Consider the following 288,358-nt stretch of genomic DNA (forward strand, 5'->3'; position numbering starts at 1 on the left):
TCAAACAAAAGTGTATGCTTACGTTTATTTAAATGCTAGTAGCTTACAATGCATTTTGGGCGCATGCTTAGTTTAGCACTGCGTTTCTTTCGAGTCAAACGCACGACTTTGCTGTTGGAATCCCTTGCTCCAGTAAAAGTATTTCAATTTCTTTCTTTTTTTTACTATATAAGTGTAGAATGTCAATATATTGACCGATGAAACTCTTTGTCCTTCAGCCTCTCGTGTCATCAGTATAGACTAATACTATATGAATAAACCGACTCAATGTTGAAGTAAAATTAGTTTTATTTTATTTTTTTGCTTGTACAAGGCACTCCTTTAGAAAAAAGAGGAAGCAAAAGCTAAAAAGGAATTCTTACTAAGTTACGTAGTTATTGTATATTAATTCTAATTACTGTAACAAGTCTTCTCATGATCCTATGACTCTGTGCTGACGCGTTCAGTTCTTGCGCAGGGCACGGGCGGTTTCCTCCAGAGCTTCGCGGGGTTCGCTGGGTGGGGGAATCTTCAGGTCGGTGGGCTCCACTCCCCAGATCTCAGTGGCATATTCTTTAATGGTACGGTCACTAGAGAACTTTCCAGACGCTGCGATGTTTTTTATCACCACCTGAGTCCACTCTCTCTGATCCTGTCCAAAACAGAGCAACACTGATTACATTAATTGCACTTTTAGGGTCTCTTGTTATTGTTTGGGACTTGACAGCCATACTTTGAACTGTTGCTAAAGTAAATGGAAAGTAACTGCAATCATTCTTACGTCTTCTTAAATCATAAGATTCTTATATTAACGGATTGTAGTTGGAAATGAACAAACCGAGTCAGTGAATGAGCAATGCTGATGTTACTGAATTAAAAAAGAAAAGTGAATGAGCAATGCTGATCAACTGAATGAATTTCAAAAAAAGAAAAAAGCATACACATTTTACAAACCAATTACAAATGTTATTATGAAAGTGTAACCTATTAAATATAATCTACTAATCATTAAATAAGTATTAACATGAGTTTTTGGGTAGGACTTGGCTAATTAGACCATTTAGAAGAATAAACGGTCACTAGTAGTTTATTTTACATGCATGTTTATTACATTACATTAAATTAATCAGAACTGAAACTACATTATGAAACCATTTTTCATTAAGGCTGAAATCACGTTTGATATATCATAGCAAAGTTTGAACAAGTTTCACAAAGGTTTTAATTCTACATGAAGCTGGATGAAGGGCAACTTTGAACAATAACCTGAATCTCAGATCCGTGTGTCTTTAGGCAAAATGTGTTTGTTTGATAATGTTCACCTTATACAGAGCGCTGACTCTGTCTTGACACTCGACGTAAGACTCATAGTCTGCGAAAACTTTAAACCTGGAGGACAGTTTTAGACAGTGTTTGTAGGGTAAAAAGTTGTAAAAAATAAATGAATGAAACGAAAGAAACATCTGGTGAGTGTTTTACCGATCGTGATGGAAAAGCATGTTGATAATGTCACTGAACATCTCAGGCTGTTTCGGTGAAAAATAACCACTTTTGATCTGATTTATGGCTTGTTTCAGCTCCGGAAGACTCTCGTAATACTGCATTGCATCATAGCTGCACACACACACACACACACACACACACACACAAAAAGGAATGGTTAATAACTTCAAAGATATCCATTTCCACATCCATTTCCATGAAGTCTCACTCCCTACCCTTCTGTATCCATCTTAGCCACATCTTCCACTCTCATGCCAAAGATAAAGAGGTTTTCTTCTCCGGCTTCTTCTGCCATCTCCACGTTGGCACCATCCATAGTGCCGATGGTCAGTGCCCCGTTCAGCATGAACTTCATGTTTCCCGTTCCGGAGGCTTCTGTACCTGCGGTGGAGATCTGCTCTGACAGGTCTGTAGCTGGAATCACTGCACATAAAATGATAAATATGACAATCATACATTTATCCATCAATACGCAAACAATCTCATGCTGATAATAATTGCGAGTGTATATGTCACCTTTCTCTGCAAGTGACACTCTGTAGTTCTCCAGGTAAATGACCTTGAGTTTACGGCCAATCACAGGATCGTTATTCACAACGTCAGCAACGGAGGTGATCAACTTAATGATCATCTTTGCCATGTGATATCCAGGCGCAGCCTGTACAAACATACGTAGTAAAACATACACTATATATTCAAAGTTCAAGTTAGAAATATTTTTTTTTATTATGAAATAAATAAATACATTTGTTCAGTAGGAAGTATAAGCATTTAAATAGCAGAAAAATATTTCTATTGCAAGTAAATGCTGTTGTTTTGGACGCTGAAAGCAGAATTTCCACAAATATTTACCAGCAAAATACTGATAATAATGAGAAAGGCAACAAATCAGTGTATTAGAATAATGCTTAAAGAATTTTTTTTAGCTCGGATTAGAAAGATAAATGAGATTTTACCAATATTTCAACAGAAAATGTCTATTTAACTGTTAAATGTAAACATAATTCACAATACAATCATTTTTAAATGTAAATAAAAACAATAATGTTGTGAAATATGTTTACAATCACATAAACATTTTCAGTTTAAAATGTAAAAAAAAATAATAAAATAAAATAAAATAATAAAATAAAATAAAATAAAAATAAAAAATATTATCACAATATTATCACTTTTAAATATATAAATATTTAAAATGTTTATGTTAAAATTGTAAACATATTTCACAATATTACAGTTTTTGGATCAAATAATGCAGCCTTGGTGAATATAAGAGACTTTAAAACATTAAAACATCTCACTGACTCCAAACCTTTTGAACATGTGTATATGTGTGCAAATCAGTGCATATGAGAGTGCTGTTTGTTTTACCTTTCCACCGATGATCACAGTCCGTGGTACGAACGGTTTAATGGGGCTCCTTTTGATGCCTGTGTGCGAAACAGATGAAACACTCTTTAGCATTTTATATTGTGTCGCAAAGAAGAAAAAAACTCAAACTCAAAGTCAGCGATGACAGAATTATCATTGTTTAAGTATTTTGAAAAAGACATAAAATCACAGCTCAATCAAAATGAGCGAGTGTGTGTTTGTTTTCTGCACGTACGGTTGTACATGGTGATGACGTGGAGGCAGTTGAGCAGCTGCCGTTTGTATTCATGGATTCTTTTCACATGGACATCAAACATGGATGCGGGATTTATGTCCACCTTGTACACCTTCTCTAAATAGTGCGCAAACTTCAGCTTGTTATCCTACACACACAAAAATAAACATGCCAAAAAATGAATTAAAATCAACAAATTGAATTAAAATCAACAAATCTTTAAGTAATTGAGATATGCCCACAGAAAACATCAAAAGTAGTAGACATCTATATGTGACCATGGGCTACAAAACCAATTTTTTTAAATTGAGATCAATACAATATTTTGGAGATACACCCGTTTGAAAATCTGGAATGTAAGGGTGCAAAAAAATCAAAATATTTAGAAATTCGCCTTTAAAATTCTTAATGTTGCATATTACTCCTCAAAAATCAAGTTTTGATCAATTTACGATGGCTATTGATACAAATATACCGTGCTTCTTCTGACTGGTTTTGTGGTCCAGGGTCACACATAAAGAAGAGAACAAAAGGAACGAACTCCTAGATTACCAAGATCTACAAATTTAATATGAAACCTGTTTGACTTTGGCTACATCTCGGATGAAAGCATCGTCATCAACCAGATCATTCAGCTTCTGCAGCTGAGTCAGATCTTTCACATATTCTTCACCGATAGCCTACAAACAAACACAAATGAAACATGTTAAAAACATCAACTTGCAAAATGTGTTATAAACTGAGAGAAGAACGTGTGTTGGACCTCTGCGATCAGGTCAGCCAGCCCTGGGTTGCAGAGGAGCAGCCAGCGTCGTGGTGTGATGCCGTTGGTTTTATTCTGAAACTTCTCTGGTTCCAGCTCACTGAAGTCTCGGAACCTAAATGATCAAATTTAAATTCAGTTAACAAAATAATTGCAAATGGGACTGTATGCATGTGAGATAGACAAGCCTTACACGTCTCTTTTGATGATGTCGGAGTGAATCTCTGCAACTCCATTGACTTTGTGTGAGCCCACAATGCAGAGATGAGCCATGTTTACTCTCTTTCCCCCTTCCTCCTCGATCAGAGACATCCTGCGGATGCGATCCATGTCATCTGGAAACAGAGATGCTATATGCTACACAGGCACACACACACACACGCACGCACATACACACATTTACATACAAAAACATTAATTTGGTGTCTGCACTCGATCTAAGTGTGCATGTGGGCTTATTTAGAGGACAAATTTAAACCCACAAATACACTATTTGGAATATTAGAGCTGTCTAGAAAATAATAAAGCAAATGCAGTTTTTCTGAGTCTGGGTGTAAGTGTACTCACATCCAGATGTATTTGGTTGATCCTGTATATGATCTGCAGATGTCGGGGTAAAAGTTTCTCCATCAGTTCGACTGGCCAGCGCTCCAGAGCTTCAGGCAGAACCGTGTGGTTGGTGTATGCAAAGGTTTGTTTAGTGATATTCCAAGCCTATATACTCAAGCAGAAGAGCTCATTTTCAGTAATCATATTGCAAATGAGACTGTTGTTGTTTTTAACTAACACTAAAACTAAAACATCATGAATTATTCTTGAATCTTACTGTGTCCCAGTCTAGTTGTTCAATGTCCACAAATATCCTCATCAGTTCAGGGATGGCCATAGCAGGGTGAGTATCATTCAGCTGAATGGCAACCTGATAAACACACATGCAGAATCACACAAGTGCTTAACCTTAAAAGTTCATAACGTAACACAAAGCACTAATGTAGTGACTAGCGTGGGTGGTAAGTGCCTGCAGGATTACAGTGTGGAATGCTTGTTTCGGGTCAAAGGATATATTGTTAGGAGTAAATGTGTATAGCGAAAACATACCTTATCAGGGAAGCTATCAAATGACAACGGTCCAGAGCAGTTCCTCTTCGAGGTCTTAAAGCGCCGAATCACATCTTGTAAAGTCGCTGCCACCACAAAATATTCCTGCTTCAACCGCAGCTCCCTCCCTTCAAAGAACTACAACACCCACAAATCGCTGTGTCAGAAAACTACAAATGAGTGGGTTTGGATAAAATCTGAAATCAGCTATCTAAGGCACTTACATTGGATTATTGAAACCTAAATTATCTGCACACAATAATTAAAGCAGGTTAATGCAGTTTAAATGCAGAAAAGCTTTTTAAAACTTACATTGTCATTTGGATAGAGTACACGGGAAATGTTTTCTGCTAAGTTACGGTCCAAAACTGCCTGAATATAATCACCAACATTAACTGTGAAAAAGAAAAGAAAACATCCATCACTGAATCATTACATACATTGTTACATATGATTTCAGGTGTTTGACAAAATTGTAAATGTCACGGCTACTAAAAATATATTACTCAGAATATTTATTTAATTTGATATTTAATGGTCATTTTAAATTAAATTAAACTGAATTACATTCAATTGTTAAATACTGGGTAAATTGATTAGTAATTAAATGTAGTAATTTAAATTAGTTACAATTAATAAGAGTGATTATTAAAAATTATTATTATTAATAATTATTAGTTGTTAGTAGTAATTAGATTCCGTTTAGATTTTTTGTTTGAAAATCGATTAAAATAAACCAAGAAATGGGGTACATTTCATTTTTGGAGTTACTGTTGGTACAAGGATATTTTAATATGTTTGTCTTGTATAAAATCACAGATAATTGTATGTAGTTAATATGCACAGGTATTCTCTGTTGTGTGAATGACTCACAGTCTCGCAGGTTAAAGTCATTGGGTGCACGTGCAGACCACAAGCGCATTGTGTTCACTGTGTTGTTCATGTATCCAGGGATTGGCGTGTCGTACGGCATGGCAAGGACCACCTATACCATTAAGATGCATTACAAACCTGTCCAGCGCACCTCTATCCTTTAAGTATGTATCTATTTGTGTAACTGTGTTGATACCTGCGTGTCGACCCATTTTGGCTCCTTCCCATCCTCTTCCTCCACACGGCCGTAGAAATGCACAGGCAGCATGAACTCAGGACGGGCTTTCTCCCAGGGGTTACCGTACCTCAGCCAATCATCCGCCTCCTCAACCTAACAGACAATGGTACAGAGATGATGAAAGAGGACACCAGTGACGGTCTGCACTGGAGGACATAGGACTCAAATCTAGGGCAGGTTAAAGTTCAAGTGTGTGTATTTTTTAAAATGACCATTTTCACTGGACAAACACACCACTATCACTGTCCTTCTGCAAATAAATCGAGCCGCTGTTTCTTATCAACCTACTACTGCTGGCATGAGATCCCTATTGGTGCTGTATTATCAGTTCTGTGACAAGCTCACATGCACCAGGCCAGTGACCACAAACGCAGTGGACTCCTGGCCCATTTACATTGATTTTTATGCAGACACTGTCCAACAAACTGCAAAGTACCCAGCAATTTGTGGATATATATATATATATATATATATATATATATATATATATATATATATATATATATATATATATATATATATATATATATATATATATATATATATATATATATATATATATATATATATATACATATACATACACACACACATATTAAGATGAATTTAGCATAAGTAGATCGAAAATACACTATAACTTTATTTTTGCTATATGGGTCAGGTAATACAGTTGATTTTAGGTAACTACTAAAATCAACTGTATTATGACATCAAAAGTTTGCATACGAGAACAATTAATAAATTAAGTAAATCTTTTTGGAATGTACCTGCCAGCCATCTTTAATTTTTTGGTTGAAGATTCCATACTCGTATCGGATCCCATATCCATAAGCAGCCAGACCCTGAGTCGCCATAGAGTCGAGAAAACAAGCTGTGGATTGCGTACACACAGTAAATATTGCTAATTTATATTAAAACTGTAAATTATTTGCATAGTGTATGCGCGTGAGAGAGGAAGAGAGACCTGCTAATCTTCCCAGCCCTCCGTTTCCTAATCCGGCATCTTCTTCCATCTCTTCCAGATCCTCCATGTCCAACCCGAGCTAAAAGGAAAAAGAGAGAGATTTAAAGGAAGCCAGACGCATAGATGGATGGACGAGTGTGTATTCCTCTCTCACCTGGTAGATAGCCTCATCACAGGCGTTCTGCAGACCCAGATTAATCATGGTGTTCTGGAGTGCTCTACCCATGTAGAACTCCAGGGACAGGTAATATACACGCTGAACACAGAAATATAAACAGTTCGAAAAATCAAACAGCATTCTTGAAGTGTACACTGGGTGCAAATTATGCCAATTTATTTTCCATCACAAAAAAAATGATAGTGATTTTACTTAAGCCACGCACATCTCAGAAAAACAAATGAAAGTATGAATATTCATAACTTTTCCAGGATTGGAAATCCAAAATATGAATTATCTTATATATCTAGATTTACAATTACAGCCTGAACTAAGCAACAATCACAAACAACATGCCTTATTTGAATCCATCAAAGTACTTCACGCATTATGTTTTGAAAATGTAAGGAAATGACTTTATTTATTTATTTAATTAACCTGATCGACAGCTTCACTACAACCTATTAATCCCATAATAACTTAAAGTGATCAAGCCAATTAACAATAAAGACCATTACCAATACGTTACCGTGAAACATATTTCTTACATTCCAGTAATTTTATGCACAGTTTACATAATACAATTCAGATTTTATTTCAGTAATTAATTTGACCAAATGACTTCTTTTTCCCGAACTCACCTTGGGGTCGGCCTCGTAGTAGAACTGCTGCGTTCGGATCCAGCGGCCCACCAGGTGATCACGCACCGTGTGCGCGAGCGCGAAATAATAATCGCGCGGCGTCGCGACGTTCCTGTCTTTGACCAGCGTGAAGTGCAGGTGCCTGTTGAAGCCTTTCTTCAGCTCTGTCACATTCTCCACGCCGGCGATCCCTCTTATGCTGATCTGCTTGCGCTTCTCCTGGTCCGTTAGAGGAGTCGCCATCCTGAAGATCACCGGTTACACCGAGCACCGGGGTTCACGAGACCCATATTTTTATAGGAAGCACCGAGGGAGGAGCAGAAAGTCTCTCTCTCTCTCTCTCTCTCTCTCTCTCTCTCATTGGACTTAGTGAACTTTTTTTTTAACAATGGTAAACATACAATCAATGATTTAACATTAAAAATAATAATGCAGCTAACAGTCACTTGAATTATAATACAAATGTTTTCAGTTTATTATTTAAATTAATTTAGGAATATTTTTAAAAAATGCAATGTAATTGCTTCTTAATAATTGTTATTTAAATTATGCAAATATTGCAAAGATTTTAAACAAACAATAATTAAACGATTTGTCATTGCAAATCTGCACAAACTATGCGGGAAGGGAAATGACAGAAGGCCGTTCTATATTGCACCTAATCCAGTTTATTGAGCATAGAACTTTACAGATAACAACAATTCAGACACAATAGTAATAATAATAATACATTTCTTATACTGGGATTAATTTATGAAAAAATACAATTTACAATGGGTGAAATTTGCACTCACTGCACCCAAACATTCAATTGTTTGTTGAGCAAAAACCATCTGCTCAACAAACAGATAAAGTACAGCACCTGCCCGCCCCATATTTCAACCCCACCAGTGGGATTTTAAATATTTTTCTTAATGCAAAAGTACATCCTTTATGGTAAACTAATAGCCAATGCTTCAAGCAGCTACAATGTATGCTGTCTTGTTTAAAGTTCTCTCTTTTGGATTTGCAGCTCTACTCTTTAATATTGCAATATTTTCTCACATTGAACATAAGCAGCACCAGTTATTTGTTTAGCATTTGCGTTAGCTTGTGCGGATTTGAGGCAACAAAGGAGAAATAAAACGGAGAGAGAGATAAACAAAAACTTTATTCATTCTCATCTCTCCATAATACGTTACGCAAGGCTGTGAAAATGCCTGTGTGTGTATGTGTGCGTGTTTTTGCCCCAATTAGTGTTTTCTATTCTGTTTCGACAAACAGAAAGCCATTACCTCCTCACTGACACACATTCGGCTCATTCTGGCATTGTCTAATACGTCCCAACTGTGTGTTTGCTCATCCACTGTGAATGCAGAAGAATGGAAATATCGGGTTTGGGTCAGTTCAAGATAGGGTTTAGGATATGACATTAACTAAGGTGCAATATGCATGAGGAGGTTGTAATATTAGATATTTTACTCTAGTTTCTGTCCCCGTCTGCAGTTAAAAATCACCTTTATATGCAACAGAACATTTCTATGTAATGTAAAATGCATCCTCTAAGGTCTAACACATCAGTAACTTATGTCTAAGCTTAACTTCACACAGAGGATTTTATCATGAAACAACAGACAGACATCTGTTAATATCCAGTAATCTGGGAGTTCACATCCATGAGCACCTTTTCCATAAAAACAATGACAACATCAATAATAATAATCATATATAGAAAAAGTGTAAGAAAGAGAGAAGAAAATGATTCAAGAATTTTCAATATCAATTTACCTCACATACATCAGGGTCAGAGTTAAGGTTAGGGTTAAGTTAGCGTTTAGTTAACCCTAACCCTCGCACATATCGGGTCAGTTTACATTTCAGAACTCAGACCTTGTTAAAATGTATTAATGACTGTCAGCAGCAATTCCCCCGCCAAGTACTCACAGCTGAATCCACGTGCACTTCTCTGTGCGTGTGTGTACGTATGTATAGAAGTGTAATGTAATGCCTCTTCAGCAGACGGAGCCTGCAGCTTCAGATTCTCCGGGTGTATAAAAATCAGGAATAGGCAGCCCAGAATGAAGAGTCACCTATGAAAAGAAATATTGCTCATATAAGCCTTTTGTGAAAGTTAGTGTTTCAGTACAAAAAGGTTTTTAACAATTCTCGGAAATCATGCTTTTCACTGCATTTCAATTAATCACAATCAACATGCAGTTGGGTCATTCTGATTGGGTGAAAAAAACCAACACAGTAAGGGCCGACTTATCTGTTTTTGCAAATAAACTCTTCATATATACTTTACATATAGCGTTAAAGGATATGATACACCAGAATTCTTGCAGTGAATTAATACACATTGAAAAGTGTCCTTGAGCACTGGAAAGGTGTTATATAAATGAAATGTATTATGGTTGAAATGATTGTAATACCTGAACGTTGCGGTTGAGGCTGATGGCCGGGTAGTACATGCCCTCCAGTGTGTTGAAGGCTACTGGTCCCTGTTGCTCATCATTTATCAAAAACAACAGAATCCCACGAGAGAAATCCAGCAGCACACCCACAGTCGCTCCTTTACTTATTCCTCCATCCGTACTGAGAGAGCGAGAAAAGAAAGAGAGAATAAATCAAAGATGATGCAAATAGAGTGCAATGTTTGACTCAGTGAACACATATCAAACACGAAACTATCATTTTTTATTTAACATTTGTGTGCCGTGTGAGCATTTCCTTTAAATATATTATAGCCTGTTAGCCTGCTGTTAGCTTTGACCTTTCCTCTGCATGTGAATAATAAAAGCCAGCAGCAGGTGGCAGTAATGCATCACATTTTTAAATTGACTAGTACTTGACTAGTTTTGCTAATTTCCGCCACAAATGAACTACCAGCCCTATCTTTTCATCGTATGGATTCAAGCATTGAAAGTCAAGCATATGTCAGCAGACGTGAACATGCGCCTTAATTAACAAGCAGAGAGTGTTTCAGATATGTTTGGAGCCTTAGGGCTGTCGCTCAGACAGGTGAGATTTCTCAGAACACCCATTTCAGTGATATCCCTCAAATATTATGGAAATATTTTGCGTGCTGATTCACACCCATGGCACCTTAGAAATAATGTTCAGATTCTACCACACCATCCAAGCAAAGGTGAATAAGACAGTGAAGGTGGGAGAGTATGAAAGACAAAACGAATGAAAACAATAAAGCATATTGTTCACTGTGACTATGTGGGTGAAGGTGTTATATCTATATTGCCAGCTGATGGTGTGATTTATGAAACTGTAACAACAGTGTTGTATTTGCAATCTCCAGAGAAATGCTTGACTTTTGAAATGTCAGTGGGTGTATTTTCTGTTTTGACAGAAAATCACGTTTGCTGGATTCTTCTATGTCCGCATCTTGTCACAACATTGCCAATAAATATTTGTTGAAATTTCACAAATATGTATTTTAAACAGAGTTTATGAGTCATTATGTGACTAAGATTTAATGACACATTTATTTATTAAAATTTGCTTTATTCATTGTTTCATCTAACATATGAATAGCAATAGTAAATGTCTGATAAGGTGCTTCATCTGGATTTTTTCCCAAATTATTTCTATAATTTTATAATATAATATAATATAATATAATATAATATAATATAATATAATATAATATAATATAATATAATTTAATATAATATATTTGAATATATTATATTATATTACAATATAATATAATATACAGAGCTATAGGCTCTGCTGTAAACATTTTGTAATATATAATAAAATATAATACGTTTGAAAAAGCAATCTATATCTACACTCATTTTTACACAAAGTTGTAAATATAGAATTACTGGAGTATGATTTATTATAAAATAAATAAATGCTATTACAGTTTTTATATTTCAAAATGTCACATTTAATTACTTGTTAATTACATGTTACTTGCTGCTTCTTTGTAACTGTTTGTGAAATTTATTAGCAGTTTCTGAGTGAAAATTGTTTCTACAGCATGTTTTTCAATGTATGAGCTGAATCATACACTCATTGTTAACTAAATTTAGATTATGTTTAATTGGCAGTGCTCTTGCATAAGCAATATCATGAGTAATACCATGATATATAGAAATGTAATTGTTTGAGATTCTCATGTTTCTCATATTCTCATACTCATCATTTAATCGAGAAGTTGCAAAACAAACATGAACACAGAGACAAATGTATTCATACCGGTTGGTGTGTGAGTTGTTATGCATGAACCAGGAGCGGTTGTTGTCCACATACATGGCCCAGGCTTTATCGTCCTTCCCCAGCATCACGTCCTTCAGGACATCGGCGCGGGCGACTCCAAACGCAGGGTCAGGGTGGTTGTCATAGCGATCGATGGTCATCTCCCAGTAGTGCACGCCACGAGAGAAGCCTGTGTTGCCCATCACAACGCGGTCGTCGTAACTGTTACACGTCACCGTGAGGTTGTCATTGGACAAGATGATGTCAGGGTGGGCCGACGCAGGGTCAAAGGTAAACCAGGCAACTGCAGAAACAGCACACACATACACACACGTACAGTCATGAAGGCTGCTTGAGCTTGATTTAGAGTAAGAATTAAAGTCCAGATGAGTTTAAGAACACAGAGACACTGCAAATCAAACTTGCAAACACGCACTGAATCTTTCACTCACATACACACGCACTCTCACACACACAAACAAACAAACATATTCAAGCAGACAAGAAAGAGTCTATGAGGTTAACTTAATGATGATGTTCAGACATTCATACCTGCTGCCAGAGTTTTACTACCATATGAAGGCAGACTCACTGAAATCAAGAGAAAGAGGGGAAAAGAGCGAGAGAAGGTTGGAGAGATAAAGAAAAGTGGATAAGGCAGAGAAATGCAGAGGACAGAAAATGCAGAGGGGTGGAAGGAGAGAAAAAAAAGAAAGTAACAGAATTGGGTACTGAAAGAGAGGAAGGAAAGCAGCAGATCAGGGAAGCTGGACTTATTCAGCGCTTACAAGTGATAAAATACTATAGAGCGTTAGTACAGTTAACAGCACAATGATGTTCAGTTATATTAGTAACATACAATTAGACACACAATGGTGTTAAACCTCCACAGCAGACTTTCAGTGTGACGTCACTGGCACTTTCCATTAATAGGGTACAAAAAAGAGGGTGATTTTTTTTTCATTAAATGTTTAATGCTCAAATTTCAGGAGGTCAAACTAAATATTATAATATTGATTTTCTATTTATTTTAAACGATGACTTTGCAACAATGTGTGCAATTTGCATTAAGTTGTAAAGTCTAACATGTTAAAATAGTCAGAAAAATGCAATGTAAGAATATAATAAAAATATAATACTATAATATAATATAAAATTAAATTGATTCTTTTTAGAAATCCTATACATGTAGGTGATGATATTTATATGGAAAAATGTTAGATTTTTTTGTGACACTATTTTGACATTACTAAAAAAAGTCTGCTGTATTATTTTGCACTGACATGCTCAAGCTTCCCTGTGGATTAAGAGTGACAGCAGTCAAAAGTAAGTTGTGTGTGTGTGTGTGTGTGTGTGTGTGTGTGTGCAACAGTGAGGTGGCATCTCTTACTCTCTGATGTCTGCATGACAAGCGTTTTGCTGTACTGGCCGACTCCACTGGAGTTAAACGCTTTAACACGTGATTTGTAAGTGCTGTTGAAGTGCAGACCATCCACTGTGCAGATCATCTCTATGCCAACATACACCTCCTGCAAAATACACACTTCAGTTAGTAAGCACACAAGGTTATCAATCTGTGTTTTTAATGGACATTTATGATACTGCCTACTTTATATTGCACATTATATGCTGCAAACTACATTCTTAAACAAAATACATGACACAGTATACGTTTTATGTTTGAAATTTGTTCAGCTGGCAAACATTACTGTTGTAAATAGCATTATGACAAACAAACTCTATGAAAGTCTAAAGTCTATGGCTAGAATCTGAATAAAGTACTACCATACTATTCTTACTATTACTGTAGTGAAAATAGCGTGCTACATCAAATTCACGTACTTTTCAAAACACACTTATTTACATCAAAATGTGGACAAACTGTATGCAGAAATAGTAGAATGTATATACTATGTTTACTGTATTTCTGCATGTAGCAGACATATTTTACATAGTATGTACATTTTCTATATGCTGATGAATATCTTGGGAAAAACACAATGATACCGTTGCTAAAAATCTACCCGAAAATGGAGCAAATATGAGAACACATGAACCTGGCTTTCTAAAATAAGAGCTTGGCCTGTTTAGAGGATAGTTAAGTGTGTGTGTGTAGGTTACAATGTGTGTGTCTGAGTGTATTTCAATGGTAATGTGTAAATGTGAGTGTGTATGTGTGGCTATATATGGTATAAGTGTATTAGTTTAATCTCATGGGGTTGATTTCAGATCATAACACTCAAGTCAAATCATTACTCAAGGGGGTTGTTCTAATTCTTATTTGAACATTAAATTGATCAAAAGTGATAGTATAGACTTTCACTGTATGATGTTAGAATAGGTCTGTTTCAAATACAGCATGTTCTATTCTTCTGAACTGTCTTATTACTAAAAAGTGCTTCACACAAAAATATTAAACAGCATAACATACAATTTTTTTAATATATTTAAATAAGAAAAGTTATTTGAAATTGTAATAAAATCAAATAAATATTTTTAATCAAATAAATGCAGCCTTGATGAGTACAATAAACCTCCTGTAAAACACTTTATATGCTAGTCACATGAAATGTAATTACAAGCGACCATTTGTGATGTAAAGAGTAAACAGTGAGTGACAGAGGTTGTGTGTGTGTGCATGCATGCATTTGTGATCGTATAAGTGTGAGTTTGTGAGCGCAGTGGTCCTCTAATATATAAATAGACTCCTGCAGTGAAAGGCATGAATCATCTTAAGACTCAGGCATTTTGCGGCAAATGTGAGATGAGACACCATGTTTGTGGTCTTGACTTGAGCTAATAAAAAAATACATGCATGTACCTCGTAACTCACTCACTGAACGTCACTCATTCTGACTACTCACAGCCAAATTAACAATACAATGCACACTGACATCAGATCAGTGTGTGCTTCCATGCGTATATATATAGTCAGCTGAGCAGAATCCTCATGCAGTGTTTTCTGCTTCGAGGAAGAAAAAAATGATAATGTATGGTCTCTGCAGGATTCCATTCGCTTGAAATAGTGATTATTATCAAGATTTTGCGAAAAGTTAAAATGTGTGTACTAGTCTAAGATGCAGTACGTTCTACCATAAATTTAATCAGTGCTGTGTAATTCCACACATGTTTTTTCACAGCTTTAGTTTCATACTCACAATTAATGCGTGGAGTTCAAATGCTGGTCGTTTAATGCAGCTTCAATTTATGAAATATTAAGCTTTTCAAGCCCAACACTTTTCTGCATTCAGATCAGAAATGTTTTTGATGTGTATCCAGAAGCAACATGCCCACTCAAGCTCAGAACTGTCTGATATCAGGACAATCTGATCAATAAGAATCAAATAATTCCCATTCATCTTAATTGCAATACAGCAACTTCAGAATGAGAGTTGCTTTTATAATTTTTTTCATTTAGATTAATAATTTTTGAAAGAAGTATGTAAAGCTCACCAAGGAGAACCATTTATTTACATTTATTTTAAAATATATTCAAACAGGATACTATATTTTTTTAATATTTTAAATTTTTCATAAAATAAATGCAGTCTTGGTGAGCATGAGACACTTTTCGTGCTTTTTGAACATTAAAAAAATATATTAATGCATATATAATCATGAGAATGCAATAGAACAAAAGGCTTCACAGTTTATGTGACACTCACTCGGAACTGGCCTCCATTCCCATCATCCAGTTCTAAAATGTAGCCATCCACAGCTATGGTAGAGAGAGGTGGCTGTTTCCATGACAGAGTAGCACTGTTGGTTTGAGTACAGCACTCCTCTAACTGAAGAATAGGAGCAGCTGGAACTAAACATACACGCAAAGCCACAAACAAAGACAGACGGGGTTATTTTGGGTCCAGTGTTCGGTCTTACTTTGTCATTAAGGAAAGCCATACAAAAAAGAAGAAACGCCCACTCACACACACACACACACACACACACAGACTCACCCTTCATCTGGACGAAGTCTAACTGGTGTATGGTCTGCAGCAGGGGTCCACTGTCCAGCGTCAGGTCAAAGTCACTGCTCATGCGAGGGGTCAGAGAGCCCTTCCCCCATTGATTCTCTGTCATATGGACCCGTCTGATCAGAGCATCTGAGATCTAGACACACACACACACACAAACTGTGATTCTGAATATATTACACGGCATTAAGTCAAATTAATGAAGTGTTGCCATTATGTAAATGCATGACCTTCTGTTAATTTAATAAGAATCCTCGGAGCAAGAAACATTTTGTAATCGGAAAAGTTTTGGAAGGCAAAGTGTCATTAAGCAAGAGTTTTACAGGATCACCCACACTTTTTACCCAATATATTTCTATGACCTTTCCATGCCCTTTCCACATTTGTATATCAGCTTTTTAAATCTTAGTGAATTACAAAAATCTTCACTATGGTCCACAACAGACCAACACTCACAAAGATCAATATAATATCACCTAGTATAGATTTGGCAGTCAATTATTTTTTATGTTATGTTTGATACATGGTTAAACATAAAAAACTAATTAAAAATTAAAAAGTGAATTATATAATACAATTAAATTCTTATAACTATAGAGTATAAAATAAATTAAATTCAAAATACTTTTAAAAATATGCAAGTGATTTTTAAACTAGATATGAAATATCTAGTTTAAAACTAGACATTTTTTAAAACTAGATATGAAATAATGGCTGATGACTATTATTTTAATAATTTTAAAATTTAATTATCTATCATATTATTATTCCATTATTTTTTATAATAGTTTGTTTTTCGATTATAAAACACTATTTACATTTTAAAAATGCTTTTAAAATATCACAGGTTAAGTTTGGCATCACAAAATTAGAATTTTAGTAATTATTAGCGTTTTTAATAATTAACTTAAATAAGTGCTATCTAAATAAAAGGTAATACAAATAAAATAAAAACTGATGAAATGAGCATGCAAACTGGTCAACACAGAAAAAGATGGCACCAATCTGTTTCACCCTTAACATCTAACAAATGCAATATGTTAGAGCAGAGTAAAGGTTGAGAAAAGCATGTTGATGAAGAACTGATAAGAATTTCTGAGAAGCGGTTCAGTCTTTGGAAATCCAATTTGCTTTACATCAAACTGATTTTGATCTTGGTACACCCTTAAAACAGATCTCATGCATTCCCATCCATCCCATCCAAGTTTGATCTTTCTCTGGTGGATAAACATCCTAACTTTCCAGCCCATGTCAGCAAATGAGGTTCATTAGTGCGATATTAAAAGGGTCAAGGACCTGCAGAAAGCCACTGGGATCATTTTCTTTGATAACTTCCAGACAGTATTCCATTAGTCCTGTGGTTTGCCTCAACTTCACCGTGCAGTGGGATATCTGATCACGAACCACCTGAGACAAAAAGGAGATAAAGAAGCAGAAAGAAAGAGAAAGAGAATGAATTAACGATAACTGTGCTGTGTCTGGGTTGCTAGGCAACAGCAGGACCAATAGTCTGCATCCTCTCTGAGCGCAAAACACATCACTGACCTTATACAAAAAACATTTTAAAATCCATTTGCACTTCATGACTGCATATTTCAATGGATGAATGTGTCAGTGTATGCTTTTACAAATTCTACTTAAACCCAGTGGCTACATCTCTTTTATTTTGACACGCAAGTACCCGCTAATACACACACATGTGGAGGTAGACCGTCTCAGAGAGCATACAACCGCATTGAATGATTCAAACACAAAACACTTCACATGAGAGCAATTCAAATAGAAACAGTATGAGACAGAACCAGACAGAACTGAAGAAATGCAGTCTCATTTCGCAGAGCCACTGGTCAAAACTAGAACCCCAACATCTTTGTAACCATGGGAACAGGCCTGTGGCACCATGGAGACAAGAAGGGAGAATAGGCCGATATAAGATGCCAGCAAAAAAAAAAAAAATCTTACATACTACTAAAAGCAGGGGAAACCAGGACAATTTTAACAGTATTATATTTCCCTTCATGACTCACAGACAAATATATGTGTCATCTTTCAATGTAAGAAAAATTTATATGCGCCAAAGTAACAGTATGCCTTAAAATGCATTAATGATGCATTTATTTCTTACACACAGTATTAATGTATAATATCAAGCATAGTATTAGTTCTGGCAAGTCACATTCGTCAAGCTTGCATCAGCAGACTCTCAGCCTGACCACCACCTACCTATAGGAATACAACACCTATCAAAGCATCCATATATTAGGCCCGTCAGTATTATCAACAGTTTTCGCTAAGCTTAATAGCTAATTACCTCCTCCATCCCCAACTCCTTCTCTGTAATTCAAGATCCAACCTTCTGATTCTCCTTTGAATCAGACCAATTCTAAAATACTTTAACGATATCTGCAATACTTCTGTTGGTTCTGTTCTGTTTACTCTGGGGTGTTATCACTATTCTCCCTGCTGTCCTTAATGGATGCACAAGGAGTTTCTGCCCAGAACAGAACCATACCGCCAATCCAAACTGTATGCTAAGTGTCAATCATCTCAGACAAAAGTGGTCCTGACAGAACTGGAGTTTTGTGGATTATTTTGATGTTTTTATCAGCTGTTTGGGCTTCATTTTAACGGCACCCATTCATAACAGACGATCCATATGATGAGCATGAAGTAATTTAATGTGGTGATGCAATAATTGGTGATCCAAGATAAATTTAGATAGATAAACTGATCGTACTAGTCATGGACCCTAAGGAACGTCGTTGTGAATCGACATTTTCTTCCCCATTAATTTCAAAGGTCAAAGCAAGAGCCAACTTTTAACGCTTTGTTGCTGCAGCTGTTGCTATCGCAAACAAAAGGCGCTCTCTGCTGCTTTTTTTGTAAATGCAAGCATTTTATTTTTCTAAAAAAGCACTCTTGTCAACTTTTTCTTGTCAGAAAAGACACCAAGTATGAACACGGCCTAAGGGTACATACATTTGAGCATTTTTTTTTTTTTTTGGTGAACTTGAAATGGTAAGCAATAAAATCACCTCAAAAATACAACTGAACTTTTACATTTGGATGCATTTTAATCTGGAAATATCATTTATCATTTTCTCAGGGCTGTTTAAAATCACACTGATTTTATGTTTCTTTACTTGCCATTTCACAGCTGCATTTCAACTAAAGAGAACTGCGGCACACTAACTATAGATGCAGTCTTACTGGAGCAGCCTGGATTCAGTCTTATTCAAGGACACAATGACTTGAGGTTAAACCTAATATCTCTGTGTTAATAGCTCAGATTTTTAACCATTAAGCTGCGTTCCCCACGTGATAGAAAATCTTTTCATAAGGCATAGAAGCTTGGGCTACAAACAGGCTGCTTTGACACACCGACAATGGCTGCTGATTAGCCCTGCTGCCTGAAGCATGAAACTATTCTGAATCCAACTTTGGCAGAAAAGACATTTAATGCATTTTTAATGGGGAAATAGAAAACATCCTCAGTGCCCAGTCATCTGTTGCCCTAATACAGAAATGTGTGGAGATTTCCATGAATATTAGTTAACAAACTAAACAATACGTTAAATTCCGTCATTTACCCTCGTGTTATTCTATAGTCTATCTCTAAGACGTTTTACTGATATGAAACACATATGAAGGTATTTTTGAGGAATTCAAAACATTTTATCTCTATTGAATTTGTTTACTTACATTCTTCAAAATATATTATTTTGTGTTCTGCAGAAGAAACTAAGTCTTAATGGTATTAAATAACATTTTAGGGGGACTGTATGTGCTTTCAATGCATTTTATTATAGCTTTACTCCTACAAAGCTACTGAAAAATGCAACTCGCAAAGGCTGCAATAAAAACTAAGTGTGTTAATCTAAGCTTTCACACCTGTAGTTCGGTTTATTTGGTCAGACCAAAGTAAAAAAGATTATACACTGTAGCTTTTTTTCAGCCTTCTCTGGTGTTGATCACGTGACAACATCCAAGACCACCTCTTCAAGAGGTCTTGGTGCTCTTGTTTAGTCCGCTTTTGGTGCGCACCCAACTGAACTAAATAAGGCAGGTGTGAAAGTACCATCACTTCTGTTAACACATACTAAAAAGCCTTAAAGTGATAGTCGCTAAACCTCCAATTAAGAAATCAAAAGGACTAGCGTGATTTGGGTAATTAGCACCAGATCCATTTTTTCCATCCTTTCCTTTATCTCCAAAAGAATACAGAGAGCTGTCATTTTGCTTTTGTTTTTTTACATTTTTTTAATGAGCTCCTAAAAACGGAATGGGCCCAATAAATGAGGTGTGAATGGTTGTGTCCGAAAGCCTAGGCAGCTAGACACTGAAGGCCAGCATGTTTGCAGAAAGGCACATTATGAAACTGATTTCAGACAAGGCTTTTAAGGCAGCGTAATGATCTACGACAAAATACAACAACTAAACGAATGTTTGATTACTATTCAGAGGTCAACTTTCAACTTTCAGAGGTCATTTTTTCTGTCACGGAATGGAACGCACAGAATTGTGGGATATCAAAGGACAGCGAAGGATACATCTATGCTGCCTTCAAAATTCAGGCCGAAGAAAGTGAAATGAAGCAGAATTTGAATTCAAATGAGCCTTGATGTCTTCCTGTCTTGGAATGCTTCCTCAGAAAGCAGCGTTTTAGAGCTTTTGTACGCAGCCAATGTTAGACATGCATGTAGAGGAACATTTAATTTCTTAAATGACTCACATGTATCTAGAAACAGCAGGCTGGATAATTGGTTTATGCTTTTAAACATCTTGTTGCATTATAGACCTAATGATATTGCATACATGTCCCTGCTGCCCAACAGTTTTCCACTTCACTCTAAAATATGGCTCAATAATGTATAGGAATTACCTGTATTGATATTTCACATGCATTTTAGCTGTATTCTGAGTTACATATTGTGATTTAGGATTAAACAAAATTTCTATAAACTATCCTGAGAGAATATTGATAGTTTCTTGTCATATGTATATAAATCAAATGCCATACTGTATTTATCTTAGAGACAAACTTCCACTGGATTGGGGATGGTTGGTGTGGTGGTGCTTACTGAGAGTTTGTGTTCATGTTCTTTGGTTACTCTGCTGAGAAGCTGAGCTTTCCTGCGGTTGAGAGCTTCAATCAGAGCATCACATTGGGCGACCAAACATGCCTCGAATTCAACTCCATTCTCCTGAAACACAGGCAGAGGAAAGAATTAGATCATTAAAGTTGATCGAGCACTGCACAGCTGTGTGTATGATTGCAGTGTGTGTCACTGTTGTACCTGTATGTGTTGGACCATATTTCTGAGCTGCACCAGGAACTCTTTGGCCTCTGTGGCCCGATCAGACAGAACATTCAGTGCTTGAGAGAGCTGTCCCTGGAAAGAACAAGACAGGAGCAGAGAGTGAAGTGAGAAGATATAGGAACTATATATAAAGAGCAATTGAACTTTGCTAATCTAATTTTACTAAAGCTTTAGTAATGCATGGGTTTAGGTTATGTGTGGACCTTTTTGGATAAACCAATTCCATAATTCTAACAACAGCCTTAATATTTAGAAAATAAAAAAATCCAGTTTCTGTCTGAAATATCAAATTCATTTTGTGAGTAATCTTTCTCTAAATAAATAAAATAATATTAATTAAAAAGGTTGCATTTTATGTTTTGGTAAAATACACTACTAAAATTATTATTATTTGATCATTTAAATTATACTTAATATATTTTAAAGTGTAATTTATTCCTATGATGATAAATATGAATTTTCAATAGCAATTACTCCAGCATTCAGTATCATGATTCCGATGTCGATTTGGTACTTTTTGTGGAAACCATGCAAATTTTCTATTATTTTATTTATACTTTTTTTGCCATTTTTTGTAACAGTCTTTACTGCTAGATGCTGATCATCTGAATGCATTTTAGCTGAATAAGTAATTGCTGAGTTTCTTACTGTCTCTAAACTTTTGAACAGTACTATCTATATACACTATGTAAATCTTGACATTTTTCTAGCATTTTATTAATAAACGGGGTTTTATTAGATTTAAGACATTAAGTAGAGATGCAATATTTCATTAAAATGACATTTAATAATTTTTTATCTTTACTATAATGTTTTTTTCATGTACACTTTGTATAACGCAGTTTAGCATTCTGTTGAATCTGCTGCAACAGGGAATCGGGGATGTACATGAAATGTGTTTATGCAAAAAAGTTGAGTTGAGCGAGGAAGTGACATAATTTGTGAGAGGTTAGTCATTAAATCTGTCATTTAAAGAGTGGGTGAGAAAATAGAAAGAGGAACGTGCGTACGTGTGCACGTCAGGCATAGTGAAAGGATGTTGCTTTAGAGTAGGAAAAATATCCCATTATAAATGTTCTCACATTGCTATGACAACCATCCGCCAAGAGACCTCCACTTTCATTTGTGGTCTGTTCTCAAACGAGGAACAAAAATGAGAGAACAAGGAATGAAACAAAGTGCTCCAAATCTCCAATTCTGTGTCCTACTTAGTATATCACAGTCATACACACTACAGCATTTCGCTCTAGAACCATATGAGAGCCTAACACACTAAATGCCAGCACATTGCACACGATACACATACTAACATACTAGACATACTAAGAACTCAGCAGGTGCAGTGTTACAGAAACATCTTATCTTAAGTGTTTGCCCTATAAGTAAGAGCTGAAATCACTGTTAAACAGTTAAGACAGGATTCTGGAGTTCAGTTGGTTCTGTAATAAGGGCCCGGTTGCTACAGATTTAGTTAAATAGTTAAGGAAAGACACCACAGACTTGTGTTTTCTTTAACTGGTCAATTTTGAGATTTTGAGTTTCCACAGCATTTATCATTTCAGACTGGTTGAAAGAAAATATTCAAAACACACAGTTAAGAGTTTGCAAAATTCATTATTTTTAAGACCATTTGCTCAAAATTAGCTTTTCCTTACATACATCAAATTCTAAAGTTTTAATTCCATCTTTATTGTGGAGGTTTTCATAGAGGGGTTGTTCATATATCATTACATAAAATTCTAATTAAAAATAAAATTGAGAGAATGTAAAAACCCTTAATTTCAGTGTTATCAATAAAATGACATAACAATTGTGAACCTAGCTTCATCCAGTGCTCAGATTTTTTAATTCTGAAAACTATATGAAAAGGTACTACCTAAAGTACTTTCAAAAGTGGTGAAATCTATTCATCAATCTATCAATTTAACGCATTCCCCTGTGCTCTCTTTCCTTAGTCTTGCCAATAAATAAAGGTTTTATCACCGTAAAAGAGTTATTTTCTTATATCACAATGTTACACACTAGAATACCACAAAGAGCCCACCATTACACACTACGCACTACTACTAGTTTGGTCATGCAATAGAATATCTGTTGTTTACTATTTAATGAATAAAAATATTAAAAATGGAATATTCTGCACAGTTGCAAAAAGCAGTAATAAACTCCCTTCAAGTAAAAAGACTTTCAGAGCATCACAACATCACAGGCCCCATTTTCTGTTTGCTGTGTATGTAGCACGAAAAGATAGATGGAGAAATGGAGAAAAAGAGAAGCATATGGTGCCCTGAGGCTAGCAAAACTACAATCTGTTTAGTGAATGACGAGCAAGTGTCTGCAGTGCGGAAAGAGGCCATTTTCCTCTGATATGAGGCCAGCTCGCCAGTGTTTAGTGAAACAGCTACATATGGGACCGTAGTAGAGGACACTGATCCAAGATCTGATCTCTGTGTGTGTGTGTGTGTCCCAGGTGCTAAAAGGGGGAAGCCATATTTGGGTCTGCCGTGATGCTGCTGCTGTCCCAGTTCAAACTAATATTATGCAGCCACAACATCAGACATGGAGCACTGAACAGAGAATAATGTAACTGAACACACAAAATGACGCAGCTCAACACATGGAGTAAAGCAGTGCGGGGGTGGACACTGAATAGGAATGGTTTCTTTGTTGCCAGGTAACTTTTTCTGGCTGCACATGAAAATGTGGGTGAAAGAGGGGTGAATGTTAGTATACCACATATCAGAGGTCAAGCCAAAATGCTAAATAAAATGCAATCAAATGCCTGAAATGCATACTATTTTAATCATTTTCTTTGGTTTTTAATTAACAGACTTAAATCAAAGTAAGTTATTAGTCAATAATTGATATGCACAACTGTTCAAAAGTAAGATTTTTTTATGTTTTTGAACAAAGTCTCTTATGCTTACAAAGGCTGCATTTATTTTAATTTAAAAAATACAGTAAAAAAACTGTAATACTGAGAAATATTATTGCGATTCACAATAGCTGTTTCTATTTTAATACATCTTAAAAAGCCATTCATCCATTTTGAGCATCATTACTACAGTTTTCCGTGTCACACGATCCTTCAGAAAGGTTCTAAAGAAACATTTCTTATTATTATGTCAACAATTGTTGAGCAGCGTAATATTAAAATAAATAGCAGTACTGCTTTACGCATTGGTAATTTAAGGTTTCTTTTAAGAAGATAAAGCTCAGGAACAGCATCACAAAAAAATAATGTTTTAAAATACCTATAATTCAATAACACAAGCAAACCTCAAAATTAATGTCCATTTTCATATTATAGTCGTGGTGTATTAATTCACTTGTAGTATTTAAAATGTCTGCCTTTGGTTTTTATGTGTACATTTGAAAAAGTTGCCTATTTATCACTTATCAGCCATAATTATTATCCTATGACGTCACCCAAAATATTTAATATGGAAGCATCAGTAATGGTCTCACGCATAACTAATGCGTGAGCTGCGTTAAACCATGTACTTACTGATCCACCATCTCCTTCCCTGTTGATTGCTTGTGTTTAAAGTTTCTGAATAAATAAAACTGTCTCACTTTATTTACTTCTAAATTAAATCACAATTTATTAACTCACATAATGCATGCATGTTAGTACTAGGAGAGAGGGGGGGGGGCTCTTTCTTCATTCTTCACCTCTCCTATGGATACCGTCTTTTTCACAGACAGACATAGTAAATCAGCTCACTGCCTCACTGTATCATGTTGCTACAACAACAGGCCACAGCCAATGCAGTTTTACATGTTCCCTGAGGAATGCAGACACACACAGTTAACACGAGCAACCTGTACGGTCGAGTTCCCATCAACAGATATCTAGAAAGTAACCTAACCTCACAGGAACATTTATCGTCTATCAATACGTCAACAGCAAATGCGCACTGCATTTATGATTGTAGATGCTTGAAAACCCACACAAACATATTATCCGTCAGAAGGTCTGTCTTGAACACCTGGATTTAAATGACTTTGGTTGTTTTTTTTTGTTGAATCTAAGCTGGGCAGCTGGAGCGCAAGTGTTTTTCATTCGGCCTGAATCATGGCTGGTTGTGTCGTGCATTGTGTATTAATTAGACTGGTGGTGTCTCGGCCGTCACAGAGACAAGTCTTACCGCGCTACACATTTTATACCAAAAGCAAGAGGGCTCGGCTCACTGAAAAGGCAGATTTGAGCTGGTTTTAAAATGGATCAGGGCACTTTTGAGCTGGTCAGGCTGCGCACACCTAAAAACAAAGGTTCTTTATTGGCACCAATAAGGTGTAACAGAATCTTTCCACACCAAAGTTTCTATAGAGTGGGAAAGGATTCTTTACAAGATAAGAAAATAATGATTCTTTAAAGAACTGTTCACTCAAAGACACTTTGGGAAACCAAAAAATAATTATTCTATAAAATCACAACTTCTGATGGAACCTTTATTTTGTAGCAGGCCAGCTTGATGACCAGCTAAACCAACTGAAGACCAGTTTACCCAGACTGTGAGACATCCAGCACGGGTTGTCCATCTGTTAGCCCAGCTTAAACCAGGCTGTTTTCAAAATGCTTTTTTTTTTAAGTCATTGCAGTAGTAAACAACAATCTTAAGCAGTTTCCCCACCTTGTGGAGCTTCCACATGGCCCCCAGCGCTTTGACCTCATGAGTGGAGTGTTTGCCGTCCTCCAGACACTGGTAGCACACGGGGGTCTTACACTGGACGCAGTACATACTCAGGTTCTCCAGCTCATGCTCGGTGCAGGTGGAGATCTTCCGGGGGCTCGCGCGGCGGCTGATCCTGCCTTGCGCGGGAGGCACGAGCCGGTGTTTGGCCAGCGGACCCCGGGGCGGATGGCACCGCAGGCGGCACGGATCGCAGTAGAACACGTCGCACTGTTCGCACATGACTGTCGCCTCGCGGGGGCTCTTCTCGCACAGCTGACACTTGAGCGCGGCCGCTTTGCTCTGCTGATACCGGTCCACAACCCCCTCCAGGACACGGTTCTTGGGGAAGCCCCGGAGCCCCCGGTCGTCCAGTGTCAGGCTGCGGTGGCACTGCGGGCAGGTGAGGCAGGAGTTCCGGGGGACCGGCGGCAGGACGCCGGTGTGAGGCAGCAGGTGGTGTTGCGCCTGTGGCGGAGGAGGCACGGTAGGGGGGAAAACACGTACCCCGTTGGGGGACTTCTGGCACGGGGTTGTCGGTGCGCTCACGAACCCGCCGTAAGAGCCGTATCCGCTGTCCGCCTCGCTGTACAGACTCATCTTATCCAGGTCTAAGTAATCATAATCGGAGACGCCGGAGCCCGACGCGCGGCTGCTCTGCGGGGATTCGGCGTCGGGCGTCTGCACCAGGATGTTTCTCGCGCAGGCCAGGCAGATATTATGCGAGCACGGCAGGATGATCGGCTCGCGGAAAAACGAGCCGCACACCGGGCACTTTAACTCCTCTTCCATTTCGTCCATCTTGTCGTTCGATCCGGGTTCGGAGGCTCCCTGTAAACGAAAACGAAATATTCCCTCCGTATCGCAGCTCTGTACGTACGCGTCTCCTTCGCGTTCTCCGTCCTATGCACCGGAGGATAGAGGAGGGGGCGGTTTAAATTCGGTGGGCGTAGGCCAAACCCAACACTGATGCACGAGCGACAACAGCTACTGCATAAAATCGCTGTCAGTTTACGCGAAGAGCTCCAGGAGTCCAATCAAACTGGTGAAGCAAAGTATAGCAGAAGTGCTTGATGGATTTGAGACCCGGCCAATGTTTGTGGTAGTGCACCTGCTCTAACAGCGCGACTGATTTTCCTATCCAACAACCGCTTAAGGTGTGTTTGTGCAGGCTGCATCACAAGTCATTCAGCTCTAGTGTTTGACAGCAAAAAAACGTCGTAGCTGAAGGTGAAATGTTCTCTACTAATTGCTAACCGGTGATAATTTATCTAGGCAGAATTTCCATGGTAACCAAAAAGAGAGCAAATGGATATAAAAGGAATTTTTTGTCGATTCCGTCCGATATGGACTATGAGCCATTATTTGTTGCTATGGTTACCTCTCAACAAAAACGATATCTGTTCAGAAGAACTTGTTTGAAAACGCTGTATCGAAAAGGTGTAGATAATTTATGTACAATGTTTTTTTTTTAGAGTGACTTGATGAGCAGTTGCTATTTTCACCTTCCAACGCAGAAGCAATTCATTCTTAGACAAAATGTAATGGCAACTAAAAGACTTTCAGTTTTCAAATAGGTATTGAGTTTTCCAAAAGCCATTAGATTATGTTTGATTATTTTTGTTTAGTTTTTTGTTCTCTGTGCCTTAAGTTGACCAACTCATAGTAGAATTGTCACAGTTTTATAGCTGTATATAATAATGATGTTGATGTTTAAGACAGTAAGGTAATACTGTGTTTTAGAATAATCCGGATGATGTTTGTCGGCTGCTATTGATTTGACCAAATTTTTGACCTCTGTGTTGTATTGTGTCATGTGTTTTTAGACACGTGTGAGCATCTGAAACGTGAGTGCTAGTAGAGGAGTGCAGGAGAGTGTGTGTGGGTGTATTGAGGTTGTTGTAGAGAGTGTGTGTGTGTGTGTGTGTGTGTGTGTTAGAAGGCCTGTGATTGAGTGCCATGTGAATTTTGTCCATGTGCCACTCTCGTGAGTATCTGTGTGAGAGAGACTTGGTGGGGGGGAAATTAATTGCTTAATCATTTTTATTCTTACTGCAGTAATTGGGTCACAGAGCAGGCTCTAAACTGGGGCCAGTAGTTATTGAGGATCTCAGAGCAGAGAGTCAGCCATATTTGCGTGACATTATTTGCGCGTCTTCAAGGAGATGCTTAGAACTTGACCTTCTTAACGCAAATGATTTCAACTGATGCATATGACACAATGCAACCAACATGCCTGCACTGCACACACATGTATAATTCCCTTTAATATTTAGAAAGTTAAATTTTATTTTTTATTATTATTTTTTTAAGTAATTTTGTTGTGTGTTTTGTCATTTTTAAATTAAGAAGAATAAGAAGTTTTTAATTGATTGTTATTTATTTATTTTACTTTAGTTAGTGTTAGTTATTTAGTATACTAAGTTAAACTAAATGAAAATAAAAAATGTTACCTTGGTAACAAGCTGAAAAAAAAAAGACTCTATTCTTCTTTCTTTTGGTATTTGTTATATGAATTATTTGTTGATAAAATGCTTAGATATTGTCTTCTTCAATCTTCAGAGCAAATAGGAGAAACATGTACGATGTTAATAAAAACAAAAACAAAAAACCCTCTTTTGACCTCTGACCAAACTGCGCTTTTCCTCAAGCTGCTGATCTCTAAATACCTGCAGGGACCGTGATTGTACTCGCAGCTGCACAGTAAACCTTCAACAGCTCTGCAACTGCTCTCTCTGGCTCTCGGCTTCAGCCTGTCCATCTGGAGCTGCTCTCGCTGAAGGAGGTAACGCCAAATCTTTTGAAAGATTTTAGAAACCTAAAATCTCCAGGCAGAAGGAGAAGGCGTCCAGAATTTGGACTATAAATTGGCTTGGTTTCAGTCCCTAGAGTACTCGTTCGACATCCTGGCTGCAGAGATTTTGCATCAAGTAGGAATCAATCAGACTGCTCTGTGTGTGGATTTAGTGTTAAGTTAATTTTTTTCTTCTGTCTTTGTGCACAAGCTGTTCATCATCCACAGTTATATAAAAGCTGTAATGCAATCTAATGAAGACAACCCGCATCCATAATAGCGTTTTTATGAGTGTGCCTGTCCATTAGCATATGTGTGTGGCAGTAGTTCACACAGAATGGAATTTATTTTTGGTAGGACTGAAAATGAACCCGCTCCTTCCATGATGCTGAGAGTAGGCAGCCCCTTGCATAACAGGTAAAAGCCAGTTTCAGATTGAGGATGAGAGGGAGAGGATGAAAAATAGAGGGGAAAGTAGATTTCTCTATCCACCTACTCCTATTCATGCTGTCTCCGGCGTTTTCTCTCCTCCCACGTGCATCCTGTCGTGTGTGTGTGTGTGTGTGTGTGTGCACAGACGTCAGTGAGAACTGTCACTGCGTAACACACCGTACATGGTGATAACCGGATGGAATGTGAGGATATTAGGAGAGGTGGACAGAGACTCTTTTAATTACATAAAAGTGAATTCATTTGAGATTTTTTTTATGCCAGGCTAAATGGGTTTAAGAACATTTTGCTAACTAGGTTTGGGGGTAATGCATTATGACATGGGTTACGTAATCAGATTACTTTTTCAAGTAGGCCTAGTTAACCCTCTGGGGTCTGAGGTGATTTTGGGGCCCTTGAGGTGTTTTTAAATGCCCTGACATTTGTGTTTCTTCTACTTATAACATAGTATTGGTGTAATTATTTTGTATTCAGCACAAACTGTGCTACAATATGTGAAAAAGATGGATGTACCTGTCCGCATTTTTTAGAAATGTTATGCATGGTTTGTACGTTTTGGGGAAAACGTAGCTGAAATAAGGCTATAAAACTCATACTCATAATAGTTCTGCATAAGATTGAACTAATCTAGTCTTGTAAGCTAGAATATTTATCCAAGATTATGTGAAAATAATTCTGCTTATTCATTCACAGAAAACAATACATTGAAAACACACACAGGAAACATTTACATTTAAATTGTTAAAGAAATATTTTGCAATTGAAGGCAGTGTATGCAGGGGAGTTATTAATATTCAGTGATTCTCACCTGAGGGACAAAGGGCCCTTCTCCTAACAATAGCCCACCAGTGACTGTGACTTAGAGACAGGTAAGAAAGAATGTGAGCAGACTGAAAAATGGCTTTTTAAAATGAGTTGTATTTTATTTACAACACAGTATAATTAAAACATACATACTGAAGGTCCAAGACACATTATTGAGCAGTCTGATCTAACCCCAGCGATGTGAACAGAATTTGAGTCCTTCCTAAAAACTGTGAAACATGTAAACCATGCCTTTGTTGCTTCTTTCCATGGATTCAAGAAAAAAATAACCATCATCGGTAGGTTGTACCAGTGGGCCCTGTTTGAAATTGTTTATATTGTAAATTCATTCTATTTATTTATTTGATCTGTGAATACTAATATAAAATAATACTTCACTGTAAAAATGAAATATACAGTTTAACCAAAATTTATTAAGACACCTTCAGATGTTCTCAAATTATCAGTTATTGGCTATAATTTAGAAAATGGTAATAAAACATGGCAAGAACTCAGAGCTAAACTGTATCAGAACAAATATATCTTGTATGTAAAACCAAAAATACAGACAACGGTTGATGAAAATATAAATAACTTTCAATACTTTGTTGAACAATTACCAAGCAATGCTTAATTTTGTTCGGTCTGTAAAAAGGTTGCATTAGAAATGAAAGAAAAACTATGTGGATTAATTCTTGTTAAAACTACAAAGTAATTCAGTCAAGAGCAGTAAGTGATTTTCTTTCGTTTATATTCTTGGATTAACATTAAGGACACCGGATAATTCTGTATTTGAGCGCTTTAAGGTGAAAAAAGTGGCAAGCCTTAAAACGTGCAAAATTATAAGCTTTTGTGACAAAGCAGTGGCCCGTCAACTGTCCTGAGCGTCTTTTAAGGTTGGCCTCAGTCAGTCGGTTGAGATCGCCAGGGCCCCCCCTCGGCTGTGGGCCCCTATAATCAACACCACCGTCCAAAAACTACATTTTACATCACAAACATCTGTCTGTCCAGAATTTATTCTCACTTACTATTCTTCATGCAATCCAGACTGGCAGCACAACTGAAATGTGTTTGAGATGCTCCCTCTACTGTACAGATGTGTATTTGGACTTCCTTAGGTCTGAGGCTTATTCGTTTTACTTTTGGTGTGAAAAATTACCTTTTTATTTTAAAACTCAAACAAGCAAGCCCAGCCCAAATTTAAAAACCAACACAAAGATAACCTAACTTTCCACAGAAATATCTAAAAAAAAATGTGTTACTGTGCTGGAAGCAATTATTGTTTTTGCTGTATCAAGCTCAGATACAGATTTGTTTTTAAATAATAAAATTCACCATTAAATAATAATTAATGGATTTTTAGAAATGCATAGTTTAGGCTAAAAATTATTTATATTTTTTTTACAGTTTTTTTTTTTTTTTTTTTTTTTTTTGTGTCCTTGGTTACCAAGGAAACAAAATTATCAGTGAAGAGCATGCTTGAGGTGAAATATGAGACATGATGTGTGAGGACACTTGACAATGTGTGAATGGAATATTTTTATTGCACGTCATTTCCAATGAGCTGTAATTTTGACAAATTATGCAAGTGTGAAAATTCAGGATGCATAAAACGCTAGCAAGAAGAATAAGTCCAAAATGTTTCAATATAATTTTAGTTCAGTATAATCACCGCTGGATGTTGTCAAACATATCTCATTACACAGGTGAAGGTTAATTATAAAACATTCACAGAGCAGACATAGACCTACTGATTTTTGATTAAATACGTGCAAAACACGTATTAGATGAAAAGAGCCATTTAAAAGCATATTATATTTAACTTTACTTACTCATCAAACATAATACTCTTCTTATTTTTTTTCATTGCTTTCATATTTTTGTGCTATTTTTAGCAACGTTAAAGTCCAGATGAACAACAACATGAGTTTAAACATTTCACCATAAATATTCATAACGCTTTCCTCAATAAATCAGTCTAAACAATCGCATCACAGCACATTTGCATTAACATGCTCACTGTGGCACAGCAATTATCACATCAGTGCTGTCATTAGCACTCATTTAGTGTCGGCAGAGAGTGAGTAATAACATCCTCTGAGGGTGTGTGTGCATTTCTGCCTCATTGTGTTTCTGTAGCAAACTTCCAAGCATTCTCTTTCTTATTGTTCTGTGCAAGCATGCACACACACACACACACACACACACACACACACACACACACACACAAGATCTCAGAGTTAAATAGTAAAAATCTATTAGTATAATGCTTAAAAACCTTGGCTTGTAAAAAGATAATTAACACAATAATGACTTCCGGGTTGCTTCAGGAAATGAGCAAACGAACCGAGTAAATGTATCAGCTAAATATAGGAAAATATATGGGGCTATAGACTATTAAAAATATGTTATAAGCACATTTTTTACTTTTTTAACCATAAAATGTCATTTCTAAATGTCTTAATTTATTTGTGATTTTTGTATTCTCCTAATGGATTCACAAATCATCGACTCAATTCAAAACTCAAGTTTCAATAACATCAATAAAATCATTGTATTTGCTTTGAGCAATAAAGAGCTCATAGCGCCCCCTTGTGGTCTCCTTACTTCATCTCTTAAAAATAAATATCTGTGTCAATAAATATATGTCAGTGCCATCAATAATGACAAGTCCTTGTGTCACTGTGTACGGACAAGACAGTCAAATTAGTCATGTTGTCAATAAAACAGTGTACTCTGATGTAAACTACTGCAGCTTTGATGACAGTTACTTTACTGAAATGGAGAAGGCTGCATTTCTTTTGTGTCATATATCCATCTAAAAAAAGTACACATTACTGTATGTGGGATATTGATTTCAAAATGAGCTATTTCAGGAAACTGGTTTATAAGTAGTTGATCTATATTCTTATATTCTTATTATATTCTTATTCTTATCTATAGATAGATAGATAGATAGATAGATAGATAGATAGATCAAAAATAATTACCATCTGCTAATAAATGTGAAGTTTTCTTTTAAACTCTGTCAACCGTTATACGCCATGACGTCAACGAAGCGGCTCCGCCCATCAGCGGCACGTCAGAGTCGAGGCGGAAGCGGAAGGCAAGCAGTGGGCGCTGAAACATGGCGTGCGCAAACACACACACGGTCAGGATGACAGCCGGCGCGTGTGTGTTTTCTGCGTTTATCGCAACATGTGTGGTGCTGCAGCCCGCGTCGGCCAAGTCGGCCAATCTAAGAGTAATCACAGATGGAAACTGGGAGGAAATCCTGACGGGAGAATGGATGATCGAATTGTGAGTTAAATTGTGCAAAAAAGTCTGAGTTTACTGGTGTTCATCAGTGCATGTTGGTTAATTCGGCACGTAGATCTAACTTAAATATCTAAAATATCCATCTTCGGATTATTACATTACTTTTTATTGCAGTGTTTTTGTGCTGGGCTCATGATAGAAGAAGTTCAGTGGTCTGAGGGTAAAGGCATAGTTCACTTAAAACGACAATGATTTCTTCAGTAGCTCCCCCAAATATTGATTCAAAACCTCATGACATTCTTTCTTCCTTGGAACACAAAGGTACATTATAGGAAGAATAACGGCATCATTCACAACTGATGTTAATTGCATCTGATTTGTGACTGTCATTCTGCCTAACATCACTAACAACACCATAGAGATGTCAGAATCTCCACTGTCCCTCTATTCAGAAGCGTCTAAGCGTTGTTTGCCCTGCGCATGTCCTCCAGCTGTAGCAGCCGAACAAGAGGATTGCAGTTAAATGGATCCAATGGAAAACAAATGAGCCTCAGTGTCTTTGTGTCTCCTCTGGCTGGGATTGTGTTATTGGATTAAAAGGTTTGCCTGTCTGCTTCAGCTTTGCTCCGTGGTGTCCAGCCTGCCAGCAGCTCCAGCCTGTGTGGAATGAGTTTGCAGAATGGGGAGAAGATTTGGGAGTGAATATTGCCAAAGTGGACGTCACTGAGCAGCCAGGTAGGACTATCTCAGCACACGTCTGGATTCTCTTCTCTCCTGATGGCCTGTATTTATGATTCTTTTTCTGTGTGCTGCAGGTTTGAGTGGGAGGTTCATCATCACGGCTCTCCCAACTATATACCAGTGGGTTTCCTTCCATTTAACCCTTTCTTTAGATGTTAGTGAGCTGGTGATAGATTTGCTAAAATCCAAAAAGTAAACACGGTTGCTAACTACTGAAGTCAATAATCTCATTTTCGATTCGTTTAATGCACTTTTGCTAAATGTTTGTTTTCTTTCTTTGATGGATAGACACCGGCAGTTGTCTTTTTTACATCTTTGTGGTGTAAAAGGAGTTATAAATTGTTAAACATAGGTGTGTGTGTGTGTGTGTGTGTGGCAGCTGTAAAGATGGTGTCTTTAGGCGGTATCAAGGAGCCCGCTCTAAAAATGACTTCCTGAGCTTCATTGATGAGAAGAAGTGGCAGAGCATAGAGCCGGTCTCTTCCTGGTTCGGCCCCTCATCCTTCCTGTGAGTACATGCTGTGTGTGTGGGTGTGTGTGCTGGGGTGGTTTCAAATTGTATAATAATGCAATAGCTCTGAGCAATATCTTCAGAAAAAGGAGCTCGGAGAATCCACAGCGTGTGGTTAATGCTGTTTCTGAAGTTGGCTCACTTTTAATGTAATACTGGCAGACTATTTTTATATTTGATTTGATACAATTTCTGTGACAGACTGACTGGTTTTTGTTATTTTATTTCAGGATGAACGCAATGTCAGCCCTCTTCAAGTTGTCCATGTTCATCAGGGTGTGTGTGCATGACTATTAGTATTTACCTTTATAATTAATTTTTTGTTAAAAAAGTTTTGTTAATTCAGTTCTGAAAGTATAAACACTCTTTTCCTATCGATTCTTTGAATAATTTAGAGTTATGGCTTACAGGCACAAATAATTTATACCGTAAGCTAATGTTGAAGGAACCAGCAGCAGACACAGATATATAGTCAGCTGGTCAGTAATGCAAAATAAACCTGACCTAAAGCAGGGTTGATGGTATCATTATTCTGCATATGACATAGCATAATGTAAGCATAATTTAAAGCCAGAAGATATGTTTACTGAATCAATGCAAAGAAATATATTTAATTGTTATACACCTGACCTAATAGTATTATAATGTGCTCTTAGATATTTTCATGCAGTAATTAAAATTGAGTTGTTTTTTGTTTTTTTTGAAACTTTGTGTTTCAGCATTGCCATAATTACTTAACAGAGCAGCTGGGCGTCCCGGTTTGGGGCTCGTATGGGATATTTGCTTTAGCAACGCTCATCTCAGGATTGGTCCTTGGATTGGTAAGAATACACACAAAACATACTAATATTCAAAGGTTTAATGTTGTATGATTTGTGATCACCATAACTGGACTTAGTTGATGAAACAATGCAGTAAATAAGCAATTTCTTGGTCCATCAGAAAAAAGTTTTAAAATGGTGATTTGGTGCATTTCCTGTTTTTATCAAGATGCTGCTGGATCATTTTTTGAAAGTGATACAAGTGCTGTCAAATGATTAATCGTGATTAATCGCATACAATGTGTGTGTCTGTATGTATGTATGTGTATGTGTATGTATATGTATGTATATATGTGTGTGTGTGTGTGTATATATATATAATATATATATGTAATATATATTAGTATTTATATTATATATATATATATATATATTATATATATATATATATATATATATATATATATATATATATATATATATATATATATATAAAGTATTTATATTATATAAAAGTATATACATGTACGTATATTGAAAATAGACCAATAGCTGTTTATTTTAAGCATTAGTCGACTGATCGCATGTTTATTAATAAACCATTAAAATTATTATAATGAGCCTTTAATTGCCTATAGCCTAATAAGCACTCAAGTGCACTCATAAAGCTCGCCACAGCACACCGGCAGGAGGGATGATTATGAATGTGTCAGAGAAGAAACTGCATTAACATTTTGATGAAGTAATGTTTTCTTTGAAGTCGGCGATACTGACTCGTCTTCGGTAGTGATGCGCCTGTATGTTTCATATGGATTACACAATCTGAGGATTTTTGTTTTCCATGTGAACTGATTAATTTGAAAGTGTCCATTTCACTTTCTATAGAGAGATTTTTAATTTCTGAGAAGCAAATATATAGGCGATGTTTTGCTCTTTCGTTTACAGTCAAGCACATCCTGTTTGCTTTTAATATTTCACAAAAGTTCTGCGTTGAGTGCATACAAATAGACATAGCCTTTACATATTAGAAAGATGCATTACTCTTATCTTTTTGACCAAAAATTTGCGGTATTTTAAAAACAAGTGAGTGCCCCGCGCCTCCATCTGTCCTGCAGTAAGTAAATTCTGGAGTGGGTAATCCCAGAATGCATTGCAGTGAACACATCTTTCCAAAATTGTGGATTTAAAAATCTAAATAAGTATGAAGTATCTGTAACATGATTCTATAATCAGGTTAATTTAGTGTGCTTTTACATCATTACAACTGTTTTCAATTGTGTCCTTGGTTTCTTTTTCTCAGATACTGGTTTTCATCGCAGATTTCGTGTTCCCATCACGGCGGTTTGCGCCAGATTATCACTACAGTAAGTGTGAATGTTTAACCAGTCTCCTCGACTACAAGAACATTTAACTGATATTTAATAAGCGTGATGATTAAAGTAAAAATTATATGACAGCAACAAAACCGTGATGAGATGACGCATAAATGTCTTTGTAGGGAAGCTGCCTGCTGGGCAGGTACGTCTCCTGCAGCAGTTGGAAGATGAACAGGAGGCAGACGGAGAGGAAGAGGATGACGACGATGATTACGGTGGAAAAACGGAAGAGTGGCGGCGAACGGATGGAGCCGATGTGCTCAGGAGAAGAGGTGTGGGTGTGCCGGAGGAGGACACCTAGTGGACTGGAGAGGAACTGTCTCTCGCTCACTGTGCACAAAACCACCACACAAACCACAGCGCTACGGCACGCTCTGGCAGCGCTCTTTGAGCTCGATGATGTCACGTGTGATGTCATAGCTCCCTCCGAAAGATTGATGTGGTTGTGCTTTTCTGTCTTTCTTGCCGCTGGTTTGTGTGTTTTCTCTTTTCCACCTGTCCTGTTTTAATTATTACACTCCTTGCTATGCAGTATCTCTAGAGTGTGTGTGAGTGTGTGTGAGTGTGTGTGAGTGTGTGTGTGAGGAATATTAGGACTTTAAGGAATTTCATGACTCACAGTTGCAGTATTCAACAAATAAATACTGAGCAAAATAATCACGATCGAACAACGACATCACTGTGAATCTGTTGTAAATGAGGCTTTTGGGAATATAAAAGATATTTGTGCTTTACTTTGTAAATATTTTATTATTTGAGCTTTTTGGATGCCTGTCATATAAAGCCAGAATGTTCAATTTGCTTTTGTTTTAAACGGTTTTTCTTCCAAGTAGAGTTCAGCTTCCTTTTTTTGCTTTGTTTTTTTTGTGTTACTGAAGTTTGAGAACTTAGAAAACGCCTGAATTAGCACTTGTTTATTAATGTGTGTATGTGTGATGATTATTATTTGACACCGAAAGACAGTTTCACATAGGACGTGACTTCTGTTCTTGTAATTTGCTTTAAATGAGTTTCATTTTCCACACCCTGTTTCTTTACATTTTGTTAGTTTAATGACGCATAGGCAACTATGACTAAGTAGAGCTGCCGTGTTTTCTTGTTCCGGTGGATTTTTGGGATGTATCTTGGTCTTCCAACTCTTTTGGGTGCAGTTTATTTGTTCTTGTAGTTTTCTTATCATCCTTGCTATATAGTTTGACCCCTGACATTAGACTGATCCACTAAAATTAAAGTGCTTCTCAATGTATTCTGCTCATTTGTCCGCAGCAGAAAAATTCTAATGTGTGAATGTCTGTATTTACAACTCTATTGCTTAAAGTGTGTGTGTATGGATGTGAGAGACTGGTTTTGGAATGTATCTGTATTTGAGATGGTTTTGAATCTGGACTGTTAAAATAAACAGTTTAAAGCTGCAGTGTTGAGTATTTTCAGTCTTGATTGCAAATATGTTAGCTTTTATTTGACATTTTCTGTTCATTAAAATGTTTTTTTTAAATGCTCACCAGGTCAGCATTTATTTTATGTAGGGTACAATAAAACGGTAACATTGTGAAAAATCATTAAAAGAACTGGATTCTGTTGTAATAGATTTGAAATGTACTTTGCTCCTGTGATGGCAAAGCTGATTTATTTTTTCATTTTTGGCAGCCATTAATCCAGTCTTTAGTTTGACATGATCCTTCAGAAATCATTCTAATATGCTGACTAAAAACCATGGTACTTTTTTGTTATTTAATAAATAGGAACCTCAAAAGAACAGCATTTATTTTAAATAGAATAATTTAGTGTAAGAATGAGAAAGTATTGATTCAATGGATTTTTGAAGATTATTATACATTTTTCTCGTTTTATTGCAGTAGGATGGGCAAAGGCTTGTCTTGGAATCAGAATGGTTGAGAATTGGTGCTCTAAGGTGCATGTAATATTCACAGCATCCATGCACTTTAGAAAATATTTAAAATACTTTTGCATCTGTAGAGGGCAGTATTTTTTAAGTTTTCACTACTAGACGTGTGGCCTTAGATAAGACAGCCTGTCATGGACTCTTCAATGAGCTGGGCTTCACTGCACAAATTAGTTGAAAGTTTATTTGTTTGTTGAGCGGGCTGAAATCCACAGAATGAATTTAAGAATCTATGTCAGAAATATGTGTGAGGGAGTTTGAAGTGCTGTGGATGTTCAAGGATTCTCCAAGCAACGGTGTACGTTCTTCAGGGCTGGGTGGTGCACGCTTGGTGCTCCAGGACTAACATCTGGAAACTTCTTTCTCTTTTCTTGTCTCATACACACGCTTGCACTCTTCCAGAAAACACAGCTGCTACTGCTGGAAACTTCACACACTCTGAACGGTTTTCACATCTTCTATACATGCATCTGGTACTTGTTTGAGCTAGAATACACATGGATCCTAATTCCAAATTCCAAATTCAAATTTTATTTGTCACATACACATACATACATGGTACGACATGCAGTGAAATTCTGTTGGTAGATTGATCAGTACCATTTAAGTAATACGCAATCCGTAATTTCTTAAACTTTTTTGGATGATCATTGCATATTTTTACCATAAAGCTATACAAACTCTTCACTATAAATACCCTATCAATGCATCACATGCTCTAATTATTGTTTTTTATCATTGCATGATTTACGTTGTTGCACTAGCTGCATGCATTTTTTCAAAATTTGTAATTTTTACATTTAGAACTTAGTATTTGGCTGAGAGACAACTAATTGAAAATCTGGAATCTGAGGGTGCAAAAAAAATCTTAATACTGAGAAAATTACTTTTAAAGTAGTCCAAATGAAGTTCTTAGAATGCATATTACTAATAAAAAGTTCATATTTTAATATATATCAAGTTTAATATACTGTATGTCTTAATGGAAATGATCTTTACTTAATATACTTAATATAATTTTGACAAATACAATGTATTTTTGGCTATTGCTACCAATATATCCGTGCTCCTTAGGCCTATGACTTTGTGGTCCAGGCCAGGGTTACACATATAGCCCGTATAATGACAAAGAAACTGAAATAGTGTTTTCTTGTAAAACAATGGTTAAATGTTCATAAGATTGATAATCCTTCTCTAGTTTTGGGCATATATGTGAATTCACTAACATGTAACATTACATGGAAATATCTTGTTTGTTTACCCTGTCAGTTTGTATTGTGAATGTTGTTCAATGATGATGAAATTCAAAAGAAGTATTCATTGTCATACGCATGTACACACATTGCTGGAGGCTGCCTTTGCCATTAACTTGTGCCTATAGTTGCATAACCAATGACATTGTCTGATATTGAAACTCTCTCTCAAACACAAAAGAAGAGCTCTCCGTGTCTGATACCCTTCCCTCTTGTCCTCAGGGATACGCTAACCTCATTTTCAGATGCTCTACTTTGATAATGTTGCTCCACACTTTTTAAGCATTCACACGCACAATGCTCACGATCGTAAAAATCGCTCGCGCAACCTTGAAATCCCAGGAGACCAGAGATAACGTGCAAAATGTGAAAGAGTTTTTTTTTCTTATTGGAAGGCGCAAGACGTATAAAGTTTCTTTCAATGTGGACGTGAAACCAAACACTTTCCTGCACGGTCAGTGACGGCCTCGGATAATGTTACTACGTCTACAAAATATAAAGTGCTCATGTTGACACAACATACTGCTGTTTTTCGCTTATACAAATGGTGCATGTAATGTACCACAGTCGAGACACTGATCTCAATATTGTGAAAATAAAATGGCAGTTCAGCTGGATCAAGCTAACAGTGGTTTTGAATTACAACATAGTGTGCTAATTTAGCAGTGAGAGGTGAGAATGTGCCGTTAGCAAAGAATAAAATTATTCAATAATTCTTTTTATTATTCAAATGTTTGGCATCAGTATTTTTTGAAAGAAATCATTTCTTTTATAGCAAGGATGCTGTAAAAGGAATTCAATTGGTTAAAAGTGACAGTTAAGACATTTTTAAAGTTTGTTCTACGCTATGGGTTGGATATAAATTTTTGGGTTAGATGTGCATAAAAAACTGTGCACATTATGCAAGCTAAACACCTGCTTGCCATATATACGCCAAAGTATATATGACAAGTCAAAGTATATATTTTGCGTATCAGTTGCACTATTTTTCTTTTTCATTTACTGTACCATCTATACGCATTTTCAGGAGACCTGGCTGAAAAAAATTACAGTTCGACTGCAGCGCACAGCTGTTTTCGGCATTGAAAAAACTTTTCTTGTTTCTTGAGCATCAAATTCAGCAAATTAGAATGGTTTCTAAAGGATCATGTGTCACTGGACTAGTCTAACGACGGCTGAAAATTCAACTCTCTGAAAAATTACATTTTAAAATACATTTTATTTTTACGTGATCAGATTTTTTTTTAGGCTATTGAATTTAAATAGAAAAAATTAGCAGCTTTTTCAGTGTGTGAAACCATTATACCAAGATTATACCCCTTTATCACAAGGATAAAAACTAATGTAGATCTCAGGCTAAACCTAAGGCATCGGAGAGAATCATGTGTGTTGTTTACAGGGAAGGTTTTCGTTCTGAGCCGACTGTCATTAAAGGTAATTACTGTAATTCTCAGCATGCATCGCTGCCGCACAGAGCCACACGGGGCGGACTAAAGACATCACTCTGAAGGAAAGGAAATAAGTATTATCTTAGTCGCTGCATCCGAGTCCATGTTCCTTTATTCAAAACTATACCTGCTCTGCAATTCTGCGTGTGAAACTAGAGATTTGCAGAAGGACAGTGATTCGAGCAGCAGGTGCAGGAGTCACAACGTTCCTGGTTGGAATGTGCTTGTCTGATTTATTTTCCCATGAGCCTGTGCCTCCTAAAAACACATTTTCAGATGCCAGAGCATGACCGAAACATGGGCCCGCTCAAACTCTCACACTACACAACCTATTTAATGACAGTCAAAAATTGTTCACTTCACTCTAATACTCTAATATATAATTAGGAATTTCAATCTTTTTTTAATGGATGCTTATTACCGGCAATAAAGTAAAAAAAAAAATTATAAAATAAAAAAAAGGAAAAAAAGGATAAATAATAAAATAAATAATAGAACTGTTAGACATAAGTATATGAATTTGAAATTCAGAATAGATAGTCTGAATTGTGAGATTTAGCAATTGAAAGATTTAGAAAATGGAGGTTGCTATTACCTTTTTCATTTTTTACTTCATTGTAGAAAAATAACTGTATAAACTAACTCAGAATTGTGAGAAAAAATTAATTTTGTTTATGGATATAAACTCAGAAGTGCTTTTTGAGAAGCAAGCTATTCTTTGTGAATGGACCCCAACCATATCTAAGGACTAGATTATGTCATAGAGACTTTCAAGTGCACCTTATATATTATATAATACTTCTGTATTTGACTTTATATAATTTCATATCTTAAAATAAACAGCAGCCGTTGCTCTCTAGACTGTTTACTACTATAGAGCTGTAGAGACATTGTGCTTTTCACTGCCCAATTTAGAACTTTTTCTGTCTCTCCAACCCCATATTACCACCCCACCCAAACCCATTTCCTGAGGAGGCCTCACAATACACACACACACACAGGCGCGCGCGCGCTCACACATAAATATACAAACACACTCTCATAATTTTCACTTTGAAAAGAAAGCTTGAATTGAAAGAACCACTAAAATGCAGTGATTTTCTTCTGACCGTGACATTGCATATGATACTAGGGAACATATGATTACAGAAAAAAATACAATGGACAAACAAACATATTGTTTTGAATCTTCTGTACTACATGAAGGGCACATTTGCATTTTTGCAAGTCACATGTGATTTTTCGTATTATAAGAAGTATGCATTGCTACTGGCATTGATGCTTACATGAAGAATCTGTAACGCTCATGGAATTTTTCCACTGCACAAAAGGTTCTTTAAAGTGGACAAAAAAGTTCTATAGATTATTAATATGCTCTTTGCGCTAAGAGAATGGTCCTTTCAAGACATGCACATGCACTGAAAGAATCTTTGGGGGAATAAAAAGTGTTCTTCTAGGGCATCACTCCTCAAAACTTCTTTTGGAACTTTTATTTTTAACAGTATGCTAAAAAAGACGGCAAAACGAATGCATCCAGTAAAGACAAAGCTGTGAAGGTTATCCTATAAAGTTTGAGTTTTGTCCCTGCATGTTAAGGGTCTGAGTGATCTGTTTAGGTCCAGTGGTCTCCAGTTACAAACGGCAAAAACATCTGGATGTATTTAGCTGTTTGCTCTGCCCGGCTAGAGTGCAGTCTGAGCTCAGAGGCATTGAAAGTTGCGTTATTCTCTTTCTGAAATATAATTCTCGGCAAGATGATTTATCTGTTAAATAAAATCTTTTTGCTTGGGTTGTTTACACCAGTGTTTTTGCACTTAAGCAGCTGTGATTTCATCTAAAAGCGCTGTGGAACAGAAAGGGAGGAAATGCTGGGAAAGGAAGTGGTCTCCTTAGAGCTTCCTGTGCCTAGGCTTGATTCTTTACCCCACTGGGATTTTGTCCTGGTCTTGTTTTGCAAAATCAGCGGTGTCACGGTGGCGGTAAGGACATGGCTTTGCTTTCACATAGCTGTGGGCCGCTGGGATACTAGAAGGTCAAGCACGGACCAACACTAAACATGAGAAGTGTTCTGCACCGATCTTGTTTGTGAATGACTAAACTGTTGTGGACCCTAAAAGTCTTGATTGTTCGAGAGAAAACAATGCTGCTTTCCCCTCTGAGCTTTCACTGTTCTTCTCGAGAATCGAACCACTGGAGGAGAGAGCAGCACCAGTTTGTATCAGCATGCTGTGTCATCTCATACACATTTGTGAATACAGGATTGTAGCAGAACGAACTGATCTGGTGACAGTTTGGAGAAAGTTTCAAACAGAAGCATAAACAGCTCTATAACATGACACTGGAGTATTTGTCCAAGACAAGAATATTATAATATATATAGCTCCAGTGTGATTTCAAACCTTTTCTGACTGGGTTCGATGCATTGCCAGCCTATTACTTTAATGTCTCTCTTATAACTTACTGTCTTGTATGATGTCTTATGATGAAATATGATGAAAATAATTTATATATTTGCTGAGATCACTTATTTTGTAGTGATGTTGCATGCCTTTTCCAGATAAAATCTTTCAGATGATTTTTTCAGTGCACTTCTAAAAATGATGTCTGTGAGATAGATCACACAGTGGTCATGAACAATATATCTTTTCAACAGGAAACTCTCTTTGATGATGATGCCCACCACATCCAATATGGAATTCGTATGCTGCTGACCTTTCTGACTGACTGCGTATGTATTCAGATTAGCATTTGAAATATTCAGCAAATTTAAAAGTGTGCAAACTGCCACACAGCAAATACTTTCTGCATTAAAAGTGCTTTAAAAGGATTGCTGACAGAATTAGAGTTTTTGAAAAAAAAAAAAAGAAAGAGAAAGAACATCATAGCTTCTAAAGGTGTATTCAGGACAACAGGCACTGTCTTACTTTCTATTCTGAACACAGCAGAGGATTTAAGAAAGAGGTTTTGGCTTCTTTTATCATTTTAAAAAGTGCGTAAAAAGAATTGTAGGATAAACTTAGTTTTGTTGTTAATTCTAAAACCAAAAAAGCAGCTAATATGCTAAAACAAGCACTATATCAAATGCATAACAATAATTCACAACACATAGGATTTGCACAGGCTAGTGCAATTTTATTCAGAAAACGAGTTTACATTACTGACAAAAAAAAACAAAACTTGAAACCCAAGCCTGAAAAGACATTTCTGTTCACACATTATCATTCCTGACAAAATCATTAATCATCATGATAAATATATGACTTCAGTTTATTTAATAATCTGAAAACAAATCAATCAATAATCTGGACCAGAGAATTCTGATTAAAGCCATTTCTGTCCACACAAACAGGTACAAATATGAGTCAGAATCCCTAAAGAACAGAAGCCTGCTTTTATCCAGCTCATCAGGGATGATACAAACGCACAGGAATTCAGGTCACACATACACATAGCGTTTAATCTTTTATGGTAGACGGACGATGGGCGTCTTTAAGCAGTTTAACATAAAAAATAAAAAGCTGTTTTGTGTATTACAGAAAAGCTGATCTGCTTGATCTTTACCAACAACAGCGTGACTTAAAGGATTATGGATATTACAGGGGGGAAATGATAAAAAGAGCATTACACCTGCACAGTCAGAGGTAGTGGAAATTACAGATGTAAATTATTAATGATGACACTAAATTAAAAGATTTTAACAGAAGCAAATATGTTTATTTTAAAAATATTAATACACAAAACATGTGTGGACCACGTGACCAAAACCAGACACATGTCTTAACACACTTAAGTTCAAATATGTACACTTTAAGTACTAATCTGTTCCTTTAAGGTACCAAAATGGACCCTTTAGGTACAAGCATGTACCTTTTGAAACAGCTTTTGTACCTTTATTTCTGAAAGTGCAGGTTTTTGACCTTCATGTACGACTACGCTTTGTCTTCAGTGAAACTAAATAAGAAGCATGTAATGTCTCTGGACTCTGGACTCTCCACAGAAACCCAAACAGGACCAAATATTTACTTAAATCTTCTCTATTTCCCCCTGCAACATAAACTACAAAATCAACCCACTTTTTCCATTATACCTGATTTTGTGTTACCCAGGCCAAGCTCTTCATTCTTTAAAAATTAGACTGAGACACATCAAAAGAGACAGTGTGATATAAAACAGAAGCTCCTTGATATCAGATCTCTTTAACATCAGAACATGACGATGATAAACAGTAACTATATGTTGCCGAAAATCAACATGCAGTCAGCTGCCTCATCCTGCTTGTCTTAGAGATCCTAATATGCAAAAACAAAGAATGTCATGGATTATGTTAGCTAAAGACAAATATTAATGTAAAATCAAACAAACAAAATAATCCTGTTTTTTGCAATCCACTTACAATGGAAGTCTATGGAGAAAAGCACTGGACAGAGGATAAAATTCACTCTGTTTAAGGTTACATGTTTACCTTAGACTAAAATGATTACATCATTTTTAATCTTGTCTGTGCAAAGTTAAGTCAAACTCCTTTGAACTCCTGTCTTGACCTTGTAAAGGCAGCTCTTTCATATGTACAAAGATACTATAAAGTGACTGTTTATGCTAAGGAAAACCACAGGAGCTATATCTGTAACTCATATTCAGACATTAATCCACCCAAAACAGTAGACACACTGTTAAAAGATATTCAAAGCCAACTTACGCACATTTTTCCATGGATAATTTAATGCACTTTAACAAAAACCTCTGCTTAAAGCGCTTCGGAATGGCCTGCCCCACATAGACTTCATTTATAAAAATTCTGTCAGTTGTTCACTTTTTACTTGCATGACAGTTTCTATATTTGCATATAATATATTTGTTTAGATTTAGTTTTATTAAGTACAACTTTAACTTTTGTGATTTCAAATAATATTTCTCTTCAGTTTTTTAAGTGATAATTAATTTTATTTTGCCCGTATTTAAATGAACAAAAAATATTTTTTTGACTTTACTTGGCTCTTCTTGTTCTTTTCTGTTACTAAAGTGCAGTGCCCTGGGTGATTGTGTTAACATCAAGGACTCATCATGAGGAATCTCATAACAACACGTTTGGGCCTCGCGTTCACACAGCTAGAATGAGGACAAACACTCACTCCATCAATGAGTCTGTGTGTTCTCACACTCCTGAGAATCTCACACAGGGTCATGACCCGAAACCGTCTCAATTTGTTCTCCTCAATTTGTTTCCCCTTCGCACCTTCTCACTTAGCAAAAGTGTATATTAACACAAGGGTAAACAATGAACCTGTGCAATCCCAGACCAAACAGTTTAGAAAAAGAAACCGTAATTCCTCCACCCTAAACTCTGCTCGCGGCCTTTATGTCATGATTCTAATCCTCCTAAGCTAAACGTTGACAAATTCACTTTTTGTAGGCGAGCATAAATATATATATATTTTTCTCTTCTAGAAAACAAACCAAAGTATTGATGACTCATCCTGCTCTGGGCAGGTTTTTGACCAATCAAATGCTCTGAGGAGATCTCCCCTCCTCCAGTCCTCAAGCAAATTCATAAGTGTTTCATAAGTATGTCTGCACAATTTAGGCATTTTAAAGCTTAAAAAAATCAAAAGAGTGATAACAAAGTTAACAAATATGGCGCTTAGTTTGATGTGTATATCGATGATTTGGCAATATGCTCGGTGATTCAATTCCACTCCCGCCTCATTTGCAGTTTTCCGAATTTCTAGTAGGCTACATGCGCAAAACAGCTCTGGTTCTCAGCAGGCTACTAGGGCGAGGGCTCGGCTAATGAATATTAATCACGTAACGTTGCGTTTTTCTAATACGCGTACGTGATTGGCTGCAACGCAAAGGGCGCTAGAACGACGGCGAATCAGGGAATCCTGCGGTGGACAAGGCTTGGTTCATGAATATTAAGTTAGCTACGTGACTCGACGCTGCAGGAGGGTTACTAGGCAACGTCTGCAGGACTTCGTTAATATTCATAACGCAATCCCTCGCTTTAGTATCGGGATTCGTCGGTTCTCCTGCAGGCTGAGGGAAAGGTATGCTGAGCAGCCGTGGACACTACCAACGTCAGCTGCAGAGGGGTGGTCTTTTGTCCACGCTTGGTTAAATGTAAACACCTCGACCGCACAAAGATAGCACAGCCGCTGCGTTGCTGCTAGAAATTGAGGGAAAGAGGCGCCGTGAAGCAGACGCGTTTCCGGTCGATTCCTTTGGAGTTCGTCACCCCTCCTACAGACGTTTGGGAAATTCCCTCCACATGTATAGTGATTTGTGAGAGTTGGGGAGCCCGATGGGGTTGAGTTCGCAGCTCGGGATTATGTGCTAGGCTGGCGAGCGCGGTAGAGGAATCAAAGCGAGAGTTACATGGAAGAAGGTGTGTTTGGGGATACTTTGGGAATACGCGGCATTACCGTCACCGAGAAGGTGAGTTTTGGTGTTTTACCTTTAGTATTTCGTTTGTAAAGGTTGCCAGGGTTTAGAGAGGGTTTAGTCTCCTTGATTTTCCCAAATAACTTATTCTACGTGGCAGCGCTTGGCCCGCAGAATCACGCATACGCGCGCGCGCGCACGCTATCCGATGGAGCTTGACCAAAACACAGCAGTGTGTTTGCTTTCTGCCTTGCAAATTTACCATGGTAACGATAGTTTCCATTAAGGAGCCAGTTGCTACAGTTAATTTTACTGTAGTAAAACTTTGGTCACTTGTCGTTAGTCACCACGTTACGAGACGTTTCGCAACGAAGAGGAAAAATTCTGAGAGCTTCTAACATCGTTTCATCGTGGTAAGTTTTATATTACGACGATTTTGGCGGAAACTTTCTTTGCCATGGTGAGTTTGTACTGCTTAAATCCATGTTTAGGTCGTAAAACTACTTCTAGACCATAATGTGGCATTGCCTGGCTATTTTTGGAGTAACGTTAATGTGTTGGTACTTTGGTTGGTTTATAGCACCCAGTCAGCTCAATGGCCTACATAACCCTGAGGGTTATGTGGGGTTTGTCCAAGTTAAGGTCTGCTGTAATAAGACCCATTGGATGTGTCTCAAAACCTGATGTGCTGCCCATCTGGATATGTTAGAGCATCGTAGGCATGTTTACTTCTTTAAGAGGCTTTTTTAACATCTCATAAACATTCATAATATTAAAATATTGGGTACTGATAAAGAGTTTTGTGAGAACTACTATAAACAAAATTTTATGTTTAGTGAAACATTCTTCGCAAAACTGCTATGACAATATTATGCCAGTTTGATATTTGGGAGATATATTTTAAACATGATTACTACATTTGTGTGGTTGGTGTACACAGTTTGTGTAAATTTATTTGTATTCGGAGAATGTGTTAAAATTGACTCCAATATAAATAGTATGTTTACTGTGCTGGATAACTGACATTAATTTATTCACGAATTTTTAGATGGACAGCATAAGGGAGCCCAAACCCTCAGGAAATGTCAATCTCAACAGAACATGCAGATTAATTGCATCACAACATGACATGAATCGGAAAAGATTCATTCTTATTGTCTCTCTCTCTCTCTCTTTTGGTCTCTTTAGGATTCAGGAATGTTCACAATTTCCTCTTTGCGGTCAGGGCGGGTTTAATATTAGCCCAGTGCAACTCTACACCGACCGGTGTTTAAGCCTCTCACGTTTATCCTCTCTTGTGTTACAGTGATTTTCTCTAAGCACTGAAAATCTTTAATGTGTAAGGTTGAAGTGTAGGTCTCTGGTGCAGTTAATACCGTCTTTCTGTTTGTTACCAGTAGGGGGATAGTTTCATCGGCCCCTCAATAATAACATGTTAAGAGATAAAATAAATGTAGAGTTTATTAGTAACAGTTTTTAGTCATTTGTATTTTCTAACCTTTAGTTTAGTTTTGCTCTTTTGACAACCTCAAATTTGGACTGGAATAATTAATATATTCAACAATCTCGTTATAAGTTGTTTTTTTAATTTTATCATTTGAATCTTAAAAGTGTTTGTGATTTCTACCCAGAGTAGAATTCCATCCCTCCAGTCATACGTGTCAAATCGACTTTGTCATTGAAGATTTGTCAGTGTGTTTGCTTTGATGCAGGTTTGCCTGAGTCGATCTGTAGTCACATCCTGTGTGTGTTCTCATGTCATGCCTGAAGTATAATGAGGTCTAGTTTTGCTGGGCATAGTGTTAAATTTGCTTTGTGTGTTTGTTTGTGGTGATTTGGTGCCAGGAAGCATTTTCTACTCTCCTTTTGTTTCCTTTCCTTTCCTTTTCTTTTTTTTTTAACCTCAGGATGTTTTCTTTGCTGAGCTGCTCTTCGTGTTTGTGTTTGTGTGTGTGTGTGTGTGTGCGCATGTTTGTGGGTGTGTTCGTGAAGTCTTATTTGCCTGAAGGCAGCTAGAATAGATGTTCAAAAAAAGATTTCTCCAGAGAGAGTAAAGATTCCTCCGCCGTCTCTGGCCTAACCCATCTACGTGATCCTGGGGTAAATGGCTCATCTGATTATGCTAACTTGGAAATGTCCCTTTAAAGAATGTTTCATGATTACGAATCTGGACTGATAACCCAGGCCTAGTCAATGCTGTTGAGAAAGACATTGAAATTCATGTATTGCTAGATTTTTAGTGTTGTGTGTGTGTGTGTGTCCTTCTCTGATCGTCATTTTTCCAAACTGGCTGTTGTCACCACAATAACAATCAGTGATGCAAACTTTATCAGTTATGAACTTCCTTGTGCACCTGCTTGAGCATGTTCATGATCCCTCTCTTCGTAAACATGCTGCGTCTTTAAAGAAACCGTATCTCTCGCATGACATGTGCTTTTGGTCACTCTTTAACATTTTAAAAGAAAGCTTGAGTTCTGATTGGCCATCTCGGTGGCAGTGTAGGAGTGGTAGAGATGGATTAGTTTACCGGCTCGCTCGGGTAAGTTAAGCTGAGGCGGCTATTGTTTGTAGATTTGTTGTTATTGCGTGTGCAGCGCCCTAGTCCTTTTAATGTGGTTTGTATGTAGTTCTTTGTGTTGCCTTTATTATTTGCCTCTCCAACAGCTGTGTTACAATGACCCTTGTGCATTAGTATGTCAGAGTTTGTTGCCAAACAATTACATATCAAATGGATGGAAGTACTGTAAAATATTTTAGTTAGTACAAAGTTGACTTGATTGAGCTTGGGTTACTCAGAATAACAGTAAAGATGCTGTATGAATAATGAATAATGATTAATTGTAAATTAAAGACGTTACTTTGTGTTCAGTGTCTTGAACAGTGGTACAGATTTAGCCAGCAGCCCTTTTGTTAAACCATCTTAATCCTTTGAAATATGTTTATAAATCAAGGTAATCTTATGATGCATATACTCAGAAACGGTTCATCACACAGTGTTACGTGCTCATGGCATGGACCACAGTTGAACTTTTTTTTTTTTTTTTTTTTTTAATAAAATAAAATCAATGTTAACCATATTGTGTTAATTTGTGGAATAATTGAGAATAATTCCAAAACTTGTGGAATTAAAATTTTTAAATAACTTACAGAAATAATTATTTGAGTTTTTTTCCCCCCATGATTTAATGAATAAAGGTCAGAATAATATAATAAAAAAATTACATATATTTTTAAACATTATACATTTCTTTGTTACTGTTTATCATAATGCATCATTTCTGAATAAAAGTATTAATGTTCTTTAGAATCTTATCTCAGACTTTTGTAGTGTACATGTCGATATAGATTTGCCATCTGCTATTGTATCTGACAGAATAATTATGTCCCCTAGAATAATAATAATGTAATCATATATTGTCTCTTTTATTGTCTTTTTAATTTAAACTTTAACACTTCAAAGCAAACGTTCAAAGACAAAAATTACTCTATGATCTTTTTAGTAATTATTCATACAGGTGTGGTCAAAAAATGGTTTAACGTGAAATTAGGTCATGATATTAAAATTCATCTATGTGTTTACTCCATCCTGACCACAGCTGAATTAGCCCAAACTCACTGACATTTTGAGCACATCACGTCCTTCTGATGTCCTCTGTGTATAAGTTTGTGTGTGTGTGTGTTTTCCTATGAATAGTTAACATTTAAACAATATTTTGACTCCCTCTGGTTCATTTAACCTTCTTATTTTCCTTTAATGTAATAAAAAAAAACCTATTATTATTTTTCCTGATGTTTGCTTAAAATACTACTATGCTAATATTATTGTTACTGATAAGCTGTATTATAGCTGGCAAGAAATGTAAGTGTATCAAATGACCTCTAGCTGAACTGTTTACACCTGTTTTATATGCTCCAGATTCTTTTCTTTTCATCCTTCGTTACGTTCTTTTATTTTGGACTTCAAACCCTCCTTTGCCAAAGGCTCTTCCGTATCTTTTGTGTAAGGAGAACATATCTGCTTTCTTCAATGAGCTAAGAAATTAATACAATGGATTTAATAACAGGTGTACAGATATGTTCAGATAATCTACTCCCATAGTTGTGTCTTCAACTGCGGAATAAAGAAACAGTTCAGTGCGTGTGAAATGGGGAATGTGTCTGGGATAACAATCACACTAAATAACTGTGGACCAGCAGTGTCTGAGCAGGTCTGGACATGCAGATTCCACCTATCAGTGGCATTTCCTTACCTCTCGTACTTCCATGTTTGCTTACTAGTTTTTTTAGTTTTTTTTTTTTTACTGGAACATTCTTAGCACTTTTTCCTCAACTTTGCTGGAAGGCTTTTCTGCCTGCGTGGATTTTAGATGTTTTCATTCTGAGAAGTGAACGCGCATGTGGATGATGTAAGATGGCTCGTAAAAACTAAACCCCAGCACTTTCGGCAGTCGTCTTTTCAGATAAGGTAAGATTTGATCCCTGAAGGCAAAACGAGGCGGTAGCAGGATGACATGGATGACAGGCATAGCATACTGTAGCAGATGATAACTGTCTGAGACTAGGACTTTATATTCGTGTGGGTTGTTTTCATCTCTAAAATTATCCGGGAAGTTTCACCATGTTTTCAGCAAAGAAATGCCACGTATAACGTCACACATAACGTCACACATCCTGACAAATGCAGATTCATGCAATCCTCTCTTCCGTTCTGTTTCATCCTGCTCAGTACAAGCTTAAAATGACTTTTTAAGTAATTAAAAAAAAATTGCGTCATAGATTATATGATTTTAGAGCTGTTATTGAGCCTCTTTGGGATGTTTGCCTTTTAACTAATGTAGGCAAGGCCAGTTTCTAGAATCCTTAAAGTCAATCCCTTATGAACTCCTAACCATAACATGAAAAGCCAAAATCCACGTCATTGTCATCTGATGTATGCATCTGAACGTCACACATCTGTAATACGTGTAGCAGAGTGTGTATGTGTGTATGTGTGAGAATCAAAGGCCTCTATTGTTGGAATGAGAAGCAGATGTTGGGTGGAATTCTCCTGACTGCTGCACATTTTCCTCTTGTTTCTGTGTCTCGATCATGCAAAGGTTTCTTACTACTCCATTTTGCATTTGCCTGACATTTTTTTTTGTATACTTGCGCAAATAATTTATTTTAACGTTACAATAGAACAAGCTTTAATAATGACCAACCAAGCGAGCTGAGAAAATAACATAGCAGTGGTCCAAAAAACCACAAGGAATATTTTATTATCAATTAATGTCAGTAGGGAAAATAGGTTTTGAAGAAAATAGTTTAAATACTGTGGTTAACTATGCTTTGCTTTGCTAAAACTAAAATCAATTTTGATATACACTGAGGAAATTGTCTGGCAAGATTAATCGTTTGCATGGTACACACTTGTGGTGCATTAGGTTAGGTTGGTAACCTGGAATATTCCTTTAAATTTGAGAGAGTGTTTGTTTATGTGTGTATTAGATATGCCATATTTGTTGTCATTTAAGATATTAAGTTGTGATAAGAGATCAAAGACATAAATCATGGTAATATTTCACCGTTATTTTCTTTCTCGCTTTGTTTCTGTCCTCTGCTCATATTACAAATACTGATAGAAGCAGAGAGCGGTCTGTTAGTGTTTCATGTCTGTGCAAGCAGATGTTGTGTCCCAAAAATATCTAGAATCACAGAGATAATGTTTAACCCTGACATTAGTTTTTGTACTTTTGCAGTTGGATGAGAGCATGTTAAACATGCTATTCAGTCATCAGCAGAAAGTAACGTAGCTTGCAGATGAATAATATTCAAATTAATTTTGTTGTATTGCTTGTCATGTTATGCAGAGTGTTTTCTGTATTGCTATGTACTGCTTTTATTTGTATGTGCTTAACATTAATCAAACAAATTCATTAATTACATTTAAAAACGAATAGAAATTGATTTCAGCTTACATTAAGTTTTCAAGACATTTGTTGTTTATTTGAAAACCAGCCTTGTAGTAAGTAGGATAGTGTACTGTTTTTGTGGATAAAGTGTACACAATAATTATAATGTTTATATAAGCTGTATTTTGCAGTAACAACTGACTGAAGGTACATTATCCTTTATGTAAGGATGCAGCAAATGACAAAACAAATTTCAGAAATAAGTGATAAATTTGTAGTGCACCATATTTTCAACCTAAATATAAATGCAGTGCAAGGAATGTGTGTTTGTACAGCTTTTCTTGTTTGACTTTCAAATTCAGTGCTGCTGTTCTCGTGTTCCCTACAAAATCCAATGTATTATACTTGTGCAACAGGATTGTTTTCTAGTTTTTTTTTTGTCTTTTCTCTCTTTTTCAGAATCGGGCGCTGGGGCTGCAGTGTGTTTGTGTGGTGTGATTGTGTGTTGGTCCAAGAGAAACTGCTGGTTTGAAACAGTTAGGTTAAATTTCTCATATCATAGGGGCCTGAAAGTGTGTGTATGAGTTATCTGATCCCATCGTGACTGGGAGGTACTCGGGGGTGGAGCTCCAGTGAGGGGCACAAATCTACAGGCTGCAGCCTCTCAAACATGAGCAAACTGACCTTCCACAATAACAAGACGATGCAGGACCGCCGGTGTGTGTGCGTGTTTCTCCCGAATGATGAAACTCTCAACGTTATAGTCAGTGTGAGTAAATTTTTGGGTCCTGCTTGGATGTTGTGGGCTTGCATTGGAAAGATAATATATAAAAAAATTTTTTTACAGTTTGGTAAGAGTTTGAGAAGCAAATGTTTCAGAGTGCAAAATGATACAAAACATTCCCACTGATAAGTGAAAATAGTTTCCCATTCCCCACTGCTGAAAATTGTGCAGTATGTACTTTCTCTCACTAATGCATCTGTTCTTTTCTTTCAGGTTAAGACTGTGTGTCAGGAGTTGTTGGTGCAGGTCTGTGATCTGCTCAGGTTGAAGGACTGTCACCTGTTCGGTCTCAGTGTTATTCAGAGTAAGGCACAAAAACACTGGCACACATACAAATGGGCTAAAACGACTTTTTTTTTTTTACACTGACTTGTTTATTGAAAAACAACATAACATAGTTTACATTGCTCTCTGTACTTGATTCTGATTCGTCAGCTCTGTGTTCACATATTGCGCACACTATTGATTATCCCAGGCATCGGAAGTCTCAAGATTTTAATTCAAATATCAGTCTTGTGTCCATATCTTAACCAAACTATTAAATAACCATGCTTTTATTGGGATAATATACAGCCTGCTCTGAATATATTTTTGAATATAATATACACACACAAACATGAATTGTGCTGTTTTTCCTAGACAATGAACACATATACATGGAACTGGGACAGAAACTGTCTAAATATTGTCCAAAAGAGTGGAAACGGGAAGCCAGCAAGGTATTATACACACAGAGTTCATTTCGTCTTAAAAAAAACAAAACAAAACTTTTTTTGCACATTTTCACTGTATTTTTGGCTACTGCAGGGAATTGACCAGTTTGGACCTCCTATGATTGTTCACTTCCGAGCACAGTATTATGTTGAAAATGGCAGACTTATCAGGTGAGACGCACACACATCCACACTATCACTGAGATGTTTTGGGGTTTCAGTAAGATTAAATTCATTTAAAATCATTGATCAAAAGTGATATACACACATCTTTTTCCTGAAAATATTCTTTTTTTTCATTCATTAATTCAGTATTTAAGCAAGTATCACTGTTTCCATAAAAATATAAAGCAGCATAACAGTTTTCTACATAGAGAATTGGGGTGTCAAAATTAATCGGTGCATCGCGTAATAAACCATAATCTATTATAACCTATGACCATATTTGCATATGTGTTTGTCACACAAGCATTAAAATTGCACTCTCTATTTCAAAAACTGAGCTTGGCTTTTTTCTTTGCTTTTTCACTTGTAATTGTCTTTTCCCCCTGTATGTTTTGTAACAATGAATAATGAATTATATATTAATATAATAATATAACACAAATTATTTTAGAAGGTGGCCTGCTCATATAAAATTGAATAAAAATGCTCAAAAGAACTTTGATATAGTCGTGATGCATATTTAATTGAATTGAATCATTGACATGCTAATCGCAATAAAATAGAATTGTGAATCTAGTGCCAATTCACACCAGTGATTGAGAATAATTAAATGTTCCTTGAGCACCAAATCACCATCTTAAAATGATTTCTGAAAGATCATGTAACTGAAGTAATGACTGCTGAAAATTCTGATTTGCCAACACAAAAAAATGATTCTGTTGAAAATGTTTTTTAATTGTATTATTATTTATTTTTACATATTACTTGTTTTTACTGTCTTTAATCATTTTCAGGAATGAATATGTTCTTTGTCTGTCTTTTAGCGATCGCATGGCACGGTATTATTACTATTGGCATTTGCGGAAGCAGGTACTGCAGTCTCAGTGCATCCAGAGAGAAGAGGCTTATTTCCTTATGGCTGCATTTGCGCTGCAGGCTGACCTGGGAAACTTCAAACGGAACAAACACTTTGGTGCCTATTTCCATCCGGAAGCGTATTTTCCCTCCTGGGTAAGTCTGCTCAGCACCCCATTAAACAGCTTCCTGGCAAATCATTATGCTGATCAAACCTGTTAAAAGTGCATTTTCTTCAACCGCGCTCTGTGTGTGGTTTATAGGCCACACTGTGCCGTCCTTGAATTTAACAGAACCCATTGTAAAAAAGATGCTTTGTTCATCAGTGTATGTAGGGGATTGGGGTTAAAAATAGTCGAAAGCTTTTAAAGGAATCTTGGGTGCATTAGCTTTATGCCTGCTGAGCTGTGCTCTCATCTGGATTCACATGGTGTGAGACACTGCTTTACTGCAGGATGCTGCAGTCAGAGATAGACCACACTGTTGAACTCTGAGAGATTACAGTCCTGACAGCACTCTGATGAGGATTTTTGTGTTTTTATTAATGTTAAGCATTCAGGGACATCACAAGACAAGGCTGACGACTAGGATTATAACGGCTGTATATCTGTATTATTGCTTTTCCAGTTTTTAGTTGCTTGATCAGCAGCGGTTTAACATTAGCATTTTTTCCACACCTGTCAATGAGTGCACTGGGAAAATGTATCTCACAAATGTAAAACATTTTAATTGTAAAATATTTGTACAATTGAAAATAATATTTTTTGGAACTTTTTTCTTTGATGAATGAAATGTTAAAAAGAACAGCATTTATTCCAAATATAATTCCTTTTTTTCTAACAGTACAAATTTACCATTACATTTTATCAATTGAACATATCCTTGCTTAATAAATTAATTAAATAAAATAATAAAATAAAATAAATTCTTAAAAAAATGGTGCTGTAACTTTTGTGTACCTGGTTACAAAATAGTTAATAAATACTGTTCTTTAACTTTTTATTCATTTTAATTAATAAGAATAACTGGTAAATTTATTAGTAAAGAGGTGTTTTATTATTGTTCTGGTTCTATCTTTTCTAGGTAATAGCGAAGAGAGGATGTGACTATATTCTCCGTCATATCCCAAACATGCACAAAGAGCAGTTTGCTCTTACAGCATCAGAGGCCCAGCTGAAATATATAAAGGAAGCAGCACTGTTGGATGACGTGACTGTCCATTATTACCGCCTCTACAAGGTCAGAGAAGAACTATTGAATGTATGTGTGTGCATGTGTCAGACAGATTTCTTTTTATGTGATTTTTCAATGTTAATTTTTTTTGTGGGTGGTTCAGGATAAGAAAGAGCTGGATGCTTCTTTAACTCTGGGACTGACCTTACGTGGGATTCAGATTTTTCAGGTATGTTTTTTGAACACTTAAAGAGGTTACACAGCTCTTATACAGTGTATCTTTATGTAGAGATAGTAACATTTTATTATTTATTTATTTATTTTTTTAGAATGTGGGAACTGTCAGGCAACTCTTGTATGATTTTCCCTGGACCAATGTGGGGAAACTGGTGTTTGTGGTCAGTATTACAGTGTTTTATTAGTTTGATTTAAAGGTGTAGTACATAATTCTGTCTCATTAGGGTCACAGTGTTTACACTTTTCAGAGGAATCAACCACTGACTCATTTTCTGCCCACAGGGGAAGAGGTTTGAGATTCTTCCTGATGGTTTACCTTCAGCCAGGAAGCTCATCTACTACACAGGCTGTCCCCTGCGCTCACGACACCTCCTGCAGCTGCTCAGCAACAGCCACAGATTGTATATGAACCTACAGCCAGTGCTAAAACAGGTTCGACGACTGGAGGAAAATGAAGGTATCTTGAGAATACGCATAATAAATTAGCTGAAATGGGAAAATATCTTAAGCTAGTAATTGAAATTTAAATACAATTTGTAATTTATAGACAGACAAGTCGACCTTTTAAATCAAGCAAGGTAAAAAAAAAAAAAAAAGTTTAATGGTATATACACACAAAAAAAATTTAAACACTGTAATGATTATTCATTTTGCAAGAAAATCCTCATTACCTCAACATTTCACATTTAATTCAATGTTATTTGACATTTATTTTGTAATTATTTGTGAAATTACTAGTAATTCCGACCGAAAATAGTTTCTACAGTGTTTTTTTAAAGTGTGTAATTCATTAGATGAAATATTAACAATTTAAATGACTTGACAAACGTGCACATACTCGGCAGAATACCTTTTTTTTTTTTTTCTCTCTCTTTTTTCTTTAGCTGTGTTGTCATGGAAGTGTTATTGTTTTGTTTTACAAAGGACCCAGAACATATGGTTGACATTTATGAAACTGTGTGTGTTCTCAGAAAAGAAGCAGTATAGGGAGTCATATATCAGCGATGCTCTGGAGGCAGACGTGGATCATTTAGAGCAGCGTTCACGTGCCAGCGGCAGCAGTGCAGGCAGCACGTCACGACCCAATCCCTTTTCACGACACTCCACCACGAGTCATGGCAGCTCCCGCACATCCGGCGTCGATACTGACAGTTTCCGAACACCTACCAACACACCCCACCGACCACTGAGAACACACTCGTCTTCCAACACCAGCCATGCCAGCACACACACGTCTGGCATCGAGAGCAGCAGCAAGGAGCACTGCCTGGATGAGGATGGTATGAATAGATGACTCTTTTCTCACAGCGAGTATTTGTAACTCACAGGCTCATTACATTAGTGATAACACTATCAATAATAAATGCTGTATGATAAAATGGGTGCACTGAGCAAATGTCATTTGCACTAATCTTAGTACTGAAGCAGTAGCAGTTTCAGCACTTAGAGTCTCTGTGTGTTTGTGTTTCTTCAGAGATTGAGATGTTGGTTGATGATCCGAAAAGTTGTGAAGATCTTCACGATTTAGATCTCAACCAGGAACTGTGTATTCACATCACAGAGGACATGCTGTCAGCACAGAACAACGGATGCTCCGGTATGTACAATCATATTACATTACATTGCATTACATTACAACTACCATTCTTAAGAATTTTAGGATGCATTAAATTGATCAGCGGTGACGGGTAAGACATTTATAATGTTGCTTAAAAGTTCTGATCTGTTTGAATGCAGGTTTTTTTTTTTACTTCCTATTTTATTTTGTAAAAAAATGTATCATGGTTTCCATACAATATATTAGGTAGCACAGTTGTTTTCTCCCCCAAAACTAATAAGAATAAATGTTTTTTTGAGCTCCAAATCAGCATATTATAATGATTTCTAAAAGTCTTAGGTGTATCAAATGCACCTGTTGCTGACGGGTGGATAAATTCAAGCTGTGTCATCACTAGAGGCAGGCAGTAGTAGTTTGACCTTTTAGTGCATCTTTTTAAGTCGCTTTGCCAGTCAAATTTTGAAGATTTTCAGGCCTGGAAAAGTCATTGGAGATTGATAATTTCCAGAAAGCCATGGCATTTTATTGACTTTTTGGGTGCTTTATAAAATCATGAATGGATGGAAATGTCATGAAAGAGTCATAGAAATAATCATTGGAAAAACTAAAGAAAGTATGAGAATCCATTTGTCTTAAGTGTGATTGAGTTTGAATTGTTGACCCTAGTGAACTTCAAATTTCTGACAAGAGAAAATGATTGCTAATGATGCATGTGTTGTCCGTGTTTGTGCATTTCAGGGTTAGTGGTGAAGGAAGTGAGTTCGTCCACATCCAGCTCATCAGAAACGATTGTGAGAATGAGGGGCCAGAGCATTGAATGTCTTCCCCAGGTGCACCTAAATGCACACACACACACACACACACACACACACACACACACACACACACACACACGTTTATACACAACAGGTTAAAGGTGTTAAATGACACTGTCTCAACTACTGAAGTCCAAGGACATCCACTTTGCATTTTGAGCTGCATCGTTCTGTTGAGTAATCCTGTAATCTCTTTTTAACAGTGCTGGTAACCCCACTTCCTCTTAACAGTATTTGTTTAGGGCAGCCTTACCCTACACCCAACAGCACTGTCGTTTCTCATCTGTGAATTCATGTGAGTGTACAGCTAAACGCTCTCTGAGATTTTAGGGTTAGTTGAGAGTTAGTGTAGTCTGTGATTTCTGTGTTTTTATGTGGCTCTTTCGTTACCTAAATGCTGATGTGCATTTTATTGTCTTCGTTTTATTAGACGGCGATGGGCAGGAAGGGCCAGAGCTCCACAGACCGCCACAGCCAATCACTGGATGATGTTCGACTTTTCCAGAGGAACTGTCAAGAGTGGGCGGAACTGTGCCAGGACACCGCACATAGCTATACATTTGGCTGCGAGCCAGACCTCGGGGACACGGTCGGCTGTGGGTACCAGGGACTTGCAGATCAGTGCACTGGCATCCTGAAAAACCAGCATGCGTTTCCCATCAAGAGAACCAGCAAGTATTTTTCTCTGGATCTGGACAGGGAAGATCTGACCACAGAACATTTGACCACCGAAGCTGAACCAGAGTTTGTGGTTTAAGGCAGAGAGTATTGAAATGAGCCCCAGAACAAATTAAAAGGATAGTAAACGAAAAACAGAAATTCTGTTATTTACAAAAAATAATTCTGATAACCCTGCTGGTTGCACTTTTCTATGCTGTTACAATAAATGAAAAGAAGGGTCATAAAAGTAATAAATGATCTGTGCTATAGACCTTAGTCAGGGTAGAGACATTTTTTTTTCTTTTGGCAGGAATGAAAACGAGGTTGCAACGGATAAAAGTACAGAGTGTTCAATGTACTGTACTTGTTTAATAACATCCAAAAACACTTTACGAAGACAGACACTTGAAAGTTGTGAGTTATAATTCTAAATGATCTAGGAACTTTAAACTTTAAAAGTGTGCCATTTTATGAAGAATGTAAGTCTCACTTACGTCTACTCAAAAAAAGAAAATGCTGTCATGTATTTACACTAATGTTGTTTTTAAACTTGTATGCATTTTTCTTCTGCTGAATATATCGTGAAGAATACTGACAATCAAACAGTTTTGGTTTCAATTTATTTCCATTGTATTTTTGCCCATATAATGGAAGACAATGGTAACCAGAACTGTTTAGTTGCCAACATTCTTTAAAATATCTTTTGTGATTCAGTCATACAGGTTTTAAATTTACATGAGACTGATTTAATGACACAATTTTCATGTTTTGGGTGAATCTATTTAATTATATGAAATGTATGGCATCATATCCCGGCTAAGGTCTATATTTAAAATCATCTTAAGGCATATAATAGCTTTTATGACTGGATGGTGCTGCTTTTATGTTGCTCTTTGTCATTTTATAGAAGTTTGACAGACCTGGTTACCATTTATTTTTGTTATACAGAGAAAAAACAGCAGCCTGAAGTAAATGACAGAATTTTTCATTTTTATGTGAACTATCCCTTTAAGGTCATTTAGTACGTGTATGCATGTGTATCCAAAATAAGCAAGAAAATCTGCAATATCCTAATGCCAAAATACTAAAATCTAGAAAAAAATCTGCCTTACCAAAGTTTCCTAAAGTGTGTGTGTGTGTGTGTTTGTGTGCTCGCTACCCTTAGTAAACCCTCAGTGCCTTGAATTCACTATGCAGGTTCTCAGAACATAAAACTGAAGTTTCTGCACCCCTGTTTACTTCCACTCTCATCTCCAAGGAAGCGCCCCAGTCTTGACTCCAAGAATAACACTAAACCTAATGAGCTTTTTGGGATTGTGGTAACTGAATCATGTGAGCATCATAATCAGAGGGCTCAGTGCCGGGTGTGCCGCCCCGCAGGATGAACGGCTGATGGGATTTCAGGCCACCGAGGCTCTTGATTTAAAGACTTTTGCACACAGCAAATACTGTTGCTGATCAAGGGGGGAAAAAATCTGTCTTCCATAGACCTTCCTTTTTAGAGTTTCCCATTTTCTTCATACATCTGATGATTTTGTTTATTTGTCAAACTGGAAGTTTATTTCTTTATGTAGTTTTGTAAAGAAAGACAGCTATGTGTGTGTGTGTGTTTTAATGGTGTGTTGCCTGTCAGTATTAAGCTGTTAATGGGAGACAGTATTAGAAACCTTATGTAAAGGTTACAACATGCAATTCTTCCATTTAAACAAAAAAAGAGTTTAAAGGAAGGCCGACACTAAAGATGAAGAATCAGTTCAGATAAACACACTTCTAATTAATGGCTCCCTTTTTTTTTTTTTTTTTTTTTTTTTTTTTTTTGCATGGGCAGTTTGGATGAACAGCACTTAAGAGCTCATGTGCATGTGGATCTCCGTGTCATGACTTTGTGCGTTCTGCTGAACATTAGTGTAGTACCTATCGAGTCCTTCCTGTCATCACATTCACCTTTCTGCCCCTTTGAAAAGCAGCAATGAATTTGAAATGGCCAAGTCGTCTTATAATAATTTTGGTTTCTGTTGGAGTTCATGATGACTGAACACTTGCATTGGTTCTGCGTGCAACCAATCATAAATGGGCTCGATGTACTGTTAACCCTTTGTGTCTGCAGCTAGACTTTGTCCTTTCTGTGAAAGGAATTTCCTATGTGACAATTTTTCCCCAGTTCTTTTGCAGACCCATTCGACTCATTTGCTCACTCATTACAGTGTATTCTGTGCCTTGCAGGTGCCAAAGTCCTCAAAATGTTTGCAATAAAAGGTACCTTCATTTGTAATTAAAGCTGTCTCATGTTATTTTTTCTGCTGTACTTTAAAATGAAATGTAACTATATAAGTGCTCCAGATAATCCCATGAGTCATTCTTTCCTGGTGTTCATGAGTAACACAATAATTAATATGGATTACAACAGTTTTTTTTTTTTTTTTTTTTTTTTTTTTTCTTTCTCCAAAGTGTTTTTGACCTGGAGTTTACATTACTTTTTTCCTCCACAGTATTTTTTTTATTAAAATGGAAGTAATAGAACTATAAAAAAAAACCTTAGTTCAATACGTTATATTTCATGTGTGTGTGTATATATATATATATATATATATATATATATATATATATATATATATATATATATATATATATATATATATATATATACACACACACACACACACAATACAAATTGTATAACATTTTTTTAATATGTATATTACAATTGTAGCTCAAAATGTTGGCTCATACAGCCTTGATAGAAAAAAAAAACGCAATAAAATCTGGAAAAATTATAAAGCAATAATATATAATATTTTGTAAGATGGAGTTTGCGTAATAGAAATTCAAGCCAATGAGTATGTGTCTTCTATAATAAATCTGATATGCGAATTAAATGTTAAGTAAATGTTTTTTAGACAGGCTTGTAGCAGCAGAGAAAACATGTTGTTGTGATGTTATTTAATTTATAATTTATTACCACTACTGCTACTCTCATTATTAAAGATTAGTTGTTTGTAGTAATTTGCTACTCAAACTGAAGAGTCCTGTTGATGTCCAGGTTGTGCTGCTCTCATCTGTGGTGTCTCTTTGGAGCCGTCATATCTCCCTGGTTGTAAACTATGATAAAGAGAGACATTAATCTTCACTTTGTCAAGGTTGTGAATGGTTTATCAAGGCCCTTCTGTTTTGGACACACAAAACACTTGGGCAGATTATCACGAACCTTGAGAAGGAGGCAGAGAAACAATATATTTTAAACAAGGTAAGAATGATAGATTTCAAACTGCTAATAAAATGGACATAAGAATATACTGTCTATAAATAATTTTCATAGGGAATCTAATTCACCATTTTTTTTCGTGTCACACAGCAGAGGGCGACATAACTACATCATGCATTTATAACTACGTTCAACTTCATATAGCAGTTAAAGCTACATTAACCGCTGATTAATTTATAAAAATGCGTAAAAAACACGCCAAAAAAATCATATAACAGTGTGTAACACAGCCCTAAATGATTGAAAACACCCAGCAATGTTTTAAATCCGAAAGCGCATCGTGAATAAAAGTATTGTCTCTCAAAATAAAGAGTCGACTCTGAGTCATTGAAACGAGTCGTTTTCATGTTGACATCAACATGAAATGTTAGCATATAGCATATAACCCGGGAAAACGTGAGTTGGTGGTCTGAATAAAAATGAGCGTTGATCTGAATGAAAATGTAAATTTAGGAGCATTTCTGGAGCCTTAAAAGCACACAAACATTGCTTTAAATGAAATGACCAAACGCCGCAGATTAGCGTCGCGTCAAGCAGACACATTCAAAGGAGGGGTTTGGAAAAAAATAATCGTTCAAGTTTCAATGCATCGTTTGGGAGTCGTTGAGCAAATAAGGTAAAAATAAAGAATATTATGTTAAGTAAATGAAAGTGTTTTTTTTTTTTGTTTTTTTTTTACCTTGCAGGCATCTCAACCTGTTGTTGGGTTTCATAACCCATAAGAGGTGCACTTTAATGTTACTCAGACAGAAATTAGATAGTTTCACAAGGTCGTGCGTACTTATTAGATAAATAGTTCTAGGTGTTCACTGTTGCTGTGGTTGTTTGTTACTGTGCATAGTTGTTTACCTGGTTGTTTTGTGTTTATTTTCCAGCTCAGGTCCGCTCATGGACAGACAGCAGACTGGCATTCACTATAGTAGGACAGGTATAGGCTACTTTATTTACTATTAAATTACATAGTAATTGACAAACATCTCTAGCTATGTTTTTGCAGTAAGTCTCTTATTTATACACATTGGCTACAGTAAAAACTGTCATTATGGTTCGAAACGACTGTTTTCTAATATATTTTAAAATGTGAATTGTTCTTATAACAGTAAAGCTGAATTTTCAGCAGCCATTACTCCAGTTTTCAGTCTCTCACGATCCATTATAATGATTTGGTGCTCAAGAAGCATTTCTTATAATCAATGTTAAAAAATGCTGTGCTAATTTTTTTCAAGAATATTTAATTAAAAAAACAAAGAAAAACAAAAAAATCCCAACCAGAATTAATTTGAAATGAAATGATATTAATTTGTCCTTAAAATTATAAAAAAATGTATATATAAATACATTTAAAAAAAAAAAAAATGCAATGACCCCAAACTTTTGAACAGAATGGCAGCTTGTTATTTTTAACTACAAGTTGAAACAAGTTAAAAATGTAATGAAATAAAAAAGGTTAAATATCAGCATAGCATTTTTATGTCTTTTCTTTGTTTTGGGAATGCAAACATATTTCTGATAATGAGTTTTTATTTTGGCAGATTCTGGGGCTTAAATACTATTTGCTTATGCATTATTAAATCTGAATAATATCAAACCATGTAATTAGCAGTAGGAATATGAATATGAATATTTTATTTAACAAAGAATTCTCTCTCATATTGTCTCAAGTATTCTCGTGTTATGACAGAGTTATTGAAACCGAAGGTTTCAATAGTCACCTTTTCCAAAGTTCATTTAAAGTTTCAAAAGATTTTTTTTTTCTTTGCAAACATATTGAATAATTTCCAGATTATTTTTATATAATAATGTTATAATAATATTTTTCCAGGTTGATATTTGATAATTAAAGGGCACCCGTGTGTGTGTGTGTGTTCTGTCTGCACATGCTTTCCCTGTTTTCTGTTAATCTGTTTGTGAGTGTTAATGTACAAGTGGTTCCTGGAAGCTACGTGCGCTTTGATTTTTCAGAAAACTCAGCCGTGATGTTCAATGTTTTTTTTCTAGCTGTTGATTTGGTGTCCTACTTGCTATGGTCCAGTATGTGGCAGTGGTGTTCCGTTCTGATACTGACACACACACACACACACACACACACACACACACACACACACACACACACACACACACACACACACACACACACACACAGAGACACTAAACTAAAGTTCTGTCTTTGTCTTAGTGGGTCTCTTTCTTAAAATAATAAAAACTCTAAAGAAAACTTTCATTGCAGCAGTCACATGGAATTTGCTCAATGAACTGAAAACGAGACTCATTTGTTAATAAACTGTGGCTTAGAACAGAAAGTAGTCTTTGAGAAGAAGCTCCGGCATTCAACGCCCTTTCCCCCCTCCAGTGTTCAAGAAAATTTATGATTTTGTCCCAGATTTCAATTTCAACAACATCTGGACTCAGAAAAGCTCAGCAAGTCCAGCGAAGCAGCATTGAACGAGAGTTTAAAAACCTAACAGAGAGTTGAAACATCTTGCAAAAACTATAGAAGCTCATCCCAGTATCTCAAACGTCTGAATGGCTTTACCTGCATTTTGTGACGCTGAATCCAAACACAGCTGCGCTGAATGAAGTATAAGAGAAGAAAAAGAGCCAGTTTTTGTGCATTACAGTGTCAGACCTATTCCAATAAAGGAAAAAGAGAAGAAAAAGATCCTTCTCTCACTGCTTTCTCTCATTCTTTTTTTTCACAAGTAAATCTTCAGAGGTATCTTTATGGGGTTTTGATTATGAATTCATCAATTCTTCACATGTGGATGTATTTACTTTTATAATGTTACTAAAAAATATTTTAAATAAATATAAATCTATTTAAACTGTCTATTCATCTACTGACTGCTGAATATATCACAGGAATAAATAACATTCTAAATACATACTAAAACAGAAAAAGGTTATTTTAAATTGAAATAATATGACCGTTTTACTGTTCTTTTAGAAACACAGACCACAAAATCTAATCTGTTTTTACTTTATTTAGTAGCCATGCGATATGTTTGATCTCCATGATTTCTCTTGGGTTGAGAATACCTCTTCTCAATAAGCTGCATGATTCAAGGTATCACTCATGTCACTTGTGCAAAAAAAGATTGAGTTATGTGGCAAATGTTAATTTGTAGAGTAAAGGGTTTGTTCCCATCACTATGGAGGACAAAAAAATACTCAAGCATAAATAAATACATAAATGAAGAAATGAATTCACAAATAAATGTAGAAATAAATAAATACATGTAGAAATGCGTGAACGAATAAATGAAGAAATACATTTATAAATAAATAAATGAAGAAATACTTACGCATTTTGAAAATATACGGTCAAACCAGTTGGGGTTTTTTTGTTTTGTTTTGTTTATTCATTTATTTTAGCATTTCTATATTTATTCATTCATTTATGTATTTCTGCATATGTCTTAATTTATTTCTTTCTTTATTTATTTATGTATTTCTACATTTATTTGTGAATTTATTTGTGAAGTCATTTTTTTTTGCAATAATAATACAGAAGCAATAGTAACAGAGAAGCAATAGTAATAGAGAAGCTATATAGGTAAAATTTCATTTAAACTGAGAGTTACTTTTAAGCAGAACTTTGCAATAATTTGAAATTTGATAACTTTAATAAATGTATTAATTATTGCGAACTTACAAGAACTTACAACAATTCTACTGCAACCTACTGCATTAAGTAATGATAATATTAAATCCTGAACTACTTTTTCTTTATTATCTTTATATTTAATGTGCTTTAGATTCACTCAGACTAAGTTTAACTGCATGCTCCAGCATCTTTTTATTGCTATATAATGACTTTTTTTTCCAAACAGCATCTTGCATGGTTCTAACTCTTTTAGTCACGTGACCTCAGCAGCCAAGGTTTGGGAAATTAGCTGCATGTTGCCATGGCAGCACAGTCTGTCCTTCTTCAGAGGGTTGATGGAAAAATCTTCCTTGTGTTCAGCACATACATGGTTTAAAGTGGAAGTATCTCTTTTGCCAAGTTTTTGCTGCTAAGGTCACTTACGAATAACGCCAGATCAGCCAGAGACTTCTCACAACATTCTACTCCATCATACTGGATTTTAAAGCACGAACACCTCAATTCATTTTTACCAAAGTGAATTTGGTTCTGGCGATGAAAACCGTGTTATTTATTATATTGTGAACAGTGCACAGCCTACTGTTTAATAAAAATAAATATTTTGACCTCGTAATCTTTCACTCAAATATCATAACTCAATCTTTTGCTAGTACAACAGACCGTTTGAAAAAAAAAGACAAATGAGAGTATCTATTGCTACTACTGTTATACTGTAACTTTTGTCTTTATTGTGACATACCTAAAATGAGAAAAAAATGCAAGGTGGAGCAGGATTTTGATTTTGTTGATTGGGAATTCATTGGATCATTGATGTTTGTTAATTGCTGCAATCAATTTTGATTTCATGGTGATTTTAGCTTGCTGACTTTGAACCAGGAAACAATATCATCAAACGCCAGGGAGTGCGGGACAACACAAAACAACTCAAAACTAGATTGCTTCTATTACAATCAACAAACTACACATTGCAATCAGTTTGACTTGATAAGTTTCTTGATAAGCCAATAAAATTGTAAACATAGAAAGTGATTTGCATGTTGCTCGTTCTTTCTTGGAGACCAGTGTCTCCAGTGTTCCTCTCTCTAACCATCTTGTAACCCTTTAAACATCTTCAACATGTGCTTTCTCCAGCATGAATCAACTCATGTCTTCCTACGAGTATCTTTATTTAAGTGGGCTCAGATAACAGCTCTGTTCAAGAAACTTAAACCTACTTGTGCAGTAAAAACAATAGAACTGTCCCACACAGGCTCACTCACTCTCTCCGTTTCTCTTTGATGATGGAGTTTCTCCACCTCCACCTCCATCTGCTGAGATCTCACGAGCTTCAAGACTCAAGACACACCGCTTCTCTGAGCATTTAACCCTTGCGCGGCCTTCGTCCTTTTCAGTGTTATCGCCGGATCTATACATTTTTATTATTTCACTTCCAATTCGCTTAATTAATCGGCTTTGCGCTACACAAAATTGTTCCACTCTGAACCTTTTGGACAGAAATGCCCCCCATTGAAACTCATTAAACTCATTGGAGTGCCATTTAACTGTAAAATGTTATTTTTCATTTATTTCAAATTTGATTTAATTAGGTGGCCTTGGATAAAAAAAACATAAATGATTAAATCTAAATGGATAGATAAAGTGAGAACATTAGCATTACACAGAAACAGAAAAGAGAAGATTGACTTCTGGCCTTGGTAAAGGCTGCTTTACTCCAAAAAAAGAGTGTGCGTTGCTCTTTTATAGAGACAGATAGGTTGAGTGCAGTCTATTATTCAGACAGGAGAAGGTCTTTAACCAGCTGGTTCACGGACACGGCAACCTTAAAACAAGTCCTTTTTTTTAACGGCTGACTTGATGGATTCAACTCTTTGAACTGAAAAATTACATTAAAATGTATTCAGGCAAACACTTTACTCTCCTGGAAAGTCTGATTGAGATCAGTGTCTGACAATCAAGAATCTGATTCTGGATCACTACTTGTGTGCAAATGCACATAAATCTAAGCCTGAAATAATTTGCAACAGACTTTGGCAAATCTTTTATAGGCGGACGATTCAATTCTTCATTTGTGCAGAATTAGGCATTAGGGCATCATAAAAAGTCCATTAGGACGTGGAACCAAATCCCAGAGCCAGTTTGACGGCTCCCCGTTGCTGGTAGTCATTTGTCAGTGTCACATTTTTCAATTTCCTTTTCTATTTTTTCTTTTCTATACTTCTGTACTCCTCACATATGATGTTAAGATCAGACCTAAACTGGCTTAAATGAAGAGCCAGGATGTAATACTGGGGTACCCAGTTATCTATTGAAATATCTGCCCTGAGCCATTAACTGAACCAACCAATAGTTCCATTTTGGAAAGTGAATGCCAGCTCATTTTTCCACCGTCAGTCTATTACAGGAGATAATGGACTCTCCTAAAACCCAGCTCTGCCTACTCCACCTGGCATTTGCCATTACTGCTACCGTATGGAAAGCAGTTGGAGAAATAACTGTAATTCAGAAATAATTACGAATAGCATTCTGCAAAATTAAGCCTCGCCTGCCGAGAAGCGGTACAAGCAGCATATGACGGAACGAAAGATTCAACTCATTGCCCTGTCTTTCTCTTACTCGCTCTCTCTCCACTCAGTTCCCCAGCCTGCAAGAGTGTGGAGAGGTCTTGAAAAGGAACACATGGTTCTTTAATTTGTCTCCTGTTTCAGCTTGTGTTTCACTGTTGCCTTGAATTGGAGCTGACCAACCCTATTGGACTATAAAGAAATGCCAAGATTTGCAGATTGTATATAGGGTGCTTCAATATTTTGTTGCGTAAAATCTAATCTAATCACAACAAAACGAAACAAAAAAAACATGAATTAGTTTGCATTTTTTAAAAGTCAGCGGGGTGAGTTAAAGGAAGTTGAGAAAGTTGCATTATGTAGCATAAAAATGCATTCGGAGCAAGGTTAGTTCAAAAAAGTTGGTAGGACCAATTGCACCTGTTGGGTCAACATTCATTAGACCTTTGCATATGCCATAATTTATATTTCACAGATGAAAATGAGGTTATGAGGGATAGGCCGCCTTCACACGCAATTTTCAGCATTCCCAAATGTTTACGTTTTCCTGACCACGGATCTATTTATTTTATTTATTTATTAAAAAAACTGCACGTGCGCTCCTGACAAACTGTACTTCTGTTTCTCGTGGCCCGTTTTCATTCTAGACAGAATATAAAAATGCATGAAATAATAACAAGAAGTTCCCACAGCTTGGCAACGGAAAACTTTTAAATGCTGCATGCATTCACGTGTGATAACAAAAGCACTGTATTCAGTAAGAGTTTGAAGTCTGTTTGTCATAACTTGTAAATCTCAGCTTCAGCTTTAATCTGGGGGCGGCTCCGGGAGGGCGCGGCTGCCGGTGACGCGCGTTTCTAATCTTTATATCCAAAGACAGATTTTTGCCAAAGTACAATAAGACATAGCGCTCTAGGACACTACCAGGTGTTCGCATGTCTCTCACTTTTTCTCTCTTGCGTCTGTTGCTAACTTCAGTGCTCTTTTTTTTTCTCTTTGCGAGCGCAGTTGCCTAAATCCGGTCGATAGGCTGCGCAGCGCGTTCACGGCTGATCAAACAGGTCTCTGCTCTCCGGCTCACATCACCTGCTGCCTGCCTGCTATCGGTAAGTGCTATTTCTAACTACCGTCAAACCGTACCAAAACGTTAACCATATTTCCCTTTCTTTAAAAATGCGCAAAATTAGTGCTAGTTGCCACTGACTTAAAAATACAAACCGAGCCAAAGGAAAAAGACACCGAATTGTGATTTTACGCGAGTGACAGTAACTATAGTAACTCGCGTATTTTCCCGGAAGCTACTGTTGTCTTTGCAATTTTTGTAAAAAAAAAAAGAGCGTTAACGGATAATGTTTATGCGAGAGAAAAGGTTTTAAAAACTTTAAAGACCTTTGAAATGGCCAACGAGGGCGCTTGTGATGCCAAAGATGTTGTTTCGGTATTTTGAGGGGAAAACACTTCATGAAACGTGTTGCGTGGATGAATGAATTATGAATTTATTGATTCGATGTTTAGGTGATGAATACCCAAGTGTTCTTCAGTATAATCTTGCCCAGGGACCCCAAAAAAGCCACAAGGGGGTGCTATAAAAAAATTACATATTAAAAGTATTTTTAAGTAAAATAATAATTATATAAAATAAAAAAATATATAATATATAATATAATATAAAATAATAATAATAATATATATATATATATATATATATATATATATATATATATATATATATATATATATATATATATATAATCCTGCTTTATATATGTTAAAAATGGTTTATATTTTAGGAAGGGAGTTCCTCTCAAGGTACGTTAAAACTTATTTAGTTCAGTGATAAAAGTTAATAACTTATAATATAAGTTTAACACAAAAGTCTGGGAATAACTATTGCATTTAATTTGTAGCTTAGTTTATAGTGATTATTATGTGTCTGCTGGTGTCATGTTCTAGACTTTTTGCAGACAGTGTTTATTGGCTCTGCACAAACACTTCTATTACTCAATGTTGATCGTGATAAGATTATAATGACATTAGTGATGAGGCATGAGTTCAGTGACAGAAGGAAATCATAAAATCGGGTGTTCAAACCTTTTAAATGAGAAAGGACAACACATCGAACGGCGTAATTTATAACAAAAAGAGAGCGTTTTAGATAACATATTCATTAAGTGTGGTGTTAACATGACCATCTGTTGTGGTTTTGTATTCCTGTTTTGCTTTTTGCATCACAGAGGCCAAGCTCAAAACTTCCAAAATTTCTGTTCTGCAGGCACTTCATCCAAAACCACAACCCCATGTAACTAAAATAAAGAACTGCTACAACATTCAGTTGTAGTTGTTTAGAAGTAGCATATAAAGTAATGTATAATTAAAACCCTTTTAGAATCCATTTTTTTAGCAACAGTTGCTTGTCATCTGTTTTTTTTTTTTTTTTAACTTTTTTTTGTTCATATTATGTTACAAGTGCATGTATTTTTCATAATCTTTTAAACTTTCTAAAGGCTTATTCTTAAATTAAATTAAATTATTAATGAAGTTAGGTAATTTAGCAGATAAATACAAAATGTTTCTATTTATGAATGTCTTTTCACAGATAATATTCTAATTAATTACGTATTTTGTAAAGCATACAGGAGTTGTCTTGACAAAAATGTCACGGTGAAAAGTGCAAAGTGCAACTCAGTCAAGTTGATTCAGTCTTATGTAGTGTTTTTGACATGAATAAAACCAGCGATTAATTGCATCCATATTGTATATATATATATATATATATATATATATATATATATATATATATATATATATATATATATATATATATATATATATATATACATATAATAAATAAACACATACATATACATATATTATGTAAAAAATAGATTTTGTATGTGATTAATTTTGATTAATTGTTTGAGAGCACTATTTTTTACAGCAAGGACCACCTGTACCCCTCGTATTATTCAAGTTCATATTTTAATTATAGCTTCATCTGTTATCTTACTTTTTTTAATCCAAGTTATTTACCTTTTTAAAAATCCTTTTAAAAAAGTGACATATAGAACAGAAAATTTAGTTCAGTTCATTTGTCTCATGAAGACACCCAAGAGAATGTGAAGGAGGGGAAGAAACTGTTTATCAGTTTAGACAGAGGTCCTTGTCCTCTTGAGCAATGAATGACAGTTCACACTGAACATAATGTAATGGCCTGTTATCATTAAAATCAGTGGTATTTCTGCTGATGCCATCATTAAAAAAAAAAAACACTAGACAAGTATTAAACGTATGCACAAATAAACCATGTGCGTTTACTTATAGCTCCTGTATATTGTACATAAATGTTGTTTTTATGAAAAGAACTACCTGAGCTGTAATGACCTTTTTAGCATTTAGCATAAAATGAGACATTGCTGGGTTTTAGGTCAGGCTTTAGCCGTGGACACAACCAAAACACACACACACACACACACACACACACATATACACATATACATATACACTTTATAGACGGTGTGTCATTTAGTAATTTCAGAAATCACGCTTTCTAACTTTCTCTCTTAATGTTTGCGCCAGAGAACTCTCGGCCTCAGATTTTCAGAAGGCCAGTTTTTCTTATCATCCCTCACTCCCTGAAAAAGAAGCAAGCCTCAATTAGGAAAGCATGAATAGTGTCAGCGGTCGGAGTGGTTACAAGTGTGAAGAATGTGCGTACATATACACAGAAGAGTGTGCATAATTATTTGCGTGAAGGTTCACTACAAGTGCAGATACGAGGCTCAGTTACTTGGGGGGATGTGGGCCGTCGAATGCCCGATATGATATAAATGGAAACTTAATTCTTGTGTAAGTTCAAAGAAATCTCAAGTTGGCAGGAGGACCATATTAGGATGGAGAAAAGTTCTCCCAGGGACTGTGTGTGTGTGTGTGCTATGTGTAGGGGTTTCTTTGTCCTGTCCTTGGCCTTTTGTTCGGTGGTATGTGTGTCTGGATCGCAGCCAATCAGAGCTTTACAAGAGTGGCAAGAAGAAAGTGCTTTCTCCGTCTTCCAGTGAAATGTTCATTCAAAAGTTGCTTTAGTAACATGGCCTAAAAATATGCTTAAAAATGGCTTAAAAATTCATGCTTACATTTAAATGCGTAAAATTGTTATTATAAATATTATAATGATAAACCTGTGATATGATTGCACGTGAGATTTTTATATGGTGAAATATAAGCCGTTTATTTTAATTGTTTTTTTAATTGTACTTAGACTCCTTGGAAAACACTCCTCTAATGGTCTGTGTTAGACAATAATCAACAATACAGACATGAAACAAAACAAATATTTAGAATTATGAAGCCAAATAGCTTATGAACTGCATTTTCCAAATATTATATTTAAATAAATAAACTAAAATCCCCTTTTCAGTAGAGACAGTGGCAGATAAACATAAAGAGTGAGGCAGTGTCTTTTTCCTCCTTTGAACTCATTTTATTCTCAGAGAGGTATTAAATGTTTGAATCAATTGGATGGCAAAATTGCAATAATACAGAGACATCATTTTTAGAGTGCCTCGAACAATAGTGCACCTTCTCCAGACTGGGGCTTGTGCAGGATGTTCAAGTTCAGTTCCAAGGCCTGGAAAGATTATAGTCATTTTTAAAACCCGTAGAACAAGAACAAGCATTGCTGTAGTGAATTTAACTTCTAGTTGCTTAGCTGTAACAGGTTTCATCAGCCAGATTTGTTTCTTTTGAGTGAATTCTTTGTGAAATTATTTTTAATAGCAAAAATTCTCCTTTAATAACAGATGAAAATGTCATAGAAAATCATTGGCTATAGTGTGGAAACCCGGTGTTGTGAAGTACAATCAAACACCCCTCTTTCCCAATCTAGATGCTGTACTTCTGGATTGTTAAAAATTAACAATATCGTTAAAAAGCATAATATAATATTAAACTTTATTATACGTTTACATTTTTAAAAAAAAAAAAATTTTTTCGCAAGGATGCATTAAAGTAGTCAAAAGTTAAGGTATTTATACAAATTTGTCACAAATGATTTCTATGTCAAATAGGCTAAATGCTGTTTTTTTTAAATTTTCTATTTATCACAGTTTTCAAAAATATATAATAAATAATAACTATTCATTGAGCTGATGTTTTCTGACTGTTGTAATGACTGCTGAAAATTAAGCTTTGCCATCACTGAAAGAAATTATCATTATTATTATTATTATTATTATTTAAAAATTTTATTTAATTTTTTTTAAATTATATTATTTCATAAGCATAAGTGATTTCTTACTATTATGAAATGTGTTTAATTTATGATAAACCTCTTGCATTTGTTGTCAACACTCAAATGATATAAATCTAAAAAAGCCTAAACCCAGACAGTGGACTTTGCCTCCTCTTTGCTGTCTGTCACATGCTGCTGGTGTATTTATTAGTGCTGGTTTACAGCATGTGTTCTGTTTCCACAGTGTGCTTTATCATGTCATGTTTTTACAGAGAATGTTCAGCATAATGTTTCCGGGTATATTCTTTATGGACATGTGTTCTTCTCTCAGATAGAACACAATGTTTCAGGAGTTGTCTCAGTAATAATGTTGGCACAGCGACGTCTCACCTTTATTCTTTGTGTTTACCGAGGCAGCGGGCCAGATCTCTGACCCAAGACCCATAGATGCCCTTTAGCCCAGAGAACGGGGAACTCTGGGTATTAAAGTAAAGCCTGTAGTTTTGAGTGTTTGTAGATTTAAAAATAAATGTACATCATTTCAAATATAATTCATAGTAATGATCATAAAAGCCTGAGCTTAATGAACAGTTTTTGAGTGATTTCACCGTCATATAATTAATAGAAAACAATTATTATAAAAAATTATAAAAAAATATTTTTTTTAGTCATAAGACACAGTAAATTCAAGAGTGTCCTGTGATTCTGATTTAATATAGAGACAGATTATGGACACAGAAAGATGGTTTTGGAGTTGGGAAGGTTTTTTTATTATTTTTTTACCACAGGGAGGTTTTAGGTGGATGTCTTCATGTGTGCTTGCAGCGCAAAGAGAAGAAGCCATCATTTACTGCTTTTTTTTTACCTCAACCCTAAAACACTACACAATGAATTCAAAATACTAGTAAAAAAATTTATTATTACTAACAATTAATTCTGATACTTTCCTCTTTGCTCTTTCTAACTCCTGTCATTTGTTTTTTTTAATATAAAAAATAACACTTGGAATGCACTATTTGACACACACACACACACACACACACACACACACACACACACACACACACACACACACACACACACACACACACACACATATTTAATTGTTCTGTGTTTCTTTTATTATTCAGTGACACTTCATTTTTTTGTATGCTGACTTGCATTATTTTAATGATCCTGGATTGTGGTCACATACTAACAGCTTTCTCTCCCACACACACACACACACACACACACAGCCTGCTGTTGATTTTGGCTCTTTTGACAATTCTCATAGTCTGTTTGTTCATCTCTGGTTTCAGTGTTACATGAAGCACAGTGGACTCTGGACCTTCATGACAAACTGTTTAAAAGAACTTTCTCCTCTACATCTCTTACTAAATAAACATTTGAATTAAAACCAATGCTGACCTGATGTGCCTCTACTGTATGCTCCAAAACTGGCTTCTACAAGTTACTATTCTAAATGTTCTACAATATTAGGAACGTGACAGATCCTTCTTATAGTTACTACTGTTATCCAAACCAAAGGAAATCTTTCAAAATGACTTGACAGCAGTTTTGGACAGTTACCAGTAGATTATTATAACCTCAATCACAAGTAAATTATTCACAGGCTACCTCATTTCCTGGAGTAGAACCTTTCAATATGTCATCTGCAAAACACTCCCCCATGAAAAAAAGCAGTTATCTGTCTAGTTTGAAGTGATGCATCTCCCAGAAGAGAGCAGTGTAACCTACTGCAAAAGCTATTTACCTCCCTCTCCAAGTCTCACTTTGCATCATGTGTTTTGGACAGATTTAGAAATAATTATATTAAAATATGCATCATGTTCCTCTGTGACAGGCACGTTTTCAAAGAAATTTTGTAAAGGTAAGTGCATCTGCTAATAAAAATAGAAAAAACAGGCCTACTGGTCTTTTTGAGAAAGCTGTCTTTACGTAGTCTGCAAAGATTTGTTTCTGGAAAAAACATGAAAATCCTTAAAAACATAAAGATTCCCCCATTATGAGTTTTCATATTTTATGAGGTTCATATTTTGGTTCAGGTTGACATGCATGCAAAGTCAAAAACTCTTAAATTTTCTTCTAATATGTTTTTTTTCCTCTTACCTTTTTTGTTCAACAACTCCCAAACAATTAATTCAATTAATGATTTTTTTCCAAACCACTTCGTTGTTTGGTATATTTCATTCAAAGCACTGTTTGTGAACTCTTAAAAGTCCAAAAGCAGCACCCAGTGGCAAATGATTAATTGCCATTTTCATTCAGACCAACGAGAAAAGACCAATAAGTGGACAGGAAATATGCTAATGTTTTGTTTTAATGTCAGAGTGTTTTAAAGAACGACTCGCTTCAGTGATTCAGAGTCAACTCATTTTTTTGAGAGACTTTAACTTTATACACGGTTCACTTTCAGATATAAAACTTTGATTTCGCTCACTTAGAGCTGTGTTACACACTGCATGAAACTTCTTAAAGTTAAAAAAAAAATAAAAAGAAAAGATTGACTCCAAACTTTTGAACAGTACTGTATGTTTAACATGAAAGGGATATCCGACTTCTTTTTTTTATGTCCTTCAGCAAGCACTTCCTCTGACACTGTTGGGCCTACAATGCAGTAGTCTGTCAAGCCAGGACCTCGCTTGAATTCTCCAGAATGAGCTCCTCCCCTGGTCCGGCCCCTGCTTCAGCCACCCCTGCCCTGGACTCCGGGAAGGCCAGTCGAGGGGACTCGCCTAACACCTTACCCCATCTGTACACGTCCCAGCTCGGCATGGACAGCCAAACCATCTGCATTCCATCTCCGTATGTGGAAGCCTGTCAGGATTATTCACCACCGCATGGGGGAGAGATCAGCCACGGAGCCTTAACGCTCTACAGCCCCGTGTCCTCCACAGTGCTGGGGTACACTCATCCCCCCGTGTCCGAAAGCCTGGTCCCTTTAAGTTCGACAATCTTCTGGCCTCCCCACACCGCACTGGTCTACAGCGAAACACACGCACACACCACCTGGGAGGACGCCAAAACACACACCATTAACCAGGGCAGGTGAGAAAACAGCAGATCACAAATGTAAGCATATAAAAAATCTTCATATAGGCACTTTGAACTCATGTATATATACATATTTTACAGATGTTATATATGTTTTATATATATGTTATAAGTTCATATCTTTATCTAACCATAAAATTATATAAGTTACATATGTAGCAATAGCAGTCTCGATAAAGAATATTACATGGATAATGTATGTCAAACTATGAAACTATTGTTTTAAATGCAATAGAGAAAATTTACCTAGAACTCTGCATATAGCTTGGCAATAATAAATAGACTATTAAAGTAAAGACTGTAATGTAAATTATTAAATAATTTGTGTTAAATAACCATGATGTTTTTGATGTTCCTGCCACAAATTCACCTGTCACTTTGTAAAATCTAGCTAGATTAGACAGATCTGAAAGGGACAAAAAAAAAGTAAATACATATTTATATTGGATATTTTCATGGTTTAAAAAGCAAATGAGATAATACGATTATCAAATTAAACAGTAATAATCATTTCCAGGATTTTGGAATCTGTGTGTTTTTTTAACTTGATGTACTAAAATTCTTGAATAAAAAAAAAATAATAATAATAATAACACTGATAAAATTATACAAACCACAAAAGTACTTACACTGAATTTAAACTAATAATGAAATATACAACAATAAAAGCTAATTCAAAATGTTATTTAGCAAGAATCCCTCACTTTTTTTTTAGAAAATACATGCAAAAAAAATTCTTTATCTGTACCTTTATCTTTTATAGTCCTGTCCTTACTCATGCAAAGCTGGTAGGGCAGCAACCGGATGGTGATGAAGGCTTGAATCCTTCACCAGGCATTTTGAGTAAAGGAGACACACACTTCTGTGCAGTGTGTCATGACTACGCCTCTGGGTATCACTATGGTGTCTGGTCTTGTGAGGGGTGCAAGGCTTTTTTCAAACGCAGCATTCAAGGTAACACTGGTCAATGTAACCATTTAACATAATAAATACATGATCCTCAGATGTGTTCTGAAATGCCATGTTAATAAATGGAGGGTTTTGCCATTTTCTAAGGAGATGTATAGCACTATTTTAACCTTTCAATTAAAAAGCAAGATATATGTGTTTTTTTTTGGTTTGTTTTTTTTATTTATTTTTTTTTTTACAAATACTAAATCTCTATAAAAACCACAGAGTATTTTATTCTTTAAAGGACACAAATAATGAAAAAACATTACATTAATTTCATGCAAAAAAAAAATTCTTAGTCAGTTTGCAGTCTTCCTACTAATATCTCCAAGATTACTTTATTGAAAAAAAAAAGATTATACAGGAATATTTATTTAGATTTTTCAAATGTCAGATAAGATAACAAATGAATATGATAAAGTCAATGTGTGTGATTTAAAAATTTGTTTTTATTATTACTTTTAACAAGACTTTTTTGTTGACTTTTAACAAGATTTTTAGGTTGTGAGTTTAATTTAAATAAATTTTTCCCAATCTTCTTTAGGGCATAATGACTATATTTGTCCAGCTACCAATCAGTGCACCATTGACAAAAGCCGACGCAAGAGCTGCCAGGCCTGTCGACTCCGCAAGTGCTATGAAGTGGGCATGATGAAGTGTGGTAGGCAGCCGCCTCTTCCTTTTCTGTGTGTAGCCACTTACTATTTACTGGGGGTCACCAGTTTTCACTATGCATCACTGTTAGCTACAACTTTTGCATTAATCAACCCCTAATTTTCTGCTTAGTAATAGTAAGGTAGCTTTTTAGGTATGGAGTCGGTTTAATACAGGGAATACAGGATAAAGTATTAAAGGGTTACTCCACCCCATAATGAAAATTTTGTCATTAATCACTTACCCCTATGTTTTTCCAAATGCATAAAAGCTTTGTTGTTCTTCACAAAACAATTTAAGACATTTTGGATGAAAACCAGGAGGCTTGTGGCTGTCCCATTGACTGCCAAGTAATGAACTTTCAAGGTCCAAAAAAGTATGAAACACAGCATCAAAATACTCCATCTTCCATCAGTTGTTTAATATAAGTGCTATGAAATGCCGAGAATACTTTTTAGGCAAAGAAAATAAGAATAAGCACTTTATTCAATAATTTGTCTCTCTGCATCAACATAGCACCAGTTTAGAGAATACTGACAGGACGCAAAGGACAGGGTGCTTTTCTGTCAGCTGCAGTATTTTTTTTTTCAGTACATTCTTTTTAGGGTTGAGTAACCCCCTTAATAACTGTGTGTGCTTTATAAGTACTAATAAACAGCCAATAATAAGCAACTAGTCAATAGTGAGAACTGGTCCCTAAACTAAGGTGTTATCATATTGGACAGTGTGTGCTGTGCTGAGTATGCACTTTTGATGCGTGTGTGTGATTGTGTGTGTAAACAGGTGTGAGGCGGGAACGCTGTAGTTACCGAGGTGCCCGTCATCGACGTAACTCCCAGAGCCGAGACATCTCAGGCGGGGCTTTAGGGGTCAGAGTTCGTTCCCGGCCTCATTTAGAATTTCCCCTCAGTCCCACTCATCCACTCTTCCCTTCAGGGGACAGAGCTGAGGGATGTGGCCGGAGCCTCTCTCCAGAGCAGTTGGTCAATTGTATTTTGGAGGCGGAGCCTCCTCAGATTTACCTGAGAGAGCCAATAAAGAAGCCATACACGGAGGCCAGCATGATGATGTCACTAACCAACCTCGCTGACAAGGAACTGGTGCTCATGATCAGCTGGGCGAAGAAGATACCAGGTGTGTGCTTATATAAATACCTGAAATACTATAATTCATAATTTGCCACACATTGCACTTTTGAACGTAATATATGACTAGCATCATTCTTTATCGAGTGTTATATTTTATATATGTTACCTATGTAAATTTTTATATACATATGGTTAGATGAAGATATGAATTTATAACATATATAAAATCTGTATAATAAAACATCTATATGAAGATTTTTTTATATGGTTACATTTGTTGCAACCATATATGTCAAATTTATAAAACAAATATACTAAAGATTTATCTGCTGTATGTAAAGCTTATTCATGTTTTAGAAGTATATATATTTTTTACATTATACAATATTCATATGTATTGTTGTGTTTTAGAATGGATATACATGTACGTGTGTGTGTCCAACATGTACTATACATACATATTTGTACGGGATAGATGATAATATATGAAACTGCTCAAGTTTCTGTTTTGTTTCATATATGGAAACCTAAATATACATTTATTTTTTTTTATTTTTTTTGGAAGTGATTTTATAAAATTCTTAATGCAATGATTTGTTACAAATAAATACTTTATTGCAATTTCTAAAAGGTTAATGGGATTCAGTCATCATTTAATCACCCTCATGTTGTTCCAAAACAGAAGGATTTTCAGTCTCTTTCAGAATGTTGCTTCTCCATTAAGTAGCAGTGAAATAGCGAGCAGGGGCTGTGATGCTCCTGAAATGACAAAATGCATTAAAAAGCATGATTTTGTGTGAGTGCATGCGCACGCCCTTTCTGGCATTTGAAGGGCAAGCAACTGTGTAAGAGTGTGCTCCAGAAGACATTTATGTGTTTGTAACTCCTCTGGCAGGTTTTGTGGAGCTGACTTTGTCTGATCAGGTGCATCTGTTGGAATGCTGCTGGCTGGATATATTGATGTTGGGACTGATGTGGAGATCCGTGGATCATCCCGGGAAGCTCATCTTCTCACCTGACCTCAAACTCAACAGGTAAAAATTCCCACTGACGCTGGAAAATGGCTCCTTTCACAGCACAGATGACACACTGAAGAGGAACATACTGAATGTTTTGATCAGAATGTGTTGCAGACAGACCTTCATGGTACTGATATGCTTACAACAAATTCATTTTCAGGAAGTTTAAATCCCTTTGCCATTGGGAGAACATGTGGATGTTAATTGTGCTTTTACAACAGATTTTTAAAGCAGGAGCTCTCAACTACTTATGCTCCACTTTTCTGTAGATTGTAGCCCTAACCCTATTGAAACTTACCTCCCTGTAACCTAGCGATCTTGAAGACATTGAATAGCTTGTTCAGTTGTGCATGATTAGGGTTGGAGCAAAACTCTTTGATGAGTGATGAGAAACCTGGCTTTAAAAGCAAGCTTTTTTTAAAGTATGACAAAACATGACAGTGCTGTGTTGAATTATAACTATGCATTAACTTGTGCCTAACCTTGTTTAACTGAACATAAGAAATTAACTGAAGGAGGTTAAAGAAACATTAAAGAAGGTGGAACTGCAGAGCACACTTACTGATTTTATTTTGAACCATTATTATTCATTTATCCATATTTAATGACCGTCTGCTGGCTTTGCAGCATTCAGCTCTATGCCAAGTTACTTTTTTTTTTTTTTTTTTTTTTAAAAACTGTAAAAACTGAAAATGAGGTATAAGTCAAACGTCACCTGACCAAACTTGGAAAGCATGTGTTTTTTCTACAAAAAAATGTTTTTTGTAGAAATCAGTATGAACTGATTAACATGTTTATGTGCCTTTTAAGTTAATTAGCTAACCTAGCTAGTAGTCGTTATTGTTGGAGCTTATTGTTATTGTTAATATCCTAATTTTAAAGAAAACAATAAAAATAAAAAAAGTATAGATATCAGTCTGCATATGTGGTGCTTAACTTTGGTATCTCGAACAATTAATTGAACTGGATTTGAAGTGTGGTTTGGACTGAATTTGTTCAAATCAGGTCAGTGTTTTATTCTGTTCTGGAGACAAAATATAAAATAATAAAACAGCTTTTACCAGATATGCCAAAAATGCATTTGTGCTGTCAATATGTAGAATTCTTTAGATTAGAGCTGAAAAATTAAAAACACTGATGTTTAATGGATTTATTCATTGACCTTTAGATAATCTTCTACTTTTTGTGTCCAGCATACTCACATTGTGAGATGCAAAAACAAAGTATTTGTATAAAAATGCTATGTTTTTGCTCTCTTTTGTGTATGCATGGCATGTGCGTGTGTGTGTGTGTGTACACCTGTTTATTCATTTGTGGGGAATTAAATATTCCTCTTCCTTGGTGATTATCTCTAGGGTCTTAACAAACCTTGATGTGTTCTCATAACACAAGCTTAGTTTGCACTACTGATTTCTCACACAGGATTGAGTTTATGTGTGTGTGTGTGTGTGTGTGTGTATGAGAGAGCATGTACTTCCTTTGTCTTACACCTGACACTTTAAGGCCATCAGTATTCATTCAAAATGAGCCGTGTATGTTAGCAAGTGTTATCTTTACCTAGTTTTTCTATGAATTGATTATATATTTATTTTAACTGATACTTAGATCATCTTTTTCAGTACAGTTGAGTCATGCCACAAGATGCCATGCTTTTATTATTGTTATTGGTATACTGTGTATATAATGAAATAATAAAATCAATTTATGGCTTTATTTATTATTTATGGCTGAAGTGAAGCCTTTTCCCTTTTATATCTGTTTCGTACTTATCTTTCTTTCTTCCTCTCTCTCTAATTCTTTCAGGGAAGAAGGCAACTGTGTTGAAGGCTTCATGGAGATCCTTGACATGCTGCTGGCCACCACCTCCAGATTCAGAGAGCTGAAGCTTCAGAGAGAGGAATACGTCTGTCTCAAAGCCATGATCCTTCTCAACTCCAGTATGACACTACTCTGTGTTTGTGTGTGTGTGTGCATGTGCATGTGTGTATGTTATTGTGCGGGATTAAATTTCAGTTTGTATGTTGTTTTTTTCCTCTACATAACTGTAGGGCATGCTAATTATAACATGTAAACTATATTTACATGACTAGTCAGCGCTCTCCTGCCAATGCCGCCCTCTTGTGTTTTAACCCTATAAAGCTTATCATCTTTGATACGTGAATAACTTATACATGATCAAAACTTTACTAAAAACATGCCATTTGAACTTTGATTGGATTAAAATGTACAATTAATAGTTTGAGCCCTTTAAATAAAATATTTTTTGCCTTAAATATAAGCTCTGTATTCTCACTGTATCACACTATATGAGCCATAAAAGCCTGTGCATCAAATCTGACACAAAAACACAATTTAAATAATTTAAAGAATATTTTAGCAGGCTATTATTTTATATATCAGACTTTACAGTTTTATTGCTGACTCTGTGAAATAAGTTGTGACTATATGGTAACCTTTTTTCAGTCACACTATCACAAAATGAACCATTTTCTCTTTAACCACATCAGATGTTGCACTGTACCCCGCTGACTTAAATTTTTTTTAGTTTAGTCAACTTGAAATTTTAAGTTACTTAAAGTGACAACTGGAACATTTTAGTTGACTAAACTAAAAATCTTATGCACCGTAACAAATTATTTCAAGTTGAAACAACTTTTTTTTTTTTTTTTTTTAACAGCGTGTGAATGACCTCTGTTGTGTGTTCATTAACAGATAACTGTTCAAGCTTGTCACAGACTCCTGAAGATGTAGAGAGCCGTGGGAAGGTTCTGAGGCTGCTGGACTCTGTGACTGACGCTCTAGTTTGGACCATCTCAAGAACAAGCTTGTCTTCGCAGCAGCAATCCATCCGTCTCGCTCATCTGCTAATGCTGCTCTCACATATTCGACACCTCAGGTACCACAGTAGACCCTGTTTTTAGACTCTCACAGCATTTCATGTTTTTAATTTTCACTGGCTCACTGCTCCTTTCTTCTGTCGTCCATAGCAACAAAGGCATTGAGCATCTGTCAACCATGAAGAGAAAAAACGTGGTGCTGCTGTATGATCTTCTGCTAGAGATGCTGGATGCCAACACATCCCAGAGCAGCCGGATGCTGGCGGCTCACACGGAAGCCTCTCTCCGGTCGGACACACAGACCACAGACCACCCATCCAGACAGTCTGCACTGAAAGAGAGCAACCTGGAGACCTGGGACAGTACACAGTGAGTGTATATAGTAAGAAATCCACCCTCAAGTTTATCACAAGATAAGCGAATGATAATTAAGCTTATGGGTAACACTTTACAATGCGATGTTTGCTAGCATTATGTATTAACTAACATGAATAAACAATGAACAATACATTTATTATAGTATTCATCTTTATTAACGTTAATAAAAATACAATCATTCATTGTTAGTCCATGTTAGCTCACTGTGCATTAACTAATGTTAACAAACGCAACTTGTTAACAAATCATGCTAAAATTCTAAAGATTCATTTGAGTCTGAAAATTTCAGATTTTGGATTTTTGCCTTCCATTCTTTGCGTTTAAACATTTAGCATTAAGGCATTATAGCCTTTTCTCTAAATGTTCCACTCCTTGAAAAACAATAATTATTGAATCATCATATATTTCTTTAAATGTATCATTTTCATACAAGGCTTTTTTTCTCTAAGCAAACATGTATTGTGTCTGTCTCTTTAGAGCTGAAGAGACAGTTGATAAGACATTACATTGTAGCATGCATCGAGTGGGGATGGACACAGACTGACAGTATCCCTTCTGTGGTGTAAAAATCTCCCTGGATGCAGCAATGGATATGAATCCAATATCTGAGCCACTTATCGTCCAATGTTGGGTCGAGGGGGTTCAAACCAGAGCTGGAAAAAAACTTGACCAACGACAACCTGAACCAAACAGGGCTTTCAACTGGCTCTCAGTCTTGCTCTAACACAATGCAGTTTGAACTGTTGCTTTCCTATTATGCCGTAATGTCAACCTGAAGAGGAATACATCTTATTCAAACCAATCGCATTTTCAGCATTCACAAATGGAATCCTTTTAATGGCTGGTTCCATTAAATATAAAGCGTGTAATTTCTGTGCTAAACACAGTAGCAAGAAACTGTTTAAACACTCCCCCATCTGTCATTATTCAGCAACCAGCTAGCACCACCCCTAAATCATGCCATTGGTTGATCAAGAGCTATGTTGTGTTCTTTTGAGCCATTCAAACAGATTGGCGAAATTACACACTGCACATTTAAATATTTGGTTTGCCATCCAAGATGACAGAGAACCTCTGACTTGAACCTGACTGTTTCTCTGAAGACCGGCCAATATAAATGAAACGCACACTTTTAATAGTTTATGCATTTTGTACTCTGCGTCTGTGCATTTGTAAGACATTGGAGTGCTGTTGTTTGCGGCTCTGTGTTGCTTCTCGTGGTTCATAAAGTACTTGTCACTGGCAGTAAATATAACGCTTTTAAAAATATCTGGGAGTGTTGAGGCCTCGTTCAGATGTTTTCTTAAAGCCTGGCTTTGAAGCACAATCAACACATGAAACGTCTATATCAAATTATATTATAAGATGTAATTACGAATGCAGTTTTCTGGTGCTACGAGCTAATAACCGTACATCCTTGTGTAAACACTTCAAGTGTCCAAACAAGCAGCAATCATTTTAAAGCTGCAGTGTATAAATTTTGCATGTCACAAAGTAGTATCGCAAGTTCCAGAGCCAGTGCTTCAAAGGGATGGTGTAGGGGACCAAAAAAAAAAAAAACCTTGGGAATTAACCTACTGTAGTTATCTGGTTAAAAGAAATTACACCAACTTTAAACAGGAAAAGCTGTACCGACACACTGACCCAACGTTAGGTTTGTACAGGTAGCAAAACTTAATCCGTTTTATTGTATGCGGCTGCAAAATAAATATGTGGGAATTAAATAAGTGAACGCGTGCGTATTTGTACATGATGTTTATTTGTAAGAAAATTTACTTCAAACTCAAAAAACGTACATCTTTATATTAACTTCAACCAGTGTTTGACATTGGCAGTGCAAGGTTTGCTGCAAAATAAATTTACAATAAAGTAAATGTGTTCTGTTATTAATTGACACTTCATATCTATTTTAGTCGACCCATAATGTAATCCATACTTTAACAGTTCAATTAAAAACATCAAACAATAGGACGAACAGCATTCTTTTAGTAAATGTGATGAATTATAAAACTGTCTCTGACACTTTGGCAGTTAGTGAAAGAGTGAAAGAGTGACTAATGGCCTTTCACCAGACTTTCTGTAGGATAAAAATAAAATAAAAGCCACACGCAGTCATGTGGACACCTTTGAAATGTGTTTCTAAGAGACACCTTAACCATTTAGCAAAAAAAAAGCACCAGACACAAACACATCTGGGGCCTCATTTCTAAAATATTGTGCAGAAACCAATTTCATAGAATGAACGTATGAACTGAAAACGTGCGTATGCCTCACTTTCAGATGTGAAATGTATGAATAGCAAATGATCTTGAACTTGCACGCAAATAAATGGTTTAAGTTTTTCTTAACGACTCCCAATTAATGTCATTAACATATAAAATATCATCAGTATTCTCATAATTTAGAGCAGCGAGCTGCAAGAACAGAAAAAAACTACAATACTTTGACAATAAAAAGTGCGTACGTCTGTTCAGAACCTGGCGTGATGCTAAGCACTTTTTTAAAATTTGCGAATGCACACTTCATAAATGAGGCCCCTGGGGAAAATTCTGGAAAATCGGAGGTAATGATATTGTACATACTGTATAAAGTATGATCAGATATAATTTATATCTCCAATGAGATGATTTACCAATTATAATAAAGTTATTTCATGTAGTTTTACAATATACACAAGCATACACGCACAAAAACAGCACAGCCGTCAAACTTTAGGCTGAATAAATTAAACAACATTTGCACACACCCTGACGCCTCTCTGTGTCTCTCCTCCATGGCTTTGACCAAGAAAATGTCAGCTACGAGAGCTACAAATAAAATATATTCACCATTGCAAGTCATTTTACACTGACTCCTAAAAACAAGATGGTACAAACATAACTGATCTGTCATTTATATATATAAACGGCTTCTAGTTAAAAAATACAGGCTGACTCAAAGCCTACGAATGAGATTTAGGGTTCAATTATGTGTTTTATATTTCAAAAATAAATACATTTGTGTGAAGGTCTATTTCAATGTTTCAATGCTGCTAAATACTATACAGTTCATAAATGAGTGCACCTTTGATGAGGAATCCTTGCCCGCTCTCTAAAAATATAAAATTTACATCATGTGGAAAGGTTCTTAAAGAGAAGTTTCGGATTGCTTCAGGAAAAAAAAAATCCCTCTCCGTGTGCAGCAGTCCTCGGATCCAGAAACAGGATTGTACTGTTGCAGCAAAATCTACTCAATCCGAAACACAAGGGCTTTCACCCAGATTAATCTCTGGATCTGCTACAGGAGAGTAAACCGGGAGGCTTGGACTATGTCCCATTTCCTCTATTGATTGAGCTGTGTAAGTGCAGGCTATGTGTAGTTGTTCTCATGTGGGTGGGGGTCCATTGGTGTAGAGGAGCATGGGATAAAAGGATCGGGCAAAATTGTTGGAGAGAGTGCAGCTGTAGTCGTCCTCTGAGAGAGGCACCAGACACGCCACAACCAGCAGCAGCAGGAAGAGGATGTGGAGAGGAAACGCCGCTCGTAAGACACGATACAGGAACGGCCTCGATGGGGACGAATCAGACTTAACCCTGCTTAAAAGACAGTTAAAGGTTTTTAACCTACTGCTAAAAGGTTTGAGTTTAGTAATAGTTTTTAATTAAACATAAAGATGCTTTAAACTGATAAAAAATTATTGTAAATATGATTAGTTTTTGTTTATGTTGCATAATATACAGGTGTGTACTGTGTATATTTATATTGTATACATAAAGACACACACATACAGCATATATTTTGAAAATATTCATGTATATATTTTTATAAATTATATCACATATAAATACGCTTAATATATAAACGTAACATTTTCCTTAAATATATGCACGCATGTCTGTGTATTTATATATATCTAATAGATCTACACAGTACAATTTATTGTAAATAATTTATTAAATACAATAAATGTTCCTTTACCACTAATTTATATAAAATAATTTTGGAAAGGATCATGGGACACTGAAATGAACTGCTGAAAATTCAACTTTGCCATCACAGAAATGAAGTGTTTTCAAATATTTCACAATAGTAAAAACAATGTTAAATTTGCAATAATATTTAACGTCATTGCTTTTTACTGTACCTTTGATTAAATACATGTAGCTTAGGTAAACTTAAAATTTTTTTTGTGGAAACAAATGTTCTTTGGTGAATATAAAGCAACTTTTTATTTTAACAAAAAAAATATTTTGTAACATTAATAACGTGTTTACTATAACTTTTGATCAATTTAATGCATCCTGGGTTCTTAAAAGTTTTAATTAAAAAAAAAAAAAAAAATCTCGCTGATCCCAAAATTTTTTACTTTTAACCCAAAATTAGGATGTTACTAACATGCTATTTATCAATTATGCATAATTCAATGCAAATTCTTTTCTAACTTTGTGGTTTGTGAAGGTCAACAAAGTACATGTTGAATCTTTTGAGAGGTGATAGTGCAGCAGATGTGTGAAAGTGAGAAAAACTAGAGAGAGTGTGAAGAGAGCAATATACGGCAGCAACTTCAGCAAGATCATACAAGGTCACAAACTCACACAGATGCACAGTAATACTATGAGTGTGTACCTGGCACTTGAGGGAGATCCCCGTGTAACAGCCTGAATTCCTGTGGCTTCCTACAGAGAGAAAAATAACACTCAGTATTTGTTGCCACCTAGCAATCATGATAAACACAATCTAGAGATTCTCAGAAAACTGCTACTCCTCAAGAGCAGCATTAGAGGCAAAATCTACATCATGAGGCCCACAGTGGCAATCACAATAAAAATTTCGTATACCAAAAATAAGAAAATGAAATACACTACACATAATAGTAAATAGCACCAATGTATTTCACCAGAAGCTAAATCTCAGCTTTGTAATACTTTGTGTACCTGGTGTTGCGTTGATGCCGCTCTGCCCACATTTGGACCAGTTGAGTCCTGCAACACAACATAAAGCATCAAGACATCAGTGTTTGAGAGTGAAACCCGTCTGGTGTGTGTGTGAGACCGAATGAAACGTACCAGTCTGTTTTGCAGCGTGTGCAGATCGTGTGCGATCTGTCTGATAAGCAGTCGTAACTTGTTACTGATGACGTGAACCTTCTCTTTGGCCTCCAGAGTGTCTTCTCCTTGGTCCTGTAGCAGGATCTGTGAGGAGATCTCCTGCAGGCAGTGCACCTCTCTCTCACGAGACTGTAAGTCCTGCTGAACAGCCTTTTATGCACAGACAACATGTCATATATTAGATATGAAGCAATCACTCGTTCTTTCCATTACATTTATTAGATATTGTACAATTACAGCACACAAGCATACTATTCTACCTTGAGCGTGTCACGATGCTCTTGCAGGATGTTGAGGTCTGTGTTTCGGTCATGAATGTTGACCATGTAGCGCTGGCTTTCAGCTTTAGCTAACCACAGCAGCAGAGAGTGAAGAGTCTCGTGAAACTCCTGTGAAAAAGAAAACGTTTCTTTGTTACTTAATGCTTGTGTGTTTGGTTTAGGCTTCACTATATCACCTTTACATAAGCCCAAAAATGGCATATAATTTGCACTCCACCCCCGCCCATGGTCTTAAAAAAAAAAGATTGTTACATTTAATTTCATTTGATAGAACTTGGTCACAGGATGCAGTAGCTTTAAGAACAACATGTATCCAGCATTTCTGAAACCTTTTTCAGCCAACAACTAAACTTGTGGTTCAATGGTTTTGTATCCTGAGATAAAATCTCACCAAAACGAAATGTGTGAAGGTGCACGCACTGCTGATATTGCATGAGCTCATGTGTTCCTGGAACAACATTTTAATCCAAAATCTTTTTTTTGACCATATCTCTACACCTAAACTTATCCATGAGTAATGGCTAAAATCAGAGGAAATGATAGATGAATGACACTGATGTACAAGCAACAAACACTGATTGTAAGCCTAAGCGTCACAAAAACTATGAAATGGCTCTTCAAATCTGATTGGTTAAACACAATGTTGTTCCAGGGTCAACAAAAATGTTGATCCAAGAACACGTGAAACTCAGCAAAATCAGGTTCTGTGAAGGTGCACAGACATGAGCTTACTGTTGCAGATGCAAAACAAAAGTAGTTTGTTGTAGCGTCTGAACTCTGGGATCAGAGTCTCTTTTCAAGCCTGTATTTCTCTCACCTGACACTCCATGAGAGCTTGATGCAGTCGGTGTTCCCAGCTGTCGAGGGCTGCGCAGGCCTGTGCCCATTTCTGATTGGCTGACTGCAGATTCTCACGCAGTTCACGTAGTTCGGCACTGTCGCCATGCTGGAAGCCCCGCCCACTGAGATTAACACCAATCATCACCGATTTGTAGCCGTTAAAGGTCCTCTGCATGTCCTTATGAAAGAACAAAAACAAGAAAATGAGCAAATTGACCAAAAATACAGTAAAAACTATAATATTGTGAAAAACTATTACAATAAAAAAACAATTTTTTTTGTTTTAATATATTTTACAATGTAATTTATTTAGGTGATGTCAAAGCCATCAGCCATCACTCCAGTTTTCTAGAAATCATTCTAATATGCTGATTTGATGCTTGAAAAAAACCATTCAATTACATTCATATTATTACAAATATCAAAAACAGTCATTACAGAAGTATATAAACAGTCATTACAGAAGTATATACAGTGCTGTTAAAATTTATGATAAAAACACAGAAAAAAACTGTGTAATGAACTGCTTTAATATAGTTTAAAAATATATCCATTCCAGTGATGCAAAGTTGAATTTTCATCATTATTACTAGTCTTCAGTGTCACATGATCCTTCAGAAATCATTCTAATCTAATATGTTGATTTATTATTGATGGTATGTTGCCTAGAATTTTTTGTACTTTTTATTCCTGTGATCAGGTTTGCATCTTTTTTATACTTTATTTTATATTTTACAATTTACAATATATTATATTTTACAATATTATTATATTTTGCAATATATTCACACAGAAAACAGAAAATTTATATCACAATAATATTACAATATTACAATATTTCTGTGTATTATTACTAAAAATAAACGCAACCTCAATGAGCAGAAGGAACATTCAAAATAGCGCTGATCCCAAACTTTAGTATGGCAGTGTATATCTAAAATTCAGAATAAAAATGCACTCTCTAAAGTGCATTGTTTTACTAACTTATAGTGTTTGATTCTCCAATTCTTTAAATGTCTCTGTAAGTAAGTACCTTTAGTTTGTGGATATTGCTCTCCATGTCTCTGATGGTGATTTTTGGCTCTAGATTTTGAAGCTTCTCTAGCTCAGGCATCACAGCGTCCAGCCATGCCATGACATCAGTGAGGTCAGAGTTGAGTTTGTGCCACTGCTGAAGATCCTGTGGCACGCTGCACGACTGCACCTGCAAGAGCTCCCATCGCTCGATCACACCTGAGGCCACGGGTCAAAGGTCAGATATCAACTCACGTATGAACATTTCTGTAAAAGTGTTACAAATAGCGTTACCTGTCTTATCTGCTGCAGAAAGCAGCGTCAAACCGTGATCGTCCAGTTGCTCTTCCTCATTCAGAATCAGTTTCACTCGCTTTATGCTGTCTATACTGCCAGCACACTCAGACATGAGTTTATCCTGGGGTGAAACAGGAAAAACAACATATGATGTGTGTGTTTAACAATGTGTGTTTATCGAGTTTGATGCATGTGTGGGCACTCACATAGGCCTGTGGGTGGTACTGAGCGCTGGTGTCAGTGGGTGAAGATGTCAGACTGTGTATGATCTCTCTGTTCGCTCGCTTCCTGTCTGGCGCATCAGGAGAATGCCACGGCTCCACCAGTGATCTTCCTCCTAAGCCAGAGAAAGAGAGAAATATTTACTCACTTAAAACAAGCATGCAGGAAGTCATCACTCAGCCGCACAACATACTACAGAATCAGAAAAAAAGAATAAAGATGCAATTGGCTGCAAAACCGACGTGCATTATGAAAAACATTTGATTGAACAGTCAGGCAGTGAGCACAAGGCATACAATTACTGTTATATTTAGAGATGAGTAAAGGAAGCATATGCTAAAGCACGCATTTATGTGCAGTGACAGTACTGACAGCATGCAGCAGGCTGATGCCTACCGGACACAGCCTTCTGAGCTTTAGCTGTAGCTTTAATAAATGACTGAGAGCTCGCAGTGACTTCTACATCTGCAACAGAAGAGCAGCAGACAGACAATGATCTAGAGACAGATAACAGACTGAAGAATCTAGACTAATAGATATAGAGATCTAGATATATAACAGATCTAGATACAGTATAACAGAGAGGCAGACACGAAGAAGTTGAAAAGCATATACTTTACTAGAGCACTGAATTTATTGGTTATTTATTTACTGTTACTGTCCATTTATTTGTAATTGTTTGTCAAATTTACTGAGAATTGTTTCAACAGCATTTGTTTCTCTGGGTGCATGGTTTTGTGCTTATAGTTGCATGTGGCTGTACAGGTACTAACTTAGCAGACAGAAAGTTCCAGAAATAAATATTTTTGATATGATAATATTGACCTCAACATTTAAAAAAAAACAAAAAAAAACTTTAAACTCAAGACCCAGTGAAACAAAACAAGGACACTGCAAAAACTGTAATTTAAGGGACACCAAGATAATTCCAAGTAATATATTTTTATGTCAAGAAATTTGATTCAATTGTCATGAAATGTACCTTAAATTGTAGAATGACTCAAATAATTGACGGAGAGATCTAGATACAGCATTACAGATTATTAGTGCATGTATATACACTAATACAGCACTGTATAGTAGTAGACAAGTTGAAATCTAAAACACTCAAATAGAGAATCCAATAACAGACAGAGATCTAGATTCTCTTTAAACAAGCAGCAAAAAGACCTTGACATTTACCTGAAAGTGCAGTAGATAATAGATAAAGCAATGAAAAGAGCCGCAGATTACAGTGCCCAGATAGTTAGAAATCTAAACATAGCCTGATAGTGCAACATATACCAAAAACAGAAAACAGACAGTCAGATCCAGAAACAATTTACTAAAGGTGCAGAGAGCAGTCTGTAAGGGGGTTACCTGACAGGGCACTGTAGAACGTCAACTCCTCATCATCCTCTGGAGAAGAAGAGCCACCCACATCTACGGTGTGGTCCCACTCCAGTGGGATTGAATCCACACTGACGGGGGTCTCACGCCCTGAGCGCTCAAGAGCAGGTGGTATCAGCTGGGACATGGCCTGGCGCACTGTCCGAGCAACATCAGAACTCATTGCAGCCTCCTCTTCCTCATCCTCCTCCTCCTCCCTTTCTCTCTCCCAGACCCCACTGAAATCAGCCGAGTCCTCTGGATCTGTGTCTCTGTCTGAGAACTCTTGGTCCTCCTCTCGCACCTACAAGAAGAAAAAAGTGGGAAGGGTTAAAGTCAGTACTCAGTCATGAGAGCATTGTTCAGTGTTTGTGAGATGAGTGTTTTGAAACTGACCGGGCGTCTGCTGATAAGACGGTGGTGGAAACGGGCGACTCTGCCAAACACTTCCTGGCAGTATGAGTGCAGCTCCTCTAGTTCATCTTCGATGAGTACGGCGTCCAGCGGAGCACTCTTCTGGATCAGGTTCTCTCCAAATACAATCAGAGCATCAATCTTATTTGTGTTTAGAGTGATCTCCTGCTGAAACGCCTACAGGAAGTCAAATCGCAAATTATTTTCCATTCTGATTGTGTAACCAGACTTTTATACGTAAAATCAGAGTGTACTGACGTTTAGTTGACGCATCTTTTCGTGGATATCGCTCTCTGAAAAATGCTCCACATTGGTGAGCTGAAGGTCCATTTCAGTCAGCCAGACCAGAATCCCCTCCCGTGTACCTTCAAAGTCTTCTCGCTGAGATGTGAAGTGCTGCACAGAGGAAAAGCATTTAGAATTCAGTAACATTTGAGAAAATTGAGCTTTGACCAAAAAAAAGTACACTTTGTTATCATGGAAACGAAGAATTGAAGGTCAGAAATGCAATTAATTTTAACATTTTCACAGGTTTTTAGGTTTATTATGTGCCATTTCCAAACCAGTCAGTATTTGAAAATTTAATATATAATAAAAAGTAATGTTCACTGTAATGTGTTTTAAAAGTCTCTCCAAGGCTCACCAAGACTGCATGTATTTGATTAAAAACACAGTAAAAGTTTAACAATTTAAAATCACTATTTTAAATAGTAAAACTATTTTCTATTTTAATATATTTAGATTTATTTACGTGATGGCAAAGCTAAACGTTCAGGCTTTAATGCCACATGATTCTTCAAATGTTTTTGTAATGTGCTGAATTGCTGCTCAAGAAACATTTCGTATAGCTATAAACAGTTGTGCTGCTAGATATTTAAATGTAAACTTTCATTCATATTTTCAGGGTTGATAAATGAATGTAAAGTGTTGCAGAATGTTGTATTGTCAAATTTAATCAATTTATTGTCTCTTTACTGACTAAAAGAAAAATGTTACACACACACATACTGTATATATGAATTACATTTTTAAAATATTATTTAATTTAACAAAAATGTATGACTGAAATCTGACCTTTAACCTGCGGAGCACTGCGGCAACTCTCTTCTGTAATGTATCCCAGCGCTGGTTTCCCTCGTGCACCATCAGCTTCAGCTTACTGGCACCGTCTGTCCGGTTTTCACGTGCCAGACGTCGGTATTGTTTATTCACCAGCTCCAGCTGTGTCAGGCGCTCATGGACCTGGCGCTGGAACGCCTGTATGCACATGTTTAGAAACAGTGTTAATAGCCCAATAAATTATGTCTAGACAATCAAAATGTTTAAATCCACCAAAAAGAACTCAATTCAACATCCACAGAACATTTTCATTGCACAGAACATTTCATTTTAGGTTCTTTATACTTAAACAATGTTCGTTAGATCAATAAAATATTCTTTGCAACAAGAACAAAAATGTTCCTTCCTTTTTCTTTGGCATCACAGCAAAAAAAAAACCTTAATAGTGTATTTCACTATTCATTTTAATCTCTATGAGCATTCTGGTGCTATTACTCAGATGATGAACACTTCAAAAACTTAAACAGATTCAGACCTCAAACTTTTTGAGTTCCTCTTTAGCACAGGTGTAGAGTACATCTTTGGTGGCAGGATTAGCTGCTGTACGTTCTGCTGTGTTCAGCCACTCTTCAAAGCGTGAATAGTCATCCAGGAACTTGCACCACAGACGCCATGTCTCCTCGATCCTGCAGGGGACAGTAAAGAGCACAGTGGTAAGTGAAAAAAAACCCAATTCAGTATAATTATGCAACCAAAACATGCTGATTTGGGTGTTTGTATTGACCTCATTCTCCTCTCCATAGACATGGCGCATATGTTCCTCCAGCGGCGGTCCAGGCTGAGCGTGGTCTGCTGAATGGAGTCGTTCTCTCCATCACTACCACAAGCGTCCGCATCATGCAGCAAAACATCACACAGGGTCAAAACAGACGCTACACCCTCTGTGTGCTGTTCGATGTCTCGCTGCAAGTCCTAGTGGAGAATAGCAAATCACACTCTAAAGGCCTGCTCACACCAAGAACAGGAACTTAATGATAACTATAATGTTTTATCAAATGTCCTTATTAAATGAGACGAGGGGAGTCCATAACTCACTGTGCACTTTAATGTATATATTAGTTATTGTGTTTTTCTTAATGAATGCACCAGTTACCTGATGCTCTGCTAGTTTGCGCTGTATCTCATCACTGTGGCATGCGCTGTAAATGATGGGTTTGGCCAGTTCACCCTCAACACGGGAAAGCCAGGAACGGAGATTGCTCATGTTCTTATCAAGCTGCTGCACTGTCACCAGCGTCTCCTTCAGCTTCCTCACCCTGAAATACAACCAGTCTTTCAATACATATTTTTTTTTTTGCCGGTATTCAATCTCTTTCGTGTATCGCAACTTTTGTGTATCACGTTGTGTGTATCACTTAAGCAGTTAGGTTTGATTGGTTGGACACTGATTTGGTTTCAGTCAGAGTCACTAGTTCTGCAACAGTGCCCTTTTTTTCCATTTTTCAATATCTGTAGTTTAAAAAATATAAAAAAAATTGCTGAAATGTTAAATACAGTTTGTCTTTAGAGATTCATAAGTTAACACTAATAAATCTTATGGAGACAATTAATTGGATATTTAAGATATGGTAATACTTAATATTACGGTCTCTTAACTAGTTGCCTATCAGCATGCATAGTACTATAATATTAGTCATTTATTAGTAGTAATTAAGCATATTTAGTTCTTATTCTACAGCCCTAATCCTACCTAAATACCTTGAAACTGTTATTAAGCTGCAAATGTTTAATTTATTGGGGGAAATGTCATAGTTAATAGCAAATAAGTGTTCTCTATTTTAAGCATATAGATATAGAAATTGATACTTTCAATGAGTTTTGTTCTGTGTGGTGCATGAGGAACAGTTCACATAAAAAGCAAACATTCCTTGACATAGTGTCATTCCTATAACTAGCCTGCCAGTTGAGCTTGACAAAAGACACAATGCAGGACAAAGGGCTTTTTATTAGGTTTGAGTGTGCAATGACCCACATCTGGTCCTTCTGTCGCAATCTATTCAACCCAGACCAGAACACTCAGTGTTAGGACTATCTGAGCATGCAGACTGCTTTCACAACACTCTAAGAGTGACGTCATGTGACTAAGAGAATGGGGGCATTCCTTCACAGTCATGTGACATTTCCAATGGAGGTCCGACCAAAACAAACCAGAGTGCTGATGTGGAAGAAGTGACATCACACAACAACTGCACGTGACTACAATGTATTAACGCATTTGCTGCACCAAACATAAGCATTATTTGCATTTATCACATGCAAAATGAAGGGTAAACACAAATTAAACAAAATAACAGATGCATGAAGTCATATTTGGTGCAATAAAATAATGCAATAAGATGTCCTTTCTATCAATATAATCAATTTAGAGATAAAAATAATCAATTTAAAAAGATGTAATCTATAAATAAAGCATTAGCAAATGCACGATTGCATAATTCCAAATGCACGCATCTGGCATGTTCTTCAAAGCCTGATTTTGGTGCATATCTTTTTAGAATGTAGAACATGCACCATCTGCACATCACCAGCGTGCACGTCCTCCCTAGAAACAAGTGTGTTTCCATGCAAAGAGGAATCTGATCAGTCCTGCACTGAAGCTAGTGTTAGCCACAGAACACACTGACAAAAGCACTGCCCATCCCCCTCACACAAAACATGCATGCTTACACGAAAGCCCTGTGTGTGTGTGTGTGTGTGTGTGTGTGTGTGTGTGCAATTAGCAAACACTTACTCGCAGACTGGTGAGGCTCCATGGCTCTCTCGTGTTAGCGTTAGCATGTCTGTCTTAACGGCTGTGGCTGATCTCACACAAGCTCCTCTCACAGACCGTGTACTGCTGTATACATTACTCCCACCCTCCTGTCCCTCTCTCATATTCAACCCCCCTCTCTCTCACTCTCACTGAATGGCCAGGAAATGCATCATTTACAGTGGAGATGGGGACGATACTCCATGTTCCCATCACTTTCTTCAAAAGCATTACAATTAGGCTACAGCCAGTAGTTTTAAATATTTAGGAACATTTATAGATTGTCATATCACAGACATAATGAAGAAGTAGTCTATATTTTAGAGATGTGTTATAGGAATCTTGTGGAGAATGTTATGTATTTTAAAATACAAATCTGATACAGATATCAAAATCTGCATATTAAATGTAAAGCAAAATTATCTTGAGTTGTGTACACAGTAGGTAATGTACAAAGGCATCCAAATTATATTTATGTATCAAACGTTCAACAAAAAGAATTCATCTTATCCCTTTCATTCTCAATATCAATAGTTACCTTTAATGTCTAGCTGTAGTAATTAACCAAATAAAAAACAAACACACGTATAGGACTAGAAATATTAAGCTATTTTTGAGAAAAACTCCAGCATTGTTTGTTGTACAGGTGTACAGTGTGAGCCTGTATGTGCAAAACTGATGCGCTGTAAACAGGTAGTAATTACCCGCAGGTTAGACAGCATCATGTACTTTTGAAAGACATTTTCTTTCAAATAGGAAATTCTTGCCTAACCACAGTTAAGAAAACAGTGTACAAATAGGTCTACATGAAAAGAATACGTGTATGTTTGACTTTTTGTGAGAACATAAGAGTTCAAACAGGGACTTCTACTGTACATACAGTCCTATGTGGTCTGAGATTATGTTTCAAGGGCCAAAGCTAATTAAATCAAAACCTATCCTGAACAGATTATTAGTTCCAGAAGAACACTGTGCCATTTCTCTAAGCAGCAGATGGGGGACTTTACTACTGATCAAGACAACTTAAAAGAACACACAGAAACAACACCAAGAAGGTCTTCAACATCCTAGCTACACTAGCAACCACCTAGCAACATGCTAAAATCCACTCAGAAAAACAGCACAGTAACAATTCCAAGGAGTAAAAGTGCACTTCAAATACGATGCACTTCACTGAAGAAAAAAAATGTGTGGAATGCTGGACACTTCACAAACACCTTATATATTAGAAAGCCAGAGGCTGTCAGAATCTGATGCTGGATGACAACATAAATACAGAAGACATAGACAATGTAGCACAATTTGGTGCACGTTGGGTCTTGTATCTTCAAACGTTTTGGCGCAGAAAAGTACCACTCATATTAAAATAAAACTAATTAGTAATTGCTTCAGGTTCAAACTTCTCTTGCATGCTTATTTCAAGCACTTCAGCTAAATGAGTTAAATTAAAATAAATCTGGGCCACAGAGAACCACGTCGGTGGGCCCCACATAGGCTGAGCTGCTTGCCAAAATTATTCAGTCTTTAGAAGAGAGTAATTCACGGGTGTTGGAAAGATTTAGAGCACACTTCAGCTATCTGAAGGGTTTAATTCAATTGTCCCACTTCACGGTTAGTCAGTATATGATATCCGTTCAGGATTATAGGCACGGTGAATCTTATTTGTGAGGAGACACAAAAAAAGCACACACACAAACAGGCAATGCTGCCATACACCCTAAAATGTGCCTAAGGCCATAGAAACACTTCCAGCTACAGGTGTCTAAACTTGGAAACTGGAAAACAATTTTCCTCAAACACTTTCCCATAAAAGAGTTCGTAAAACAGGGAGTAGAAAGTTTTAATAAAGTGGCAATCTTCAAGATCATTTATGAGTGTGTTCAGCGGGGGTGTTTCAAAATAACATCTGTCCCCTGTTGGTCCTTTGTCCAGCAATAGTGAGCAGAGTTTTGTAAGACACCAAGGGTTCAATAATACAATGGCTGCCATCACTCAGCAAATAGCAGAAGAGCAGAAGGATAGAGCTTTGATGCTGATTGGTCGAGAGACACAATAAGTGTAGACAGAAGACTTATGGGATGGCGAGTGGACACAAAGGCCCGTGCTAGCAGACAGCAGCTGCCGCGTGTGCAGATGATGTGAGGGTGAACTCTGCTGTGATTTTAGCTGACAAAAGAGTCGGACGTGTCTGTGTCAACTTCTGTAATCCTGCTTAGAGTCTTGTCTCAATCGCACACTCACATTTGCAAGTTTGTGTGAGTGAAGCACACAAATATATACACATAAAGGTTTTTTAATTAAAACATTCAACTTTTTTAGAACTTTTTTTATGGTTTTGAAAGAAGTCTGTAATGTGCTGCAATGCTAAGTTAAAGTTAAAACAGTTATATTGTAAAATGTTATTACAATAACATTTTTCTAATTAAAACATTTAAAATTTTATATATTCAAACTTTTATTTATTCTTGTGATGACAACGCCAAATTTTCCTTCAGAAATAAATCTAAGATCTAAATCTAAAATGAATATGAAATTCAAAATAACAGCATTTTTAGATGTTTTAGACCCCAAACTTTGTAAATATTACAAATAATAAAATAGTAAAAAATAATCTCTAAACACTTGATAGCAACAATGAAAACAAAGTAACCAGGTCAGACATGTCCAGGGATGCCAGAGTCATGCTTGCGAACTTTGACCTCATACACAGAGGAAACAAATAACTTTAACAGCATGATTGACACACACTCAACCCTTTACTAAAACACTCTCAAAATATACACATAATTGGACAAATCATTATATCTGACATGGTTATCGTGCATCATCCCGAAGGTGGATAACAACCTTGTTGACTGTATGCAATTTGGTTAAACTTGTGCTCGTCTCAGTAGTTGATGGGAAGGAATATTGACAGGCGTAAAGCTCCGGCTCAAGGTGAGAGCCGACAAACAGGCAGATCTCGTGCCTGGTTACCTACTGATCCACAAAGCTACTTTTAGTGTCTACATGCACCTGCACAGCCAGTGTTAGCTCTAAAACCTTGACATTAGTGGCACGGAGCCAGAGTTAACATTTAAAACATTTATAGACATTCAGGAACCTGCTCAGCTGGGAGCTACGATACAAATGTTTGTATCAAGGCATAGTTTGTCTGCCGCCTGCAAACCAGATAAACCTAAACAAATATACCACTAATACAATAACGCTGACAGTTTTTCAGACCCGGCTACTTACAGAATTTTAATTAGTATCAGAGCAAATGCTGAGATGTTTGCTCAGTGGCAGATCTCCATGTGAATTTATCTGCTGCTATGAGGCAAGAGGAAGCCGCAGGTAAAGAGTGCAACAGGCTACTTGCTTCTTCCCCTTATAACCCTCTCCTAAGAGGCCTGACAATTTCATTAAACAACATTCCACCAGCTGATCTGCTTATTTTGTATTTTGAATGTTGAAGTTCTTTATTGATATTGGATAAGTTCTTTAGAATCTTTAGTCTGCGGTACTGTATTTTCCCTTAATATGAGAAAAAGTAAATATAGATGCATTGAATGTAGTTTATGATGATCCCAGAGATCCAGAATCCGAAGACCAAAGAAAAGCAGACTTGGAAACAAGAAGCCAACAAGCTGTATCATGAAGCTACAGCCACCATCTGTCTAATCAAAGAGCTGTCAATCAAACAAAGTACAAGGCAAACCACCCCCCATACGCCACATCCACCCTGATACTGCCTATCTAGACCGACACCAAGTGCAAATCTACATTTAAATCTCTCCCTTGCAGTTTCTGACTCGGCGGAGCTAAAGTTTACGCTGCACTGAATGTGACAAACTGTCTGTTAAATAAAGTGTGACTGAGATGAATTGGATCAATGTCAGATTAACATCACTATGACTTACCAAGTACTCAAGCAGATCATATACCATGACTTAAACGCTTTTAGAAATCCAGTTATCCAGTCACTGTGCATGTGTTTTATGGTCACATTTTAGCTGTATTCCTAATTAAGGAGTGTTATGTACTGCATCTGATTTAGGGTTACTCTAAGGTCTCACCTGGCTTCAATGTGATCAAACAGATGCTGCCAGCGATCATTGATGTCCTTGATCTTGTCATTGATTTCTGTCTCTTTGGTCTTGTTGCTGGCAGTGATGAGTTGTTCTCCTAGCTGTTTCAGATGTGTCTTATTCTCACTAAAGAGGTTGATCTCCTCCATACAATCCTGTAGAGGATCAATATTTGAGTATAAGGGGGCGAGGAAAGTAGCGATGATTAATATCTGTTATTTGCTTGCTTAGAACATTAGGCAGAATAGAGAAATGTGGAAAGCAAATGAAAGCAAATAAATGTGGAATAAATATTAATTTGCTATTCAGGTTTATCAAAATACAATGAAATGCTGGATTAGACGGTACAGTCTATCTGAGGTGGTTTATGCTTTGTCTCACCTTCTTGAGTTTCTCCACCATTTCCTCAATGCTCAGCTCAGCACTGTGTGCCACCTTGTTTTCCATCTGTGTCAGCCATTCACACAGCTCCCGATTTTTCTCATTGAAAATGATCCAGGCATTCAGTCGATCAGCAATCTCCTGCTTACGAAGTGACACCTACAAAGAGAGAGAAAGAGACAGAAAATACAAAAGAGATATGACAGCATGACTGCAGCTCACACAGACAGGGAATCACAAAATCTGTACATTTTTGCAGACCATATTTCTCACAAAAAATACAATACATTTTTTTAATAATAAAAAAATAATAAGAAAAATTTATAATATACACAACTCTAAGTACCATCATTTTGTAAATTAAAAAAATAATAATAAATGATTAAGAAACGATAATAAATAAATCGTATTAATTATGGAAATACTGTATGTATGTCCATACAGTATACTGTATACTGTACTGTATACAATACAATATGTATTGTAATTCCATGTATATGTTTTTTTTTCAAATGTGTTCTTACAGTATGATATAGTTATGTTTTTGTAACAACCCAAACACAATCAGTTATTAAAATTAAACTCAAATTATGTAAACTCAGAATTTAACTTAAAACATTTAATTTAAAGAGACTTTAACATGCACACAGGTTCTTAATGGGAATAATAAAAGCATTAATTTTCTTCTCTTTTCAAGTTTATGGCAAAGTAGGGTAATCCAGTTTCGTTACAAAGGACCCATATTTGCTTAAAGGTCTCTAGCCAAAACACCTTTATGAACCTTGTCACTAGAAAGTTTTAAAATCCAGAAAACTCAACAGCTGCCACATGTGGACTTCATTGTTACCAGGCAACACCTTCACACACCCCCACAGACACACACACACACACACACACACACACTCCGGCGTGTGACAGACACACACTGGGAGTGATTTCCAAAACAAAGAGCTAAAGACTCCTGCTTCTATTCACTTCTGTGTGTCTTTTCTCTATGTCCTTCACTCTCTACCATCTGCTCTGTCGTTCCAGTGTTAAAGACCCCCACCCACCCCAAAACTCACACCAGACCCCCAAAACATGACCCCAGGAGACTCCGGCTGATTGATCCAGCATCACATTCATTAAAAAAGCAGCAAGACCCTAATATGAGTCATGCACAGGTTCTGAAAGTAAATCAATACATGGTCACTAGAACGACATACATCAAGGAACTTCACGGGAACAATGACTTCAGCTGAATCAATGAGCACTGAGGAGAAAACATCAAACAAATCCTCACATCTGTTTTCTGGGTAGTGATAGTGTGCTAACATTGTATTTAAAATAAATGGAATTCCTTTGAGCATGTAGTCTGTGTATGTACATTTATTTAGCAGTAGCTGGAGACAAAATGGTTAAATATAACATAACACCCCTTAGTAACACTTTAGCATGAGGACCAATTCTCACTATTAACTAGTTGCTTATTAGCGTGCCTATTATTAACATATAATACTTAAACTTAACAACTACCTTACTATCTATTCATTGTCAAAAGCAACATGTTTAATAAATTAATGAATAAATTATTAAAAAATACATATTTATTAATGTTTAATCATTTAAATAAATACATTGTTTTAAAGCAAATAAATATATATGTAATTATAATTTGCTTTATAAAAAAACTTTAATGTCTTCAATGTCTTCATTTAGATATATGTAGTTAAACGCATGTTTTCAAATAAGCAACGTGTTTTATTAAAAAAGATGCTAAATATCTACACCACATACAGATGATACAAATTCTTTTCTTATCTTTTACTGTTGAATATTTCCTTCAACTTCTCACACACAAAGGTTTATCAGTCAGCTAAATAATTTAGAGCTGTAAATGTTAAGACACATGATTCCTGTATATATTTGCTCCGTTTTCCACTTTTTAAACATCTAAAGAAAATACTAAAGTCTTTGCTATGTCTGCTAGGTAAACATATCTATGTGTGTCTTACTTTAAGGCAGAGCTCTTCCCACTGGCAGTGCAGATGGTCCACTTGCTCCTGCAGGAGTAGGACGTCATCGGTGAGGATGTACTGGGACAGGTCCGTCTTCATGGTGCTGAGCTCAGAAAGACTGACGGCCCAGTCCTCTAAACAATCCTGAACCTCCTGCATAACATAACACACCACCGTCACACACTCACAAAAAACACTACCACACGTCCCAGCTCTGACTCACGCAATCTCTCTCTCTTTTACCCTCTGGCCCAACGAGATTAAAGCCCATGGGACAAAGAGGGAGGGCAGGAGAGAGAGAGAGAGAGAGAGAGAGAGAGAGAGAGAGAGAGAGAGGGAGGAGGATCACAGCTGAATAAGCCTATAGCGGGAGGATGGGAAATCCAAAGTGTCATGCAACACAAACAAAAGCTGTTATGTGTGGTTTTAGCACAAGTTTCACCATAGATGCTTTTAACTTTACCAAACACCATAACTGTTGAGTAGAGTATTTATCAATGTTTTATTTTGGGTATGTAGTAACTCTTTACCCCAGTCATATTTCAGGTGTATTGTTCCAGCATGTGAAGTAGTTAATGTACCTTCACAAGGAGGCGTTCCTCTTCCATCTCTTCCTGCTGGTCTGGGATCGAATGCTTCAGTCTGGCTCGTACCTCCTCCAGGAGCTGGGCCTGATCAGCTAGTCTGGTCTCACAGGTCCCCCATTTCTGCAAAATAATTTTAAAAGCATGCAAATAAAGCTAATGTAATGCCCTAGCTTAATTTGGATATAATATCTTATATAAGCCTCTTTGTATGGGGACGGAGTTAGTCAGGAAAGGCAAAAATAATGCAGAGAAAACATAGACAGTATATATGTAAGGGTAGATCTGCGCACACAAACTTATGGACAGGTGTCCAGGCATCCAGTGTGGAAGGTCAGTGTGCACTACATTAAACCAATGTCTCGGCTCAGAGACAAATGAAAAGTTAAGACGTGACTGGGGCAATGAAAACACATCCATGCACAAACACACAACAGTGTGGGGTTATCACAACAACACACATGCATCTACAAGCTAATACTCTACACACATATACAAGTAATATATAACACATAAATAATAATATAATACAGTAAAATCACATTATAATAACACATACTGCACTGATGAAACTCTCAAGAATATTGCAAAATGTTGCAATGCAGTGGCATTCATTTTATAAGGAGCTGCATGAGAAGACAGACAAAGTGCTGTGAGAGAGAGACAGAAAGGCTGAGACAGACAGAGAGAGCTGTAAATCCCCAGACAGGCTTTACTATAAACCCTTTAGCTCATGACGAGTGCATACACTCATGAACACACACACTCACACACACACATACTTGTGTGTTTCCATGTTTTATGGGGACATTCCATAGGCGCAATCCAACCCTACACCTAAACCTACCTCTTAAGAACAGGAAACTACTGGCATTTTTAGATCTTCAAAAAATGTAATCCTGCATGTATTTATAAGCTTGTTTCCTCATGGGGACCTAAAAAATTTACTGATCTTTCTTATCCTTGTGGGGACATTTGGTCCCCATAACGTGATAAATACCAGGTGCACACACACTTACTCTCACACACACACACACACACACACACACACACACACACACACACACACAGTGTCCATTTTTTATGGAGACATTCCATAGACCATGGTTTCTCTATTGTACAAACTGTATGTTTTATATTCTCAAAACACTTTATTTTGTTTGATTTAAAACCTTTAAAGACCCAAAAAATGTGACCACAAGGTCAAAATATACTGGTATTACTGTACTTGTAGGGTCTTGTTGGAGACTTTTCAGGTCAGTAACATTGATATTAAAATGATTGTGCTTCTATGTTTGAGAATTAGTGTGTGCAAAGGTCTGATCTGGATTAGTCCAGCTGTGGAATCAGAGGGAATGTAGGTCAAACTCCTGCAGAAAACCCCCATAATACAGAATCTCCTTATTTTAGACACACAATCCAACACTTAGTATTGTCCTGCATCATTTTAGTATGTGAGTATATAATGGCCTAGTTTATAATAAACCTTTCAGAGTTCATTCCTGGTGAAGTTTTAGACAGGTCTATACTCGGACAGACAGTTAATAGTGTTTGTTCTCTGAAGAATCTCTGAACAGGTGTTCATAAGATTGACAGTCTATAACCTGCTGTTTCCTAGCTAAGCTCATATTTCTTATCTAATCATAAAATCATATCAAATTATAAAACCCCAAGGGCGAATTTCACTTTGCAGTAGTCTGTTTTGTTAAATAAACTTTACCCTCATAAACGCTGATATGCAGATATACAGATCTGAAATTAATTTTCTATTTGTTCATAAATACACATACACATACAAAAAAAGAAATCTCACTCAGAATTGGAAAAATTCTAGATGATAAAACATTTTACAGCTGAGCATCAAAAAATTGCACATGTATTTACTGTCTATCAGGGGTTTTTTTCTGGATATTTCCCTCACGTTTTAACAATACATTTCCTAGTTTTAGAGGTCACGATTTTAAAAGTGCCTAATGTTTCCATGCTTCTGTTATCAGGAGAATCCTGTTTTAGAAAAAAGCCTAACACACTCGCATAGCTTTATGGATTTCCCATGTGACCTTTAACCTAAGGATAAATGCTGTAAAATTATCATCATTATCATAAGTTGTAAATGCAACAGAGCTAAGCAATAAAACATAAGAGTTAGTTATTTCAAAGGTCCCATTTCAAACCCATTCAATCCATCTTACCTTTATGATGTCAGATGTGAGAGTCTTTCTCTTTCCCAGCATGCACTGACATTGTTCCCAGTCCTCCTGCAGGGCTGCCAGGTCTGTCTGCAGTTGCATCTGTGTCTGTGTGTCACTCACTGAAAACAGCTGCCTGCCTACCTCCATCACACATAGATATGCAGAGACTGACCTTTGAAACAACAGCTCTGTTCGCTTTACAGGGACAGAGGGAGAGAGGGAGAGGAGGGAGAGAGTGAAGGGGACAGACAAAAAAGAGAGAGGGAGAAATAGTGAAACAAACAGACTCTATAACAATTGCAAGATATGTGTCAATACTTTAAATTATAAAATGTAAATATCGAATAAATCAAGTAATTCACTTAATTAAAAAAAAAATCTAGCAAAGTGAATTACTAACCAGAACCTTACAAAAACCTCAAATGTTTACAAAGACTTCAGTAATTATCACGATTTTCACTTTAGAATACTGATCCAAAAAAAGAGTAATTCCTTTAGAAGGATGTAATTTCACCTGAATAACTACTACTCAATACTTTACAAAACACAAAAGCTTACAATGGTTTCAGTCATTACTAGTGAGTTATCATAATCTTCACTTTAGAATACTGATCCAAATAATTTGTAACTCCCTCTGAAGCATTTGGTTATACTTGAGTCATTACTAGTGGGTTACCATGAGCTTTACTTTAGAATTAATTATACATTATGCATTATTCATATTAATTATGAACCTGTATACTGTCATTCTTAGTAGTTCTTGGGGAAGTATGAAAAAATAGTAGTTACTGATTAGCTAATAGTGAACTAGCACACTTGACTAAGTACTATTACTTACTAATTCATTAATCAGAGTTTCTTGTTCGTTAGTGGTAGTTACTAGAGTGCTAATATTGCATTACTAATGTTTTCTTGTGCAGTTACTCATTAATGATTGTACCGTATTCTAAAGTATTTTAAAATATATTTCTAAATATTTCTAGAGCAATAACTGTTTAAAAAGATTACCAGAATAGATATCTTCAAATTTGAACATATAAAACAAAATAAAGTGTGTTTAGATGCTTGGGATGAGTAAGATTTAGACATATTAAGATTTTTATTTAGCAAAGATCAAAGAGGCTGTGAAGTCATATGTTATCTTAAGAATGTTGTTCATTTGAAATTTCAATTCAAAAAAGATTCCACAAAAAGATTAAGCAGAATAACTGTTTCCAACACTGATACTAATAAGTGTTTTTTTCACCAAATCAGCATACTCCAGAAGACTGGAGTAATGACTGAAAATATAGCTTTGCCATCATAGGAATAAATCATATATATATATATATATATATATATATATATATATATATATATATATATATATATATATATATTAAAAAAATTTAAAATATAAAACAATTATAATAATATTTTTTGATGTTATACTTGTTCTTAAAGTATTTCATCAAATAAAAGCAGCCATGGTGACAGTAAGAAATGGTGACTTACTGATGATGATAATGATATTTCAAAATTATTCTGTTACCTTCAGATCTTCCAGCAAGAGGCGCAACTGCAGGACACTACAGTGTGTGGGACCAGCGGGCGACAAGAGTGTGTGTGTGAGTGTGAGGAGTTTGTGAAGTTTCTGCATTGTGTGTGTATAAAGCTGCCAGTGCTGTATGAGCCCTTCCACTAGAGCGCGCCGTTGAGCTGCTCTCTGCACGGCCCCCTGCCAGTGCTCTCTCAGCTGTGCCAGCTTTAACAGGAAGTCACTCCTGAGGGAGCAGGCAGGGTGGTTAGTAAAACTACAAATCCAGTGTTGAATTCCAAATATAAAACTTTACAAGTATCAGCTTAATATTCATAAACGTAGGATATTTCATGAAAAAATACTACATTACACTATGTTTCAAAGGTTTGGTGTCATTACAATTTCTTTAATGTTTTTCAAAGATGTCTCTTCTGCTCTCTAAGGCTGAATTTAATTAAAAATACATTAAAAACAGTAATATTGTAAAATATTTTTTATCCTTTTGAACAACTATTTTAATATATTTTAAAATGTAATTTATTTCTGTGATGGCAAAGCTGACTTTTCAGCATCATTACTCCAGTCTTCAGTGTCACATGATCTTTCAGAAATATATAATATGCTAATTTGGTGCAACATTTCTCATTGTTATCAATATTGGAACCATATTAATAGGTTTTGTTTTTACATAATAAATGTATTTTCTTTCACTTTACCAAAAGTAATGCATCCTTGCTAAATAAATTTTTTTTAATCATATTGACCCCAAACCTCTGAATGATATTGTACGTCACAAGCAATCATGCAAAACAGAGATTGAAGAAAAAAAATAGGTTATAATTGTCACCTGTCCTCCACATCTCCCTTCTGCAACAGGAGGAGAGACTCACTGATCACAGAGTGCAGAATCTGATGGCCTAAAGACAACTCAGCCTGAAAACACTAGACAAGAAGGACACAGACAGGTAGATTTTTATTGGATATTTTATCCATATGCGTTGCATTTATGGGTGTGTCAGCTGTTGTACCTGGTGCGTTTGTTGTTGTTCTCTCAGTCCAGTGTAAGTGGAAGCAATTTCTACAGCCAAACTGTCCTCCATGCGCTGCAGGAAAGCCAGCCAGCTCTCACATCTCTGTTCAAAGCTCTGCTGCTGGAGAGAGGCTGCTTGCAACTCACTAAACACACGCAATATATACATAAACATGTAATATGCTGTGTGTTGAATCTGATATTAGCATCTATCTCAGGTGATCAGATTGTAAGTGCTAGTCACCTGCATTTCTCCTGAGCATGTGCGGAGGCCTGTGCCCACTTCCTGTTGATGTGCTGAAGCTTCTGTGTCACGGGGTCACTGAGAGTCAGCCTGTAGCTGAGTGTGTTTATCAGATCCAAATCAGGAGAAAGAGAACTGATCTCCATCAGACCTGACTGTATACAAGGATATATATATATATGCATTTTATTGGTTACTTCAATAAAATTAGGTGGTTGAGTTATGCATGAGTGTGTGTGTGTGTTTATTACCTGGGATATATTTGTGAGTTCGCTGACTATCTGTTGTTTGCTTTCCCACTGCTGTAATTGTGTTTCGAGGGACTGGAATAACCTTTCAAATTCTTGAAATTGCTCAAGATCCTCCTGAACAGACACACATATTTTGAAATAAAGAAATAGACAAACACAATTTCTAACACCAGTTACTCACACTTTTCAGTGTTGTTCAGTGACATACAGACTACTATTATTATACTTAATGGTGCTATTATTGTGGGGGTGCTTTTTGGAATTTTATATATTATCCAGAAATAACAGATGAATTTTGGAGGAAATCAGAGAAAGTACATGCTTTAAAGACTTACATGTTTATTAAAACACAGAACAGTGTAAGTCTTACCTGCATGTGTTCAATTCTTCCTTTCAGAGTCTGTTCTAGCTGCAGGTAACCACGTGTTAACAAACGGCATTCTGATCTAATGAAAACGGCATCCTCGTCATCCATCTGTTCAATCAGATCTTTAGATACTTCAAGCACTTCATTCAAATCCGTCTGTAGAATCTCTGAGCATTTCTGTAATACATAAAATAAAGAAATAAGGACAATACCAAAGTCTGTAACATGCACATGTAATGGAGTTTTTCTTAATACTTTTATTATATATTTTTTTAGGATTCTGCAGTAATCCAATAATTAAAAGTAATCTTATATTGTAATATATTGCCTGTTTGACCAGTTATCTAGAAATAGTGCATAATAATTTACTCTTCCTTTTACATCAAAACTTTTCATTGTGGTCTGTGTTTAAATGGTTGGAAGTTTGTGAATATTTGAGTGTGCACTGTACTCACATCCTTCAGCTCTGTGATGCTGTGCGTGAGTTGTTTATTGTCAGCGGGTGTTTTATCGTGGCTGTTGAGCTGCTCTTTGAGATGTTGGAGCTCCTCTGCGCAGGAGCATCTCACATCAGAGTATCTCTGCCACAATTTCAGAAGACTTTGTGACCTCTGCAAGGTGTGTGTGACCTTTTCCTTCACCTCTGACCACCTACAGGGTTACACAGCGTGTAGGTGTTTGAACATCTACATACACATTCACATTGCTTTGCTGATATTGGTGAAGTCTAACCTTGCTTTTTCTTTTTCTAGGTGCTCCGATAACACCTGGGCAGAGTCTGGACTAATTCCACCAATAAGAGCTGCTGTTGTCTTGGTAAGATCCTCCCACTGGGTGTCAATCTCCGTTGTCTCTGCTTTTAAGACCTGCAGATATAATTTGTGAATATACATTCTAATACACATCTCTGTCAAGCCAAATGTTTACTTTTAAGTTAACATACTTGACACAATTAAAAATTTGTAATCATTTATTTAACTTCAATAAAATATGTCATACTGTGAACAATCAGAAATGGCTTGGGAAAAAAAGAACAATGTGATTGATTGACAGCACCTGTATCTTATCAATGTTGTTCTGGAGGGCAGAGAGAGAGGGCAGAGGGGCGTGGCAGTACTCTAGTGATTGGCATATCCTTATAGTGTTTAAAACTGCCTGACTCCTCCCACTTTCAAACTGAGACCACACCATACACAGCTCTTTCAAGGTATGCCCAAGGACCGCACTCTAAAAATTTAAATATTAAACTTCTAATTAAACACATTCAAGAGGTGTTTATAAATATTTGTTGGTTTTGTTTTAATTAACATAGATGTTTTTTTGTCTCCATACCTGTTGAGAGAGGTCAGTCAAGGATTGTGAAAGAATGTGAACTTTTAAGAGGAAGTCTTTATCCCCATCTTCTTCATCAGTGGTAAGTCTCCTCTTCCTCAACTCAGCAAGTTCTGAGAATTTAGACTCCAACTTTTCCCCCAGCTCCTAAGAATTACAGAAAGACAAGTAAGCTTCCTCTACAACGTAATATAAATACGTTCAAATAAAACTAAAAAGCTAATAAAAACATTCAAATAAAAACAAAGTAGGAATACATCGAGATAATCAGTTAACACAACCAGGAAATATCAGCGACTCACTTCACAATCCTTCAGGCTCCTCTCAGCAAACGAGCGATTGATGGGTCTTTCAGCCAATCGCATCCATTGTTTTTGACCTTTGACCCAGAGTTGTAGGATTTGTAGTTTGTTATCTTGCTCTGCACAAATCCTCACTTCATCTTCGTCATGTCGGATCTGAGTAACACAACGCAAACTATGTTAATCTGAATTGCTTTGCAGAATAATGATAAATAATAATAATAATAATAATAATAATAATAAACACACCAGTGCGTCCAGGTAAGCCTGTAGAGTTTTCCAGCGCAGATTGATTTGTCCCAGGTTTTCAGCAAAAGTAGTGTGTTTGCACCTGCTGGTGTGAGAGTCAAAACCGACCTGCTTCAGCTCACACTGATTAATAAAGTCAACAAACATCTGCTGACATGCCATCTCTCTCTTCATCCCCTAGACAGACAGAGAATAAGAGACAGGTAAGATCAAAACTTTTTAAAAAATATTTTATTTCAATATTGACTTACAAGCCACCAGAAAGATGAGAAAACAGAAAAATGTTTAATTTATTACAAGATTTGTAATGTCTTTGTTTTTAGCCATATTTATTTTCTATTTTATTCTACTGTAAATTACTTGCACATTTTAGTTACTTTCATATAAAAATAAACACATCTGTTATTTTGCACTTGGTTGATAAAATCCAAGTCGAACATAATTATTGTATTTGTATTTTTTTCATTGATAGAGAGATAAAACGCAAGCAAGGTACCTTATATGTTCTGAGCAGGTGTGTGAACTCCTCAGCAGCACAGGTGTTGTGACCCTCTCTTTCAGACGCCTGTAACCTGCTCTCAGCAACTGTAATCCAGCCACACACATCAGCCAGCAGTCCTTCAGGTGATAAGCTCTCAACCACACTCTGAGAGAGAGAAAAAGAACAGAGAAATGGGCATAAAGAAACATAAAAGTGATAGACAGAGGGGGAGAGAATAGAGAGGAAAGAAAAGAGTGGAGCTGGGTGAGGGGTGACACATGTAATCAAAGAAGATAAAGGGGATGATAACAAGAAAGAGAGACCTGATAATAGATAATAAAAAGGACAGACTCTATTCCTCAAAGATTTCATCAACTTTTCAGTAATACAGGAAATCATGCCTGGATGGCTGCCTGACCTCCATGATAAATTTTTATACATGATGTTCTCCTTCAAAGAGACAAGGCTACAAACAGAAGAACAAGAAACAGGCAGGTCTTTTTTCCAACCATCCAGGATGTAGATAGTAATAGATTAAATGTACCTGATGCAGTCCCTGTTGGACAGCAGGAATGGTTGTCTGTATTTCCGCCCAGTCTTGCTCCATCTGAGACAGTTGGGACTGTAGAGTCAGAAGGACTGGGGAAAGAACCATCTCTTGTTTTACTGATAAATCCAATACAGATGAGGTGGGTTCCTTAAATATTACACCTTCATTTGTGATCTTTACATGTGATCCTTCTGTGGTAGAAATATTTTCTTCTGAAAAGATGTTTTGTATAGAGGAAACACTGGTTTCTGAAAGTAAGGTGACATCTACAGATGAGGAGTCTTCAGGGTTGTTTTCTAGGGCAACGGACGTCCGGGTGTTAGTTTCACTTGGCTGTAGGTCTTCAGAGGTTGTTGTATTTCCTGAGGGAGTGGAGGTTCTTGAAGCACTGGTGGTTTTGCTGATCTTCTGTGTCTCAACGTTCTGCTCTTTTTCATTGAGCAACAGGATCAAAGAGCCAGAACTGATCACTGATGCCTTTAGGACCGATTTCACATCTAGCTCTTTTATGAACTCCTGTGTCAAAACCATCACAGATACAAAAATATTCTACTATAAACAGTGTTGTTTGTTAAAATTGTATTAACTGAAATATTATTTTTTAACTTGCGTAATGAAGGTCTCCCTGTTGAAAAATCAGCATATGCTGGTTAGGTATGTTTTGAAGCATGGCATCTGGTAATGTGCTGATCAACAACTAACTCCTATTCAGAACCAGCTCATATCCAGCTTATAGCCAGCTCAGGACTAGTTTATACATGACCAACAGGACCAGCCTCAACCAGCTCAAAGCAAACTGTCATGCTTCAAAACACACATAATCAGCATATGCTCTTTTTTCGTTTTTTATTTATCTTATTATTCAAAATAATTTGAACTAAAAATTAATGATTAGAATAACTGGTTGACTGACTGTGAAGTGCCGAAAATGAGAGACGGCATCCACTTCCTGTTCAGCTGTGGTCATGTGATCTCTCCATGTATGAAGGAGCTCTCTGGCTTGTCTTATCCACTCATTCAGAGCCTCTGAATCGCATTGGTACCTGAAAAAAAGTGTAGTGATAACTCTGTATAATTTTCCTTTATGTAAATATCTAACTCTCAGTCCTTTTACACAACTCTCTCTTAATTTAAGTGAGTACATATAGCTCAGGATATTGTGATTTTTATATTACAGACCACAGAATGTCAGGTTGAGAAACCACACATCAGCCACTATCACCCTAAATACAGAAGCACCAGGGGGCTTACTCAAGATAGCTAAAGTACCCTCTCAGCTCTTAGTAAATGTCTACAAGAGTACAAAAGAAAGCATTCTCTGTCACTGCATCACAGTGTGGCACACTAGCTGCACCACAGAGAACAGGAGAGATCTGACTTGGACAAGTAAAACTGCTCAGAGGATTGCAGGAACCAAGCTTCCCAAACTGGGACTGATCTATGTTAGCCGGTTACACAAGAGAGTTAGCAACATCATCAAAGATCCAACCCACCCGAGACACAGACTGTTTGTGCCCTTCCCATCAGGTAAAAGATACAAGACAATCAAGACGCACAAAATCACTAAGTTACTGCTAATGCACTTAATCACTTTACACAACTTTTCTTTCTGACATTCTTTTGTTGCTGATCTCTGAAGGTTGTGTAATGAAATGGCAAGAATTCTTACAGAGTGAAAATTCTGGATGGCTTAAATTTACCCACATCATTTATTTTTACCTGTTCCAAAGCTTCTTAAGATGGAGTGTGGAGTGTAGTCCTTGCTCCACCCTCCTCTGCAGTGCGGCCAATCGCTGTTCTGATCTTGCAGTAGACACACCCACTTTGCATATAGGTACACCCACATCACTGCTAAAAATCTGTTCCTGCTGTCTGTGTCCTTCATCCAGAACCAGACTTATCCGAGCTCTGTTCTTCTCCAGAACTGCCAGCACACTCTATCACAAACAACAAGAGGGATTTAAGGATCTTCAAAAATCCATGCATTCTGATTTAAAGGTACATACGTGTCAAATCACTATACATATTACCTGATAGACAGAAATATTCTTGCTGAGCTGCTCCTCGGTTTGGTCCTGCAGAGGTGTTATGGGAAGTTGAGTTTCTAACATTTGCAGAAGCGTTTCTAACCAGGACTGATTTTCATCCCAGCGAGTCCAAACCTGAAATGCATAAAAGTTCTTATCAAGTGCAGAGGAGTATTAACTAAAAATACATTAAAATCTGCATTCAGTCAAGTTAATTCATTTGTTCTTTTATTTATACATCTCTTTTCCATTCCTGTATCTTCTTGGCTGATGCAGCTTTCAATACAGAAAAACTGTAAAAAAAAAAGTGTCATACCTGCAGCGCTGAGTGAAGCACTGTGCCAACAGCCTGAGCCTGCTGCAGGACACTGGACACTTGACATTCAACCTCAGACACTTCGGTCTTCCAGCCAGAGGAGGCGCTGTCTGGCATCCGCACACTCAGTTGCTGCAGTCTCCTCAGGTGGGCACCCAGAGACAGGAAAAACGCCTGTAGATTTGCAAAGTTTAGGAACTGAATGAGAGATTGCAAGACTAGTAATGGTGCTATATTGTGCATGATTTAAGTGTGATGTAATGTATGTTAGTTTCGGGATTTTTTTGTATTTGTGCAGCTGATTAACTTGTGTGTATTTAGCTAGGATGTTTGAAGGTGTGTGATATGTTTACCGTGTGTGTGTTGAGGTGTGTCTGTATTTGTGCTGGATTCTTGAACTCCAGCTGAGAGGTGCAGTTGAGTTTCTCTCCTCCAATCGTCAGAAGCATCTGCAGACCCTTCAGGATTTTTTCACTCATCTTCTGCTCATCTAGACTCCACTGCACAACTCCACAGCGCTGCTCTAGATCACTCCAAACACTCTCCAATACCGCCTACAGAGAGTGTATATATCACAGTTTGATGGCAAAGCTGAATATTTTCAGTCTTCAGTATTACATTCTCATTTGCTGGTCTGGTGCTCAAGAAATATTTGTTATCTTATGCTGCTTTTTGTTTTGTAAATGCACCGATACATGGCACTTTTGATCAATTAATTGCTAAATACCAAAAAAAACACATTCACTCCATTTGTGTATATTTAATTATTAATACTTATTTTTGTAAATGACACTTTATTTACAATTGTGTGCCATACTTGCAATTAGAATTTGCACTGCGGTTTAAAATGCATTTTATAATAATGTCATCCATACCTCCAGTGTGCTGATCTGCTGTGTGAGGGAAGAGGGCTGATCTCGACTTTCTTCTTTAAGTTCAGCCAGCTTTCTCTCACTATGCTCCACTTCCTGTTTCCATCCAGTGATGGCCTTCACATGGAATCAAATATACAGAAAGGTGAAAAGTTTAGTGAACACCTAATGCTGTTATACGACATATCTGCACTCTAGAAAAAATGTTTTTCTAATCAAATGAGTGAATCAAAATGAATAAGAAAAACTATTTCTGGTGCAAGAAAACCTGGCTAGAAGTGGCACCAAAGTCAGCAAATGTACACTGAAGACATCAGTATTTTTTTTGCAGGTATGTTAGAGTGTTATTTCTCCAGTAGTGTGATGTGTTATTCACAGGCTTGTGTGCTTACCTGCAGCTCCGTGTAAAGGTCACAGTGGGTTTCTCCGTTAGTTGTAGGGTGATGGACTGACGTATTAGTTAGAACTGAGTCATGCAGGTCTTTTACTCTATTCTGCAGGGTTGACACACAGGGAAAGTGTACAAGTCACACTTGATAAAAGAGGTCAAGATACTTAATATACTTAAATGCGGAGACAGAATTATGGGATTAAACAAGAGACTGAAGAGAACATTATGTTTGACATTATGATGACAGAAGTTCTTTCATAACAAACAAGTGTGAATTTTCGTGACAGTTATGAAGGCGAGACATCCGAAGGTTTGGTGTGTTAAAACCTGCCAAAAATGCAACTGTTAACACATAAGCATACATTTCTGGAACGATTTAGTGTGCATTGTAACTTAAACTGCAGGAGAATTTTTAAGTGACTGCACATACATCTCATCATTTTGTGTTGGTAATAAGCAGATAAATGTCTGACCTGCAGCTGAGTTGTGTGTTTTAGTCGTTCCTGTAGCTGCTCCTTTTTATCAGAGAGAGTCTTTTGAATGTCGCACACACGCTGCGTCAGCAGGTCAAAACAAGTGGAGGTCTCTGATATGTCTGATCCCGAACCTAACAACTTTATGACCTCCGAGCCCTGGGAGGTTAAAATGGCACCCAATGAGATCAGCTCTGCAGATAAACCCTAGAAAACCAGGAGAAATGGATGAATGACACTGATGGTTGGACAGACAGACAGACAGACACACTGATGGATAGCTGAATACCTGTAGCTGCTCTAGTTGGTTTAATATGTCATTGTTTAAGGTTGCTGGCTGAACCATAAGAATATGTGTGAGAGAGCTGAGAGTGAGATCCACTCCACTCAACACCTCAAACAGACCTTCATCCAGAGATTGATGATCCTGCACACAAACAGACCAGTTCAATTGAATTCTGTTATATCTGGTTTGGACAGTATTGTGTACTCTGATCTTGAAGAGAGAGTGCGCATCATGCTAATTGTTATAAGCAATAAACCTCTGTATTATGATTTTTTTGTTATTTGCTATTGACACCTGTTTGAGTGCTGATTTTTCCAGTTCTTTGAGTTGTGAGATGTTGGATTGAATCTCCTGCAGACATAAAGAAACAGCAGCTCCGCTCCACAAACACACAGATGGAGCGAGGATCTGTTCACACACACACAAAAAATTTCAGTGTTTTTTGTTACAAATAACTTGCACGTAAAAATGACTACAACTATATCTCCGAAAAATTCAGACCTTAGATGGATCCTGATATTTATCTCCACCTTGCTCGGTCTCTGCTGTCTTGGTCAGTCTGCTGCAGATGTGTGCCCACTTTCTGTGGACCGCTAACTCTACTTCCTCTCTCTTGTCTTCATTTGCTGGTGAGAGACTGCAGACATCATGGAGTGTTGGTTACAAAGTCTAGCCATATATATGTATAAATAAGAGTGTGTATTTAGATACCCTGTGTATTCATCTGCGCTCTGTGTCCGGGCTCTGCTGCCTTGAATTGCGATAGCTTTAGTTAGATCCCTCTGTTCATTTAATCCATGCTCTAGTTCCTTAAACAGAGAAAGAAAGAGAGTGAGAAAGCCAGTCTCAGTGATATTGACGGACTGATATTACACGTTATAGAGGTATTAGAACCGGTTAAAAATCTGTAATGCTTTGTAATTTAGGACATAATATACCAGAAGGGATGCATGAAACTATTGCTGTCATGGAGTTATATAGTACTATTATAACATCCATGCTTTATTGCTAATGAAAAAACTAGTACATACATTTTTTTTATATTTTATTTTATTACATTTTATTTTAATAAATGTTAAATAAAAAAATATACAATACTTCGACAGTTTGAGTCCGTAGGATTTATCTTCAATGAATTCATATTTTATTGAGCAAGGATAGATTAAACTGATCGAAAGAGACAGTGAATACATTTATAATTTTACAAAAGATTTCTATTTCAAATAAATGCTTTTTTTTGTACTTTCCATTCATCAAATAATCCTAAATGCATAATGGTTTCCTCAAAAACATTAAGCAGAACATTTATAATAAAAAATGAGTTCTTGGGCACCAAATCAGCATATTAGAATGATTTCTGAAAGGATTAATGGCTGCAGAAACATCCAGCTTTGCCATGTTACATTTTATGATATATTCAAATAAAAAAGGTGTAACAATATTGTGGTTTTCTGCATCTTACCGTGGTAACTAATAACTAATAGTTTAAAGTATGTAAATGAACGGAATACCCTTTGTTGTTGAAGGCTGCTCTGTCTAAACAGTTTGGTTTTGGAAGAGCTCAACATCTCCTGCACACTGTTGCTGCGCGTCAACCTGGCCTGCGAGGGGCGCCGGCTCTCAACATGTACCTGCAGGCAGAGAAAGAGAAACATAACACCTCAGACAGCTCTATTCACAACTCAAATCCAGCTACTTTGCACCCTCTTACTAATAACACCTATAGATTTATAGCAAATGTGAAAAACAGAAGCAATTAGCACGCTAATGATCACTTTCTGTCATCACATGCAAAGTACACATCTGGATTATGCTGTCCCCAAACGATGTGTGACAACACTGGTAATACCGGTATCACCATGGTGGTGGGTCGTTTGAGTTTTCAATATTTTCCTCACTTTCCTTCGGTTTTAAATAGCCTGTAAGCCCCCTGCGTGTTTTACTTTTGCAGCAATTCGGCAACAATCTGTTTCCCTCTTTCCCTCATTTTAGTTTGTTTCCCTCTTTCCCTCATTTTCCTTCACTTTTAAACAGCCTAGTATAAAAAAGAAGAAACGTGCGCATTTTACTTGCACTTTTACGTTAGTGGCCATTAGACATCAATTGCTTGAATTCAATTCAAGCAGCAACGCAGAACATAGAACTTTTTTATTAACAAAACGAATAAAAACAATGCACTATGCTATAGCCATTACTTTATATAAAATAAAGTACCAAATAACTTACACAGCGTTTAAATGGGTATACAAAACTAAAAATCAGTAAAGAATGAGGAACAAAAATTATGAAAAAACGAATAAGAAAATAAGGAGGCACGGATACACGCATACACCTTGATGTAAATAATGAAAAAATACAGTTTAAATAAAAACTGTGGAACCAAATCAAAGAGTAAGTAATATTTTTTTTAATTATTATTATTTCCATTGTCACTTAGATTGATGGTACAGATCAGACTCTTAAAAATGAAAAGTATTTTAACAAGTGCTTTTGCTTTTCGTTTTCAAACTCTTCCGTCATCGCCTTGTCTTTTTCACCTTTTGTCTGACTCACTCTCCTCATGTGATGAATGAAACCTGACAGACATCTTTAGTTGGTAACAGGCAAAATTCTGGATGTATTAGTGTATGTACCTGATCTTCACTGTGTCTCTCTTGCAGCTGTAATTGGACCGTCACCAGTCTGTTTTTCAGCAGCTGGAGTTTGGTGTTGAGTGATTCAGCCTCACGTTGCTCCTGTTCTTTCAATCCACACGCAGGAAGACTGGAGATTCTCTGTTCAATCTCCACAAGAACTGACTAAATGGACGAAACGAAAAAAACACAATTACAATTATAACTAAATTATAAACCACTCTTTCATGAACAATGCACTCATAAAACTAAGAAGTTACAAAAAACAGCTATTAAAGACGAGGTTCCCAACAGAGAAAATATAGTCAATCAAAAGTAAAAAACACCATAAAGAGTCCACGAGAATGAACTAGCAGGGCTGAGAGCTAGATGACAGGTGTTTAATGCACCATTTGACACATTTCACACAACACTTTTTCTTGGAAAAACAAATATGAATAAAAATCTCATTAATAATCCAACACACAGACTTTTAGATCGGGATCGATCCTGTGTCTGTCCACCTGTACATCCTGCAGCAAACACTGAGAGCATACAACAAATAATTTGCCTTAATAATTTGACGATTCTTTAATGTTGAAAATGTTTAGAACTTAAAGGCATAATTCATTCAGAAATGACAGTTCTGTTATTATTTGCTCAATCTCATGTTTTGAGAATGAGTCTTTTTGTGTCTTAAGAAAAGCTGCCGGCAGTCATCAGAACTGATTGGTACCAACATTCTTCAAAATATTTCATTTTGTTTTCCACAGAAAAAAAGTATATTATGCAGGCTATTATGGAAGCCTGTTTTGTAATTCTGAGTTTATATGTAACTCACAAACTTCCATAGGTTTTAAATGACATGAGGATGAGTAAATGATCACAGAATTGTTACATTTTGGGTGAACTAGTACTTTAACACCCACTTAAACAGAACCAAATGTATACACATGATTGGATGCATTTTTCAGCAGTCTGTAGAACCACATGATGGCTGCTGTTAAAGAGGTAGTTATGACAGTTTACCAGGTCACTGTGCTGGAGATCAGCTGAATCTCTGAATCTTTGATGAAGGAGTCATGTTACACGCACACACACACACACACACACACACACACACACACACACACACACACACACACAAAGGTGAGTGTACTGCATATCTGGTTAAACCACTTTAAAATGATGCCAAATATAAAGAATCTAAAGTAAATGTACATGCCCAAAGCCTAGCATGACCTCACCTTTAGTCGAGCAGAAGCCATGCAGTGAAAGCCTTACAGAAAACCTTATCACTAATATCAGCTGTATTAATGAGACACATGACCTCCTCCAAACAGCACAATGAGACTGAATGTTTAACGGCAAGCTCAATAAATCAGGAGAGAATATACTGTAATATATTCTATGTAATATATGTAATATGTAATATATCTGTAATCCTTTTAGGCTTTAAGACACACTTAAAAAGATCTGACTGGCCAAATGATTAGATTTAAATGGGAAAACTACAAGGAACTGGTAGAAAAAAAAAATTGCATCAGCACTCAAAGCACTCAGTAACTGATGTAACTGCACAGAGAGTTTCCTTAAGAAAAGAGAAGCTAAAATTCATGATACATTGACACGTTCACACATCGGATATGCAGTGCTGTGTGGGTTTACAGACATGCTCATGCATGTCATGCATATAACATGTATGTGTGTTTAAAAGAGAATAAAATGGGTTGAGAGAGAAAGGAAAGAAAGAAGCAGGCGTTGATATGTCTTCACTCCACCTCAAAAGTAAATAACAGACTCATATTTTTTGGTTCATTGAGCCATGATGTAGAGTACTGCCCACTCACTCGCTTAAAGAACTCTTGCATTTCCAATGCTTATGAACATACAAATATAAGGATTTAACTCTAGCCATTCAGTGCTATAGATTTTCTTGCAGTGATTTAGCATTAAGACAAAAGCAGTTATTCATAATCAAAAAACACAATAAAATAAAATATTTTTTTCATATCACTGAAACCAATATAATCTATTCTAATCTGCTTCTGATTGTATTTCAGCCCACCAGTATTTTTGTACACTGCAACTATTATTCTAAACAAATAATAGATTTTCAGTCAAACCACAATTCTGTTAAAATCAATTTCAACAGTCTATCAGTCTAAAGACTGCATTACGTTTAAACGTACATCATGAGATCAGAGCGTGTGACCTGTGATTACTGCCATCGGCAAACACTTAGATCTCCAAGCAATAAAAGAGTTCAAAGTTGTAAAACAGTAAGACAGAAAATGAAAGAGCAAGGCACATGGAAAAAGAGAAAGTCTTGATCACACCAGATGATGAACTGAACATTTCTTCTACGTTTTTACAGTGGAAGATAGTATCATAGTGTCAGACTGGTCTGTAATACTGCTAGAAGGTTTAGAGGCAACTTAATTTTGAACAGAGCCAAATATATAACTAGGCTTAATGTATGACAGATCTTAGCTTAGCACTTCCTGTTCTGCTGAGTCAGCATCAGCAACTACATAGGCAGAGGGTATGTGTGTGTTTTGTCATTTGTATTTATTTATTTTTATTTCAAAATGTCAATAGATTTTAGCGATTTTTATTTCAGTTATAGTGATTTTAGTACATTAATTTAATAAATTAATTTACATGAATGTTGCCTTTGGTGAAGTTTTTATATTTTATTTTATTTCATTTAACTTTTATTTTGTTTTAAATGGTGTTAATGGTTACACTTTATTTTACGGACCAGTTCTCTTGCTTATTGCATGCATTTTACTAGCATACTGGTCCTTTATCAGTACTTATAAAACACACATTAATGCCTTATTCTTCATAACTATAGTTTAGATAATCCTGGCCCATTAGTTTATTAATCCTGGCCCATACCAAACTACAAATAGGCAGCAAATTAGCAGTTCATTGAGGGAAAACTCTAAATTAATAGTAAATATGTGTTCCCTATTCTAAAGTGTAACCGTTGTAGTTAACCTCGATATATATTTAAAGTCACACGCAGTGATAAATCACCTGGCAGTTGTGAAGTTGTTGCTCAATGCAGTGCTGCATGGCTGCGTCCTGAGCTTGCTGTCTTGACCCCTCCAGACTGACCCGTGCTCTCTCCAGACACACCTCCAGCTGCTCGGCCCTCTCACGGCAGGCATGGAGCAGCCCGTCATCGGACAACCTTCCACCCGAGGCCCCGGCTTCACCTGCAGCCTGGACAATCATACACAACAGCAGCTCAGAGCCAGGCAAACATAAAGAGAGAAAAGAAAATAACGAGGCAGGGGAAGGATAATAGAAGACGTCAGGTAAAGGTAAGGACAGGTGTGTGAGTGTGTGAGAGTGAGAGAGAGAGAGAGAGAGAGAGAGAGAGAGAGAGAGAGAGAGAGAGAGAGAGCACCTGTTCTGGCTGACTGCGGCAGAAACAGTGAATACACAGCAGCACAAACTCACAAACACACAACGGGTGTGTCCTCTAACACAGAGACAAACACACTTTCACACTCTCACACACTCTGCTTTCACTCTCTCAGTTTCTGTCTCACACAGGTTTAACCCTTTTGTTTGTTTCTCTGCCCCCTGGTGCAGTATTTCTCTCAATAAACTCAGTCTCAGCTTTCATACCAGTCATTTGTCATGTAGCCTCTCTCTCTCTCTCTCTCTCTCTGTCTGTCTGTCCCTGGTTTCCTCCAACCACCTTCAGCTACAACTACTTCCTGGAATGTCGTCACTTTCAAGGGCAGCTTGTGTGACAAGGAACACACACACACACACACATTAAGAGGAACTGTACTTTTGCCTTGCACCGGCTCAAATGGCCTAGATTATTTTTTATCATTTAATCTTATCCATTACAATTCACTTCTTTCTAGCTTTAAAGAAATCCCTGCTTTTGTCCCTCTCAAATGTCACAGAATATCTAAACTTATTGGAATTACTGCAATTCATAGATTCGACTTTTATTCCATATATCAGAAATATAGCCACATAGATTAGATGGGACCTAATGCAATAATTTAAGAATCAACCACCATAACCTATGGTGGATTTGAAATCTGAATACTGTGAATATGTCCCACTCAGTGTCTTTGGTGGTTATAGTCGGGTCATATTTGATCAAAATCAGTTCATGATTTTTTTAATGTTGTACTATGAAACATACTTTCAGAAATCCAAACTTATTTTTGAGTCCACTGAGACTCGCAACATAACTAACTCTTTGACGTCAGACAGACATATTTCAACACTGGTTTGAACGCCTATTCTGTGGGTAAACTAATGAGGAAGTATGATTTCTATTGTAAATACCAGAAGGACTAATGATAACAATGTTTATTATTAGATTTAGCTCAAATTATATTTAAAGAAGGTATTAAAGAAGTATTAAAGGCAGAACGGAATGCTCACTTATTACAATCAGAGAGTGACATGACCATAAATAAAATAATTTGAGACTTTTTGATGAAAAATGCAAAAATTTAAATGGATATTTGCAGAAAAACACACAAATTGATTCCTTTCAGTTTGGAAACATGGGTGGATATCAGTTTGTTTAACACGCAGTAATAATAATAATACCAAATATTAATAATATTAATAATAGTACATATCGAGCTGTTAATCATTAATAACCAACAATTAATGATTAATGAAAGATTATTTGTAAGGAATCACCTAGTTGCAAAGGTAAATTCCCGTTACTGAATTCAATCTTAGAGATCTCAGACTGCAAGAACAGTAGGCTATTCTACTAAAAGACACAAAAATATTTCTCCTTTGGGTGAGCAAAGAGAAATGTGCAGATAAAATGCAACACACACTCATATTTACCGCACTTTGAAGTCAGCAGGTGAGTGAGTTGATGTGTAACGTGTGAGTCAGTGGGGTGAGAGTCACTATCAGCATCTGCGCTTACCAAAGATGCACTCGTAGCCAATGGCTCTGTCCTCTCCAGGCAGGGCTTGACTGTAATTGGTGTGTGTGTGTCGTGTGTGCTTCTGCTGTCTAAACTACGCTTTTCCTCATTCGAAGGAGTATGTAAATATTGCTCTTGTGATTCGGCTGATGGTGCGTTTGTGGGTTTTGTGGAGCTCAGGCTCTGAGGCACAAAGGTGGTTATTTCTAAGTGAGCATTTTGGCTGAGTGTGGAGTGTACTTCTGAGACTTTTTCTAGGGAATCACCCAGCCCTTCATCGGAGGTCATGACACTACATAAGGTCAATGTGTCTTTTGTTTCTGTGGGAGGGGCTTGTGACTCTGAATGTTTCTGTGCGTTGTCTATGAGAGTCACGTGTGTAAGCGTGAGTGTGTCAGTGGTGTGTGGCGTCTGTTCCCCCCTCCATGCACCCTGCTCCTGACACAGACAGAGAAAGAGAGAGACGAGCAAGTGTGAATTTTTTGTTGCCATTTATTTTTTTGAAAGAAGCACGATAGTGTTCACACAGGAGGTATCAGCGGAAGAGATCAGGAGAACATGCACAGGTGCAAATAAGAGTCAGTGCGTTTACATGGCACAAAAAGATAAAATACTTAATATAAATAACAAAACATATACTATTTTTATATTCTTGAGCAGGAAAAGCTTACTTTTAGAAAATGTGTCATGTAAACAACAATCATTCATGAAAAACAATAAATTAATCATAATACACATGCACTTAGACATAACTGTGCCGAGTGAGCAGTCATGGATTAGCTGATTTTTAATGTTCACGTTACATCGTTTCACTCCACAAAATAAAATCTATTCAACAGTCCTTTCAGAGTAACCACCTTATCTTGCGTTTGGAAAAAAGAAAACACACTACTATACAAAAAACAAACAAACAAAAACACATGCCATATAAAAGATTTTAGGTATATTTTGGTATCTTTTTGGTATCATAGTATTGTATTTAGTAGCTAAATGTCAAGGAAAGGATACCATGCAATGAACAAATACACTGATTTTTCTGCTTTGTTGGACATTTAGTGCAATAATTACACTTAAATGTGGAAAATACTAACAATTTAAAGGTAATGAGTAGTAGATGTGTCCAAAATATTGCCTGGTAGTGTATAAGGATATTTGTAAATAACTGTGCGGTGAATAAAAAAATAATGGTTTTAATCGATAAGGTGCGGTCATATTTATCATTGCTCTGAGAAATTGTGCCGGGGAAATTTGAAAAACTGATTTGCTTAAAAAACAAATTTCCTTAATGTTAGAGAGGAATTTGACGTCAGGTTCAGATTTAGTGAACTTTTGTTATTTGTTACACCGACCAATAGCAAACCTCTTGGTTAGGCAGTAACTCATGTGTTGCCAGAGATTTATAGCATTGCAGAAGAGCAAAAAAACAAAACAAAAAAAAAAAAAAACACAATGAGCTGCTCATTCTGACAGTGTCTCTCCAGACACTTTTTAATAACAATACTTCAATACTATAAACAGACGAGAAGAATTCATCTGTTTAGAAAGCATATTTTTAGGGTTGGTTTCTTTGCTAGCTAGCAGAACAATTTATTTTGCAGAATTCAGTTGAGCAACAGTAAGTGTGAAAGCACCTTTATACTGTAGTTGATTATAATTCGATACAATTTTGTTGTGCAACACCGCACATGTCCAGTAAAGACACGGTATAACATGTAAACATCGATATTATGGAAAGAGACTAAAATTCGAAATGCTCTTTGGTAATGTTCTCTCTCTAGATCTGCAGAATATCCTGACAGAATTAATCCACATAATAAACCTTAAAAAAGAAAATCATGAACTCCTCAAGAAGTTGCTTTCTTAGTCCTTTCATACAAGGATTTGTTTGATTTATATAAAACTATTTAGCTTAATTTTACCCATGTTTCATTATTGTGAACTCAGTTGTGATCTATTTGAAGAGATTCACACATCACTCATCAGTTAGTTTTTTTACACATCTGCCATGTAAATGCACTGAAGAGTTCTAGCTCTAGAAACATCTACATCTAGGCATTGTAGAGGTGGGGGTTAAGACATGGAGGTTCTGCAGGGAAAGAACTACAACTAGGAGACCAAACACCTCTGCTGGCCTCTGGAAGGGGACGTGGAGATTTCTGTAACAGAGGTATTGGTTACCATGTCTGCAGGGAGAGACTGGCTTTCCACTGTGGCATCTGCTTCAGATGAAGCTTCTGACGCACCTGTTCCCGAGGCCACAGAGGTATCTACTTCTACCTGCAAACACAGGGAAAAAGAGCACACTCTATTTACTCTCATATGATACTGTATTTTTATTTTTTTTTTCAGTTCCAAAAGACTATAAAATCTTAAAAACCTTTTAAGTGGTCTGGAGTTTTAAGTGGCCACTTAGCAGTTTTTAAAAAAACAAACTTTTTTAGAGGTTGCACGGCAGCAATAGTCTAGGCCCTGAATACACTACACATACACATTAATCTGATCAAATAAAGACTGGCCATTACTGTAGAGGTCTAATGTTACCTGTGAGTCTGCTGCTTCTGCTTGCTCCAAAATGTGTTCTGTAGAAGAAACCACATCTGCGGAAAGTGTTTCCTGCAAAAAATACAAACAGACAAACAAAAAAATACACATGACATTGGTTATTTAAATACAGAACACAGTGTAGTATTAAACTGAGTTTGCAAAACAAATTTGTAAAAGCAGTATGTTGTGTATTATTATATTATTTGTCCATAGACAAATAGACAACAGTTCTCTATATTGTGTCTATGAACACGTCTGATAGATGAATCATGGTATCGTACAGCACATGGTATTGTTAAATAATACAGATTTAAATTTAATCTCTGTAAATAAATATAATACATTTTAGACAAATATCGATTTGCATTATGTTTAAAATTATGCATCATGTGCCACTTTTGCAAATGGAGATATTAAATACCACCTCAACGAAAGAATGAAGTCATATTGCCCCCTAGAGGACGAGGAATAACACGCATATCATCATCTAATCAAACTGAACTGTGGTCAGAAAATTAAAATCTCAATTATCTTCCGGTTAAACAGAAAGAAAGATACAAAAAGCAGAATCTGGAAGAAGAAGAAACAAGGACTTAGTAAAGATGAAGAGGCAGATGATAAATGTAGTAAAGCACACAGGATGAAACATCCAGAACAGAGTTAATGGTGGAAAAATTGAACCAAGTGATGGAAAGAATAAGCATGTAGAAATCACAGAGTAAACATCAGGAGGTGTCCAGTCTTTGATTCCCCCTGCATTACCTCTACAGTCATGCTGAAGGAAGCCTCAGAATTCAGAGAGGTGGGTGATCTTCCTCTTGATTGTTCATCCTCATTTTTTATACAATCTTCATAGTCTTCATCAGAAGCATCTTCCTCTCCATCTCCTGGATCATCACAGAGCTCCTCTTTCTCTGGCTCCTGCTGTCCCATCACATCAGAGACACACACATGCACAGCAGCAGACACGAACACAACCATGCAACAACACATAGCATCAGCTGCAGTGATGGAGGTTTCCGCAGACAGACAGACAGCAGACATGTCAGGTGCTGCAGTTAATGTTATTAACTTCACAATTAATAAGGAATTATGCTAATCCTGTGTTACAATTTTTCAGGGTGAACACCATCAAGTGTGTGAAGCTAGCAGAACTATAGCTTTAGAATTTTGCTGAAATGCTAACAATCTGTATTTTAGTTCTTGTTTAAGAATATAAACCATTACGAGCAAGTGACGATATACAATGACAATGTTTTTACAAATACATTTGTAAAAACAAAATGGTACAAATACTGTTCTTCTGTACTTTTTCAAAGAAAAAATCACCAAAAACAATTTAGTAGCACTAGTAGCATAAATATACATTTTAAATACATAAAAACAGTGTTATTTAATATTTTAAATGTTAAAAAAAATATAGCTTTGGCTTTCTAATCATATGGACACATACATGTCCAGACTATCTTTTTAGTTTTTTGACATTTTTTGCCTTTATTATGACAGGAGAAATCAGAACGATCAGAAAGCTAAGTTGGAGAGAAATAGCAGTCAGTATCAGAAAAGGTTCTCGAGTCAGGATTCGAACACAGGACACCAATAGTGCCAAGGCTTTTTTATAAATACAATTATGCTTTGAAACAACTGTTTTATGAAAGCAATAAAAAACAATGTATGCTGTGCCCAACAAAGCCCTTAAGCCATAACTATATAATGCACCTTATATATAACTTATTTGTTAATTCTCATACCTGTGTTTCTGTGAGGGTGTGGCTGCTTCTGTCACAGACCCAGTTGAGTCTCTGCTCCGGTGTGGACTGCTCCACCGTCATCAGTGTTGCTCCAGACTTTTTCAAGATATCCTCCTCCACGTGCACAATCTGAATCTGACCACTCTCCTACACACACATATTATAATATCAATATGTATTCGCTGCCTCTAGGTCAACATAGTTCTAAAATAACAATATTTAGTCAAACCTGTGTGTCTTCCTCAGTGATTGTGGGTGGGACACTGAGGGTTGGGACAGTGAGGGGCGGAGCATTGAGGGGTGTGACACAAACAGGTGGGACAGATGTTTCCTGTACCTCAACTGAGTATTCTAGCGCCAGCTGAGAGGAGACAAACATAATACTGAGCATTGTGTGACTTGTGTTTGTATGTTTATGTGAGCATACAGTATATATGTATACCTGTTCAAGTTCCAGCAGTTGTTTCTGCAGAAGTTCTGCTTTTTTTAACACTAGGAGTGTGTTTTCAGCATTGTCAGGAAGACCATCTTTACAGTTCTGAATCTCAGTTACTGTTCTTTTCATCAGATCAATCCTTTCTTCTGTTACCTGCAAACACACACACAACCCAACAATCAGGATCTTAAAGTGCCCCTATTATGGGTTTTTGAAAATTAACTTTCACATAGTGTGTAACATTATATTAAGTGAATGAAAACACCATGCAAAGTTTTAAATCTGAAAGTGTACTGTGTATAAAGTTACTATCTCTATGTAGAAAGAGTCAACTCTGAATCATTCAAACTATTAATTACCACACCATTTCGTCAAATGAAACATTTGCATATTCCCCATCCACTTGTCTTTTACCTTGAGACTGTCCTGACTGATGTCTTCTTTGGTGGTGAGAGTAGATTTGATTTTGGCCACATCTTTCTCCATGGCTTTTACCTCCGACTCAATGGCATCCACTTCCTTAAAAACACAACACCATGCAAACAGATGAAATTTACACATGAAATTTAGTTTACTGTTTTACAGATAACACAGCTCTGCATTTTTTATGCACTAAACTACAGTTTATCTAACCTCCCTCTAGGGAATATTACATACTGTAAAATAAAACACACACACACATAAATGTGTATTATAAAAGTAATTATTATAAGCATTATATAAAAACAATACAAGTCTATAATATATAGTCATTTATCTTATTAGATGCTGTTATGCTCACTGCTGCTGCATGCTCCAGCTGAGAGAGAGGCCCCAGCAGGTTATGCTGCATGTCTGCCACACGCCGATCAGCATTTGAGAGCTGCTCCTCTAATGGACTGACATCAAACACACTTCCCATCTCTGTCAGCACACTGCCGAAACCCTGCAGGGTCCGTCTCATCTGAGCAGAATCATCCAGAACCATCTAAAACACAAAAACAATAAAGGCTTTTAGACTAAGACGCAAAAGATCTGGGCCAGTAACCGAATACTAAGTTTAAAACCAACAATGGGATGATGCAGGTTTCTTCAGCAATCAGCTAAATGATATTGAGGTTTCTGAGAATAATACCTGCAGGGCATTCACATGACTGTCCAGGCATCTGGCAGTGGTGTATGTGCAGGGTGTCGTAAGCCAAGACTGAGCCTCTAAGATCCAGCTCTGTGACCCCTTCACCATCTCCTCATGCTCCTGCAGCCAGTCACGGAACTACATGGAGAAAGTTTTGATAACACACTTTAGATAACACACAACTGAAGTCATATATTACTTAGCATCCACTGAAACTCTGGTTTTCTCTATAATGGTTAGCTTATTTGCTCAAATTTAGATTAACCGTTCCTTAAATATTAAAGTACAGCAAAGTATCATGGAAATCTGAGCAGGTGACCTTGCTGAGGAAGGCGGTCCTCTGTTCGGCCTGTTTGGTGAGGCGTGTGTGGGTCTGCTGAGTGTCGGCCAGGTTGTCTAATAACAAACGGGTCTCATCTGGATGCATTTCACTCACATCCTGTAGCTCCACCTCGACTGATGTCAGACGAGTATGTAAACCATCCAACTCATCCCACACTCTCTGCAAAGGAACAATAAAACATATAATAAATAAATCTTCCATTACTTTTTTTCATCTGTGTCTAGACTTCACAGTAGAGTAAAAACTAATTTAAAACATCTAAAGCATTTTCAAAGAGTTACGGGCTATAAACAAAGGCAGGTTTTGAGCTTTCCCTGAAACTAACTGTAGCATTATGTCTGCTACACTGTCACTGGTTAATATGGGCACCAATAGTAAGACACTGTATATTTACGATACAAAATGCATGAAACAAGTCTTAGATTGAACTAAACTTATGTCTGACCTTCTGTGTGCTTTCAGCTTCAGTAAAGTTCAGGCTCTTCTGTTCTAACCAGCTCTGAACTGATCCCAGACCTGCTTTAATCTCAGAGATTTTAGCACCCAGCCTGTGAAGTGGGCCACTTTTCTCCACAGCTGTCTTCACCTGTGAATGAGCAAGTGAGTGAATGAGTGAAATGGACATAAAACAGACAAATTGTTAATTAAAATAAACAGAATTACTCATATTACTTTTAAAAAGCACTAAACACACAGACATATTGAGTGTCTATTAGACAAAACTGTAGTAACAAGAACTGCAAGAGCTCCAGATCTTAATTAACGAACCCACAGGGACTACCTAACTACTCTCACATGTTTGCGTGTGTGTGTTAAGTGTGTGTTTGGATGATGCAACACCTTTTACACCTGTGAATGAGTGTGTGTGTCTGTGTGTTAGAGTGTGTGTTTGGATGATGCAACACCTCTTACACCTGTGATGAGTGTGTGTGTGTGTCTGTGTGTGTGTGTGTATGTTGCGTAAGTGTCTCTGATGCAGGGATCTACCCGTTTGTGAGTGAGATGTGCTCCGCTCTTAATTCATTAAAGATAAGATAAAACAGCAGTGAGTGTGATGTTTAAATGAAGAACATTTAATTGTATTTGAATTTAATAAAGGCCCAGATTACTTTAAATTCTGTCAATGCTCAAAAACTTTGACATTTGTGAAATATTAAAATAAAATAAGAATTAAAATAAGAAACATTTAGATAAATGTTGCTCATAACTGAAAGGATGGATGTTTGGAAGAATGTAGAATCTGGGTGCTGAAATTAAATAAGCTGGGAACTATTCAAAGAATACATCAAACCTGTTCCTCCACTTCCTGTAATGACTGTGAGACTTCTTGTAATAGTCCGTCTATCTCCTCTGGAATTGATGTATTTTTGTCAGAGTACATCATCTTCAAGCTTTCTGAAATACGCTGCAGAACGGCCTTCTGGGTACACAGCTGTGAGTGAACCTCCTGTTTAGCAAAAAGCGACATTACTCATCAATTAGGCTACTTTAGAAGTGAGCACATCTATGGACTGCACAAATAACAATTTTCCATTTTATCCATTTAATTTTTAAAGTATGTCTTGGTATAACGTTTTTTTTTCCCCAAATCAAAGCTCATCGAAAGTGCCATAAACAAGAACAGCAAATATGACCGGTTCCCCACATTATACAAGCATGGATAATTTGCAGGGCAGTGAGTACAGAGAAAGAGACCTTCCCTGAAATTCAATGTTGTTTGTGGTCACAACATAACCATATTTATTACAGAGAGATATAAGTTAATTTATGGCAGTGGGAATTAGTGAATTAGGGCCCCAGGCAAATATATGATTGGGGTCCTATACATTTGCACACATTTACCCAGATCAACCCTTGAGGTTCCTTTTTTGTTACTGCTGTACAATGGTGCTCCATAGTTGTGTTCAGCGTTTCTACATTTTTCATGTTATAATTATAATTAATATTATTTCATTTACATTTATTCATTTAGCAGACACTTTAATTCTTTCGTGTAGACCCCAAAACAGTTACCATTGAGCAGACGCAGATAGAGAAAAGTGTGCACAGTGGGAAAGAGAACTTGCATTTGTGGGGCAACTTCAGTATCATATTTTCACTCAAAAGAAAGAAAGGGTAATAAAAAGTAATAAACGCCCTAAACGCAAACCGCTCTCTATACAAAAAGCATTTTAGGATGTCCTTGGCTTTTGGGGGGCCCATGGCAGTCGTCTATCTTTGCCTAATGTGTAAGTCCGTCCCTGTTTTATGGTGTCCCGGACAAATAGTGTAAAAAAAAATATTTATGTATGATAAGATCAAATTTAGGGTCTAAAAATACATATATTTTTTAAAGACAGTTTCAAATGACTAAAAAACATTATTCTATTAGAGTTGAATTCAAATAATTGAAAAATGAAAAAAAAAACAAAAAAAAAACAAAAAAAACAATAGCACTTCTTTTCAGACACTTCCATTTTTCTATCATGCCAAATATCAGCAGATATTTACCAATTAAAGTTTTACTTTACTAAAAATAGGTTACAGGTTATTTCTGTTTTGAGTTTCTACTGGATACAAATTATCAAAAAGGTATAAAAGAAGATAACACTTACATTTACTGGTACACCAGAAAGCAAATGGAAGCGATGCACAATGTGATATTTATATATTTACGTAATATTCAAGGCAAATCAGTCTTTCATATAGCACTAGTCTTGCTGGTTGACCCATTCGCTGATGATGCTCTTACTCCCTCAAGCTTTAAGATAACAGAACCAGAACAATCCGCTCCAAAAGCTCTCTCAATCTCTCTCAACGCTTTTCACCTCTCCAGTTAGTGAGATAAAGCTTCTAGCCCCTATTTATATTATAATGAGTCATTTAAGATGGGAAGAAAAGCAGCATAAACAAGATCCCAAAATTACTGAAAACCCAGAGGGATTCAGAGTCAGAATGGACCATGCATTAGAGAGAGTGAAAGAAAGATTATCTATTCAGATCACACTGTTTGGAAGCAGTTATTAACAGTTATGACTTCTGCTATTAAGAAACATTTAGATAACATTCATAATATTTTATGCTCATTCTTAGCCATTCTGCTTTACAGCTTTAGCATTTTGGCAATATAATATTACTGAAAGGAGGATTATGTGTGTGTGTATTTGCATGTGTGTGTGAATGTGAGTGTGAGAGAGTGAGAGAGAAAGAGAGAGCATTAGCTGACATCATTACTGGTGCTTGGATCAGACCTGGAGGATCCACTTACAGGTGTGTGTGCTTAGGGGGTACTGATTCGCAAGTGTGTGTTTGTGAGAGTGAATGAGAAAAAGAGAGAAAGTGTGTGTGTGTGTGTATCTCAGACAGTGAAAAGAAATTGTGTGGGAATGTTGGACATGACTCAGCTATTTAACTAGAATACTAACACAGAGCCCTCTCATCTGTGTCTGTGTCTGTGTGTATCAAAGAGGTAATGAGAGAAAAACTGCATAATCTACAACAGTCTGTGTGTTTGAGAGAGACTGTTTAAAAGTCTTTGAATCTTTGAGTGTGTGTGTGTGTTTGAACGGATTGGATGGAACAGCCTATTCAGTACAATAAACTGTTACACAGCGTTCTAAATAGACATAAAGAGCGAGCAAATAAAAGCTTGCCTTAACAAGCGACAGTCGTGGTAAGCTATAAATTATTTTTTTAGATTTTGTTAATTGCTTGGTTTCCATTTGTACAAATTGCATGTCACTTGTAAGAGCCTGGTTGGGACAACCAATACTGAATAATAAAACAGACTAAACAGAACTTTATTTCAGTACCCACAGTATCTTGGCTGCTCAGAAGGAAACCTTGCAGGATCTGTCTATTTGTGTTTAAACATTTTTTAAAATTAAACAATTAATTAGTGAAATATAATTTCAGCATGCATATGTACTCTTCAATGTGCATTTGCTTTGCTTTTCCAGTAAGATCAGATCTGTAAAGTCATAGGCACACTGAATCTGGCAGTCTATTCTTATGAAAATCCTATCTAAACTACAAAAAATCAATCAAACTAGGAAACCCTAATTAATTCAGATTTGTGAAAAACATAAGTAAAAAAACCTACACAATATTTAATCAAATGTTTAACAATTAAAAAACCTACACTGATTTAAAAGTGATGATTTGTAACGCCTAAAGAAAAATGTTATCAATTATTTAGTCAACATGTTACTCCCCAACATAAAAAGGTAGAGGATTATTCATGGGTGAGAGGTATTATTCATACAGTCCATCATGCAGAGTAAGGGCAGAGAAAATGACTGGCTGCATTTAGGGACAAACAGAACATTGTGTCAATGGCAAACTCCTCCTCCCTTCATCTGCATCTCAGCTTTAGTAGTTCTCAGGCTAGTGCAATAGATTTTCTTACTGTAACAAATTTTGCCTTTGCAAAGTTAGAATCCAATTGATTAGCATCATCTAAAGAACATAAAGTGGATAAAAATACAGCTTAAATGCATGATACAAGACAAGTAACAAACCTGTAGTTGCTTCTTGCTGGGCTCGTTCTCCAGCACAGCGAGGAGAGAGACAGCAGATTCCAGCCATTCTCTGACTCCCTCCAGCTGCTCCTGCACGCGTCCCCTCTCCTCTACCTCTGTTTTTACTGCTCTCAAACCCTGAGAGCTCCGTTCCTTTAGACTGCAGGACATACAAGTTAAAAGACACTCAGTCCAAATCCAAATTGCAAAATGGATGAAAAGAAGGCAAAAAAAACCAAACTGATAAACGTCCCAGAATCAGTAGTTTCTCTTTCAACAAAATAAACTTTCATGTATGTAAATGTAAATATTATCCAGATATTTAGCCTGTTTTTTGGTATCATGGTGTTAAGTATGTATGTGTTCATTCAGCCTCTCTAGTATAGAACGGCATTTTATGTTGACCTACATTAGTTTGAAAGCCCACTGGTTTGGAATTAATGTGTGGACCACAGGGATTTATTAAGTAAAAGACATTCACAATTCAAGAAAACTATGATTTAAAATAACCTAAACAGGAAGAAAGAAAAGAAAACTGAAAAAAGGCAATTAATAACTGAGTAGATGCCTGACCTATGGTAATGCTCTTGCAGGGCTTGAAGCTCCTGGCACAGCTCAATTGGTGGGGCCTGTTCCAGGTGGGGGGGGACACCAAGCAACCTTGCAGCTCTTAATTCCAGAGCGGAGAGAGCTCGGTGTTCACAATCCAGTCTGTCCTGGTACTGGGACCAGAATAGCAGTAGTTCCTGTAGCTCATCACCAGTCAGATTTTCTCTGCTGCTGTCTGGAAGTTCGGCATCCACCTGCTCCAACACAGCTGTTGCCTGTTCCACCTGCAGAATGACAGCAAAGAAAAGGTAGCTCATTTCTACTTATCTGCACAACAATTTGTCACAGTGTAATGTGGTTTTCGTCATGGCACTTACACTCCTTGTGACACTGCTCCATTCTACTTCCATTTGTTCTGAGCGTGTCTGAAGGTCACTGCCACAGCGCTGCAGTCTCGCCACCTGACCCCAGATAGCGCTCACAGCGTCCTCCCTGTTGGCTCTGCACCCATATAGTGAACACCACTCTTTCAGACTCTCCAGTTTTACAGGAAGCAAGGCAACCTCTTCCACTAGAGCCTAAAAATATAAAAAACATGTTTAAATACTAGCCTCAAACCCAAGTATGTAATTGCGTCACATAACCCTAACAGATCTTTAGTTTATAAGTGGAGGTAATGGTAGTCAAACAAATGCTGCTGTTTCTAAAGGAAAGACTTTTATTTTGACATTACCTTGAGTTTTTGTTGCTGGTCTTTGCAGTCTTTATGCGAAGTAATTTTTTTGGAAGCACACTGTGAAAGTAATGTTTCTAAGTCTCTCACTTGCTGGCATAGCTCCTCGTAGCACTTGAGGGAATGTTTCTGGCACTCAACACACCTTGTATTGGACAAGAAATTAGTTAATTTTGACAAGGGGTATTTGTAATTTGATGACAAGATATGATAATGTTTCATAAAAAACTGAGATTTGACAAGCATACTAAGTGTATTGTAGTTAACATCAGGTTAGGTTACATTAGGTTTGGTAGTGATTATGACCATTGACACTTAGGAAAAGTTCTTATGCAGTATAAGGTTTCATAATACATTATGTACCTTTTTAAAGATTCTACATTAATTTCAGCCTGGGCTTTAAGGGTCGATATCTTGACCAGGAGCTCGCCTAGGACCTCTGTATGTAGAAATTCAATCTGCTGTGGCTTGAAGCAGGGATGTTGTGGTGTTTGAGCTTGAAGCTGTGAAACATGTGACTGGAACTCTGTGTCTAGAGTCAATAAAGCATGTTGTGCATCTTTTAGTCTTTCTGAGCAGCTTCTTGAAGAGCAGATTGAGGGAAGGAGGGCCAGCGTGCCTCTATGAAGGAACCGAATGGTATCAGTCACTGCTTTGGTGTAGTTCCTCAACAGTTGTTTAGCTTTAGTTAGGCTCACCTGAAAAGACAGCAGAACTCTACCTTGATTTTATCTGTTTAAATGTTTCTGTACATTATGTTTCTAAACATTTGCAAATTAATATTTCAGTGATACTGTGTGTCAAAGATAAAACTGTAAACTCACCATTCGTTGATCACACTTTTCCAAAACCATATCCTTCAAGCAAGTAAGTTGTCCAGAGTCCTGAGGAGGTTGAGCTCCAGTCTTATTTTCAAGAAACTCAAGTACTCGCATTCTAGATTCGATATTCCTTCTGAGTACAAGGCACTTTCTTAGTTGTTTTTCAATCACTGCCTCTTTTGGTTCCATACTAAAAGGCTTTTCTAGCTGCTCATTAGTGTCTTTGAGGAATTGCTGAAGTGCTCTTCTTTCTGATGGATAATGAATATGTTTTAGCAGATCCCATTCCAATATCTGAAGATTATTGTTCACTGCCATTTCTGAGGTTTTGAGACTTTCCAGGATTTGTTTGAGCCTTGTTTGTTCTGCAGAGAGCTGAGATGGATATAGATCTGCTATGATTTCATGCAGTTCATCTATTGTTTCCTCACACAAAAGTTTTACTAAAGAGATTTGGATCAGAAGGGCCTGACAGGCTCTGTAGCGTTCCTCTTTGTTGATGCTCTCATCTTTGGTCCTTGGGATCTGAGCTTCCATTTCTTTCTTGACATTTTCAACACACTGACTGAGGCTCAAGTATCTTTCATGAGCTTGTGATTTGAGATCCAAATCAATCATTTTGTGGTACAGTTCAGTAATAATGCATAACAGCTCTCTTCTCTTGTCCTCTGAACAAGGACTGACTTGCTCAACCTGAGATTTTCGCTCCACAAGCATCTGTTTGAAGGGTTCAATGACAGAGAGGGAATCCTTGGTTACAGGAAACCTGTGTCTTTTTACATCAACTAACATTTGTCTCAGGCTGTTCTCGAGAGACAACACCTTCCTCTGAGAGAATTCTTGACTCTGTATGACATCCATAACTTTTTGGCAACATGCTTTTTCATAGATAACAATACCCTTGATGTCCTCTTGAAGACTTGTGAGTTTCTCACAGAGTTTAGTACTCTCTGTAACACTTAGTTCGGATGCAATGTCTCTGCTTTTCATCAGAAGGGCTTCTGTGACGGCGGATTGCTTTTCTGCCTCTCCAAGAGTGTCCTGGATCTGCCTCAACCTGCGATCTAGGTCTGCCACACTCAAACTTTGATAATCTTCTCTCCTCAAAGCTTCTCTCTGCAAATGTCCAACCACCCAGGAATCAACATCTGCTATCTGCTCTGACATCTTCTCCCGGGTCTGAAGTCCTGACTCCATCTCACGAACTGCCTCAGCCAGTTTTCCTGCAGTTGATTTGGACAAATTCTCTAGGACCGTCAAGGATGAGGTTACCATCGAAACGTCAGCCTCATCTAGGTCACAAATCAGCTCAGTGACTTCCTCAACCAAAGACTTCAACTGGGTTTGCTTTGAGTTCATCTCAGACTGTAGTTTCTTTAAATCTTTAATCTGTCTATGGACTTCTTCTGGAAGCAATGACACCTTTTTCTGCCGTCCTTTGACATCACATTCTGTCTGCTTGGCCCAAGCGAGAGCATCTGTCATCACCTTAACAATTTTACTTAATGTTGTGTTACTGCTGCTAGGGGTTGAAGCTGCTAAGTGTTCACCCATTCGATCCAGTTGATCTTTTATATGTTGAAGATCCTGCTCTATGCTGGATATCTCTGCATTGAATTGCAATTCCTGGGCAAGTACCTCAGAGGTCTGTTGAAGGTAGAGGTGCTGCTGATGAGTGGAAGTGAGATCTGCATTTAAATTCATAATTTCTTGAGCTTTCTTGCTGTCCCATAAAACTGGTGACGATTTCGATACATCCAAGGTCTTCTGAATGTTCTCGAGCTGGTGTTTTAAGCCAGTGACCTCTTGAGTAAGGTTGCTGCTTTCTTTAGCATAAGCATTAACCATATAAAGAGCAATCTCTGCATCTTTCTCCAGCATCCTCCACTGACTTTGCAAATTGTTTTGTTGTATTTCCGCTGCTTGTCTCTCAGGCACACTGAGGTGGGGGGACAGTTTTGCATGAGTCTGAATTAACTCACCAAGAGCTATCCTTTCCTGCTCCATATTTCTTAAGAAAGAGCGGAGCCTTTCCTCCTCATCAAAACTGCTCACAGCTGGAGAGCTAGAGATACAAAAGATACATTTATGGGCTTTTACATTCTCTTACATGCTACAAGATATTTAGTGTAGGGTTGACCAAAATGTGTTTTTCAGGGCAGATGCTGATTATAAGAGTAACAAGGGCTCTGACAAAAAACTTGATTTAAATGGTTTTGGTAAAGATTTATTTTTTAGTTGTTGTAATGAGACAGGAAGTAGAGTGGGATGTTGTTTAATATTTATTTGTGAAAAATACCTTATCTTCTAAAGTATAAATAGGTGTATTTTACACATACATTTTTAAAAATCCATTTTCAAGTGATTTAAAATTTCTTAAATATGAATTAAAATAAATATTGTATCGGCCTAATATCAGCTATTGGCCCCTCTACTATCCAAGATATTGGCATTGGCCTTCAAAAACCCATATGAGTCAACCACTACTGATAACTATAAAAATGCTTAATATCGTGCCAATAAGCTCAGTGTTTATTATGATAAGTACAGAAACAACTTGTTTAGTAGTAAATACGTACAATTTCAATGCCACACGCTCAATTTTGAGTCTTTCCAGGACAGCTTTGACCTTCTGGGTCTGTCTGTTGAAATCTGCAACCATCTGTAGTTGAGCTTCTTTAGAGTGAACAGAGCTTGCAGCATCCCACAAAGCTGCACTCCACTGGGCACTCAGCTGTTGCATACCCTCAGGGTCATGAACTGTGCCATCAGTGCCACTTCCAATGTCTCCATTAGTCTGGTCTTGCCTAGACAGCATAGATACCTGTCTCTGGGCACACCTTCTACATTCCTAAAATAACATAACAATACAAGTACTAAATGTGCTCACCTCGAAACTTAAATAAGGATTCCAATTAAAATGATTATTTGAAAAATCAGCAACACTTTTTTTTCATATTAAACAGACAAGAAGACATAGAAGAATAAGTAAAACGTAAAGTGTAAGTTCATCACAGACTGATGTTTTTATTGCGTTAACCCACCTCAGCCTCCTCTAATTGTTTGGCCATGTCTTTGGGGTTCAGAGCAGCTGGGCAAGTGCGAAGGTCCAGTAAATGAAACACTAGCCTTTTTAACCGAGCTTCAAGATCAGTGCTGGAAGTGTCAAGAAGTTTCCTTGTACTTTTATGAGGTATACCCTAAAAAAATATAAGCTTTTTTTAAAGAACAGTTGACACAGTACTGTTCGTATAATTTCTGTTTATGTTTATTGTAAACCTATGTCTTGACACGGTTTAAATCACTTTCAGTATTTTAAAATTAATTCTTATAGTGGTTAACACTTTTAAATATTACCTCCATGAGTACACTTTTTAATCCCTTTTCAGTCATTTTTTTTATCTCCATGAAGATATCCTTCATTGTGGGTCCCTCTGGCTCTCTCTCTTCCTCAGCTTGGCTCTCAGTGATTTCGCGCTGGAGACCAGCTTGAGGAGGAACTTCTTTAACTTGATCTTGTGGCTGCAACACATAACAAAATTGCAGAATAAACTATATTTTAATGGCTGAACACTGAAAACTAGCAACTGCAACATCTCATACACAGAATAAAAGATTGTAGACAAATAACCAGGATATTAGAGCAGTTAATGAAGTATTCAAACAAACTCAACCATGCGTATAAACACAAATTAAAACTCAGAAAGCCTTTCTCAACATTCATAGTGCCATAAGGAAGAGGTGATGGAACAGAAAAATTGCCATCTTATGCCCTCTCTGTGAACATGAGAATATAAAAAAGGTAGCCAGAGCCACACCCACATATACAGATATCTCAAATAGCTTCAGGTTTTAATTGAACCTTTATGAGAAGATTGGTTTCATTAGATTTAAAATATCTTGTGTTTGGACTGTTGTGGACAATCGGACCGTTGCAAAAAAATTATTAATTTCACCTTACAAATCAAATATTTTGATATTTTGGCCCTATATTTTATAAGGCCCTAAAACATATCCTGTGTTGAACACTTCCATTACAGTCTACCATGCAGATTCCACACCATCATGCCTCATGCAGGTTTGTTCCTTTTGGTGGAATCATGCACATTAAAATTACCTGCATCTCACTGACGCTCTCCGTCTGACTGATTAAACTTATGGGTTTGGGGACCAAAGTAGAGTCCTTTTCCTCCTCTTGCTGCTGACCAACCAATGACTTTGTATGGGACTCATCTTTATCTTCCTGTTTAGTTATTGCCTCAACATCTGCTTCAAATTCCAGTCTTGCACACATAGAAACCTCATTACATGAACTTATTTCATCACTGATTGTTGGAGTTGACATGAGCTGTGGCTCTTCTGGCAATAATGGAACTTCTATTTGATCTTTCTTTCGCCTGGTTGGTGGAGTTGGAAGGAGTTTCTCAGGTTGACTTTTAAGAGTGGTTGAAACAATCTCAGTTTCTGCTTGGCTGTCTTTTTGCCTCAGATGTGAAGTTGGTTTATGTATGCTTATATCTTCTTTCAGGTTAGAAGCACATGTGACAATTTCTTTCTCAACGCTATCTTTCCTTCTTGTCGGCAGTGTGAGTTTCACAAAGGTCTCTTTCTCTTCTTGGTTTTTGCAAACTGCCACATCACTTTCAACCTGACTAATTTTGCGTCTGACAGGTGGAGTTGGTTTAACAGTGTGTTCCTCCTTGTCTCTATGTTCACTGGTTTGCTGATTATCACTTTTTCCTAACTGAGCACTGTAATATAACGTGTCACTCTCTATCTTATCTTTCCCTCTTTTTGATGGTGGAGTTGGTTGAGGCTCCAGAACAATTGATAATCCTTTATCTTCATCTTTTTCTTTATATGGTCTTTCTGGTGGTGTTGGTTGGGTCTCCAGATCAAGTGATAATCTACTTTCCTCTTTTACTTTACATCGTCTCACTGGTGGTGTGGGTTCATTCTCCAGATTGAGTGATAACTGACTTTCTTCGTTCTCCTTTCGTCGTCTCACTGGTGGTGTGGGTTCGGTCTCCAGATTGAGTGATAACTGACTTTCTTCATTTTCCTTTCGTCGTCTCACTGGTGGTGTGGGTTCGGTCTCCAGATTGAGTGATAATTGACATTCTTCATTCTCCTTTCGTCGTCTCACTGGTGGTGTGGGTTCAGTCTCTAGATTGAGTGATAATTTACTACCTTCTTTCTCCTTTCGTTGTCTCACTGGTGGTGTGGGTTCGGTCTCCAAATTGAGTGATAATTTGCTACCTTCTTTCTCCTTTCGTCGTCTCACTGGTGGTGTGGGTTCGGTTTCTAGATTAAGTGATAATATACTACCTTCTTTCTCCTTTCGTCGTCTCACTGGTGGTGTGGGTTCGGTCTCCAAATTGAGTGATAATTTGCTACCTTCTTTCTCCTTTCGTCGTCTCACTGGTGGTGTGGGTTCTGTTTCCAGATTGAGTGATAATTTGCTACCTTCTTTCTCCTTTCGTCGTCTCACTGGTGGTGTGGGTTCGGTCTCCAGATTGAGCAATAATTGACTTTCTTCATTCTCCTTTCGCCGTCTCACTGGTGGTGTGGGTTCAGTCTCTAGATTAAGTGATAATGTACTATCTTCTTTTTCTTGTGGTGTTCGTTGGTCCTCCAGATCAAGCAATAATGTACTATCTTCTTTTTCTTTACGTCGTCTTGCTGGTGGTGTGGGTTCAGTCTCCAGATTGAGTGATAGTTTACTACCTTCTTTCTCCTTTCGTCTTCTCGCTGGTGGTGTTGGTTGTGTCTCCAGATAAAGTGATAATTTACTACCTTCTTTTTCTTTACATCGTCTCTCTGGTGGTGTGGGTTGTGTCTCTAGATCAAGTGATAATCTTCTGTCTTCTTTTTCTTTACGTTGTCTTGATGGTGGTGTGGGTTGGGACTCTAAATCAAGTGAAAATCTCTTTATTCCTATTTTATCTCTACGTCTTCTGCTTGGTGGGGTGGGAAGAACTTCTCCCTCTATCTGTGATTCAATATCTAATGCTGATCTATCACCTTTACATCGTCTGGTGGGAGGTGTTGGTATGACATCTACCATATCTAATTGGACCTCAGTTTCACCCTCATTTCTTCTTCTGACTGGTGGTGTTGGTTTAGGCTCAGCTTCTATGGATTGCACTTTATCAAGCAATGTCTTTTTTGTCCCTTTCTCCTCAGAGATATTCATGGTATCTCCAGGTTTCTTATCTGATGTTGTTGACAGTTTTACCTGGTTTGACTGGACATTGGTTTCACCCTCCTTGTGTTGCCTGACTGGTGGTTTAAGTGCAGGTTCTCCATCTGGGGATTGGGCTTTATCATCCGATGGAGTCATCTTTATCTCATCTTCCACAATGACAGTGATAACCTCTGTACCTTCAGGTTTCTTCTCTGATGTTGTTGAGATATACACCTTGTCTGACTGGACATCAAACTTATTCTCATTTCTTTGTCTGATTGGTGATGTTGGTTTAGGTTCAGCTTTTATGGAATGTGCTTTTTCATCTGATGAGATCTTGTTTGTCTCTTCTTCTACAATGACATCTGCAGTGTCTATAACTTGTTTTTTCTCTGGTGTCAGTGAGACATTAATTGTTCTAGGTTGTACCTCAATGTCCCAGTCAACCATGAGCTTGATTGGAGCTGTTAGTTCAGGTTCCCTTTTTTTGGATCGTGCTTTACCACCTGATTGGGTCTTTGTTTCTTCTCCCCAAAAGACATCAAAGGCTTCTTCACCTTCAGGTTTCACCTCTGCTGTTAAGACATGCACTTTGTTTGTTTGTTGGACCTCAGTTTCTACCTCATTTTGTTGCTTGATTGGAGGGTTAACTTTAGGATCAACTTCTATGAATTGCATTTTATCACCTGATTGAGTTTTCTCTTCTTCTACAACAAAATGCATGACGTCTCCAACTAGTTTTAGGCTTGCATCAACCAATTCAGACTGTTTGGATGCTTCTAAAGTTTTGATTGTACTGGCTATGGCCTCTGATTCTGTTTTAGCATCAAATTCTGTCTCCATTCTTTCTGACACTGAACATTCTGATCCCTGAATCTGTGTCTCGGTGGGTTCCCTGAAAAGAGTAGCTTCATGAGCATGATGTCTCTGCATTTCCATCCCCTCAGGGAAGTCTAAAATAATATATCGCTGTTGAATTTCACGTGGGCCATTATTTGTAGTCCAGTTGCTCTCTCTGTCAGCAATTGCAGCATTTGGTCCATTGTTCCAAGAAAATGTTCCAATACCTCTGGAAGCAGCATCTTCACTACCTTGTGTTTCAGAAGGTGGAGCCACTGTTGTTTGCATTTGTCTGTTGGTGTCTAAATCGATGAGCTGTGACAGTTCTGCTTCTGCTGCTGAACTAATATCGGAAACATTCACCATACTTGGCTTATTAAGAGAAGATGGGATGCAAACTGGTTCTGTGATTACTTCAGCAGTTTCAGCTTCTGGAGGGGCCAGTGTTTCATGATCTTGTCTTCCCAGTGTCTTCTCATTTAAAACAGCACTATCAGAGCCTTCTCTCACTATAGCAGCAACTGTGGGTGTGTGGGAGTATGAGTCTACACTATCTATGTGCACTTCCATATCTAAAAGGAATTCAGTAACCTTTTTGCCATGCCCTTCACCTTTTCCACAAGGTTGCTCCTGAGAAAGTGAAATATATGAGACCTCTTCCTCTTTATTTGGCTCTGCAGTCACTACTTCATTGTTATCACCCTCTACTCTATCAGCAAAAGATTCTGAACTTACAACTACATCGGAAAATAGGTTTACTTGTCCTTCTGTGCTAAGAATCTCAGTGCTGTGTAATTCCACATCTGTGTCATGTACTGTGGCTTCCAAGCTGTAGACATCTACAGATGAGGAAATGAGGATCTTTTCATCTGCATTCCCATCATTATCAGACTTTGTTTCCAAAGAAATTAAATTCTCACTTTCAGTTTCATTTGCACCATAGCTGCTTGAGGGAGGAGCAGTTTCATATTCTGTTGCTGTTTCAGGTAGCATCTCTGTGGTTAATTGTACAGTTGTTTGGACATCAATCTGTTCAGTGTCATTCTCTAATATTGGTAGTGATTTTCTTGCGGTGGGAATTTCTGAGATTACACATGGAGAGATCTCACTGTCAATGTTTTCAGATGGCTGTACCTTAGCCTGCTGACTGTCATGTGTCATTTCAATGCTCTCCGTGATAAATGAAGAAACAAATTCCAACTGTTTAGATTCCTTTTTTGGTGTCGCAGCAGAAACCTACAAATGGTATTTATCATATATACATAGTGATGCACATACTGGCCAGATACAACAAAAGTATAGAAATATATTTGCAGGTAAATAGGTCAAGTTGTACCTGTAAATCAAGCTGAATGCTTTGAGCTTCGAGTAACAACCTCTGAGCTTCCTGTTTCACGCTCTCCTCCACATTCTGAAACACAGACTCATGTTTTTAAGCTACTACTCATGTGAAGCATCATCCCACAGAAATTGAGTCATACTTACCTTAAGCTCCTGTTTGAGGTCAGTCATGTGAATGTCTGCTTCGTTTAGTGCTTTTGTTCCATCCCTTTCAAGTTTGCCAGCCAAGTCAGGGCCTAAACATTCTCTCAGCAGTTCTCTATGGGACAGTGCTACTTGCAGGGTTTTACGCAGTTTCCCACCTTCCTCAATTGCAGCCTAAGGAGCAAAAATGTTGCATGCTTTAAAGGTAACAGCAACCTTACTCATTCAAAAGGACTAGTATGGTGCAGGTGCAGTGTTTTGTTGTGTACTCACATACTTCATGCAAATTATGATACAAACACACCTGCATGGATGTGGCTGGGCTGCAGGGAGGATTTGCATGTGTCTGGTTCCATGACTGTACATTTTGTAAGGCCTGTCTCACAAACTGCACAGTGCTGTCTGCACAGTCATTTTGCTTTTCCGATAGTTTTGACCGCAGACTGAGGGGAAAAAATATAATGATGATTTTCCAAAAAGCACTGATAAATAAGTATTACACTGTAATATAATGCAACGTTTCACTATAATGCCCAAACATGCTATCAATTGTATTAAACAGAATCCAGATTCAGGAATACATTATTACAGACATTTTTGTTTTGAACAGCTTGATAATTGGATTTATTTGAAAGGCAACATGTCTGTATGTACCTGCAATATTGTTGTGTAACTGTGTCCACTATGGAAATGACATCACTTGGGGGTCCCTCATCTGGTGGGACCATTTGGAGAGCCTGGCCAAGGTCACGAACTTTGCCCTCTAAAGACTCAAGCTCTCTTTCGCATGTCTATGGAAAAATTTAAAAAGGTCAGATTTTAATTTATTGACTTTCTCTAAATTTTCAGAACAAACTGAACATACATTAATTAATATTTTCCCACAATACCTTAAAACTATGCCAATTCTCCTGTAGTTGGCTGATACTCTGGCTATCCATCAGGAATCCTAAAGAGTGGTCCTGAGCACGCAGCTCATCAAGGAGACTCTCTGATTGCTCCCTGAGAATTTGTGCCCTGCCAGCAAGCCTGAGCTCAATGTCACTCAATCGGGCCTCACACACATCTAACCGTTCCCTCATCTCTTTCTCCGAGGACACACAGAGGTCATGAAGATGGCTGACCTCTAAGGTCAGGGCATCACATCCTCCTGGAGTGCAAAGATCCATCAGTGAATCTTTAACAGCATCCAGTTCTTTCATTTCTCTCTTCTCCCTGTCTATGGTCTGAAGAAGAGCCTACAAAATGAAAATCAAATTGTAATTTTATTTATCAACAAGTTTGCAAAAAAACTGAAAAATGGATTAACTGATTTTATATAAAACAAAGGATTTGAATAGACCTTAAGAGTGTTAATAGAGCTTTGTAAATCATGACGTTCAGTGGGAAGAGCACCGAAACCTTTGACTTGCTCTCTCAGCCAATCCTGTGCTACAGTATGCTGCTCAACTAACTGAGCACAAACTCGCTCTCTCCGGATTTCCTCTTCAAGATTTACGCAAAACTCCTACAACAGCACACATAAAAAAGTATGTCATACTGTGTAAATCAAGTTTCTATTATCTATTAGTCATGATTAGTCAGAAATATTTAGAACAGCACACCTATACAGCCTTACCGTAAGATCTTTTATTAACTCAGGTATGCACTCCTCTGTGGTGGACCAGGATGGATCAATCCAGCTGGAATCACGGGTCAGCTGGCTCATCTCCCTCCCGAGAGCTCGAACAGCCGACAGAGATGGGGTCAGGGCTCTGGTACGGTCTAGCAGACATTTGGCTTGCTCCAATGTGTGTCTTCGATCACCTAAACCAGGCCAGGGGAATTGTTGTGGCAGTGCAGCTCTTTGCTGTTTCACCTGATCCAGACGAGACTGTAGCTGTTCCTTTTGACATCGACAGGACATCAGACGTTCCACTACACTTTTTAGCAAACTGCAGAATGAAGAATAACAGATATATTATAATGTAATTAAACATAATATAATAAAAAAGCTATTATTTTTAATATTATTTAGAATCAACAAAATGAGAATTGTAAGTAAAAAAATTACATTTTTACACAATTTTTAAAATAGCATCCGTACATTAAAAGTTGTGTCCATTTAATTAAATGGACTCAGATATATTTATAAATACGATCATTTTCAATTAATTTGAATTATGTAACAGTGCTGTTTGCAACTTTTTAAATATGAAATTGTCATATCAAACCTATGCAGCTCCTGTGCTTGCTGCAGTGTTGTCTTCCACTCCTCCTCTGTGTTTTTAATTTTCTTAATGAGAGCATGTCTTGCATCTTCATTAAGATCTTCACGGTTAAAAAGATGGTCTACTGTCTGTTTCAGGGCTGCAATCTTAGAGTTGCCCTCAGAGTGCAGACTTAGAATTCCCTGAAAGGCAGAGAGTTCTTTGACGGTCACATTTTGTTGATCATGTACAGTGCAGTTCAACTTTGTCTAATAAGTGTTTTACTACAGACACTTAATTTCCTCTTCTTTCTGTTTTTATTGTTCAACTTACCTGTGCTTTGATTAGTCTTTCCTCAATCTGCTCCTGCGTACCATGAGTACTTATTCCAAGTGAGTCCACGCAATCTTTCTGGTTCTTTACCCAGGTCCAGGTACTCTCCTCCTGGGTACAGACATTGCAGATCTCCCTTTCAAGAGAATCTTGGAGCTCAGCCTGGTTCTTTAATTCTTGAGCACTTGCCAAGATCTTCTTCCATTCTTCTTCAATTGATCTCAGGTTCAGCTGGATTTCCTGTTTTCTTTTCTTCCCTAGGCCTTCCCTAGAGCACAAACCCACTGCTTTCCTCCTCAGGTTGGCTAGCTTGTAATCCGCCTCTGATTCTGAGTTCAGGATGGCCTAGAATAAACAGCTAGTAAGTCAAACTGTTTTCTCTAAGTACATATTTAGTGAAGGTTAACTATCACACTTTGTATCTTACCTGAGCTCCATTCATTCTCTCTTGTAACTGAGTCTCTTCACCAAGCAATTTGAGCTTCAGATGCTGCTCTTTAAGCCAAGAGTAAGTGCTTTCCTCCTGCTCTTGAAGATCCTGAATGTCCTTAGAAAGAGACTGCTCAAGTTCTGATTGATTCTTCAGTTCCTGAGCCTGCATCAGAACTCCCATCCACTCTTGCTGTACATTTTGTAATGTGTGCTGGATTATCTGATGTTTGTCCTCATCTAGATCTTTATAGGAACATAGACTCTCTCCTTTAGACTTTAGGTCAGAAAGTTTATAGTCCCACTCAGATTTATGAGCTAGTAGTGCCTAAAAACAAAACAAACCCAAAACATGTATTTAAATTGTAGTTTCTGGAATACTTTATGCTTAATGCAATCATGCAAGCTTTTTTACTGGCTTTGAATAAATATTTACTGTTCTAGGAAGTATGGCCTTGTTACTCTTCCAAGGAATAAGACCTGTCCATTAAATTTATGTGTCTGATGTAATCAAATGTATGTCTTTAGAGTGAACAACATAACAGTTTATCATAAATATTGCTTACTCACTGTCCTTTTCAAAGCCTCTCATGTATAAATATTGAATGGTTAAATATTCCTGTTTATTACCTCAGCTCCATTAAGCCTCTCTTGAATTGAAGGTGTCACAAGAAGGAAATCCAGGGTCTCTTTGAGATGTCTAATCCAGGATCGAGTGTCCTCTCCCTGATCACAGAAAGTCTGCAACTCTCTGTAGAGAGATTCCTCATGCTTGACCTGGTTCTTGAGCTCCTGGGCAAGTTGTAGCACTTTCCTCCACTCCTCCTCTAGTGCTCTCTGGGTTTGGTCAATGTGGCTCCTCCTCTCAATCTCTAGCTCTTTATAAGAACATAAATGTTGTCCTTGTCTTTGTAAACAGGCCAATCTGGAATCGGCTTCATCACCAAGGTCTATGACAGCCTAGGGGATATACAGACATTACTCCCATCAAAATATGTGCTTAGGTAACAAACTTCACTGAGGGTTAGTAAAATTTTATCAGTATTAAAATCATGCAAGAGCCATAAAAAAATTAGGTAATTCCTGTCTTTACCTGCACTTTATTGAGTTTTTCATGTGGCTGAAGGTCCTTCCCCAAAGAGCAAAGCATGTGCAGTTGTTCTCTCACCCAGGACTGGATGCTCTCCTCCTGGGCCTGTAGATCTTCTAGTTCTCTACAGACAGTGTCTTGGATTTCTGCTTGATGTTTTAGCTGATGAGCCATATCCAGAACTCTTTTCCACTCATCTTCAGTGTTTACAAGGGTGTGAATGAGCTCCTGTCTTCTGGTGTCCTCCAAAATCTCATGAGCACATAAAGCATCACCCTCTTCTTTCAGAGTCAAGAGTTTAGCATCACCCTCAGGACTCAGATTAAGAACAGCCTTAAAAAACAGTAAAAAAGATCAAGTTTATTCTAAAAATACATAATTCTTCTCAGCTTAAGATGTTTGACAAGTTGTTCCCTCAAAATACATAAAAAATTAAAACAATGAGGGTTAAGAGGCCCACCTGAGCATTTACATGTTTTTCCTGCATTGGTGTGTCTGTCCCCAAGTGCTCAAGTCTTTGCTTTAAATTTCTTATCCATGTTCTGATCTGTTCTGCAGTAGTTTGGAATGTTTCAATTTGATCATCAAGGGTCTTGTGGACTTGTGCCTGATTCTCCAAAAGAATCCCCAAGCTGTGGTATCGGTCAATCAGGGTCTCACAGTCTCTAAGGTGAGAGTCTCCCCTCAAGCCACGCATCCTTACAGCAGACAACAGGTCACTGAAAGCCTCCACACGGCCGCTGTGGATTAAGGGTGAAAGAGTTGCATAGGTTTTATATAAAATAAATGCTGCACAAATGAAGACTGCACATGCTGCAGTATGGCTTGTCTGCAATTTAGTCAACAATGAAGTCTGACATATTTACATTGAATATTAGTGAGGAGTACCTTTCTTTAAGAAAATCCTCTTGGGTTTGCCTCAGTTTTTCTCTGTGTTCAGGCACTTGTTCTCTCTGCTGCAGCCAGGTGTTCAAATGGTTATGTTCCTCGTGCAAACTAAAGACAAATTCATGAATGGACTGAAACAACAGTAACAACTAATAGCTATAATAAGAATTCTTCCAGGTACCTGTTGAGATTGTAGAGGATATCATCTAACTGTTTATGGCGTCCTTGGCAGTGAGCCCTGAGTGTAGCTAGTTCTCCTTCCTGTTCCTGATGCCATGTGGAAAGCAAAGCTTGAGCCTCCGTAGGGAGCTTTGCCTGTCCTCCTTGCTCAAACCTCTCCTTCAACTGTGCCAGACGTTGTTCTCCTTCCTTAGAGGCAAGGAAACTCTGAAGAAAACAAATGTTCGGTACTGTTCAACTCAATTCGAACCCTCCCTGTAATTTTACAATTATGCTTTCACCTAAGGCTGCTATCACCAGGTGACTGCAATTAGTGTATTATACAGCAAGACTTTTTTCTCAAAAGTATTTCCAAAATGCCCTACGCCACAATGGAAACCATAATCATAGGGTTGGGGCCTCACTGTTACTCACTGTCAGTCTATGCATGGATGTTTCTATATCCTGCTTTCTCTCAGGGTTCTCAAAGCACTCATTCACTGAAAGCTGCTCATCTTGCAACCACTCCTCAAATGACTGGAACTCTTCTGCAGAGATCCAATAGGACAAATGGTAAAAACTCAAATCACTTTTTCCACTTTTAACAATGCAGAAAGCAGTTTCTCAGACCTTTAATTGTCTGAAGGAAGCTTTTCTCCCCTTGGTCCTTCTTCTGGCGAATCAGCTCCCGTGTTTCCGTTATGCTGTCTTTTAGACGCTTACTATGATTGGTCAGCTCCTCCAAGGCCTGTGGTCCAGTAATGCTGGACATGAGATTTATTTCCTTCAGCAAAGATTCAGCCTGCTCCTCCTGGTCCAAAAGCTGCTCACACAAATCCTACAAACAGAAAATAAAAAATTTTATATATTAAAACAGTGTGTTTAAGCATGTTTGCCTGTCTGTTAATCATACCTGTAAATGCGCATCCAGTTCTGCGCGATCCTCTGAACTGATCATGTCTACAGAGGAGCGTATATTCTTCACAGATGATTGATAGGTGTCTATCTTTTCTATCATATGAGCTTTAACTGTAAGGAGCTCCTGGAACACTTCAGTGCAGTCGGTGTAGAGTTCCTTCACCTGCTCCATTTTCTTCCTCAGGTTTGTTTCCATTACCTAAGACAGACAGCATGTGTGTGTGCATTTAAAGTTATGAATAATTAGGAATTAGAAAAGTCCAAAAAGTCAATAAACAGAAAAAATAAGCTTTATGTTTACCTGTAACTCAAGAGGAGATTCTTTGCTCAGTAGCAGTTCCTGAATCTCCAGTAACTTCTTGTGGAAGTGTTCAAGGTTGTCCTCCTGGCACTGAATCTCATTCTAATAAACACACAAAAGACCCAATGGAATTAAAATGACAGTTCTGTACCTTTAAAGGTTTACTCCACCTCAACCTGAACATTTTGTCATTAATCACTTCCTCACCCTATTTCATTTCAAAACTGTAAAAGTATCATATAGAAAGTACAGTATTCTCATAGCTTCATAAGGTTATGAACCACTGATGTCTTTCATATTTTTCTGGACCTTGACAGTGTTCATTACTTGACAATCAATGTAGTCATAAGTCTCCGGTTTTCATCCTAAATATCTTAACATCTTAAATTTTGTTTTGAAGACAAATGAAGCTTTTATTGGTTTGGAATGAAATGGGGGTACGTGATTAATGACAAAATATTAATTTTTTTGTCTTGTTTCCAGCCAAAATATAAAAAAAATCTTAAATCAGAATTAAGTGTTTATATAATACTAATTAATTATCAATAATCAATAATAATAATTTAAAAAACAAGATTATTTTACTTACCCCACTAGCAGATTATTTAGTTTGTTTCAAGTAAAAACTAATTTAGATTTTTTTTTGTTTCTGAAAACAACACAATTATTTTTGCTTGTCTTGAAAATTCTTCTTGATTGATTTTTTTTACATTTTTTTGCTAGAAATAAGACAAAAAATCTTGGTTTGAAAAGCATTTTTCTGTTGTGTATTTTTTGAAGACACACCTTCATGCTGTCAACCTCCGTCTCACTGCTGAAAGGGTGAGATTCTGAGAAAATAATGAGTTTAGTAGAAGTCCAGCTCTCCACTTCTCCACCCAGAACCAGCTGTTTCTCCCACAACTCCAGACCCACACGCAGGTTATCCATATAACTATCTGTCTTCTCTGACAACTGACAGAAAGACACAGATTTGATAAGAAACTAAAATGACTGAACAAAATATAATGCTTGTGAACAGTGTTTTTCAAATGCTCACATCCAGCCATGAGTCCACCAAAGCATCTGCCTCTGTCTCAAATGGAGTTTCTGAACAATCAGGAATTTTCTTTAGCTGGGACTGCAACTGTCTGCACGCAGATCTGAACTCCTCCATTTTGGGTCCGAGGGTATTGAGATCCTCCTTTATGCCAACAACCTACAAGACAGAAACATTATTAGAAACCATGAGATAAAATAGAAAAAATAAATATATGGTGGTGGTAGTCTGATGGTTAAAGATCTAAACTACTCTTGCTAGACATAACTAGACTTTCTTTTAACCCTGCCTTTGAGCATGAGCACTTATTACTACTATTGGTACTTAAATGTAGACTACACAAACTTAATAAATTACAAAAAGTTTTATTCATCATAACTCCGCTCCATGGAGGATCTACCAAATATAAAATTAATTTAAAAAAAATTAATTAAGATTAATACAACATTGCCACTGTTTTATCAAAACACAGAGAAGCCTCTTTGAGACTAATAAATGTGAAACCCTTTGTGTACATGCAGATAAAGAAAACTGTGGTTAATACTGATACAAAATTCAATTACAGGATGAATTTAAAATTAGACCGCTTCACACTGAGCTCCATCTGAATTCTAATATTTGAGTATTGACTGACCCCTGGTGGTGCAAATTCAGTATAAAATTACCTTTCTGGGAGAGAAACCGGATGGTAATTTACAACAGGCGATTATAACATTACTTTTATAACATAACAGATTTATAACATTACTGTGTTCGTGCATTGTGACTGAAGGTGACATACTTTTGCAAGAAGTCGCTGTAGGTTGTCTTTGCCCATATACGAAGCTTGCTCATTGATTGTTTGCTCTGCTCTTTGTAGAGTGTTCCCCAGGTAACTGCGACAGTTTTGAAATTTCTTCAGGAGATCCATAAGAACAGTGCACTGCTCTTGTCTGTCAAACACACACATACACATACACAGAGCAACACTCTGGGTTTCTGCAAATCACATTTCTAAATTCCTTTTGAATGTGGGTAACCAAAGTTTCTGTTGACTTTCATAGTGCTTTTTTCCCCCCAAAATACGAAAGTCAGTTGAGTCTAGCAACTATTTGGTTACCCACATTCTTCAAAACACCTTGGCATTTGGCAAAGGAAAGAAATCAATACAGGTTGGAAACAACTTGAGTGTCAGTAAATGAGGACAGGAAACCAACCCTTTAGGAAAGGAAAATTAAATTAAAGAAAATCTTAGGTCTAGAACCCACCTATCAGATATAGCTCTTTCAGTCTCATCCCAAAGAAAGTCTAGCTCTTCATTTGCTGCACTAGGGTGCTCTTTCTGTGGAGATACTTCAGACAAAGCCTTCTTGATGCTTTGGTATTCAGGGCGAAGAGAGTTCAACTGTAATTCAACATCAGACAGTGCTCGCATCCTAAACACAGTGTAAGAAAAAAATGTTACTGTAATTTTGGTACTTTTATTCCTTTTTGGAGATTGACAGTGCCAGTTAATGAAAGTGACCTTCCGTTGCATAGAAAAAAAATGTTTTGGACATTCTATAAATTAACTGAATCACATGCTGATTAATCAAATTAATCTCGATTAGTTCCAAAATCAATATTTACTGAGTCCAAATAAAGACAATTTTAAGTCTAAAGTATCTGTATAATATGATCTAGGAAGAAAAATCATTACCGATGTTGCACAGCTGGCATTGTGGGATCCTTTAGACCCTGTTTTTCTGCTGCTGCCAGCACCTTCCTTAACTCAGCCTGGATAGTCTTCCTCCTCAGGCCGAGGCTCTGGTTCTGCTGTTCTTTCTGAAGCTCATTCTGTCGAATCATCAGTCGATCATCTGCCTCTTCCACCCTGTGAACCAGTACCCCCACCATGTCCAGACAGGAAACATGGCTCCCATCCTGGGTCACTTCCAGCTGTGCTCCGCCCAAGAGCTGGTCCAGCTGTGGAGCCTTATCCTTGAGGCTGCTGACTCCCTTTCTGATTAGTGCCAGTTTGGACCTACTGTCCTGCAGTACAACAGCATCGTTGCTGGAGGCACTTTGCACAGAAGAGACATCCAGCTCCACTGTGCGCAGGGACATGAGGAAGCGGTCGAGGGCACGGGCAGCGGCATCGCTCTTGCGCACTTGTTGCCTGAGCCGGTCCAGGCTGGATCTGTGATTCAGAACCACCTGGGTCAGAGGTGATCGGTCACGCAAGTCAAGATGACTGGGCTCAGAATCGAAACGAGACAGACGATCCATCTCTGTCTGGATACTTTCATCCAAGTCCTGAAAATAAGGGAGAGGTATTTAAAAAATGGCATGGTGACTAAGAGCTAAGTTACATCCTGTGAAATTACCACTAAATGCAGTACATCAAATATGATATGATATGATATATTACATTATATTATACTTTGTGTCTCTGTTACAAGCATTAACCATGAATTGAACATAAATATATTTCACCTTCACATCCCTCAAAATGGTAGGGTTAGCTAGTGTATATCCCTTAATGTCTTTGGGCTCTTTGATGAAATTTTCCAGCCTTTCAGAAATCTCAGAGATCTTCAGCTTAATAGAGTCCATGAGCTCAAGTGCTGCTCCCAGTGAATCCACCCTGATAGAATGCATACTTATTTAACAAACAATACAACACACACACAGTCTGGCTACAGGACATTTTCTCAGAATTTGAGCAGATCATATGATTCTTTGGGTGGCACAGGGTGAAAGTGAACAAAACAAGCAGTTATATGCTTTTATTTGAATATTAATTTCAGCTCAGTCATTTTAAAGACTCTTTAAAGCTTATGTCTGAAATTGTCATACCTGCCCTGTAACTGTGACCTCTGCTCTCTCCACCTGACAGTGAGCTCCATACGGTCCTGCTCAACAGCTCGTTCATTGTGTTGAACACACTGCATACACAGCGCTTCATACTCCTTCCACAGAGACTCTGTCTCATCCCACAGAGACTTAAACAAAAAAGATAATTTTATAATAATTATCACTTGAAAATGCATTATCATTTCAAATGGCCAACTTTTATTACCTTTAACTCTCTCAGTCGTTTCTGCAGGTCTGTGGGAGTGACTGATTCTGAAGTACGATCTCCAAGCATGCATTGCTCATTTCTGTTTAGCTGAGCCTGTAATGCAAATCTGGAGCTGCGATACCTGACCACACCGGAGGAAAATATATAAACCATAAGATTTTGAAACATTACCACAAGCAGTCATACACACAAAAACACATAGCAGTTTCTCTTTTATCTCCGTACCTGTCTTCTTCTGTACTCATTTGTTTCACTATCTCTCTCTTCTCCACAGTTCTCGGTCGCTGGGGGCTAACTGGCATAACAGCCTAAAACAAAACATATCAAAGATTTAAAATAATACAAAGTTTTACTGATCTATAAAATGATCATATATTTGTACCTCTGAAACAATAACCTCTTTGGGCTTCTCAGGTGGTGGTGGGACTGTTGGTGCTTTTTGATTGGGAGACTCTTTTGTTTGCTCTGTTTGTAAACTACTGGACAGTGAAAATAAATACATTTATGAATTTATAAATTGTTCTATCAGTCAAAATTAAATGACATGAGAGAGGCTCTTTCACTTTCCGTTACCTAGTGTCTGAAGAAGGTGTATCTGTGTCTCCACTAAACTGCCGCTGGATGGCAGCAAGCCGTCTCTCACATTCTCTAAGCTGGGCTTGTGCGAGCCTGTGTGCATCCTCAGGGCTCAGAGTATCACACAACTCCTTTAGAGCTTCCAGCTGCTGTCCTGCCTCTGCCAGACTGCCCTCTGCAGATAAACAAGCCTGCAGGAAAAGAGAGACAGAAAAAACTAAACCTACATGTTTTTTACTTATATTTTTTATCATATCATTTATCCTTTTATTTATTTACATTGCACTGTTGTTTTATTTTGCATGCAAAATAAAAATAAAGTTGTGTCATGTGGCAAGCGAGTGTTACGGTTAAGAGGAAAGACAAAAACAAATTTAAGGAATTAATTGAACAATAGAAAACAATCAAAGAAATTAAATATAAATGAATTCATTCCCACATCCATTTGTCCATATGACTATTCAATGTTCTTCAGTCAGGGTAGCTGTAACTTTACCTCTTCTTTTGATTCTGATATTGATTCAGGCCTATGGTTGAGTTTTTCCTTCTTAAAGTGTATCTCACATGTCTCAACCATACGATTAAAATGCAGGCGGGTTAACTCAAATCTGAGTTGCTTCAAAAATTCTGATATTTGCACTCGAACATCCTAAAAATATTAATAAAATAAAAAAACAGCAAGCACACAACCTTTTAATATTTGTAACTTCACATACAATCAGTTTAATAGAGCATTTCAGTTAGTATCAAAAATAAAAATAAAACATTAAAGTCACACTGCAGATATAGACAAACAAGCACTAATTTTACTATAATGATACCTTCCACTGCGTTCTAACAGACTGTGTGAAAAACTCCATGTCTCTAAGTTCAGAAGGGGTGCAAAAAGCTTCCATTCCTTCCGCAGCCCTTAGGAACTCTTCAAGAAGTTCAGGGTCAAGAGTCCGAAGCGTCTCCTAAGAAAAACAAAAACCCAACACAGGACACTTTGGAAAATTAATCATCTCTTATAAAACATACAGCACAACAATGTAGGTTAATGATATTAGGATCTGTTGCAAACAGTCATAAAAGCTCATGTCAAAAAAAAGACAAACCTCCTTAACTGATGCCTGTTCGTCCGTCATTCTCTTGTCCTTGAATACATTGATAGCTTCTATAATGTGCTCTTGAAGACAGTGCTTGGCTTCTTCAAATCTATCCCTAACTAGGGCCTGTGCCTTTATATAAGCCTCAGAGTAAGCTTGAGGTGGAGCCTGGGCAAGTGCTGGCTGCTTAACCCGAGGAGCTGACTGCTGCTGGGGTGGGTCCTGTACTGGTAACTGTGGCTTTGTGAGATCTTGGGACTGAAGCTCTGCCTGGGCAACTTGGCTTTGGATGAGGGTTGCAGATTGGGCCTCTGACTTGGATGAACTCAATTTTTGCTGACTTTGCTGAGGCTGTTGTGGACTTTGAGGTCTTATGGGAGCTTGAGCAGGTGGATGAATCCATGGAGTTACTGGCTGGGGAGCACCATGAAAGATAGTCTGGGAAGAAATTTGAAACTGATGTTCTGGCCGGACCGGACTCCACTGACACTGAGGGCTTGCTGGCCTTTGAAGGGCTTGATATTGAGACTGAGGATGTGGTCCCTTCGGCCCTTGGGTTTCAGGCCTTGGGTATACTGGACTGACTCTATCTGGACTCACAGGGCTCCATTGCTGAGAAGGAACTATATTTTGTGCTGGACCTTGGGGTCTTATCTGTGATTGACCCCAAGGCGATTCAGGTCTAGCAGAGGCCCACTGCTGAGGCTGTGAATGCAGCTGGATTTTAGGGTAACCTGCCATTTGAGGTTGAGGGGCGACTACCTGACCTGGAATTTGGACAGTGGGGTATGTCTGGGTCATTATGCCTGGTCTTATTGGTGACCACTGCTGAGGTTGAGTTGGAGGGATACTTTGAGGTTGGGGATGAGTTTGGAAATGGGCCAGAGGCTGCATTTGGGCAGCAACAGAAATTGGTCCTTGCACTCTCGGGTACACTTGGGTGACATCTCCGGGTTGACCCCACTGGGGTTGCCCCTGAGGTTGAATCACATGTGGCGCACCTACCTGGGCTTTGACCTGCATTTGGGGTTGAGATTGAAAAGGCATTTGGGGTTGAGGCATAGAGATGATTCTGGGTTGTATGGGGGATGCACATTTGGGTTGAGAGGAAATTACATTTGGATTGTTTATTGCGGGTTGCTGGGGCTGAGACTGTTGTCTCTGCCTAGATATTTGTGGTTGAGTGGGAGATGTTGGGTACTGTTGGACTGGTCTTTGGGGCATTGTTTGGATCACTGGACATCTTTGTGGTTGTGGCAATGCAGGATGAGGCTGAGCAATAGTCTGTTGAGGCTGCCATTGGGCCATGACCTGTGGTTGCATGGGAGTCATGGTTTGAGATTGTGCCTGTTTTTGGATTATCACTTGAGGTTGCTGTGATGTCACTATGTGTGTTTGAGGTTGCTTTTGTGGTTTAATGGGTGCAGTAGCTTGTGTTTGTTGTGTAGTTGTTTGAGCTTGAGTTGATAAAGTGGACTGAGCTTGGGAAAATACTTGTTGATGAGCCACTGACTGTTGTGGTTGTCTTTGAGTCACTGGTTGTGCTGAAACCGCTGGCACAGTTTGAGGTAGATTTTGTGTTTCTACAAGATGTTTAACTTGTACAACAGACTGAGCTGGCTTCTGATGTTTCTCATCACTATTACCAATGTTTTTTGACTGTTCTGTGCCTTGAGCAGGTCCCTGAACTTCAGGTGAGCTGACAGCTACTATATGCTGTGATGGTGCCTGAGAACTAATTTGACATTTGTCTTCAGACTCTGACTGAGATTGTGGCATTGCTTTTTGACTAACATTTTCCAGTTGACTCCTCTGTTGAAGCCAAGGTCTGTTTTGCAGATGTGCCTGGGACTTTTTTACTTTCCTCTGCTTCTCTGGAGCGTGCTGTGTTTGTGGTTTTAGTTGGCCCTGTGGCTGTGACTGGATTGATACTTGTGGTTGAACCTTCTGCTGTTTGGCAAGCTGAATTTTCTCTTGTTGATCAATCTGTACATGTGGCTGTGTTGCTAATTGTTGTTTATTATGTACTTGTAGCTCTGCTTGTTGTAGGTTCAGTGAGGATTGGCTAGCTACCGGGCCTTTTTCTGTCTGTTGTTGTATCACAGACTGTGGTAAACATTCCTGGCTTTCTACATGATGTTCTATATCGATTTTTGTTTGAGCGTGAATAACATTCTCTGACTTGATTTCAATGGACTGAGAGTCTTTCACTTGCACAGAAGGATGCATTTGTGGTTGTGGACTACTTTTCTCCTCTTCATACTCTTGCACAACAATCATTGGCACAGGCTGATTACAATGCTTGGTCTTGAGGTCTACAGCTTGAGAAGATACCTCTGAGAGTATTTGAGATTGTTCTGGGACTTTGGCCCTGACCGCAGGCTGAAGTTCTGGTTGGATAGTGGCTCCTGATGGAGAGACAGGCTGGAAGGAAGGTTTTTGGGACTCTTCCGCTGTCTCCTGATATTGGACAAAGATCTTGGAAGGGGGTTGTTCTCGAACAGGGCTTCGGTCTCTGCAAGCCCCCAAGGAGCTAAGCATCCCTACGGCTTCCTGTTAAAAATTAGCAGACTTATCATAATGCATTTGCATTCAATTCTGAAACAAGGTTACTCATTCCTAGGCATTGTAGGAAAACATAATTTATGGCATAATTTTTTTTAAATTAGCTAATTGAACATAATTTCATACAGTAGATGCAATCATGCTGACAGCATATGTAAGGTGTTGCTAATCTAAAAGCAGTAGTCAGACCTGTGACTTTTCAACAGAAGTGCGGACTCTATCCTGCATGGTAGATGCGATGAGATATTGCAGTGGTGAAGTCTTTTGACCAGTCATCACCATCAACTGCAGATCCTGCTCCTCCATAACCACCTGACCTTCTAACTGTAAACCTTTTGAAATCAACAGCTACAGGAAAAGAGAGAAAAGTCCTTCATACCAAATCCAAGAAAGGAAATGTATGAATATTTTGTTGTTATTGTAGATACTCACCCGTGCTCTGGAGTCTTGTCCTCTCTTATGCCTGTGTGTTTCCTCCTTTAGTAGCTGATACAGCTCTCTGGCTTCCATCTCCCAGTGTAACAGTTCAGCTAGACGGCTGTCTAACCCACTTACACTCACCCGCAGCTCATCACACACCTGCTCAGCCTCACAGAGTGTCTGCAGCACCTAGATACACACACACACAAAAAAAAAACTGAAATCAAAACAGACATCAGTAAAGATGATTATGTGTGCTAAGTTAACACGTGAAAATTTTTATATTCTGTAAATATGATACACTATAATTTAATTGTATACATAAAGGTAAGAAAACTAAAACAGTGCACAAGAGGAAAAACTAAAGCAATGCGGTTGCTTACTTCAGGAATGGCTTGCTGAAGTTTGCTCAGGGTTTCTGGAGAGCAGTCTAGAGATGGTGAGAGAGCTTCTAGATCCACATCCTTTATTTTCTTCATCATAAGCTGTTAGAAATAGCAATTTTAAGCAAAATCCTACATGGTCTATTCCTTAATTTACAAAACAAAAAGAAAAAGCTATAAAATCACAAATATTTACTAATTAAAAATAGGGAAAATGAAGTATATATTGTATGTTTTTATGTATGTGGGAATGTGTGCACACACTGCATACCTGTAGTTTCTTCGTGTAAGTACGTAGTGATCCAGAAACAACCTCCACGGGTTCTTTAAGCAACTGAGTGGCCTCCCTTATCAGAGACTGAACTGTCTGAGGACTGGATGGGCCAGCACTGGGCTCCTCAGCTAAAGACTAAAATATACAACTTGCTTCAAAATACTAAAAAAGACACTCTATTTATATTTATAGAAGCAAATTATTTACTAGACTATATGTCCAGTGTAATCAGACAAAACAATGTATTGTTCTTTCATGATTAAGGTAACACAGAGTATTCAAATTGTGTAACTTACAAACTGGGCTGTTTTGGCAAAGTCAGCCCAGAGCAGATTTATCTTGCAGAGCTCATCTGAAATAGCACGGCTTGTCTGTGGGTCTGTGACCTCTGTTAAGTAGTTGGCCACCTCATTCAGGTGAGCTTGGCGGGAACTCCACTCTGACATAACTGATAATGTCACCTAGGAAACCAATTGGAGAGACATTTAAACAAAAACAAAACAAACAAAAAAAACACTAACAACCTTTAAAATATTTATAGTTTTGTCTACACAGTGCATGGTTTGGTTTGTTCACCTGTGTATTCTGCCCGTGTCGCTGGGCATGTGGACCCTGCTCCAGCCATGCTCGCATTGAGGTGTAGATATCACTATAAGAGTCCCATGCTGCCAAAACACGTCCCATATTTCCCCTCACTATCCGTACATCCTCCAGAGTAGTTATCACATCTGCTTCCAGATCAGCCACCTGATGATTTACCTGAGTCGAGTCTCCAGCTGAATCAAACATCAGAGTACATAACAATTGTCACAAAAAATATAAGTACATTTATAACAGTTTTACCATTCTTTAGACATCTACAGTTTTTTATTGACATTTCAAACTTTTATGGTTATTTAGGAGCATGTATCGAGTTTTTTTTTGTTTGTTTTTTTACCCAAAGCAGCCTTGCTGGTGTATTTGTTGGAGATTAGTTTGAGTCTATGGAGGGCTCCATCCAGCATAGATGTCAGTTCCTGTTTGTTCACAGTCTCCTAAAAACATTAATTGTTAAAAAAGTACAAAGTATTCATAATTTCAGAGTTTAATGTTAATTACCAAGCAATGCCCAGCAGCAAATATATTTTTTTAATTCTGTGACTTTATTTGTCTGTCACTAAAATTTTCACTGACATTCCAGTCCTGCATTAGCACACGAACAGCCTCCTGGGAAATGTAGGCTCTTTTCCAAGATCGCAGTTTAATGTTGAGTTGATTCAGCAGGTCTAACACTGTGTGTCTGCGCTCACGGTACTCCAGCTTAATACCATGATACTTAGCTGTCACACGAACACTGGTGAACCTGGAAAATGCACACATACACAAAAATATTAAATAGTTTACTGCATTTCATAAAGCATGAACAGCTTAAAAAGTGAAGCTATTTCATATGACTGATCAAACTCACCTTCTCTTCATCTCTTCCATCTTGTCTGCCGGCACCAGAGCTTCTCCAAACTCATTTGTGTTTTGAAACATATTAAACCTCTTGATATGATGTGGCATCTCCTCCAAACACACCTGCAGATAAACATGCAGCCAGAAATATGACATTACTTACATTTTCATTCCTGAACAGCTCTATAAGGCCATAATAAATGGAAGGAAGTCAGTCAAACCTTTAGTATCTCAAGTTTCTCCCGAGCCTCCTCTGCAGCTCGGGCGTGATCTATTGGCTCACCCTCTTCAGCAGATAAAACTTCTTCAATACGCAATAACCAGCGGCCTACAGTGTCCAGTGGGGATGGAAGGCTCAGGTCCAGCTCTGTTTTATACTCACGTAGCTATGCACAGACATAAATTAGCATAAGACTTCTACTGTAGGAATTTTTATATGCTTTGGATTTAGATGACATGCATTCAGACATGTAAGTTTTTCTACAGGGTCTGATTAATCTCAGCACACAGTTGAATACTGAAAACCAATCTGTTGCAGTGACCTTCTCAGCGAGAGCATCCCAGGCTCTTCTAAGAGCTTTCTGCTCTGCACTGAGATGAGGAGTTCTCTTCATCGCTGTTAGTAACGGCATTACGGGCCGTCGCTGCTCATTAAAGGACACAATGAAGGTATGGAAGACCTGAAACACAAGTCAAAAAATATTAATGCAATCAAATCAACAATAATAGCAAATAACCATGTACAAAAAAACTGGTGCAAATCTGCAAATGTGTTCATTTCATTGCCAGGATATTACTGCTCGGTATTGCAAAACAGTATATAATAAAAAAATAATTAAAAGTAAAATAAAAAATGTATTTCCCAGAATAACTTCATCTTATTTCATTGTAATTCAGGTCTTACTTGGTATCTCTCAGCATAGCTCTCTCCTTCAGTGGAGTCCCACCCCTCTATCAGCTCCTGATAGGCCTGATCCAACCAGCATGTGACCTCCTGAGCCTTCTGATTGGCTGAGGTCTGGACAGACAGGAAAAAAAAAGAAAGATCAACAACAACAAAAACAGTTTGGCTGCATTTGAAATCGCATACATCTCTACTACTGTATATTACAGTATGTGGAAAGAGTAGAATGTTTGACTTCATAATATTCATATAACGGTAAAGGACCCAAATTACTGCATTAGTGTAGTAAGCAATGCAACTGACACAGCTAGGGAACATGACAATGAAAACATTGTGGAGTAATGGAATATTTAAAAGAAGTACCTACTCAGATTCAAAGAGTGTGCGATTTCGAACACAGCCTTAGATTTATTTATTTTTTAATCCATGAATTAGTTGATGGCTACATTATAATCAAAACCAAAATATTTTCATCAATTCAAGTCTTAGGTGAATGATAAGGATTAAACAAATTAGCATGTTAAAAATACTATTTTATACACTGACTAAACAGTAAAGCAGTCAGAGTTTAGTACTGTAGTCCTCTGGAGGAAGCAAGTTATTAAAACAAACCATCTTTCTCAGCATGTCTGTAATTAAAATGCTTCTGCTAAATGCAACAAAAGCTAAGATTCAGTGTATTAGAATATTCAAACACAACAGCTGGTTTAATAAATAAATTATCTCTTTAATTTCACAGATTATTCTCTTTGTAACGGCTGGTTTTAATGGATTAGCTCTGTAATTGTAAATAGTTTGCCATTATCAGCATGTTTATACATGCAAGACACTAGTAGTTACTGAGCAGCACAGGGGGCATCATAAAAGGGGATGGGGTTTATATTTTACCCCAGGGGCAGCTGCCCGAGCTGTCTCAGGTGATTTGGGAGGGCCTGATTTGATTGGACAGGGCATTAACAGATGAGCCTGATCAGAGAACAGTTCAAGTAAAACAATTACAAATCATTAAAAGAGTATAAAATCCTTAATAATACCAGATAACTTACTTCAACCTAATATATACACTTTCCCTATATATCCTTATATATTTAAACCCTAAATGACAATGATTCAAAGAGAAAAATCATGTTATGAGTCAACCATAAGTCAACGCTTTCAGAAAAAAGATACAAAAGCGGCCACTGGGTCGGCACCTTTTCAAAAAAGTACTAATATTTACCTTAAAGGTTTCAATAATCAATCTAAATATGGTAAATATGTTACAAAGGTGAGTGACAGCTCACCTGACAGTGTATATACTGCACTTACTCACAGACTGGTTTAGGGTTAAACAACAGGCCAGACAAGTCCAAATTAACCTTTCGTTGACATTTGTGAAAAATCCTATAACAAAACAACTAACACACCCTTAAAGAACTCAAAGAGAAAAAGCAGTTAATTAATGCTCAGCAGATAAAACTGAGAGAGGGACAGGCAGATAGAAATACCTGTCTTAAAGGTGATGCAGCTATAGACGGAGTAAAGTCTGATGGCAGATTGACAGGAGAGAGGCGCTGAGGAGGAGTAAGATACTAAACCACGATAGAGAGGGGAGAAAAAACAGAAAGAGGAAGACAACAGAGGAAGAAGAAAGAAAGGAGATGTGAGAGCACAAAGAAGCATTTTCACTGATTTGCAGTGTGAAATGTTGGAGGAATACTGTTGTGCATGCGTCCCCACAGATAAAGTATAATAAAACCAAGAATGCATGATATATGGATATGATATATATTCTAATTGTGATTACGATTCGAAATGCAAATAAATAAAAATCTCTGACCAAATAAAACCTTTTGAAGACATAGTTAAGGGAATAGCTGCAACATGAGAGTGAATAAATGATGACAAAATAAAGATTTTTGGCAGAACTATTCCTTCTGTACTTGGGAGAATATTGCTCCTATTGCTCACTAGCAAAAGTAATGCAGATGGGCAAAATGTAATGTTTTATTCAAGTAAATAAATGGCAAAGGCCCACGTTTGGGGTATAGTCATTGCAAACAGCATAAAAAGTCAATGAGAAAAGTATAAACTTTGTGTGTGTGGCTAACCTGCATTTCCTCATCAGAAACAGAGGCATCTTTAGAGTACTGCAGGAACTGAGCAACATAAGTCATAATAGACTTTTCATCGGGATCCCTAACATCAACATCTGAAATACACCAGATACACCATTCTTCTATAAGTATGTTGTATAGAAGTCAGAAGTATAAAAGTATCATTATTTGTTGCATACATAAAACAAAACAACGCAGTATATATTTACATGGCATACACACAAACTTACCAGCTGGATCTAGTAGTCTGGCGATGTGAAGTTCTCTTTCAGCAGTGAGAAAGGCTTCCTCCAGGTTCTGTCTGTTGGTTCTTGTTCTGGCTCTGGTTAGATCCACTACATTGGGTCTCAGAGAATGAAGGATTGCCAAAAACACTACACCACTTCTCCAGCTTGCTTTAAAATCCTTCACATTCAGAGTACAACCAGCCCTGTGAAAAAAAAAAAGAAAAAGGTCATTGGTTTCATAGAACTGAATCTCACTTTTCCCAAAAATCCCTTCTAGCAGGTTGTTCCTCACTTCTGGCACTGCTCTCTGACCCACAGCAGCAGGGCTTTCTTGGCTGATACGCGGAAGCGGGCATGCAAGGGTGAACCACGGGGTGGTACCGGACTGCTGCGGGCACTGCTGCTGGTCGACCGAGTGTCTAAACTCGCCAGTGACTCCAGAGATGACTGACGAGAACTAAAGTTCAATGTGCTGGCCAACTCTTCGATCTAAACAATGTAAAAAACCCATCAGAAAAATCACTTTAGTATATTTGTAGAACATTTTATATTATTATACTTTATTATGACTTCTTTAATCTAATGGTTAATATAAACCAAGTCTTTTGTTAGACTGTGACAGCAAACTTACGTGAATGTGCATGATGATGGTCCAGACGAGACCTAGAATGATGGAAGGCTTCCCATCCATGATGTCAGAGACATTGATGTTGACCAGTTTGATCTGCAGGACAAAGATGTTGATAAAGTAACAGATGTTGATATTTTACCCTTCACACAGTCGTGTGAAGTGCATGATGTTGGCTGGAGGGGCAAAGGAAAATGAGACTGTTCTTCATAGAAGAACAGAACAATCTTCACTTTCATTTTCCTGGGCTCAGCCTAAGCTCCACTCTTCACATCAATGCTAACCCCAAAACTCCATCATAAAAGAAACTCTTAGAAAAAAGCATGCATGATAGAAACAGAAAATCAATTAATGTTTTTCCAACTAAAACTGTTTAATTTGAAAATGTGTTTATTTATTTCTATTTATTTTACAAATTTAAATTGATTGAACACAAATAATATTGAAAATGTTTGAGGGAAAAAGTTGAGAATTGTGTTGATCCATTAATATGTTGACACATTTCCAATTTTACAATGTGATACATCTTACCGATTTCTTCTTAAGGAACGCTAGACCTTTCTCAATATTTGTTCTGTGCTGAAATGTCCCTCTTCCTTTTTCCCGGCTCTAAAGTTAAGTTGGATTGGATAGTCATTAGATAGTGCACAATATCTTTTTTAAGCAAATATGGAGTATAACTGTAAAAAATAAATATGAATCTCTTCTCAGAATTGCTCTCTAGGTATCAGCATAGGTTATTGAAAAATCAGCTGACTGGTAATGAATCAGACTCTTACCATTCTCTGACCACTCAACACCTCCAGCAAGTCCAATAGTCTGCTTCCATCTCTGAATTCATTGAAAAGATCCACCACTGTAACTGGAGGACTCCTCTGAGAGAGCAAAATGGAATATAACATATTAAACAACAGAATTCACACATTATAGAATTTTAACTAAACCATACATGTACGGAAACATTTCTGGTTCATATATCCCCTCAAAAAAATGTGGTACACTAACATCACTTAAAATCTCTACATAAAGGGTTATTAAAGGGTATAATAAATTATAATTATTTATAATGTGTGTTGTAATAAATGATATCTTCTTGTAAATAATTATAATCTTGAAATAAGTCATTTGTAACAATGAATTAATAATTGGGTTACAATGTATTACCTGTGGTTACAATTATTCATGAGATTGCACAATGCAATGCATGGCATAATTAATGCATTAAAACTATTTTAATAATGCATTATACATAAAAGCCCCCTCAATTTCCCCAAATATATACCCAAAATATATATATATATATATATATATATATATATATATATATATATATATATATATATAAAAGATTGCTAGCTTCCATTTGTATCCAGTTTGTTAGGTAATGTGTTCACAGCAGATATTCAGACATGTCTAGAGGACAAATCAAACAAGCTTGTGTGAACTTATCCTGTTCAAAACTTTTACACGAAACTGAGAGCTCCAGGCATTAGCGCTGTAAGTGCTTGCTGGAAATATGGTGAAATATCATTATGAAATTATTCGAAATGACACCTCTTATAAGTCCTCTGTTCATGCATGTAAGACGTCAAGCCACGACAAACTGATTGTGTCATTTGCTCACTTAATAAGTAGCTGTGGGTGTGAATATGGAGCTGACCAACTCCTGTTGCTGTCTGTCTTTCTGGCCCACGTCTGAAAAGATTATATTTACCCCCTGCCCACCCCACATTCCCTCTCCGCTATTGGAGAACCTGCAGGAATGACCTCTACCAAAAAAACTCTCTATGTTCACTGTCAATACACACGATTAAAAACAATGTGTTGACCACAATGATTCAGATAACATCACTATTACAGGTTTTCTAAGTCAGGTTTAGGATCATCTAAACTTTGACCCTCACCTTAGACAGCTGGGCATTGATCCAGTTCGTGAAGGTTCTTTTCTGAATCTGCTCCTGTTCAACTGATAGCAAAACAGAGAGGAGAACATTATGAAAACCAGCATGCAGAAACGCACAGAGTGAACACACCTCATATAACTACACACATGATTTACTATGTGTTGTGTTCACTTCAATTTAAGCAATGCCCAAGAATAGAGCTTATATGTGCATGAGGAATAAACAGGTGGATTTGTATTCACCGATAACGTTTTGGAGGGTTTAATGACAATGGACAGGAGGAATAACCTGTGGCGTAACCTTTTACCCCAATTAAAATACATTTCAATTACATATTTTAATCTGTAAATGAATAAACATGTACGCAAACCCTAGAAATGCTTTCATTTACATTTTATTTTGATTTAGTCATTCTACTAATTACAAGTAACTTTGTAGCTACAACTACATGCCAACTAACTCTCATTAATTTGCAACTACATGTGTACTAAAGTCCAGAGTAGACTGCTAGAGTAGGTTTAAGGTTAGTAGTAGGATGACATATATTTGCAAGTTTTTTAAAGTCATTATGTTGTATGCTGTGGACACATTAAAATAAAGTGTTAAAAGATATTAAGCAGACAGTCTACTAATACTCTAGTGACTGCTAGTTGGCATGTAGTTACTTACTGTTAGCAGGATGTCTAAAATGGATCATTAAAATAAAGTGTTTCAGTCATTCATTCATAGCAACTTTTGTCATAATAATTTGCATGCGCCGATTGCGCTCCAAATTAAATTCAATACAGGCCTAAAAGAAGTCACATCAAATAGTGTGCCGTTATGTTTACCGTTATAAAGTTCCACAAAGTCAATGAGCTCATCAGCTGTGCGAAGAACATCCTTCTCCTCCATTCGCTCACCATCCACTTCTTCCATTCTTTTTATCACAAGGAACCTCTCACAGTATGACCAAATCTACACTAATGTTTTCTCAATGTTGACAACTCTCCTCTCAAACGGACACGTGAAATCTTCAACCACTGTTTCAGCAAAACCAATGAGACAAACCCTTACTGCCAACCTGACTCTCTCTGTCAGCCTGCGGTGATTCTAAAAGAGCTCTCCCTCATTAACTGCTAAACATGGCCACGCTCACTATGAATAAGACTCTTAGGTCAGTTATCACAGGATAACGTCTCAGAGATGTGGCTCTTGACCGACTGACCCATAAAGAGAGAATGAGAGAATGTGTTTGAATAGACTCCTTGACAGGACTGGAAGGATTTGACAGTCACTGCTCACACACTCCTGTATCAGCAGTGCAGGATGAAGGAAAGCTTTGAAATGGTTAAAGTTATCAGCTGACACCCATGCTAAGTTTCCTAGGGATTTATTTAGAGTTCAGCTATCAAATACTAACATGCTTTTACACTTGACACAGTTGACCCACAGTCATTTTTACCCTGGAAACTGATATGTCAAGCACTGTAGTACATAATAATGTATATTTTTTATTACACAGCAGGTAAAAGAAACCTGCAGACAAACTGAAACAAAAACCCATAACAAAGCTTACCATTTTGAAATTATTTTCTTATAGTAAAATAAAATAAAATATTACCAATTGTTTATGTAGATTTTTATCACTCTGATGTGTTTCAGTCACATGTAAAACATACATTTGACTAATAAAACATTTATAAAACACACAAAAACTCAAAAGCTGAATCAGCCACCTTGATCCACCTCAGAAAGAAAGATAAAAAAAGTGACAAAATTCTCCCAGCAATCACTCCCCTTTACTGGTGACCTAATTCAACTCTACCAAAACACAATGACAGAAAAGACTGGAATGTTTCCAATGAACAAAGTTGATATCGTATAATCTAATTTGTTTTGGGAGGTGCATTTCTTAGAGACAACACCTCCCTTTGAGAGAACAACAGAGGGAGGAGACACAATCATGAAACCATAGAGAAGACAAAAAAAGAAAAGACACATAACTTGGACGACAGCTTTTGAAAGACACTATTTAGGCGGGACAGACATGTTGAACAAATGACTTCTTTAATGATTCGTAGTAATAGTGCAGTAAAATTAAACGTTGTACATTACTAGAACTGAAAGCTGCATGATTACTGTAGTCTAAAATAACTCTTTCAAGACATAAAGGCAATGTTGAACATTTAAAAAAAAAAAAAAATCTACAAGATTGCATGGCAACTCTTTTTTGATACATATTATTTGCACCTCACCTTGTGATCCATGTCGAGATCTTTCAGACAGGTGTTCAAGCCTGACAAAATGAGACGACTTCTTTTTGTTGTCTTTTAAGGAGACATCAACAGTGGTGATTGCACAATGATGCTTAGATGTGCATGATAGAATGATATTAATCAGTTAAAACTGCACTAAACAACATTTTAATCATTACACACTGACTGGTCTATCTACAATACTTTCAGCATTTTAGTATTTAAGTATTTTTCACTCATTTCAAACCAACTACAAACTCACCCATGCTGCTGTCAGCAAATTTGCTATCCCAGAATTCCCTGTATTATCATCAGTTGTTGTATGCTGAAGTGTGCAGTGACAAAAATGTTTCAGAAACCAGCCTCATCTTGAAATACAGCAAAGCAGTGCAAAACTCCCGCATTGAAATACTGGAGAACATGTGTTAGCTGTAGAACTCAAAAGTACCGTAAACACACAGCACAACTTGCCTGGTAACCTTTAGAGAGGTAATTCAGGATCAGTGCCAGTACTGCAGGTTTCAAAAAAAGCTCCACCTTTTTCTTATTCTAAAAGAAACGCGCACAGCATGTCCACACAGGTGCTGAGTTACGCTTCTCCTAATGCAGCTCTGCTGTATCCTCAGGGCTCCAGAAGTGATCAACATGTTAAGACATCAATTATTCACTGATTCTTGGGGCATGAAACAAATATTGTGAAACCCAATTTCAGTCAGTTTTTACTATTTTACACCATTTTTTTATTCCATTTCAGAACACTATCAAAATCATAATGTATGTTCTTTTTCTGATGATTTAACAATGACAGAATGAGAACTAGTAGCCTCAAAGCACATTGAAACATCAGTTCTTGGCAACTGAATGACCCCTTGACTTCACAAACAAGCAGTGATCAACATTTCTTTATCTGAAAATATTTGGAGAAATCTAGTGACTACATCACTTGCTCACAAATGGGTGCCATCAGAATCCAAACAGCTGATAAAAACATCACAATAATCCACATGTACATAAATCTACAATAATAAACCAGTGCTTCTGGATATAATACGAGGCCTGTATCTATAATATTGCTTTTTGGATCTAAATTGCTAAATTAATCCAAATCTGTTCCGTTCAAGAAAAAGACTCATCTACATTTTAGCCTGAAGGTAACTACATCTTTTTTTCTACTACTTTACTCTCAAAACAACAACAAAAAATTACCCACACCCTGCATTCTAGAAAAACACTTTTGTGCATCTCTTCATGACTCAGGGCAACAGAACTTTAATTACATCTGTGTGTTAACAACCAAACAATCTGCAAAACGCGTGACCATTATTTATGTCTTAAGTCATTGATTTAATATCACAGCAAAATGAATTTGGGTGTATGTATGCGTCAACGAGAGATGAAGAGAGAGATTTTAACCCCTATCGTTTGGCATCACCAATATATCAATCTAATTTAGTCTACTTTTGAATAAACAGATAAAGAAGTTTGTTGAATGAATGAATCATTCATGAAGACCAAATAAGAAGGGAAAATGATTGCAATATATACATTTCAAAGCCCATAACAGATAATGAAAGAGCAAACCAAATATGAGCAACATTTTATTTTCGTTTTATGCTCATTAAATCTTTAATCTGACCTTGCAGTAGTATGTGGACATCATCGATGTCCAGTGGGAGTGAGCCCCGTTCATCGGGCAGGCCTCTGGATGTCCTTTGTGATGTCATGGTTCCCACGGAGAGAGGTCAGCTGAGCATTTCAGCGTCTGTGAACAGGACAGATGAGGTCTTAGCTGTACAGGTGTATACTCTTAAGTATAAAGCTGTTTTCAAAAAATGGTGTTTTCAAAGATGCATTATATGTAAGAACTATTTTTGATTCTCCAAAAAATTATCTTTTTTTCTTAGTGTGAAGGACATTTTAAAAAATAAATAAAATGATAAAATCTTTATTTAATAATGTACTTACTTTGACAAAGGGTCCTATGTGTTATGCATTTATTTTCTTTTTCTATTCTAACTTTTATTAAATGTTTGTTTTGTCATTTAGGGAATTATTTCCATAAGAAAGGCATACTAGACTTCAAGAAAGACTAGTTTTTCATATTAGAGATCATAACAAGTTCCCTAGTGTATTTGTGTGTGTGTTTCATATTTTAGCCATTATATTAAGACATATATGAAGAGGAAACTTAACATATGGAAAGTACTGCACAGTGGGAATAACCATTACGTTCCAGTGGGTAGACATGTAAAGCAATGGCACCCTCTGGGGAGCCAAACTTTTTTTTTTTTTTTTATTTGAGTCATGTTTATGTTGTCAGCATGATCATTAAAGACTGTATAAAGTACTGGATAAACACAAATTTCTAAAAAAACAAAACGAAACCGTAAAATCCAAAAAGTCACTGCAAAATGTCATTGCATCAATCATGAATGCAAACGTGTGTCCTTGCAGCACAACATGACTCTGTTAGAGAGCAGAGGGGTGGAAGAATGTGAGCTATCATTAGCTGGACTCACAGGAATGAGAACACAGAGAGAAAGAAAGCACACATAATGGCATAATAATGTGAAATAAAAACACAGCAGGCACTAACACAGACCGGACACATTCCCAGAGATCAAACAAATCCGTGCACAGTATCTAAATCAGAGCGCTGGGATGACAGCTGAATTACACTAAATGACATGGAAACTTCATGCCCATGGACTGACCACAACAGAATCTAAAGCGCTTCACACGTACAGAACGCAACACTCTCACAGGACAATCACCTAAGTACAGCACATACAAATCTTTCAGAGAACGTCACTATGCCTAACCTGACAACTACAAAAACACTGACAAAGAAGCATTGATTGTATTTATTCACCCAGACTCTAGAAACGTCTTTCCACTAAAACATTCAATTAAGCTCTTTACCTAACTTTTTTCCATACAGTAATGTGACTATTTTGGACACACTATCCATTTAAACCAATGCACAATTTTTTTTACATTCATAACAGAAATCATTGCCAAAACAGTAAGCAGGTGCTCCTCCCCCCAAGAGAAGACAAAAGCTGTAAGTAACGCTTAGCGGGTTGGAATATAGTGGCATACCGAGTCAATGGCAGAATCTGCGTACACAATACTATCTCTATAATAGCAGTAATGTGTGTATTGTTTTTATTTAAATTAATAAATACGTTTGAATTTAATTTTTCGAATATTTCGAGTTGCAGGCACAGGCAAAAGAAGCGTTCCGCACGCGGTCCGGAATAAACAGCGTGACCTTTGACACACGACATGCCTCGAGCTCGAGAGGGGTGTTGCGTGGGGCCCGAAATAGCGCTCGAGAGGGCACGTGTTACAAGTACGGCACAATATAACGCACATCAATATCAATATCAACTATCAAACACATACAGTTTACAGTTCTACTGCGTGGTGTGGCTTTAACTGAATCCCGTCAGTTCCTTTTTAAACTAAAAACCAATTCAGTATAGCCTGTTAGCTATATAAAGTGACATTATATTTATGTTTTACGCATTCGGCCGACATTATAGCATTGAAATAACTTTCAGAACAAATTGAAATACAATCAACCCGCTTTAAACACGGTGTTATAACGTTATGGGTTATTCAGTGACCTTAGAACTGTCAAGGTGGGACTGTTCAGAATTACTCAAACTCTACTTACATGTTTGGCAAAGTATGAAACCGCCTTTGAACGTCCACTTGCACCAGTGTTGAATGCTTTCCGTCGTCAACTTCAATAACGACAAATACGAGTCGTTAGGGAGTTCATATTACTGCGTGTAGCGAAGAGTGAAGCTCGTATATTCCCTCCCGTTCCCAGCTGAGCTCACCGGGAGAAGCGACCGGGCGGCGGAGTGTAACCCGACTCGCCGCGGGGGTCTAATTATAACGGCCACTCAGGGCAGCGCGCGGACCTAAAGGAGTGTAGCGAATAAACCAATAAATTAACACTCTCTGTAGATCAATAATGGCACGAATTGTGAGGGTTTTGGGGCAGGTCACCCACAGACGCTTGAGCTACGAGCTTGTTAAAAGTTACTGCAAGTTTCATACAAGTAGACTATATACTATTAAAGCATTAGCCTATAGATCATAGGCCTATATAGATTAGTTTATTAGCTTATAAATTTGCATATGACAAATAGGCACACAGCAAAACATACAGTTGTTTAAAAAATATACAGTGGTAGCCAAAATGAATAGAACACTAATATTTTCATCAACTGTTTTTAAGTCGGGTTTTCCAGAAGAACTGTGGCAACGTCTCCAAAAAGCTTTAAGAGACCCCAGTGCTGTTAAATGTTTTAGGCACTTAAAAATGTAAAAAAAAATAAAAAAAAAACCACAGTAAAATGAGGACGCTGTCAAAAATTATTTCATATATATAGCTTCGTTACTTAGCGTTGGTAGGTCTCTCAAAGCATATTAGAAATGTTGCCATAATTCTTCTGGAAAAACTGACATAAAACACTTTTTACAGTTTTACAATTACACGTATATGTTTATATTATCAATCAATCATACTAAGCCTGTTAAAGAAGGCAAAATACTTTACTTTACTGAATATTGTTATATCAGTGTATATCTACATGTACAGGACGTGTACAAAATACCGATGGGAAATGTTGTGAGTCAAATTATTTATAATTATATCAAGTTAACTTTACCAAAACTTGACCACTGGGCGTCACTGTGGCATAATTTTTTAATTTTTTTATTTATTTATTTTTTACAAATGTTCGTTTAACGTTACTTTCTCAGTTTGTTTAATGCACACAAAAACACTTGTTTACTCCGGATATTACTTTGTACAAATATAGCTAATATGTATTATGTATTGTGCCTGATGAGCTATATGTGTTTGTTGTTGTTGTTTTTTTTTTACACAAAATGAAAAAAGTTTTTAAAAGCTGTTTGGAATTATTTATTGAATTTCCATTAGTGGCCCCATGCAGAACAATCCTATTCTTCAGTCTCTGGCAGCATATTATACATCTAATATGCCTGTTTGTCATTCATCAAATCCAAGCACATTCAATGCAATTTTTTTCTAATTTAATGAAGGAAAAAAGAATAATGTAACAAAGAAAATTGGTATTAGAGAATATTAAGCAAGCAAAATTGTCATCCTGCCCCCTCACGTGTCAATTACATCAGACCTTTTTGGAAAATCACTTTTTAGATTATACCTCCATGTTGCCATGGAAAGTGTATCCGACTAAACTGTAATTGTTTGGAGCCTGACGTCTCATTTAACCTGTTCTGACACCTCCTGGACTAACCACAGCCCACGAGATGGATGGATGAATAAATGAATACATGGATTAGAGGATGAATGTGCTTCCTATTCTTTTCCATGCGGATGACTCTGAACAAAAGGAGGTTCTCTCCTCTTCGTTAAGTTAATAGACGTACGGTTGATGTACCTGAGCAGCAGGTAAGACGTGCACAGATTTCAGAGCCTGAGGCGCAGGATCAATCTCCACACACATGGACTCACTGGCTCCTTCCCTGTTTGTCTTTGGTCTTATGTGACATCTCTTTATTACTGCTGGATGCAGCTGGCGCTACAGAGACAGCCCCGTGTGCTTTAGGTGGGCAGTGCTGTTTCTAATAAATTACAGATTTGTGCAAGTTCAGTGTCAGAGGAACTTCGGCAGAGGTGATATCGGGACTGGAAGTGAGATTTCTCGCTGATTCTGGAGACTTTTGCTGTGCTGCATCTGCCATCCAGGTATCTTTGACCTTGCTGAAACTATAAGACAAATAGAAGATACGTTTTGAGAATTGTTGTATTAATTATTGTTATTTCGTAAACACATCCACAGTCACTGGAATCAGTAATGGCTCCAATGCGGTCTGGTGCACAGGGGTGAGAAGTTTAAATGGAAATTATATTTTGGTCTTATCTTATCATAGTTGCGTAATGTATTGGTTTATGATGGATTCAAAAGTTAAACAGTAAAAACAAAAACGAAAAATACATACTTCCAAATTTTGGGATTTTTATGTCATTTATTCAATCAAAACTAAAACAAAATTGTCAAATCATATTACAATATAAAAAATCTCCTACTTTAAGATAGTTAAAAATGATACCAAAGCTGAATTTTGTCATATGTCCCTTCTAATATGGATCAGTCTTATAATAAAATAATTCTTATCATCTGTGTTGAAAACACTGAAACCTAATATTTTTTAATATTTTTTGATCGATGGAATGTGAAAATGACCATTTGTTTGAAATAATTTTTATTTGTAAAGATTATAATTGTCTTTAATTTTACTGTCAATATAAAGCACCCTGAATGAAAGTACTAAAAAAACGGAACGGTATACGTGCCCCAAAACTATTTTAATGTGGCTTTTCATATTATAGAATTATAATCTGTATAATTTTATATAAAACAGCTCTGTTTTCACAGATCATTACAAGTCAAATTATACACTTGTTATGCTACAGAGCATTTGGCATTTAATCGTTTGTGTGAGACGCCTGACCTCATCATGAACTTTTATTCTTATTCTTTCTGGACAGACTGTGCTGTGTGACACTGATTGTTTGGCTGTGTTGTGGAGCTCATACTGAGGCCTCTGCGCTCAACCTGAAACGCTTCATCGGCTGCGCAGTCAGAGAGTTTACCTTTCTGGCCCGTAAGCCGGGATGCGGCGGGCTGCACATCACCACCGATGCCTGCTGGGGACGCTGCGAGACCTGGGAAGTAAGACTGATATTAATAGCCCTTGACAAACATATACTCACATAAAAAGAGAGAAGAGTTTTTGGACCTCACCTGCAATGCGATCAATACTTAATCAAAATGATATTAAAAAAAAAAAGTGATAGTAATACTATATTACAAGAAACCACAATTTTTTTTTTACAGTTTTATAATTCTCTAAAATGTCGAATTAAACTCTGTATATATACTGTATATTACATAGTAGCTTAATGTAAATAACAGACATGGTGATTTTGCTTTCATACAAAACTGAAGCAGCCCAAAAGAAATAACTTTGGCAAAAAGGCAAAGACATTACGTTAGAGTATTTGTTTCGCAAAATAACTTGCATTTGTGTTATTAATTGTTTTTTAAGATTGGATTGTGTTTTCATTTTACACATAGAGCAGATGAAAACACTTCGGGAACAGAACTGATGTTTGACCCAAATAATCATTTTCCAAGAAAAAAAATAAATAAAACTGAACGGCTTTTGCTCTTAGGAGAGAGCCGGAGAACCTCTTCAGCTGATTGCTAGAAATTAAAGGGAAAAAAATATCGGGAAAATAGAGAAAATGGCTGAGATATTGCAGTGAGGCTTGGCTTTTTCCTGTTGTTTTTATTGTTTTATAATGGTTTCTTATGTAATTTTTGGTTCATGGTGATTTCCAGCAAAATATGTTTTTCATACATTACTATTTACTGCTCTTTATTATTGATGAGAGCATATCTGAAAGAAAGTGACAATTTACTTTAATTGCCTAAAAACTAAAGAAATAAACAATCATTGAATCTATGAAGTAACCTTCCAAGATCTCGTCAATATCTACATTTAAATCACTGCTTAAAACTTATTTGTTTTCATACTGCAACCTTTCTTAAGTTGACTTCTGTTTCATCTGTACCATTTACATATTACTCCTCTGATTTCCTGCGTTTTCATTATTTCCTCTATTATTATTTGTCGTTATTCTCTGTATTATAGTTTGAAGTTATCTTCACAGAAAGGCACTATATCATGAAAAAGTATTATTAATCACTTTTATTACTCAAAAACGTAACTAGATACATCTAAATCATCCTCACTGCATTCGGTTTTAAAAGTCAGATCAGGATAATATTAATTTTTGAAGAAAAAGCGCCTTCAGGGACAAATTTCACTTCCAGTAAATGCTATTTGGCTTGGAACAGACATTTGAGACATTATTTAACATGTTTAATTAAAGAGTCTACAGTTGATTATTAAATATTAAACTTTAAAGGCGCTTTTAAGTCTACAGTGTATCTAAAAAATAAATCAGTAGCCCAGATGAAAAGTCCTCATTATGACATCAGTCTGACACGTGACCTGTCAATCACCGCAGAAGCCTGTCCTGGACCCGCCCTTCATCGAGTCACATCAGCGCGTCTGCACTTATAACGAAACTCGGCTGGAGACGGTACGACTGCCGAACTGCTCAGCAGACGTGGACCCGTCCTACACCTACCCCGTGGCCCTCCGCTGCGACTGTGGGGTTTGTCTCACTAGCACCACTGAATGCATCACTTCGGTCTGATATGCTGGAGAACTCAGCCTACACTTAAAACACCAAAGAACATGTGCACTGCAGGAATCAAAAATTCACGTCTTTACACACATAGGAGAGAGTTTACCTTCAAATGGTCACTACATCATCTTTGTACTTTCCTCCTCCTTTTTTTCCTGAAAAGAGCAAACCTGAATAAAACTGCAAACACCTGTGGTCTTTCTGTCATAAGTACATGGCATAAGCCGTTAAATAATGTAACATCTTGTGTGCTGTCCTGCGCTTTTAATTGAGAGAGAAAAACCTCTACAAACCCCCATGCACTAGCATTTAGAAATGTTATTAAACCGATCAAAAGTGACAGTAAGGACAGCTACCATATCGAAAGTATTACGAATGAATTGTTCTTTTGAATTTGCTTACTTAAGCATGATGGGTAACAAGTACGTGTTTGTATTTTTTTCTGACTTGTTAGGAGATTTGTTGTGTTTTTTTTACAGACACTAGAGGCAAAAGTCTTGTGACTATGACACATGTCCATACGTGTGATAAAGAAATCATTAGGGGGTCCCACCACCTGCTCCATGCTGCTCTCATCTCAATCACTGACTCATAGCGTAATGCCATTTAAATATTTACCACCTGCTCTTGACTTTCTATCTCAGGCTAACCAGACAAATGTTTATCCATTTAAACTTTAGTGTATTTACTTTACATTTGCACACACACACACACACACACTAGAATACATAATTTTCCCAAAATCCTTGCAGCACTGAAGACAATTTTTTTCTGAATGCTGCGCAACTGTGAGTTCACATGTCCCAGCAGTCTCTGCATGATAAATTATTTAAAACTTCGCTAATGTGAAAATGATGAGAAAACATTCTCCTCTTCTATTCTGGCATTGTATTGAGTAGCAGATGCACATGATTATTACCTTTTCCATTATGAACCTGAACACAGTGTGTAACGCCTCAGAGGTCAAACTCGGCAGATTCTGCACTGGAAATTACATTTAGGGCCAACGGTTTAATATAGTTTCATTAAGCCACAATCACAAATGTGTGCAGATTACTTTCATTGATTTTGCTGAGATAAATGTGTTTTCTTCACAAGTAAAGGGCAAAAATGTTGTCTCTTATTGTGACAAAGATGCATTTTACTTTATGGCAACTGTTGTGCCATAAAATTAAACAATACATTTATTTTAAAATCAAATACAGCAGACTACCTCAAAAAACAAACAAAAAAATAATAATATAAATATATATATACGTAATATATATGTAAAACAGTAATATTGTTATTATTACAGTTTAAGTAACCGTACTTTTGATCAAATAAATGCAGCCTTTGGTTAAATATATTTTAAAAATGCATCAACACCAAACTTTGCAATGTGTGTTTGTAAGTTATCTTGAAAACATGTGGTAAATGTTGAATGTAAATGTTGTGGTTTCACCAATTTAGATCACTAAAAAAACGCACTCAAAAAAAACCCTAATAAAACCACATTTTATTTTAATTAAATTGATTTTCATCTGCAATTGCAAGATAATATTTTCCCCACATTTTCAGCTCCTTGGCAAAAACCATGTGTGGGGGTACAAGAGGGCCTCAGGGCCATAATCTAGTCTTTCAATCAACGTTGTTCCCGGAGATTTTGCAGCTATGGTAATTTTTGGCATGTGCGATATTCACCAGCATTCCCAGAAATGTCAAACCTCCCCCGATGCTGCCTTTGTCCCAGATTAACTGCCAAAATTACCCGTCTGTCAAATCACTTCCATTCAATTAACTGTCAACTAAACAAACTCTAAATCTGGCTCTACTCATGGACAAGACAGGCTCAAACAACACTGGGCGTTCTAGCTGACAGGTACAGATCCAACCAAATGAGCTTCTAAATATAAGCAAGAGAGAAAATTGAATAGAATGCACTGTACAATCGTCTTACACAGCACTCGTATCTCGTCTTTATGTTCATTCATTTTTGGTCTTTTAAAATACTATTATTTAAACCTGCACTATTTCAAGGTTACTAAATAAGTAAATCATAATGTAAAAGGTATCGCAGGACAATAATTCTGAACTCTCTCTATGCATCCAGGCTTATCCATTTTTTGAAAGGCACTGATTTATAATTATGTTCCTATAACGCAATGCTTGGGATTATGCAACACTGTTTTACTTAAAGCAGTCACAATGCAAAAAAACAGTCAAAGTAAAAAAAGAGTTATGCCTTGTGATCTTGTAATATTAGCTTTCATACAGCTACAGACAATTGTCTCATATCTAGACAACCTGACCAATAAGAATCTGATCATTCCCATTCATCATAATTGTAATTTATAGCAACTTTGGATCAGCTAAAAGCAACAGTTTATGAAGAATTTGAGACAGAACTAAACTGGAACTATTTAGTACACAGAAGGCAGACCACATGTTACATTCAATACAGCACAGTCTTTGGTTTTACGTTTTGGTTTTACTCAAATGGGCCCGTGAAACAATATTTATGTGTGTGAGAGTGCATAAAATAATAAAAAAGCACAAAACTGATTTTTAAAACCAGGCCAATCCCAGATCTTTAGCAAGCTCAGCAAAAAGAGACTGAGAGTGAGAGATAAATGGGCTGCAATAACAATCTTGAGGGCTTGGTGCCAAGCTGCACCACCGCTACCTGAAAATTGACTTCAGCCGAGAGCTTCATCTGTCTTTTTTTTTTGTAGAGAACAGGACCAAACCAGCAGGGCCGCAACACAGGTACATTTAACTCTCTGCTACCTGGAAAGAGGGAGGGAACATTAAAATGTGTTTATGATTCGAATGATTAAAAGAAATGAAGGAAAAATTGTTATGAAACAATGTATACAATGTACTGTATGTGCATATACATATGTATCTTTTTTTTTTTTTTTTTTTTTTTTTTTTTACTTTTTAGGATTCTTCAATAAACAGAAAGTTTATAAAGTAAATAGAAGTTATACAGTAAGTAAATACATTGTTTTAAAAAAAAATCTTGTAACAATGTAACAGTCGCTTTTAATACATTTCATGCATCCTTGCAGAATAAAAGACTAAATTTCATATTAAATAAATAAAATGTCCATGCCCCAAAATATGTGTGTCTATACTGTACACAATAGCGTTTTAAGTGAACTTCAGAAGAAATAAACACAACAACTTTAAAAGGATACAATCCTTCTATAAGAACTTTTTCACGGTCATTGCAGAGTGATCTTAATTATAATTTATTTACCAGGTTAAATAACCCAGATGTGTTTTGGTAAAAAAAAAAAAAAAAAATTATGCATACATAACATTTACCAACAATTATAATTTATTTACCAATTTTTGTTAAGGTTGCATATAATACAGTCAACAGATATACAGTGATGAAGCTGCATTTCAGGCCCAAGAGCTGCTACTGAAATAAAACAAACCCAATAACATTGAGTGGAACATAAATGAATGGCATAATACTACACACTCCAAAATCCTTGTCAAAAAGAAAACTGACACATGTAAGTAAAAATGTATAGAAAGACAGACAAAAAAAACAGACCTGTCCCACACTGATAACCAGTGGATTTTTTTTCTTCAGCTTTATCTCAAGAGTGATGTTCAGGTCCTTTAAGGCAAACTTCTTGAGTGCTGTGAAAGTCATTCATGCATACGTAAATGTTTCAAACACAACACATTCTTCCTCAGTGATCTGCCATGCTACATTTGTTAAAAACCTGAATGTACATTATGGTAATATCAAGACAATCAACAGTCTCTTTCATTTACACATTGAAAATAAGCATTCTGTGAGAATAAATAGATCTGCATGCAGTTAACTGCATAATATACAAGCATTTAAATATAATTTCAATTGTACAGACGTCATCAGGGTTGTACATTTTTGGCAAGCCAGAACCCAGCTGGACATGCATTATAAATACAAACTCACGCTGAAAAAAGAGGGAAAAAAACTATTGTTCCTGCATTACTTCAGTGTGCAAAAAAAGTGCTGATTGAACATTAAAAAGCACTAAAACTAAAAATCCCATTATTTTTGTATTTCTCAGTACACGCCCCTGTACTCTGATGGGGTTAGAGTTCCTGGGAGTTACTTAGATCCAGAAACTAACTCCTGTTCTCATACAAATGTTCAGGTGTCAGCTTTATCCTCAGAAATCAGAAGCTAGAAACAAACCCAAGCTCCTATTTTAGGCCTTCCTGTATAAGCTGCAGGTACAGGTGCAAAATTTGGATGAACCAAAGCCCCGGCCATGCTACAAACGCTCCCTCTCAAAACCTTATTGAATCCAAAGTCTGATTTCCTATGGCAAACTTTCTTCCTTTTCAGAATCTGGCGTACTGAGTGTGGACACTGGGATGCTGCCTTGTGCTTTGAGTTTGGGTCTGTGTGTTTTTGGGGTTGGGTCTTCGCTAGACGTGGACTTTGAAGTCTCTAAAAGCAGTCTGAGAATCTGTCCAACCCGTTCTTCTAAAGTAGACATCCTTCCATTCAGAGCTTGGATCTCTGTCCGCAGCTCCAGCCTTGCCTCCTGCAGAGAGGCCTGGAATGAGCTCTCGCTACTGGGGTAAAAATCCCGGGCTGGCCCTTCTCCTCCACCTCCTCCAGGAACAGGGCTCTGTGGTTCTGAAACCCTATCCAGTCTCTGGTCACTGTAAGTCAAGCCACTATCCCAAGAGTCCGTTTTGCGGAGCGAATTCTTCCTGGATGCTCCGTCCTCCTCGACACTTTCTATCTGAACTTTGACTTCTGGTGGAATGCGCTCCATGGAGACGGCTTTGGCTGCATTGTTCAATCCCTCTTTCCTCTCATCCTCTGGAGGTGAACCTGGGGCAGCCATGTTGTTTTTCAGTCTCATCCAGCCACGGGCGGTTCCTGCAGGTTTGGTCCTTGCCGTGTTATTCACTTTGAGGCGATTTGCGACTTGGTCGCTGCTGGCCACGGCAGGTTTGAGTTCCATGATGTCGCGGTTGTTCTGCTTGACTGAGTCGCCCACTTTAGGGTAGGCCAGGCAGTTCTGGATGGGTGTGATTTGGGAGATGGTGACCACGCTGCTGGTGGACCCATTCTGAACCGCATGCAGCGAGTTCTGCATGAGGGAGGCATGAGGTTTCGGCATCCGTGTGGGCTGCTGTAGATGCTGCTGATTCTTCTCTAGGTCTAGCTGGGCCGAAGCTCCCTGGTTACGGAGCTCCTTCTGCTGTTTAAACTTCTGGAAAAGTTTTCTGACCGGGTGGTCCACAGGAATGGTGAGTGGAACTTCATTCTTTGAGCGCTGCCTTTCTTCTTCCTCCTTCTTCACATCGATGATTTTCCGAAATATAAACTGGATATGAAGAGAAGAAATACTATCAGTTAGATAGGAAATCAAAACATTAATTTTTAGGGGAGATAAAACTTATATTAGAAAAGACAAAATGTTTGAACATTTAACATATAGTAGTAACATGAATATCAAAAATAAGTGCATAACTAAGTATAAAACTGAAACATTTATTATGTAATAACAGGAATTTCAGAATTCCAGGGTATTACAGAAAATTGATACTGAGCTTTTATCTTTTTCTCCTGCCATCACACTAAAGCTTCCATTTTGTGTCTTGCGGTGGTCTGCCCACAGACTACATGCGTTTGGAGATTCGGTCTTAAATTATGCATCTGTTTTTCTCTTCACCCCCCTCTTTGTCTTGTTCCTGCCTTTCTCAGATCTCCTCTTTTTATAATTTTTTCACCACATGAAAATCATCAAATTCTTTACTGAAACTAATATGTGGTGATGGATTCATTTAGCTCAGCTGATAATATTAATTTACTTGTGTGTCTTTCTCCCAAGTTAATGTAAAACACGACTACAGATAAAAACGGCTCAATTCAGTAGCTTCTAACAAATAGTTTGAGTAAACATTAGAGATTTTTATTCTGTTAATTAAATATACTTTATTATTTTTACATTTACGAAATGTTTAAGCAAAAAAGAAAAAGCTAGCATCACATGATGGACATTAAATATTACAATAGATCATGTAATATTTAATATTTTCTATGTTACCCTTTTGCGTCAATCTATTATTTATCTATCTATCTATCTATCTATCTATCTATCTATCTATCTATCTATCTATCTATCTATCGTGTTTATTCACATTAAACTGATTTTTTTTTTTTTATTACTCTCACCAATTTTCCTATTTTTCTAAAGAATCTGTATTATTCTGAAGAATCCATACTGAGTGTGTTTGACTCTTAAATCTGAACACAAACATGCAAAACTGATGGATTAGTTCAGACACAGGAGCTTACAGAAAGAGAATGTCTGTCATTCTCTTTTGCCCTTTTTCTAAAAGTCAGCAGAACAAGAGCTGAACACTGCAACATTCTCAGTTTGAACGTTACAACATTTTCTGTCCCACTGAGGCTTCGTTTGAGATCACACACCTTCCTCTGACCCACAAAGTTCCTGGTACAGCTTAGAGTTATTCACACAAAACCAACAGAAATTATTTAATGAGTTCCAATCACGGCGGGAACTGCGGGTTTTTGTGTTGTTTTTTAATAACGCAGGGAAATGAAAGCTCATTAGAACCTATTCCTTCTGACCCCTTTCAAAGCAGTAATTGCTTGCATGCATTTTCAACACATTTGCAAACCAAGTTTTATGACCAACACAGTAAATTTGATTTCACTAACTGTGGTAAAGCTGGGGATGAACTGACCCTGAGGAGCAGAGGGATGCTGGGACTGTTGTCTGGTAGGCTTGTCAAAATCAATTTAAACTTACAAAGCAAAAAACAAAGATTTGAATGGAGTTCTCTATAGTCTGTCACATGGACAGTTAGTGACTGGCCCCTGCTTCGACTGGTTTTATCTGTCTTTCTTCTTTCCGACCTCCATCGCTCCCTGTGCTGTGACAAGAGTCCTCAGAGAAAGGTTAAAATTAAGGCAGAATCTCTTTCATGATGTTGTAAGTGGACATAAACCAAGCAATTAGTGCATGAAGAGCATGTGAGTGATTAGGAGAGAGAGGCTCTACTTAACTAAACCTCAAAAACCTGAACACAAGTAATACTATGGCTGAAAAGTAAACATAACCAATAAGATTAGCAGCATTTGATCAATAAGTAAATGGCACCGACTGCTGCAAAAGATGAGATAATGCGCATTATGACATTGTAATCGCGTACCCTCTTGCGGAAAGGACACAATGCTAATTTGTAATATGCATATTCAGATTTGTGAAATGCATATGGTAATATCAGAGAAATTAACATTGCCAGAAGGCATATTGTATAAACAATTACCACATAAAGTGGCACACGACTGAAATATCTACATGAAAATCTATAAATGCTTTCATATCAGAAGACAGAGGCAGAAAAAGAGGCCTTTCTAAACTCATAAACTCCAGCCTCGGTTTGAGCCAGAGCCATTATCACATTCTTTACGGATCCGATGCAATGATACGGTTCGAAATTTTTAAATGGACCGACTCTTATTCACCTCAAAGGACTTTAGCATCTCACTGTGTCTAAACAAGAGACGGCGGTGGCTGACCTGACCGTCCTTCCCTCAAGGAATATCACACACAATGCACATCACAGCAACACGCATCACAACTTCATGCTTTTTCTTGGAGTATTAAAGCACTCTGACAACATTCTTTCCATATTGGAACGGCTATTTTAAGATTCTACTTCTGATCTTGGAGCGACAGAGTGAAGGATTTGTGCACTGGTGTGTGTTCACCTGCAACTGTCAACAGAAAGAGAGAACGAAAGATAAAAAAAAAAATAGCTGTTATGATGCATGTGAGTGTTGAGGTCAGTGGAGCAATTAAAAAACTCTAGCAACCGTAAGTCAGACATCATATCTCCAATACACCAATCTATCAGACTGTCTACCTCTGTAAACATGTTTGAAACCCATCTTAACACATATCTGTTAATGAGGACTACTGGTTTGGAGGAGATGCATTTAAATATAGTTTATTTTTTTGTTTTATTTTTATCTTGCTTTATTTTAGTATCTTTTTCTTTGTATTATTTTAAGTATACAGCACTTTTTTGTAAATACAGTACACTCTGTGATGTTAAGGTGCTTTAAAAAAAAAATTGCAATTTGATTACTCCACTTGGTGATTTAGCTCTCAAAAAATGTCTTACTATTACGATAAAACAAGTTTTTACTACTTTTCTTCTTTTAATTATAATGCACTAGCATTCAAAAGACTGGTTTTAGTGATTTACTTATTAAAGGTTTTAATAGAGTTTAAAAATGATTAAGAGAAAGTAGGTTGTTTATAATGCTTTTATAAGTTTTAAAAAAAGTCTTAAAAAAAATCTTATTGTTATTGTAAAAACTGAAACTGATTTCAACTGATTTTGTTAAGAACCAATATTTGACCAATGATGACTGAGCACAAAATAAACATATTAGGATGATTTCTGAAATGTCATGTGATACAATAAGAATACAATAATAACTATTAATTTTCCCTTTTTATTATTTACATAAAAATGCAGCTATGGTAAGCATGGTATAGGTATATATATACACAGGACATTGAAACACATGCACACATGCAAACTGTATATATATATATATATATATATATATATATATATATATATAGCGTCTATATATAAATATAAATATATATATATATATATATATAGAAAGAGAGAGACATCTGAACATGCCACTTGTCAGTCCTTTCCAGTTTGAATGTTTGTTATATGTGTGAAGCATTGAGGTTTGAGTGACTTAAAATGACATAGAAGCCTGTTAGCAACACAATTGCATAACATAACTTGGACACACACACACACACACACACACACACACACACACACACACACACACACACACACACACACACACACACACACACACCACACACACACACACATAAACCGCCATCCCGCAGTAAGGAAGCGTCTTCTCTCTGACGAGAGGTAATTGGCTCAAAATGTGTCCACAACGTTTACTGCTGAGAATCACTGACAAATGCTTCAGACCCTCTTACTGTCACATTACAGTTAGGAGGAAACCAGGTGTGCTCACACACACATAACTCCTCCTCATTATACACTAAAAGACAACGTAACCCCATCTTAAATGTACGAATCCCCACACAGACGGAGAAATAAATTAAATTCCTATGACATAACGCCAGCAAAAATATCACACATACAAGCTTTCAGATTTACAGCTGCCACATCACTCCAAGTCCCTTTCACGCATTATTGCCAGCAAGTAAAAAAGCTGGGCCGCTCCGCTCCTCCATCAATCGCTCTAGAATGTTCTGGAAGCACCCAAGAGAGAAGCCATTATTCCAAAGAGGAAACCGGCAGGGGAGTCTCACCTTCTTGCCTGAGGACCTGTGTGTGTGTGTGTGTGTGTGTGTGGGGAGGTCGCTGTGTGTGTCCATGATTAGATAAGACTGATTTTTTTTTTCTTGGTGAGAGCTCTTGGGGACCATCTGCCTGAGGGGAGCGAATTGGAGCATTTCATCTTTATCCGTTTGTTTTTGTGTGCATGTGTGTGTGTGTGTAACTTTTTTCTGTCTATTTTCCATATATTTATCATATAAAGTGTCTAAAGTTGTATTTGTGTATCTCTGTTCTCTCCTGAGCCCTAGCACTACAGAGAATAAACTTAAAAACATCACTAATTAGACCACTAAACAGACCAAATGGAGATTAAGACAGGTCTGAGAGGGAAAACAAATCAGAGAGAGAGAGAGAGGGAGAGAGAGAGAGAGAGAGAGAGAGAGAGAGAGAGAGAGAGAGAGAGAGAGAGAGAGAGAGAGAGAGAGAGAGAGAGAGAGAGAGAGAGAGAGAGAGAGAGAGAGAGAGAGAGAGAGAGAGAGAGAGAGAGAGAGAGAGAGAGAGAGAGAGAGAGAGAGAGAGAGAAAGAGAGAGAGAGAGTGAGTCTTGGGGAGAATTCACTTAAAATGAATGGCTAGAGTTGGAACTGCAATCAGTTTATATTATATTATAAAGACATACATATGTACATACATGTATAAAGTCATGAGTTATATTCTTTTTTTTATTATACTTTGTAGGACAGTAACTTTTGGCACACTTGACATAAGGCCTGAAATATTTTTTTTTTTCTGTAGGAAAGCACATATTTCATCAACATGGAACATTCTATAACAAGAATAATTTGCATGAATAGGAGTAAACTTTAGTAAACTTATCTTGTAATGATAATCTATAGACAAACTTTTTTTTAAATTAATATTATGAATATTTTTTCACAGTTTTGATGTTTTGTATTGAAACTGATAAATGGATTAAAAGAAATATATTGGAAAAAGTCTTTAGAATTAGACTCATCTCATATAGTTTCCTAGTTCTTTGTTCTTGGAGAATAAAACCTATTTCTAATAAATAAATCCTTCGGTTACTTCAGAAAAAAAAGAAAAACACTGTCTGCACCACTATTTAGAAAATAAAAAATAATTGTTAAAAATCCAATACATCTTATGATCAAAATCACAAGAAACATGAGAAGTGTGCATTTTCTTCTTAAAGGAAACGCTGCATCTTCTCTTTTTCTCTCTAAATATCTTTCTTATTTTTATCTTTCAGCCCTACACTGGTGCCTTCACTGTACCGTAACCAACCCTCGCTCCTCCCTCACACACACACACACACTGAGGGAGAGTGTGTCAGTCTCAGCGGGTGATTAGGTGACACATTAGGGCTGTTTAGGTGATCCAGCCTGTCACCTGCAGCCACACACACATGCATCTAATGCAGCCATGCACTCAAACAGACTGATGAGATATGAGATTCAATCTTCTGTTCAATTTAGTGTTTAAAGAAAATAATTCTAAACCTGTCCAAATCTTTTTGCCTGAGAAAACATTTGACTCCCGGGGGAAATAACACACCCTTTACGCAAATCTGCAGTAGCTACATGGTGCCCAGACTTTCTGCCAAGACGCCACAGTTACTTCTTCAACAAGACAAATGAAGCAACACCTCCAGGAAACCACATGACATTTGAGCCTATGTGCAGTGTTTTATTAATATAAAACGATGGTTTAAATTTGTTATTTTTTATTGCCTATATAACTGGCAATTATAAAATAAAAATTGCCTACATGTACTGTTGAATATAACAATTATAGGGATATATAAAAAGAAAATAATAAATAATAGCATATAATAGAAATAATAATAGTGATCATGATAATAACTACAATATTAATCAGTTGAGATGTACTATATTATATACACGTAATACACAGGTTTTGCCATTTATTAATATAAATATAATGATTTAACTTAAAAAGTATTATTTGTAGTAGTATTTAGTAAATATATTTATATTACTATACATATAGTAATGTGTGTGCACGTCTGTGTATATAATTATATAATTTACTATTATTAACAATAACAACAACAATACCAATACAATAACACTACAATAAAAATATATATTACTAATAGAAATGCATGTACTAATAGACACTAATACTAATAATAGATAATACATGTGAATATTTGAATATTTGTATTGCAAAACAATATTTAATCCAGAACTTTTTATTATTAATATTACTATTATTATTATTATTATTACACATGCTATTTACAGGAAAAAAAGAATGATGTCTTTGTTTGCTTGCGATGTTGAGACAATAATGCCACTTCTGAAAATTTAATGTGGTTTGACAGTAGTACTGTAGTACTTTAGGCAAACAAGCAGTCTCAGAATTTGGAAGTTAGTGGCAGACTATTCTGGGTCACATCATTAATGCAAAAGCCTTCTGGAAGAAGTGTGTCTGTCGGCCTGAAGGCCCACAAGATGTCTTAAAAACTTTGACTGATTAACCAGAAAACACACATGCCATCAAATGCAGCACGCATGTGAGGATATTACACAAAAATAATCATCTCGCACCTCCGTCCTGCACACACAATCAACAACACACCAGCAAGAAACTCTGTGCATGACTCTCTTTCTTTCTTTATTTCTTTCTCCAGAGCGATATAATCTCTCTCTCTCTCTCTCTCTCTCTCTCTCTCTCTCTCTCTCTCTCTCTCTCTCTCTCTCTCTCTCTCTCTCTCTCTCTCTCTCTCTCTCTCTCTCTCTCTCTCTCTCTCTCTCTCTCTCTCTCTCTCTCTCTCTCTCTCTCTCTCTCTCTCTCTCTCTCTCTCTCTCTCTCTCTCTCTCTCTCTCTCTCTCTCTCTCTCTCTCTCTCCTCCATTAGATGGCAGATACATGCTTAAAATCTAAATCTTTCATTCTGTTGAAACCCCTAGGCTCCTTGGACAGAGACACTAAACGCGACCAGTCTATCATTTGACCACAGAAGAGTTTTGAATTCACAAAGCTGTTTTGTTTGTATATCATATATACCATAAGCATAAACCCCACGTATATAATGAGAAGTATTCATTTTTGTTATTGGTCTAACTTTTGGTCCGATAGCTGTTTCATGGCAATCGTGAAGGTTTAAAAATGACTCACGATGCTGATTTTTCCTTAATTTTCTATCCTAGGTGAAAAACCTAGGAATAACACTCAAAAATATCTTGAAACTGATATTACTGCAGACATTTCTACAATAAGGCAGAGTAAACAAGAGCATCACGATCTTTGAAGCTAAATATACACAGTCAAGAGTGCTTCTGGCAATATTATTGTAAATAATGATTTGAATAAAATAATGTAATAATGATTTAAAATTAGCAAATAGTGCCAGGCATTTATCACAATTAATCATGATTAACCAAAATAAAAGCTTTTGCGTACATAATATATATATGTGTGTACTGTCAATATTTATTAAGTATATAAAAAGACAAATACATTATATATTAAAAAATATTTACATAATAAAATTTTATTTGACTTATTAATTTTATTTCGAATGTGATTAATCATGATAAATTGTTGCCCAGCACCACACACATATGAATGTGTACCTTGAGTGCAGCGTAAGTTAAATAAAAACATCTACCAAATCTATGATAAATAAATGAATTAAATCAAAATGTGACTTATGATTGCATTCCATTCTATTCCCTTAATTTTGTGTCCTTTATTAATATGAATACAGCTGCGATAAAGACTAAGAATAACACTCAAATATGATGAAAAGTAATGCATAAAACAGTGCTGCTGTGAATTTTTGTTTTGCTTCAGCATTGATGCAAGACTCTTTGACAGCGTAAAAGCAGGCAGGGAACAATCAGGGTGGAAAAAGGGAATAACATTAAGAAAAGAGTGAGAGGAAGAGAGCGAGAGAGCAAGTGATAAACAGGAGAAGTATGTATGAGAGGAGCTTTTGCTTTTGATTTATTCATATCTGACCATTAACCTAAAAAACACTATGTTGTGTGTTTTTGTGGCTGCATGTGTGTCTCAGTAATTGTTTAGAAAAGAGCAAGAGAGAAAAAAAAACAGAAGAAAGAGGCAAACAATAAGCTTCTAGTCGAATCCAAGGCTGGTGATAAAGAAAACGAGTAGAGATGAAGTGTGTGTGTAAATAAGAGAAAACGCTAGAATGATAACAATTGAACAGTGAACATGAAAAAAGAAAATCTTTGCTCCAACATACTACATGTTTTTCTTTCTCCACGGGCCCTCTTCCCCTCTTTCACATTACTGACCCAGTTCTACCCATAATCCCCCTGACGGCCATGACACATCTTTATACTCTGTACTGTATCCAATACGATTAGGGGAATTGATGACAATTGTGGCTTATATCCAATCAGAGCTTTGAGAGCTTATAGGGTTAGTTAACCTAAAAAATATTTTTTTTTAATAATTGATTCTCCCTCATGTTGTACCAAACCTTTATATTTTCTGTTATTTATATTTAAATAGATAACTTCGCTGTATTCTAGTTCAATTTGTGATTATCAAAAAGGAAAGCAAAAAAAAAAACACACACTCTAGCCTTCTGAAGTCATACAGTAGCTATCTGTGAGAAACAGACCGAAAACGTCCTCTTCTCCACATCTTTCAAATCACTTACTGTATTTACTGTATTTTCCTCCGTAAATCCACTTTCCAAGCATGAAAACAGGCAATAAAACAAAGAAAGAGGTTTGGAGGGTGAGTAAGTGATGAATCTTTAAATAGCTTTGAATTGAAGCGTCAAAAAAACAAACAAAAAAAAAACACAACCCCATTTTTAGATTGTCACTTAAATAAATACTTCACCCGAAAGTTATACTAACCCTCATAACATTACAAACCCATAACACTTAGAACAAAACTTTAAAACACAAGTTAAACTATTGCTAACGAAACCTACAGATAACCCGATATGATATTTTTCACTCATAAATTTTGGTTACTAGGAAATCTCTCAGGTTTTATTCAAAATGTTTTAGTTTGCGTTTTGAAGATTAACCGAGTTTGGATCAACATGTGGGTGAGTAAATGACAATTTACATTTACGTGTGAAGTGCCCCTTTAATATATCCAACACATCACCATAATTTCTCTCTGGGTAATTTAGATCTTTAAACACAATCACTGCGTTAATTAGTATCACAGACTAGCTTGACAGAACATAATAATTAAGTTGTCAAATCATCAACTATTACACCCATTTAATGCCGTAGCACGTGATCAGAGAACAGGGCCCAGAAGTGGACAAGGAAAAAAAATAAAGAATCTTCAAAGATTTCTACACAAAGGGAAAATGGTTTGACTGAATAAAGCTGAACTCAGACGAATGAAGTAAAACACTGAAATATCCAAGCAGACACAATGAGAGAGACACATAAGATAAGATAGGTGTGCAGGCTAATGCGTCTCACCCTTTTGCGTAGGTTGCAGGTGAGAATGAGGTTTCGAGAGAAGGAGTTGGCAAACGCTGTGTAGAAGTCCAATACTTTCAGCAAGGCTTCTCTTTTTATGATGTGAAGATCACAGTACGTTAACGCCCGAACGTTAGCGCATGAGTGGGCCAAAGTAGTCTCTTTCCAAAATACATCACCAAACACGTCCCCTTTACCTGAGAGAGAAAGAAAAAATATCACAGAATATGCAAAGAGAAAATAAGAAGACTAGACTGCTTATTTGGTGTCAATCAAATGCATTATCTCACAGCAGAGTTGAGCAGAAGAATGATCAAATCTGACATTTTAATTAATTTTCTCTTTATAGGGCTAGGGCTTGAGCTGGAGAATTACTTAACTGTATTAGAAAAAGTTCGGCATACTCATCTTAAAATGGGTAACTGACCTAAAAATGAACATTTTTTTAATCAATTACTCTCTTGTCATTCTGAACTCATTTTGTCTTTATTTTTCAGTGGAACACAAAAGTAAGTATTCTGAGGCCAAACAATAGGTTTATGTGATGAATAGACAGAGAAATAATGGGACAGTTCACTTAAACATGAAAATTCTGAAATCATTTCATAACCTCATTCCATTACAAAACTGTACAACTTGCTTCCCTCTGCAGAACACAAAAGATTTTTTTTAAGAATTGTTCTCTGATTGGCTCTGGTCTGCTCCTACAAACCCCTCAATAGACTTCAGAACTTTTAGAACAAAGTGCATGAATCATGTGAACCTTTTCTGGTCCTTCATAGCATAAATTACAATCAACTTTTTCAAGCCGCTGAGCATTCTTCAAAAAATCTTTTGTGTCCCACATAAGAAAGGAAAATTAAATGATTCTGGAACAGCATGAGGGTGAATAAATGACAGAATTTTAGCTTTCTGATGAATTGCACGATGACAGATCTTTTTGTATGACTTGCATTCAAATTAGATTATTAAAAAAAAAAAAAAAAAAAAAAAACATTTAGGGAACGGAACTGGTTCTATTCAACAATTAACAAACCATTAACAACAACATCACTCATATTATAAAACAGATACATTTTCATTTCTCGGCAAGTTCAAATTTTAAGACCAAAATGAAAACCAAAACTATTCGCAGATGCAATAAACGTGAAGCCCATGACAAACTTTAAGCTCAAGGATCTTTCTTTAATCATCTCTCGTTTTCAGAACTGACAGAAAGCCTGAGTGAAAGAGGGCAAGAAACGGTAAGAAAGCAGGATAATTGCTGCATTAGATGAATGTGGTATTATCAGATAGGAGTGCAGTTGTCTCTACTCGTTTGAGATGCCAAAGATCAATGGCACACTGATCTCTCCCATCACTTTCCACAGATCCTCGGCGCCAAGAACCTAAAATAGACCTTCAACCTTCAAGTCCTGCACTGATTCCATAGGACGCAGCATTGCTGAACATGCAGTTACCACAACAACAACAGACATAAACCAACCTTATTTGGATGGTCTACAAAGAATATTTTTGATGCTGAGCTCAGCATAATCTCACCACGGAGAACATCTGACACAGGTGTTTGTCCTGCCAATTAAAGACTTATTCCTAGTAGCAAAACACATTTAATTGGCTGCACATGCCAGACCAATTAAACCACAATTAACAGCTGCTAGGAGTGAATGCACAAATGTGCTTTAATTAACCTTTCAAAGCAAAACTTTCAAATATTCTCTTTTCCTGAAAAATCACTGGCATAATTTTTATAACACGGCAAACCGATCCTGCGTCAACTCCTAATAATAGGTTGTACGGTTCAGATGCATTCGGTAGAAAGTAGCCTAGATTAAACAACTTAACCTCCATACAACTTTTACAAGCTTTATGTAAACAATATTGTGGTACAAAAAAATAAGTTGTGATTCACTTGGTCAGGGTGTTTATTTTGATTCGATCATACTGCAGCAGATCTGGCCTGCAGAGACTTTGTCGAGGGCTCTACTGAGAGTTTGAAGACATTTGTAGTACAGCGAAAAGACTGTGGGGATTTACAGTTTATCTCAGACAGAAGAGCAAAGCCAGCAAACATGGTCTCAAAGGAGTCTTTCGTTACCATGGCACTCTGTTACCTTGGGGACAATGTGATCTGTACCTTCAGAATCTAAACTGTAATATTTTAGTCTACTTTAACAATAGCTATATTTCCATTCAACTATTTTTATGTGCATTTTGAGGAAAAAAGAAAATGTAGATAAAAACACCAAGATAGGCATTCATGAAAAAAAAGGAAATTAAAAATTGAAGTGCTCAGCTAAGTCTCATGAATTTCTGCTTTCTCTGTAAGAAAACATTTTACTGAATAAATTCCTTAATGCGGATGAAAAAAAGACATGTAACTTTGCAATGGGACAGCACATAACTGGACCAATCAGAACTATTTCATTGCACAGCACCTGAAATACTACTTTTGTCATTCTAAAATGCCTGAGCAAAATCTCAAAGTGCTTCATTATAATTGAACTGAATTCCCATCAGGCTATGAAAATAAGATAACATGACCTCATTTCGCCTGCACGCCCTGCAGTTAATAATTTGATGTATACAACAATTATTACATACAGTACCTTCTCCTTCGTGATATTTAGAGGCAAATTCAGTAAATGAAGATTATGCTTTCTTGAACTCGTTGGATGGAAACATTGCTTTACTCACAATTCGATATTCCAATTTTGTGCATAAGGTGAATTTGTAACTTTGTATGGAAACATAGCTATAGCGTGTAGAGTTTCATTATGTTAGCAAATATGCTGCAGAAAATGGGCCTCTGAAACCAATCAAAATGTATTAAAAAAAATGTATAAAAAACAAGAGATACATGGTGTTTTACTCAACATCATGTTGTTCCAGAGTAAAGAAACAATAAAGGTTTGGAATAGCATGATGGTGAGTAAATGAACCTGTAACCTTAATTTTGGAAGAACAATCCCTTTAAGTAAACAATTAACTAGTGGGAATGTTTATCCTTCATTGACGCACATTTACAACATCTCTGCTGAAGACGGTCCAGTGAAAATTGTTTTGGGTAAATGTGAGCCATATGGATAAATGTGACTAATGACTTAATTTCATCTCATTCATCTCCTGCAGAGCCGCTCAGCTCTACACCTCGCTAACTGAGCTCCCCGGGAGCTCATCTTCCTTTGCCTAGACACCCACTACCCTCCTGGGCAGAGAGAGACACTGTAGGCCCAGGCCTCCTGCTGAGCTGGAGGAGAGACAAGGCCTCAGCTTAGTGGCCATTAGAGATTCATGATTAATGGCGCTGTATGGTTCTGTCTCTATGACAACTCAAGTGAGAATAATAATCTAATGCGATTTCAGTGATACAGCTGATTAAGTTAGATGGTGTTTTTAATGAAAGTCAGTTTGATAGCTGGAGATCCAATCAAAATCAAATGAATGATGTCCAAAGTGCAACTTTGAACAAGAAAACATCTATTATTTAAACGTATAGTTCATCTAAAATGAAAATTATGTCAAATCAATCAAGCTCATGACAAATCGCTCATGTTTGGAAAACAAATTGAGATGTGTCATGGTACTGTCGTGAATGCCTGTCAAAGTCTCACAAGCAAGAGAAGAAATTGGTGAATAAAGCCATTATTTATAATTTGATATTGATATTTTTCTTTGCATACAAAAAGTATTCATATGTAGCTTTCTAAAATTAAGGTGATTAAACCACTGATGACACCTGAACTATTACAACAATGTCCTTACTACACTTCTGGGTTTTAAAAGTGGTAATGACATTGCTGTCTATGCAGGGCGAGAAAGCTCTTGGATTTCATCAAAAATATCTTCTACTGAGTTCAGAGGAAGAAAAAAGCTGAATGGATTTAAAATGACATGACGGTGAGTAATTAATCACAGAATCTTCATTTTTGGCTAAACTATCTCTTTAAATCTCCCAGAAGCATATGCTGGTTTGGTTCTGCTGTGTCACAAATCTCTGTTACTGCGTTTTCATCACCATGGCAACCAAAATGCAATTCTAATCCAGCATTCAAACTCTGACAGCAAGAAAAGACAGATTTAGAGGCACGCTTATAGATGAACAAAAGCACTTTGTTCAGACACTCTGTCCAAATGCATATCCAATTGTAATCTGCTTATATTCATCAAGTGCAAACGACAAATAAATAAGAATCACGTGAAATACGATTTTTACAAATCCTTTCAAACCACATTCAGATGTGGTTTGAAATCCTATTCAAATCACATTCATCCATTTCGTTCTGACCGCTACGATCGGATTCCCCATAGCTTTTTTGCTTGTCACTTTCTCACACTATGCACCAACCTGACGTTGTTATATGATAGATACTGAAAGCTGGTGCAGAAACAATGTTATGTTGTTGCAAAGTGCAGGTCGAGTGGAAAATTACGACATAATACTAATCAGCCTGGTCTATACTCTTTAAAGTGTGGCAATGGAGACGGCAGCACAGAATAGTCTATATAGCACAAATAGTCAATCAATTACAACAGACTCCAATTGAATATACAAATAATCGGTACTGAAATGGCAGTGAAATGGCAAAAAAGCTGAAGTTCGAATGTATTAAATGGGGTCATATAATGTAATATAAAAGAACATTATTTTGTGTATTTGGTGTAATGCAACATATTTATGTGGTTTAAAGTTAAAAACACATTATTTTCCACACACTGTATATTATTGTTTCTCCTCTAAGCCCCGGATTCCTGAAAGAGGTGGATTTGTACAAAACATATCATTCTAAAAAAGCGAGGTTTGCACTAATCGGCCAGCTATTGAAATGTTATGCCCCATACTATAATGTGATGCTATGTCCTGACACAATGACGCAAAAACAAAAAGGCCATCACAAATAAGGTATTTGTTGTGTCCAGTGGGGTCAAAATAACTGATTATAGTCACTCATAAACATGATCATGCATGTTTATGCATTCGTGTTCAGAGAAACAACAAACAAGTGCTACATTACACTGCTCAAATGTAATTGATGAATAATAAGTAGAAGTAGCAGGTTTTTTTTAATAAGAAAACGTAACTTACTTACAGATTGTGAGTCAGAAGTACCAGACTGACCTAGCAAAGTTGGTATTGCTTCGCTTTATAGTCTCTGTGCACAGCCAGTGTAAGCTGCTCTTCAGGTTTTAGAGCTGAACACACTCTAATATTTGTGTCGAACTGTTCTCAAACAGTGTTGTAAATACAACTTAACTACTGATTTACAGTTGTTTCCTCTTTTGGAAACACAAAGTAGTTGCACATTCACTACAAAAAACAGCATCTCCAGAATATGGCGCCCGCAGCAACACTACAGCGAGAATAATAGTTTCGTCTACTTTCTTTGCGTAAACATTTGGGTGGTGTTATGAAAATAAACCCACACCATGACATAGATAAGTGGGGGCATGTTTCTCTTTGGTTTTGAAACTTTAGTCTTAATGGCTCTTATCTATGCACTAACAGCTTCTAACACTCCTAAGAAAAAGAAAAAGATTAAATTGCATCATATGACCCCTTTAATCACCCTAGACGTTTTAAAAACTAACCCAGTATAGCGATGACCTCGTCATCCTGGATGACCTCCAGTGACCCCGACACAACAAAGCAGAGTAGGTCCACGCTTTCACCCGCATGAAAGATGAGGTCGCCGGGGGCGGAGTGTATCATCTGGAACTCCACGGCCAATGAGCGCAAGCATCCATCACTGGCCAATCGGAACGCTGGGTGCTCGTTGAACACCTTTCTGTTTAGGTGCACACAGATGTCTGCCCGCATGTCCTTGGGGCAAATGGAGAGCACCTGTACAAAGATTAACTTCTAATTTAGTATTTTCCATGATTAATGTCAAAAAACTCCATGCAACAATCACATCTATTACAGTTTCACCTTCTCTGTGTCGATGCCTTTGGACATGGACCACGTGGAGACGATGTAGTCCATTACTCTCTCACTGAGGCCTTTAGGCACCTGGTAGAGCTTGAGGAAATCCCGCACATTATTCAGCATTTCGTGGTAACGGTTGGTGTTTGCATACATCTGCTGGAAAATGGTCGTCACATTACCGAAGATAGTTGCGTAAAGAAGAGCTATAGGACACGAAGAGAGAGACAAAAAAAAGGGACATGTCAGACTAAAAATGTTACTTTTAAATATGTGGCTAAAGTGCTTAAATATTAAATAAATCCTTCAACCATGTAAAATACACTTAGATACATTTTTAAATCTGCAAAAATAACTTTGTAACATATTTTGTTTTAATTGCAATATTTTAATTCATTGTTTAAAAATGTCATATGTACTTTAACAAAGCTAAACCTTAATTTAGAATTTCTTTTCATTAAAAAAATGGGTATATAATTAATTTTTAAATATTTTAAAACCTAATCATGTATTTTCAAACCTAAAATAGCTTGTAAAAAGTTACTGGATGCCATGTGGAACATTTTTTAAGAACTATTTAACTTAAAATGGGCTAACAGAACAAGTACAATGTTGTAGTATTTTTTCTTTTTTTTTTGTTTTATGAGTTTTTATAAATATTTGGTTTTACATTAGGATGCATATTAAAATTTGTTTTAATGCATTATGCCTTATAATAAACCTTATAATGCATTGTACGTCATGAATTGTAACCCCACTTAATAAAAAACCCTTCAAATGATTGTTACTATGCATTTTAAATTCAGTTATAATTATTTGTGCCAAAATATAATGATTTATAATGCACATGATTAATAATTATAATGCATTATACATTTTCAAAGCCCTTTATAATGTATTATGCATAAAGACTTTAGGTAAAGTGTTACCAGATATAAGAAAACTGAAAAATGAGTACATGTACAATGCAAACTTCTGGTACTGTTTTTATTGCTTTTCTCATGAGTTACCATAGTATCTTTGCTCCTAGTCTCTATGGCAACCTTCCCTGAAATAGCTTTCCAAATACTTCCACTCATAACCAATAAGGGAAGAGCGGGAACAGAGAAGAAAGTGCTTATGATGGAATATGATGAGATAAAAACAGATGATGAAAAGCCAACGAAATGACCAAGAATTTGTACAGTAAGAAAAATGATTCTGATCACAGAAAGGCAAAGAGAACCAATCGTAAGGGGAGGAGATGACACAGATAGAGAGAAACAGGGACAACAAGAGGGAGTTGGTAGGAATGAAGAGAATGAGTTAGGATGAGGGAGGATTTCCTCTCCTAGTGTCTTTCTGATTCTAATTTTGGATATCAGCCATCTGACTCACCTGTACTGAAAGAAAGTAATTAGAGTTAAAGAGACCAGGCACACAACTTTAAACAAAATATTAACCTGATAAAGACACCAAAATGTTTGTCAGTCATTTGAAAAGTTGGAATTTAGAACTATTAATTTTACATTCTGATTTTACTGAAAAACTGTCCATTTAATTGTCCATTTATGATCTTTTCAAAAATCCGCAAATCAGACCAAAAGCATTAAACATTTTTAGTCATAAAAAAATTCCTCTTTTTTGTCATAACTGGACCAATATGATTTAAGAAACAGAAACGATCTGTTATATTGTATAATTAAGTTGTTATTGTATAATTGCATTAAACACAGCTAAGAAACCTAAGTACAGATTTTTTTTAATTAATCTTAACACAAGAAATAAAAAAAAAAACAGAAAAAAAAGTCCAAAAGGATAGTTCACCTAAAAAATTTACATCACTCCATGATTTACTCATCTGCAAGCTATCCAAAATGTATGACTCCCTACATTCAGACAAATACAACTGAAGTTATATTAAAAAATATCCTTGCTCTTCCAAGCTTTATAAGGGCAGCGAACAGTTTTCAAAACATTGAAACAAAATTAAGTCCATCATAAAAAGTTCTCCACATGGCTCGAGAGTGTTAACAAAGGCCTTCTGAAGTTTGAAATTGATGCATTTTGTGTATAAATATTACCTGTACTTACTTTATAATAACTTTATAATCTGTAGCTTTTAAGAGACATGTTATTCCACAGCCGTAGCATAAGTTCTAGTGAAAATCTGCTAGTCTTGTGAGAACAAAGTTTTGTTTACAGCAAAGGAAACCATCTCCTTCATTCTAAATATTATTCAAAATATATTTTCTAGTCCTAACTGGATGTGACAGTTCTTCAGTGTCTTCAGCATCAGTTAGAGATGATGACTGAGAACATACGATCATAAAAATCAGTTTGTTTTTAATAGTCTTATATAAAGTCCTATATCACCCAGTGATATTTTAAGCTTTTTATCCAGGTGTAACTTCAGTGCAAACATGGAGAAAGTTGTAGAGCGAATGGCACGGAGGGTGCATAAAGGAGAGTCTCAGGGGAACCTGTACAAACCACCACATAATGAGGCCTTCTAGGACCTCACTACCACAGAGACAGACACACAGACAGACAGAGAGATGTGGCGAGGCAGGAATAAAAAATTGGGATCTTTTGTGAAACATGGAAACAAAAGAGAAAAGATCTTGACTAAAGAATCAGTAGATGAGAACAACGTGTGCAGACCGACGGAGAAAGAGGGAATGTCAAAGAGCCGTCGGAACAGCTAACTACAATCATTCTCTTCATTAATTGTGCACTGCTGTTTTATCGTGCATGTGTTATCATCTCCCCTTGACCAAACCAAAGTGGTCTGAAGACAACATCACGAGTAGATCATGAGCCCTGTTAAGGGCCTTAGGCTGAAAACAACCTTGTTTCTGGCCTTACACTCTTACACTCGCATAAAAAGTGTTGTGCTAATAAATACCTTTAAGGTACTATAATGTACCCTTTAAAGATAAATAAAATACAAAGGTGTACCTTTTATAAGGGTACTGCCCCACTGACAGCTTTTGCACCTTTCTCCTGAAAATCTGGCCTTAATAATGTCATTAGACACGTGCCGGTCACACTGATAGTTGTTTCTTGCTGTTCCTTGAAGAGCCCTACATTTCATGCGTCAGTACCCACAACAGCAACAACAGAGCTCATCTGAGCATCCCCTTAAAGGCTCATAATGACCCATTAGTAATACGCATTTAAAAATGACTCCTCCACTTCTGTGATGTCAGGTTATAGAGTATTACAGGTCAGAGAAACCAATGTCTGGGTCAAAAGCAAGAAAATACCTTATGATTCATAGATCTAATGGGGGTATTTTTACAAAAAGGCATAGAAAATGAACATGAACTGGAGCAGAGAGGGGTGGCAAGTCGTATCTGACTCAACTAAAACATAAATTTTATTTATTTATTATAAAGAAACCAGTCTTTTTAATGAATATTTGCTAAATAAAATAATTACTTTATTGTAGCTGAATTGTAATATAGTAAAGATAAAAGTAAAAACATAATTTAAAAAAAATAAATAAATGAAAATAAATATATAAGAAGTAACCATATTGTTAGGGTTATGTATTGACATTTTGCAACTTTGATCCTTCAGTTAAAGCTTAAATTGGGTGACAGGCTTTGTCAGCCTGATGAGAACGGAATGTTGGAGTTAAATGTTGACAGTTATGCACCTGTGGCATTTTTAGTGTTGGGATCCGGCTCGAAGGACCAAGTAAATGTTGAGACTATTTCACTCAAACGGCTCTTTACCAGGAAGGATCAACTCAAAGCGAAATAAAACACAAGACAAGTTTTTGGATTTTAAGGCTTGCAAAGATTGCGCTGTCGAATGCAAGCGGGAGAGAAACAGGTTTCTCCTTAACCTCCCTTTTGTCTCCAGACGGATCTCAGTCCGCCTGAGGCCGGGGGCCGGGCAGGCCCCTGCCTTCTGCCTCCTTCCCTGCTTTGCCTCCTCCTGCTTTGCCTCCTCCGACGCTCAGATCGCAAGTCACTTTATTTATAGAGGAAAGGACAAGATACAGTAAATGAAAACAATTGGCCACATTTCTTGTGCGTCAGAATCTTCACTCCTTCAGATTCTTCCGGTGGCCCTATCAGTATTCTACGGAGGCCATGTTATAACCAAGAATCAAACTGAAACTAAAAGGCCACAGGTGCATAACTGTCAACATTTAACTCCAACATTCCGTTCTCATCAGGCTGACAAAGCCTGGCACCCGATGGAAGCTGTAACTGAAGGATCAAAGTTGCAAAATGTCAATACATAACCCTAACATATATATATATATATATATATATATATATATATATATATATATATATATATATATATATATATATATATATATATATATATATATATATATATATATATATACATATATATATATATATATATCAAGGTCATAGTTTTTAGTTTCATTTGAAGATGCCTAAACCTAAAAATGTATCTTTAAAAAACTTGGATGAAACCTCTGACAGTCAGTGCAAGGGGGTCAGTGGGGTTTATGTGTGTCACACATGCTGGTAATCATGACTACATCTCTGTTTAGTCTCCAAAGTGACTCCTCACCCAACACAGATCACAGATCTGAAGAAGGACATTAACAACCATTGGCCTCGTTGCTTCATTCTGGCCAGTTATATGTCCCTCTCTCCACCCATCTCTCTCTATTACTGTCTCAGAGTCATTTCTGAAGGAGATGCACTAGAAGCAAAGCACTGCTGTCTGGAAGACAGAGGGGCCAGATGAGATTAGTCTGAGTTATTCTGACAGAGGAGAGAATAAACAGAAAAAAGAAGAAGAAAGGAACAGAAGAGCCCCCGTTTAACCTGGTATTAAGATTTACTTTGGCTGATTCGATTTCCCAAATGAAAATGACAATCTATCTCCCCTGATCATCTGTGATCAGATCACTTAGCCAAGAAAGGTCTGAAAAATAAGGCATGAAAGAAGACAAGCACTCACATCCGACCATCATCATGGCCACAGAGAAGATCTTCTCTCCATCTGTACTTGGCGCGATGTTTCCGAAGCCAATAGTGGTCAGGCTGGTCATGGTGAAATATAGTGACGTTATATACAGAGAGTCCTTCCCAGGGCCACCCTCCCATTGGCCAGTCCCACTGGCATTGTACCGGTACGGGGATCCAATGCTGGTGGCTAACTGGTAGAGCCAGCTGTCAGTCTTGATGGTGTTGGTTTGTTCATCGATGACCTCGTAATCTCCGATACTGTACCATATGCAGGCAAGCCAGTGGGCAACCAGTCCAAACACACAGACCAGCAACACGAGCACAGCTGCACCGTACTCCAGATAGTGGTCTAGTTTACGTGCAACACGACCCAGTCGAAGCAATCGAACCACCTTCAGAGAACTGAACAAGCTGCTGATGCCCTGGAAAAGACAAATTGAAATTTAGTATTTAATATCATATAATTTTAACCTTTACAGATCTGTTACATTATGTAAAATTATTCTGTGTATAAAACATCAGCAGATTACATTGGACTAGAATTGGTCCATAGCCAAAGTTGAAACAGTCTTAAAAGTGTTTTTTTGTTTTGTTTTGTTTCGTTTTACAAAGAAATTGTATGTATGCAAAATATATAATATCCAAGATGCAAATTTCTAGTAATTGTGCAGTTAATTCTCATATTATATTTTCAGAAAGTTTTGGAATATTTGTCCTCTCCCCAAATTTGTTACTACTGAAACACATTAATTAATTAAATATATTTTTAAATAATTATTTATTTAAAAGGGTTATATTGACCTATTAAGATTTTGCTTATCTACATGTTTTAAGAGGTAAATCCACAACGATTACATTTTTAACAATATTTTGAGTTTTATTTTATTAGATTTGCTGTATTTTGAATACAATTTTTCTTTGTAAAAGGCAAACTGTTGATCATGCTGATTTTAAAGTTAAGACTGAATTGGTTTGAATAAACATTGAAACAAAAACTACCATAGCATCTTAGTTGATCATTCAGCACACTTTATTTCTGACAAAACATCCCATGTTTCGGTAGTGACATTTTGGTAGCAACCACATTACATTACAGAATTTTAACACGCATACCAAAACACTACTAAAATAAAAATATATACAAAAAATTGCATAATTGTAATAAAATTTTGTTTATTTCCCCCAGAAATGTTGTGTTCCCTTTTGTCTTGTCAAATTTACATAAGAATTTCACAAATGCATCAGAATGAATGCATCAGAAAATCTGTTGATTTTCTTTCATGCACAGACTTGCTATTTAGAAACCCATAATTAACCAATCATCTGCACACCAGCATGCAGCACACAAGGGGGAAATCAATTTGACATTTAATCTGTCTGGTTAAATCATTCTTCCATTGTCATTTATCACAAAGATGCACTGAGTTAGCCTATTTAATATTATTAGACACACAGAAGTGTCAATTGGATGCTACATTCTGAAACAATGAGCACTATTTGCATTTTTCAGTTTACCGAACACACTCTTTACCCTCCTAATGGCACAAAATAAAATTCTGCAAACTGTTTGTTCTAATTTTGGAGCAGGTGAGCTGAGCCAAGACGACCGAAAGAAGGTGCGAAAGCCACTGGACATCAGAATCACTTTGCGGGGAGAGTGCTCTGTTCTCCCACATGATCCTCCAGCATTAAAAGGCCTCTGAAAATTTGATGTCAGGCAGCGTTTTAGTCCTTCCGCTGCATAAAAACATTGCCGTTCTGTCCGCTCTGACCTAGTGTGACCATCCGAAGCTTCTCCTTTCCTTTAAAGTGCAAATTAATTTTCTGACATGCAGTGAAAGATTAGAGTGAGCAGAAATGACCAACCATGCGGCCTTCTAGACTCTCTTAACTTAGACCAAAACTGTAAAGCTAAACTAAAAATATGTAAAGATATACAGCATAACAAAACTTCAAACCCCAGTCCTAGCCCAGGATGGCAGAAGCAAATGAATAAATACAGCTAATTAAGTTTAGACACATTAATGGATACATAATTGTTTGGCACAAAGCAAACAAAACGGTGAATCATGAAATTAAGAAACAACTTTAAATCAGTAAACTTGAACAAACACCAGAAAAGTGGCACTAACCAAACAAATATACCACTGAAAATGTCTGTGTGTATGTAAACATTAAAAACAGCTCCTTAAGTTATCATAAACATGTTTTTTGCGTAACCCCTAGGGTTGTATAAATATATGAATAATGGAGCTACCAAAGCCTGAAGTCATGTGTGCTCCTTATGTTATCTTTCTCTGATGCTGGCCTGCCTAGATGCAGATGGTCTTCATGAGAATAAACAGAGGATTACATAATGTTTACAGCTAAATTTAAAATACAAAATTCTCTTTCAAGTCATAAGACATTCACATGAAAGATAACATGGTGAATTTGCATCATGGGATGTTGCAGAAGGCAAAGTGACTGTATTTTGTTAGAGATGTTTATCAGAGCTATTTATCAGAGACAGCACGCAATACTTAAGTCAATTAAGACACAGAACTGAGCTAATACACACAATGCAGCTGTGAGGAATTTTAAGCATATATGAATTAAGAAGTCAGTGCCTCGTTTTATTATTCTGTTACCTAGTTTGTAAAATCGCGGCCATGTTGTCAGATAGAGGATGGAAAATGAATGTGTTAAGGAAAAGGTTATCTTAAAGGGGTCATATGATGCAATTTAAATTTTATCCTTGTCTTTATAATGTGTTACACGCTGACTTAATCCCAAAGACATATTTTTTATAAAAAAAGTCTTGTCAATACCTATGTAAAATATCTCAACATATGTGCATCACTATGTTGGAAGATTTGCATAACTCCAAATGTTTACACAAAGAAAGAAGGCTTATATAAAAAGACTATATTATTTTTGCCGTCTCCCGTTGTTGAGATGCTGTGTGTTTTCAAACACGGTAAAGGGGCGTAATATTTCTGTCACACGCTTAAGGTATTTGGAAAATCAAAATGCACTGGATGGCTGGCCAATAAGAGTACACCTCGCTGTTCAGAAGGATGATCTTTGTAAAAAAGCTATGTGTTTCAGAAAGCTGGGGCAGAGAGAAGCAGCTATAATGGAAAATAATGTGTTTTAGAACTTCAAACCATGTAAATACATTGCATTACGCAATTTGTTATTTTTGACATCGCCATGACCCCTTTAATGTACAACAATATAATTACAATCTTCTTTTTTTTTTTTAAATGTTAAGTGTTATTCATCTAAATGATTGTAAAAAACAATATATAATGATTACCATTCCAGCTGAGCAACTTGATGCATCGCCTCTTTTTTAAGCCAAAGTATATTGAATTTGTTGTCATAAATGAAACATGCAATAACAAATAAAGAGAACATAAAAAAATTATAAGAAAGTGTCAAAATAATCCATCACCTACAGTGGTTTGGATGTAACATCACACCCTTGATGGTTAAGCAGCCATCGAGAACAAGATTCATCAGAGGGTTACTTAAAATAATTATGTTAATTATGTTTTCGGAACAGAAACCTTATTAAAGTGGACCAGAGGAAGAAAAATAAAATACTTGTAAAATGTTAGTTTGCTTAACTAACATTTATTCTCCAGCTCAATAGAATTTTCTGGGACAGTCCAATTCTATTGGGGCAGGTTCATTCTATAGTTACTGCTCTCTCAGAGCAGAGCACTTCCACAGGGACAGCAGATTACAGGGTCCACACTAAAACATCTGGGATAAAACAACTGGTACAGTGAGTAGCTCTCTCGGGTAAAAACTTGTGAGTCGTGAGCTTTTAAGGGCACGCGAAAATGTTAGAGCTACAATACTTACGTATTGTCATCCACAAACAAAATCACAATAATGTGTATTAATGCCAACCACGAGTGCAACGCATATAATTAACATTAAATTATAGACATAAAATTGCCTTTATGTGATCTGTACTATAGTCTAAAAAATTCCCTATTATATATATTTAATAATATTTAGTAAATTGACAAATAAAAGTTCTTGTTATAGACCTCAAAATAAAAACTAAATAAACAAGAAAGTGCTACTCAACAAAATAGGTGGTTAAATAAATAAATACATTTTCCCTGACAATTTTACAATTGTATTTTTAAATTTTAGCAAAAAGTAATTTTTTTACTACGTCCATATATTTTTACTGTAAAACAAGTCACAGATTAATAGAATAACTGTAAATGTACTTTTGATCTTATAAACTCCAGAAGTCAGGATGATAAAAAGAGAGAAGAAAATATGAATGTTTACAGGTGTGTGTCGGGGGCTCAGATCCCTGCACTGACTTCCTGAGTAAAAGAGAAAAGATGATCCACTGTGTATGCACTAATCAATATCTATCCTAAAGCACATAACCTGGATAGACTCCAAGAATATATAACATAAACCAGGAAAGGATGCAAAGGACGACATGACTTTGTCGGTTTAGTTTCCAAGAGGAAGAGCTTTACATATCATCCCACATGACTGGATGAGTATTTGGCCAATCAATACAGTGGGATCCTTTTTATTTGTAGCAGTCTCAAAGCCACAAACCACACATAATCAGTTTAATAAATATCTTCTCAAATAAATGATTAGAGATACAGAGTGGTCAGAGTGGATGTGAAGCAGGTTTTTCCAGGTAGTACTTAGTAGTACACAAACTTAAAATCCACAAGTATAATGATTTTGGCTAAAATAAGTGGATAAATGGACCAGACTTTATGTCGTCAATCAGAGGTTTGTGGAAAAAATACCTTTTCACTGAGGTTCTTTCTGGCAAACATTCTACCACAGAGGGATAAATATATCAGTTTAGCTTTTCTTTTTTTCTCTCCCAAAACTATCAAGCTCTTCAAAAGTTTAAATGAATTTGAACAAGAACCCTAAAGCATTATCCTCAGCAGAGTACCTTTGAGGAGCCCTGACATGGATAATAATTGTCCAATCTTTCATCTTTGAGGGGTTGACAGGTAAAAAAAAAAGAAATCTAATGTTTGAAGCACTGCTCAGTTTTACTTAAAAAAGCCAACTACAGCTTCTCTTCTAACAGCAATGTCAAGCATTTGAAGAATACAAATTCCTATTTCATTGGACTACTAAACCCTTTTCCAGGCGTTGAACCATTTGCATTCCACTCTGTGTCCTAATCAGGTACAAAGCAACAAAAAGGAAGCTTGGTTTCTCACCTCGTCCACGTTTTCGAAAGCGTTGATGATGTCGTAGGGCAGACAGGAGAGCAGGTCTATTACGAACCAGGTCTTCAGGTAGTTCATCCTGATCAGCTTCGGATCCGAGATCACCTCACCTCCAGGCCCCACAAACGTGGTGTGGAAGTTCAGCACGATGTCCACAAGGAATATGACGTCCACCACGCTGTCCAGAACCAGCCAAGTGACGTTATTCTGTTTGGTCTTGAAGGAGACGTTGTAAGGAACCATGATGGCGGTGTAGAAGGTCAGGATGAGGATGACCCAGTCCCAGGTGGTCTTAAAGGTGCAGTAATGTAAGATAATATGAGGCGGGGTCTTAGGGGCTTCCTGTTTATACTGCGGAAGAATGTCAGAGCCGAGCTGAAGCACCTGAGAGAGGAAAAAAAAAAAAAGAGAGATGAATAGAACGTGGAATCTGAAACAAAAAGATTCAGTTTAAAATTAAATTTTTTTGACAATAATATTTATTTTGAATATGACATTTATTATTATAATTTTTTAGAATCAAACTAAATTGACCACATTAAAAAGGATTTTAATGATCTTAAAGGAAAATGAGAGCGAAAATGAAATGAAATAAAAATAGAGGGCCTTCAAGAATGTGAGTTTGTTTTAAATATTAATTCTAGCTCTGGATAATATCCGCTCTTCCCTAGACAGTACATTGTTTGCTGTGTACTATGCATGTTCATATAAAGAGAACATGATGTTTACTCTGAGATTTAAAGCTATTTCCCCTCCCAGAGACAATGAAGAACAGAAGATGAAGGAGGGTGAAAGATTGTCTGAGATCATGTATCGATCTGCACTATTTTTAAATTGTTGGTTGTAAAAATATGTCTAACGGAGATGCAAGAAAAGAGGAGCAGTCTGGATTCATAAGTGAAAGTGACTACATACAGTTTTTTACATTTTCATTGTTAATAGTGTCCGTGTAAATCAAGAGAAGACATTTACTCTTAGATTTAAGAAAAGATAAGTTCACAAAAAATATAAAATGTAAAGTTCACAACAAGAAAAGTCTGAAATAATCCTTATATACTATTATTATTATTATTATCATGTGAATGCATTTAATCTTTGTCTTGTAGAAAGTAGAAAAATATTTTAATGCTTTACATTGTAGTACCTTTCAGTAAACAAGTAGAAAAAAGTCAAAATACAATTCAATTCAAGTGCTTTTAATTAAGTTTATCATAATCTGGATTCATTCATTCATCTTCAGGATGAATGAACTGGAGAAATGTAATACTTAGTGATTTAGTGATTAATAGCAAACATAAAACATATAATGCTGCTTTCATTTATCATAAAAGCAACCAGCTTCGCAAAACAAACTTGTCCTTGAATGCTTCCCTCATTAAAAACTTCAAATTCCAAAGATTTAGGCACACTACACACGAAACACATTTCACTCCTCCTTAACGCCATCACACAACAGTGACCGAGCAAAAAACAACAGATGAGAAAAGCAGAAAAGTGAACAGGGGTTATGGGACGCACACATACAGTACATCAGTGTTCCTCATCAGTGTTAATTATTAATAGCAGCTTCTCGCAGCCCACTGTAGACTTCTGCTGTCCAATAGACACGTGTGAGATTGCGTTACAGCAGCGTCCTGTGTGTGATTCTATTACAAGTTTGTCCTCCGTGAGATGAAGTTTTGAATAACCTTGTACTGCGCAGTCAAGGATGTAAGCAAATGCTGCCTGTCTGTGTGTGTGTTCTCACCTCTGCGAGTCTGGAGTGTTTGTGTGAAGTGATGTCTGTTCTGCTCATGGGTTGGAGTTGCTGAATGGTGCTTTTGCTGTTTGTCAACGCTCGAGTCAAACGTGCAAACTTGGTCCAACCTGCGAAAAAAACATATATTGCATTTTATACAAAAATGTTACACTGAATTGAAAGACAGATGCAATTAGTTAAATTCTGTGGTGCTTTTATAAAATACTGTGCATTCAATTTAAAGTCCAGTACAAATGAAGAATGAATCTGAGATTTTTTATAAAGTTTCACAAGCTTCTTGTCATTTGTTACATTTTGTTAATTTGGTTAATAAAATATTGTGGATGTTATACAATTTGTGGTCAGCCTTTTTTTAAATATGTTTGAAGTCTGCATTTATTTGATCCAAAATACAGTAAAAACTGTGATTTTTTTTACCATTTAAAATAACAATTTTCCAGTATGGCAAACCTGAATTTTCAGTGTAACATGTTCCTTCAGAAATTATCCTTATTTGAGAGAAACGATTATTATTATGCAGCAATGCTGCTATTATTTTTGTGAAAACAGTGAATTTGTTTTGTTTTTTTTTTGATGAATGGAAAGTTCAAAACAACAGCATTATTTGAAATAGAAACTTTATGTAACATTGCGAAAGTCTTTACTGTCAATTTTTATTGATTTATGCCGAATAAAAGTATTAAACTCTTTTTTAAAAAAAAAAAAAGCACTGACATTTTTAAACGGTATATGACACAACAAAAACATTAATCCAAAACATAAGTCCACTGTGGCTCAGATATGACTCAGCAAAACGCTGTATGATGAGTAAAAGCTGAACAAATGTTTGCTGTCACTCCTGAAATGATCTTGCAATGAAATATAACTACTGGAACACTGTCTGGAGCCGTTTCAAATCTCTCCCTATAACATTCATCTCACACAGTCTCCTGCAAACATGTTCAGTTAATATAATAAAAATGTGACACATTCTACTACGCCATTTTCCATCAAAATTCTCATTACTGTAACAAAATTTTATCATTTTGAAGAAAATGCATTGTATTGTCATTAAAATTGCGTAACTGACTAAAAAAAAAACTGAATGACTCTAAAAATAGGCTTCTACTTGAAATTCTTCTTCTTTTGATTTTGGGGTGAAATGTGACTTGGACCTCATATAAAACAGGTTTTGTGAAATTCACCCACATACACCAAAGCAGAACGTCTACGCCAGCACTATTGGGATTTTTGGACTGAGACTCTATATAACTTTTTTCAGCTCAATAAACAAGCTCCCACCAGCAAACACACAAACACACACACACATGAACAGAAGTGCTTGAAAATAACACTTGTGCCAAAAGAAAAAGCGGGCAATGCTTGCCAGTCATAAACAAATATTTATTTATCTGACATGAGCACATTAGAGGAAGTGTTTATCTGTCAGAAAAATCTCAAGCCAAGCAAACACTACCGGCGTGTCTGTTACGTCTTGTGCATGTTCAACATAAACTGTGACTTTCAGAGAATCTGTTTTGAATAAATCACTGAAATTACAAGTGTGTAGCACGGATATAAAACTCACCCCTGGTGCTTTCATCTTCAATAGGCTGTTTAAAGACTGTGATGTCCTTAAACGTACACAGGAACAAAACCACTTTGTCATTTTCATTTCGGATCGGTGCAATCTGCATGTAGAACCAGACTGGAGTTCCTGTACAAGATGACATGTCAAAGTCAGCATTATTATACCATAGAATATATTGCATTTTACTAGATAAAAATAAACTTATATGAGCACATTTTTATGTCAAATGAGCACAAATCCAATGATACATGATAAACACATTGGTAATTATGGCTTGGATTTCTTGAAATTAAATAAGGAAAAGTGGCAAAGCTGCATTTTTATACAGCCATTACTCCGTACTTTAGTGTCACATGTTTTCAGAAATCCTTTGAATATGCTAATTTGGTGCTCAAAAACATTTCTTATTACTATCAGTGTTGACAGTCGTCTTCTTTTTTTGCAGAAACCATGACCTTCACTCATAAGTGATAACTGAGCACCAAATAAGCATAAAATGATTTCTGATGGGTCATGTGGTATTAAAGTAATGGCTACTGAAAATTCAGCTTTGCCATCATAGAAATAAATCCATATATATATATATATATATATATATATATATATATATATATATATATATATATATATATATATATATATATATATATATATTTATTTATTTATTACTGTTATTTTTAATCAAATAAATGCCATCCCTGTTCATAAAAGATTTATTTTCCAAAAAAATAAAAATAATTAAAACATTGAAGCTTAAGTCTCACTTACTGTTCTTTCTGTACAGCAGCACTTCAAAGCAGTTGGACTCGTAGTTGTCAAAGGCCTGTCTCACCTTTTCTATGGTCCTCTTGTCTGTCAGCTCCCCATACATAAAACTACAGAGAGAGATTATTCAGACTATTTTCAAACCTTAAACCAAATTTGTTTTAAAAAGAATGGTGTTCGGGTTCTTGATTTCCATTCTTAGCCAGCAGACATGAATTATGGTCATACAAAGATTAAAGGATTACAGAAAAATCTGACACCTGAAGTAAAGTGTGACCAATTATAGCATGTTTGTTTCTGTTGCAATCATACAGCAGGTAACAGCTTAATAATGACACAAGATTGTCAGTTGTAGGCACGGAAGGAAAAGATGCTGTAAAGTGTGAGATGAAGTCTCTGAGACCTGGAAGACAGTATATCTGTGGCTCAGCACTTTATGAGAGCCACTTATTGAAATTAGATTTTTTTTTTTTTTATATCTCATAGTATGCCGCTGCGATGCCAGATCATGGCTTGGCCAAAATGATACTTTCATCTATTAAAACTCGAATTCCACATTGCTAATACCAAACTAGTTTAATCACTGATTTCAAGATTCGTTTTACGTTACGCTACTTTATGCAGAGCCGACATGACGTAACACCTCGAGATCGTGACATCATGACATCATCACCTCTTGGTGTTGTAGAAATGAGTCTACGTGGATCCACAACAAATAATTCAAAACTTCAATATTTAGCCGTTTCGGTGTTGTATTCAACAGTCCCCTTAAGGTACTGCAAAGCCCTAGATCTCAATACGACATTAACTATGTAACACAGTTCTACGGGTTCCTATTGCCACGTGTATATCCACTCACCTGCACGTGCTGCTTTTCTGCATGACCTCTGCTCTGTGGTATCCAGACAGCTTGCAGAAGCCGTCATTACTGTAAACGACAGGCCAGTCCACAATCTGAGCGTTCCCCAGCAAGAAGCTTGTCTCTGAAGGTTCGGAGAAGATGACAAAGAATAAAAGAGGGAGTGGGAATTAGCGACCTGCCACACACTAATGCATTCCCAGTCTTTGCTTCACAGTAAATTACTGTCACTGATCTACTTTAACATCTGGCGCCCTCTCTATAAAACGGAGGCGTTCTAATGCTCGTAAAATTAAACTACAAAACGCTTTCATTCTTAGAATGAAAACATCTGAATGGGATGTTTTAAAACCTTTTATTAGCTTTGCATTTAAATAGTTTATTCGCACTTTAAGTATCATGTCTTTCAGACTGTAATCCTCAAATAAGGGCTGTTTGCGACGCCGTATAAAGAAACCAGGCACAATTAGAGAAGATGCTCCCTCTAGTGGTGGCAAACGATACAGTCCGCAATTTCCTCAGATCTCTCAAAACCATCAACTTCACGCCACTACTGACGATGCAGAGATGTGGAATGAAATTATATTGAGTGCCTTTTTAGTCAACCGAGCAAGAAATGTCTAATTATGTAAACCGGATAGGTTATAATTAACAACACGCATTAATTGAATCAATTACGACGATTACCGTTTGTTTGCTATAGAATTACATTTCTTCAATTGATAAAACTCTGCCGTTTTTTTTATTATTATTAAAGAACTAAATACACCTCAGAAATACGCATATTGAAATAATTTAGCTAGATAAATTAAAAATAAATGCTGGGAAATAAAAGCGCATTTAAAACATTAATTCTGCCGCGCAAAATTAATATTACGTTTTGTTAGATGACAAAGTGCATTCGCAATGAAAACTGCTTTGTGTTAAAATATTAACACTGACGAAAGAAGTTTCTTTATTTTTAAAGTTGATGCCTCTCGAAAAATGCCTCAGTATCTCAACGCATTAAAATGAAATAAACAGAGAACTACAGTCTTTAAAATGTAAAGACAATTAATGACAAAATAAAAGTTACATCTTTCACATTTTCCATCACAGCTTACATGTATCACATCTTAAAAAATTATATAAATTATTACCATACGAATAACCAATTATTCACGTGTTTTAAGTTTGAAATACTGACTACTCGCCGCGTAAATGCAGATCAACATGGTCAGTGACCTAATGCGTTTCAGAAAGCACAAGCGTGCTCCTCACCACTCGAGCGCCTGACGATATTCTCCAGGAAAGTGTTTTGCGGTGCCACCAGCCCTCTCTTTCCGCCGGGCATCGTGCGGCTGTGCGTGTCGCGCTGCTCTCGTCAGGTGGGCACTCTCTGCGCGTGGAGTCTCTGCCGGCGGAGCGGGGAGGCTCATGGTAACGTCGCGCTCTGGCTGCCGGGAGCTTCTGCGTGCCACCCGCGCGCTCTGGGCTCAAAGCTACAAGTCGGTGGGCACGGGGAGCTCCCCGCGCATGCGCAACCGAGCCGACTCGCGCGAGCAGGCGCTGGGGATCTCCAACGCCGAGCGCGTTAAATGCGCAAGAGCGCACAATCTGCAAATAAAAAACAATGGTTACCTCTTAAGCTTTCCGGAAAGTATTAAAAGTACTTAGGTGAGATTTGGTAGTTGGCACAACAACTGTATTTCAGTAAGTACGTGATTTTGAGTGGAAAAGTCCAATTCTTTAGCATTTAAAATCTTGTAATTTGTATTAACACATACCAGTTAAGTACAAATATGTACTGTACCTTTAAGCTACTCAAACGCAAACTTGAGGAATAGGCTAAATATGGTACGAAGGTGTAGCCTACCTTTTTCAGTGGCATTATCCTAGTGACAGCTTTTTCTGAATGTAGCAAAAAAATTCACATGTAACATTGAATTGCATTCAAAGGAAAACATTATATCTGGTCAGAGCACGTCGTCACGTGTTATATACGTGTTAATTCATTCAATTGCCATAGATTTTCTACCCTTTACATTTATAAATATTTCTGGGTTTCACAAATGTTTCACTTTTTAAGGCTTACTTTTAAGTTTTAGTGCAGTTTCCCATTGTGGAAATAGTGGTTGAAATATTCAAAAGCATTTTAATAGCCAATGTTTCAGGTTAGTTTTTATATAAAACACTTGGAAACTTTAAAAGTGGAACATAGTGGAATACAGTGGGATGTCTTGCCCTGGTCTCACCTATATACGTTTAGAAACTTCACAGATTAAATATGAAAAGGGTGTATTATAGCACAATATGTCCAAAATGAAACTTATTGAGAGTTAATATGGATTTTATTTGAATATTGTCTGAAATATGCCAATTTTGTATGATGTACAATACATTTATTTCACAGCCATGAACATATTAGTTAAGCAGATTATTCAACAAGCATTCGGAAATATTTAGAGGGACGTTTATTGAGTATATATACAGTATTTATGGTTTATTTATTGAAGAAAAATTACCTTTGGTTCCTTGAATGCTTGAATATGTAGCTCTTTGTCTCCTTGTCACAAGGCCTATGCAGGGCAATGTTCCTGGTTGTCCTTTCCTAAAAAACAGCCCTGTCAAGACCCATTTGTACACAGGCTTACGCAACAGATGACAGCGTGCACAAAAAATCTACCAAATTCTGGACAGGGTTGCTTCTTTAAGACCCCACATATCTGCTTCAGTGCCGTCAGCTTGCGCTTGCCCTTTAATTTCTATTAAGCTTTAATCACTGAAGGCTCTCGCTCTGATGGGTCCCTCACAAAAACACCTGTTCTGCCCTCAGCCACCTGCCAACAAAAGACATGATGAATGTGTGTGTGATAAAGAAGAGATTCATGTTGAGTGAGTCTACATCAACACACTCCTTTAGTTTAAAAAAAGCAGTCTGTTAGAGGTTTTATAGTTACATGATAGTAATATCTCAGATACAAGGCTGATCAGAAATTGGGACGGTGTAGTGTGGCATTGCATAATCCACATTTTGGCACGGCAGGGGTGCAACAGCAGTCACAAGGCTAATTGCCATTTTTTAACCCGGAAAGATGTCCAGGTCAATTATCAAACCACAGGGTTTCCTGCCCACATGCAAAACCTAATTTTCTGACATTCTGGTGAATACTGCACTTACGGTTACATAAGCAACAAAACAGCATGTTATTAAGGGAAATCTCACAAAAACATGTTCAGGTTCACGTCCGCCTTTATAAAAAAAAGAAAGAAATAGGATTTACAAACATTGGGGGGGAATATTTGTATTGTATTAAATATACTAATTTAGTTTTTTACATAATTGAGCAAAAACATGATTTATAATCATGATATTATATAGTATTACTGTAATTCCAATCAATTTTAATGCAAAGAATGTCATTTTCATGGTTTAAAAGTAGAGTTTACTAAATATAAATTTGATTTGTACAAAGAAAATGTCTATTTTAGGACCTTTTTAAATTGTTTCAATGCCAATTAAGCATATTAATTATATAATCACATTAATATTAATTCAGTACTTTACAACTGGAAATCCTGTTGTCCAGACAAACAGATTATTTTAATGAAAACAAAACAAATGTATCAAATTCTGTAGTCCAGATGTATGTTTTTTTGTATCATAATAAATATAATTTCACTGATTTCAGCGAGAAACATGGTCTAAATAGGTTATCCAAGAGACTGTGACACATTCACCAGGTTCATATCCTAATATACTACACAGCAAAGAACAGAATGCACAGGGGAAGGTTCAAAAACTCTGAGAGCCGTCAACATTTATTCAGTCACTCTTCAGTCGGTCGCATACTTTGTCTTTGCAGCTAGAACAACATATAAGACAAAGTACAGATATTCATGACAGAGAGACAGAAATATAAAACGAATGCATAAGAAACAGGGATGAAAGACTGGGTGGGATGAAGAGCAAGGAGATACGATCGTCCCAGCTGGGAACTTTAAAGGAGGCCAAAACTCATTCTTCAAGACATTATCCGATTATCACACCTCTGTTGGTTCTTTAATGAGCAACACAGTTTAGGCTTGACAGCATGAACCTCAGGTGATCGATATATTCCCAGATGTTTAATAATTCAAGTTTCACTGTAAATGTCACAGACACAGATCACAGGAGGGGTTGTGACCTCACTCTACCTCCAGAGACGGCGACATGCTGCGTGACTGCAGATATACACACATTTGATTACACAAAGTCACACACACACACACACATACTCTATTGTATTTACTCACACGTTCGCTTAATATGTCAGTCTCACTCACACTCTTTCTGCCTTACACACACACACACACACACAAAGACCCTGGCATGTCTCCATTTCTCGGCATCGATTGTGACTGTTAATTAGCCCGTGAGCATATCTCAGTGTTTCTTTTTTGTCTCCCTCTTTCTCTCTCCATGATGCCCGTATACAGTCAGATATCAAAAGTTCTTCCTAATTAGAATCCGTTTGAACCCCACTAAAAATATCCTGTCAATAAGTCAATAGCCTCTGAATCTGAAAGTAGAGAGGTTTCCCTAAGCAACCGTGACAGGGGTCAGAGAAGGAATGATAACTTCACAGACATGATAGATTTTACTTTGTCGTTACACCATTAGCGGTCTCTGTAGCATTGCCAGACTTCCCTTAGAGGGCTGAATTACTGTAATGGCCTTTCCATTAAGTGAGCTGGATATATTAGAGTCAACAGACCCATTTTACTTCTGTATTGTGACATACTTCAAGCTGAATTGGGTATTCAATGGGAAAAAATGCAGGGTTGGACTTGACTTTATACATCAGGATTTGATTAGAAAATGAAAAAAAGAACGGAAGAAAACTTGTCAACCATACACAAGAGAGGGAAGAAAACTTGAACCAACTTTTAAAACACACTTTTATGTAGAGGCTTTATTACAAGGAGGTATTAAAAAACCATGTTGCAGAAACAAACTACTATTTGTGCAGAACTAATAGTGTGAATTTTGTACAAAACAAGTTTTATTTTGAATAATGGATGATGAGGGAGTGTTTCAAACTTGTTGGCATCAATTTTGCAGATCTGTTTGTTGCCACCAGTGGCACAGAAATGACATGCTTCATCTTTAAATATTGCACGATATTAAAAAAAAAAACTGCTGTAGCATTCACTGAGGGTTAGCATTACCAATGATCCATGTAGCCCTATATTAGCTGAAAAGGAAACTTTTAAAATGTGGAGCAAGTTCCATTTTGATAGATGTTAATAAGAAATTATTTAAAAACAATAATTAAACATTTTACTACTGCAGGAGTGTAGAAAAGCTGCATTATTTACAACAGTAGCAGAGTACATTTTGAGAAATAATATAATAATTACAAATATAAATAAAAAAGCCATTATTTGCAATAATGGCATTCACCATTGCCTAATGCAACATTAGCTGAAAAGGAGACATTTAAGAGGAGAAGCAAGTTTTATCTTAGTACTCTGTGATTATATATTAATAATAATAATAATAAAAAGATTAATAACACAGCTTGAATTTAAGTTGGATTTTCAAAAGAATAACAGTTCCAAATATGGACATATAGCCTAACCGAGTGCTAATAGACAAATCTACTTCTTTCAGACACGTTTTTGAGTGGTCAGGTGAGAAGTCTGCCTCATGGTTCACTAACAATCAAACGCGTGATCGGTACAGTTCAAGAAACATGGCTTGAGTGAATCACAGCAGGGCTCCAGCATCTGAAACTGACAGACATACTGGCCTGTTGCCAGCAGGGAACGAAATGAGAAATAACAGGCAACAATCAAAGAGAAGAAGTGAAGATTTCCAAATGCGGCGGCATGGTTTTTCACAGCACGATTCAAATTCGTCTTTTAATATGTGTATCAGGCTGCCTCTATATTTAAGCACATCATCAACAGCAGCATGTCCCAGAACCAGCCTCACGTGTTGTAGGTGCTGTCACTCAAAGCAATAGTCTGCCTGGAACCAATAAGATTAGACGCCATCCTTTTGCTAAATTGTAATATTTGTTCCCTGAAGTCACAGGGTCCACGAATCTGTTTGCGCGCACTCAGATAAATACACGTCGTACTGCTGCCGGTGGTGTCGAGCGCAAACCTGATCTCTTTTGTCTCAATGCTCGGGCTAATTACAGCTCTGCCCACGATTCCTGTCCACATTCTCAGATTCAGAGCCACATAAACATTTAAGAACAGGAAGTTCCCTTCGCAAGAGCTCTCCTGGAAAAAATAAAAACAATATGTTCCCATACATTAGCACGGTAAGCAGAAAGCATATGCACTCTATCAATGACAAGAAACACAGAAATTAAGCTATTTAATTTAAAGAAGCCAGTTACTTTAGCTATACACATTATATATGTATATATATATATATATATATATATATATATATATATATATAATATTATATATATTATATATATATATATATATATATTTTTTTTTTTTTTTATATATACACATTTATTATTCATTTACACAATTGATGGACAATAAATTAAATATTGTATTCTTTTATAAACTTATTTTCTAAATAATATTATATTGTAATATTGTTTTTGCTACTTTAAATGGTCAGTTAAAAAAAAAAAAAGAGAATCACTGAATCATTTTTAGAAGTGACTCATTTGAATTAAAAGACCAATTCTTAATGAAACAATCCAGTAAAAAAATCAATTTCAAAAAGACACAATGCAGGTATTTCCAGACTCATAAACATTTCAGTTCAGGTGATTGAGTTTATTTGGTTATCACCAGTTTGCTTGTTTGTAAAGCAGCATCAGCATTTGAGATTTAAATATATATTTTTTTAATGTCAAACTTTTGTCTAAACATTTAGGAAAATATATATGTTTTGAGCTACAAGGCAAGCGAATTAAAAATATATATTTTGCAAGGTCACTGCTTTTAGCTACTATTACATAGGAAAAACTAATATACAGAGGATAATGCACCGCATAAAGAGAGGGCCAGAAAGAGTGAGAGGGAGGAAAAGACAGAGGAAGACGAGCTCATGAGAGAAAGAGATCTGGATGCGATATGACTAACTGACATTCAGTCAGGCCCTCATTAAATTAGTTAAAACACTCCTACAGTATCCAGGGCTGAAATGTGTTTAATAGTCTCAAATGCTCTCTAATTACAACGATCCAGCCTCACAGGCACAGAAGTTCAGCGGTTCAAATCATTTTTTACTGTTATTCGGCTCATTATAGTCCAAGTGTGAGGAAGAAAAGAGATATAGTTCGCCCTCAGACAGCCACAATGCACAGGTGATGATAACGCTGTAGCAGCTGCCTATAATGATGCCACATCAGGAAACAAAAAAAATAAATAAACAAGTCATATTTAACATTGCAGTGACAAGCCACGGTTTATCTTCGGTTTGTGTTCATGCAGTGTTGTTAAAGATATTTTTTTCTTTGTTTTTACTTATTTACTCACCCTCAGGTAGTCCCCGCCTGTCTTTTCTTCCTTTTGTGAAGTCTATCTACATAAAATTAGCATTCTTTCCTGCATCAGATGTTGTGTACTACATTTTATACTAGCTGATTGATACTAATAGCTGTAAAGACGTGTCGACCGCCAAGTATCCAGAACCAAAACTATTCTTTTAATAATTGTGATTTTGTATCTTTCTGAAGTCCTGTCACTTCAGCAATTACAGTTACACCAGTAAAATCAAGACGAGGATAATACAGTGCTCTTAATCAGTATAATCCATTCAATCTCCAAATGTCTCTGTCAAAATGTCTCATGGCACCATGCTGCTCCGTTTTAACTCCACTGAAACACTTTGATATGTCAGAGAGTTTTAGATCCAGCTCACTAACCATCTTCAGAAGACATTAAGACTGATTAAATATTCAGAAACGAATGGAGAGAGAGAGAGAGAGAGAGAGAGAAGCCAAGATAGAAGAGCAGCATGCGTTTATATGAAAGAAAGTGAGACTTTTTTTTTTAATCCCATCGACCCAATCTCAAGTTCATTGCAACACATTAATAATGCATATAATAAACCAATATAAACATGTCAAGTAACCTGCCATAATTCAGCACTAAGGTCTGAAGATGATGCAAGGATGTGTTATTTAATTAACAATCTTGTGTGAGCCACTTCATATGAGGAATATAAAAAAAAATACCTGTTTTAACCAATTCAACTGGTGCCAAAAAATGGGTCCAAGTAGGTTTTGATTGCAAACCACATGAGAAAAAAAAAAAAAAAAAAAAATCGCGGCAAATCAAAATATTACATTTCTGAAAAATCATGTTAAAAAATATAAAAGTCTCGGTTACAGATGCATTTAAGTACTGAGTAATATTAATTTCCTACATGTACTTACTACATGGCTAGGGGTAGGATCAGGGTTCGGTTACTTGCAAGTAATTATGCTTTATTTATTGTTATGTAATAAGGACACCTGAAAATTAATTGCTACAATTTTTTTTAATAGCAGTAATATTTCACAATATTACCGTTTTACTACATGCACATATGAGATAGAGAACGCAATTTATTACTATGGTTTATATTTGACCTCATATTTGGTTTGACCAGCACAGCTTCTATCAGATTTGCATTTTCTAATGTTTCTTTTTTTCCTGGGAGAAATCACAACCCCACACACACACACACACACACACACATTCTCGTCACCAGGAAGATTACGTAAGTCTAATGAAGGGGAGATGAGCTCAGGAGAGAGTAGGAAGACCGTCTTTGTTTTCGGCCAATAACAAGACAGATAATTAGGGATTGTCGACAGGAAGCGTATTCACAAGTTTTCTCCAAGACTAGTCACGCAATGTTTCATCATTTTAATAAGAGCGCTATTTCACCACATGACATCACAACGGTGGTGTAAATCATCATTTGACTGAAGGTTTCGTTCCGCCACTGATCACAACAGAAAGCAAGCCATGCTGGGATAAAACAGAGAAAAAGAAAATAAAACAAAAAAAAATAAAGAGGAGAGACAAGAAAGAGCATCAGTTATAAAAAAAAAAAAAAAAAAAAAAAAAAGCCAGAGACGGAAAGAGAGAGACAGCGTGAATATGTGTGGGCTAGCGTATTTTATTTTAGAAACAGTAGTGGGCGGATGTCACGGTGTACATCACCGTATTTCATTTAGAAACAAACATTTCAAAATAGCATGACCCTCAAGAGAAACACGAGACAACCGGAGAAAAAGAGCTTGCTCAGTTTTAGTAATAAAATTCTCTCTAAACTATATAAAAGTTACATAGTGCTGGACAGATATGAGTCAGGGGCCGTTTCTTAAAGGTATAGTTTGCCAAAAAATAAATATAGTGTCATCAACCTCACGTCATTCCAAACACGCAAAATTATATTTTGAACAATGTTGGGCGCCAGACCGTTCAGTTTCAGTTCCTTGCATTTTTTCCTGGTGATATTAGAGTCAGTAAATGATCTCTTTAAGTAAAACAGTGAGAAATGTTCTCTGCTTTAGATGGTGTATGTTAGAGAAAGGACCCGTGAAGGGATGTGAAAAGCTAAGCAAATCCATCAAGACACTTTTTAACTTCAAATATTGCTTCGTCTAGTGAAAAGCCATCTTGTTTAATCAGGAGAAAGTATATGCACAGATCAAGTGGTTCACTTCTGATGTGAAACGACAAGGGGATGGACTTTTTCCACTAGAGAAAAAACTATGGATTTGGTTAGAGGTGATGGTTTAAAAGGTAAAATGATAGCTTTTTATTATTATTATTCAACTCTGCTTTTTGCTTCAAAAGACATTAATTGCTGAATTTGAATCATGTGGATTAATTATTGTGCCGTTTTTAGCAGCTGTCGGGACTTATTTTGATGGCACCCATTCAACTGCACAGGTGTTGTAATGCAAAATTTCACCAGATGTGTTGGAAACGCTATCATACTTTCATTTTTGGGTGAACTATTCATTTAATTGCTTAAAGAAGTAAAAATAAAATTGTTTATCCTGGAGCAACTTGTTAAATAAATGCTAATCCACTAATGCTAAAATCTGATTGATTATATATACACATATTACTCACCTGTAAAGGGACACGTGTGTGATTTCACCATAAATATTGACATATTCCAACACTAAAGTAGCGTCAATCAGATTTTAGCATTAAGACAAGTTGCTCTAGGATAAACAATAGATACTGAACCACAAATATGTCCCACCTGGAAAGATCAGTCAGTGAAGCAAACTCTGTTGACCTTTGAGAAATAAATGTAATGTTATGGTTCCAGATACGAGATCGTTCTTGATGGTGACCCAGTCTAAATGAAACTGCGGAGCATCTAACACAATCACTGGACTAAAGCCTAACAAAACAGACTGTAAAATGGGTGAATTTACTAAAAAAGAAGGCAATTTCACACTCGAGAAGCAAGAGACACAAGGGCTACGTGACATTTGTGACCTGAATATACTCCAGTTATATATCACAGCCCTTAATTTCCAACCAGATTTAAGGTGCGTTTATATAGAGTAAGTACGTTTAGATTTGATTACACATTAAATGTATGAAACATCATTAAAACAAAACATCTTATTTAATTTGGAAGATTCTGACTACAATCTAAGCATCAATATTTCAGTATCAACGCGCTCTTTCAGCACATTACCTGTATTATTTGGAACGCAGGCTTCCTTAATCACTTACGCAAAACATTTTCAAATTCAGAATAAAACTTTGGCCAAGCCTCTTGTTATTCCTTGTATCTTTTCTTTCCCCTCAAGATTGGTCTTTTAAATTTACAGGGCTCCAGGCAGCTCCCAGGGTTAGTAAATATTTTAAAAAGACCTTAATCGAGTCCCAGATAAATTTTGCTACAAGGATCTAAAACACTCCATGGCCCAAGGTTACATAACTAGTGAATTTAACCAAATCAGAAAAATGCCCACAATCTGCACTTTTCTGAACGTGGAGGAAAAATGACTAGAGTTGACAAATGAATCATGACGATCATTTTACTCCTCCGTCATACCGAATGTGTGAGAAATGACTGAATTTAGCGAACAAGTAGGCTAAAGTGCCCCTATTGTGAACTTTTGAGCTTTCACGTGGTGTGTAACACAGCTTTTAGCGAATGAAAACATATTAAAACTTAGCAGTATGAAAGGACATTGAAAAGACTTTTAAAACAAATCCCAAGCCATTATGTTGACGTCAAAACGAAACATTAGTATATTGACCGCCCACCTGTTGCTCTTTTTGCCTTTGTCTCAATGAAAATGACAATTCATTCTTTGCCACTAGGTGCCGTTTTTGGAGTGATTAATTTTTCCAATTTAAAGAAAATAATTGGACTGAACGAATCGTTTCGCAGCCGTTCAGCAAATAAAATAAAATAAATGCATATTATAAGAAAATTAAAGTGTTTTTTTTTTTTTTTTTTTTTACCTTGCATGCATGTCAACCAAAATATGAACCTTTCATAACCCGTAATATTCTTAAAAAACAAACATTCTCATCCAGTCTAAGCTGGCTTGATGGTCTTAGCTAGTTTACACTGGTCTCCCAGACTAAGCTGTTACCATGCCCTTTTAAAACCAGAAAACAGGCTCTGGCTGGGAAATAAACTAAGCTCTGAGGGGTTTGAACTTGGAAAAAAAAAAAAGTTCCCTCAGCAGAGATGTAATCAAAGAAAAGGAGTTATAAGTAGCAGTTACTTTGGAAGCTCCCTTTCCTTCAATTATTAAGATTTTGCTGTATTTTAAACAGGTTTACTTTTTCATTTCAATCAGGGCAAGCATTCTTCTGAACTTGGCCGCAAGTGTACCATCCATTATAATCACTGGAGGAAATCACAGGCTGGGACTTCACGAGGGTGAAATGACATTCATTTCTGTATAAACTCTCTCTTTAAGAACTTTTTTTTTTTTTTTTAAATGACTTATTCTTGTTTCCAGTGGTGATGTTAATTAAAGCAAGCAGTCACCCAAGTATTTCCTTACTTCCCATCCCTTCCTCCCGCTGCAAGTGTCTGACAGGTTAATGCTTAAATTGAAAGAATAAAGCCTGCATGTGCCTTAAGTACATGTATACCTGCCAATTTCAGAGCAGCTTTGAATCCTTTAACCCCTCAGGAAAAATCCTGCAAGCTCTTAAGCACACTTAAGCATGCAAACCATTAGGAAAAACGAGATCGACTTGCATCAAAAGATTATATGCGGAAAAAAAAGTTCAAGAACACCCATCGTTTTCTACAAAAGCAAAAGTATGGTTAGCTGGTTTGAAAATTTTTTTTTAATGTTGAGCTCTGCTGCACTCTTGTGGGAAAACTTGGTACTTGTGATTAGAGGGCTGAATTTACACACAGATTACACATTGTCCTATAAACAATCAGTCAATCACACTAATAAGAAGTAATATGTCAGCTTGAAATTGAACACACTCTTATTTATTCACCCTCTATTCATTCCAAATCCAGGCTATGCAGTGTTTTTAACCTGAAGAAAAATGCTGCGAAGAAATCTTACAAAGATTTTGCATTAAAATGGTGGTTTAAAGAACTGTTCAGACTGATTCAAAAAAGGAGTTCACTAATAGCTCATGAGTCTTTTTGATGAATTCATTAGAGCCATTCGTGACGGTTTAAGGTGAGAAGCATGACTCGTTGCCAAACGGTAGCAGTTTGAGTTGAACTGACTTGTTTACAAATGATTCTTACCGATTCAAACGATACACATCAGTTCATCTTTTTGAACAATTAATTACAAGAACTGGTTTATAAAAGTCATTTGTTGAGCCAATTGTTCGGACTGGTTTTGTGAAATCGATTCGCTGAAACTTAAAAGAATATATCAGTTAACAGAACTAAAAGGTCTTAAAAATGATTCAGTTTTAGTAAACAAATAGAACATCTGAACCATTTCATGATTTTCAGCTGCAATAATGCCCAAGTTTTCAAACGTCATAGGTGTCCAATACAGACACCTCTCCTTTACACTTTCATCCGCTCACACACGCCACAAATAAGGCAAATGTGCATTTCATCTTTATCACAAAACAGGTTTAATTTAATATCTCTTTATTTTTTTTAAAATAATTAAACATTTGTATTTATCCGACCCTTTTTTAACTTTTGTAATCGTTTGATTTCTGGGGCTTTCTAAAGCACAGGTTCAATTCTGACAAAGCTCACCACAGCATCAGTCCTCCACAATCCCCTCTCAGTCCCCCCAAATCAGCAACTAAGTAAAAAAAAAAAAAAAAAAAAAAAAAAAAAAAAAAAAAAGGAAGAGAGAACAAATTCCACTTGGTCAAAAGAAAAATCTAAACCAATTCCAGACAAAAAAATAAAATAAAATAAAATAAAATAAACCCAAAACAAATTAGAAGTGAAACCCAAGAAAGAGAGAAAAAAAAATCCCAAGAGGTTGTGTTCAATCTTTCCTCATATACTGGATTCTCCTAAAGAAAAATACGCTAAAGGTTCTACTAGATACAGAGTATCAAAGTACTGCATTCAGATACAGTATACAGGTACTTAACACTGTAAGAAACTCCCTCACACACTCGAATGCAGAATGTGTGTGTGCACGTGCAGTTCGATTTCTCATGACAAGCATCTCCGGTTTTGCTGCTGGAATTCTGGACACCCGCTCCGATGCGTGGGTGTGTGCATGTCCCATTTATTGGTACCAGTACCGGACTGGTGCTAAAGAGTCCAAACGAGTGTACCGGGTGGCACATTTGGACAGAAAAGAACGAAAACGGGGGGAGGAAAACAAGAGCTGGTGGGTATTTATGACTTCCTCTTCTTTGCTGGTTACTGCATAGTGTCCTTTTGCGTCTCCTCAAGATGTCTACAATCCAGACCCTCTGAGCTTATCCAGATGTTAACGGATAATCAAACGGTCAAGGGTAGACTACGCTGCTTTCAGATATTCAGGACACATATTCAGGTGGCAAATTTTGATCCAATACAGAAACATAAAGAGTAAAGTAAGAGAGGGGAAGAGTAAGGTACATAGAGAAGGGGGCAGGTGGGGGAAGAGAGAGAGAATTGGGCTGGTGTTGTTCAGTAAGGATGGTCGAGGTATGTCAGATCGGTGGGTTGAGATTCACTGTTTGATTTTCTTAACAGCAGTCATTCGTTTCAGTCCTACTGCGTGTTCAAAGTCCTTCCTCCTCCACTGCGGGTTTCTCTTGGTTTTTTTTTTTTTTTTTTTTTTTTTTTTGCTTATTTTAATTTTTTAATTTCCTTTTCTAGTCACGTTCTTTTTCGGCATAATATGTTTAAGGGGGGGAAAAAAAAGGATAAAATAAAGTTATTTACAGTGCTTTTGAAATAATGAGACTGACGAGGTGAATCTACGGTAAAGTAAGTCGCACAAATACAGAAAGGAAAAAAAAATGTGGCCAACGTTCCGAGCGCGTGTTGGAGGCGTTGGGAAAAAGCGGTCCGGGAGAGGCGCGTCGTTAAGTGGGAATAATTCCGTCGCTCTGGAGGTTTCTCTTTAATTCCAGATCCTCCAACCTCTTCCACAGCTCCTCTCTCTCCTTCTCTTTCTTCTTCTCTCTGAGGAATGACAGATGGAACAAAAAAAAAGCAAATAAAGGTGAGGTATATTTAACACTGCGTGCAAATGAGCACAAATGTCACAAATGTAATAAATAATAAAAAAAACAGCTCACCTCTGACGATCTGACTTGTAAGTGGACGTGAGTTCATCAAACAAAGTGCTGTTCATTTCCATGAAGGCCTTCAGTACATTATAGACTAAAGCTACTATGGCCCTGAAAGTAGAAAAAGAATGAAATGGAATAATCATGATTGAACAGGAAATGATTAGCCCAGAGGACAATGCTGTGTGTAGATTTAATAAACTAAATCTTTACACGGAGGCTGTGAAAATATATAAGTATATTACTGTTCAAATGTTTGAGGTCAGTAATGTTTTGTTAATGATAATGCTCACCAAAGCTGCATTTATGGAATTTCAAACACAGCAACGATCAATATCTTAAAATATCATTACTATTTAAAAAGGGTCTTATTGTGCCATTTTAAATTTTCAACTTCCATTAATGTGTAATGTTGTCGTTTGTGTATAAAAATGTCTCAAAGTCTCAAAGCAGATGAACTCGAACACTGCTGCAAAGGCAAATGCAAAAATATTTAGGAGGCCTGGTTGATTTGTATGATGTTGCCACAACCAAGAGAAACCGTATGCTTCTCTGATATACACGCAATTTACAGCTGTCAAAAAAAATCGGTGTGTATTTAATTCATGCATTAAACTGTGTGCAGTTTTTGTGTGTCTTCAATAATAGCGTCCTGAGATGAAGCAATGAAGAAAAAGCAATGAATGTGATTAGGACAAAAGAAACCCTATTAAACTATTTAAAGGCTCAGAGACTGCAGTGGTGTCAAATACATTAGAAGAGTGTAGGTTTGACTCACGGGTTCCAGTGTTCTTTGGAGATCCGGTACAGACTTGCGAACATTATAGGAAGAATCACATTAGAGTTCTCCTCAATCAGACTCATGATGTACTCGTTATTCCAGTAGTACAGAGCTCTCTCAGCCACCTGGAACACATGCACACAATTTGAGTACTTTCAAAGCTTATAATACGATGCATAATTTGTTGGTTGCTGTATGCATTTATAAGCAGTTTCCCTTAAAATGTAAAGCTATGGAGAGAACTGGCCTGTCCTAAAACACAGGGGCTTGATGAATCATAAAAATTGTATTATTTTGGCCGCATAACTATAATGAGTCTCAGGCTAGAGTGGATTTGTTCAGACCTGAAAATGAGGGCTGGAGACACATTTGGAGATCTGTTTGAAGAGAGGCTCCTGGATCTTCACGAACTGCGTAGGCTCAATCACATCCAGAATCTCCTCCAACTCTCCTAGGAACATGACCTACAAACACATCGATGAGCACAATCAGAAAATCGGATATAGTACATCAGTGAATGCATCCTAAAACGTCATCAACTCTGTCCTGAAATCAACCTCATGCTGTGAATTAACTCTATTCAGGAGATCACATCTATCTCACCTCTTTCTGACTGCAGGTTTTAGGCCAAAATTTCAGCAGACCTCTGATAACCTGTTAGAGAGAGGAAAAACAGGGCTCTGATTAAATAAATGGACAAAAAAAAAGAAAAAAGAGATGATTAGTGAGTGGGTAGGTTTACTGTGCTTACTGGTTCTGTTAACGCAGGGTCTTTCTCTAGGAACTGTACAATACAATACGCCAGCTGCGAAAACAACAGTAATGCCATTGACAGGATTAACATTGCAGGAAGTGAACACACACACAGGACTCATCTGAATGTTTTAAACACAAACGGGCAGTACCTGTGCATGGAAAAGTGAGAGGCTCCTGACGGTGTGAAGAGGAATCAAAACTTTCACCAGAAACTGTTTGTGCTCGGCCTTCAGCGGCAGAGCGAAGCCATTGATGATGCTGACAGGAGACAAACAACTTTCACTAACAAAATTCTGGGATTGCTAAATCTTGAAGTTATCGCTACAGTCAGAACAATGCAAAACTCATGGAAACTGTGGTTCAGCCTTCATTTCTGAGGTTTAATAAGCAAGAAAAACAATCTAATTGCAGTCTGCTGCTCCAAAACATTTTCATCTGGCCAAGATCTGTAATACTTTATAAATATAGGTGCTATTTTTTTTTAGAAAGCTTTACAGCTCCTGCAGACTATATGCTTTTTCTGTACGGAAACTAATGCTTGTCGCACAATAACAATAAAGTGAATAAGCAATATATTTTCAGAAAAAATCTTCTCTTTAAGAAAGCTTAGATGATTGAGAATAACTCACATCTTACGTAAAAGAACATCCCAACTGTTAATTGCAATTATGTAATTATGTTAAGTGACAAATAATGTAAATAGCAAATAGGGTGTGAATGGCGTGACTTTTTTTCTCAAGCACAAACCCTGCCCTGAAGCCATTTTTAAAAATGTAATTGGTCATGTCAATGACAGTGCAAACTGTCCTCACAACTTCCTCAAAACACTAAACCATAATTGGCGAAAACATTCTGATAGATATGGCTGTTTTGCTGTTTAGTACCATTCAGGTTTTTTTATCCTCATAACCAATACACTCAGATGTGAGGTGGATGTGATACGACACTTGGGGAAAATATGAAAAGTTCATTTGCAGAAACCAGTAACAATTTCCCCCCCCCCCAGAAATTACTTTTTATTGCACTTCATTGCAAGTAATATCAATAAAACTGTAGTTGGGTTGGTTTGATTAAGTATTAATAAATACAGGTGCTATTCAAAATAAAAAGTAAATTGAAAGTGTGCTTTTTTACATATTAAAAGTTTTTTATAGCAAAAGCAAACAAAGCAACATTTCATGTCTTGAGTTAGATGACAATATAGATGCTAGACAAAGGTTTTTGTGATCAGACTATGGATGCGATTTTATGCCTTGAAGTAGATATCACAGGTTCATCAAATTCGTTGAAATTATTCATCCTTGATCACTTTTAATCAGCTTTCAGATTGTGCTATATGTGGAAAATAATGCATGGCAATCAGCTAACTCTTTGTACACACATACTCTTTGTACTTACATATATAAATTATTTTTTTTTTTTAAGCCAGGCAGTTAAGAAAAGACTTTAAACTACAAACTCACCTTCCCAAAATCTCCAACAATTCTGCGACTCCATTGAAGTGCTCGGTTTCATAAACAAAACTAAGAACAAGAGAGACAGCGATGAAAGCTTCAGTTGCTTCAAAACGCGCCTTATTTGTGCATTTTCAAAAATTATGTAAACTGTCGTATCCCTCACCGTAGAAAAATATTATTAATCTGTTTTCGTATAAAAGCTCTTAGTCCCAGGAATTTTCCATAGATTCTGTGTAAGACTGTCTTCAGGTAATCTCTCTCCCGTGGGTCCTCGCTGTCAAACAACTCCAGCAGCTGACAGGACAACAGATGGACACAGTACACAAAAAGGGGGGGGGTGGAGATGATGAGCAAACACTAGTGAAAAATGATGGGGCTGAGGAGATTATTTTTAAATGAACTTTCTCACCTGTAAGACAAATTTCTGGTCTATGTACTTTTTGGCAATGCTGGGTTGAAACTCCTGGCTCTCCAAGAACCGAATGAAGAACTCATACACCAGCTGAGAAGAGAAAACAATGAGAGAGTTTTTGTTATTTTGAGGAGTTCTTTGAACTCAGCATGCATGCAAAGAAAGAAAGGTAAAAGGTCATGGTTCAGTTGAGGTCACAGTCACAGGGCACACGGCTACTGCCACCAGGGGTTGTTGCCATTATAACAGGTCGGAAGAAAATAAAAGACAAGGATCACATGTCTGGGAATGTGGCTTTCATTATTGGACTCTTTTTAGATGAAGTAGATGAAAGCGAGGATTAATAACAATACAAAAGAAAAGTTTTACCAGGAAGATTCTCCTTGAGATATGCATCTCATTTCTAAAGGAGTCCTGGAAGCATACAGTGAGTACACACACACAGAGAGGGTCAGAGTGTGTGTACAAACCCTCAAAAATATACACAGACAAACTTGCTGAAACAAATAAAACAGAGAGGAGCTCTACACAAGGAGAGAGGGACCAGAGTACACTGCAACATCAACAGAGATGTTTCTCAAGAACCTTTACTGCATGCACACATACCTGTAAATGAGGCCATGAGGCCTCTAGAGTGGGTTCATCCTCCTCTGGGTCAAACTCATTACTGTCACTGGGCGGAAGAGTTCGGAATATATTATAGGACACCTGGGAAAAAAAGAAGAAAAAAGTAGATTTAATATCACCAGAACATTGCTGAATTAAATATTACAGACCATTCACTGGCTTTCTGAAGACAAGCTTTCTTGAAATTTCAAACTTTAATCAGATTGACTTTATGCAACTTCTGGGAATCAGAGGGCACAGTTTTGTAATGTTACTCAACTTGGTTGGTGCTAGTGTATTTGTACGTGTTTAAAAGCTGTTTTAAGTGAACATTATTTTTGAGCACTTTTGTGTATTGTATGTCATTTCAGCAATTATTAAAATTGCATTGGGTATATCAAAATTATTTTGGCCATTTTGATCAAAAATTAATTAATACTTTTATTTAGGAAAGATGCATTAAATTAATCAAGAGTGACATTAAAGACAATGTTACAGAAGATGTATTAAATAAATAAAATCTCTTGAACTTTGTTCAAGGAAAACCCTTAGAAAACTTTTCACAAAAAAAGAAAGAAAAAAAAAGGTCAAACTAATTGCATTTAATTATATTTTCTCAATAGCGCTAGATCACAGAGGTCATTTAAAGTGACCTTTCCTACAGAACGGGTCTATTCCTTGTTCTTTTAATAACCAAAATAAATAACATTATGTTATTTATCTTATTTACATGACAGCAAGTCATTTGTCTCTTCGTTATGGTCACGCTCTCTGTGTCGCAAATTCCACCCCTATTCTGTGTTTCTTTGTTAATGAATGCAGCAGACAAACTACTAGTACCGAAGCACATATGACTCTTGCAGCGATATTAACGTCTGTCCTCTAAAAGAGGACATAAATACAATCTCCAGAGCTGCAGGGAGAGTCACTTCACAAGCATTTGACCATTTCGTTTGAGTACTTAAATCATATACACACGGCAACTCATCAAAATATAAGTTCAATTGTTTAAGCCCCCCCCCCACTCCAAAGCCGACAACAAAGGGGGAACACTGCTTACCATTTTGACGACCTCTGGGTAGGCCTGTTCTGTGAGGTATCCTCGGCTGACTGTGACATAATCAACGAGCTCATTGAGGGTTGAGCGTTTGTATTCTTTCATCTTCAGGTCTGACAGAGTGTCCATGAAATCAAACACCGCACAACACTGCTGAAGTTTCTTCAGGAACAACTCCGGCTGCTCCTGAGCAGAGACGTCTGTGCACAAACAAACACACACATGTGAGAAAAAGCTCAAAAATGCCCTGCTGTAACTTCACTTTGCAATGGGTGTGTTCAAAAAAAAAAAAAATCACTTAAGTAGAAGGTTCAGGGTGTACTTCCATACATACAAACACTATCTGACTCAGATACAGCCTGAGAGAAAAACTAATAATGGGATTCATTTTAGTATTGTGTAAAGTCAGTAAACACGTGCCAAACAAGACAAAAGATCCCATATCCAGCTTAATTAACTGAGGAAAGATTTGAGGATGTAAAGATCACTCTAGGTCAGTCATCAGACGTCATAACGGACAGTTTTCCCATTATCCGAGAACTGCAAAGGACTCTGATATGTAAACTAATCAGTGGGCAGCACAGGAAAGGGCAAGAAACCTAAACTTCCTAGAGTTCAAATTCAAAACTAATTTGCTGACATAACTGCACACATGATGGCAAAAACACTGATTTAGAAGCAAATCTATGCTGTGGACCCACTAGTTTGGTTCACCTAGCAGATAGCCTCTGAACCATTACCATCATTATAGCAATGACGATAAAAACACCCAATGAAATAGTTTGAGGAGCAATTTCCTTCTCTGAGTTGATGTATCTCCTATTGAAAAGGTAGTTTTACCAACTCTTCTTTTATTTACAACCATACTTTTGAAAATACATTTCAGTCACTTGGAACTAGGGACATTTTTCTATAAAAAACAAATAAATAAATAAATAAATACACAAAACATGACAATCAATGTCATGATTCAGATTTGTCCAATTCACTGATAAACAGCAGAAAAAGAGATGACGATTTATACAGACTTGGATTAAAATGCAAAAGAGTGTTTTTACATTTTTAATTCAAACATGATACCTGGACATCAAACCACTGAATTAAACATGCAATGCAAAGTCATGTGACGGCACTAACAACGTGTAATACAGCTGTTTTAAACATATAACATATATAAACATTTTAACGTATACTGTACGGGCTGCAAGAAGCAGTCTCAGTTCTCAGTGCAGTTCTGCAATTTTAATATCATAAAGTCTTCAACATACAAAGCAAATGACGCACAAGGCTGCAATTCTAAACCGCTTCAGTATTACAGGTCACAACCCACACGGAAAGATACAGAATCACAACATCCAAGGATAGGATCCAACTTATCCCATTAAACTATGACTATCCAGTTGTATTTAAACCTGAACATCCAAAAGGTCAGAATACTAAAAACCACAGGGCACTCAAGACAAGTAAAGGACATGCAGATGAACTTCTAGACAAAAGACATCCGTACCATTGTTTAAGTTAGACACACTCACAGTGACAGTCATTCTGGCTCAGGTGATTCAATCACGTGCAGTTATTTTCCATTTGTGTCCAGACTGATTTCTTGTTTCTGTCAGTTTAACAGTCCACAAGGTTTTGAGGTTTTAAGAGATGCTTAAATCATTTCAATCAATCATTTTTATTTATATAGCGCTTTTAACAACACAGGTTGCATCAAAGCACTGAAAAGGTCCGGGGTGTAATAAACTAAACAGAAGGTCTGAAGCGCTGTCTTCTGAGACATTAAAGAGAAACTGATCTCCAAGGTGCAGCGGCACATTCATATAAGGTGATGGCTTGTGCCTCGTGCTGCTTCACAAACCTGGGAGGGGAAAACCCCAGTTCATTGGAACGGTGGTCTTGGATTACTTTAAAGAGACTGTTTGTGTGTGGTTTTAAATGCACAGAGAGGGAGAGAGAGAGAGCTAGTTACAAAGTTCTGTGTCCAGTTACTTACACAGACATAGTGCATGTGCAAGAGTGCGTGCATGAGTTGTTCCGACAGGTGGAACTAGCAGGTGACTTTCACAGAGCCAGAGACTGAGAAGGAAATGTACTGTATGCATTTAACGAAAACACACACACACACGAACACAAACACAAGCGAAGACAGTTCCCTGAATCTAAAGAGAAGGCATTTCACTTCACTTGGACATAACACCTCATATGTGTGCAAAGTTACAAAAAGAAAGTTGACAAAATCGCAACATTCTGCAATCTAAAACATTCCTAACGTTATGAATGAGAACTGAATTATTTGTTATGCAAATGTCAAAAATTTTATTTAGACAATCACAGTACAGTATAGAAAAAGAATATTAGTTTTGATGTCTGCTACGTACTTTTAAAACGACCTTTAATTAGCTTTCTAGGAAAGTAAATAAAGGTATAAACAATGCAGTAACAGATAAAATTAGCTCATATAGCCCACAAATCCAAACTTGACCAATACGGAAAAAAAACACTCAGACTTATCAAATTATCAAACTGAAAGAACCGTACCATCAGAGTGATCTGTTCAAACATTAAACGCTACAATGAACTAATTCTGAACATACTGAACTTGCACCTGCAAAAGTGACAAGTCATGTTTTTGAGCCAACTAACGGGCATGACAGAGCGTTCTGAACACATACAATAGTTAAAAGACCAGTATCTGACTGAAAGAACAGAAAGCTTTGCTGCACTGGCCTGCTGATCTCACACATGCTCACATAAGGTCAGAACCAGCCCCCAAAACAACAAACAACACGGAAGACAACACGCTAATAGACGGACATCTACAAAATGGCAAAAATACACCATGACCACCCCCTCTTCCCTTTCACTCACTCAGACAGGTGTCTCTCTCTCTTTCTCTGAATTTCTTCCTGCGTTGTTCTCTCCAGGGAACCGGTAGTGAGATGGATGTTAAAGTATTTGAAAAAGTAAATCAAACATGACTGTTTGTAAGCCTCGTGTGTGTGTGTTATGTGTACAGAGCTGCACCTCCACAGAGGAACCCATGAGATCAGGTGTCGGTTGGCCGAGCTGAGCCCACGGAAACACGGACAGGCTCTGTGTCTAATGTGCTATTTTCTGCCTTCCTCATTTAAACTCAAGCCAGCAAGGTCAGAGGCACAGCGCAGACCCCGGGGAGGAGGGGCAAGGGTTTACGATAGGCTGGAAATTTATCTATGGTGGCCAGAACACTTAATAAAAGTCTGGTTATACTAGGAACACACCACATGGACCTAGCATCTATATTTTCAAGCATCGTCCTAGGATGGTGATCGCTTTCAAAATTTCTCATTTTTACTGTCCTTGCCATCCAGAAAAGTAGGCAACCTGTTGGCAGGTCAGTGTTTTCCTTATGTAAAATGACATGTTGTGCAGCATCAGCTGTCTGACATCCAGCTAGAGAGACTGTCCCACGCAGAGGAGAAACAAAAGCTTACATCTCTCTGTTTGTGTTGCTCGTGTTGCCACGTCCCACTTGCCTGTTGTTTATTTCCACCTCAGGACAACCTCAGACAGTTTGTACACTACTACTCAAAAGTTTGGTGTCAAAGTATTTCATACTTTTTATTCAAGATCAGGAAGCATTGAAGTAAAAATAAAAGATTCATAATGTCGCTAAATATTCAATAAGTGCTGTCCTTTTGAATGAGATTAATATAATAAATATATTAAGCAGAATAATTGTTTGTAACAGTGATAAGAATGTTCCAAATTAGCAAATGAGAATATATTACAACACAAGAGTTATTTTAAATTGGTATGATATTTTGCCTTATTAACAGCATTTATGATTAAAATATTACAAACTTGGCAAGCTGGAAAAAATATAATAAAATATAAACTTACCAATGCCAAACGTTTGAACGGTTGTGTATGTGGCTTATATGAACGGGTAAGTGATAGTGAATCGAGTGCAACTGAAGACATGAATTAACTAGTCATGAATTGTTTGATATAAAAGGTTCAGTGTTAACAGCTAAGAGAAAGTGAGTGTATTCAGGTGACACACCATTAAAGTCTATTTAGTAAAGAGATTCTACAGTGCCACCTATTGGCAACTGGCCCTTGATGCTTCTGACCAGTAAACATCCATGACATTATGCTGTATTCTGACTTGCTTTCTAACTCTCACTTTCTATCCCCCCCACCGTGTGATCCTTTACACTGTTCACTAAAGAGATGATTCACCGTGCCATTTACTCACCCTCATGTCATTCCATAACGGAACGATTTTTTTCTATGGAACGTGAAAGAAGCTATTTTCATGTGAAGGAAATATGGAAAAAGCAAGCAGTTGTCAACACATCAAGCTAGCTCGATTACACCATCATGATGACAAATCAGCAGCCACAAAGACGAAGAATACATTTGAAGCAAAACCATATATTTAAGTTTGCAAGGCACTGGCCCAAAAGGACAACTTTCCAGTCAGGTCTGAAATGTTCACACACTGGCCCTGGGCCAGCAGATCATCTTTACTGTTGAGTCACGCTGTAACACGCTGAGACTCTGAATACAGAAAAGTTTCAGAGAAAGACTTTAGAAATTCTTTTATCAACTGGACAATCTGCATATGAACAGCTGCTAGACCTGAGTTGGTTCCTCTATATGAAGATATTTAGAAAAATAAAGTATTGCATCACTTGCTCACCAATGAATCCTCTGCAGTGAATAGAGTTCAAATAACTGAAAGAAGCAAAAATCTGTACTTTTCTATAAGATAAATCCAACATCGATTCAATTATTTGATGATTTAACATATTAATGTGACGCAAATGTTAATGGAAAAGATGCATTGCATATATTACCATATTTAACGCACCCTGTACAACATTTTACATCACACACAGTTGTTACCATATATGGACAATGACTCATTGCGTAAAGTAGCTTATTAGAATTCGGTTATATGCAATGAAAATTCAAGATGAGGCCAAATCCATTGAGGAGAAATGGATTTGGCCTCATACCCATTCTCATACTCGCCTGTCCCAGAGCAACACCCCATAAGCACCAGTCATATCTAACACACTTGCTAAATTAAACTCAGTATTAACAAAATTTATTTGCACTACATAAGAGCACAAAAGTGGCTAGAATAATTTAATGAGGTTCAGAGGTGGTATGAATGCAGTTGACTTCATAAATCCATGTTGAGATTAAGGTTTTCAATTTTGAATATAGAAATATTCAACAAGTTAAATAACTGAAATGATCATTTGAAAATGAAAATCTTAACGAAATAGAGCAAAATTAGGGAATAACGCTGTCTACTTTGACCAACAAACACTATGATAGCATTGGACTTTCTGTATAATAGTATCAGCCTAATTTAACTAATTTTCTGTTGTTTCTTAAATTCTGTTTGACCCAAAGTAGCAGCAGCTTCAGGGGCAGGCTATGAAAAGGGTTTAGTTTGCTTCATATCTACTTTAGTGATTGATATTAGTTATTTTCAAGATTGCATACTCGATGCTGTGAGTTGAACAAATCGCAATAGTCAAACAGAAACAGAGTCATTATCAAAATGATGATTTTTTTTTTTTTTTTTTTAAGTGGTTATGCACTCAAATCCTTGACCTTTCCTAGGGATATACAGCATATACCTGCAGAGCACATAGAACACACCACTCTGTAAGACTAACTTACTCTAATTTTGTTCAGAAAACCCGGATAGCTTGATGGCAAGTAAATTGAAATGAATCTTTTGACTATCATGTGTGTGACTAGTGCTAGGCTATAAACCGCATCTTTACTAAAGATTGACTGCAATTAGCCTATCATATCACACACACACACACACACACACACCATCTCGGTGACCTTTGAGGGAGTGACCCCTGTAGGGAATGAGATGCTTTGATCCCTCCTTCCCATAATGCTTACTGAGCATTCTGCAGGGGGTAAAGGTCATCAATATACAACAGAAGCACTTTCAGTCACTCTTGCTCAATTTTCTAGTCCATCAATAAATAGATCTGCACTATCTGAAATCATTATATTTAATAGTGCATCACAAGCAGAACATGGTAAATTTTCTTGGCAAGGCAGTTAATGTCTGATATGAAACAGGCCAATATGACAACAGCGTGTTCTTTGATGAGTGAATAATTGTATTATTAGAGGTAAACAGTCAAAGCCTCTGTGGGAGGGAGGTTTTCTCGGCAATGGCCAATCAGACGCACTCTACAAATACTAAATCAACCTGTTTGGCCGCTCAACACACTGATATGGATTCAAAGGTTATTTGGTCAAACAAGTCAGTCTCTTAAAGTGCTGTTTGCAGGCAGCACTGAAAAAGTTTATATTACAGTATTTTTATTGGTACTGTAATTACCGTCTTTTGGTGTGATAATTAAATTTAACTACTGCTTTATGTGTCAAATAGAAAATGTACACAAAATAAGTCTTTCGATTACTTATACTAGCCATTTTTTCCACTATTTTCTATTAATTGTCGAGTCCTAGAAATTTGTTATAAGGTGTGTGTGTGTGTGTGTGTGTGCGCGCGCGCATGTATTAAATTTAAAAGGAGAAAGAAAAAGAAACTCAGACCAATGGACAAATGCAAGGCACATGATTGCACACACCCATGTTTTTCACTCCATCACACATGCACAAAAACAAGCTCTTCAGACACACAGCCAACTGACATAAAACTGTAAGCCCTCGGTGAAACGGACAGATTTCTGCACTGATCTCCCCTCATTTAATTTTAGGTCTGCCAGCACCAACAACAACACAATTCTCAGGCAAGCTTCAGGGTGACAACATTGAATACATCTCTGCATCTGTTCGTTTTCCTGTGAAGGGTGATTCAGTAAATACCAGAAGAACATATTTACAATACAATTGAATTCACTGTACTTGCGTAGTGTTTACTAGCAGGGAGCAGAAAATATTACAGACCTGTACTTCGTAAAAGACTCATCATACTAAACAAGCACAGACAAGTCAAGATGTACCCTGACGTTTTACAATCTTCCTGAAGTTGCACAGAATCAAGAAACTGGTTATGTTTTGAACTGCATATTACCAAATTACATTTACTATTCGTTCAATCTGCAGCATGTGTACTGTTGCATGCATGTGTGTCCAAGGGTAGCATACACACTACCTAAACTTATTTTAATATTGCATTGATACTTCATATTAAGATCATTTTTGTACTTCTGATCAAACAAAATCCACAAACTTTTGAAAGGTAGTGTAACACAGAGAAATAGTGTCCACAATGCAACGCAAGTTAGGTGCCTTCCATTTACAAACGTATGTACACACACATTAAATAGAACTATTAAAAAACAACTTAATCTAATAAAGCAAACAACACTAGCTTGTTGACAATGAGTACAGATTACACATGAAGAATGCTCAGAAAAATGCTAGATTTAGAGCAAAACCGTATTGTAATTCTACTGTAAAGCTTTATAGATCACTGAAGCAGTATTATATTCCACTCTGTATCAGGGACTTTTTAGACCTCAAGTGATTCCAGAGCAGAAGTGGATATGATGAGAGAATTTAGTCAATTGTGAATGAGTCACCTTTGAGCAGGGGAAGAGGTGTGAGTTCGATTGGTTTGCCCTGAGAGCGGAACTGTGAGGAACTCTGAGAACGCTTCTGCTTGGCTTTCCGGACAGACTTCCGGGAAAATCCGTCTACTTTATCCACTGATGGAGGCGTGGTGGCTGCGGAGGACATAGCCCTGAAAAAGAGAGTGAGGCGTGTGAGACAACGCATCAATAAACACTAAAACAAATGAATGTGCATTTTGCGAATAATAATATTGCACCAAAATGACATGTGCATCTCTGAAGCATGTATAAAAATATATGCCATCACATGAGAACAACTGAGGTTTTTAAGATCTTAACCTCTGCATTCAAAATTAATCCCCTCCCAGGATCATATGACCGCAAACATTTAAAAATACTTCCTTGAAGTGACCATTGTATGCTCACTTTGCTAACAATGTTAAGGAACGGCCCATTGTTAATAGATTCATTGGCTCGATTTTGTTTGGAAACAACCCTAGACAAAAAGTGTCTCCAAGTTTTGACTTTGCTTTTGATCTTCATTTAAAATTACACAGAAACTCTGGAGCAAAACTTACCGGTCCTAAACGTTACAGATTTTGAGTAATGAATGGAAGTTTATGACAGTACTAAGCCGGGCTCACACCACAAGAGTTTTAAAATCCTAACCGATTAAGAAAAGTTCCATCAGTGACCGCCTCATACTACCAGATAATCCGCACTAAACATCAGGACCGATCGAGGTGCATGACAAGATTTTTGCTCTGATTCTCAGGAGGGGAAAAAAAAAAAAATCAGGGCTAAATCGTGCTAACAATCTTGTAGTGTGAGCCAGGCTTAAGAAACACTGCCAAATGTTTGTATAATGACCATAATCATCTTCATTTAACTACACACAACTGCTTGTTAACCTGTTCACTCTGTAAACACAAGTTTTTAGATTAAAAGGTCACTCCTGCCCAAAAATAAAATTGTCATTAAATCACTTACCCCCCCGGAATAATGCATCTATTTTGAAGTGTCTGTTATGAAGTGATGGGAATACATTTTGTACGCAACAAAAATGAAAATAATTACATTCATTCAATAATGCATCTCCTCATGTTTCTCCTCTGTTTTGGTAAGTATCCACTGGACGCAAACAGCATACGCCACTTGGATGCACTGTTTTCATTCCAATCAAAGAACAAATATACAAAAATCCTTGTGTTGCAATTAACACAGAACCATGAATACTGTTTGCAACCAGCAGATACTCTCCAAAATGGTGCTACATTGACACAGAGGAGACAAATTGTTGAATAAATGTTACTTTTTATTTTCTCTGTGAACAAAAAGTATTTGTCTCATAAAATACAGATTGAACCATTGATGGCAGATTAACAATTTTTACAATGTCTTTCTTACGATATTTTTACTAGACCTTGACAGTGTAACTTCTTCGGCAGTCGATGGGACAGTCAAAAGCCTACGAACAAAGCTTTTATGGGTTTGGAAGGGCATGGGGGTAAGTGATGACAAAATTTGAAATATTATATTTTAACTTTAATATAATTAGAAAACACAAACATGTTTTGCTTCATCATCATCTCGAGTGTAATATTTGCAAGGCACTCAGTTATTATAAACCAAAATATTTACAGGTAAACACACTCCTACTGTCACTGACATTAATCAGCTTACATAATTACATAATGATTAGTAGTGAGTTTGTAGTGCAAAACACCACACACACACACACACACACACAAAAGGAAAACATTTTATTTTTTGTGAATTCAGATTCTGTAGGAACCTGAAGGGAGTGTTCTATTATGGATTTTTTAAAATTCTAGATATTTAAGTAGAAAAACTAGACAAAAGTATGGAAAGTTGCTCTCCAGCAGCACCGTAAACAGAGGTCTTTAAATCAGTGATGGGTTTTTCCTTTCATTATGTCTATGTTTTGCAGGTCTAGTGTAAGCAGCACTAAATGCAGAGCTGTTTTAATGTCTTTGGACAAAGTTGTTTGCAATTCAAAAGCAAATGTAATTATACAACAAACCACAAATGGCTATAGGAAGGAAATGTGGTGGTAAAATGAAAATCTAGGCAGGAGATGTAAATAATGGCAGGAATGCACACTGCGATGAAAGATAAAACAGGATGGAAACAAATTCATAAGCAAAAAAAAAAAAAAAAACTCTATTGTGATGAAACAAGGTGTGTAAAACAGAGCAGGATCCTGTTGACAGAAAATGTCTGGAGATCAGGTTTTTTTCACAGGTCTATTGGTGTCAGTTTATATTTCATGCATGATATTAAAGCAGATAAACAAAATTATCTGCGCATGAGAAACCAGATGCCTTTGGGAAAAGAAAGAAAATAACGATTTCGAGTGAAAGAAACGGAAAGTCATTTTCAACTTTGTTTTCATGTTGCCGATGAGTCATAGCAACCGTTGGCGATATAGCAACAGTTGAATGAGACAGTCAAGTTGGAACTAGTGACCACAGAGACACTATGACCTCCAGCTATTGAATTGCTTTCAGACTGAATGCCCCTTTAGGAAGGGAGGAGCAAAGAAAAGTTTAACAGGAAGTAAACAGGCAGGTAGAACGAGACAAAGACAAAATTAAAAAAGGCCAGTGAAGGACAGAAACCTAAAATTTGCCCTGATCATGCTAGAGGAACTCAAGAAGCTTAAATCATAGACACAGAACTGAACTCAGTTATTTTGCCTTCTTTTAAAATCTAAATCTCTGATATACAAATTTGCACAGAAAGGTAAATTCAACTGATTATCTGAACTGAACAGTCCGAGACCGGTGTGGTCTTTAATCCAGCTATTCAAAGCACTTTAATATTGCAGTCCGAGAGGTTTAAATTAGCAGACATCAAACGAGTGAGATGCTGCCAACGTCTATTGATGAAATCCCATAATGCTGCACTGTTGCAGCTCACCACAAACAGTATCATCCCTTTTCTGAGCCACTTCTCCTGTTCTCAGAAAATAAAAACAGGCCTGGCAGTATCGCTACCTGTAAAAGGAATAATCCTCCTCTCTCATGTACAAGAACAATGAATGCAAGCAACAGTCGCACACAAAAAAAAAAAAACATTGACAAAAACACATAAGGTCAGCAGAAATCAATAAACACAAGCAGTCGTTGTGGTTAATATTCTGAGAATGTTCCAAAGCTGAGATAAGTCACATTTTACCCCAAAATCAGCAGAAACATAACAATAGATAATTTGATAGAAACATAACTGGTGTTTTTTATTTCGTAAGATTATGTTTTTTCAAAAAAACATAAAAAGCACATTTATACCATAATTGTCATCTTAATGAAGTTTTGCATTAAAACTAATCAGTGACTTAAATCAATCTTTTAAAAAAACTATATAAATTCACTAAGTACTACCAACATGTAAGATTGATATTACAATGCTTTTACTGTAATAACAAAAATATTAATGAGAAACTAAAGAAAAACAGTACTTAACTGACATGAAAATAATGAATACATATTTTAATTACTTTTAAAAAAAATAATAAATACTGTAAGAAAAATAAAATTATCATTAAAAGTTGAGCAAAGAAATATACAGTGGGGTGAAATAGGACCAGTAAGAATGATAAGGTGAGAGCAGAAAAAGCTCCACGTTCCTTCCTCTCCTGTTATAAAGTTCACCCTGGTTTGACATTCACATTGAGATTTCTGTATGACACCAAGGTACACAGACTACAATCTTCTGCAAAAAATGAATGAACGAAACTCTTTAGTCATCCCATTTTAACCTTAGCACAAAATTAATATCTTTGTCTACACAGACAGACTCAAAAATCCAACAACCTCTACTGCAGTGCAACTGAGCTAGTTTATGAAATAGTGAGAGATAATCCCAGATGTCCGTGCTGTTCGGCGATCCAGCTCTGTATAAAGATCTGCAGGTATAAAAACATCCTAGGGCTTAACCACTGGATTGACTGACAAAGAAGTGAACCCAGCAACCACAATCTACGAAACACTCATACCCCGCCGTTAATCCAAAACACACTGCCACTGATGCCCTGGCCCTAATCTCTATAACCAGGTATTTAGAGATAACCTTTCCCATTGGTTTTGCCTGAAGGTCACCCAAAACAACCAGTCCAATTGTAAACCACACGTGGGATACATGTGTTGTTTTTGCTGACGAAATATTGCAAGTGCCAGGCAGCTGAAACGAAGCAGACCATGGAAACAGGGGCACAGAGGCATGGTGCCACTGAGCCAAAGCAAGAAGTTGGCAAAGAATAGAGGAGTAATGATCAGAACAAGTTGTATTCGGTGGGTTAGTCCGTCATGAATAGACACAGAGCTTGGAAATGAACAAGAGCAGTTTGTCACTGTGGCTCCTTAAAAAAAAAGAAAAGGATAGAATAAAGTGGAAAACTGAAATTCTGCAGTCCATATGAGTGCAGATGATGCAGGTTAGTGATCTTCTGATGGTCCTTAACACACTCACACACACATAAGCGGCTGACAAAGACCTTCTGAATTTCAGAACACCAATAAAACAAAAACAGATGAAGAACAAGCTTCCTTCACGGATTTCACCCATACACCCATTCAAATGTTGCTTTACAGACAGACATGTGTGATTAATATTAAAAGTACGATTACATTTTTTTTTACCCATACGTACACGACCCCTACCAAACTCTGTATAAAAAGTGTTCTTGGACCTTAACTTCATTTATTTGACACATTTCTTTTAGTATATGAAACACCAAAACCAACCGGATCTAAACTTGAGCAGGGTAGGCAAAAACCATTCAAATATTCCATTTACCTTGATGTTTTCGATGTGAGGAGCTGATTTGGGTGTTTTTAACCGTCTTTCCTCCTTCAAGGCCTCTTGAAGCAGCAGAAAAAGAAAAATAAAGACACAAAATCTGTTTTTGGCCTTAAAAACTGCCAAACCCACAGCAATAATCCCATCAAACACTCAAATTTCCGACGATAGAAAAGGATCCAGCTGAAATACGAACATCCCCGGGTATCTCTTTATATCCACACGCCGCGCTAATATGTTATTTTAATCCAGAAAATATGTTTTATTAGGGAATATCGGTCCCTTTTTCGCCCTATTGTCAATATTACTGGGCTGAGTCCATGGCACACATAACACGGACGCGGTCTAGGCTGCTGGGCCGGGTTCGGGCCTACAACGCGACGCCATTGGTCTGTTTGAAGATTTCTCGGAACATGATTGGCCGATGTAAGTGTCAATCACCATGCACGGGAGGGAAAAACTCTAAGGCTTCTCTAACGATGAATAGAGAAGTTGGGTTGAGATGTGTGCAAGCAGGAAAGAGAGTCACCTTACTATTCCGTCTTATCGATGTACTATTTTTTTGCACTTTATTACAATGTAGTAAAATAACTACATAATTAATAGTATAACCTTGAACACTAAATATATCAGGAAACTATCCTCTAAAGCTAAATGTATCATAAAAAGAACTAAACAGATAAAAATGAACCGAATAGAAAAAAAACAGCAGTAATGCATCTTTATTCACAATGGCGAAAGTCTGGACAGGGAAAGAGAAAGGATATAATCAATCTCTTGGGGAATGAAGTTAAACCTGTATAAGAGCCCAACCCATATGAGGAGCGTCTCATTCCAAAGAAGAGCACACCTGGCGTGAACTATCAGCACATCGCGCGAGCATCAGGATCATATGGCATCTTTTACTCTCAGCTGCGGTTTCATGTGTGTTTCAGGAAATGAGTGACGAGAGCGCGCGCGTAGGCAGCCACGTCATTGCGTACATAGGCAACGGCTAATTACGCAACAGAGACGCTCTGGGCTGTTTCATCGAATTTAAATAGAGTTAAAATTAAATATTATTTCGTAAAAATAAGCTTTGAAGGTTTGGTTTAAATGAAACCCCTTTTTTAACCAGCCCGTTAGAAGCCTACTATATTTTTATAGAAATAAGCAATGTACCATAACTTGTATTGGGTAATGAAAGGGGTGTTATTTAGTTTTAGAAATGAAATAAATTAACGAGAGCTGCTTGCTGGGGATTTTATGGTGGCTTCCAAGAAATGTATTTGAAACCGTAATTCTTTACTGTATATTTAAGGGTGTTTACAACACACATAGCATCCACTAATACCACACAACTGACAGTTTCTCAGTTGCTCTCTCTTAGCTGTTATTTCCTGTGCTAGATGCCAAATTCACATCACTTTCTGCAATGTTGAATATTACTGAGAGTCGGGCAGTTTCCCATCGATGGAACACAGGTCTGTCCTGTTGTGGCATGCCTTGAGTTCAGCACAGTAAACCTCTCCAGGCATACACTGCATCAGGATTATTAGCTGGACTCTCATCCTCAGTGTTTACACAGAAAACCAAACAATAAAAACCGTAGAATCTACCCTGAAAAGTGTATGAGACTGGGGAGCTCATAAATCTCAGAGACAAAGGTGCCTGTTTAAAAGTCACATTTGCATTTCAAAGCACACTCAGTAGTTGTTCAAGATCACTAATGAGATTCATCAATAATAATAAAACCTCAGGAAAAAATGTTAGATTATAAAGTTGTATAATTAATTCTGCAGCTCTTGAGATCAAAACAATCAAAAACCTTGCCCATTTACAATATTTTAACACAAAACATACATTTCTTGACAGATGATTTCGTAAAAAGCATTAGCTAAGAACATAACCACCGTTTTCGTTCCATGAATGTAAACACTTTGCATAAGAATAATGCTGGCATGGTGCAATTATGGTTGCACTTTGTATAATTGATTCTAATTTTGCATCCTAGTGGTGCTGGTGCAGCCCTCCAAGATACATGTAAAACATTTAAAAACAAGATATTCAGGACAATCCCAATGCATTAAAGAAAGTAAAAAAATAAATGCAAATGGTTAATAATGCACCAACCCTCATGTCAACATGTACATGAGTTTGTTTCCTCATTGGAACAGATTTTGAGAAATTTTGCATTACATCACTTGTTCACCAATGGGCCTTCTGCAGCAAATGGGTGCCGTCGTAATAAGAGCCCAAAACAAAATTTCTCGTTCTGATTAAGTAACAAAGTCATCTACCTCTTGGATGAACTTTTCCTTTAACACAATACGTCTTCAGTTTGGAGTCCTGAAATCTAGAAGACAATTTCATCATTTTCAAGCCATGCGTTTAACCTCAAAAGCGAACTTATGAAACACTTTCAAAACAAATGTTGCTGACAAGACGCAAGAAATGTAATGTTATATGCGAGGACAACAACTACCACGCAGATGACAGTTTATCTGCTGCACAAGTCAAACAACTTTGTTCACAACTCGCATTTTAAAACCACAAAACTGTTTAAAAACTTGCAATGTCTGTAATAAGTTATATTTTTTATAGAGCAGATGATTCTAATTTAGACTCCATATAACATATGTTTATCTATTATCCTTATGAAAACAAAGGGCATCAGAGCAAAGTATCTTAGTCAAATAACCAAGTAGTTTGTCCTGTGTATGTGATCATGCCGGTTTTGAGCGGTCTTTCTGTACAACTTGTTTTCTGTGAGCTTTCGTTTTGAGCTGCATGGAGGAGATGCTTTTCAGAGAATCCTTCTTGCCCACGCTTATTTCCTCTGCTCCTGCTTTCCACAGCAACAACTGTCCATCCTCCCCACCCGTCAACAGAGAATGACTAATCGCATCCCACTGGAAGCACCTCACTGTAGCCGAATGACCCCCTTTGAGGGATTTAATGAGCCTCAGACCACGCCCACTGCAGTCCAGGAGGTGGAGCTCTCCATGATTACTTCCTCCCACTAACAGAATACGCTCCTCGTCTGACAGCCATGTACCGCCCACAAAGTACTCGAGCGATGCTCCGTCAGGGAGCTGGACAAGTGTCCGGGCGTCAGCTGAACTAAGAAGGGTCAGAGTGTCATCGCCGTCTGGGTGAGCCACGTCCCACAGGTGGAGCCCTTCATCATGGGTCAGACAAAGCAGCTGGTCAAGATCTTTGCCTGTTAATAGAAAAAAAATTATATAACAGTTATGGTTCCGGAGAGTAAAAATATGGTGATGTTAATCATTTTAATTGAAATGTATTATTTTTTATTTTTAAATTCACTATTCACTATGTTATTATTATTATTTGTATATATTGCATAAAAGTGAGTGCACAATTTGTAGCAAATTATTTTACAGCATACCAATTACTGTTTATTATTAAATGTAATATTCTGAAAAAGCGTTTTAAAAAAAAAGAGGCCCGGCCGTCGCAATTCAACACCCTAAGCATACCAAGAAAAAAAGATGAATATGAATATATTTTTATTAGTATTTGTACTTGCAGTAGCACTGTGTCATAGAAATTCATACAAATCATCATGAAAGGCCTGATCATCACAATTTAACAGCCAAGCATACCAAGAAAATATATTCTTTATGATGATGATGATGATTATTATTATTATTATTTAATTACATTTCAATATCATAATAAATTTTTTCTTACATCATTTTACAAGCATGGTCATTATAATTTAGTTAAGTTAAGCATTAAACATATATCAATATTATTACTATTTTTATATCATTTTTTTTTAAAAAATTAAATACGGAAGTGTCATACAGGCCTGGTAATTCGAAATGTTAAAAATTCTGTTATTTTACAAAACTGAGGGAACTCAGTTTTTTGTACACTGTGAGGAAAATAAATGTGTGCGTGCTGTTGCTGCCTACCTGTCCAGGAAAGGGAGCTTGCAGAGGAATTGCAGTTACATGTGGTGACAAGCGCATCTTCCTCTCCACCCAGACTCAGATCGAACACGTTCACAAGCCCATCTGTGGCTCCAGAAGCCAACCGGTCCACCAGCCGTGGATGAAACTTGACCGTAGTAATGTCATCACTGTGTGACTCTGAATAAACACCCAGCAGACGGCCCATCTCACCTCCACCCTGAACCATACGGGCATCCCAGAACACCAAAAAACTGTCCTCCCTCACCTGCTCCGTGCCTGCGCACAGCACACGATCATTACAGCTCACATCAAAAGAGCAGTACGAATGCGTCGGATCGCTGCGGAACACCTGGGTGGCATCCGAACCGGGCCGCCGGACGTCCCAGCACCGCAGTGTCCCATCAGCAGAGCCAGTGAACAGCTGGTGAGGGGAGAGATGAGAGAAACGCACCCCACACACGGGAGCCGTGTGACCCTGGAAGTCACCCACCTGGCGGAGCGTCTCTCTGCTGTGCAGACGCACAGAGTGATTGGAGCAGCACACAGCCAGCACATCTGAGCCACTGCTGGCACAGGAGAGCTCCAAAATATACGTGGCCTCGCTGGGCTGCAGCCTCCTGGCGATGGAAAGAGACTTAAAGGCGCTCTCCAGAGTGTCCATGATCATCACAGTTTACCCTGGCACCTTAAAAGAAAAAACAGCGTCATTCGCAGATGCTTTTGTTTGAAGTGACCTAAAGCAGAGGTTCTCTGTTGGTGGCAGATTTGCGTTCTACATGGTGAATTATTGCACGCTGAGAGAATAAAAACACAGAAGAGACAACTGAAAAAAACATAATTGACAACTTTTGTTGAAGCCGTTATTTTACATAACTATACAGGTCATGTTCATTTAAATGTTTCATTTTAAGGTCTATGATTTGTTGCTAAATGATCTGGGTCGTGAAGTGAAATCAAATGAAAACCACTTTAAATGTTAGCGGCATCTAGCGGTGAGATTGTGAATTACATCCAACGGCTCGCTCCCCCGCTCACCCCTCCCTTTAGAGAAGCTATGGCGGCAGACACCAGAGATAGACCTAAATGCCTCATTGGTGGAGTAGTCTGGTTTGATGTCATACATCATAGTAATAAATTAATATTGAAAAGGTGCCACAATCCTACACGGAATGAACACTGCAACGTGCGAAACAGCGGTAGCGTGAATGAATATTCGCACGAACAACATAGTAACGAAACGCTCTTTGTTTGTCCTTTGACGCTTACTGTACATGACGACGACTTCCACGTAAACATATTACCAATATTGGGAACCCGCGGTGTATTTAGATATAAATAGCTCATTCTAAGTTAATAAAAAACATTGTGTAGGGTCTTTGCACAGCCCTGAAAACACAGTTAAACATATTATATTACATTTCTATCAATATATCCTCACAAATATTACTCACTGCACCTTTAAGAAAGTAATTGTTTAGTGACTAGATCAGGGGTTTTAAATTTAAATGCCATGGACCCCCAAATATTATCATCCTCAAGCTACCATCCTAAAATTTAAAAGGTAAAACCCTAATTTATAATGCAAAAAAATAACCAATAATACAAATATGTATAAAAATACTTTTATATGAAAAATATTTTGTTAGTACTAAATACTAGTACTAAATTGCATTACCGCATCATTTTCAGTACTGTTTTATTATTAATTTATACCATATTTATAGATTTTTTTTGTATTCATATAATAACACTGCCTTTCTTTAAACTTTTACATGGACACACGTTTAAAAGCCCTGGTCTCGATCTAGGGCACCCAAAATTCATAATAAACGATAGAAATACATTATTAGAGATCACTAAACCGAAATGACAGTTATAAGCAGTTACCTAAAAAAAGTGATGCGGAATTATTGTCAAAATCACGGCTATAATTAAAAAAATGACAGCGAAGGAAATATATTCTTGACTGTTTCTTTGTTAAGCGTAAACAACCTAACAAAAAAGTAGATATGACATAACAAAGTAGACGAAATATAAGGATTATTACTAACGCTAATAAATTAATAAATATTTAATTTACCGATAAAAACATTGCACAAAACACTCACATGTGATCGTATTTGACAGACATCAGCGTGCCACCTCCTTAGCTTCTCCCCGGAAACACAGTAACCCTGGACATTAGTTCCGCACGGGCACATTTTCAAGTTTTACGATACACTGGCTTCATTTGTTGTAATAAAAAAATGTTTTTACATTCATAAATCTGAGACACGACGACGGACACGCTATATATTCGTTTCCGTGTCTAAAATGAGAAGAGGTAAGAAACAGAGACCATACAGCGCTTTGCCAGTAGATGGCAGTGTTTCTCTTTATTACAAAATGCGAAATCCTCAAACTGCACGCCTGGCACATTTAACGATTTATTTGTTTGTATGTAATCCAAATAATATATATTGAAATGTTAAATTCGTTGTAAGTCATTCCACAACCAGCTGTATATAAGAAAACTAGTACATTTGTTTCTACCGTTTTGAAAAACTAAGGTAAAACAGGAGGAAATAACTGGGATATTTGTATTGGAGAGTGAAAGAGTATCACGTAAGAAGGATATCATTGTTAAGAGAATAGAAAATGCTTATTTTTTTCTCTACTTTGTCCGCCCGTCGCCTTTGTTAAAATCCCAAAGGACACAAACAGGAGTGAAACTCGACATCTGAAACAACTATCAGCATTGTTATGAGAGGAGGACAGGAAGTATTTTGCTTACTTGAGCGGTATAGCAGGCCCATGTTGACCTTTATGATCATATTTCCAATACTCCTGTCCTTTTGTCTTCTTTTAGCCTGTAGAGAACTTATGAAAATCCCCAAAGGAGCGTGTTAAATAGCAAGGATTGACATGAGCATTTGACATGAGATACAAAACTTAAGTGAAACCTTTTTTGCTTCCGCTTATTGTTGAGCGTATTCATGGCGGAGTGTGTGTGAGAAGTAAAGAGGTGTGTATTAAAGTGTTCGGTTTGTGCTGAGTAGGTATGCATTCACGCAGGCCTGTGCCAGCAAGCAAAGCAAAAACAAACCAGTATTTAACCCTGTTAAGCCTAGTGTATACTGTTTGCTACATGCATTTCTGAGGCCTTTGAATTCTTAATATGATCAACACTGTGCTGGAAAGCCTGTTAATCATAATCTACATCATGCCTTTTGTTGTCTGATTGGACAGTGCACACGTTCTGGTCATGGTACACACGTTTGTTGTGAAATCCTTTTTATACGTTAACAAAAGACTATTACAATATTCATAAATAGTAACGTATGGATTAGAACTTATATTTTTTTTTATATAGTATTAGCTATTAGGATCTCAGCATTACAAGCTATGAGAATTATGTTTTTTACTTTTTTGATATAATTATGCACTAAATTTTATTTTTGCTCTCTTAGGGCTTCTGAATAAAATTGATGGGTTTTTTTTCCCCCCCTTCCCCGAGTAGGAACTCCCACTATATCATTTAAAGTTTTTAAAGAATCCTGTTCCATGCAAAAAGTTCTCTTTTATGTAATGTCAGGCTTTTACATTGTTCTGCCGAACACAAAGGAAAATATTTTGAAAAAATAGACTGTTTTGGCTCACCATTGACTTCCATGGTATTTTTTTCTCTTTGTGTTCAGCAGAACAAAAAAAAAACAAAAATCATACAGGTTTGAAACTACTTGAGGGTGAGTAAATTGATGTCAGAAGTGACAGTCGAAAGAAAAGGGTTTTTTTTTCAGATCTGTCAGGGCAAATCTGTCTGGCGATACATGCTCACACATGTACATTAATATTTTAGGCATTACAGAGAAATCATTGATCTCAGCAAGAACACTTTAAGTGTCCTGTGGAACAACGACTGAGCAAATGTGTGCTTATCAAACCCGGCGATACAATTTATTTGTTTTTCTTCAAAACCAGACCAAAGTAATAGCCTTTTTTATTTTTATTGAGCAGAATATTCAAACATAGTGATGTAGGAAACAATAAAGATCATTAGATAATTTCTATGAAAAAAACAAATTAACAAAGCTTTTATAACAAGCCATTTCATTAACATAAGGGCAGAGGTCTCCTTATAACACTGAATTCTTGGTCATTTGTGCATTATGTTTTTAGCCCTGTGAGAGCGCGATTCTTCCGGGAACGCTGGATGACGCTCAGGAGACTTTTGTCTGAATGTTCGGTTTGTTACATTTTTAAAAACATTTACGTCAAGCTCTTCACACTCAAGAGTGCCTCCCACAATATTAAGAGATGGAAAGTCATCCATATTGACAGATCATTAAAAAGGAAATCAAAAAGACCAAGATTAATATCATACAGGAGAATCAAAGCTCCAAAATAACATTTTACACAAACACACATACAATATTCAAAGCTTCTGGGACACTTTTGGTGAAAAAAAAAGAAGAAGAAAATTGTAAAAACAAGTAGCAAAACAAACAACCAGACATTTAAAAAAAAATCCTACTGATTTTACACTGAAATAAACATCCAAAGCAATAGGAGGGTGCCTTTTCAAATAAGACAAACGTTCAACTTTTGTAATATTTCTGAAATGGTTATGACAGCAAAGTGAACACCAAGAGAGAAAAACTGACATTTAACATGAAATCTTTTTTTTCTTGTTTGAAAAACAGTAAACAGAAGTAGAGCTGATCACAGACAAACCCTTATTTTAGTATTGTATTTTTTTTATGACTACATTTTTCCTCATTTAACATCACTGACATCTATCCATCAGTTTAAAGTTTGTCGAATGCTCTACTTGGATGAAAGAAAGAATTAAAAAGAAACAGATGGGAATAATTGTCTGTGCTTTTCAAACAGTGCCGAGATTTAGATAAAAGGCACCGTGTGATATCCAAATCGGATCTGTTTATTCAGAATAAGCCATGTTATTTGCAGTTAAACTAGAGAAAACCAAATCAAAGGAAATAAAGCACTTTAAAATGAAAACTTCACCACTGAGCCCGTTTCTCAGGAGTTTAATCTAGGCCACGAGAAGGACCACACAGATTCTGCTGCCTTTTTTTCCTGCATTCGGTGCTTTTAAATGTATGCATGGGAAAGTAAGGTAAATTAATCTGGGACTACCATGTTTTTTGTTATTAAATAGTTAAACAATATGAACAAAAAAAATTATATAAACAAGAAAGGTGGTCTTGAGCTTTTTGAATGATATGCAAGCCAAACTTATGAAAATCCTACTGATTTAGTATGGGTCTGAAAATTACATAATGGACTTACAACTACTGAAAACACTCATATTTGGTCATAAACGCATGACTGATTACTAAAATACAGGCCTGAGAAAACAAAACGTTACAATCTACTGCCATCCAAAACAATTCTTATGGAATCATCAAGTAAGGAACAAACCCAGAAAGCAATGCTCACCAAAGATAATCTCCTACTCGTTCTGTACTAAATTTAACCTCCGACCTTTGTCTCTTCCATAGAACCTCTGACCTTAAAACTACATAGATGTTACTGATTTAGGTGAAGGGTCAAAGGTAAGCATTGGTCTGCGCTGAGAAGAATAGCTGGTTTTCTCATCATTTAGAGAATCTAAAAACAAGTTCTGTTTACAGAAGGGAGGAGTTGGGACGCCAGCTTCTCTTTCAAGCAAAAAAAAGGAACTTACGTGTGCACAAAGACACACAAGGCCACAGGAAGAGTGGAAGCCTGACCCTTTATAAGGCCAAATCACAGCAACACGCACAACAGCAGGCAGCAGAGCAGTGCATTCTGGGAACAGTGCATTTAAATCAGTACCACAAATTCATCTTAACCACACATCGAACTTAACCTTGACTATCAGAAAGCAGAATTATTTATAGGCTGAGTGGCAAACCTTGTGTTTCAACCTAACAAAAAGCACACTGCTAAATGCTAGTAGAGAAAACACATATTGGTCGAGTGCTGCTTTTCTTTGCTATCAATAACGCCGCGCATATTCACACACACACACACACACTATTCTAAGCAGCAACGTGCGTACAGGGAACAGAAGCAGACTGAGATCAAAGAGCTAATAAAATTCTGATTACGAGCCAGACTCCCTGACGTGTATTTAACATAAGAACAAAAAGTTTTACTGATCCAGTATTAAACAATATTCAAAGTAAATCACGAGTGCATCAGCAAGACATTTTAATGCCTTGAGAAAACTATTTGAGTGGTCAGTTCAACAAACAGAAAAGAAAAGAAAGAAAACTCTCATCATTTACTCACTCTCATATTATTTCAAACTTGTGATTTCCTTTTCCGTTGGGAATCAAATCACATTAAAGCCCTATATTAGACTTCTATGATATGCACAAAAAAGACATTTCCCAAAATATTGAGGGCGAGTAAAATGACACAATTGTGGCTTTTGTATGAACTATTCATTCATTTCAAGGCTTCTATCATTACAAAAGTCTTTGGAGAATAGTCCGACCTTAACAACCTTATCCAAAACTAAACAAAAATCCAGCACTGACCGTTTCTATTGACATCTGAGATTTCAGAATCAATTTTCACAAACAAAAAGAAATAGAAATTGCTGGCATCGGTCCCAACCATTTCATCGTAGAGATTTTTCACGCTAATTTGCATGAGTCACACTTTATAAGAGAGATTTCAATCGACTCTTGATGCAAGAGTTGAAGCAAGGCATGAACAAAACTTGCCAAAATATTAGTCATATGTCATATAAAATTTCTGAATTAGCAAAAATGCTGTATTGCTTCCAAAAAAAAAAACAAACAAACAAAAAAAAAAAAACACAACAACATAACCACTGTAGGGTATAAAGTTTACAATAAGATTTTAGATAAGAATAGAATCTGATAGATACGCTACTGTACTATACATGCAAAGCAACCTGCATAGAAAAGGGCAATAATCTCTGGATTAACACCAAACAGGTGTTTTGAATAGAAAATCTGATAAAACTACAGTATAAATGATGGAAAATGCATTCAAGGAGCATCTGGAAGGTGCAGCAGTGTTACACGATCGGCCTTAGTTCCATCCAATCATTGATTTGCCTCTGCAGTCCAACTGGGCTCTCATTGGCTAAAATAATAGGTAATTCTTCCACCTAATCACAACAGGCCCACACGTGCAAACAGGAAAGGCACGAGGAAAAGCGCATTTAACCCCACAGTTCCGTAGACGATGTAACGATACGGCAGCTCCACCTCCATGTGCTGCCTGGCCTTCCGAACATCGCCGCTGGGAATCCCAAAGATCCAGCAGACGAGGGGGATGGTGAGAGCCTTCATTACTGCTCTGGTGGCCAGGAGAATGAGGACACCAAGGAGAAAGCGGAGTAGACAGAGTGCGATCAGGCTGATGGTGAAAGATGGGGGTTGAATAGGAAACGTAGATGCAGGTGGGTCTGGTAAAAGATCCAGATGGTAGTTGATGTGGGATGCTAAGGCAATACCTGCCCCAGAACCCAGGATTTGGGCGGTGTCACCGCGTGAGGTGCTCCAGGTGTCCAGGGTAAAAGAGAAGAGGCCTAGTCCTACGTGAAGTGAGATGATCATGAGAGGGGCGTAGGGATGTGTGCGGTTAAATGTGTCGATGGTGTGCAGAAGAGGACTGAAGACCACCAGGATCAGCAAACTGTACAGAAAACCGGCAATAATGTCCTGAAAAGCATAAAGAAACAAAACACAAATATCAATGGCAAACCACAGGAATAGAAACTCATGACTCAAAGACGTTATTAAAAAACAAAAGGTGATTTACATTTGAAAGAGGCTAACATAGAGAATTTACATATTGAACGTCACCTTATTTGACATGTAAATATGTATGTCTTTCTGAATACAAGGATAAATTATACACGTCATAAGATTTTAAAAACTTAAAAGCAACCTCTTCTACCCTCACTTTGACATTTTTGATAATTCTCATAAATTCGCACAGATCCAAAGACTAACATTAGAAACCTGATCAGCTTTTCTTAGCAGAAGGTCAGTTCACTACATTCTTGTCTTAAACACATACTGTGTTTTCAACAAATAGGAAGACTTGTGGGAGACGTCCAATGCCAGAATTCTTTAGCATTGAGTGTGAGATTCCACAGAGACCACAAAACACACAAACATCCGTGTGAAACCTTTAACACAATATGTAGCACTTTAGTCTGGCTGGCCGTGTGGGAGAAGGAAATGAACTGGTTAAATTAAAACAGTTATCACGCTCTTAAAACATCATGGAAAGTCTTCATATATTAACTAGCAAACGTTAATTTACACTTTTTGCCTTCAGCTTCTCTCTCTCACACACACACACTTAACCCTAAGCCAACTTTTAAAACCTCGAAATTGGCCTTTCAGTATTTGTAAATGCAAAAACAGAAACCATTCAGTCCCTTAAGAAGCAGTTTTTACTGTGGACCCCACGTACATTTGTTTGGACATTTTCAAAGTTTGCTCAAAAGGACAGAAACATTTTCTATGTAAGAAATGCCTCACCTTTCGCTCTTATTTATCAGTCATTAACCATTATGTGCCCATTTTCCACATCACTGTGAGTTCACTGCTTTTGCATCTTGTGTGTGTACTTGTTTTGACCCTAATGACTGTGAGATAGCGAGATATCCTATCTCTCTTCAGTCTGTACGAGTGATTCTTCAGCTTTCAAAGTGAGACAATCAGATCAAACCGTCTGCGTGAACCAAAAAAGTCAAAAAAGGGTTAAAAATTTATTATTAAAAAAAGAAAAAGAAAAACAAAAAGATAGAGATAAAAGCTAAAGACAGACTATCCTGAATAAATAAATATCATATTAGCTATGATTTTACAGTCAATCAACAATATAATGAATAACATTTCCAAAAAGAGTGTGTCATCTGACTAGTTTCACAATCTGTTCTTGTCTTGTGAATACGAGCGTGTTAAGACAATCCCACAGTTGCCAAGGGAACAATCTCTAGGGCAACGGCCACTCATCACCCCAACAGGGCGACCAGATGGATGAGGTCACCCTGAGGGTGACATTACTGCTTATAGCAGACGTGGAGCAGAGCACCCATATGAAACACCAAATTTTCAGGACTGAGGAAAAAATCATGTCATCCAGACAGACAGACACCTCGCCAAAAGATGAAATCATTCTGCAAAATTACAGTTACTGTAACGAGACATCACCGATGGGATTTAGCCGTCTGTACACGTGCACGATACATGCTTATAATGAGTGGGGATTTTGGGGCAACATCAGGCAACATGAGACCCAAACAGATGGATGCAGTTAAACCAGACCGCTCAGACTACTTGACTAGCCTCAGGTCTCACAAACATGCTTACTATTCAAGCCATATGTGTGATCTTCCTTTAAAAAGGCAAAGCGTTCAGGAAAGACATATCAAACTGATCTGCATCGCTCCACACACAAATACATACTACTGCTGGTAGTTATCCGGCCCAGTAAAGAAACACCAGTAATGACCGACCACACGCACTCACGCACACAGAGAGAGAGATAACATGTACTTACAAACACAGATAAACCAAAAAAAAACCAAACAAACACACACACCCCATAAAGAATCTCATAATGTTTCCTGGTATTTACAAAAGCAGCAGTCTTCTTAAATCTGATTTTTATGGGGAATATATGATACCAGTAAGCTCACATTAGTTTTTATGTTATGGCCGACTCGATACGGTTCTACCGAAAGACAATTTACCTGAAAACTAAAAATAATTGTTTTTAATGCTATATTTGATTACTTCTAACACCTTAGCAGATTATTAGTGTTTACGTGAGCAATGGATAACACCAGAGGTAGCCTAAATCCAAAAACAGCATAAAGAGCAGGGCAACATGCTATTTGTTCATGCTTTGTAAAACAAAACAAAACAAAACATTGTTTTCTCGTCAAAACGGTCTGATGAGCCTGGTTCTATGAAGCTAAGATTTGTTAGCCCAAAAACCCAAAAAACGTCACACCCCTTTACCATTACAGGTTGCATATAAACTGTGGGGTTAGCGATGTCACAAACCCAGGAAGAGGCTCGATGTAGTCCTTAAAAGCCTTTTTGTAACTTTAAAGTTATATACGTTTTTTTATCTATAAAAACATCCTTCCATGTAAAAATATTAATAAAAAAAAAATAAGTTTCATGTTTCAGTAACTTTACATTGTCTTACCAGTATGGAGTGCATGCCCATGTATATACGGCTCAAACACACCAGGACACACCAGCTGATGGCTAGAGAGAGACCAAGCAGCAGAGGATACTGTAAAAACAAACAGAAACACACAAACAATGATGCTTCAGCTGATGAGAAACGTATCAGTTCTGATATAAATGTTAATAATTAGTTACCTGTGTCACTTTTATAACGGTATAATAATGTTTCTGATTTATGTGTAAAATTAATTCTAGGGAGAACATTTTTCACCTTTTATCAACAACAAAAACTGCACAGTCAACACAAGCTAGTACATCAAATGTATTTGAAATACCAACAAAAGATTATATTGGTCTGCTTTGCTTTTATCTTTTTGCACAGACATGACGACAACAGATGGCAGAGGAGGAACAGCCTGTGTGAGAAAACGCATACTGTCGTCTCTCATAAGGAGCCAGAGGATACATTATGTCTCACTCTCTGTCATTTCTATGAGTTGTAGTACTGCAGAATAAACCAGATGTGTAGAAAGTACGGTGTAACACAATATAACGGCTTAGGCACAGATGGTGTTCTAAAAAAACTAGCAAAGCACACATGTGCTGACACACACACACACACAGCAGTGTCCTCATGTTTGGCTGTTGTCCCAGTGTCACAGTGACACCACAGCTAATGCGAACCGGTTTCATGAAGCTGAAGGGTATCTGTTCTGGGTGTGTGTCCATATGTCTCAAGTGTCCACGCTAGTATCTTTGAGCGATACCATTCTTATCATTGCTAATTTCATAATGCATTTGTTCACGAATGGATCCCTTCTGTGGTACAACGGCCATTCAACCAACAAACACTGAACTCAAACCCTCAGCACACCATAAAACAACCACTTAACTACAATTACTGTCCCACAAAGCAAAAGATGGTCATGCAGATAAAAAGAACCAACCATAGCCAGAAGGAAACTTTAAAAAACAGCTGCCACAGTTCTAACCTGCTATGCTGGTTAACAAACATAACATTTAAATCAAACACTTTCTGTATTTCATCAGCTATAAATATATATTTCATAATTATTTATAGCAGATTTAAAAAAACAAACAAACAAACAAAAAAAACTAAATATTGTCAAATTGCTTATTTTATGCACATTTCATAAAATACTTTTTCACAAATGTATTTTATTTTAATGCTATAAAGAATAGAGAATATTTTTGAATGGAAAGTATGCAAGGTTTGAGTATTACCTGTACATGTGTTATTAAACGGTTATTAAAAAAAACATTCATTTGTATTAAATCACTAAAAACTTGCATGAAGGTTAAAAAGCAACAAATTCCTAGTCATCTTTTATTCAGATTAAGCCGCCTGTCTGTGTCTTTGGTCGGCCCACATAGTTCTCAAACAGATTACTGCTGAGTTTAAACACTCCAGCACAGATTTATATGCACTAACGTCCATGTTTAAACATGTACAGCAGTGGATTTACAGTGAAACACCAGCTGCCAGGAAAATGACACAGCAAATAAAATGCTTTAACTTAGGGATTTCCATTCAGTGCTGTATAATAAAAGGGAACAGGACATTTCCCTCCGTGCTGTTATCTTCAGCTCAGTGAATCTGGAAAAAAAAACATCTTTCAAAAACATTAAACCTCTAACTTCTGCTTTGCCTCGCAAAAAACTCCCCTGAATGAAAGAGAAAAGGAGAACTCATACAAAATGTTAAATGTGTCTATTATCTGGAAATGTCTACTTTGAAAGGAGCTTGGATACACAGCTTTAAAAGACTCCAGAGTTTTGTTCACTTAAATGTGAATTATGTAAATGTAACGCCGCACCATCGCCAAATGGAATAGCAAAAACTTGACTATTAATTGTTGGTCAGCAAACGTTCTGCCTCAGACTCATGGCATTGGTTGAGCTTATGCCACTATGTTGGGATCAACACATAATTTGGCTTCTGCCTACAGCAATGCAATTTAGTAAAAGATCAGACGACGTGATAAACATAAGACAAGATCAAATCTTGAACAAAAAAAGTTGAATTTAAATTTCAAAGTATCTTGAATTAACTTTAAAACCATGGAGGAGAAGCCATATTTCTGACTAGATTGTCTCTGACACAAGATCGAATGTACCTGCTGTAGTACACACCTCTGTGGGGTCATACAGTGTAACTGCAGGGTAAACACTGTGTCAAGAGATTCAGATGAACATCAGAACCACAACCATTAAAAAACCAAGGATTCAAACATAGTTAGACCATGCTTGGTTATCCAAGCCGTACCTCATGCCCTAAGACCACATGACACAGACACAGGACCACATGCTGAACCAACTCACAGAGACCTTCCCCTCCCTTTCATCTGAGCCTTAGCTAACCTCATATGCTGAACATCTGCCTCTGATTATAGACTATATGTATGTGTGTGAGAGCTCTCTGCAGCTGTGTATGCTGGAGTGTGTGAGAGGGAAAGCTAAAGCTTTGATGGCTAAGATTGTATGTGTAAACAAAGTATATTGCATTAATAACCTGCCTATAATCTGCATAACAACACTAGGAGGTTTAGCCAGCAAGAGACTGAGAAAGTTCATTTTTATGTGTATGAGCGGTCTGTGTGTTGCTTATCCTGTTGAAGAGTCTTCACACAAATTCCAATAGCACACACACTTACCCAAGAAACTGACTGAACCATATTGAAGTGCTTGTAGTCAGATAGCTTATAGTCATATTGCCTAAGAATTAAACAGATTGGCATGGCATTTCATATATTTGTATGTATGCATGCATTTATGAATTCTGCTTAAAAGAAAAATCATTAATGCAATAACCATACAATGTAATGTTGACTAATGCTATTAACACCAGTGCTACTTAAGACTGGTTTTGTTGTCCAGGGTCATGTGCATTTCTGTATGTGTGTTTTGTAATAAATCAGTTCAGATTTTGGATGATACCAAAGACCAATCATAATTTAAAAAGTACTAAAGATAACATAAGCAATAAATAAAGATAACAATTAAATAACATAAGTAATAATAAAGATAACAATTAAATAATTAACATTAAATTTAAGCAACACATGCAACATTAAGAGGATAGGACAATCGGAAACAAAACTCTTTGGTTATTCTTCAAAATATCTTTTTTGCTCAGGGGAAGAAATCCATACAAGACTGGAATAGCATGAGGGTGACGGGAATAGCTTATCAATTTGCAATTTTAGTTGAAAGATCCCTTTGATGTACTGTATAGACTATGTGTAACAAAGAAAGGCAAGACCTTCTAAAATGCACCCTTTTTATAATATATACATCAGTGCAAAAAACTAAAAAATATGCACCCTGAAATAATTTCTAACGTCGGCCACGGCACCCTGTGTATTCCCAATATCTTTCTGTGATAAAAATTCTAATAGTTATATGATAGATTGGATATGCCTCCTGTGTGCATCTAATAAAATGACAACTAAAAAGAAAACTTTTCTTTTTTTACCGTTTTTCCTTTTAGGAAGAAAAAAACGAAAGTAGAGGAGAATAAGGAAATGCCAAATAGAAAAAATTAAAAAAACTACAGACAAAGCAAAGCTGAAGTGAAAGAGATAAGAAGAGGGGTGGGAAAGCATGCTTATCTGTGAACCAGCTGAAGGTCTGCTGATGACTGACATCAATGACACAACTGAGTGGGCTAAAATCAATCTCAGCGCTCTCAGATAAGACTAAACTAAACAACGCTCGCTTGCTTAAAGCCACTAGTCTCTAAAACTGACAGCAGAGACTGGAGTCCCATCAAAACCTCTCTGTATAACCCAAGAATGCATCATGCTAAAAATGAAAATGTATGATTTGCTCAAGTAATTGATAGCAGGACGTCCAAGCAGCTGCTCTTTATCATGCAATAAAAGTGAATGGTGACTTAAAGATGTTAAAAGGCTTCATTTCAAAGTGTCCCTTATAGAAAGCTACTGAATGTGTTGAAATACATAGAGCACTGTTGTTTTTTTGGGGAGCTTGACAGCTAGTGTCTGTCTGCTTTAATCATATGGAAAATAGCAGCATAAACACAGGTAAACATATCTCATCAATTGTTCCGCAAAAGAATATCATATAGGTTTGGTATGACGCAACTCTTTAATTTACAGGAAAACTATGCCTTTAAAGCTTCTGTAAAAACGGCTCACAAAATGCTTAGCACACATTCTGAATCCCTACTGTATAAACATAATGAGGCATCAGTTTACGGTATCATAACTCTCCCACAGCAGATAACAGAACTCCCAAACATTCCCAAACCATGTTCCCGTTAGCGGTCTCATTCAATCCTCCCAAATACAGTTTGAGTTTATTATATGAGAATGCGGCGAAGTTCTATCTGCCGTGAGTTATATAAGCAAAGCGTAAAGGTTACACACGTGTGAGCATTTTCAAGGGTCAAACTAGTCAGTGTTAGCGTGTGTACTCTAAAGGTCATTCTGCATTGGTTTGCCACATTTCTTAAGAACCGTCTCATTAAAGAGCCGGTGCACCAACAATAGGATCATGTGGTTCTATCACAATACGACAAATATGTCACTAACCTCCTGATCTGACATTGTGAAATCAGGAGAGGGTGAAAGTAAACACTTCTAATTCCAAAATAGCAATGAGGAACAAATGGCAAATGTTATATTACTTTGTAATCTAGGTGTTATCAGGTCTTGATAAGCGGCATGTGAAGTCATATTACTCTTTAATACTTACTGCTCTTAGCAGAGACAATAAATCCTTTTAACTTTGATGCAGCAAGACATAACAGAGAACGATATGTTTGTAACACCTTTTTGTAACACCCAGGATTTTCCTGTTCTACACGTTCGTTCATTAATTTTCCCGGGATGGGAGTTTACATCATATGCCTCCGCAGTCTCCGATTCAGGCTTATCTTATAACCTTAGGCTGGTTATTATGCTGACTGATGTACAAGTGTGAATACAGAGCTTAGCACAGGGTTAAAAGTGGCCTTTAAATGGGGATAAAGAAGATTACGCTGGATTAAACTCAGGATGAAAATCTCTGAATTTAATTCATGAACTCAGAAAGTGCACAGAATATAGGCCATTGTTTTGAGATATTTTAACACCCACACAGTAAAGGATTTGAACAGATGAAAGGATTACAGAGCCAGATCTTTAAAATCCACCTAAATAGGCACCTGTTCATACCAGTTAACCTATCCTTCTGAAAATGTACTCTCAGATATCGCAAAAACTCTTAACTGGTGCTGCTTACTTAAAAAGAGCAATTAGTAGAGCTAAAAATGCCTTAATTAAAATGTTTTTGCTACAGAATTTTCATGTAATATTTTTCTCTTTTACTATATGGAAACTTTCACTCGAAGAAGGGTACTAATTTGGGGCAGTATGATCAGCTTATTTTAAAATGGAACCGTTCTTCTACCAAAAAAAGTATATGGACACAAAGCCATCATGAAATGAAACTTTTCTTTGCTAGATAAACCATTTCTAAATGAAACATCCTCTCAGACGGAAAAAGTAGGGTGGGACTCAATTTTGTCCATCAGAAATTGATTGCCTAATAATTGCTGTTATTTTTCCTGTAAGTGACAGGTTAACAGGAGACGAAACTGAATTCTAAAAATACACACAAAAAAAAACAGGTTCTCAATATACGTTTAACAAACTATGTAAATGAATCTGCAAACAAAGGACAGGTTGTGTGGTGTGGAAGGTCACTCATCACTCATCTACTAAATGTCAAGTATGCATGGTGTCCTCACCTCCCATCGACCGTAGGTCAGCAGAAACAGGCTCAAGGGTATGGCGGTACCGGACATGGCATGCGTAGACGGCATGCTGTATTCCGAGTTGTAGAACATCTCCACCTTGACCACCGGAGGCGAGGCAGGTCTCGGCCAACGGATCACATCTTTCGTGCACTGACCGAGATACATGACCCACACCCAGACCACGACTAACCGGCGGCTCACATACGCGTCCACGTTCCACATGAAGAACGGGAAGAATGAAATATAGAACAGCTCGTTCCCAAGCTCGGTGCCAAGCGTGAACAGGTAGTAAAGAAACTTATTGTCGATGATGAACTCCTGCCCGGTGTCTTCGGTGAGAGAGTTCCTGCGCAACGGCTTCACCGCGGATCCTTGAGTCTCGACCCCGTCTTTATCCCGCGCCTGCCCGTTGACGTTGTCTCCCGCAGCCCCGTTGGCCACGCCGTTATTGCGTTTCTCCCTGGCGCTCTCTGCTCCTGCTGTTCTACGGCGGGTGGCATCCCCGCCTCCGTTGTGAACATCCCCGCGGCGAGTGCTTGGCACCCCGTTACGGAGTCTGTCACGCGGTTCGGTTCCGCGCACCCCGCACAGCCGTTGGAAGCGCGCGACGTGCTGAGGGTCCTGCAAATATTGCATAAGACGAACGAATCCCGCTTTCAACCCGCCTGCCATGTCCAGCGACAAACTGCGCAAGTTGAATCCGCCCGGTAAGACCGGTAGAAGCTTGGGCTACTGAGAATGAACCGTGCTGTACGTTATTAAACAACTCCCTCCATTTCTGTGTTTATAATAGCAAAACGCTCAACCCAAACGAGACAAGATAGACTTGTAACAACGGTTAATGTTATTGCTGGACATACGCAGAGAAAATTAACCCAAAAAACTACTTGCAACGATTTACAAACCGACCCCCACGCCGTATCCGGTTACTGACAGATCCGCGCAACCACGAGAGTGGGTAGAATGAAATTAAGCAACAGCCTTGGATTCAAAATAGGCGGGGCTTAGCAGACCGGACATTGTCTGTGATCGGTCAGTTACCATAGGTCGAAATAAAAAGAATACTATTTGTAACTTTTCGCTGTTGGATATCAATCGAACTGTTATAAAATGTAATGGTTGACTTTATTTACATACAAAATATTACCCAGTCCGTCTCTGAAACATAATGGAGCCATTGTCACGTGATAGCAGTTACTTTTCAGAACGCGGCGGATTGATTGGCCAACCCTATAAATGAATGTTTAAGAGAGATTACGTGGGCTGATTTATATCCGTACGCCGAGTATTGAACGTTCGAATTCACGAGAACGCTTTTATTGCGAAAACGTTTTGAGATTTAAATATGGCTCAATAGAAAAATCTGTGTTTTGTGCCTCAAAGCGCCCCCTGGAGTAATATTACGTTTGTCAAGGGCATGTTTATTAACATTTGCCGCCCAATGGTGCGGAGACGTGCACGTACCGATTACGCCATCACCGGAGACTCAGCATATGCTGGAGGAAAAGGCCAATACTGATACATTTTTATGTGCAGATATTTATTTACACAGATAAAGAGAAAGGACTTACTGAAGCATTCAATATTATATTTTTATTTGACTGCAGTGCCATGAAAATAGACAATTCTCATATGCTACTTTTAAATCTTTTGGCAAAATAGCACTAAATTCTCTGAGGAATAGTGTTCTCTTTGAAACAAAAAATAGCTCCATTTCAAAATAAACTGGATATCCATGTCTATGCTTTGAAATGTCCAAAAGATAGCACTCTGAATTTAGATTTCAGTAAATTACATTCAGATATTGAAAAAAAAAATTACAATACACATACAAATGTGCATAAACAAACACACAAAATATTAATAGTAAGAGTACCAGTCATTATCAACCGTACCAAAATATTTTTGCACAACTTTGCCCGTTTAAAAAATGTATGTAACCAACATAAGAGACAAGTGCACAGCGATATGGGACGAGAACAGGATCATCTGAGGTTCTGTTTAAGAGTGAATGGTGGATTTTACACTACATTGAGCATGTATACCTTGTTTTCCCCCGTTAGTCATAAACCGTGGGTCCGTGCACTGAATGCAGGCCATTGTTATGAGATATTCTGACACCCACATAGCTAGGGTTTTCAGATTCAAAGATTATAGAGCCAGAAATGTTGCGTGTGCGAGCGTGTCATTTAAAACTCAGTATACTGGCCACACAAACTGGACAGAGAACCTAAATTTGTTACAATATACAAATGAGTGTAAAACAGCATTATAAACGGCAGGTAGTACAGTTGATTGAATGAATTAACCAAAAAAGGTCTATGTGGCTGAGTATTCATCGCCATAACACTAGATGGCAGAGTCACCTTAACATAACAGTTTCTGCCAAAAGCCATGAAAGGCTGTATGCAATGAAAACGCAGGTAGCAAATGCAGTAAATTGTTTTGTTTACATTGTGAAAGCTGCATGTCAGTACACTCTCAGAAAAAAAGTACAAAGCTGTCGGACAGGTGGTTCTCTAAAGTACAAAATCTAAAAGGTACATCTTTGTACAGTATTTACCCCAAATGGTACATGTTAGTATGTTAAATGTGCATATTAATACGTTTCGAAAGGGTACTTCATGATATGGTGACAGTTTTGTACTTTTCTTTTTTTTTGGCTGAGAGTGAGACCCTGTTTAAACCAAAAAACAAAACAAAAACAAGGCCTTGAAAGATAATTTTCGCTTCTTATTTGCCCTTACATTTTCCTGTTTTTTTTTTTATTATTATTTTTTTTTTTGTTAAAGGTACAGAAACTTGTTTAAAAAAAATAATAATAATTTACTAGTTTGACATCAGTAGCCACCTACACAAAAAATTCCATTTCACAGCAATGAAGCTTTAGTAAAATCACCCCATCCTTAGGAGCAGCCAGGACTTTGACACTTACAATAAATGTTTTTTTTTTTCTTACAACATAATATAACAACCACAAGGTGCATGGCTTTTCATTTGCCTTTTTTATCCCTGAAGACAGTGCTTAAGATTATAGCTCACTCAAGCAAATTCATGAAAACGAAATGTCTGTGGTCAAAGTTCATATCAACAGAGCGAGGCAGTGATAACGAGATGATGTCTTTTTCCGGTTGAAAAAAACGCACCCTGATATGGACAGACACCTGTCACATCACAAACCGCAGAGCTCACGCTCATGAGCAAAATCACGAATGCACGCAAACCCGAATTCCTTTCTTTCTTAATGCTGGCTCCCGGAAATCAGTCGTAAACATTTGGACAAATCCCCTGCATGTGTGCGATGACGTCTTATCCTTTATCATCCAAATGATAGAGTAGCACTGAAGCTCCATGATCGGGAGGCAGGGTGTGGCAGCTGCCCAGGCCGCAGATGCACGAGGCTGGGGAGGATGAGTACGGTAGCAGCTTGTACTGCTGGAACTCCTGGAGCACCACCTTCAGTCTCTTCCGCCTCCTCTCCGTCTCCTCCTCCTCTTCCTTGTCATCCCTCTGTTTCTCTCTCTCCCTCTGGGATTCGTCCAGGTGGATCTTGCGTAGCAGGTTGTTGATGAGCACGGAGCGGCGGAGGTAAGCTTCGGGGTCGTCTAGGAAACGCAGCTTCTGCAGAGACAGGCGTAGGATGCAGCTGCGCTCCTCACGCAGGATCAGGTGCTGAGGAGAGACAGTCGGAAGATGACAGGTGTGAAGACATGAGACAAAGACAAAAAATCAGTCTATCTATCTATCTATCTATCTATCTATCTATCTATCTATCTATCTATCTATCTATCTATCTGTCATCCTATCTATCTATCTATCTATCTGTCTATCTATCATCTATCTGTCTATCTATCTATCTATCTATCTATCTATCTATCTATCTATCTATCTATCTATCATCTTTTTGTCTATGAAAACTTTTTTAAATGTTTGATAAAACTTTTTTTAATGTAATATTTTGCTGATTAAAAATAAAAAAAAAAAAAAAAAAACATGAATTCTATTTCAGTGAATTGAATTCGAGCACATTGACACTTACTTTTTGTAGATATCCATGTAGGCTTCCCTGAACATCCTCCTCTTCCGCATATTTCCGCTTAAAGTAGGCGACTTTCGACGTTGTTGACCGCTGAGGGCACTCTTAGAGGAAAGACCCTGCAGGCCAGCACACAGGGATTTTTGTGAAAAACATGTCTTTGCAACTGGATGGAAATCTCTTTTTTTTTCTATTTCTTACTGTGAAAGACGGTTCAACATAAAACAATTCCATCAGTGTAAATGTGTCCCCACACTATGCCTAAATGGATTAGGGTAGACTAGAGTGTTATGTAACAAGGTCTGTGTGTGTAGTGTGTATTAATTACCTGAGAACTGCTTCACGCAGACACAATCACACACCTCTCTGACAAATCCTCTATTCACCTGAGACTTCTCCCTCTGGCTCACACACATTGCCTGAAGTAGAGACAGAGAATCGTTTAATGGCCCTTTCTCGTTTCTATGCGTTTTCAGGTTAGTATTATATATGCGTGACAGCTAGCCCCGAATCTTTATTGCATGCATAAATGACTGTATTTCGATCTCAGAAAAGCGAATCGGAAAAACAGAAAGTCGGATAAAAACTGTTGCAGTAAATGTAATGGCACCAGCGGGCAGCCGTGCTGTAGTCGCACGCCACTGTGTCTCGCTGCTGTGTAATTCAGCGCATTTTGATTTATCGGGTTCAAAGAAACGTGTCGCGTGCTGCCAACACAGCGGTGCCGCGCGCTCTAACCGTGGGTGGCTGGATTAGTGTGGGCTGCGTGTGAGTTTGTGTGCGCTCGAGAGAGACAGAGAGAAACCGTAAAGCCAAAGAGGTATTCATCTCCACTGTACTTTCTGTATGTAATGCGATTCATTTCGGTGACTGCGTTTTGTGCAGTTCTAAATATATAGGTCATTGATTATTAAACATTTGAAACTATTTCAAAACATTTTTTTGTTTCTATTGACAGATGGTATAACGTCACACGATGCCATTAAGTTCATATGAAGACGATTCTGAAATGTGCAATTATGCGCACGCACACACACACACACACACACACACACACACACACACACACACACATATATATATATATATATATATATATATATATATATATATATATATATATATATATATATATATATTAATGTATATATTTTATTATAAATACTTTTAATATATATATATATATATGTATATATATATAGCTTTTATATATATATATATATATATATATATATAATTCTTATATTAGCTTACTTAAGTGTCATTAATTATCCGTATTGATATTATTATTGTTTTATATTTAATTTAACATTTACTTATGTAATTTATTTTTTTCCTGTTCGATTTATTTAAAGCAATTCACACACACACACACACACACACACACACACACACACACACACACACACACACACACACACACATATATATATATATATATATATATATATATATATATATATATATATATATATATATATATATATATATATGCACACGCACACACTTAATCTTACTTAATCTTACACAAAATGCACAACAAGATTAAGTATTGAGCTGGTCATGTGATATGTGATCCATTCATTACATGCAAATTAAAATCATATTTAAGCATAATTTGACTGGAAGTTTCATGTTTCGTTATTATCTTCAATGTACTAAACAGTTTCAAGAAAAGCCAGTGCTTTTTTGAATTGCTCCGTAAAATACTTTTACATTTTGCTAAACATTTTACAATTATCTAAACCAATACACCAATGAATTAAAATATTTTTTACAGTATTGCAATGTAGGCTAAATACGTCCTTTACAGCAGCATTTTACTTTTTTTTATGCTGTGGGCTACGATGCAGCAGCCACTCAACTGTCACGCTAATGAATGAATCACAGAACGCGCATTTTCCAAAAAATACAAAAAAATCAGATTCAAACTGGAAAAAGGGTCTGTTACGTATAGCACCATTATGTAATTGCATCTGCTATGTCTAAAGAGCAGATAGAAAATACAGTATGGTGTTTTAAGTACGCTCGCACAGAAAACAAACAAACCACACAAATCTGTGCGATTAACAGAGCTAAATGATCCTACCTTATTTCTAAAGCCACATTAACAGTCCCCGCACGCGCGTTCTTCATCAAACCAGAGGCTCAAAACAGCTCATACTGCGCCGAACTTAGCCGCTTTCAGCTCCGCGTGAGCTTGACGCTTCGCCCCCAGATGTCGAAGTCTTGGTTTTGATATAATCCCTGTAGTATTCGGCTCACTCTCGGCTCTTAAAATATCCCCTTTCTGTGCAGCGAGCAATAACAGACTGCACCGGCCGCCGATTGGTCGACGCTGAAACAGATGTTTCCTGTTGCTAGGAGAGTCACTAGGCAATGATGACGCTCCAGCATCAAACTCCATTCTTCTCGCATCCTCAGCTGCCGCGTTTCCTCCTCTCTCTTCTTGCTTATTTCTTAACATATGGCTTATCTCTGAAGAACCGGTTTTACTTTTGAAAGCTTTTATTGCTCATATGCTCCTGCGGCGTATCTCTCTGACATTCATTAGCACGCGGTATGCCATAGATTGAAACCTTTTAAACGGGTAAATGATCTTTTAACCTCACATCTCCGAGCTTAATTATCTCCTTCGAGCATAAGCGATTCTTCCACTCCAATACGCAAACATTACACGACGGGAAAATTAAAACAAACTCTTCTGGCAAACAGTTTCAGATACTTTGTCAGTCTGATCAACATATGACATGATCATATGGTTGGTTAACTGTACATTTTTCAGCGCCAGTAGTACCTAATTTCACAGTTTAATGCATGATCAGCGTAACAAAACAAATTTATTGCTATTCTTAATAATAAAAAAAATCACATTTCCAGCAAAAGTAGTGTATTACGGATGTCTTTAATGATAGACAAAAATATATGCATTTATCTCCAAAAACCACATTGTATTTGAATGCATGCAAAACAGGCACTACTGTTTTTTAAAACACTGTGGTCCATGCGTCTGTAATGTTACAGAGTTTTCCATGCTAATCTCCAACATCATTGGCTATAAATTAAAATCCATACAGGTTTGACGAGATCAGGCACTTTATATATGCATAAAGCATTACAGGCATGCATTACAAAAGAGTTTCAATGTCATAAGGACGGTGTTAAGATTGTCTAAGGGTTTTCTTGGACATGCGTAAGTGTCTGTGCTCTGACTACAGACGATTTTTGGTAAACAGGATCGGTCTCTTTCCAAGCAATTACAATGAACGGGCACTGGAGCTTTCAAGCTTCAAGCAAAATAAATTCATGAGCACCAAAAAAATAGCGCTCATGACTTGGGCGCTATGCTCTAAGCCGTCTCAAGCCATACAATAGCTCTGTGAGAGGAACAGGCTGAAATGTATTTAATGATAATCTCCAGCTCTGCTAGGCATTTATGTTTGAGTAACCGATTCACATGGATTTGAGAAACAGATCAGTCTCTTCAAATGAATCATTCACACCATTTTTGTGAACTGTAACACTGAACTAAACTGCGAGAAAGGATTCCGGCATGGAAGATCAATAATAGATGTCAACATTTTTGTTTAAAACTATTTTTTAAAAGTCTTCTAAAAGAAGATTGTGTTTAAGCGCAATAAGATACGAAAGAGACTGACATGCCATTTGACAGATGCTTTTCGTGTGTGCGCTTCAGATGTATGCACTCTGAAAATTGTATTTATGAAGTTCAAACTGATATGGTTTAAAACACATTTTAGAGGAATAGACTTGATAATCAAAACCAAACCGGTGGTTTTTAGCAGAGTATCTGAGGAACAAACTGCAAAGGCATTGCTCTATTCTGTAAAAGGGGGCAGGTACATGCATGAAAACAGAGCGTTTCTGATTCGCTCAAAGCAGACTTTTTGAAAATGAAAATTATCTGTGGGGTATTTTGAGATGGATCTTCCCAGACACATTCTGGGGACACCTGAGGCTTAAATATTGTAATTAGGGACATAATAGGTCTCCTTTAAATCCTGGCCAGCAACAGTCCTCATTCACTGAAATTACTAAAAAAGAGTTTGAACTACATCTTAAAGTCATCTGCTTATTTCTCTCATTCTGATATGAATAGGGGTAAATTGTAAACTTTTAACAGCATCTATTCTCATAACACTGTCCGTGAGTTTGTGACTTTACATTACAAGATATTTTGATGTAAAATGTAATAAAAAATGTAATAAAAAAAACAGCTTCAGTGTCATCAGTAGGAGAGCATGAATGAAAGTGCACGTGTTCAACTAACAGTTTTCTGCTCATTACACATTTGGTCTCACCAAAACTGTTTCTGGTGTTCAAGCTTAAAATGATCCGAAGAAAGGCATTTAATCATTTCAAATCAATCCTCCATTCATGAAATCGCTAGGCGACAATCACCGTGGCTCGGGCTATAATGCGTTTTGATTGGTTGCTGCTGGAGTTGAGAGAGTAGTCTGTATATTACGCCATGAAGTCATTTCCTGGTTACCAGATAAGAGGCTGTATCAAGTACTCTCAGGGAGAAGGAAAGTGGCGTGTGGGTGTTTCTTTGTGTTTGTATGTGCTTCCAAGATTTACATGCCTTATCTTTGATACTGTTAAAAGTGCTTGTTCATTCTGGTTTTTGTGGGTATTTTTGGCCTTGGCTTTCACCTTCTTCCCAAAGGAAAATCCAGCTGAATGCAGTAGGTATGAGTGATCAGACTTCTATCTCTCTATCCTCTAAGCTTCCAGTAGTGTGTGCCAGCGGCAGACTTGTTGGTTTCCGCTCTCCTTCATGTCCTGCCAGTGAAGAAGTTCCTCCTCACCGCTGCTGTTCTGGCCCAGAGCCACCCAGCCAATCATCTCCTTGCGCTTCATGTTCCGCCGATTGTAAATGGAGACCATTAATGTGACGTCTGACAGTTGGAACAGCGCCACCTGGAAGACAAATGTCTCCTTGAAGACAGGATTCGGCTGACTGCGACGGATGGACGTCTTACAGCGGGATATCTCCTGTCCCATGGAGTTTAACAGAGTGAGCTTACCAAATGTATCTGAAAGAAAAAAAAGTTTCATTCCATCTTCTCCCAGTGATCAAATGGTTATCTGTGAATTTGTATTAATTTATATTAAGAAGCACAACTGTTTTCAACATTGATAACAAGGAGAAATAATTAGAATCATTTATAAAGGATCAAATATAGGTGTATATAGAGTTTGTTTTCTCATTTGAACATTTTTGGAAAATTCAGAAAATTTGGATTTAAAAATTTAGCATTACATCACGTGCCAATAAGAGTCCATAATAAGGTTTTCCACAGTGAAAGAGTCATCCTATTGTCCTTTCACATCAAAGTCCACCAACATATATGCTTAGAACAGTTTTCACATGTGAATGAAGCTATGCATATTTCTCTCCTGATTCAGACAAATCAATTTTAAACCAGAAGCAATGACTTTAAGTGGAACTGTGTGGATTACTTGTGGAATATTGTAATGTTTTTATGACCTGTTTTTATCAACTCTTTGTGATGGTACCCATTCACTGCAGATGATCTTTTTGTTAGCAAGAGTTAAAGTAGTGCTCCAAATCTGTTTAGATGAAGAAACTCATATATATCTTGGATGGCATGAGACAGGCGAGTACATTTTCAGCAATTTTTGGGTGAAACATTAAGAGAAATAATAAAAAAAAGAACTGACCCTAATGGTAGAGTAGATATGTAAAGTAACATATATAGATTTATTTTTGGACTAAGCACAAATCTGTGATACAGCGTTATATCGCAGTATATGTTTGTGTGCATGGATTTCTTCAGCAGTGACTCATCGAATTGATGAGAGATGTGTGAGAAAAAGATCTGTGACTTTGTGATTGATTAAATGCCCTGTAACTCCATTTACCGAGGAGCATCATTGTGAGTGACTGTGACAGATTAATAGTCATCCAAACAGCATGAACTCTAAAAGCCTGATGTTTGACCCGCAACACAATGTGTGAGGACGACGCATTCAAAATGTGCCTGTACAAATGTGTGTTTTAGCAGCTTGTTCGCGTAGAAAGGATTTATAGCAGTACATTTACTCTGAATCAATATCAGACGGCTTTACTAAAGGTTATTTGCTCGAGAGTCACTCCTGATGGTCTAATGATGCCTGTGAATGTGTTTCTGAGCCTCTGTCAGTGTGAGTGGGACAGTGTGTTTACCTGGAGGTCTGTTGAGAGAGAAGTTACGGAAGTGGCTGCCTTTAATGATCTCTACAGACAGTCGTCCTGTGGTGGCGTTATATGATAAACCCAGCAGTAGTTCTGGGTTTCCACCGTGAGACACAGAATGACTGGAGGAAGCACTGTCACTCTGAGCGCTGAAAGACACCTGGGAGTCTACTGTCTGCAGGGAAGGAGATGACAACCTAATTAGCTGGTGTTTACATCGTACATCAGGTGTAGTTCTACATAGCTTTTCAACATAAAGACACTGAACTATTTCATTATGCTAATTGGCATTTCTTTATAAATATTTGTGAAATGTACTAGTTTGGCATTAAAATTGTTTTTGAATAAATTCTAGCTATTTTTTTTTAATGTACCTTTTAAAAAAAACTGAATACCTTGAACATATGACCACAAAACCTTATGTAGCGCAGGTATATTTGTAGCAATAGCCAACAGTAAATTGTTTTGGGTCAAAATCAGTTTTTCATTTATGCCAAAAACCATTATAAAATATGGCCGTAATTTTCATTTTTGGGTGAACTATTCCTTTAAGAACTTATTTGATATATTCGGCTTTGTTTTGCACAAAATAAGTATTCTTTGCTAAGATCTTAATTTGGACTACTTTAAAGGTAGCATTTTTGTATTTGAAAAAGCATTTCAGAAGCTGTCTGGACATCTATGCAAAATTATCTAAATGTATCTGTTCACTTCAGCCTTTAATAATAAAGAAAATGTACGCTAAAAATATTTGTGTAGTTTGTTTTACTATTTAAACTATTTTCACTACAAAATAGTTGTTAATTTTTGTCAAATAATTAGAAAAATAAATACAATCAAAGCACAAACACACACCTTGAGATTACTACGTGGCTCCAGGACCAGCGTGACCTGGAAGCGTCCCATGTGTTTCAGCCTGCTCAGCTTGTACATGGCCTCTCCCATCATCCTCTCCCTGTTCATCTTCCCCAGCGCATACAGGCGGAACCGCAGCGCAGAGGAACCCAGATCCCCCGGCTCTATATGCGAGAACCGGAAAGTCTCCTCAAACCTGGGCATGGAGCCTTTCTGCACGGCCGTCTTGTGCCGCTGTCGTTTACCAGGTAACAGCACCACGTGCACCTGCCAGGAGTCCATGCCGCTCCGTGCCTTGTCTGGAATGCCTTGAGCCATTATCACCGTGACCAGGAGCCTGTGCGTTTCAGCCCGATAGTCGAGGGCAATTATGAGATCGCCACATTTTGAGATATGTCCACGAGGGGAAGCACTCAAAGGGTGGGATGGAGATTGCTCATGCTGTTAGAGAGGAGAAGCTCATTTGCATATGTAAACACAAACATGATCAACGCATATGTAAACATACAGATCTAACACACACAACCTCCCACACCTCTCCGAACGGATGAGGAAGATTTTACTGCGATAAACTAATACATAAACACAAGGTGCTTCCATTAGCAACTGCTATGAGTGCCACAGAGCACAAATGACTTATGAATATTGATTAGAATTTAGTTCTCATAACACTTCTGAAGATGTGGACAGAAATTTTGATGATGTAATTATGAACAGAAGAGGTAAAATATGGTGTAACATATGATAGTAATAATGCACAATGATAAAAAATGTAAAATAAAAAAAGAAGGTTACACCTATTGGTTGCTTATTAGAATGCATATTGCTAGAATATTATTCATTTTTGATTGCTATTAAGCAAATATTAATCCTTTTAACTATTAAATATAATTCAAATGTAACTTTTTTCTGCTTTAATATATGTAAAAATACAGCAACCATTATTCCAGACTTCAGTGTCGCATAATCCTTCAAAAATCATTGTGATATGCAGATTTTTTTTTCAATTTTGAAATGGTTCAAAAATTCAAACAGCATTTATTTCTGTTGTAAGACCATAAATGTCACTTTTGACCATCGTTGCTGAATAAAGCATTCTTAAAAATCTCACTGACCACAGACTTTTAAACAGTGGTCTATATAGAAGTGATCTAGCTCTGTTGAACTCACCTCAGAGCTCCATGTGGAGATGCTATCCGTAGCCTCACTGTTGTCATATCCATGATTGTCGACTGCCAGGCTCTTCTGTGGGGTGTGCCGCCCCACACTGCTCAGACGACTGCCCTCGTCCCTGGGTAGAGCCTCCAGACCGTCTCCTGTGTCCTGGGAGCCCACAGAGATCCGCTCCGCCATCTGAGAGAGGGGGTCTGTGAAGGTCGGGTCCTCAGGAAGGGGACTCTGTGATAACGGGTCTCTTGGCTCAGACCTCACACGTCGCCTGGACGAGAGGGGATCCTCAAAACTTTGCACACTGTTTCTCTCAGCTTCTACATGAAATCAGAATGAGACCAAATTATTTCATACGACTGAATAATGTGCTGCTCAGAAAATTGCTTTATTTCTCCAGAAATAAAAATTGTAACACTTTATAATAAGGTCTTATGTTTTTACAGTTCTTTTGCTTTAGATCATCTAATAATATGAAATCCACAAATAAAATGTTACCGTTTCAACTTCATTCACCTGGAAAAAATATTGATTTGGATATTGATTTTAATCGTTCTTTTTAAAGATTTTTGTTGAAAAAAAAGTTTTCGCTCCCTAGAGTAAATGTTACCATAAAAAACAATAAATAATATGTTAATGTATTTAATTTCTATTTAAAAAGTAAAGAGTGATAAAATAATATGGATTATTCAGGTAATTTATTGTCACACCCCTGGACTGTTATGTGTTTGTTTTCATTCTCCATGACCTAGTTTGTATTCCATGACCTGTTTATTATCATCGGCCATCTTCGTGCGCTACTTTCCCACTCCACAAAAAAGGCCGGACCTTAACAGTAAAGTGAGCTGCAAGTTTCCCCGTGCTTTTATTGTTCTGTTATGAATAATCCTGTTGTCCTCGTCATCCTGCTGGAGCCAAAGTGACTGATCACTACGGAGAGAAACAGAGCTGAGGATCCAACGAGAACCGGGGTGGAGCTCTGCCCACTGCACCAAGTCTGAGGGTCAGCTGTTAATACTTTTGGGGTTGCTAGATATTGAAGAGGACTTAATTGACTGGGAAACTGAACTGGAGTTTGACTTTGGACCCTGTCTGTCGTCGTCCTTCTCCCAAACATCCAGACACCTCCTGAACCTCCTTCCTTTCTACCATCCCATGGAAAACTAATTTTAAAATTTTAATTCCACTGAGTGATTCAAAAAGACAATTATATTAGTAGTAGTTTTTTAATAAGGAAAATGAACAGGACCCAAACACACATTCCCTTAACGTTTAGCAAATGATATTTTATTGACACTCTGACAGATATCATAATTGCAGGACAGAGTCCCTCTGACCAGTCAGGCTCTCCGGAGCAGATAATGATAGTAATTTACGGCTTTAAGTGCTTGTCCTACGTGACTTGTGACTCGTGACTCTGTGAATTTCACTGAATGAAATCTCGATTAAGGTACAAACTGTTCTACTCAGCAGCAGTGACCAATTAATTGCAGGCAAGGCCAGTTACTCTGTTACCATGGTGACCGGAATGACGCTTTTCCATGGCAACTGATGCTGTAACGAACATTCTAAGAAATACAGCTCCATACAGCAAGAATTCAGTGAACAAAAGCAACCAAGTGGAAGCTGTTTTAGTTGAGATTTGTCTAATTGCAATGTAGAGATCAGGGATGTTGACTGAGCATTAGGGGAGTTAACTGTGACTCGACTGGCAGCACATTTATAAATATTTATAAAAGGTGTTTGGATTTGTATTGCATCTACTGAAACATAAGTTAGATGTTGTCTTTACCACAAGGTAGTAAAGTCAGAGTTCAAATATCAAATTGCATGTGTTGGAAAGTCATTACATTGCTAGTTTAATTTTGGGTCTTTAAAACTCTTAAAACAGTATAAATCTAAGCAAAAGTCTTCATTTGATCTCCAAGTAATTACACTCTAAGAGGACTATTAGAGGAGTAATATTAAAGACATTTCATTTGTTAAATTTAAACAAACAGACTTGTTAAAAGAGACCAATATATTCCACAAACCACCGACCAACACATCTTTCCATCAAACGTTAATATTATTATTATTGCTTACATTTATATTATATATTCATATTTTTTATATTTAAATTTAAGTTTTAGTATGTTTTGTCACTTTAATTCACTTTACCTTTATATATATATATATATATATATATATATATATATATATATATATATATATATATATATATATATATATATATATATATATATACACACACATACACACACACACACACACACACACACACACACACACACATACACACACACACATACATATATTTATTTATATTTTGTTTTATTACAACTTTATGTCAAGGTTTTAGATAACAGTTCTAGATAACAATATCACCGTCTAAGGTTACTTGTGTAACCGTAGTTCCCTGAAGGACGGAACAAAGTCTTTAAGTCATTGATTGACATCATGGTGTCCCAGCTTGGAAACCCAATCACCTCTGATCTTGAGAGAAAAGGTCAGTGAGAATCGGTGAGTGTAATTTGCATGGCACTCCCCCATACATACTGGTATATAAGATGGTAGCGTGCAACCACTCGTTCAGGTTTGTGCTGAGGAGCTGAGAGCAACCCGACCATTCAGCGGAGTCTCAAATGTGAGGTAACAGAGGACTCAACGCTCTCCAAGGGGGAATAACTGAAGAATAACAAGAAGGAATGGCGCTGTAAGCTGACACCACACTCACCAATTCTCATTGGCCTTTTTTTCTTAAAATTAAGAGCTGATTGGGTTCCTGAGCAGGACCCCATGACATCAGTCATTGACTTAACGTCATAGTGACTGACTGAAAGGGAACATTTTACCATTTTAATTAGATTTTCATTGACAAAAATCTATCTTAGTTTTTCTCTTATTCAGATGATACAATAAAAGGCCATCTTTTATTCACAATAAAAGAAAAACATTTATTCTCAATCTTTTATCCACACACACACACTCACACACACACACACACACACACACACACACACACACACACACACACACATCCTCAAGTAGAAATGCTTTTAAAACAACCAAATTCCCCTAATCAATTAAATGAATTTGCTTAAATTAATTTTACAGTTCTTCTCTCTAATCCTTGGCTTTAAACTAATGCTATATTAAACAGCAAGAAGCTGCTTCAAAGAGTAGTGAAATATTCAGTGTAGTTAAAATATACTTTATGCGGCTGTCACGTATATCAGAAAAGCATAGCCATTTATATACAAATGTTTCAGTGAACAGGAGAATGTGAGTGCATACCTTCACAGTCAGAAGGCTCTGTGCTTCCTTCTTCCTGGTCAGACAGCAGCCGTTTAAATTTGTGATGTTGCCCTGGTGCATTCTGGGTGTTGAGCTCTGTAACACTCGAACGGAAGCTCTGTGAGCGGGAAACCGAGATCTCAAACTGCTTTGCTAACTCATCATCGCTGTCCGATGAGCTGGAAACCTCTCCATCATCGCCGTAACTATTCACTGCACACAAAGATGGACAAAAAAGGCAAACAACAACACGTTTAAAAAAAAAAGTGCAAAAGTTACAAATTTTATTAAGATAAATGGAAAGAAAATTAATAGACCAATACAGGCCTACCAGCCATAATTCCAAGGCATTGCTATGTAGTTGCTAGGGTGCTCTGGGTAATTGGCCATTGCCATTCCAATACTAGGTGGATGATAGGTTATTGTTAACTAGCTCAAGTGAAAATAGGCTGTGGTCACTTACACAGATATAATATAAACGTGCAATTTCTTTCTAAGATGTTTACCTTCAGAGATATAACACCAGTGACTTTAATAATATATAAAAAAATACAATGGAGTCAATGGTGAGCCAAAACAGCCAGGTTATAAGCTTTCATCAAAATATCTTCCTTTGTGTTTGGCAGAACAAATAAATTGGAGAAAACTAACAAACTACTGGAGGGTGAGTAAATGATGGCAGAATTAAATTTTTTGGGTGAACTATTCCTTTAAAGAGACATATAATGACAGTCAATGGAAATCAGGGCTTTGAGAGTTAAACAAACCCCAACAAATTAAACCCTGCAGTTTATGACAATACATAACGGCTGTTGTGAACTCACTCAGGACAGCTGAACATTACGGTGTATCAGAGGTAAAGCATTATATAAATACTGTTCAGTGTTTTTGCAGGGTTTAATTTAAACTGCAATAGTTTGAGATGAAAATCTTTGTTTGTGTTCTACTGAAGAAACAAAATATCTTGGATGCCCTGAGGGTAAGCAGATAAACATAACATTTTATGTTAAAATTTTATAATTTTTAAAAAAATTAAATATCCCTTTAAATAGTGCAGGGTCAGCCCTACAGAGTATAGATATTTCTATAGGTCTAAGCTGGAAAGATTCTGAACAAACTAACTAACTAACTAAATTAATTAATTAATAGAATAAAACAAGATGTAGACATGTCTGTCATTTAGTAAAGTAACAGTTCTCATTGTCTTAAGACATTTTTTTATATCTTAAAATATTGGCAATTTGAAGAAAGATTAAATGCTTTTAATCTTTTATAATTGCAATTTCTAAATTTACTGTTCATTGTTAATTCATATTTATTCACAGTGCAGTAAGTGCAAAATCAGAGGTAAACTTAGTTTCAAACTCCATACAAAATGTCAATGATTTGGACTCTACAAGGACATTTGCCGCAGTTATTTATAAGCTGTTCTGTTTGAAATGGCACAGCTGCTATGATTGTTCTTATTTCAGATTCATTGCGTAGGTATCATTTATGTTATATCGAATGCACTCAGTGTGTACATTGAGGAAAGCACTTCAGTGTGAGGGACTGGTAACCATGGCAACCTCCTATGCTGCTCCTTACATAGCCACTTGGCCTAATTTGATGTGTGTGTGAGTGAATGATGTGGTGAAATGCAGTGCAATGAATGGAACTATAATGGATAAGAGAGAAAAAGAGACCCAGAGACACTAATTGGACACTCTCTTATGATTAGGTGCATATGGTAGACATGCTTTTCTACACACATTCTACACTGCCATTACAAAATACCAACATTCTTTCTCTCTTACTTCATGAAATATGTGGGGAAAAATGGTAATTGTGGTAAAGTGAATGTTTTTCTGTTGAATTTTTGTTTTAAAAAGAAATAAGTTATTTTAAAAGGCACCTATTATTCAAATTTTTTGAGATATAATACATTAAAATACAGATTTTTTCCCAGGAAAGAAACTCATAAACTATAAGATAACTACAAGCTAAGCATGTTAAGAGTACCATTAGTGGTGTTTATTGACTAGACTATGTACAATTGTATTTGTGTGTGTGTGTGTGTGTGTGTGTGTGTGTGAGTGGGAGTGCACATGGCATGTGTATTTGATATGTGTGTACAGTGTATTCATGTGTAAATGTAATGTCTGTTTGTTTTGAGAGGGTGTTCTCAGTTTGCTGAATATATTAAATATCCAGAAAGATGAAACACGCACGCACACGCACACACACACACACACACACACACACACACACACACACACACACACACACAAAGCTGTGTCTGTGTTTAAAGTCTTTCCAAGCAACTGAATTTCTCAGAAACTGTTTTGTACAGCTTCAATGGAATAATGATCTGACACTGGAAGCCCTAAATGGTGCATTTAAAACTTAAGTGGACTGAACAATCAAAGGTATAACAACTTTAAGACGCTAACAAACACTAAAATTGAAGCTACCAGTCAAAAACAGGCAACAAAACCAAACATGTAACCAGTTTACAAGAAGAACAGATCCAGCTGTGATTTTTAAACTGAAAGGATAGATGGCAGCCTCAACAAAAATGGACCAAAAGATGAACCAAGCCAACTTCTAACCCACATCTTACCAGCATCAGAGCAGCGTGAAGCCAGCAGACTCCTGCTCTCCAGCTCATCTGTCTCTTCGCTGATGGGAGTCAGACGTTCGAGAGAGGGGGCATAATCAAACCTGCAGCCCTGACCTCGCAGCCCCAGCTTCTCCTGTGGATCCACTCCAGATCCATGAACAGCCCTCAAGTGCTGCTCCACCTCTGAACTCTCACCTTTCACTGAGACCTCAGAGTCAACAGCTTCGTTTTGGCCGAGGTGGCGGAAGCCATTGGAGAAAGCATCTGAAATCTGGGTGATCCATGAAAAGAAGGCTGGGATACCTGCCTGGGGAGCCTCTGCCATTCCATCAGATTTCAAAAAAGTTTTCCCCAATACATTTCACTGCAGCTCAAACAGTCTATCAGTGCATTTTCAGATGCACAGGAGGCCCACTGAATTCCCTCATGTTGTTACTGTTTTAAAAACAAAATCAACAGAGCTTATACAGCATATATTTACTTCTATAGTGCATCTAACTACCACAGTTTACACTAAATGTAACTGCCATCAGCTATCTGATGAAAACTGTTCTAAATAACACAGCTTACACTTGTTTTAAATTTTGTACAAAACCAATAAGACCATTTTTTACCAATATCTACGGAAGCCTATTTCTACTTTTTACTATTTTGTCTGAATTATTAAATTAGTAAAAAGATACAATCAGTCATTCTGATTTAGTTTTAGTTTGAATATCCATTTTCAATTTTAATATGAAATGGATATTCAATTTGAATTTGCAAAGACAATTAAATGTCAAATTCCAATAACTTTAAAACAATCTCAAATATCAGCCAATAACTCGTATGGTACGGATATATTGTGCATCGCTAGTACAAACACTTACCAGCACGGCTTCCTCAAAAGACAACCAATTACTCCATATAGCAAACCTTCATCCGAACCACTTCACCCTAAGCATGCCGTTTAACTAGCTAGTAGATATCTCATAAGACAGACAGACCGAATGTTTACTAAAGGAGCTGCTTTGAAATACCACAGCAGAACTTCCTCCAACACCCAGCTGATATTCTGACTGTGCAATGCGCGTATGTGTGTAATGTGTGTCTAACCAGAAAGTGCAGCGTTTACTCACAGGTGAGTATGTGTGTGCATGTCTGTTTGCCAGGAATGAATAGACATAGGGACAGCCCACAGATCACACAGAGCTGTGTGTGCTTGACTGCACATAACATACAGATAATTGGATCCCAAACTCTGCCTCTGTCTGCCATTGCTCATCAAACAGACTACTATTATATTCGCTTCGTAAATAGGATAAAGCGCCTTAGCGATAAAGGTCACTTTTGGCAAAAAAAGAGCAAAAGAAAGTCAGCCAAAAATGTCTGTCTGAAACAATAGTACTCACCGAGTCCCTGGTGAATGCCAGCGCGGTCTCTTCGCTTGCGCCGGCTGTACTGCTCGAGGCACGGCAGACCTCCGACGCGAGCGAAACAAAGCTTCTTATTGATAAAGAGGAAGAGTATGGCCAGCAAAACGACAAAGATGCCCACGGCTGACAGGAAGC

General features: G+C 37.0%; 12 protein-coding genes across 30 annotated transcripts in view; 4 read left to right on the forward strand and 8 right to left on the reverse strand.

The window, feature by feature from the left end:
* Nucleotides 1-270: 270 nt before the first annotated feature.
* Nucleotides 271-8,109, reverse strand: pygl (phosphorylase, glycogen, liver). The gene is made up of 20 exons (XM_043256419.1): nucleotides 7,823-8,109; nucleotides 7,179-7,280; nucleotides 7,025-7,103; nucleotides 6,828-6,931; nucleotides 6,019-6,153; nucleotides 5,823-5,934; nucleotides 5,262-5,344; nucleotides 4,950-5,087; nucleotides 4,678-4,770; nucleotides 4,419-4,565; nucleotides 4,045-4,208; nucleotides 3,852-3,966; nucleotides 3,667-3,768; nucleotides 3,089-3,236; nucleotides 2,854-2,912; nucleotides 1,999-2,140; nucleotides 1,698-1,905; nucleotides 1,459-1,593; nucleotides 1,302-1,368; nucleotides 271-631 (listed from the first exon to the last, which is right to left on the reverse strand). Exons 1-20 carry the CDS (start codon nucleotides 8,063-8,065, stop codon nucleotides 443-445), a joined length of 2,565 nt encoding a protein of 854 aa, XP_043112354.1. The 5' UTR covers nucleotides 8,066-8,109; the 3' UTR covers nucleotides 271-442.
* Nucleotides 8,110-8,470: 361 nt separating this feature from the next.
* On the reverse strand, nucleotides 8,471-27,053 carry trim9 (tripartite motif containing 9). 7 transcript variants are annotated; one of them, XM_043256289.1, is made up of 12 exons: nucleotides 25,955-27,053; nucleotides 22,400-22,447; nucleotides 21,294-21,389; nucleotides 21,078-21,200; nucleotides 17,293-17,403; nucleotides 15,979-16,132; nucleotides 15,688-15,833; nucleotides 13,413-13,551; nucleotides 12,575-12,613; nucleotides 12,077-12,326; nucleotides 10,234-10,396; nucleotides 8,471-9,891 (listed from the first exon to the last, which is right to left on the reverse strand). In XM_043256289.1, the coding sequence occupies exons 1-12, from the start codon at nucleotides 26,792-26,794 to the stop codon at nucleotides 9,814-9,816; spliced, it is 2,187 nt and encodes a 728-aa protein (XP_043112224.1). In that variant the 5' UTR covers nucleotides 26,795-27,053; the 3' UTR covers nucleotides 8,471-9,813. The 7 variants fall into 7 exon arrangements, with proteins under 7 accessions (XP_043112224.1, XP_043112221.1, XP_043112227.1 ...); XM_043256286.1 differs by having other exon boundaries at nucleotides 12,023-12,326; nucleotides 25,955-27,046; XM_043256292.1 differs by lacking the exon at nucleotides 12,575-12,613 and having other exon boundaries at nucleotides 25,955-27,047.
* Nucleotides 27,054-33,131: 6,078 nt separating this feature from the next.
* tmx1 (thioredoxin-related transmembrane protein 1) lies at nucleotides 33,132-38,102 on the forward strand. Its single transcript, XM_043256249.1, has 8 exons — nucleotides 33,132-33,341; nucleotides 33,919-34,034; nucleotides 34,115-34,160; nucleotides 34,420-34,548; nucleotides 34,782-34,827; nucleotides 35,271-35,372; nucleotides 36,613-36,676; nucleotides 36,811-38,102. The coding sequence occupies exons 1-8, from the start codon at nucleotides 33,169-33,171 to the stop codon at nucleotides 36,987-36,989; spliced, it is 855 nt and encodes a 284-aa protein (XP_043112184.1). The 5' UTR covers nucleotides 33,132-33,168; the 3' UTR covers nucleotides 36,990-38,102.
* Nucleotides 38,103-47,355: 9,253 nt separating this feature from the next.
* Nucleotides 47,356-62,798, forward strand: frmd6 (FERM domain containing 6). 5 transcript variants are annotated; one of them, XM_043255622.1, is made up of 15 exons: nucleotides 47,356-47,724; nucleotides 54,021-54,330; nucleotides 54,559-54,649; nucleotides 54,985-55,064; nucleotides 55,153-55,229; nucleotides 56,048-56,234; nucleotides 57,162-57,317; nucleotides 57,415-57,480; nucleotides 57,581-57,649; nucleotides 57,771-57,945; nucleotides 58,460-58,768; nucleotides 58,963-59,085; nucleotides 59,785-59,876; nucleotides 60,093-60,156; nucleotides 60,292-60,485. In XM_043255622.1, exons 2-15 carry the CDS (start codon nucleotides 54,232-54,234, stop codon nucleotides 60,348-60,350), a joined length of 1,647 nt encoding a protein of 548 aa, XP_043111557.1. In that variant the 5' UTR covers nucleotides 47,356-47,724; nucleotides 54,021-54,231; the 3' UTR covers nucleotides 60,351-60,485. The 5 variants fall into 5 exon arrangements, 4 of the variants coding, with proteins under 4 accessions (XP_043111557.1, XP_043111554.1, XP_043111556.1 ...); XR_006252357.1 differs by having other exon boundaries at nucleotides 47,357-47,724; nucleotides 60,065-60,156; nucleotides 60,292-60,376; XM_043255619.1 differs by lacking the exon at nucleotides 60,093-60,156 and having other exon boundaries at nucleotides 47,359-47,724; nucleotides 60,292-62,798.
* Nucleotides 62,799-70,834: 8,036 nt separating this feature from the next.
* On the forward strand, nucleotides 70,835-86,428 carry esr2b (estrogen receptor 2b). 3 transcript variants are annotated; one of them, XM_043255317.1, is made up of 11 exons: nucleotides 70,835-71,054; nucleotides 77,022-77,048; nucleotides 77,759-78,226; nucleotides 78,996-79,186; nucleotides 79,728-79,844; nucleotides 80,621-80,971; nucleotides 81,821-81,959; nucleotides 83,748-83,881; nucleotides 84,657-84,840; nucleotides 84,932-85,150; nucleotides 85,637-86,428. In XM_043255317.1, the coding sequence occupies exons 3-11, from the start codon at nucleotides 77,835-77,837 to the stop codon at nucleotides 85,701-85,703; spliced, it is 1,794 nt and encodes a 597-aa protein (XP_043111252.1). In that variant the 5' UTR covers nucleotides 70,835-71,054; nucleotides 77,022-77,048; nucleotides 77,759-77,834; the 3' UTR covers nucleotides 85,704-86,428. The 3 variants fall into 3 exon arrangements, with proteins under 3 accessions (XP_043111252.1, XP_043111253.1, XP_043111251.1); XM_043255318.1 differs by lacking the exon at nucleotides 77,022-77,048 and having other exon boundaries at nucleotides 84,932-85,163; XM_043255316.1 differs by lacking the exon at nucleotides 77,022-77,048.
* Nucleotides 86,429-86,899: 471 nt separating this feature from the next.
* Nucleotides 86,900-176,280, reverse strand: syne2b (spectrin repeat containing, nuclear envelope 2b). Of its 3 annotated transcripts, none has more exons than XM_043255313.1 (130): nucleotides 176,125-176,280; nucleotides 174,079-174,204; nucleotides 170,206-170,267; nucleotides 169,081-169,176; nucleotides 168,833-168,910; nucleotides 168,305-168,397; nucleotides 167,966-168,162; nucleotides 167,677-167,876; nucleotides 167,441-167,541; nucleotides 166,838-166,921; nucleotides 166,239-166,316; nucleotides 165,351-165,464; nucleotides 164,989-165,126; nucleotides 164,668-164,832; nucleotides 164,457-164,569; nucleotides 164,183-164,351; nucleotides 163,947-164,043; nucleotides 163,586-163,785; nucleotides 163,306-163,470; nucleotides 163,007-163,144; nucleotides 162,736-162,837; nucleotides 162,365-162,541; nucleotides 162,122-162,280; nucleotides 159,377-161,920; nucleotides 159,101-159,235; nucleotides 158,776-158,928; nucleotides 158,277-158,470; nucleotides 158,086-158,182; nucleotides 157,929-158,011; nucleotides 157,701-157,824; nucleotides 157,478-157,623; nucleotides 157,115-157,265; nucleotides 156,339-156,934; nucleotides 155,908-156,075; nucleotides 155,442-155,592; nucleotides 154,661-154,819; nucleotides 154,408-154,575; nucleotides 153,622-153,723; nucleotides 153,316-153,519; nucleotides 153,033-153,240; nucleotides 152,838-152,950; nucleotides 152,425-152,630; nucleotides 152,244-152,351; nucleotides 151,816-152,095; nucleotides 151,359-151,688; nucleotides 150,896-151,225; nucleotides 150,264-150,593; nucleotides 149,837-150,181; nucleotides 149,528-149,706; nucleotides 148,933-149,248; nucleotides 148,657-148,821; nucleotides 148,205-148,552; nucleotides 147,969-148,105; nucleotides 147,619-147,757; nucleotides 147,315-147,488; nucleotides 147,166-147,240; nucleotides 142,920-147,065; nucleotides 142,160-142,324; nucleotides 141,847-142,002; nucleotides 141,382-141,653; nucleotides 138,806-140,867; nucleotides 138,345-138,679; nucleotides 137,982-138,126; nucleotides 137,626-137,826; nucleotides 137,273-137,532; nucleotides 136,700-136,859; nucleotides 133,492-133,647; nucleotides 132,646-132,786; nucleotides 132,177-132,359; nucleotides 131,858-131,995; nucleotides 131,525-131,710; nucleotides 131,158-131,262; nucleotides 130,750-130,896; nucleotides 130,537-130,668; nucleotides 130,308-130,454; nucleotides 129,319-129,480; nucleotides 128,554-128,625; nucleotides 128,191-128,289; nucleotides 126,013-126,450; nucleotides 124,122-124,310; nucleotides 121,098-121,262; nucleotides 119,976-120,095; nucleotides 119,176-119,273; nucleotides 118,966-119,101; nucleotides 118,759-118,872; nucleotides 118,468-118,605; nucleotides 118,179-118,385; nucleotides 117,707-117,808; nucleotides 117,318-117,431; nucleotides 116,796-116,996; nucleotides 116,443-116,616; nucleotides 116,130-116,261; nucleotides 115,819-116,036; nucleotides 115,013-115,142; nucleotides 114,094-114,615; nucleotides 113,565-113,714; nucleotides 113,069-113,245; nucleotides 112,820-112,975; nucleotides 112,518-112,664; nucleotides 112,242-112,412; nucleotides 111,918-112,051; nucleotides 111,641-111,836; nucleotides 111,189-111,362; nucleotides 110,819-110,932; nucleotides 110,568-110,722; nucleotides 110,322-110,469; nucleotides 110,141-110,235; nucleotides 109,306-109,537; nucleotides 107,775-107,969; nucleotides 105,580-105,705; nucleotides 104,996-105,151; nucleotides 103,002-103,160; nucleotides 102,609-102,775; nucleotides 96,895-97,057; nucleotides 96,526-96,713; nucleotides 96,277-96,427; nucleotides 95,757-95,939; nucleotides 94,941-95,078; nucleotides 94,665-94,859; nucleotides 94,260-94,572; nucleotides 93,297-93,365; nucleotides 92,885-93,015; nucleotides 92,676-92,799; nucleotides 92,401-92,600; nucleotides 91,345-91,545; nucleotides 90,507-90,635; nucleotides 90,205-90,396; nucleotides 90,073-90,120; nucleotides 89,765-89,814; nucleotides 86,900-88,731 (listed from the first exon to the last, which is right to left on the reverse strand). In XM_043255313.1, exons 2-130 carry the CDS (start codon nucleotides 174,164-174,166, stop codon nucleotides 88,524-88,526), a joined length of 30,075 nt encoding a protein of 10,024 aa, XP_043111248.1. In that variant the 5' UTR covers nucleotides 174,167-174,204; nucleotides 176,125-176,280; the 3' UTR covers nucleotides 86,900-88,523. The 3 variants fall into 3 exon arrangements, with proteins under 3 accessions (XP_043111248.1, XP_043111247.1, XP_043111250.1); XM_043255312.1 differs by having other exon boundaries at nucleotides 86,900-88,734; XM_043255315.1 differs by lacking the exon at nucleotides 93,297-93,365 and having other exon boundaries at nucleotides 86,900-88,734.
* Nucleotides 176,281-178,306: 2,026 nt separating this feature from the next.
* gphb5 (glycoprotein hormone subunit beta 5) lies at nucleotides 178,307-180,741 on the forward strand. The gene is made up of 3 exons (XM_043256342.1): nucleotides 178,307-178,335; nucleotides 179,002-179,185; nucleotides 180,550-180,741. The coding sequence occupies exons 1-3, from the start codon at nucleotides 178,307-178,309 to the stop codon at nucleotides 180,739-180,741; spliced, it is 405 nt and encodes a 134-aa protein (XP_043112277.1).
* Nucleotides 180,742-183,944: 3,203 nt separating this feature from the next.
* On the reverse strand, nucleotides 183,945-218,043 carry kcnh5b (potassium voltage-gated channel, subfamily H (eag-related), member 5b). Its single transcript, XM_043254700.1, has 12 exons — nucleotides 217,857-218,043; nucleotides 216,597-216,720; nucleotides 215,741-215,847; nucleotides 214,970-215,098; nucleotides 213,391-213,509; nucleotides 211,635-212,027; nucleotides 206,408-206,837; nucleotides 201,473-201,672; nucleotides 201,133-201,385; nucleotides 195,544-195,740; nucleotides 184,049-186,068; nucleotides 183,945-183,956 (listed from the first exon to the last, which is right to left on the reverse strand). The coding sequence occupies exons 1-11, from the start codon at nucleotides 217,927-217,929 to the stop codon at nucleotides 185,046-185,048; spliced, it is 3,048 nt and encodes a 1,015-aa protein (XP_043110635.1). The 5' UTR covers nucleotides 217,930-218,043; the 3' UTR covers nucleotides 183,945-183,956; nucleotides 184,049-185,045.
* Nucleotides 218,044-229,885: 11,842 nt separating this feature from the next.
* On the reverse strand, nucleotides 229,886-249,092 carry ppp2r5eb (protein phosphatase 2, regulatory subunit B', epsilon). 2 transcript variants are annotated; one of them, XM_043255254.1, is made up of 14 exons: nucleotides 248,734-249,092; nucleotides 243,925-244,085; nucleotides 236,342-236,538; nucleotides 235,282-235,383; nucleotides 234,673-234,765; nucleotides 234,427-234,557; nucleotides 234,270-234,329; nucleotides 232,956-233,064; nucleotides 232,802-232,855; nucleotides 232,654-232,704; nucleotides 232,395-232,514; nucleotides 232,048-232,175; nucleotides 231,279-231,380; nucleotides 229,886-231,162 (listed from the first exon to the last, which is right to left on the reverse strand). In XM_043255254.1, exons 2-14 carry the CDS (start codon nucleotides 244,079-244,081, stop codon nucleotides 231,063-231,065), a joined length of 1,404 nt encoding a protein of 467 aa, XP_043111189.1. In that variant the 5' UTR covers nucleotides 244,082-244,085; nucleotides 248,734-249,092; the 3' UTR covers nucleotides 229,886-231,062. The 2 variants fall into 2 exon arrangements, with proteins under 2 accessions (XP_043111189.1, XP_043111190.1); XM_043255255.1 differs by lacking the exons at nucleotides 243,925-244,085; nucleotides 248,734-249,092 and adding an exon at nucleotides 239,210-239,438.
* A 1,392-nt stretch (nucleotides 249,093-250,484) lies between these two features.
* wdr89 (WD repeat domain 89) lies at nucleotides 250,485-255,619 on the reverse strand. Of its 2 annotated transcripts, XM_043255257.1 has the most exons (4): nucleotides 255,602-255,619; nucleotides 255,433-255,518; nucleotides 252,660-253,344; nucleotides 250,485-251,938 (listed from the first exon to the last, which is right to left on the reverse strand). In XM_043255257.1, the coding sequence occupies exons 3-4, from the start codon at nucleotides 253,324-253,326 to the stop codon at nucleotides 251,442-251,444; spliced, it is 1,164 nt and encodes a 387-aa protein (XP_043111192.1). In that variant the 5' UTR covers nucleotides 253,327-253,344; nucleotides 255,433-255,518; nucleotides 255,602-255,619; the 3' UTR covers nucleotides 250,485-251,441. The 2 variants fall into 2 exon arrangements, with proteins under 2 accessions (XP_043111192.1, XP_043111191.1); XM_043255256.1 differs by lacking the exons at nucleotides 255,433-255,518; nucleotides 255,602-255,619 and adding an exon at nucleotides 254,768-254,960.
* A 1,010-nt stretch (nucleotides 255,620-256,629) lies between these two features.
* On the reverse strand, nucleotides 256,630-269,589 carry sgpp1b (sphingosine-1-phosphate phosphatase 1b). Its single transcript, XM_043255572.1, has 3 exons — nucleotides 268,620-269,589; nucleotides 262,860-262,949; nucleotides 256,630-260,347 (listed from the first exon to the last, which is right to left on the reverse strand). The coding sequence occupies exons 1-3, from the start codon at nucleotides 269,298-269,300 to the stop codon at nucleotides 259,796-259,798; spliced, it is 1,323 nt and encodes a 440-aa protein (XP_043111507.1). The 5' UTR covers nucleotides 269,301-269,589; the 3' UTR covers nucleotides 256,630-259,795.
* A 558-nt stretch (nucleotides 269,590-270,147) lies between these two features.
* The window catches only part of syt16 (synaptotagmin XVI), a 23,357-nt gene continuing 5,146 nt past the window's right edge, over nucleotides 270,148-288,358 (reverse strand). Inside the window, exons 1-10 of one of the 3 annotated variants that reach the window (XM_043256037.1) lie at nucleotides 287,678-288,107; nucleotides 286,809-287,243; nucleotides 284,207-284,419; nucleotides 280,913-281,226; nucleotides 279,743-280,183; nucleotides 278,879-279,062; nucleotides 274,754-277,724; nucleotides 272,993-273,083; nucleotides 272,668-272,783; nucleotides 270,148-272,300 (exon numbers count right to left, since the gene is read on the reverse strand). In XM_043256037.1, coding sequence (XP_043111972.1) covers nucleotides 277,411-277,724; nucleotides 278,879-279,062; nucleotides 279,743-280,183; nucleotides 280,913-281,226; nucleotides 284,207-284,419; nucleotides 286,809-287,133 — 1,791 coding nt within the window. In that variant the 5' untranslated portion in view covers nucleotides 287,134-287,243; nucleotides 287,678-288,107 and the 3' untranslated portion in view covers nucleotides 270,148-272,300; nucleotides 272,668-272,783; nucleotides 272,993-273,083; nucleotides 274,754-277,410. Of the gene's footprint in view, nucleotides 272,301-272,667; nucleotides 272,784-272,992; nucleotides 273,084-274,753; nucleotides 277,725-278,878; nucleotides 279,063-279,742; nucleotides 280,184-280,912; nucleotides 281,230-284,206; nucleotides 284,420-286,808; nucleotides 287,244-287,677; nucleotides 288,108-288,199 lie in introns of those variants that run through there. The other 2 variants (XM_043256036.1, XM_043256038.1) reach the window with 2 other exon arrangements.

This window comes from Puntigrus tetrazona, chromosome 13, assembly GCF_018831695.1.
Source record: "Puntigrus tetrazona isolate hp1 chromosome 13, ASM1883169v1, whole genome shotgun sequence".
NCBI classification, from domain to species: domain Eukaryota; kingdom Metazoa; phylum Chordata; class Actinopteri; order Cypriniformes; family Cyprinidae; genus Puntigrus; species Puntigrus tetrazona.

What these genes read in the sequence shown, in the direction of transcription:
- pygl (XM_043256419.1), bottom strand. Translation starts at nt 8,065, where the DNA reads ATGGCGACTCCTCTAACGGACCAGGAGAAGCGCAAGCAGATCAGCATA. An exon ending in AGGGCTGGGAAGATTAGCAG is followed by an intron (nt 6,932 to 7,024) that starts GTCTCTCTTCCT and finishes CGCAATCCACAG; the next exon opens with CTTGTTTTCTCGACTCTATG. An exon ending in TGGCTGACCTGATCGCAGAG is followed by an intron (nt 3,769 to 3,851) that starts GTCCAACACACG and finishes GTTTGTTTGTAG; the next exon opens with GCTATCGGTGAAGAATATGT.
- trim9 (XM_043256286.1), bottom strand. Translation starts at nt 26,794, where the DNA reads ATGGACGAAATGGAAGAGGAGTTAAAGTGCCCGGTGTGCGGCTCGTTT. An exon ending in TAGTAAAACTCTGGCAGCAG is followed by an intron (nt 12,327 to 12,574) that starts GTATGAATGTCT and finishes CTGTTTCTGCAG; the next exon opens with TTGCCTGGTTTACCTTTGAC. An exon ending in GCCTCAACCGCAACGTTCAG is followed by an intron (nt 9,892 to 10,233) that starts GTATTACAATCA and finishes TTCTTTTCATAG; the next exon opens with GTGACTCTTCATTCTGGGCT.
- tmx1 (XM_043256249.1), top strand. Translation starts at nt 33,169, where the DNA reads ATGGCGTGCGCAAACACACACACGGTCAGGATGACAGCCGGCGCGTGT. An exon ending in GGAGAATGGATGATCGAATT is followed by an intron (nt 33,342 to 33,918) that starts GTGAGTTAAATT and finishes TGTCTGCTTCAG; the next exon opens with CTTTGCTCCGTGGTGTCCAG. An exon ending in AGTTGTCCATGTTCATCAGG is followed by an intron (nt 34,828 to 35,270) that starts GTGTGTGTGCAT and finishes TTTGTGTTTCAG; the next exon opens with CATTGCCATAATTACTTAAC.
- frmd6 (XM_043255619.1), top strand. Translation starts at nt 54,232, where the DNA reads ATGAGCAAACTGACCTTCCACAATAACAAGACGATGCAGGACCGCCGG. An exon ending in CTCTCAACGTTATAGTCAGT is followed by an intron (nt 54,331 to 54,558) that starts GTGAGTAAATTT and finishes CTTTTCTTTCAG; the next exon opens with GTTAAGACTGTGTGTCAGGA. An exon ending in ACGACTGGAGGAAAATGAAG is followed by an intron (nt 57,946 to 58,459) that starts GTATCTTGAGAA and finishes GTGTGTTCTCAG; the next exon opens with AAAAGAAGCAGTATAGGGAG.
- esr2b (XM_043255317.1), top strand. Translation starts at nt 77,835, where the DNA reads ATGAGCTCCTCCCCTGGTCCGGCCCCTGCTTCAGCCACCCCTGCCCTG. An exon ending in CTGGGCGAAGAAGATACCAG is followed by an intron (nt 80,972 to 81,820) that starts GTGTGTGCTTAT and finishes CTCCTCTGGCAG; the next exon opens with GTTTTGTGGAGCTGACTTTG. An exon ending in GAGACCTGGGACAGTACACA is followed by an intron (nt 85,151 to 85,636) that starts GTGAGTGTATAT and finishes CTGTCTCTTTAG; the next exon opens with AGCTGAAGAGACAGTTGATA.
- syne2b (XM_043255312.1), bottom strand. Translation starts at nt 174,166, where the DNA reads ATGACATCACAAAGGACATCCAGAGGCCTGCCCGATGAACGGGGCTCA. An exon ending in CACCAGCAAGGCTGCTTTGG is followed by an intron (nt 163,786 to 163,946) that starts GTAAAAAAACAA and finishes TGTTTGATTCAG; the next exon opens with CTGGAGACTCGACTCAGGTA. An exon ending in CTTCCTTCAGACAATTAAAG is followed by an intron (nt 152,951 to 153,032) that starts GTCTGAGAAACT and finishes GGATCTCTGCAG; the next exon opens with AAGAGTTCCAGTCATTTGAG.
- gphb5 (XM_043256342.1), top strand. Translation starts at nt 178,307, where the DNA reads ATGGCTCCAATGCGGTCTGGTGCACAGGG. An exon ending in ATGCGGTCTGGTGCACAGGG is followed by an intron (nt 178,336 to 179,001) that starts GTGAGAAGTTTA and finishes CTTTCTGGACAG; the next exon opens with ACTGTGCTGTGTGACACTGA. An exon ending in GACGCTGCGAGACCTGGGAA is followed by an intron (nt 179,186 to 180,549) that starts GTAAGACTGATA and finishes CAATCACCGCAG; the next exon opens with AAGCCTGTCCTGGACCCGCC.
- kcnh5b (XM_043254700.1), bottom strand. Translation starts at nt 217,929, where the DNA reads ATGCCCGGCGGAAAGAGAGGGCTGGTGGCACCGCAAAACACTTTCCTG. An exon ending in CAGAAAAGCAGCACGTGCAG is followed by an intron (nt 215,848 to 216,596) that starts GTGAGTGGATAT and finishes CTCTCTCTGTAG; the next exon opens with TTTTATGTATGGGGAGCTGA. An exon ending in CGAGGTCATCGCTATACTGG is followed by an intron (nt 195,741 to 201,132) that starts GTTAGTTTTTAA and finishes TTTCTCTCTCAG; the next exon opens with GTAAAGGGGACGTGTTTGGT.
- ppp2r5eb (XM_043255254.1), bottom strand. Translation starts at nt 244,081, where the DNA reads ATGTCCTCCGCAGCCACCACGCCTCCATCAGTGGATAAAGTAGACGGA. An exon ending in ACCCAGAGGTCGTCAAAATG is followed by an intron (nt 235,384 to 236,341) that starts GTAAGCAGTGTT and finishes TTTTTTTCCCAG; the next exon opens with GTGTCCTATAATATATTCCG. An exon ending in TCCAAAGAACACTGGAACCC is followed by an intron (nt 231,381 to 232,047) that starts GTGAGTCAAACC and finishes TTCTACTTTCAG; the next exon opens with GGCCATAGTAGCTTTAGTCT.
- wdr89 (XM_043255257.1), bottom strand. Translation starts at nt 253,326, where the DNA reads ATGATCATGGACACTCTGGAGAGCGCCTTTAAGTCTCTTTCCATCGCC. An exon ending in AAGCTCCCTTTCCTGGACAG is followed by an intron (nt 251,939 to 252,659) that starts GTAGGCAGCAAC and finishes TTCTATTAACAG; the next exon opens with GCAAAGATCTTGACCAGCTG.
- sgpp1b (XM_043255572.1), bottom strand. Translation starts at nt 269,300, where the DNA reads ATGGCAGGCGGGTTGAAAGCGGGATTCGTTCGTCTTATGCAATATTTG. An exon ending in TGACCTACGGTCGATGGGAG is followed by an intron (nt 262,950 to 268,619) that starts GTGAGGACACCA and finishes TTGTTTTTACAG; the next exon opens with TATCCTCTGCTGCTTGGTCT. An exon ending in TGGGCATGCACTCCATACTG is followed by an intron (nt 260,348 to 262,859) that starts GTAAGACAATGT and finishes TATGCTTTTCAG; the next exon opens with GACATTATTGCCGGTTTTCT.